The sequence below is a fragment of the Geotrypetes seraphini genome, chromosome 1, assembly GCF_902459505.1.
Source record: "Geotrypetes seraphini chromosome 1, aGeoSer1.1, whole genome shotgun sequence".
NCBI lineage: Eukaryota > Metazoa > Chordata > Amphibia > Gymnophiona > Dermophiidae > Geotrypetes > Geotrypetes seraphini.
This window is the reverse complement of record NC_047084.1, coordinates 282,667,233-282,869,996: the sequence shown is the minus strand read 5'-3', so window position 1 is coordinate 282,869,996 and position 202,764 is coordinate 282,667,233. Positions and strand designations below refer to the sequence as shown.

Sequence of the window (202,764 nt, the reverse complement as noted above, 5' to 3'; positions counted from 1 at the left end):
CTACTTGTGCAGACAGCACAGAAGAACTGCAGTGAAGGTAAGGGGTTGAGAGAGTAAGAGAGACTGAGGGAAAACATACTGGAATGTAAAAGGGAGAACACAGCTAAAGTAAAAGCAAGACTGTGTGTCTGTAGTTCTGTAGCTACTGCTCCTTCCTCCTCCTGCAAACCATTGGCCAACTTCAAACAAACCACTGCCGGTTATTCCAACAACATTGAAAACTACAACACTGCAGTCGAATAGCTTCATAAGACAACCTGAACAACAACCCCATCATAATCACTCACCCTACTATCCCGAATGAAGCTTGGTCTTCCAGGTCCTTCAACAAATACATGAGAACTTGGTAAAAGACAATTTGAAAGAACAAAGGTGGACAATTTGGAAAATTTATCTTGGGCACCTAACTTAAGACTTCTGAACTTTCCTAAGCTTGCTACTGTTACTCCTTGTAACACATTCAAGAAATATGTTACAAAGATCTTGGGAGTAGCTCTAGAATTAATGCCAGAATTACAACCTCCAGTTGAAATGAATGTTTTGGATGTCTCTAACATTCTAGAACAATCAGATGCAAAAAATACTGTACCGCTACTATGTTAGGCAGCTGGGAGAGACCGGACCGAGACCTTGTCCTGGCTGAGCTAGTGGAAGACCTGGTCTAAATCCTTTGCTCCGGTGTGCAGATGGCTGCGTGCTGCAATTTGCCCCTATTTAGGAGCGAAAAAGGAGGAGGCGGATCCAGGGCGGGCGGCCGGAAGCTACGATCGAGCAGGGCTCCTGAAGCGAGGGCAGCGCAGATGCCGCACTACTGTCGACAGCCTGCAGTTGGAGGAGCTGAAGGGAACTTTCCGCAAGATCCACTATCCAGATGTGCTTGTTGGACTGTACTGGAGCGGAGGGAGGAACTGGCAGTGAGCCTGGATATGACAGGGTCTGGAGTGCAGGTTTGGCTTCAGGACCGGGGAGCCAGGTGGAGGAAACGGGAGAGGACTGGGGTGCAGAGTGGTGCTCCGGGTGTGTCATTACTTCCTCCACTGGGACTGTGTTTGGTTGTTCCTCTGAGCCCACCTCCTTTTCTGATCACTGTATGGAGGTCGGTGCCTGTGTCGGCAGTGACCAAGCCTCTTGTCATCCCGGCTTTTGGCCCTGCTGTCTTAGACCTACAAACACACCGAGAGTCACCTGCCAAGCTTCCAGCGGCATCAGCACACACCGACAATCAGATCCGGGCGGCTTTCCCGCAGAGGAGAAAATCCTGCAATCACCGTGAGCCTCATCTGGGGCAGCCTACTTGGAGCGGCTGGGACACGGGCAGTGTGTCTGGGAAGGAATACATGGATAGGAGACCATCGCAGGGGAGAAGACATAGGCATCTTGGGACTGTCAGCCCTTTTTCTGGAAACGTTATCCCTCCTCCTAAACTTACTTGCTCCACTTCATCAATGACGCTGAAACCATGGATTGAAGACAAAGTTTTATTTTTATTTTTATTTCCAGCTTATGATCTATCTTTAATCTTATCTATTGTTTTGCCTTTTGTCTTTGTTTTGTTCTATTTCTATCATTTAAATTTCTCCAGAATTCTACTGTTCAACGGTTCTCCCTTCTGCATCTATTCCTTTCTCTCCTCTCTTCTACCTTCCAAAGTATCTAGATCAATGCTGTCTTGTTAAAATGTTTATTTTTATTTTACTTTTCCTCTATCTCTACTTTTCACTTCTCTATTACCCTCCAGGTACTTTAGTTAGATTGTGAGCCTTCGGGACAGTAAGGGAATTTTTCAAGTACCTTTCTTATTTTAATCTTAATGTATATTTTCTGTAAACCGCTTAGAACCTAACGGATGTAGCGGTATATAAGAAATAAATTACATTACATTACATTACTCATGCTCACAGAGAGACAAGTAACAGTAGGGAAGCAGGAATCCTGCTGTAAGCACCACCACAATAATTGCCAAGCTTTCAAGGGCCAGAAAACCTCCCCCCCCCAACAACAACAACAATCTATAACTTCATTGAATCATCATATATTTATGATGGGAATAACTTTATAAGTAAGTACCTCTTTTTAGGTGTCCTAATGCCACACAGTGAGGGCCTATTCTAAAACAGCATCTGAGCACTCAGATTACATTATAGAATACTAGTATAATTTGGCATCATCTCACCTTCCATCTATGTGCCCAGTCTTAGATCTGGTGTAATTCCAAATGCCTAAATACAGCAAGGTGTGAAGAACTTACAGGATTCTATAAGTTGTCCCCTGGACTCTATACATGGTGTCCAAAATTGTGTACCCCAAATTGTACATGCAACTTATGTAACAAGCCCTTAACTGACAATAATTGGATGCTAACAACCAATTATTGCAGTTTATTGGCTCCAATTTGGATTTGTATGGTCGTCTTGCTGCACGCTATTCTATAAGTTCAGCATCTGACTTCCATAGGGTATATCTGAAAAGGTGACATTGGGGGCGTTCCAAAAAGTTATGCATGGATTTACAGAATATGGCCTGAGTACGCCCAAGTTAGGAGCCAGCATTTACACCTGGTTTTACCAGGTGTAAGTCAAGTCCAGCACCTAAACGCTGGGTGTGGAATTGATGCTAAGCACGATTCTATAAAGTGTCTGCACTCATAGAATCATGCTTAGTGCTAATCTTTTTTTGGGTGCTGAATTTTGAACACCATTTTACTGAATCTAGTTGTGTATGTGTGTGTGTAAATGACAGTACTGCCCATGCTCTTTCCATGCTTCACCCATGTATACAGTACATTTCTCTTACTTTTACATAACATAAAAATTGCCATACTGGGAAAGACCAAAGGTCCATCAAACCCAATCTTCTGTTTCCAACAGTGGCCATCCCAAGTCCCAAGCACTTAACTAGATCCCAAGTAGTAAAACAGATTTTATGCTGCTTATCCTAGGAATAAGCAGTGGATTTCCCAAGCCATCTCAATAATGGCTTATGGACTTCTCTTTTAGGAAATTAGCCAAACCTTTTTTTAAACCTTGCTAAGCTAACTGATTTCACCACATTCTCCAGCAGTGAATTCCAGCGTTTAATTACACATTGTGTGAAGAAATATTTTCTCCAGTTTGTTTTAAATCTACTACTTCATCACATGCGCTCTAGTCCTAGTATTTTTGGAAAGAGTAAACAAGTGATTCACATCTACCCTTTCTACTCCACTCATTATTTTATAGACCTCTATCATATCATTCCCTTCTTTTAGGGATTCAAATCTGTTAGGAAGCTTTTAAGTTAGTGGAGACTTGGAATGGACTTCCTGACTCTGTTAGATCGATAGGTCAGTTGTATTGGTTTCACGAAACCTTAAAAACTCTATTTTCACAATATCTAAACGGTCTACCTACAGGATCTACTAACTGACATTTGGAAGATCTACCACTATGATTGACTTAACTACTCCTTTTTCTATTCTTTTTAAATTTTTAAGTGTATTCTGATCTTCCGACCACTTGTAAACCAAGTCGAGCTCCAACGCGAGATGACCCAGCATATAAACTGAAGATTAGATTAGATATCACCCCTGAGCCATCTCTTCTCCAAGCTGAAGAGCCCTAGCCGCTTTAGCCTTTCCTCATAGGGAAGTCATCCCATCCCTTTTCTCATTTTTTGTCACCCTTCTCTGTACCTTTTCTAATTCTGCTATATCTTTTTTGAGATATGGCTACCAGAACTGCACACAGTATCCGAGGTGTGGCCGTACCAAAGAGCTATACCACTTGCATGCACCCCCTACAGAATTGCACTTAGTCGCTTTGCTTTCTATTATAGTGTACATGTACAGTCACCCCATGAAAATACTGGTATTTTGTACAGTTACACATGTAGTGGCATATTCTTGTGGATGTCCAGTTATAGAACTGCCCTTTAAATTCTCTTCTACAGTATTTGGGAGATGTCTAATGCTCCAGCTGGTTTAGGCAGCACTGCCAAATACCCTGTGCTGTGCTGAGTGTGTAAGTGGAGGGCTTCGATTGCCATAAAACTGGTGCTTTTCATTTTGAATCTTGCCCAAGGCTGGAAACACAGGCAAATGGAAAGCAGCCAACACAAGCATCTAGCAGGAAGTTTGCCAAAACTGACACCGTGTATAAATCAAAACCTTCCGCTCTAGACAAGAATAAAGCCCACATCCCAAGTGAATTTCCAGATGTTCCCATTAACGGAGATTTCTTTTTTTGTTCTTAGAAATGATGTTTCCACAGGAAATGACATTCAGTTGTAATTCTTATTTAGGATACATACAATCAGGAAATTCTTTAAACTATTGCAATTTTTAAAAAATATTTTATTTTTGTATTGTAAAGGAATTGAAATGATAACATTTATTGTCTACAATTATAGTTTACTTAGGATGTTGTTAAAATGGGTTTTGTCCATTAAATGATTTCATTCCAGTAAAAATGTATGATAAATCATATTGAGTCAGACCAAAGTCCAAGAAATCCTTCATCCTGTCTTTGAGAGTGGCCATTTAGGTCACAAGTACATACAAGAACCCCCAAAGTAGATCAGCTTCTTACAGCTCAGTTCAGTTGATAAACGATAGCTTCTCTAAGTCTAACTGGCCAATATTTTTTTAAATATACTTTTCCTCCAGAAACTTGTTGAAACCCTTTTTAAGACCCTGCTATGTTAATTGCCTGGACCAGATCCTCTGACATCAGATTCTACAGCTTAATTGTATACTGCATGAAAAGAATACCTCTGATAATTTGTTTTCAGCATGCTGGAGGTTAATTATACATAATGTCCTTTTGTTTTAGTGTTGTTTGAAAGATTAACCATTGAGTTCAGTTGCCAGTTAAGATGTGTTGAGTTTTTACATATTGATAATAGCATTTTATAGATACTGTTTTACCTAGATGGAACAGCCTATTTAAGGCTAGTCTCAAACTTATAGAGAATGGCACTGGGACAGAGTTTGCCTCCATCCCCATCCCGTCCCTGTGGGCTCTTTGCCCACTCCCACCCCCTTGTCATTATCTACTCATGAACCCAGAAGGGCTAGAGATGTCTTCCTCTCTCCAGTCCCTCTAAGTTTTTGTCTTGTGTTAATTATTTATTTAATTCATTTTATATCCTGTCCTCCCTATCGAGCTCGTAATATGTTATAGGTTAACATATATTAAAAAATAGTTAAGGTAGGTTACAGATTTTAGCAAACTAGATGGGCTCAGTGCTTGGCCCCGTGCTCTTCAACATTTTTATAAACGATCTGGACATTGGTATGACGAATGAAGTGATTAAATTTGCGGACGATACGAAGTCATTCAGAGTAATGAAGACACAGGGGGATTGCGAAGATCTACGAAGTGACATAATCAAGCTCGAGAAATGGGCATCGACATGGCAAATGAGGTTCAACGTGGATAAGTGCAAAGTGATGCATGTTGGTAACAAAAATCTCATGCATGAATACAGGATGTCCGGGGCGGTATTTGGAGAGACCTCCCAGGAAAGAGACTTGGTAGCTCTGATCGATAAGTCGATGAAGCCGTCTGTACAATGCGCTGCGGTGGCAAAAAGGGCAAACAGAATGCTAGGAATGATAAAGAAGGGGATCACGAACAGATCGGAGAAGGTTATCATGCCGCTGTACTGGGCCATGGTGCGCTCTCACCTGGAGTACTGCGTCCAGCACTGGTCGCCGTACATGAAGAAGGACATGGTACCACTCTAAAGGGTCCAGAGAAGAGTGAATAAAATGGTTAAGGGGCTGGAGGAGTTGCCGTACAGTGAGAGATTGAAGAAACTGGGCCTTTTCTCCCTTGAAAAGAGGAGACTGAGAGGAGACATGATCAAAACATTTAAAATACTGAAGGAAATAGACTTAGTAGATAGACGGACTGTTCACACTCTCCAAGGTAGGGAGAACGAAAGGGCACTCTCTTAAGTTGAAAGGGGATAGATTCTGTACAGATGTAAGGAAGTTCTTCACCCAGAGAGTGGTGGAGAGCTGGAACGCTCTTCTGGAGTCTGTTGTAGGGGAAAACACCCTCCAGGGTTTCAAGACTAAGCTGGACAAGTTCCTGCTAAACTGGGACATACGCAGGTGAGGCTGGACTCATTTAGAGCACTGGTCTTTGACCTGGGGGCCGCCGCGTGAGCAGACTGCTGGGCAGGATTGACCACTGGTCTGACCCAGCAGCGGCAATTCTTATGTTCTTATGTTAAACTAAAATAATGTATACAGAGTGATCTAGATCATCTCCTTTTCCTAGCCTCAGTCACTCAGGGAATAAGGAGAATAGCTAGGCAAATGATAGATCTCCATCGCAGCTCCTCCAAAGGGCATATTGTAAGCCTGTAAGCCTTTGTACTCATTTCAGCAACTTTCTTTTATATCTCTCTGTCTTGCTCTTCTACTGTCTTGTGAGCAAAAGAATGTATCTGGTAGTCATTTACCGTGTCCTTCACTTTCCAAGAGAGAAGAAAGAAGTTCCTTTTAGCTTGGCTTCATTTCCTTTCACAGGCTTGAGGTACTACCAACTATAAATAATATCAAAGTATTTCATCACTCCTACTTAGCATAATTTTACATAATCCCAATTAGGGATAATACTTGATATTAAAAATCTAAGAAGCCATTTTATTAAGTTGCAGTGAGATATGGCCTTAGTTCACAGGTGTCAAACTCAAGGCCCGCGGGGCAAATCTGGCCCGCCTGGTCATTTTATGCGGCCTGCGGTCCGATGCCCCCAGTTTTACCTTGTGGCTGGCTCCCTGCTCCTCACAGCCGTAATGTGCACGGAGCCACATGCAGCAGCTCCTCGCATGTCCCACACCTCATCCAGAAGCATTTCCTCTGAAGTTGCTACGTCAGAGAGAAGACTTCCGGTTCAGGTGCAGGAAGCACGAGGAGCCACTGCACGCGGCTCCATGCACACTAGGCTGTGAGGAGAAGGGAGCCGGCCACAAGATGACACTGGGGGGGGGGGGGCATTGGACCGTGGGCCGCATAAAATGGCCAGGTTAGAGCCAACCAGAAGTTTAGACACCTGCCGGAGGGAGTTAAAACACGGAGGGAGGGAGACAACAAAGGTAGGAGTAATGGTTTTATTTTCAAGTTAGTGTTTGAATTGTGTTAAATTTGAGCATTTTAATCTGATGTCTATCTTTTGCACTGCTCAGGAAGAAATACATTTTTTTTTTCTCGGGGGGTTGTACTGCATGAGGAATCTTGAATCAGGGTGGGTTTTTTGTTTTTTTTTTTAATATATTAGTACTTTTAGTTTTTGGTCCAGTTTTTGCATAGGGGTTATCTGTGTTGTGGTAGGAATGAATGTTGAGACGCATACAGTATATTTTGTGTAGTTTAATTTTGTGGTTAACCATTACCATTATGTGTTAATAAGATTATATTGTGTGTATATATGAAAAATGAATGGAAAAATGGTGTTATAATTAGTATTATTAGGGGGGGCGGGATCTGGGGCGGAGATTAGGCGGCGTCTGGCCTGTGACAGCCTGTGTTTTGGATTTCGGCCCCTTAATGTGATTGAGTTTGACACCCCTGCCTTAGTTTGCCTTTATGTGGGACTTTACTGTGTGCTAAAGCCATTTTTCTTTGGCTGTCAAAAAAAGTCAGCAGGGGAAGCCCCATTCAGCTGATTGTGGCTTTGGAGCCAGCAGTGGAAGCCGTGAATCATGTGAGCTGGCAGCTGCTGCGTATCAGGTAAGCTGGCAGCCACCGCTCTTCCCTCTGCCAGCTCTCAATTGATCGTGGCTCCAAAGCCGCCATCAGCTGGGCAGAGGGAAGGAGAAGGGCAGCTAGCTGCAGGCAGGGGTTTTTTGTTGTTGTTTTTAGAGGGGTGCAACTATTATGAGCCAGAAAATTGTGATGTAAAAGGGGAGGGGGGCGTTCCCTTTGGTGCATCACAAAGAGAGCTCATTAAATTCCCCTTTTACTTAACTATAGCATGGTTTTTAGCGCCAACTGCGGTGATAACAGCTCCGATGCTCATAGAAATTCTAAAAGGGGGGAGGGGGGAATACTAATGAGCTCCTTGTAATGAATTTGCATAGGCTTCTCGGTGGCTGCTACAAGGATCGGTAACAGCCAGAGAACCCTTTTGAACATCAGGAGGATAGTTTCCATGCCAGTAAGACTGCTTTAATGAGTCTTAGTGGTTTGGAAACCTTTGGAGCATCGAGGTCTGCGTCACATCTGCCCTCCAGACAGGGTGTTGTACCATCAATACTTTTCAATATTAATTACATTTTAAACTGCCCCTTACACCAGGAAAATTCTCAGATCAAAGTAAATTCTTATATAATATAATTTTTTGAATCAAGCCCTATCCTATTTTAGATATGCTGCGAGTATCCATTTGTGCCCATTTCACACAAAATTAGCAGATCACGTGGCTCCAGTTTAGTGGGCCATTGTTCAGTTTGTCATGAATAATCTTGCTGGCAGAGTCACTATGCTTGCTGGCTGAAAAGGACTGTCCAGGGAATTCAGCCTTATAAACAAAAGACTTTGACCTAGTTGCTGCGTCTATTTCTTTCTGTTTGGATTAGGAATGTAACTTTGTTCTGGTGGTCCATCATTCATAACTTCAATCTGGGAGGGCTGGGGGAGGGGAATCCTCCCACTTGGCTGTAGATACAGTATCCTCTTTATAAACTTATCCCAAGAGCCCGGGAACAAAGAACAACTTCTTTAATCATCACGGAACTGGCAACCGCAAGATCAGCATTCATTACACTTCAGAGCAATTGTCAGCCAGTTGTGAATAGAAATCATTGCACACAATGAAGAAGTGGGGATGGAACTGTCCACATCAACCAGAAATAAAGTGAATATTTATTAAAAAGTCAATTAAAAAGTCTTTATCAAATATTGAGTTCAATCAGATCGAACTCGATATTTGATAAAGACTTTTCAAAATTGATTTTTTAATAAATATTCACTGTATTTCTGGTTGATGTGGACAGTTCCATCCCCACTTCTTCACTGTTTGATTATTTCTCGTGGGGTTTGTTTCTTTACTTTTTGCTGTGTAGAAATCATATCACACCATTGACCAAGTAGCTCAGTAAGCAATGTATGACTATGATCCCTTATGTTTGAGATGATGGAATAGGCACTGCTTTCAACAACTTTGCACACCAACATAGCCCTAGGAACTAACAATGAACTCCAAGTACTTTTTTTTTTATAGTCAATACACCTACAGATTGGGGACATTCTAGCTCCATTTCCTGGACAAGATATTAAAAAAAAAAAAAAAAAAAAAAAAAAAAAAAAGACAGACACTTAGGGCCGGATTCTATAAAGAGTGCCTCTGACAGCGTGTCCATCATGCAATGGTGCCATTCCTAGAATCATGGCTTTGTGAAAGGTAAGTGCTGGAAATCTAGGCCAGGGTTTTAAAGGCGTATGTTTTCAGTGCTTACCTTTCATGAGACCAGAAATGTGATCAATAGAGCAATATCTTTTTTGCTCTATATCTGTTCCCCTATATTGATTTCTTCATACAATCCTCAGAAACACCACCTCGGACTCCATTATTTCATTGTCCCAGGCTTTAAGTATTGCTTCTTCACAGGATCCTATATTAATTTGTCAAAATTGCTTAAATAAATCTGTAACTTAACGTTTTACTCTTAATAAAGTTACTTAGCTTATGTGTGGTCTTCCTTTCATGGATAACTTTGCTAACATGTTTCACTGAAAAGTTTTATTAAGGCCATTCATCCCTTCAGAAAGCTTAGCGCCACTCCACCTGACCACAATACATGTTGCATTTAATAGCTCAGTGCTGAAGTAGTAATACCTTTCATGAGAATCACAACTAAGAAGGAGCCTTATGACACCTAACGCCACTTCCATTTTTTTATTGATTTTTAATGATGCATTCAATTACTGCGCCATTTATCACCAATTAAAACAATTAAGTATGGTGGTGGTAGGACTTAGAACGCCGTTACTAGAATCAGGCCTTAGTGAAACCTATTAATCAGTGCAACCACAGGACTGAAATACAATATGGGGGGATGTTTCTTAAAGGTTTGCTCTAGTGTAACAAATGTTACTGGTTGCCTTGTCATTTTAACTATGAAAATAGTATATATTTTGCGCTGGGGTTAAAGTCTTTTTAAAACTTATTTTTAATGTTTCTAAAGAAAGCAAAGATTTTATGCAAACTGAATATGGATTGGTAAAGAAATTTGTCACAATATAAACAATAACAGCCAAATTCTGTATAGGATGTCTGCTAGGCAGCCTAATTGCGGACGTCCAGCAACACTTAACTTTGGGATCTGTGGGCAACATTTTTTAAAATTGGCGTGGTAATAGCCATGCAGATGGTAATGCGAAATTGGAAGAATTACGATCATCTAAATTTCCCTTTTTGGTGGGCAAATCTTTGCTCCAGCTATAAATATGAAAGGATGAATGCCGATAGTTTGGGGCATGGTAATGTATTTAAATTGGTTTGGGGCCCGTTGACATCTTATATTACCTCACTACAGTAGGTCTTTGATTGTGAGTCAGTTTTTGTTTATTTTTGTGCACATCCAGGGAAAGGTGGGGGGAGGGGGGTATTTCTGTCCTAATTTGATCTTTGAGTATTTACACTTGGGGTGGGTGGGAAGATGGGAGGATATTATTAATTTTAATAGGTTATTGGGAAATCTATACATCTGTATTTTATTGAATAAACATTGGGTGGATGGGTGGGAGAAAATGGCTGATTCTGTATATTTGTAAGTTGAATGTGCTTTTATTGACTTTTGTTGAAGTTTGGAAAATCAATAAAGAACTTAAAAAAAAATAAAATAAAACTGGCATAGTAATTGACCACTCCTGTTTTCAGCCAATCAAAAAAAAAAAAAAAAAAAGACCAATTAAGAAATCGTTGCCGAGATCCAATGAGAAATTATTGGAGCCGATCCAAGATGGCCATGACTAGCTGATCATTAGAAGGACGTGCTGGGAGGCTTGTCGCAAGAAAACTACTGCTGTTACTTTGGTGGTTTTTACTGCCAATTTTTCCTTCAAGATGCCGAAGAGGAGGGGGAGAAGCACCTCAGGAGCCTCGCAGCGCTCTGTAAACCCCCCCCCCCCTGCGACTATAGAGCAGTTTCTTAGCCTCCTCCAAAGGGAGCCAATTCCTTTGGGTAATAGCCTGCCAGATGCAGCGACGCAGAGTGGTAATGGTCCCTCATTGTGTGGTCACCAGGAGTTAACTCTGGCTCCAGGATATATCTGGATTTAGATTTTCTACAACCATTGCTGCGTGTGCATTCTAGATCATCACCTTGTACTGACACTGTAGTCATCTTTTTATTCACACATGGTTAGGCCAAAGCCTTCAGAAAGCTCTCAGCAAAACAGATTTCTTAAATGTTGAACTTCCTTCCAAACTCTGGTTGGACCCATTTGTTTTAGTTTGTCCTTTATAGAAAATGCTATTAGAAAATGATCTTTCCATGATAGGGATATTATGTTGATGCCGCTAATCTTGTGTTCAAACATGCTGATCCTTTTCCAGAGCACTGAGTCTAGCATATGACCTTTTTTTTCATAGATTGGACATTTGGTCTCCTGTGTGAATCCTCAAGCTGTTGTTGTCACAAGGAAAGTAGTGATGATGGATTATGGAGTTCCAAAATGTAGGTAAAAATTTATGCTCACCAGATCCAGAAGTTCATGCATAGATGTTTTGTTGCGAGGTGCACTATAAACTGCAACATTGCTATCTTATCTCCTAGCTGAATTAAGAGGCATTCTGACTCACACAGGTGGAGGATGGTTTGATCATTTCTCAGATCAGAACTGCTACCTGTCCAACCTGCTTTTTTGTTCTTGGTGGATAATGGATGGTGAATCCTGTGGGACACAGTTTAGTCAATGAGACTCCTCTGATTTCATCTAGCCAGGTCTTATTCTTAGGATATCTATGAGGTATTCACTGAAGACAACTTAGGCGCCGGTAGGCACCCCAACTTTGGGAAAAATATTATTGGTTGACCTGGCATATACTTTGCCCAAATTTCCTAGTAGTGGTCTGTAAGTACTAGGAATAACAAGATAGTCATGTAGGTAGTCATGTAGGTAGTCATGTAGGTTTAGTTAGGTAGATGTTTTTGCCTCTTGGGTTTGTGGATAGGGAAGACTATATTTTCTCCTTCTCTAAATTCATGGGAGGTATTAGTAGGTTACCAGATTTTCCATTTTGAAAATCTGGACCCTTAGACCTGCCCCAGGCCCACCCAGTTTTACCCATCCCTGCCCTGTTATGCCCCAGAACCGTCCCTAATCAAAAGGAGAACATGTCCAGGGAAATCCGGACGGCTGGTAACCCTATGTATTAGGATCTTTGATTTAACTCATTCTTGTTAAGATAAAAGAAGGATCTTTCACTGAGGGCCCGATGAGCAAAAGCTTTCTGTACACATAAGACTGATGCTGGCTCAGCTGATTATGGCTTCGCTCTCCCTGTGCCAGCTCAGCTGATCAACGTCTCCAGTGAGTCCTGCCTGCTCAACTGATCGTGGCTTCCCCTGCTGGCTCAGCTGACCACAGCTCCAGAGCCACGATCAACTGAGCAGAGGGAGAGCAGCGGCTACTGCCAGGAGGAAGGAACGGCGATATCAGCCTGCAGGAACTACTGGGCCTGCTCAGGAGAGCTATGCCTACCAATTTGCAAAACCCAGTTTTGTTTTTTTTTTTTTTACCAGATTGCCAGAGCTTTGTGCATCCTGGCCTGAGTGTATATCAGAAGACAATCCATTTGTTCTCAGCAGTTTACTGGGCTGACATGACTTCTTATTTTTAAAAATAAATAGTAAATTACAGAGCACTCTAGCTATGCAGTATAAAAAAGCCAGCTTGTCTTTGGCAGCAATTAACCATGGATTGTTAATTATGTAAACAGTTCTTGCTGAGAATTATTGTCTATTTGAATTGCTTGCTTCCTGGAAGATTGACATTCTCCAGGGAGATAAGAGGTCAGTCAACCTGCAGAATTGCTTATTCATTCAAAGAAGAGGACTGTGTAAAAAGAAATGCTGTTTTGCTTTCCTGATCCCTTCTGTAAAGCTGATAGGATTCTGATCCCTTCAGTGGCGGATACAGGAGGAGAGAGAGGGAGACAAGCCAGAGGAGCTGGAGAGAGGAGACAGGGGATCCGGAGACCAGCTACAGGAGCGGCGAGGAGCGGGTAGCGGCGAGAGGAGGCTCCGCCCACCCCCACTGCGTCAGCGCAGCGTCATCGCCCAGACTCCCCCTTGAAGGAGGGGAGCCGCGGCGCGAAGGAGATCAGAGCTGCGTGATAGCGGCGGATACAGGAGGAGAGAGAGGGAGACAAGCCAGGGGAGCCGGAGAGAGGAGACAGGGGATCCGGAGACCAGCTACAGGAGCGGCGAGGAGCGGGTAGCGGTGAGAGGAGGCTCCGCCCACCCCCACCGCATCAGCGCAGCGTCATTGCCCAGACTCCCCCTTGAAGGAGGGGAGCCGCTGCGCGAAGGAGATCAGAGCCGCGTGATAGCGGCGGATACAGGAGGAGAGAGAGGGAGACAAGCCAGGGGAGCCGGAGAGAGGAGACAGGGGATCCGGAGACCAGCTACAGGAGCGGCGAGGAGCGGGTAGCGGCGAGAGGAGGCTCCGCCCACCCCCACCGCGTAAGCGCAGCGTCATCGCCCAGACTCCCCCTTGAAGGAGGGGAGCCAACGGCGCACAGCCGTTCGGCGTGCGGCGAAGGCGAGCGGAAAAGGCGCTCGCCTTAGCGAGAGCGCCTTTGCGAAGGGCCTTAAGAAGGGCAGGCCGGGTCACTATATTCAAGGACTCCAAGAAAGGAAGACAACAAGGTAAGGAAGTATACACATACACACACAAGCAAAAGGGAAGCAAACACAGAAAAGAAGGAAGGAGTAGGCCCAGGAAGGACCACACATCAAAGGAACGAAAGGCAAGGAAGGCACTGAAGAACAGTAGCAAGGGCAGAAGACAGGGTAGAAGCAGGCCAAGAAGGTAGTGCACACACATACACAGAGACAGCAGTAACAAGCTCAGCAGGACAAGAAAAGGCGGACTCAAGAGAGAACACAAGCTAAAGGAGAAGGCAGCCACAGAGGGTAAACAAGGGACAAATAGCACACGCGCATAAGTAAAAGGAAGCGAAAGACGAAGAAGTTAAGGAAGAGACAGGCACAGGAGAGAACACACTAGCAAAGAGCAACAGGACGCCTAGAGAGCGGACAAATATGGAAGCGGAAGGAACCCGAAGGATGAGCTTCCAAGTGTACTGCACGGACTGCCACATGTATGACTACCTCCCCTCCGGGCAGCAGTCATATGTGTGCGGACGATGTCAGGAAATGGAGAGCTTGAAGAGCGAAGTCAGTCGACTGAAGCTCAGGATCCAGGAGCTGGAGGGACTCTACATTTCCGAAGCCCCCTTCCAGACAGCCGAAGACCCCATGCGAGAGAGGTACATCGAGGAACAGGTCAGGGAGCTCGAGAGGTTCATCGAGGATGCCTACAGGAGAGTGGAAGAACAGGAGTACGGAAATGAGGAAGACACACAGAGCAGAGGACAAGAAACATCTGACACCAAGGTAGAGGATACCCACGGAGGAACCTTGCTGGAAGAAACGAAGAACACCAAGGACACAGACCTGCGACTGACACGGAGAGTGGAAGAACAGGAGCACGGAAATGAGGAAGACACACAGAGCAGAGGACAAGAAACATCTGACACCAAGGTAGAGGATACCCACAGAGGAACCTTGCTGGAAGAAACGAAGAACACCAAGGACACAGATCTGCGACCGACACGGAGGCTGAAAGAAGGGAAATCTGCAATCCTGGTGGGAGACTCAATCCTGAGGCACGTTGACAGTCACATAGCAGGAGGGAGAGAGGATCGGCTAGTGACTTGTCTCCCAGGAGCGAGAACAAAGGACATCGTTGACAAGATTGAGAGAATCCTGGAAGGAGCAGAGACGGAAGAGACAGCAGTGATAGTCCACGTCGGGACGAACGATGTCACCAGGAGGGACTACAGCAAGAATGCACTGACTGAACAATTCAAGATCTTAGGAAGGAAACTGAAGATGAGGACCCAGAGGATAGCCTTCTCAGAGATCCTGCCAGTACCGAGGGCAGAAACGAAGAGGCAGACGGAGCTACAATCAATTAACGCATGGATGAGAAGATGGTGTGAGGAAGAGGGATTTCTCTTCGTGAGGAACTGGAAAACGTTCTGGGGAAAGAACAAGCTTTTCAAGAAGGATGGTCTACACCTGAGTAAGGCTGGAACTAGACAACTAGCAAATAACGTCATAAGAGCGATAGAGCAAGCTTTAAACTAAGTAAAAGGGGAAAGCCGACCGTCGACCTGGTATCGACGGTTCGGGAAACAGTATCCAGTGAGGGTACTGAGGGGAAAGATTACGGGGAAGACACAAGTAGCAAGCAACAGACAATGAACAAACAAGGGAGTCAGATGAAGCGAGAGGGGGAAAGGATGAGCATGCTGAAAGGGGAAGTCAAAATGGGACTGGATGATGAGAAGGAACAAGAGGAGGACAATAGGAACACGCCACAAGGGGAAGGCAATAGGAATCTACCACAAAGAGAGGACAAAAGAGACAATACTCAGGAGTTGGCAGGTCAGGAAGGGGACAGAATGAAGAATGGAATGCAAGGGAAAATAGAAAGGAAGGGAAAATGCCGGGAGTTGAACTGCATGTATACTAATGCAAGGAGCCTAAGGAACAAAATGGGGGAACTGGAAGTCATGGCCAATAATGAGAGACTAGACATCATAGGGATCACGGAAACATGGTGGAACGAAGAAAACAAATGGGACATAGTACTTAATGTATATTTTCTGTAAACCGCTTAGAACCTAACGGATGTAGCGGTATATAAGAAATAAATTACATTACATTACATTACATTACTGCCAGGATACAAACTCTACCGAAAAGACAGGACTTACCAGAAAGGGGGAGGAATAGCACTATACATAAGGGATACCATTCACTCAACCACTGTGGACACAGCAGCGACAAATGCCCAACTGGAGTCATTGTGGATCAAAGTACCAGGAAGCAACGGATCCGAGATAAAGATGGGACTGTTCTACCGTCCACCAGGGCAAACTGAAGCTGAGGATACAGAAATGGTAGCCGAGCTGAGAAAGGAATGCAAGAACCCAAGCACCATAGTTATGGGAGATTTCAACTATCCTGGTATAGACTGGTGTCTTGGAAATTCAAAATGTGCAAGGGAAACGGAGTTCCTGGAAGCAGTCCAGGACTGCTTCATGGAACAACTTGTCGAGACACCAACGAGAGGATCAGCGATTCTGGATCTGATCCTCAATGGGCTGAAAGGACCAGCAAAGGATGTGGAGGTCATGGGACCACTAGGAACCAGTGACCACAACATGATTCAGTTCAAAGTGCAAGTAGGACTACCTATGGGAAAGAGAACCAAGGCAACAACATTTAACTTCAAGAAAGGGAACTATGATGCCATGAGACAAATGGTGAGAAAGAAGCTCAGAAACAGCTCCAAGGAAACTCGGACTGTGGAGCAAGCCTGGTCCCTATTCAAGGACACAGTAAACAAGGCGCAAAACCTATATATACCAAGATTTAGGAAAGGTTCCAAGAAGAATCAGACGAGGGACCCTGCATGGATAACCAGTGAAGTAAAGAAAGTGATAGGAGACAAGAAAAAATCATTTCGGAAGTGGAAAAAAGATAAAACTGAAGGAAACTGGAGAGAGCACAGGAAGCATCAAAAAGAATGTCACCGAGTAGTCAGGAAAGCCAAGAAAGAGTATGAGGAGAGAATGGCCAAGGAAGCAAGAAATTTCAAACCATTTTTCCGATATGTGAAAGGGAAACAACCAGCGAGGGAGGAGGTGGGGCCCCTGGATGAGGGTGACCAGAAGGGAGTGGTGAAAGAGGAAAAAGAAGTGGCTGGTAGGCTAAACAAGTTCTTCTCGTCGGTCTTTACAATAGAGGACACAACCAGTGTGCCAGAACCGGAAAAAATCTTCAGGGGAGATCAAGAGGGGAAATTATCATGCATGGAGGTAAGCCTCGAAGACGTTCTCAGACAGATAGATAGATTAAGAACGGACAAAGTTCCGGGCCCAGATGGGATCCACCCGAGAATACTGAAAGAGCTCAGAGATGAAACAGCAGAGCTACTGCAGCATATTTGCAACCTGTCCTTGAGAACAGGGGCAATCCCGGAGGACTGGAAGATAGCGAATGTTACACCGATCTTCAAAAAAGGATCGATAGGCGACCCGGGAAACTACAGACCGGTGAGCTTAACCTCTGTTCCGGGGAAGATGGCCTAATCACTGATCAGGGAAGGTATCAATGAGCATATAGAAAAAAATAATTTGATGAGATCGAGCCAGCATGGTTTCTGTAAAGGCCGATCATACCAGACAAATCTACTGCAGTTCTTTGAGGGGATAAATAAGCAATTGGACCAAGGTGACCCAGTAGACATTATATATCTAGATTTCCAAAAAGCCTTCGACAAGGTGCCCCATGAACGCTTACTGAAGAAACTGTGGAGCCACGGGGTGGAAGGGGACGTGCACAGATGGATCAAAAATTGGCTGGCGGACAGGAAACAGAGGGTAGGAGTAAAGGGGCACTACTCTGACTGGATAGGGGTCACAAGTGGTGTTCCGCAAGGGTCAGTGCTGGGACCACTGCTGTTCAATATATTTATTAATGATCTAGAAATGGGGACAAAGTGCGAAGTTATCAAGTTCGCGGATGACACAAAACTCTCCAGCAGGGTCAGAACTGTTGAGGAATGCAAAGAACTGCAGAGCGACCTGAACAAACTGAGTGAGTGGGCAAAAAAATGGCAGATGAGCTTCAATGTGGAGAAATGTAAGGTCTTGCACATAGGGAAAGGGAACTCCATGTACAGCTACGCGATGGGAGGGAGGGCACTCGGGGAAAGCAAACAAGAAAAAGATCTGGGGGTATTGGTGGATAACACAATGAAGCCGGCGGCGCAATGTGCAGCGGCCTCAAAAAAAGCAAACAGAATGTTGGGCATTATCAAAAAAGGTATCACTACCAGAATGAAGGAAGTTATCCTGCCACTGTATCGAGCAATGGTGCGCCCACATCTGGAATACTGCGTCCAATACTGGTCGCCATACCTCAAGAAGGACATGGCAATACTCGAGAGGGTCCAGAGGAGGGCAACGAGGATGATAAAGGGTATGGAGAACCTTTCATATGCCGAACGGTTAGACAGGGGCTCTTTACCCTGGAGAAGCGGAGACTGAGAGGGGACATGATAGAGACTTATAAAATCATGAAAGGCATAGAGAAGGTGGAGAGGGACAGATTCTTTAGACTAACAGGGACAAATAAAACAAGAGGTCATTCAGAAAAACTGAGAGGAGACAGATTCATAACGAATGCAAGGAAGTTCTTCTTCACTCAGAGGGTGGTGGACACCTGGAACGCGCTTCCCGGAGAGGTGATAAGACAGAGTACAATTCTGGGATTCAAAAAGGGACTGGATGACTTCCTGGAAGCGAAGGGGATTACAGGGTACAGATAGAGTTACCTTACAGGACATTGAGCGAATAGGGTATGGATATTTTAGGTTAGGTAGGGAACACTTTCAGGTCATGGACCTGGGGGGCCGCCGCGGAAGCGGATTGCCGGGCACGATGGACCCCTGGTCTGACCCAGCAGAGGCAATGCTTATGTTCTTATGTTCTTTAAATCTGGATTTCTTTTTCCCTGGACAGCTTTAAGAACAAGAGCTATCTTTCAAATATGGTCTTTGAAATCCTACATCTAAAAAGGGACTCCTGTTCACTAGAATTCCTTGTAATCTAATCTAATCTGAGATTTATGAGTCGAACTATGTCTAAAGTGAAATTTTTAAAAAAAGATACACTTTAGTACAGTATGAGGATGCTATAGAACAGGGGTAGGGAACTCCGGTCTGGAATACGGCTCTCGAAGACCGGAGTTCCCTACCCCTGCTATAGAACTAGGAGGTACATGGCAAAACTAATTGAGAGGGGTAAGTACAACTCTGCATAGAAGCTGATTCAAAAACAGACCTTTAAACTTACTTTAAATCAGACAGGGGAAGGGGATGGGGTTTGACAGTGGTGTAGCAAGGGTGAGAGGCGCCTGGGGCGGTGGCACCCCTCCACCGCCCTCGTCTCTGACCCATGCTCCTTTCCGATCCCCCACCGCTGCGTGCACACCCCCTTCCCCGTACCTCTAGTTGCTCACTGCCGCGAGCAACAAGAACTTCAACGTGCTCCTCGCGGCCCCGTCGGCTCTCCCTCTGATGTCACTTCCTATGCGCAGCACCCGGAAGTGCCGTCAGCGGGAGAGATGACACGGCCACGAGGAGCACGTTGAAGTTAGCATGCGGCCATTAATAGAGTAAAATGGAAAATGCAGCCATTTTACAATTGCGCTAAAAGCGGCCTTCGGTACATGCCACTTTGTAGTGCAGTTTAGTGAAAGAGCCCTATTATTGAGTTGTCCAAGTCTTCATGGTGCAACATCAACTTTATATTCTTAAGAAACTGCTCTCCTTTCATATAATAATCGTGCACCCATTACATACGTAAAATGATGAATTGTAAAAAAACGATAACCAAAATGATAATATGGAAGGCTGCTGCTGCACTTTCAAAGATGAATTGGTGGTGCTGGTCAGTAATTGAGAACTGAAAATGTATGAAGCACAAGCAGAGAAATATGAACCTAATCCTGGTGTGAATATGTATGAGTTCTCAGTCCAAGCAATCAACTTCCTAAATTCTAAGCATTATTTTGTCACTGTAGCTGAAAAGAGTGTTATCTTATTTTGTTAAGTGCCAATTTGCAGAAAAAAAATTCTATGTTTTGACATTGCATCAGTCAGTGGCATATCGATGGTAGGGGGTGCCCAGGGAGGAATCTTAGGCGCCTGAGCTAATCAGGACCTTAGACCCCTCCCAGTGCATCCCAGGATGCACTGGGAGGGGGGAAAGGCCACCTTCAAGGCAGGAGGGAGTGGGCATCCCTCTTGCCTGATTTTTGACAAAAGGTACAGGGGGACTGTGTCAGGGGTGGAGGGTCCTCGAGCTGGGGAGGGGGGGGGGGGGTCTGACCTGACCCAGTCCATTAGACTACCAGTATTTTGTTTTGGAGTGGTGGGAGGGGGCAGGAGAATTGGAAGGCAGTGTGTGTGTGTGTATGTCTGGGGCAGGGGGAGGGCTTGGTGGGGGTGTCATGGGGTTCCAGTTTTGAGCTCACACAAATGGGCGCAGCTGTGTAAGTACAACAGCTGTGCCCATTAAAAAAAAAGAAAAAGAAATGAGCAATCCCTGCCTGCCTGTCAGTTAACAATATGAACTCCGCAGTGAAAGCATTACGTTTTTTGAATCTGAAGTGCTGACAATTTCAACAACAAGTTTTGACTGTAGTTCCGCCACCAGAGTGCTTTAGAAATCCCATACTTCGGGTATCTTGAAGCAGACTACGAAATGGGGCCGCGTTGGGACCCCAATACCATCTAAGATAAGTGAACTTTCACCTATCTGTGGGTCAATGTGAGTTTTAGTGACCATATAAAAAATCTTGTGATAATCAAACCAGTCCACAAAACAAAAACACAGCTTCTGATTGAATACGCGAACTATATGCAATGACTGGAAAATAAAACTCCAAGAGGAGGGTGGACAAGCTCTCTAATAGAGTTACACACCTCTGAGCATATGGAAGCATATCAATCCATAACTGTCTTTAAAGTTATGGGTTTGAATAATAGGAGAAACATTGTATATTTTATGCATATATTGGTATACCTCAGTATACTCTTTCTTATCTCCAGTGGTTTACATATTTACTGTTGATGTCTATATTTATCTTTGGCATTAACTTTTAACATTCAACTTTCTTCCATTTTCCTGCTTCCTCCTCAAATCTATCTACTTTTCCATGTCTCTCCTTCCCATGTATTCATGTGTACTATCATCTCCCTCTTTCTTCTCCCATACTCCCATCTAACAATAAACAGCATTTCTTCTATTTTCTTCCATTCCCCCCTCCTCCCATCCCTATGTACCATCTCCTCCCTCGCTTTTCCCTTCTCTTTCCCCACCCCTCACATCACTGTGTACCATGTCCTCCCTCTCTCTCCCTCCTTCCCCGTGTACCATCTCCTTCCTCTCTTTACCTCTACTATGGTCTGACATCTGTCTTCCCCCTTTTTCCCTCTTTTGGTCTGGGATCTTTATCCTCTCCTTCCCATAATCTGGCATCTCTCTCCTCTCCTTCCTTTCCCTTCTCCCCCCTTTGTGGTCTGGCATCTCTGTCTTTTTCTTCTTCCCAGCCTCCTCCTTCCTTTCCCTGGTCTGACAATTCTCTCTTTTTCGCCCCACTCCCTTCCCCATCATGTGGTCTGACATCTCTTTCCTTCCCTTCCCCTCCTCTCATGGTCTGGTATCACTATCTTCCCCTTCCCTTTCTTCTCCTGGAGGTCTAGGGCATCTTTTCTTCCCTTTCCTCCCCATCCCTGCAGTCCAGCATCTTTCTTACCCCCCCCCCCCCACAACCTCCCAATCCTGTACTTGCTCACCCGGTGCTGCTGTAACCCTTCAGGGTCGCTGAAGGCAGCATGGTTAGTTCACTGATGCTGACAATGGCCGAAGAGTTACAAAATCACTGGGTGAGCAAGTACAGGATCCCATTGGGCGGAGGAAGGAAGAATCCGGATAGGTGCATGGTGGGGGGAGGGGAGCTAGAGAGGCAACAGGACTCCAGATAGGTGCGCAGTTGGGGGGGGAGAGGAAGGAAGGAGGACTCTGGATAGGTGCGTATGGGGAGGAGGAGGACTCTGGATAGGTTGAGCTGCTTTAGGGTTACTAGATGTCTGGTTTCTCCCGACAAAAGTTGTTAAATTGAAAAGCCGCCTGCACTTCTGAGTCTGGGGAAATCCGGACATCTGGTAACCCTAGTGGTGTGGGAGCTTTGTGTATCTGATCCCTAAATAGGTATGTGGGAGGGAAGGGAAGGCGTGCGGTAGTGGGTTGGAGAGGTGCCAGCACCCCCACCAAGACGGCACCTAGTGTGGACCATCCCCCCTCCTTACTAAGCATCTGGTTTCAGCTCACTGATTGAGCCATATCCATGTGATTCTCTTCTTGGTTGGGCTGATAACTTTTTAGCGCCCCCTTGAACAAAATTAAGACATAGCTTTCTTTAATTTTACTAAATACCTTCTTGTAAAATCTCTCTTACCATGACAGGCCTCATCAATGACATCAAAAAGGCTCAGCAGGGCAGCAGTTGTCAACACAAAATAAAAGAACATTTCCTGGAAGCATGGAACTGTGAGTTGGCAGCCAAATTCTCCTAGGGAGGATAAATAAATTAAAGAAAGCTTGTGCAGTTGATCGCAAGCTGTGTTATTCATGTACTATAGGAGTCACTAGCCAGCGGTACTGAGATTTCTAAAGTTAGTGAGACCCATGGCAATAAAAGGTTCGATAAAAAGCCAACTTTTACTGCAGCTGATTAACTTACCCACTTACTAGTTTAAATGGCCTGATACAATCTATTTTATGAAAATATACAGAAAAGCAAATTATGCATTCATTGGGGATTGGAGAATGCATAATATAGTTTGGATATGGCCTGTAGATTTATTTTTTTTTAATGTTTGTACAATTTTTTTTTCATAGAATCGGCTCCACATAAGTGCCTTCTTGGCACCCAAATATAGGCACCCTTTCTAGAACTGTCCTCAGTATGTCCCCTTGAAAATGGCACTAGTAAAAAACCCTAATTGGATCGTAGCCAATAAAATCCAAAAGATAATCAAGATGAAAAGGAATTGGCTAACTCACCTGATCCTTGGGGAGAAGAAGTCTAAAGAGATGGGGCAAATCTACAGATTGATAAATAAATAATGGACATCAGTATGAGCCCTTCGTACATAAACGAACATAGACTATCCAGTTTTGGGAGGTTGTATAATACAGTTTACATTTTTAGACACATATGGACTACATGATGTATGAGGCAATTCTCAATTAGATTGTGGTCTGGTGCTGGTCACCTCTTGAGATATCGCCTGAGCCAGAGGTCTATGTTCGTTTATGTACGAAGGGCTCATACTGATGTCCATTATTTATTTATCAATCTGTAGATTTGCCCCATCTCTTTAGACTTCTTCTCCCCAAGGATCAAGTGAGTTAGCCAATTCCTTTTCATCTTGATTATCCCTTGAAAATGGGGCATACAGTAGATCTACACATATAAACAGCTGCTTTCTAAAATAGCTCTTTGCATGCAATAGACCAGGGGTGCCCAACGCGTCGATCGCGATCGACAGGTCGCTCGCGGAACGGGTTCCCTTCTTCCCTTCTCTTTTTTCCCCTCCTGACTGGCTCGTTCCTGAATTCTGCTGCTGCCTCCGCTGCTCAACATTTAAAAAAAAAAAAAAAAAAAAGCTTGGAGAACTTATGCTCCGGGGGCTAACATGTGCTTGTACCGGCTTCCCTTCGCTTCCCTCTGAAACCGGAAGTTATGTCCGGGGAGGGGGAGGGGGTAAGAAGGGAAGCCGGCACGCACATGTTAGAGCCCTGTTCGCGGGCTAAAGCGGGAGACAGGTCAGTGAAGCTTGCGATTTGCTCTTCTTGCTGCCAGGTCCTGCCTACTTTCTGTTTCCTCAAAGGCAGGACCCGGCAGCATTTTCCCCAAAATGTCGATCTTGGGCCGATCAGCCTTCCTCTTCCCGACCTCAATTGTGCCGTCGGAGAGGAAGTTCTGGCCAGCGGAACTTCCTCTCCGACGGCAAAATTGACGTCGGGGAGAGGAATGCTGGTGGGCCCGAAGCAAGGAGAGCTTGGCCGGCGGCGGGCGGCTTTGGGGGCCTGTTATCCGATGGCAGCGGCAGAAGCAGTGGCTTGTGGGTGGGCAGGGAGGGAGAAAGAGGGCAGGCAGGGAGACAGAAGGAAAGAAGAGAAACAGAAAAAAAGAATGGGGGCATGAAGAGAGAAAGAAAGAGAGGGCAAGGAGAGAAGAAGAAAACATTGGGGGGGGAATGAGGTCAGGAAGAGAGGAAGCATACAGGCTAAAAGAAGGGAAGAAAGATTGGATGCACAGTCAGAAGAAGAAAGTGCAACCAGAGACTCATGAAATCACCAGACAAGGTAGAAAAAATGATTTTATTTTAAATTTAGTGATCAAAATGTGTCTGAATTTATATCTGCTCTCTATATTTTACAATATGGTCCCCTTTTACTAAACCGCAATAGAGGTTTTTAGCGCAGGGAGCCTATGAGCATCGAGAGCAGCGCTGGGCATTCAGCGCAGCTCCCTGCGCTAAAAACTGCTATCGTGGTTTAGTAAAAAGGGAGGGGGTGGGTATTTGTCTATTTTTGTATGGTTGTTACTGAGGTGACAGTGCATAGAGTCATCTCCTTTGACCTCTTTGAAAAAACCCCAGAATAGGAATGATAATTAAGAATTGTATGCGTACAGTGTGCGTTGTGTTTTTTTTTTTTAATTTTATTGTTGGTAGATCATTTTGACTTGGTCATTTTAAAAGTAGCTCGCAAGCCCAAAAAGTGTGGGCACCCCTGCAATAGACATTTACATGTGCAAATCTAAAATGATTTTCTTTATGACTCAGTTTGAGCCACATTGTCATCGGCATTCATCATTTCCAGCTGAATACAGTTTGGACATTCTATAGTAGGCAAACACTATTAAAGTTGCTATTAATTAATAGATGACAATATTGAGGGCCAAGTTCTCCTGCTACTCTGTTTTCTTTCCTTCTTTTGTTGATTATAGCTGACTCCTTTTATGGAATGCCCTTGTAGCTGGTAATGAAATTACACATACTCATTGATTCATGGTTCCTTTTCGCTTCACTTGCTTTCTCTAATATGTGAGCAGAGCAAGAACATCTTGCTGGCATTCACTTTGTTTTGAATTTTATGTGATCACTGGAGCCTGCAATTAGTCTTAATTCACGTAAATTGAAGTTATTCAGCTGTAATTGAAATTACTCAGCTGTAGTAGGTGCTCTCCTAGGACAGCAGGATACATATTAACACATATGGGATGACATTACTAGTGGAGCCCTGGTGCAGATGCCCAGGATTCTAGATCATTCGGAAGCTTTTGGCAGCCCCAACCACACCTGTGCAAGCCTTCCTGCCTGCCTCAGTGAATGAGATCAGCAGACAATCTCTAAAAGTTTAGACAATAAAACTCCTAGGGGAGATGGGAGGGTATGTGATATTATATGTCCTGTTATCCTCAGAGAACATCTGCTACAGATGAGTAAGTTTGCTTTCTCTGAGGACAAACATGACATTAGTATTAGTGGCTTAGTAAGGGGAGAGGCAGGGTGGGTGATCCACCCCAAGTGCTGTCTTAGTGGGGGCACCAGTACCTCCCCTCCTCTCTAAACCCTTGCTGCACACGTACCTTCCCTTCCCTCCAATACCCCAGACGTCAAGCATCCCCCCCCTTCTGATTACTACAACCTCTCCCACAAAATTCTGGTGGTCTAGTGGGCTGGGGGGGGTTCAGATAAGAGCTTGAGAACCTTCCACTCCCGACACCGTCCCCCCCATACTTTTTGTCGAAAATCAGGCAGGAGGGATGCTCACTCCCTCCTGCCTTGAAGGGCTGCCTCTTCATAATGGTGGCCCTTCCCCCTCCTGGTGCATCCTGAATGCTCTGCAATGGGCCTAAGCTCCCGACTGGCTCAGGTGCCTAGCCCAGTCTGTCACTTTGGGGCTCATACCGAGGGCACTCAGTTTATTTTTTAGACATCTGTGTGGAACCATGTCAAAGGTTTTGATAAAAACCCATTGGTCACCCAGTGAAAGAAATTGATCAGACTTGTCTGACAAGACCTGTCTCTAGTGAAACCATGTCATCTCAGGTTCTTTAATCCAGAAATTTCACTATGTGTTAACTGTGTTTCCATTAATTTACTTACCACAGAAGTCAGACTTACTGGTCTGTAGTTCCCTACTTTTTCCTTCCACTTTTGTGGAGAGGGACCACATCTACTCTTCTTCAGTCCTTTGGTACCATTCCCGACTCTAGAGAAGCATTGAAAAAGTCAGCCAGCAGAGCCACCAGAACTTCCCTAAATTCTTTCACTACCTTCAGATGTATTTTATCTGGCCTCATTGATTTGTCAACCTTTAGTTTAGCTAGCTCCTCACAAAAACAGTCTTCTGAAAATTGTTCAGGGTCTACCACACCTCCATTCCTATTTGTGTTTGTCTTCTATGGTCCTGTTAGCCGGGTAAGTGCTACCGAATATTAGCAGCTAGCCCTGTCCAAGCCATTTAAGCAGTCAGTAGCTGGCTAAATTGTTTTTAGACTCATTATGTTTAATACGCTTCCCGGAAGGGGCAATGCTTTCCACACAAAAAATACTTCATAAAATTACCCCTCACATGTCTAAATTTAGGTGCATAGTTACTTCTGCAGTCTAAGGTTAGGCCTCGTTTTACAAAGGTGATTATTGCGACGGGCCGCGATAATTGCTCCAACGCCCATAGGGATTCAATGGGCATCGGAGCATTTGCCATGTGGCAACCACTGCACACCTGTGTAAAAAGAAGGGGGGGTTAGACAATGGCATAGCGAGGGTGAGAGGCACTCGCGGTGATGGGGCCCTTCCCCCCCCTCATCTCTACCCCCTGCTCCTTCCCCGATCGCACCTGCTGTGTGTGCCCCCCTTCTCTTCCCTTGTACCTCTAGTTGAAGTTGTTGCTCATGGCAGTCAACAACGTGCTCCTTTCGACTCTGTCAGCTCTCCCTCTGATGTCACTTCCTATGTGCGGCACCCAGAATTGACGTCAGCAGGAGAGTTGACGGGGTCGCAAAGAGCATGTTGTTGACCATTGCAAACAACAACTTCAACTAGAGGTATGGGGAAGGGGTGGAATGGGAAGAAGTGGGGAGCAGAGAGGAGGAGGGGTGCCGGCACCCCTACCAACATGGTGCCTAGGGCAGACTGCCCCCTCACACACACCCACACACACACCCTTACTATGCCACTGGGATTAGTTTTGCACATTTTGGTCAACTTTGTTTCATTTCAGTACATAGTACTTTGTTTTAGATTGTGCTATAAAGAAGTGACTTCTGCTGAAAGAAATTAGTACACTTCTCCCTCAATATTCGCGGGGGTTAGGGGCAGAGCCAACCCGCGAATATTGAAAATTTGCGAATAACTTTTGGGCCGGCTCTGACTCATCCCCACCTCCCCCCTGGCATCCCGGACCTTTTTTAAAAATGAAACGCTGCACCCTGGACCTCCCCGGAGCTTACCTGGTGGTCTAGCGGGCTTTCGGGGCAGGAGCGATCTTCCTACACTCCTGCCCTGTGCAGATCACTCATACAAAATGGCTGCAAGGAGTCCCCATCGTAGTTTCGAGAGACTACAGGAACTCACGGCAGCCATTTTGTATGACTGATCTGCATGAGGCAGGAGTGTAGGAAGATCGCTCCTGCCCTGAAAGCCCGCTAGACTACCGGGTAAGTTCCGGGGAGGTCTGGGATGCAACGTTTCGTTAAAAAAAAATCATGAATAACCGAATCCGCAGATACTGAAACCGCGGATTCGGAGGGAGAAGTGATAAATGTAAATTGAAACTAAAGGAAACAAAATTAAAATGAAACAAAACTAAACAATGTTTTTCTCTGCATACCCCAACTAAATTTAAGATCCTGAAAATGAGATGGCTGCTGTGGTAATTTAGGACAAGAAAAATAATCATTTTATGGGAATGGGACTTGATATACTGCTTTTTATGTAGTTTATACAATTAAAACAGTTTACATATTTTAGACAGGTACTTATGTACTCAGGGCAATGAAGTGCTAAGTAACTTGCCCAGAGCAGGAGCTGTAGTAGGAATCAAACTCACAACCTCAGGGTGCTGAAGCCACTCTTGCAATTTAAGGTTTAGGTACTATTTACATATATACAAGGTCTATCTCAGTGTATAAATGGGCATACATATGTAAGTACACTTCTCCCTCTGGATTTGCAGGGGATAGGGGCAGAGCCAGACTGCAAATGGCGAAAAACTGCGAATATCCGGCTCTGACCCACCCCCACCTCCCTCCCACCTTCCCGGCCTTATCTGGTGGTCTAGCGGGTTTTCAGGGCAGGAGCGATCTTCCTACGCTCCTGCCCCGTGCAGATCGAGACTACGACGGGAACTCCCTACAGCTATTTCCTAACGGTGATCTGCACGGGGCAGGAGCGTAGGAAGATCGCTCCTGCCCCGAAAGCCCGCTAGACCACCAGGTAAGGCCGGGATGCTGGGGGGAAGACTTAAGGATTTTTTTTTTCTTTTTTCCCCCTCCCCAAAAAATCGTGAATATGTGAAATCGCGATTACTGAAACCACGAATGGGGAGGGGGAAGTGTACACTTCTCCCTCAGTATTCGCGGGGGATAGGGGCAGAGCTGGACCGCAAATAGAGAAAAACCGCGAATATCTTCTCGTCCTGCTCTGATGCCAATAGGAAATGACTGCCGTGAGTTCCTGTAGTCTCTCAAGACTATGGCGGGAGCTCACAGCAGCCATTTCCTATTTGCGATCTATACGAGGCAGGAGTGTAGGAAGATCGCTCCTGCCCCAAAAGCCTGCTAGATCACCAGGTAAGGCCGGGATGCCGGGAGGAAGATGGGAAAGAGGCGGGAACATGATAAAATATGGGTTTTTCCACCCCACCCCAAAAAAATCACAAATTTGTGAAACCGCAAGTGTGGAAACCGCAAATGGGGAGGGGGAAGTGTAATGATTTCAAAAAGGTTCCTACTTATAAACCAGCAGCATGCACCAATTTGAAAAGGACGCACATGGCGTGTGGATTGAGCTGATCTAATTTGCAATGGAAATGCATGTTTACTTCTGAAAATGTTGGCATCACCATTTACACCTGCTATGTGTGAATCTCACTTAATTGCTTGTTCGGACCTGGAGTTTGGAGAAGTGTTCGAGAGGGGAATAGTGTTTACTCCTCTGATGTTCAACAGCATATTAAACAAAAAAAAAAAAAAGAATTTTGGAACCAGGCTCCTTTGTTTCCCCTTGGTTATGTAGTTTCAAAAAAATTTGCTGCTTATGCATGGAAGTGTTGGTCTTAATAAACAGGTTGCAAAAATCTGCTGCTAGCAGTTACATGTATCTCAGTGATGCAATTCTAGTGTTAAAATAATTTTCTACAGTGGCTGTTCCTTTTGTACATGCAACCGTATATAATGGTATATATTTTTCCCATGTCCTGCTGTCATTGGATTTTATAAAATACATGCTGGTCAACATACAAAGTGATTTAAGCAGGCCAAAGAAGCTCCCGCCTGCTTAAATTTTGCTGAGTGGGCTAGCTGCCAGTCTTCAATGGCAATTAACCAGATAGTACTGTTGAAAATTGGCTCTGACCGACTGTTTCAAAAGTGGGCAGGGGAAGGGCATTCTAGAGTCCGAAAGATACTGGGAGCTATGTGGGTGCCATCAAAATTCATTATCGGTGCTGAACATCGGGCAGCACCCACTTATGACGGGGTGCTGAAAAGTTCTTAGCCCAGTCAACCAACTTCCTAAATTCTGAGTATTACTTTGCCACGGTAGCTGAAAAGAGTGTTATCTTATTTTGTTAAGTGCCAATTTGCAGAAACACAATTCTCTGCTTTTTGACATTGTTTCAGATCATTGAACCTTATCCACGTTATTCTCTTCTTGCTTGGGCTGAGAACTTTTCAGCATCCCCTCGTAGCTTCTGGGTAACACCCAACATTGTTGCAAGCTCTCCCTCCCACTTCTCTCCCCACCGTGATCAGAAATCTCCATCCGAACCTCCTTGCTGATTCTAACCCACCTACCGAACTCTCCCCCCCAAATCAGAAAGCCTATTCAGAAAAAATCCTAATACTCCCTCCCCAAGATCAGTCCCACCCCTTAAGACTGCCCCTCTGCCTTCAAGGTCTACCTATTTCCCTGGTGGTTCAGTAGGGGGTTTCCAGGTAGGAGTAATCCCCTCTCGCTCCTGGCTGGCCCTAGTGGCTGCATGGCTTAAAATGGCTGCTGCAATCTCTAGCGATATAGCTAGAGGTTAGCTGTTATGAAGTACAATAGAGCAGCAGGGTGACATTGGCCCTGAAAGGGAGAGGATATAGTTGATATTGCATGGATCTGAGCAAAGAGGACAAAGCAACCAGAAGAAACTGTGTTTGACCACATTTGAGTTCAAATCAACTCTGGAAGGCATTAAAGAAAAAAAAAAAGAATGAAAGAGGAGTCCCTTGGAGAATGGAGAGTCGTGGGAGAATTCATTGACTGTGTCTGTTGTTACTTTTGCTCTCTGTCTTTATTATTGTTGTGAATTTGTCTTTTTTGCTTCAAGACTATTCTTTAATGAAGGTTATGGTTTCAGAACCCCAGTTCTGGCACGGTCTAAGTGCTGAGCTGATAAAGAGTGCAGACTGTGGTTTTCATTTATTGTAGATATTTATGTATTGCCTGTCAAATTTATATAAGCAGTTTACAATCAGGTGTTCAAACATTTTCCCTATCTGTCCCAGGGGGTTCTCACGATCTATCTAAATACTTAGGGGAATGGAGGATTGAGTGACTTGCCCAGGGTCACATGGAGCAGTGTGGGATTTGAACCTCAGGGTGCTGAGGCTGTTGCTCTAACCACTACACTACTCCTTCCACCCAATTTTTACTAATCCCAACCTGTATCCACGTATTGCATCCAGCAAGAATAACCTTTTCTGCCAGTGCTACGATCCCCAGTCTGCCAAGCAGTGCATAATAGCCCTATGAGGCCAACTCTAGACTAGCAAGATTGCCACATTTAACATATAAACACTGATATTTTGCACTTCTAGATCTCTTTTTCCCATTTGCATTTTTATATGTGCTTATTGAGCATCATTATTCTCATCATTCACATGAAGTGTTCTTTTATTAGTGTAGCTTTTCAGTCTGTTGTTCTGCTCATTTGCATTGTACATTTGGCATAATTGTTGTTCCTGTGGGTATGTGTGCTGGGGAAATGAGGCTGTAGCTTCCCCTTTCACCCTCCAAAATAAAAAGCAAGCACACGTAGAGCCCTTCTTGCAGTGCAGGAACTATTCAAGGTTAAATGGTGATAAGTAGAAAGAAGATATGTATGCAAAATAATTCAAAGCTACAGTTTGTTTCTAATCTAGGAACAATAAGATCCTTTTTTAATCATTCACAGAAGAGAAACCCACACAGGTTCTTTGCTATTCAGGGGAAAACAGTGAGTCTACTCATTTGAACTTATGTAGGCTTCTCTTGCCCACTGTTCCAACAGTGAAAGCTCTGAACAGCTGCTGCATTGTCACATCAGGGCTAGTGATAGTTTTTGGTGTATAGTGCATGAGAAATTACCTTAAAATCTGACTAGGAATATATTTGACAAGAAAGCTTAGAAAGCAAGACAGTTAAACTGGAATGGCAGGGACAAATATTAGTGGGTACAACTAGGGCATGAAATACCATTTTGAACGACATGGTGACAGAATTAGTCCCCTTCCTATGAACAACCATGTGAAGCCATCCTGTGTCATTCCTCAGTGTCTATCTCATCCTCAGTCCTTCTACACCAGCATTCTTCAATACAAGACTTGAGGGTCAGTGGTTGTGCCCATTCATACTCTGATTCTTAATTGAGCCAAGTATAGGATAGTGAGTCAAGCCATTGTGACATCACTGATGAGGTTGGCTCTTAAGCATTGGTGGGATGAGGCATTATGACATCATATTAAATAATTTTAATATTGAATTAAATAATATTAAATATTAATAATATTATAATATTAAATAATATTATTAATAATATAATAATAATAATATAATTATTAATAATATAATATTAATAATATTATTATAATAATATAATATTAATAATATTAAATATTAAATATTAAATATTGAACTAGGCCAGTTACTGGGCAGACTTGTACGGTCTGTGTCTGTGTATGGCCGTTTGGTGGAGGATGGGCAGGGGAGGGCTTCAATGGCTGGGAGGGTGTAGATGGGCTGGAGTAAGTCTTAACAGAGATTTCGGCAGTTGGAACCCAAGCATAGTACCGGGTAAAGCTTTGGATTCTCGCCCAGAAATAGCTAAGAAGAAAAAAAAAAAAAAAAATTTAAATTGAATCAGGTTGGGCAGACTGGATGGACCATTCGGGTCTTTATCTGCCGTCATCTACTATGTTACTATGTTACTATGTTATCACAATCTCAGCTCTGGATACCAGAGACTGTCATTCTTTAGTAACTATCTCAGCCTCAGTCCTTCTACACCAGCATTCTTTAATGAAAGGCTCGAGGGTCAGTGGTTGTTTCCATTCATACTCTGATTCTTTCCTCTCTCCTTGAAGAATGACTTGGGGATAGTTTTCCGTGGTTAATCACGGGGACAGTGCCAAATTCTATCGCCATGTCATTCAATCAAAGCGGCTTATACTATATATTATGTACAGGTACTTAGTTTATATCTGGGGCAATGGAGATTTAAGTTAGTTGCCAGGAATCAGTCCATTAGGGACAGGTGCTTGCATATAATGTACACAGCGCTATAGAAATTTGTAGTAGTAGCTGCAGTGGGAATTGAACCCAATTGTACTGATTCTCAGGCTACTTCTCCACTCTTAATTTTAGTGATATAGTTCAGAAATAGCCAATCATTAGCACTCAAGAAATATACTGAAATAGATCAATTAGCTAAGGTAAACAATGTAGATAAAAACACAATAGACATTTCAGATGTTTCAAGCAAGAATAACCATTAGGACACTGACACTAGGTTATACATTTTTACGGAATCAAGATAGAGTGGTTTTATAATTTTTCTTGCAACATAGTCATATCCATTGCCGACACTTGATTAAACCAGCAATTCAATAATGTTACAGACTGACATCATTTTACTCACTATCAATCTTCAGGTGTTTCCCCTCCCCCTCTGAGATATACTCATAGCATGTTAAATGTATGTGACACAAAACATGCCCTTGATCTGTCCTTGCTATTCTCAGGTCACAGACTGTAGAAGTCTACCTGACACTGGTTCTACTTCCTAGTCTCTGCAGTTGTCATCCAAATCTGTCTTTCCATAATCAGGATATAAAGTAGACCATTATAAAAAAAAAAAATAAGGTCCCCCTCAATACAGGCCTTACTTCTCTACTTCTGGAATTGTCGTCTAAGTATCCACCAGTGGTGTAGCCAAGCCTATTATTTTGGGTGGCCCCACAGTTAAGATGGGTGGACCTTTTAAAACTCCCCTCCCCCCTTTGTGCTGCATCTCTCTCTCTCTCTCCTCCAACCCCAGATCCAGCATTAGCCTCCCCTCAGCCTGGCAGTTCCCCCAGTCTACCTCAGTATCTTCATTGCCTGCACTGGCCTCACAGGCTTCTCTCTGCTGCATCCAGGAATCAGGAAGTGACATCAATAAGGGCAGGATGCATCAGAAGGAAGCCAGTAGAACCAATACTGGCAACAGACATGCATTTCTACTACACCCGTGAAGAAGTAGAGGTAAATCAGAGAGGAAAGGGGAGCTGCAGGCCACAGATGAGGCATGCTGGATCCGAGGTTAGGAGAAAGCAGGGCAAGGCAGTTGCTATTGAACTTTATTAGTGGGTCTGAGCCAAGCCTGGGTGGACTTGTGCCCACCAGCAAGGCCGGATTAAAGGGTAGGCCCAGTAAGCACGTGCCTCAGACCTGAAAATATCAAAGGGGGGGGGCCTAGGGCCGGTATAAGGGTAAGAGAAAACAGGTCAGGGGGCCCCTGATTGCTTGGTAAGATCAGCTTCCCTCCCTTCCACTCCCTCGCTGTCCTCTCGCCCGCAAGCGAACTGAACCCAGGCTGCAGGGCTCTAACACTGCATGCGCCGGCTTCCCTTCTCCTCCAAAACAGGAAGTTACATCATGGAGGGGGGGAGGAGAAGGCAAGCTAGCGTGCGCAGAGTTAGAGTGAAATGAACCCAGGCCACGAGGCTCTAACACTGAGCTTGCCGGCTTCCCTTCTCCTCCGAAACAGGAAATTACATCATTCCTGTTTTGAAAGAGAAGGGAAGCCGGCATGCTCAGTGTTAGAGCCCTGCGTCCTGGGTTCAGTTTGCTTATGGGCGGTGGGCAAGAAGGCATTGAGGGAGTGGAAAGGAGGGAAGCTGACCTCACCAGGCAGCTGGGGGGTGGAGAAATGCTACTGCTGCTGTACCCAATTGGGGAGAGAGAGGGAAGGAGGGAGAAAGAAGGCCAGAGAAGGGAAAGGAGAAGAAAGAGAGATGCCAAGACCATGGGAGTGAGGGGAATGAAAGGAGATATCAGACCATGGAGCAAGAGGAAAGGGAAGGATACAGATGCCAGACCAGGGGCAAGGAAGGAGGGAGGGAGAGAAAGGAAGGAGAGAAAATGCCAGATAATGGAGGGGGAGGGATAGATAGAAGAGAAGGAGAGCAGAAAGATGCCAGGGCATGGGAGGAGGGAATGGAAACTAAGGAGACAGATGCCAGACCAGAGGGAAAGGAAGGAGAGGAGATGCCAGAGTATGGAGGGGGAGGGATAGATAGAAGAGAAGGAAAGGAGAGAGATGCCAGGACATGGAGTTCAGTGGGCAGGAAGGAAGGAAGAAAAGGAGAAAAGAGAGACGCCAGAGCATAGAGGAAGGGATGGAGACAGAAAAATGGAGAGGGGGTGAAGCTGAAATGAATCATGTACAAAGGAGAGAAGGGGCACAGGACAGACAGATTATTGAAAGGACATAGTAAGAGTGAATATACCATATGGAAGAGAGAGAGAGGGCGGATACTGGATGGAAAGGGCAGAGAGGACAGTGGATGGAAGGGGTGAGAGAAAGGGGGAACAGTAGATGGAAGGGGTAGAGAGAGGGGGATAGCAGATGCTGAATGGAAGTGTGGGGGAGGGGGGGACAGACGCTGAATGGAAGTTTGGGGGGGACAGACATTGAATGGAAGGGGGAGAGAAAGGGGAGCATACGCTGGAAGGAAGTGGGGAGGAGAAAGAAAAAAGGGCACATGCTGGATTGGGGGAAGAGGACAGAGTTAGATACTGGAAGGAGTGAGGGAAAGAGGTGGCAAGCTATAGGTAGACACAATGAAAGAGAGAAATTGAGGACTGAATAGTAAGAAAGAATTTAGACAGAGGCAGAAAATAAATTGAGAAGGAAGATCAGGGAAGAACAGGAGAAAGGGAACATTCTAGTTGGGATTAAATTTTTGGGTGCTATATGCCCTTAGTGCACAAAATTCTACATGCAGGTTATAGAATTAATTGGAGTTAATTGGCAATGATTTGCTGTTACACACGTAATTGCATTTAGTTGACATTCTCTAAACTAAGTGTGCAAATCCTTTAGCATGTAGCCACAAGAGAGTGTGGACATGGGAGAGTATGGGCATGTCAGAGGTGTGCCCAGCACTTACTGTATGTGCTAAAGCAGTGTTTCTCAAACAGTTTTAGCTCTGGCACATTAAACAGAGCAAATGTTTGTCGTGGCACATTATAATTGAAACTAGTATTTTAGCCTGTTACATTAACGGGTGCTAGAATATATGTCTGTCTGTCTTTATTTCTGTCTCTCTCTTTCCTTCCCGATGTTTTTCTTTCTGTCTGTCTCTCTCCCTGGCCCCCTTTGTCTGTCTGTCTTTCTGTGTCTTTCCCTGCCCCTGTGTCTTTCTTCTTTTCTTTCTGTCTCCCTTCCTTCCGCTGTCTGTCTTTCTTCCTATCTATCTATCTGTCTCTCTCCCTGCCTCCTATGCAGCAACATTTCTCTCCTCCTACTTCCCTGTGCAGCAGCCACAGCATTCCCTCCCCCACACCACTTCCCTGTGCAGCAGCAGCATTTCCCCTACCTCCCCTTTCTCTTCCCGCGGTCTGACTGGCTCCCTTACTGCCCCCCCTTCCCTTCCCGCGGTCCCGACAAACCTGCTGATTCCAGCAGCGTGTGCAGTACTGTACACACGCTGCTTCGGGGCCTTCTACTGCCCTGATTTACTCTGGCACGTCCCTGATGACATCATTAGAGACATGGCAGAGCAAATCAGGACAGTAGAAGGCCCTGAAGCAGCGTGTGTAGAGTGCTGCACACGCTGCTGGAATTGGCAGGTTTGTAGTCGGGACCGCGGGAAGGGAAGAGGGGGGCAGTAAGAGAACCGGTCAGATGTAAGCTTGACTCCTATGACTGAATTTTGGCAACTTTGTTTTTAGACTACCCTTAGGCTAACGGCTCCCTTAGTTACTTTGAGAAGTTTATTTTTGTTTTAAAAGCCGCCTTCGCGGCTCCTCTCTAGATCCCCACCTGCATTGGAAGCCTTCTCCGCGCAGGTGCGGCTCGAGAGAGGAGCCTCCACCGCGGATTTGTCTGTTGAAAATCATCTGTTCTGCCAAAAAACAAAAATGTGCAGCCACCCCTAGCATGGCTTACTTTAGGTTTCTTCCCCCTGCCCTGTTACCGAGTCGCTGTTAATATTCAGATGCCATCTCTCTGTCTCGCAGCGGGCTTGCCAGCTCCGGCCAGACAAAGTTCATTTTTTAGTTCAAAGCCGACGCTGTGTCTCCTCTCTCGATCCCCGCCAGAGTCGGAAGTCTTCTCCAACTCTGGTGAGGTTCGATAGAGGAGCTGCGGCGGGGGCTTTGAACAAAAAAATGAACTTTGTCTGGCCGGAGCCGGCAAGCCTGCTGCGAGATAGAGAGATGCGTGGTAAACGCGAATACGCACTCTGCCGGCCACGGAACTACAGATCAGGCAACACGGCAGTAAGAGTGCGCATGTGCGCGTTAGCGTTTTATTATTATAGATTATAAAACTGCAAAACCAACAAAAAATTAAATTTGAGAGTTATTTATTTAAAGTTCTTTAAGCTATTTATGAGCAATTGTAACAACGGTGAAACTAAAGTAGATAGAATAGAATTGCTAATCAATGCAATGGATGTGCTTATGTTTTGGAGTGCAAATTAACTCAAAACGTGGCTTGATAGTTGACAAGCAAACTGTCTGTAGTCGTTCTCTTTTTTCAATTTAATTCTGTCAGAACTGAAAATCCAAGTTCACAAAGATAAGAAGATCCAAACAATAACAAAGCCTTGATTGCTTTGCTGCTATTGCATAAAAAAATAAAAATAAAATTACTTGCCGTTAGTTTTAAGACCCAATCACATCTAAGAATGATGCCTATCTGGGCGAATGTACCCTTTTTCACACAGACGCTCATAACATTAACAGACTCTAGCGTATGTGATGTACATATCATCTATTCTAGTGTATACTGTACTTATGAAAGCAATTTTTTAAAATAAAATAAAATCCTGGAATCTCTTGTGGCACATTCGGAATCTCTTTGTGGCACACCATTGTGCTGTGGCACACAGTTTGAGAGACACTCTGCTAAGGTTAAAGAATACAGACAGTTACATACACATATGTAGCCTTTAGGCATATAGACATGTACACCAGCCATTGACATGGTATAAGTGGCTGGATAAATCTTGACCCATAAATGCTGTCTTATGCTAGCTGTAATTTATTTATTTATTCAGTTTCCTATACTGTTCTCCCAAGGGAGCTCAGAATAGTTGACATGAATTTATTTAGGTACTCAAGCATTTTTCCTTGTCTGTCCGGGCAGGCTCATAAACTATCTAGTGCAGGGGTGCCCACACTTTTTTGGCTTGCGAGCTACTTTTAAAATGACCAAGTCAAATGATCTACCAACAACAAATATTTAAAAAAACACAAAACACACTGTAAGCAATGAAAATGTTAATTATCATTTATATTCGGGTTCTTTTTCAAAGAGGTCAAGGCAGATGACTTAAAAATATGCAATGTCACCTCAGTAAAACCTATACAAAAATAGACAAATATAATCGCCCCCCTTTACTAAACTGTGATAGTGGTTTTTAATATAGGGGCCACAGTGCAAAATATAGACAGCAGATATAAATACTCAAAACAGACATATTGTGATCACTAAATAAAATCATTTTTCCTATCTTTGCTGATTGGTGATTTCATGACTCTCTGGTTACACTTCCTTCTGACTGTGCTTTCTTTCTTTATTTCTTCCTCCTGCCTGCTTTCTCTCCTCCAGACCTCATTCCATTCCCCAACCAATATCTATCTCTGTCCCTCCATGAGTCCAACTTTTTCTTCCTCGCTCCCTGCCTGCCCCCCCCCCCCAACTTTTTCTTTCTTTCTTTCTCTCTCTCCTTGCCTTCCCCCAAACTTTTTCTTTCTTTCTCTCTCCCTGCCCCCACTGCCGCAAATTTTTCTCTGCTTCCCCACCGCCGCCACAGCAACAGGGCCACCTGTCATAGATTATTAAATTATTGAACAAAGTATTTTGATAAGTAAGAGGATGGAAAAAAGAAAAAAACACAGAAGGAAGGCAAGGAAGAATTCAAATGCTATTTTGACCAGGAAGAGGACAAGAAATAGAAAGGGATGGAGAAGATGAACAGAGGCAGCAGAAAAGACAGAAGATGTTGAGGTTTCTATGGTTCAAAACTATTTTTCCACAGAGAGACCCTAAGGGGGAACTCAGTGGTGTACCAAGGGCAGGGCAGGGGTGTGGACCGCCCCGGGTGCCAGCCCTAGTGGGGTGCACAGCCGGCTGGCCAGGTCTGGAACCTCCTGTGCTGCTCTAAATGGCACCTGCACCTCAGCGTGGCTGCCGTACTTATTCCAAAGCAGAGTCGGCAGCTACGCTGAAGTGCAGGAAGGTCCCGCGATGACTGCCGTCTGCTGCCTCTACTCCGGAAGAAGTAAGTGACGTCGGAGGGGGTCAGCAGCCACAGTCATCACAGGATCTTGCCGCAACTCCCTGCATCTGCCAGCCCACTGAAAGGGAAAGAAAGGGGGCAGATGCTCATGGAATTGGTGTGCAGGAAAAGGGGAGAGAGACATAAGGGGGAATGATACTGAATGGAATTGGGTTTAAGGAAAAGAAAGGGGGCAGATGCTGATGGAATTGGTGTGCAGGGAAAGGATACTGGATAGAATTGGGTTGGAGGGAAAGGGGGCAGATGCTGATGGAAGTGGGGGGAAGGGAGAGGAGAGAGTGAAATGCCAGACCATGGGGGTGTGGGAGAGGGAAGGGAAGAAGAGGAGAGGATAGAGATGCCAGACCATTGGAGGAGGGAAGGGAAGAAGATGGATGCCAGAAGGGAAGAGATGGAAGGGGGAGACATAAAGGCCCTGATTCTCCAAAGTGCATCCCGATTTTTGGGCGTCCTACAGCTGTCTAATCAGCCAATCGGGATGCACGTTTAAAAAAAAAAAAAAATGCTCCCCAGGCAAGCCTGAAGGCTCCTCCGGGAGCCTAGGGAGACCCGCAAGATGCCTAAGCTCGTCTAAGGGCCTTAGGCAGGCCTTAGGCTGAACCTAGGCGGCCCTACGCGTCTCCCTAGTAGAGGAGAAGCTTATAATGTAGGCCAGCAAAATGCTGGCCTACATTGTAAGTACACGCGGCCGCTATACTTATCGCGGCAAGGGATCTCTTTGCCGCTATAAGTATAGCGGGCCGCGGCCCCCTGACCAGGAGGGTGCCCAAACCCTCTGCCGAAGACGCACCCCCCCGACACTACCGACTGCCCCCCCCGACACTACCGACCGCCCCCCCGACATTACCGATCTCCCCCCCGACAATATCGATAGCTGGCAGGAGGGTGCCCAATCCCTCCTGCCCGAAGACGCACCCCCCCCGACACTACCGACCGCCCCCCCCGACATTACCGATCTCTCCCCCCCCGACAATATCGAAAACTGGCAGGAGGGTGCCCAATCCCTCCTGCCCGAAAACGCACCCCCCTCCGGCGCTAACAACCCCCAAACCTCCACTCCACCAAACCTGTTCTTAGATGGGTCTTGCACGTCTTGAGCCGGCAGGCACGCCTCGTCGAAATGAAGCGGGCCCGCCCCTTCCCGGCCCATCCTGCCGAAGCCTAAGGCCTGATTGGCCCAGGCTCTAGAAGCCTGGACCAATCAGGCCTTAGGCATAGCGGGTCCGCCCATCCCCACTTAATCTAAGGCCTGATTGGCCAAACAGACCTTAGACTAAGTGGGATGGGCGGACCCGCTAAGCCTAAAGCCTGATTGGTCCAGGCTTCTAGAGCCTGGGCCAATCAGGCCTTAGGCTTTGGCGGGATGGGCCGGGAAGGGGCGGGCCCGCTTCATTTCGACAAGGCGTGCCTGCCGGCTCAAGACGTGCAAGACCCATCTAAGAACAGGTTTGGTGGAGTGGAGGTTTGGGGGATGTTAGCGCCGGGGGGTGTGCGTCTTCGGGCAGGAGGGATTGGACACCCTCCTGCCAGCGAAAGATATTGTCGGGGGGGGGGAGGAGATCGGTAATTTCGGGGGGGGGGCGGTTGGTAGTGTGTGGGGGGGAGGTGCGTCTTCGGGCAGAGGGTTTGGGCGGAGTGGTTGAAGCTACAGCCTCAGCACCCTGGGGTTGTGGGTTCAAACCCCATGCTGCTCCTTGTGACCCTGGGCAAGTCACTTAATCCTCCATAGCCCCAGGTACGTTAGATAGATTGTGAGCCCACCGGGACAGATAGGGAAAATGTTTGAATACCTGATTGTAGAACCGCTTAGATAACCTTGATAGGCGGTATATAAAATCCTAATAAAACTTGAAACTTAAAACTTGAAACTTGAAACACCCTCCTGGTCAGGGGGCCGCGGCCCGCTATACTTATAGCGGCAGAGAGATCCCTTGCGATAAGTGTAGCGGGCCGTGTCTAATCTAACCCGTTTCTCTAACCCGCGTCTGTAACATGGACGCCGGTTACAGAATCGGGGTTTAGTTTAGGCCGATTCTGAATAGGACGCCTCTCCCGGGCGTCCTATTCAGAATCAGGGCCTAGGTGTCTTGTGGGCCTTGCCTTCAATATAGGCGGCCTGCCTGGGGAGCATTTTTTTAAAAAAACGTGCATCCCGATTGGCTGATTAGACAGCTGTAGGACGCCTACAGCTGCCTAAAATCGGGACGCACTTTTAGAGAATCAGGCCCTAAGTTTCTGGAAGGGGAATAGAAGGAGAGAAGATGCCATATAGAAGGGGCAGAGAGAGGGTAGACAGTGGATGAAAGGAAGAGAGTGAAAAGAAGATGAGAAAAGCAGAAACCAGAGAAGACAAGGTAGAAAAAAATTCTATTTATTTATTTTTTTGTTTTAGGGGAGATGCTTCGCCATTTCTGTGGTGTTGCATTGTATGCAGAGTCCAGCTTCTTGGTGGTTCAATTTAACCTTTGTCTACATATTTCTATTTTATCCCCCCTTTTACAAAACTGTAGAGCGTTTTTTAGCGCCGGCCGTAGTGGTAAAAGCTTTGATGCTCAGAATTCTATGAGCTGTTACCACCATGGCTAAAAACCACACTACAGTTTTGTAAAAGGGGGAGGGGTTAGTTTGTGATTACATATTCCATACTAGGTGAAGGTGTTTTCTGTATTCTGTGTGTTTTAAAGACATAGTTTTCTGTTAGGATTGACTGTGCAGGATTAATCTGTACTAGGCTGGCTTGTTTAGTTTTACAATGGGTGTATTGATGTTGTACTGCTCACTGCAGTATGTAAGATGCTGCCTTTTCCTAGGTACACTCATGTGTGACGTGTGGATTGTTACTAAAAATTATGTTTTTCATACAGATGAGGAGGGGGGGGGTGTCATAAAATGATGGGCTCCGGGTGTCACTGGGGGAACTATTATAAAGCTTTTGACATGTGCCAAACCCGTTTTACAAGTAAAAGGGGCTTTCAGAAAACTGTATGACCATGCAATGGAAAGCAATCTGCACGTACACACTCTGGAAGATGTCATTTAGGGGGAGAAGAGACGGAGCTGCAACGTATGTGCGTATTTTAGGAAAGTTGTGTGCATACTTGTACAACTTTACAGCTTTTTGGGGGACAGTTGTAAATCAGTTTATGAGCTCTTGGAGCTGGACCTGGAAGCCTGTTATATATAAAGGCAGTTAGGTTCCTGTGTTATCGTTGTCTATTAATTTACAGCAGATGTGTGCAGCGACTGCACAATGGCTGGCCCACAAGCCTACCCTGAAGTCAATTCTGACGTCAGGGAGGAAGTTCCGGCCCAGCTAGACGCGGGCCAGCCATTTGCTGCCTGGCTGTCCTGGAACTTCTTCTCTGATGTCAGGTGGAAGGCTTGTGGGCTGGCAGCGTGCAATCGCTGCACATGCCTGGCCCTTCCTTGCAGCAGCTTCAGCGGGGAGTAGGGGGAGATCCTAGGCTCCACGATTGACTCAGGTTGCCTTAGCGATCGACCGATCGATTGCGATTGACGTTTTGGGCACTCCTGATATAGTGCACCTGGGGCAATGGGGGGACTAAGTGACTTGCCCAGGGTCACACAGAGCAGCATGGATTTGAAACCACAACTTCAGGGTGCTAAGGCTGTAGCTTTAGCCATTGCACCATACTCTCCCCAATTGCCTACATAATTACTGATATAGAATTTGTGTTTAATGCACAGCATCCTGGTGCCTAATTTTAAGCAACCTGCAGAGAATTCCCCCATAGAGCTACTATCATTAGCCTTCAGGCCTACTTAACTTCCACAGATCCAAATATGTAAAAAGTGTTGACATATGAGAATAAGCAACCAGAATATGCCTCCATCATTAAACTTGCACAAGAATTCTGACAAGTAGAAGGAATGAGTGAGAATCCTGCAGTACATGTAGGAAAGGATACAGCTGAATTTGTGAAAAGAGAGAGAGAAAAAAAAACCATCTTCAAAGAATTAGATCTGCAAATAAGGAAAAACAACTGATGAATACATAAGTACAGTGGGAAATTCAAAGTGTTACTCCAGGAGCCATCCATCGATTAAATCTGGATGCATGAAAGGATACAGAGAGATGAACTGAAACCAAAGAATGAGAATGAGAGATTAATAGTTGCAGCCTAGAACAGTGGTTTACAGATGAGATGGTTCACAAGAACAGGAGAACAAAAGAGAAAACATATACGAGGTACACCTTCGAGAAGAATCTAACATCGATCGATTTAAATCAAATTGAAAGACTTTTCTATTTGACAACCTGTTTTCCATTTGCCTTCACAGATGTTAATTCCCCCTCCTATTTGTATTACTCTTTTATGTCTTCCTATCCTATTTGAAAACTGTATTTCTCCCCGCCTACCTCCTGTAATTTTTTTAGTTCATAGTGTCCATGTAAATACAAATATTGTTTTTATATAATGAAAAATGTTTGTATGTCCCCCTTTTCTTTTTTTTAATTTTATTGTAAAACCGCTTAGAAATTTGATAAGCGGGATAAAAAATTTTAATAAAACTTGGAAACTACATAGATTTTATAAGGAAAAGCCAGAAATGTTTACATATCTCATAGCTGGCTGCAAAGTTCCTAAGAGACAAGGTTTATGTATTTAAAGATATAATAAGGTGGCCATTGCCTTATTCACTGTAATTACACCAAAATGTAGCACTCCAGTAATACCGAAAGCATAAGCAAGAACACTAGTCTCTGGAGGTCCAGGAGGTTAAAAATGAAATGTTTTATTCAAATAATAAGATAAAAACACAAATATATATCAGGTACAAAATATATGTGTCACTGATGTTTAACTTTGTGAGTATTAAACATCAGTGCCACAGATATTTTGTACCTGATATATTTTTTTTGTTTTTATCTTATTACTAGCTGATTACCCGGCATTGCCCAGATATTTTATCCCAATCATCTGTCGTTTTTCAATTTAATCTTTTTTTTTTTTTTGTAAATCTTTATTAATTTTCAGAACTTATACAAAGTGCAAACAAATATACATTCAAACATATAACAGCACTTATATTCGAACAAATATTAAAACATAGTACCCTCCTCCCTCCCTCCCTTTCACTCTGGATGTGTGTAGAAATCATCTTGAAATTAAAGGTTTATTTAATTAATCATTCTTTTGTTTAACAAATGCCTCTAATAGACCCCATATTTCTTTAAACCTTTTATTATTTCCCAATTGTTCTGCATTCATTCTTTCATACCTGTAATACAAAGTGTTTCCCACCTAAAAGAAAAATTTAATCTATCCCAGTTCTTCTAGTTGAATTTAATCTGCCAAAATACAGCCAGCCCAAAAAAGTACCTGTAGCTTAATTGTGATATAATCATGTGTAGTACAGCTCCTTAACAGATGGGTAGCAGAATTCTGTTTGAGACATCAGGTTTTCATACCAGACAATGACACACCCTTAGTTACAATTACATTCCAATGTTTGATTCATACTCTTACATCACCTGGGCATAATACCAGAGTATTACCCTTTTGAATACTTAAGATTTGGAAAATGACTGATTAAAATAATTTCAGTTATGTTTCTTTTATTATCCGAGGCTTGAACAACCTGAAGACAGGCTCTGCATTTATGTCAGAACAGAAAGAAGAAAAGAACTGGATATTCTGAATGTACAGTTTTTGTGAACATCTCATAAATAGTATAGCATACATGATAATGTGGAGCTTTGAGGCAATCCGAGTCTAAAGCTCTTCTAAATGATATAGTATTGCCAGTTCTAATTTCTTATAGCCACTGATAAAACACAAATGGGCCAAAAAGTACTTCAGAGTTCACTGAAAGCACAAGAAACCACGTGCCACAGAGAGGTTGGACTAGGCAGATACTTTTTTTTTTTTGTAAATCTTTATTCATTTTTATACGTACAATAAGTGTGATAATACATAAACACATTTGCACATTGAGAATATCACTTAATATTCAGCAATAATACCAATCATAAAATCACCGACAGGTACTTTTGAGAAGAAAGGGTTTTTTTTGGACCTAATAAACCCCCCCTCCCTTTTATGAAACTACATTCGGGTTTTTTAATCGCAGGCCATGGCAGTACAGGCTCTGATACACAAAGAATTCCTATGAGCTTTGGAGCTTTTAATGCGATGGCCTGCGATTAAAAAAAAAACCCTAATGCAGCTTCATAGCACGAAAAGAGATGACAGAGCTTGAGTGGGGATTTTTCGCATCATGCCACCTACCAAAGTCCCTTTAGATAATCAGAGCACAGACCAGAGCTAAAAGTCACCTAGAGACTGGAAACATCTCACCAGGAGATGAAAGTACAGAAGCAACAGATCCGAGGTCCAGGGAGAAGGAGGCAGCTACTGTTTCATACTAGTACATTTAATTTTTCTCTTTGGTTACTCAGCTCTTGGACCACATGCTATTGGCATGAGTGTCTTTCAAATTAGAATTGCTTCAGAAGCCTTCAGTTCTTTTTGGATTCTCTGCAGAAGTGGCAAATGTCTTTCAAAGTTCACAAGAAAACCATTGCATGAAAGCTGAAAAGATTGTTTTGTAGAAACTGCTGACTTCTTATGATGTATAATTAAATGGTCTGACTGAGACTGCATTTTCTGCTTCAGCTTCTCAGTTTCACTTCTTGAAAATCTCCCTGCTGGTTTTTCTTTTGTTTGTGAACTATCGCCCTTATATTTATGTTTATCGAGAGCTTCTATACCGCTACTAATGACTGGGGAATCAATTCACAGCTTCTGTAAAGGTGTTACCATACAGAGTTATAAAGAGCTTCTGTGAGGTGTTACAATACATGGGCTCTATACTGAAACACACAGAGCTCTGTGGTAATGTTACAATACAGAGTTATTAATACTGGCATGATTAGGCCATAATCCATCATCCTACTTATGTTACTGATCATCCTATTTATATGCACACATTTACCAAATCAATTGTCATATATATATATATATATATATATATATATATATATATATATATATATATATATATATATATATATATATATATATATATATATATATATATATATATATATATATATATATATATATATATATATATACATACACACACACACACATATAAACTAGGTTTACTATTGCAGCTAAATACACTATATTTACACACCTCCTAAGGAGGTTGGCCATTACAATTAACTATAATTTATTTACATGCATCCCTGAAAGTTCTAGTTTCCTCTCTCTGTCAACTTCATAATTTCAGTTGAAGTAGTCAGGGAAAAGGACAGTCTTTATCCCTTTCTTGAAGTTTCTAGTGCCCTTTTCTAGCTTGAATGTTTCCCATAAATGTCACAAAGAAAGAGCTTGCATACTTCTGGTTGCATTGGAGAACAGTTTTCAGAACTGGCATTCTGCCTAAACAAGTGGAGGGGCATAATCGAAAGGAATGTCTAAGTCCGTTTTCGTCCAAGTCGTAAGTCGTTCAAAGTAAAAAATAGCTTAGGACACATTTTCAAAAATACATCTAAATATTTTTTCATTTTGAAAATCGTCTAACTATACGTCCTGCCGATCTGATCATCCAAGCTGCTAAATCGTCTATCTTTATACCACATTTTCAGCCAACTTTTCGTCCAAGTCAAAAGCGTCTAGAACAAGCCCTGTTGGACGTGGGAGAGGTCTGCAAAGTGATAGACTGAACACCCAGACATGGCACCTAAATAGTGGGGTACCTTACAGGGCACTCCTTTGAACTTCACAAAAAGGGTGCCATGTCATCATCTCATTACAACTCTCATATAGGTCACGGTGAGCCCCCCCAAACCACCTCCAGAATCCCCTAGACCCACTTATCTACCACCCTAATAGCCTTTATGGCTGCAGGAGCCACTTATATGCCAGTACAAAAGGGTTTTGGGGGTATATAGGGGAGTGCACATATTTTAGTATCAATGCAGTGATTACAGGGGCTTATGGGCATGGGGCCTCCTCTCTATGGGTCCCTAACCCACCCCCAAGATGACTTAAGCTGCCTCTGGATGACTAGGCTTTCCTATGCCAGTCTGCCAGGTGATGTTGGTCTGGAGGCTGAATTTTAAAGGTGTGATTAATATTTTTATGGAGTGGGGGGGGGGGGGGTCGGTGATCACTGGGGTAGTGTGTGGGGATCTGTGTTATGTGTTTCCAGTGCTTATCTGGTGACTTTAGGTGGGTTTTGTGACTTAGACCATGTTTTAAATGGTCTAAATCACAATGTCCAAGTTCCGACTAGGCTCTGTTGTAAAACTTTCGGTTATACATGCTGTACGACTAAGTCTAAGCCTGCCCACGTCCCGCCCAAATCTCACCCTCGACACTCCTCCTGAAATGCCCCATTTAGCTATGGTCGTTCAGTGGCTCTATGAAGGCCTAGGTTGTTTAGAAATATGTCCAAAACCCGGTTTGATTATTGGCACTTGGACGTCTTTTGTTTATGATCGTCCAAGTGCCGACTTAGGCCGGTTTTTGGATGTTTTTCTCTTTCGATTATGAGTCCCATAGGCTTTTGTCCACAAGTTTCAAGTTTATTAACAATTTGATATACCGATCATCAAACAAATATCTGGACAGTTTACAATTCCTAAAATTAGAGTTTAAAAAATGCAATAATATAAATAAATAAATAAATAGGGGAACATCAAAACCAAAGAAAGACAAAGATATGGACAGAGTAGGTACGATAGGCACTAAGGGAGGGGAAGATTTAAAGTTACATCGAAGGAAAAAAATATAAAAATAAAAGGGAGGTGAGAAGGGGAGGGGAGAGGACAAAAGGGAGAGAGGAGGGTGGTCGCTTCATAAAAGCGGTTGTTTTGAGCAAAAAATAAAAAATAAAAGCAACAAGGATCTTATTCGGAATTTTGTTATGCGTCATGAAATAAAAGTTTTTAGCTTACTGCATATAGAAGATAGTTGCTCAAGGCAACTATCTGACCATCTAGAACTTGGTGATAATTTCCACCTGTCCAAATCAGGTTTTGGTAGCAGTTTTAGCACAGACACATTATTGGGAACTTTGGTATCAGAAGCCAGATCCTTGATATGTAAGAGAATCAGGCAATATTAATGCAGTTTGATTTATTTTTGGTTTTCAGCCTAGTGCAGTGATTCCCAAACCTGTCTTGGGGGAACCTCAGCAGCCTCCTTGGTATGAAATCTATTTCATGCGTATTCATTGTGGATATCCTGAACACCTGTCTGGCTGGGGTTCCTACAGGACAGGTTTGGGAATTCCTGGCCTAGTGGATCATACGGTATTACTGCAGACATAGGCAGAGCAATTCTATTACTGGATGTACCGTATGCAGTTACATGTGCAATGACAATAAAATTGGCTTTAGGTGCTATTCTATAATGAAACACCTGCCTTACCTCCCCTTTTACAAAACCACGGTAGCAGTTTTTAGCACAGGCTGGCATGCTGAATGCTCTGCGCTGCTCCCTAAGCTCAAAGGAACTCTGTTTTGTAAAAAAAAAAAAAAAGGGGGAGGGGGGTCAGCGCAGAACAGCAAGGTGGGGTACAATGGGTGGAGCATGGAGGGCCATAGGTGTGTCTCTAACTTGTACACATAACACATAAAATAATGTAAGCTTGCATAGCTTGCTTTGACTGGCATAAATGGGTATATTTTATTTATTTATTCATTCATTCAATTTTCTAAACCATTCTCCCAAAGGAGCTCAGAATGATTTATATGACTTTATTAAGGTACTCAAGCATTTTCCATATCTGTCCTGGTGGGCTCACAATCTATCTAATGTACCTGGGGCAATTGGGGGAATTAAGTGACTTGCCCCAGGGTGCTAAGGCTGTAATTTTACCTTAAACCTGGAATAAATGTGGGGACCTACATTGAAATGCACCCTACACTGAAGTGTACCCTAGTACTCTATAATGGAATCTGGGTGCCTAGGTGCCATTATAGAATAGACATTCTTCGTGCTGCATCAGAGCATCTACATCTAAGCACTTCTTTATAGAATTACCCCATTAAGTCCAAAGTTAGGCGTGAAATGAGCACTAAGCTAGTATTCTGCAAAGGTTGTTCTGCACAGAACATCCTTTACAAAATACAGCTTAATGTGTTTCATCCTGGTGCTGTTTATTGAATTTCCCCATGTCCTTTTCTCCTGGTACAAAGAAATAATTGATGATACTGTACCTCCTGACATCCATAACATTTACAGCTAAATGTAGAAATGTTAGGAGAGGGAAACCTGATGCTACTTACAGAATAATGCTGACCTAGTTAGGGAAATCTTTTGAAATAATTCCGTCCAGCTTACAATACTGACCAAACTTTTTATCCTCATTGCTTCCAGCCCACTGATTTATGGTCTTCATACTGATGTTGGTACCGTTTAATCCCTCTCCCAGTGCTTTCATGTTTTTCATGTCATTGCTCCTTTAATTACTGAGTTCTCAATTTATAATCTTGTTGTCCCAGAAGCTGTGTTTAGGTGTGGTCAATGGTAGCTTCTTTGGGATAGAAAACCAGTACAGATGAACCTTCAGGCTGCATTCCAATTTTACTTTGAAAGTAAAGGCACTGAGTCCTTTCATTTGACCTTTATGGACATATGACAGAAATAGGATTTTGCCATCAAGTTCTCCCAGATAAACCTGTCTATGTTTTTTTTTTTTTTTTTTAATTACCCTTACCTAGATGTTCTTACCTTGATTGTTCTTCCATCCTATAATGAATGTAGTTCCTACCCTTCTTCCCTTCATATTCCAGTATGTCTAGTTAGTTTGGAATTATGTCCATGCAGTTTTAGCATTGTATTGTCTTTATTTCTGTATTTCGTCTAGAAATTTCTGATAGGCGATTATATAAAATTTTAATAAAACTTGAAAAGTTGAAACCTTATGGAGACAATCAGATAATACCTACTGAAACCTCATACTGGTATAATTTCCTACAAAACTCTGACCCTGATCTAACCCTATTGATGCCCAGGTGTTTTGAGGCCTTCTAGCTTAAGTATGTTCTGGTATTTTAGGGTCTTCTAGCTTAGTTCTATAATGGCCTTCTTCAGGTTTCCTGGAGTGTTTTAGTGTATCTAGGTGCTGTGTTGGCCCTTTAAGCCTATGTTGCTGCCACCTTTGATTTCCTTGAACAGTCACTCATTGTTTGGAGCCTTGGGATGTTTTGTTTCTTTGGGTTGCTTTTGCCCTGTATAAATGCCTTGTAACGTTCATGGTACTATTGTAGACTCCTTTGTCCCTCTTTTGCTGCCTGTCCTTTTTTTTTTTTAAATGAATTGTAATACCCACCCCTTTTTTCTGCCTTTGCCCTGCTCAATTTTCTGCTGTTTATCAATGGTTTTAATTATTATATAAACCATTATGACAGCCTGACTGAAAAGCAGTATATCACATAAATTTGAACTTGGACTTTTTTGTGTGTGTTGAATCACACTGCACAAATAAAGAATTTGTTTTGTTGCCTCTAACTCTGGTTTGGCTGTGTGTTTAACAGCAGAAAGCTCCAACATTTGCTCATACCATCACAGCCCCACTCCTAGAATACTGATTTTCTTGGAGAGAGCGAGAGCCAGAGGGCCTTGTGTGCAGATGCTCAAGGCCCAGGCAACAGGAAGGATCTTCGTTCACCGGCACCAGCATGTCCTGGGGCTGTATGCTGGTTCCAGATGGGGTAAGGCTTCTGTTTGGGCGTGCAGGGGGGGCGTTCGCAAGCGGGGGGCGGGGATCGATACTGGTTCTTGTGGGGGTGGAGAAGTGCTGCTGGCCTTGGGGGGTGGGAACAAATCAAGCGAGTTTCTCTTACTTCCTATGGGGAAACTCGCTTTGATATACGAATTATGCTCGTAAACCAAGTTCCACTGTATTATAAAATTGTTCCATTGACTTTAATGTGAACAAATGAAACAAAGACAATGAATCTGAAAACAAAAAAATGGGTTCCAGATTAGAATATAAACTGAAACAAATATTTTTATGTTGTATATTCCTATACAAACTGACTTCTTTTTTTACTTAGCCCCTTTTCCATGGAACAAACTCTTAGAGGAACTAAGAATACAGACTTTTTATTTAAAATCCAAATCAGGTTTTTTTTAAATTGGGTTTTCTTTTTGTCTCTCTTTTGCCAGTTGAATTACCACCATCAGATGCCTTCTCTTGGTTTGGAGGGCCTTATGGCTTGCTACTTTTTCTCACTGTTTGTTTCCCTTTCTGTTGCTCTTCTTCATTGAATCTATGCCAGGCTTATTTATCTTGTCTGTATGTTCAGCCTTTCTATGTATAGAATATATTTTTACTTTTTTTTTTTTTATTGTACATTGTCTTACTACTAAATTTGAAGTGTGGGTAAATCAAATTTGTTAAATATTAAACATTTATATTATACTCGTACGCTGGTTATATTTAATTGTTTTGAGTTAACTGTACAGATTTTAGAAAATATTTGCTTTAATTGTACTCTAGAAAACTAACTTATTGGATCAGTGGTGTATAGGAGTACTGTAAGTACTTTTAAATGAATAAATATATTTTCAAAGCATATCAGGGAAGTTGCAAGAAGCTGGTTCTGAGTGGGACAGCAGGTTGTGAGTGAGCATATGGACTAAATCAATGCAAACTCACACTGTGGGCCCCCCTCCTGCTTCTGGTTTATCTATGAGAGGCAAGATATGTGAGCATGTGCCCATTTAATCCCTGTATTCATTCATATCCTGCTGCCGCTGTCGCCCCCCTTTCCCTGGAGTTTCACCCCACATGACTTCAGGAGAGTGAGGGTGAACACCCTAGGGAAGGAGAGGTAAAGACCATGAACGAAGATCTGGCAGAGATACGAACAGAGTAAAAAGGAAGGAAGGTGCATATTCGTCAAAGGCTCAGTATAGGGCTGCTTTTACTAAGGTGCCCTAAATGATTAAAATGGCCTTCTTAGCGTGCGCTGATCATTTGTTAGCACATTTCAGTAAAAAGAGCTCATAGTATTAAAATTAGGCCTTGATTTCATTGAGGTTTTTATTCTGTCTTCTGCTGGTGGATGTGTTTTTACATTTTCAGGCATATTGCAGCAGGCTTATTTGGCGGCTCAGGGTGATGTTAGCAGGCGTCATGTATGCAAGTAAATTAGGGAAATCCCTTTTCTTCAAATTCACTGAGCTTTGGAATATCCTCCCTGCCCCCGCTGCTGAACCTAAGCTCATTCCAATTATTCCGAAGGCATCTGAAAACCTGGCTTTTCTCCAAAATGTAAAGCTATCTATTTAAAATGTAAAGCTAGCTATCCTCTTCATAACCTCTAATTTCTTATTATGTCCTTCCCTCATTTATTGAATTACCTGTAAACCGTGTCGAGTTCTATCTTTATGGAGATGATGTGGTATACAAACTTAAGGTTTAATTTAGTTAGTATTTGTTTTAGCCATTAACTTGTGTTATTATACTGCACATTTTGATGCTGAAGTCATAGTAAATGCATGTTTTATTATATTTGGAATTAGCATATGACTTTTTATAGGTAGTTTATGTCAAGTTACATTCAGTTAAATAGATGTTTCACTATCCAAGAAGTTTTACAATCTAACGGGCCTAATTACTAAAGGTTACTAACCCCCCTCTTCTATTAAACTGCGCAAGCAGTTTTTAGCACAGAGCTGCGCTGAATGGCCTGTGCTGCTCCCGATGCTCATAGGAACTCGATGAGCATCAGGAGCAGTGCGGGCCATTCAGCGTGGCTCCCCGTGCTAAAAAACTGCTAGCGCCGTTTAATAGAAGAGGCCCTAAGAGGTAGTTACCAACTTGTGGCAAAGAATGATGGAAAGCTATTGGGTGATAGACGAGTATTTTGAGATATGGCCAATAATGCTGGAGATGAAGATTTTGTCAGCTTGGAACGAGTTTTGTAGGTTACTAAAGGCAGACCAATTGGTGGATTTTTTTGAGGAGGAGGTTGCCAATGCACATATCCCCCAAATTCTACATATGGTATCTAAAGTTATACGCATACATCAGCGTGCTTAGCTGATGTATGTGCATAACTTACGCTGGCTTTACAAAGCCATGGTAGAAGTTTCTACTATGGGCCAGCGATGTAAATGCTTCAACACTCATAGAAATCCTATGTGCAGATTTGTAAACGAAGCCCTTAATTAAATAATAGGCTTAATTGGCACTGATAATTGCAATTAATACCTGTTACTTGATGTTAATTGAAGTTAATATAAAGTTAGGCATACAACTTGGTAGGTGCATAGCACAAAATGGTATGTGCCTTATGCAAAGCATGTAGTTAAAAGTGAGCATGGTTAGGGGCAAATTGTGACAGTGTTTTTGAGTTAGATGCATTTTTTTTGACTTAGGTGCCATTGTGTGCATAAATTAGGTGCAGGCATTTAGGTCAAGAAATTAGGGTGTGCCTAAATAATTTTTTTTTTTAAAGTTCATGAAAGCTTTTTATTAAATTTTTAGAAAACAAAATACACATGGCACAATTCCAAAAGTACAAACACGTCATACATCAAAAGAAGATAACGCCATAGTGCATCTGTGGTATCATAGTAAGTAAGGTGGAAATGAAAGAAGAAAAGAAAAGAACAAAATGTGAAGACATGAGAAGAACAATAAGTACTAGTATCACCTATAAGTCAAACACGTTAAGTAACAGTGCTACAAGATCTAAACAGTTCAATAGCAACTGAACAATGCTATAAAATCTGAACAATGCAGTTTCTTATAATCATCACATTTAAACATTAGTCAAGAATCTCTGAAGATATGGAGATATCAGTAAGTTGAATGATAAGGCAATTTGGCAAAATCCAACAGTGGAGCCCAAAGTCATTCAAATTTCTTCATGGAGTGGGTCCTCTCAGCTGCAATGCGCTTATATTTGGCAATCAAGCACACTGTGTTTCACCACACGGCATACTCCACTGCTTCAAAATTTTTCCAATTTGAGAGAATGAGTTTTAGCGCTATAAGAATCAATAGATGTAGTAGATTATCTGACTCCTTTGTTAGGGGTAATGAAGCTCCAGGCCCTCCTGGGACGATGATGGTGAATGACAGAGGGCAATTCAACTGCAGTAGAGAACAGATATCTTCCCAAACTCTGTTCCAAAAGTCAGTTAGAAGAGGGCATTCAAATAGCACATGACGAAGCGTACCCCGCGCAGATCCACAGGACCAACATCTATCATCATTTTTGGAACTGAGTTTTGATAGCTGACGGGGGGGTCCAGTAGACCCTGTGAAGCAGAAAGAAAGATGTTTGAAGGAATGACGCAGATCTGCACACTGAAGATATGCGGGTCCATAAGGCTTGCCATTCAATTTTAAACACCTACAGATGCCTAGTAATGCTTAAGCATCACTAAGTGAGATTCTATACAGCGTATATAACTTTTATATAATTGTGCTTAGTGCTGCACTAGTTGGCGCCAAAGTTTTAGGCGACATATATAGAATCTGGCCCATAATAAGTCAGAATAAGTACACAAGTACATAAGCATTGCTACACTTGGAGAGACTGAAGGTCCATCAAGCCTAGCATCCTGTATCCAACAGTGGTCAATCCAAGTCACAAGAACCTCATAGGATTCCTAAAGTATAATAGATTCCATGCTGCTTATCCCAGGAATAAAACAATGGATTTTCCCCAAGTCCACAATAATAACAATTTATGAACTTTTCTGCCAGGATCTTATCCAAACTTTTGTTAAACCCTGCTATGCTAACAGCTTTTAGATGAGGATATGCCTGAGTTATCAGCCATTGTATCAGTATCTCCTAGTTCAGTGGTCTACAACCTATTTTTATGTACAGGGCTGCAGTGTGAATACAAGAAAGCTCTGAAGGCCACCAAAAAAATTCAAGCTTACACATACCACTAATTTTGTAAACCGCCTTGACCTACTTATTCAGACTGGGCATTAACATTACAAATTAATACTAATATAGATTTTACAACACTTCAAGGATATATTTTAAAAACTCACTTTGTTTTCGATTGTCAACAATAGCAAATTCCATAAATGAGACATCTAATGCAAGAGACCATTTGCAGTTACTATATCAAGCGGAGAAGACTGAAATTAACACATTTAGAGGATTTGAAGAGCATCTCAGTCAATTGTTTGAGGGCCACAATGGAGGACTTTGGGTCCGTATATTGGCGTTGGAGCCAAGTCATGGTTTAACACTGTATCAATTCTCATTGAGGAAGTTGTATAGTTATTCATGGACATTACATCACCAATCCATATCCCATTCCAACGTATCTGCTTAAATGGTTATTTACATGCTATGGTCAACCTGAATCTTTCTAAAGATTATGTCCCAGGGTGTGGCCTGCTCTGAAAAAGGCTGGTACTGGTCCAGTTCTACTAATCTACTATAAACCTATTTCTAATCTAATCATTAAACATTACAAAGTAGGTTGTTCATAGTCAATTGACTGATTTCTTGGTTAGGCAATTGTCCTCTAAAGCAGATATGTTTTAGGATGCACTATAGTACTGAGATTGTATTGACTGGAATGCTTATGAGTGAAATCTAGTCACTACTTGATTCAGGCAACTTGGTTCTCCTGATTTCATTAGATATGTCTACTGCATTTGACCTTCTAAACCATTCTCTTGTTGAACAAATTGAGTAGTATGGATATTGGATGAACCATCTACCTGTAGTTTTTCTTATCTGTCTGTCCTATTTTTCAGGAATTTGTCTACCAAAGCCTTTGAGTGTGCAGTCTTATAGATTTCATTTTAGTTACAACACTTTTTAATATTTATGGTATATTGCAATCTTAGCAATATTGGGTCAGAGTTTTGGGGTTAGCATGTGTATGTAGGTGAATGGATGACACAGAGCTTCTTTAGGGCTACAATGCAACTGATGCTCAGTCTGTTTCTAAATTGATGCCTTAAGGCGATTCATTAATGATTAGCTTAAGATATGTTGTCTTAAGCTGCATACTTTGAACCCTGAAGTCATTTGGTTATCTAGGAATCCATTTCCTGCTCCTTTAATTCCAAGGATTTACCAATCAAAACTTTAAATGGGGTAGCCATATTAGTCTATCTAGAGAAATAAATACAACAGAAGCATATGACTTTATAGACTAAAGATTTATTGAAGCTGAACTTTCTAGGACCAGAATCCATTTCATTATTTGAAAGAATCTGTTACATTTGTGGGAGTTACTTTTGACAATCAGCTGATATTTACTGTCAGGTTTCTGCTTTGACTTAGTAATGTTTCTTCTGATTTAGATGGATTTGTGCAGCGAGACCATTCTTAATATTACAACTGCTCACATCTTGATTCATGCTTACTTCTCAGCTAAAACGACTGTGGTTCAATTTATTTTGGAGTTACCATTTATCACTGCAGCTCCTTCTGTCTCTGGGCAAGTCATTTAATACTTCATTGCCCCAGGTACAAAATAAATATCTGTCTAAAATATGTAAACTACTTTGATTGTGTAAGCCACACAGGAAAAGCGGTATATCAAGTCCCATCCCCCTTTACCTTTACGGACATTAAGAAACAAAAACAGTTGCAAAACATTGCAATCAAGCTATTACTCAGGGCAAGATTATTTAATCACGTGACATCATTGTTTTACGAGGATCATCGGTGTTTGATAGTGGGCAGAGGGAACTTTCATTTTTTTTGCTTACTTTACAGGTTTGCTGTCTCTCAGCCACACTCATTCCTTACAGTCCTTCTAGACTGTTGATCTCAAGATCAATTTCTTTAGGTTTGAGACAAATCAGGCAATCAGCCTTCTCTTAGGTTATGCCCCTACTCTGGAATTTTCTGTCTTGCCAGATTAGGAATGAAAGTGTCGTAACTAAATTAAGAAAACCTTAAAAACTTGGGAGCCCTTCAATATCATTGGCTTACCTCAGCCATGCAAAGACTGTTTCTGTCACTTAACAGTCTCTCTTTCTCACACTCCACTCCTTCCCAGGGCTGCTTTCCAGGGCTTCTGCTTCTGCCTCAGCTCACATCTCTCTTTCTTTCCCTGGGACCACTCTCTCAGGAACCCTCTTCCTCTGAGACTTCTCTATATCTTCAGACAGCTGGCGTCAGTGATGTGAGCCTACTACCTTTGCCTTGCCTCAGAAGCTTTCTCTCTGCAGCGCCCCAGCTAAGCAGAAACATGAAGCTGCTGTAGAGAGAAGGCTTTGCGAGCAGGCCGAAGGCAGCAGGCTTACATTGCTGATGTTGTCGGCTGCCCGAAGACTGAAATTGCAGCGCCAGAACCTGGAGGAGGTAGGTGGGAGTTGGAGAGAGCCATACCTTATTCCAGGGTGGGAGATTGGAGAGAAAGAGAAAAGGCTGTGCTGGGAGGGGAGGGGTTGAGTGATAACACCCGTGGGAGAGGGGAGTGGGGTTGGAAGGAGGGAGGGGTAGAGAGAGAGGGAAAGAAAGAAGCACCTACGGGAGGGGGGTTGGAAGGGGAGAGAGAGAGAAAGAGAGAAGCATCTGTGGGGGAGTGGGGTTGGAGGGAGGGAGAGAGAATCACTACAAGGGTACAGAAGATGAGAAAGGGGACCAAGGAAATGGGTGAAAGGTGGGGGTGGGGTGGGGCTGTGGGTGGAGTATGGGCAGAGCAGAGGTGGGGTCGTGTGTCCTCTTTTTATGTCTTCACAAATATGGTAACCCTACTTTTTAGTGACCCATGCTCACTGCCTTTTTCACTATATCCACCAATGCTGGAATTTTCCTAGAGAGGACAGAACCTTTCCAATGAGACAGAATGCAATGGTGCAAATGCAGCCATGCAAGAAATGAGTTGGTGGGAGAGAATACTTAGAATAGATTTGAGAGAAGGCAGGGGCATAGCTACGGGTGGGCCCTGCCTGCGCAATCTCAGCTCAGACCTGCTCAGTCTCTTCCACAGTGGCATAGTGAGCATGTGGGGGATAATGGCCTGGCAGTCACTGTGCTCAGGCACTGTGTATGGGTCAGGTCACAGTGGTGTTGCACCTCTGTACAGCCCAGCAATCTGAATCCGGAATAGGGTGACTCACCAGCCACAGTCCCAGTTCTGGAGGTACGAGGCACACAGGGTTCTATGGCATGCTTAGTGGGGGGTGAGAGGGAGGGAAAGAGAGAGAGATGCCCACTTTGGGCTCAGACCCACCCACTATGGGTTCAGGCTGCTTTGCTACACCACTGAAAGAAGGTGAGAAATTTTATTCTCATCCATAAGATCTTCCAATTTCCTGTTACCCTCCTTTTGCCATGATTTCCAAATGACAAGTTTACCTTCTGTTTAAACTTATTATTAAGCCATAGTGGACACTTTGCAGAGTTGTTGAAAGTTTTCAAATTCACATCAAGATCACAGAAAGTAAAATTAGTAGCTTCCTCACAGGGTATTGTTCACAAATGATGTAGAAGCAGTATCCTTATAACGTGATTTATTTTTATTGATTTAAAAATTTATATACCGCATAAAATCTATGCGGTTTACAAAATTACATGCATACATATTAAAAATACTAAACATGTTTCGACAAGACAAACACAAAAAAATATAAACTAACTCACTATATCAAGAGAATGAAGCCACAACTATTCCGTTTCTGACATAGCCATAAACAACCCTGCCAAAGAAGAAAGGCCTAGTGGTATAATTGAAAATCAAGAAAGAGGATTCCTCCTTTTTCCTTAGGCACCTTAAGTTGAGAAGGGGCTATTTGTGTTAGCTTGTTATAACACAAAAACGTCTTTCAAAATATCATCCACTCTTGAAAAAAAGGTTTTGGGAAATATGAGAGGCAATGTATAAAAGAGGTAATTAACTCATGATGCCAATATCATTTTGATAAAATAACAACAACCACCACACTCTCCTCTGTCTTACTGTTCTTAGTTTCATTTATTGCTTGTATCACTTATTAGAAATTCGTTTTCATTTGCTCAAAACATTTCAAGAACCAAAATAATTATTTTCTTTCTTTCAGATTTTCATACACGGCCCTCAGCGGCTACACTTGAGTATCATATTTCATGTACCGTATTTTCACGCATATAACGCGCGCTTTATACGCGTTTTTACCTACCACGCATACCCCTCGCGCGTTATACGCGTGAGCGCGGTATACAAAATTTTTTTTACATAGTTCCCACCCCGCCCGACGCCCGATTCACCCCCCCCAGCAGGACCGCTCGCACCCCCACCCCGAACGACCGCTCGCACGCGCTCCCACCCGCACCCGCATCCACGATCGGAGCAAGAGGGAGCCCAAGCCCTCTTGCCCGGCCGACTCCCCAACTCCCCGACAATATCGGGCCAGGAGGGAGCCCAAACCCTCCTGGCCACGGCGACCCCCTACCCCCACCCCGCACTACATTACGGGCAGGAGGGATCCCAGGCCCTCCTGCCCTCGACGCAAACCCCCCTCCCTCCAACGACCGCCCCCCCAAGAACCTCCGACCGCCCCCCCAGCCGACCCGCGACCCCCCTGGCCGACCCCCACGACACCCCCACCCCCCTTCCCCGTACCTTTGGTAGTTGGCCGGACAGACGGGAGTCAAACCCGCCTGTCCGGCAGGCAGCCAACGACGGAATGAGGCCGGATTGGCCCATCCGTCCCAAAGCTCCGCCTACTGGTGGGGCCTAAGGCGCGTGGGCCAATCAGAATAGGCCCTGGAGCCTTAGGTCCCACCTGGGGGCGCGGCCTGGGGCACATGGGCCCAACCCGACCGTGTGCCTCAGGCCGCGCCCCCAGGTGGGACCTAAGGCTCCAGGGCCTATTCTGATTGGCCCATGCGCCTTAGGCCCCACCAGTAGGCGGAGCTTTGGGACGGATGGGCCAATCCGGCCTCATTCCGTCGTTGGCTGCCTGCCGGACAGGCGGGTTTGGCTCCCGTCTGTCCCAACTACACAAAGGTACGGGGAAGGCGGGTGGGGGTGTCGTGGGGGTCGGCCAGGGGGGTCGCGGGTCGGCTGGGGGGGCGGTCGGAGGTTCTTGGGGGGGCGGTCGTTGGAGGGAGGGGGGTTTGCGTCGAGGGCAGGAGGGCCTGGGATCCCTCCTGCCCGTAATGTAGTGCGGGGTGGGGGTAGGGGGTCGCCGTGGCCAGGAGGGTTTGGGCTCACTTCTGGCCCGATATTGTCGGGGAGTCGGCGGTCCTTCGGGGTGGGGGTGCGAGTGGTCCTGCCGGGGGGGGGGGGGATGTTTCGGACGTCGGGGGGGATATCAGGCTTTCAGGATGGGGACAGACCTTCAAGGGGGACAGGCAGACCTTCAAGGGGGGACAGGACTTCAAGGGGGACAGGCACGGAAAGTCAGGGCGGGTGAACGGAGAGTCGGGACAGCGCACGGAGAGGCGGGGCAGTGCACGGAAAGTCAGGGAGGGTGAACGGATAGTCGGGACAGCGCACGGAGAGTCGGGGAGGGCGAAAGGAGAGTCGGGGTGGCCAGAGGAGAGTCGGGGCGGGCGAAAGGACAGTCGGGCAGCATGCGCGGTATACCCGTGAGCGCGGTATACAAAAGTTTTTGTACATAAAATCGTGGTTTCTGCGCGCTATACCCGTGTGCGCGTTTTACACGGGTGCGCGTTATCTGCGTGAAAATACGGTAATGCTCAAGCCTGAAAGTAACCAGCCTCCTCATCGGCCTTTGAGTTAATTTTCCTTAGTGTTTCTTAAATAGTTAAATATACTTAAAGCCAATAAATAACTTATCTTATGTAGATATACTGAATGGGGCTCCGACGTGAATTCAGCGTTTCGCATTAAGAGCTGTTTCAAGGAGTAATCCCCTGCAGTGTTAAAACACAATATTTAGCATACCCAAAAGCATTCCATCTGTATAAAACCACATTCAACCAATTTCAAAAATACTCTCACTACTATCTCCATGTAGATCTAAAATGGCCGCGGCGTCTCTATTCTCTCTCTTATTCTAACTCGTTACTCAGTCAACCAATCACAGAGCTCCCAAACAAACACACCTACTTTCAAACTAACGTCATCCATTCCAGCTCAGCGTTTAATCCAGCAGGCATAACAGTGTTTAACTCAAAGATCCATTTTTGTTCCCTATAGTTAAGAAATTTATTTAGGTCACCACCCTCCTACCCAACCTCAATCTGATCAATTATCCGCCATCTCAAATCTGCCACAGAGTGCTGTTTCTCAAGCCAATGCTCTATAATCGGAGCCTGTTCATTTTTTGTTAATATCCGGGATTCATGCTCATTTAGGCAAATCCTTATTGGTCTACTTGTTCTTCTTACATATACCTTGTCACAAAGGCATTGCAAAATGTATATAACATAATATCTTCTAGATAGGATCCTATATCCAGATCCTGGATCCAATCATATAGGCCCCTGTATGTTAGAATCACACCATTGGCATCCATTACAACTAATATGCATACCAGTTCTTTCACACCCATCAATCATTCTTTCATATTTTACATTGCGGATCAATTTGCCTATATTCCTATATCTCTTATATGCAAATATTGTCAGATCTCTTAATATTAGATGAAGTTGAACTACATGCCAATGCTTCTTAATTGATAATACAAACTCTCTCAAAAGAGTAGAAAAAGGAAGAACACAGACTGTTCTACCAGACTCTTCGGTATTTCGATATTGTAATAATAGGTTCCTTTAGACAAATCTGGCTCTTAAATATGCTTTTCTCACAGAACTCTTCAGATTTCCTCATGAGAGGAACCGTTCTTCTAGCATTTTTGATTCATTCTTAAAATCTTGAAGAGAAGTGCAAATTCTCTGAAGGCGGAAAGATTAACTAATTGGAAGATTATATTTCAGATGATGAGGACGAAAACTATGATATGCTAACAGAGTATTATTTTTGATATAAAGTAGTGCATAATTTATTCTGTTGTTTCATAATTCTAAGATCCAGAAACTCAATAGAGACTGACGCAGGCATTGAGGAAGCAGCTTGGGGTGGGCTGGATGCTGAAAAGATCATTCCTGCCCTGCACCGCGGCCGCAACATTGCAGGAGGCAGCTGGTGGAGGTAGGGTATTTACCGGGAGTGGGGGAGGGGGGAGGGGAGGTATAGGCCGTCCCCATGTGGTTTTAAAAATCTTAGATAAGCCGTTGCTTGTAACATGGTGCAGCTTATCTAACAGTTTTAAAACATGTATAGGCATTTTTTTTGCAGCCTATATGCGGGAAAATACAGTATTACCTCCAAGTGTGAATTCACACCATTGACAGGCACCACATTTTATGGGAATAATTTCCATCCACACATCTTTCTTTAATTTTTAGTAATTCTCCCACATTTTTATTATGACGATATGCTATTATAGGAAATTCCTATTGGGTATTTAGTAAACCCATCAAATGCCTATGGGGCTCATAATCGAAATAGAAAAACGTCTAAAAAAAACGGCCTAAATCGGCACTTGGATGATCAGTAACAAAAAATGTCCAAGTGCCGATAATAAAACAGAGTTTTAGATGTATTTAAAAATGACTTAGGCCTTTACAGTGCTGCTGAATGACCAGAGCTAAAAGGGGCGTTTTAGGAGGAGTGGTGAGGGCGGGATTTGGGTGGGACATGGGCCATCTTAGACTTAGTCGTACTGCATGTATAACCGAAGGTTTTACAAACACTGCCTAGATGGAACTTGGACATTGTGACTTAGGACATCTAAAACCAGGTCTAAGTCCACAAAAGGTAACCAAAGTGACCAGATAAGCACTGCAGACACAAAGTAAAGACCCACACACACAGCCCCAGTGATCACTGAACCCCCCCCCCCCATAAAAAACGTAATAACAACTTTACATATCTGCCTCCAGAACATCAGCACCTGGCAGCCTGGCATAGGAAAGCCTAGTAGAGCTGCACAAAGGTGGCTTAAGTGGTCTTGGGTGTGGGTTAGTGAACCATGGAGAGGAGGACCCAGGCCCATAAGCTACTCTAATCACTGCATTCAAGGAGAAACATGTGCACCCCCAAAAAAAAACCCCAAACCCTTTTGTACTGCCATATAAGTGGCTCCTGCAGCCATAAGGGCTTTTGGGATGGTAGACAGGTGGATCTAGTAGATTCTGGGGGTGTTTTGGGGGGTGGGCTCACCATGACCTATAAGGGAGCTGTTGTGAGATGTTATGTGGCACCCTTTTTGTGAAGTTCACAGCAGTGCCCTGTAAGGTGCCCCACTACTCTGTTGCCATGTCTGGGTGTCCAGTCCCTTACTTTCCTGGCCCCTCCCAGGACCAAAAGGTCTTTTTCTAGGCGTTTTTGACTGGACAAATTTTTGGACGAAAATGGGGTATAAAAATGGACGACTTAGCGGTCTGGACGATCAGACGGCTGGACGTACAGTTGGACAATTTTCAGAAAAAAAAAAAATTTTCTGGATGTTTTTTTTGAAAATGGACCTTTTCTCTTGCCTGATTTGGACGACTTGTGAGTTAGGCCAAAAGGACTTAGATGTTTCTTTTGATTATGCCCTTCTATGTCTTCTTAAAATAGTTATACTATTGCAGATGATAATATGGAGAAAGGTAAAATACATATAGTCCTCTCTTCTTCCTTCTGTGTTGATAATTCAATAACAGCTCACATTGGGCATATTGTGCATGAATATATGCCCTTTTAATACTATGCCTAAGGTAACCTCTTTCCCTTAGTCTCTCTTGTAGCAAAAAATCTTGTTTTTTTAAAATTCCTGAATTGTTGAACATATTTGTCTTAATCTCAAAAACTGACTCACTGATAAATTATCTTTTAATTTACTAGGATGAAAACTATGACAATAAATTATTTATATCCATTGGTTTCTGATATATTACCCGGTGTGACCCAGAATCAATCAGTACTAATCTGGCTTGTTCAGTTTTCCAATAAGTGTACTGATATTTTATTGTATATCACAATGTTTACAATGCAGACTTTTCTCAGCTAAGCTCCTCTTCTGTGACTCCTGAAAATTAGTGCTATTGTATTACAGTAGAATTTCTCTATAGTTCCTAAGTGACATTTGTTGGCTTTTGCATTACTTTAAAATAGTGTTTCTCAACACATGATATGCATACCCTTAGGGGTATGCAAGCCGCTTGTTAGGGTACATGGTACTGCGTGGGTCTCCCACCCCTTTCTCCTTAATGATTGCCACTGCCACCGAAGATCCCATGCCCTCCTTATTGCCTGACCATCAACCTTCTCCGCTGAAGCCAACCCAGAAGGCTTCCCTCTGATATCAGAGCTGATGTCGGAGGGAAGCCTTCTGGGTCAGTGGGGGATCCCTGTTACCTCCTTCCAAGTGGGCTGTTCCTTCCTGCCTTCAGTGGCACTTGTTGCAGGCACATGTCAGCGGCTCTTTCACGCTGCACGTGGCTGACCCAAAAGCCTTCTCTCCGATGTCAGAGCTGACATCAGAGGGAAGGCTTGTGGATCAGTAACGTGCAGAATATAAAAGCTGCTGCCTATGTGTCCCTGCAGCAAGACCTGCTGAAGGCAGAATCAGCCCAGCTGGACGGCCCTGAAGGAAGCGAGTGCAGCCTTGGAGTGAGCAAGTAAGGGAGAGAGGGGACATGATCTGGGAGAAAAGGAGAAAGGGGGGGGAAGGAGCACATTGGGACATGGGAGAGGCACAATTTTGGGACAAAGGCTGGAAGGGGGGGGGGGCATGAATTTGGGATACAGAAGGAAGAGAGAGAGCATGAACATGGGACATAGAAGGGAGGGAGGAAAGGAGGCACTAACTTGGGACATAGGAGGGAAGGAATAGAAAGGGAGAATTGTTGGGTATGAGTGTGTGAGTGAGAGGGAAAGAGATGGTGCACATGGGGAAAGAAAGAGGAAAATTGTTGGGCATAGAGAGAAAGAGGATTGAGGTAGAGATGTATGGGGAAGAGGATGAGGGAGAAATGTTGGATGTGGTGGAGAGGGAACAGAGGGACAGATTGAAGGGGATGCAAGGGAGAGGAATATTGGACATAGTGATGAGGGAGAGATGTGGTATGGTGCTGGAGAGGAGTGATAGAAGGAGAAATGGGCATGGGGCTGGTGGGCAGTGGTGAAAAATACTGCACATGATTCAGGGGATGAGAGCGAGAGAAATGTTGGATGTGGAAGTAGAAGGGGTGGGAGAGATGCACCCTGGATCTCTCTCTCTGTATCTCTCTCTTTTCCCACTCCCTTTGCAGGAAGAGAGGGAATGAGAGAAAGACAGATGGGCAGTGAGAGATAGAGGGAGACATGTTGTCAATAGGGGTGGAGGAGAGAGGAAGAAAAGTTGGACTCATGGAGGGACAGAGAGAGATGTTGGTTGGGGAAGGGAATGAGGTCTGGAGGAGAGGAAGCATGCAGGAGGCAGAAAGAAAGAAATATTGGATGCACAGTCAGAAGGAAGTACAATCAGAGACTCGTGAAATCACTAGACAACAAAGGTAAGAAAAATTATTTTATTTTAAATTTAATGATCGAAATGTGTCAGTTTTGAGAATTTATATCTGCTGTCTATATTTTGCATTATATTTGTCTATTTTTTTATAGTTGTTACTGAGATGACATTGCATATTTTAAAGTCATCTGCCTTGACCTCTTTGAAACACCCCCAAACAAATATAAATGATAATTAACATTTTCTCTGCATACAGTGTGCTTTATGTTTTTTTTAATTTTGTGGTTACCATTATGTATTAATAAGATTATATTTTGTGTATATGAAAAATAAATGGAAGAAATTGCATTACAATCAGTACTATTATTAAGGGGGTGGGGTCAGGGGCAGAGCTTGGGTGAGGGTTGATATTTATTAGACTTAGGGGGTACTAGGCTTGAAGAAATTGAGAAACACTATGCCTGATACTGGATTTTGGATCTGAATTTAGATTACATCTTTCTTAGTAGTAGCTTGAGGCAAGTTACATTCACATACTGTAGATATCTCCTGTTCCTGGAAGGCTTGCACTCTAAGTATGTTCCTGGGGTAACAGAATGTTAAGTATTAATACATATTAATACATTGTCCAAGAAATCAAGGAACAGCAGTGAGATTTGAACCCTGGCTTCCCTAGTTGGCAGCCTGCTGCTCTAATACACATACAGCTAATATAAATGATACCTCTACCAAACAATAAACTAAAGGCTGGAAGGTATAAAAGTATAGATTTTACACTAACAAACTTCTGAAGGAGGCTGCTTTTACACAATAAAAAGTGTTGAGATGAGCATTAACAGTACTTCTGAGAGTCTGAGATAATCTCTGGCTAACGTTATGGAACGCACAAAACTAACCCATCTGAAGATATTATTCTGGAAGACAAGAAACAACTTGCTGTCACTGCAAGCCATTTTGCCTCCCATTGTACTATGGGGAAAATAATGGAGTACTGGGGGAAGAGGGAGTGCTGGCTTAAGAAGGAGGGAGGGAGGAAGAGAGAAAGAGCAGAGCTTTAGAGAGGGAGAAAGAGAAGGCTGCAGTAGTGAGGGGAAGGGGAGAGTGACCATGTGTGCGCCTCTTGCTAATTCATAGGGATATGAATGGGGGTACTATGAGATAAACTTTCCTTGATCCTGGGTCATTTCAGTGAAAAAAAATCTTCACTTTCCAATTAACTGAGTTTCTATCTGGTCTACTAACGAAGTATGAGATGTATATATGCAGATGAATATGCTAATGTGTCACAGCCCACCCTTTGCCCCCCCCCCAATGAAACAGTCAAACTACACCTATGATCTGCATGTAGGCTCCAGGAGCAAAAGAATGGACAGAACATGAACAGAGTTTGCAATGTATGTGCATGTTTATAAAATACATGAGCGTGCACACAAATTTATGCCCCTTTGGAAGAGGTATACATTTATGCAAGAGCATTTGTGTGCTGGTGGGCCTAGTTCTGGATGCCTCACTCAATCATATACATAGGCACAAAAAATCATATACATAGGCACAAAAAATAAATCTCACAAACCAACCAACCAAAATAAAACAAATCTAAAAATGTTTTTTAAAGGTGCTCAGTGAACGAAATAAACCACCAACAGGTAATGGTTAAATCTGGAACATCATGGCACCACCCCCTATCAGCCTACAATTAAAAAAGAATTGTTAAAAAGGAAAACTTATCTCAAAGAGTTGGTCCAAGGGCATTCCTCAATCAGTTGGACAGGCAGCAGGTCTTAATCTGAGATCAGCTGAGAGTGAGCACAGTCCATTACCACTTCTTCAATCCAAACGTGAACCAGAAAAAAAAAAAAAATCCAAAACACAAAGTGAAACATTGTGAAAAAAACTCAATCCACAAAATCACACACTCCAAGGTATCCAAAGTCCATCTTCCTCAACATACCTTTGGATCTTCTTAAAGCTGTAGTGATCTGCACATAATCTTACCCCCTGTTTTAAAAATGTGCACGCTAAATGCTAATATGCCCATTATAGTCTATGGACGCATTAGCGTGCGCTAAATCAGTTAGCGCATGCTAATTCGGCTACTGCACCTTAGTAAAAGGACCTATTATCAGTTGTCAGTGCTACCAATAATTAAATAGAAATAAAATTAATGAGACAAATGTCATGGCAGCAGGCGACGACATTTTAGTAAGGTATCTTCTGCTGCCAGAAAGGGGAAGCTTACTGGTGTCATGGTCATGGAACTGAAGAGAGGGTAGGGCTTAAAGCAGGATGGGGCAGAGCAGGGCGGGGCTATGGCCTAAAATCTCCCTCTCAATTATTGGGACCCCTTTGCAGCTCTAAGTGCCTGTGCTACTTTTATAAAACAGGTGCTTTTTCCCAACTTTGGTGTAGATACCTTGTTATAAAATTAGTTTGTGTGCTTTTCAGCTACTATTTCTGTAGACAGAGGAAGAAGTAAAGAATCATGGGTACTTTAGAGAATCCTCATATTGAGGGTTAGTGATGGCTGGCTGAGAGCAGGATGTGGAAGACCTGTGCTTCCACAAGAGATGCTTAAAATCTAGTCTAATCCCTCAATATTACTTGAACCTATGAGAAACAGCAGCCATAACCAGTGAAGACAGGAAAAAAAACCCAGCAAAAACAGCCCCTGAAACAAGGAAAGATCAGTTAGCAACAAACTATGCAGGAGTGCCTACCTATCAAAGATGGGGTGGGCAAGCACTTGTGGTCATGCTTCCCTTCAAAACAGAATGGTACCCATGTCCAGCAGTGCTTCCTAATCTTTTTGTGTCTTTGACCCAATGACTACACAGCCAAATAAAATTGTGAGACCCTGTGGAGGTGCAGTACAGAATAATAATGTCCTGGAGAATAGAGAATGACATGGGGACAATATTTTCCCCATCCCCGTGGGAACTCATTTTCTCACCCCGCCGAGTTCTTTTCCTGTCCCTGTCCCATTCCTGCAAGCTCTGTCCTCATCTGCACAAGCCTCAAACACTTTAAAATCATAACTGTTCCAGACTTGTGCAGTTTAGACAGAGTTTACAGAAATCGGGCAGGTACAGGGCCCAAATTTGCAGGGATAGGACAGGGAAATTGAGTTCCTGCGGGGACGGGAATAATTTGTCCCTGTGCCTTTCTCTACTGGAGAGTGCACTTATGTTGTGACCCCAAAGGCAGGTTTTGTGACCCCCCCCCCCATTTGGGAAGCTCTGGCTTGGAGCTAATCAACAAAGCTCTATCACAGAGATGACAATGACACTGAACACTATCAGGGAAGGGCAGGCATTGCTACGCAAACAGCTGCCAGAGATACTAACATAACGGAAGGGGGTAAGATTAGGGAAGTAGCAGACCGAGTTGACCTCGTAGATAATTGGTCTCAGAAACAAAGAAGGAATCGCTGACTAAGAATGCCTTAAAACAAAACCTTTGTTTAAAAGTTCTTGATAGAAACTAGGTCTCCACGCTGCAATCTAAAAACCCCAATGGGAACTGAGAGAAATAACGCTGCCTACTTTCTGGGAACTATGCCATTCCCCTCACCAACTCTCCCAGCTGATTTTGAATTTTGTGCAGACCTAGATCAATGCGCGCTAAAAATCTTTAAACTTTTAAAACGCAAAGGAGCTCATCCCGGAGAGAGCAAAGGAATCGGGGACCTTAAAATACAAACGACACAACATCTGGATTTTAGCTGCGAGGTATGCAGAAAGATAGCAACTCGGGGAATGAAACAACACCCTCCCCCTTCCACTTAAACAGAATCCAGCTGGCAATACTTCACCCGGCAAAACTAAAGATATGGCAGAAAAAACAATCACGAGAGCCACATGCTTGTCTTTTCTTTTTTAAGACTACATTTCCCAGATGACCCACTGCTTCACGAGCAACAACAGGGAAGCCGGAAGAACACTGGGAAAAAAAAACATAAAACGCAGCCCCACCACCGGAAAAGACCAAATCAGCTAAGACCCGAGTGAGAAGAGCACTTCAGAAAAACTGAGCTCCCACTAGAGAACTGATTAACGAACCTTAGCAAAGGTAGGCTGGGACTGACAATCCCGGGTATTTGCCTTTTCCTAACTCTTGCCTCACTGGGGTGCTGAGAAACTTAACACAAAAGACACGCACAGACACAAAAAGCTGCTGCTGCTGTTGCGCTCAGACGCCGCGAGGCTTAAAGATAACTTAACTACCTCTTGGATGGGGGGCGCGGGGTGGGTGGGGGGCGGGAGGGGGGAAACGAGCAAGATCCGCGAAATGACAGAGGATACTCGCGGAGAACTCGGACCGCTTTCCAAGCGAAGAGGAACTACCTGGCAAACAAAAGAACAGAATCCAACAGCCACTAGATAATGAACCACGAGAAGCTAAGCCGAAAGACCTCCGGAGGAAGCTTTTGCATTTGCAAAACGGACGGGGAGGTCGTAGCGTTCGTTTGCTGAGCCGAGGAAGCGGGTGGGAGAAACTGACCATTCTTTTGTTTACCTTTGTGCTTGCTGCAAATGCAAGAGTGTCTTTGACAGGAGGAAAACTCGTTTGCGCAGGCATTCAGAAGACGAACGCACCACAGCAGAAGGGCGCAAAGCACACTGTCAAATAATCACATACAATGTTCGGGGACTAGTGTCACATAAAATCTAACAGCAGGTATCTTTATTATAGGAAACGCACCTAAGGGGATGGAGTGCAAATTAAAGCATCCTTTGGCAGGTTTAACGCTGCAGGGCTTGCTATAGTCATAGGTGTGTGATATATATATATATTTGTTTTTATCACTGGGATGCTTATGTCTCCAGCCATCAATTAAATAAGCACCCCTTCATCAGTTTTAGGAGATTTTCCTCTGATGTGATATTTGGTTTTGTTGTCTTCATTTTGTTTGACTTTTCTATATCTTCATTCATTTCATAAAGTCTTCCCCTATTATTTCTAGTTAGTGTTGTCCAACTTCTGAGGGTTTTTTTTTTTAAATAAGCATTTCCTTTAGGAAATTTGTTTGCTCTCTGTTTGGAGAATATAGATTAACTACACATATTAGTGTCCCTTTCCATTTAGTTTTGAAAGCTTCCTCTCTTCCCAGCCTATATACCTCCAGATCCTCATCGCCCTCACTTCCACACATACATAACACATATTCAAAAATGGATTTAAAAAAAATGAACCAATAAAATGTGAAATAGGGTAGATAGTAGGATCTGATCATGAACTAGTGAGGCTTATATACTGGGGAGCAAGCAATACTACAGACAGGAAGGGAAAATATGGATCTTAAAATACATCTCTACTAAAAGAACCCCCCCCCCTCCATAGCAAAAGAGTCTTTAAGCAATGATTCATTCTGGCAACCAACAACACAATGAAAGATAGAATATCATGGGATGTACTAAAAGCAGTTATCAGTCAGAAAATTATTGAGGTAGGGGCCAGAATAAGAGAACCATAAAATCAAGCTGGCATAGTATTAGTATGGAATTGCATTTGAGGGAAGAAGCTCCAAAAAGAAATTGGTCAGGTCTGCTTAGTGAGAAACTGCGCAAGCTCTGAGCAGAACTTAATAAGCCAAAGAAACATTACAACCAGGGAGAGACACTTGATAAACCCCTAGCAGCACTACTAAAATAAGAAATTACACAAAATATGATCCTAAAGATCCAAAAAGAAGACGGAACCATGCAGACAGATAAGGTAGGGATAGCAAATCCACCCTCTAGAATACTGTAAGTAATAAATAGAAATAAAACAGAACAAAGAAAATAAGGTGATATTCTTTTATTGGCCTTAATTAACTTTAAAGACAAAACCTTCAGCTCATAAATGAGCAAAAGAGGGCAAATATCAGAATATGTAAGTGAAACTTAAAAGCATTTCAGTGACAGTCTCACAGGAACGGCTGGGGGTGAGAAACAGGGAGAGTTGGATGGGTAATTAGAAAGTGACAAAGCGGTATAATTTTATTGTTTATAATGTGATAGGAAACACAAATCTTTAAGCCCTGCCTAGTAGGTGTCAAAATATTTTATCATTTCATATGGATTATCTTTAAAATTTCCTTTTAATATTCTCATTCATTAAGTTACTTATGCAGTGCTCTGAAGTGCTCATCTACTGAGGTGTCACCCAGGTTAGCTTTGTGGTATTTAATGTGCCTGTATGTTGATTCTTGTCTTTAGAATCTGACCTGTTTCCTTAATGTAGCATCTTTCTTCATATTTTTTGCGGTGAATGTTGTATGTATTATATATGCTGTTATATACTTATGCTAAATGCTTTTCCCATGTAACTGTGGGCCTGTGTATGTGCGGGCACAGACTGTGGCCTAGTATAGTGCCATTCTTTTCTTTATCTGCTTCTATTAGGAGTTTGCTTCACTAATTTTTGCTTCAGATGGAAATCTCTTTCAGTATGGTAATTCATTTTCCTGGAGTACTGGCTGTAGCTCTTTTATGATTCTTTTCAGTTTTTCCAGCTCTGGATTGTATGTAAGGGGAATTCTCTGAGGTTTTCTTTGTACAGCAATAGGTTTTCCCCTGGGCATTTTAAGGGAAGAGGCAATCTTGGAGATTATTGTAGTGTTGTATACTTTTTGTTTGAAGGATTCAGTCCTGAATCATGAGGAGTTTTTCTCTTTCTGGGTCATAAGGCAAGTCAGGGAACAGACTTTCAATAAAGTATGGGATCCCCTGATGAGAGATGAAACATATCCCCTCATGTAGTTAAATCTAAAGAACAGATGCTCGATCTTGCACCAACAAAACAGATATGTTCACATTCTCTAGTAAAGTTAGAATAAGAAAAAGGAACTGAAACCAGTCATTTATACTTAGAAGTGTATTAAACTTTAGGTTTGGTTACACAGAACTTGTCACCCTGAGGTTGTGGATTTAAGCCCATGCTGCTCCTTGTGACCCTGGGGGGCCACCTGATCCCCCATTGCTCCAGATACATTAGAAAGATTGTGAGCCCACTGGGAAAGACAGGGATAAACGCTTGAGTACCTGAATAAATTCATGTAAACCGTTCTGAGCTCCCCTGAGAGAACGGTATAGAAAGTTGAATGAATGAATAAATAAATCTGTATTACAAACAATGGATAGACAGCCTTAAGGCAGAATGCTAATGCTTGTTATAAATCAGCTGGAAATGTTCTAGTTGGTGATATGTAAACCTGTGACACGTTTTTGTAATGTTGACTGAAGCTGTCTCTATGCAAAAATAAAACCAATAAAGAAAAAGCTTAAAGAAAGAAAAGCAACTCCTGAGTACATATGCTGTTTTCCTCTTTCAACATAATCCCTTCTTCCCCAGTCAGGGCTGGCCTAACCATTAGCACCAGGTGACTGTCCAGGGTGGCAGTTAAATCTCAACAAATCCTCATAGCCACACAAACCTAAAGAACCAACCTTGTGTATGTTTTACCTGCACAACAAAGTTAAATCTTTGAAAAGTATGATATTCCATTTAGATGTTATAGAATTGCTGTATGATTTTTAGAGTTTATGTAATTATCATAATCTGGGAGAGGGGAACTAATGGACTAGGGCACTGTTTCTCAACTCAGTCCTGGAGTACCCTCTTGCCAGTCAGGTTTTCAGGATATCCATAACGAATTTGCATAAACTTGATTTGCATACACTGCCTCCATTATATGCAAATTTCTTCCATTCATATTCGTTGTGGATATCCTGGAAAACCTGACTGTCAAGGGGGTCCTCCAGAACTGAGTTGAGAAACACTGGACTAGGGTCCTTAAAACTGAGAGAGAGGAACATAAGACTGAATTTTGCCTAGGGCACCCAATAGTTTTACATTAGTCCTGCCCCCAGAAACACCTCTCTTTGACACAGCTAAAGTATATGTGCTGTAAAAGGTTACAGGTACTTTATTCTGCACATGTTCAGATAAGCAGTTGTAGCCAAATAAATGGTTTTGAAATATACCCTTCTCATGGCTTGCACAGTTATAGCAACACGGTTTTTGTATGTGGGTTTTTTAAATCTATTTTTATTTGACGTAGTATCAGATTTGATACTGACTAACAGAATTCCTCTAGATGGTGTATAAATGAGAGGAAATCTGTTGAGGCAGTGTTTCTCAATTCACAGGAATGCCGTGGAGGAAGATACAAACAAGCTGCCAGTCTGGCACCCCACCTCCCTTCCCCAACAGGCAACATCTCCCCCTTTCCCATGTTACAGCTTAAAGTCTTCAGGCTGTCGGCAGCTTAAATGTTCTGCCTTCGATCTGAAAGCTTTCCTTCTGCTGCAGCATCCTGCCTTTGTAGGGACAGGAAGTTGAAGCAGATGTACTATCTTTGATGGACAAGGATGGAGGGAGCAGGTAGTTGGTCATACGTCTCTTAGGATTTTGTCAAGACCCTTCTGTGTATTTGGGTTAAGAGTCCCACGTGCATGTGTCAGGAGGGGGCTCAATCACCTAAATTCCCAGATTACTTGGAAGATTGAATGCTTGAGAAGAAAAATATGCTTTTAATAATTTTTTTGAATTTAGTCAAAAGATTTCGTTTCTCAAATGCTAGTAGATAGCTGATTCCATAACACAGGTGCCAGCTAAAAGAAGCACTCATGAGTAGTCATTCAGTGTGCTTGAATAGTGTGTGTGTGGGGGGGGGGGAAGGGAGGGAACTAATCTATTTTGGGATATTTATTGCAATGTTCTACTTGGTATATAAAGAATGGTCAAAGAACTGAGATATACTTTGTGTGTTAATAAAATGTTATTCCTAATATGATAAAACATGGAACATAAGAACATAATATATATATAGTGGTGATGCATGATCACATTTATATGCCTCCGTACCTGAATGTAAACCACGTATAGGAGCATAATCAAAATAAATGTCTAAGTCCCCTTTTGGCCTAAGTCAGTAGATGCTGAAGTTGGCAGCAGGGAAATGTCCATTCTAAAAAAAAAAAACCCCATCCAAACTGAGGGGTGTTTTTTAGAATGGCCTACCTGCACATTCAGCAATCTACTGGTCCAGACTGCCACTACGTCTATCCCTACACCACATTCCCGACCCAGAAAAATCGCCTAAGTCCCAAACGCCCAAACCCAGACCTCTTAGATGAAGCAGGGGCCAGTCCTTCGCCTAAAAATAGGATTCTGTAACTGGCGTCTGTCAAATAACAATGCTGGTTACAGAATCCTGTAACTCCCTCCCCCCCCACCGCAACGATCGTGGCAGGAGAGATGCCTAATCTCTTTTGCTGCGATCGTGACACCCCCCCCTCCCGAACTACTGCGAACTGGCAGGAGAGATGCCCAGTCTCTCCTGCCGGCACCCCCCCTCCCCGACAAACCCGAATGCCAGCAGGAGGGAGCCCAGGCCCTTCTACTGAAGGCACACCCCTGAACCCTTCCCTCCACCCCCCGCGAATACTGGCAGGAGGGATCCCAAGCCCTCCTGCTTGAAGATGAACCACCAACTTCCCCCCTCGTGAATACCGGCAGCAGCAATCAGCTCAGCGGCCCCTATTAGGAACTTATACCTGTTTTGACTTGGTCTAAGTCAAAACGTATAAGTTCCAACTGGGCGATCTCCTTAGACTTTTGGCTACACTTGTAGTATGACTAAGTCTAGGTCGGCCCACCTCCCGCTCTTTCCCCTCGTTAAAAACGCCTCTTTTCACTCTAGGTGTTTTAGATATGTCTAAAACAAGCTTTGATTATCAGTACTTGGACGATCTGTCTTTTTGATCATCCAAGTACTGATTTAGGCCACTTTTGAATGTTGTGTGTGGGGGGGGGGGGTGTGTTTTTTTGTTTTTTTTAAATTTTTTTTATTATGAGTGATATATAAATACTAAAAAAAAATATATATAAATAAAATAGATGTATTGCAGCATTCTGTACTGTCTAGGGGGTAGAAGCTATCAGTCCAGTGTATATACTATTTCCGTAATCTAGCTAAGAGATCAAAAGTATGTAAACTAGTTTCATCTAGAAACATGATGGTAGATAAAGGCCAAATGGCCCATCTAGTCTTCCCATCTACAGTAACCATTATCTCTTCCTCTCTCTAAGTACGTTTAACAGCTTGTAGCTGTTGCTAGACATAAACATTATTTTAACTACACTAGATATTTGTTCTTGAAAGGTCAATTGAACACCCCCAAATATTGGAATGTTTACTAAAGTAATGGATTTACCGTCAAAAAAAAAAAAAAAATATTTTTTTAAAAGTCAAAAAGTACTTATGTACACAGAAGGAAACCAGTTTCATAGAGCAGTGTTCTTCAAAGCAACCTGGGGGATGGGGGGCAGTGGTGGTCCCAAGAGATCTCTGGTGTGGCCCCCATTGTCTTTCTGTTTTTTCCCTTCTACTCTGCCTCTACCCAGGCTTAGGATAGAAACAGGACAGTGTGTGTGGGTGGGGGTGGGTGGGGGGGGGGGAATAGCTGCATGCTTGAAGGACAAGACATTTCTCAACAGACAAATGAGGACACATTGCGAAACCCTCATAACCTTGAGGGGTACATGATACTAAAGTTTGAAAGTAGATTGGTGGGAATGGATGTTGGTGACATGCACCGGTCAGCAGTGTTCTGGCCCCATATGAGAAGATATTTGGCGGCTCTCCTTCAGCTCATTAGATTCGAAAGTGGCCCCAGCTTATAAATTAATGAAGATCACTGAAATAGCGTGTTTCATAATATAGTCCCAATCAGTACTCTTTATGGGGCTGACTCCTAGCCAGGCCCAAACTTTTCGGCAACTATTTCTGTCTGAGGTTTCTTCTGGAAACACACCAAGTTCTTCTACTTTACAATGTGTTCTCTTACCTTGACAATTTTCTTTCCACATACAGAATGAAACGGTTTCCTACCCCAGGGAAACTGCTGAGCTTTGGCTATTTCACTTCCCTCAAGTACTGTAGCCATCTCTCTCTATCAGGCTTCTCCCTTAAGGCTTCTTGAGTTGGGCTTCTCTCGCTATACTCCCTTGGAGATCTCTTGCCTTTGGGCCTCCCTGATCTGTTCTATCCCAGGGAATTTAACCAACTTCTCTGCCTGAGCCTCACCCTACTGACTCATTTATAAAAATGTTGAAAAGAACAGGCCAAAGAGCAGAACCTTGATGCACTCCACTGGTAACATTCCTTTCCTCAGAGCGATATCCATTTATTACTTCCCTCTGTTGCCTTCCACTCAACCAGTTCTTGACCCAGCCTGTCACTTTGGGACCCATCCCATTCTTCCAGATGTTCCCATCCAGACAACAATTCCTTGATGTCATTCCCCATCCAAACAAAGATAGTTTTTTTTTTTTCTTTTTAATGTCTAGAACCTTTGCATTTGAATGCACCCTCTGTCTATATACCCATCTTAATATTAAACTGTACCATGCAGTGATCACCGCATGCCAGATTATCACCCACTGTAACATCAAACATTTTCCCCGTTTGTAGACACTTCAATCCAGTATGAACCCTTCCCGCTTGGGTTCCATTACCAACTGCTGGAACAGTTCTTCCTACAGGATTTCCCTATTTCTAGAAGACCCCATAATAGGCCAGCATTCCTCCCCTCAAGGGTTACCTGTTTACAATTATTTTCAGTCAGATCCTCCTTCCACTTTCTGAAGGACTTTTTTTTTTTTTTTTAAGCTCTAACTTCCTTTGCCTCGCTCGTTAACTACAGCTGGCTGCTGTTTGGTCTTCTTTCCTCCTTTTTTCATACATGGAATATATGTAGTCTGGACTTCCAGGATGAAATTTTGAATAACATCCATACCCGATGTAAATTTTTGACCTTTGCAGCTGCTCCTCTAATTTTCTTACCATTCTCGTGTTGTTATAGTCTTTTTTTTTTTTATTTTTTTTTTTAAGTTAAATGCTATTGTATTGGATTTCTTGTGTGGACTTATTCCAGGGATTATATCAAATCTGATCATGTTATCACAGTTATCAAGCAGCCCCTGAACCATTACATCCCGTACTAATTCATGTTCTCTACTAAGAACTAGGCTTTGAATAGCTTCACCTCTTGTTGATTCCTGAACCATTTGCTCCTTAAAGCAGTCCTTGATTTCATCAAGGAATTTTGCCTCCCTAGCATGTCCTGATGTTACATTTACACAGTCTATATCGGTGTGGTTGAAATCACCCATTATTATTGTGTTACCCAGTTTGTTCGCCTCCCTAATTTCTGATAAAATTTCAGCATCTGCCAGTTCATCCTGGTCAGGCGAACTTGAGACTAATCAGCAGCTGGCAGAGAGTTGGTACTGAAATTGTCCAGTATTCTGTCCTGCTGACCAAAAACTGGCCAGTTGTAAACTCTCTCAGCCTGCAGCAGATAGCAAAAGAAGCAGTATAGCTGAAAAGGAAGAAAATGCTCCCAGTGCTGTGAAGAAGCAAGTGGTTCAGCAGGACAGGCTTTTGGCTCCCTTAAGCTTGGATTCTCCAAACCAGTGTCTCACTGATTCACCCCTAGTTGGCCCTGTATATGGTTTTCATACTTGTCTTAATGACATCAAGACAGCGTCCCTTTTTTTTTTTTTTTTCTTTCTGTGCCTGTCTCTGGCATGCACACGACAAGTACAGCTGTGAACTAGAGTAGAATTGAGTTTCTGGTCATTTGCACTTCTTTTGAACATTGTAAAAGTTTTAAATAAAAAGTCTCTTGTTTAAGAAGCTGCACCTTTTCACATGACTACTTGCTAAGCACTATAGCATATATTAAAAAAAGAAAAAAAAATACATTATTGACATTAAATAAAACTGAACTCTATTTTAAGGCAGCTCTGCTTTAACTGCAGCTCATTTGAGCATCATCATTCCCTTTTCGCCGAGTGCCTGGTTCACAAGACCAGCCTCAGAAAAGAGGAGCATTGTATGTTGGCGATGAACAATTGGAAGTCAGTAAGTACAAAAGCCTTTAGTGAATTGATGATGTAGTAATTTTACCAAATAATGGATGACCTTTTTTATATCCTTTTGGCATATGAATGATTAGTCATCTCTCAACACAGCTGTACTCTTGAACTGTACAATTCCCACGTCATCAGAAAGGATACAGGCAGTAATGTGATGAAATTTTTTTTAAAACTGATTCATACCTCTGTATTCTGTTTATCATTTGTAAACAAGATAACTGTTCCTTGTAGTAAGTCCCAAGGAAATGAGGAAGATGCACCCTAGGACAAGTGGTAAAAGGCGAGTTTTATCGTACGTACAAATTAGTAGTTAGTCTGGTGCAACTTATTTTCTTCACTGTAAGGTTATATGAGGCTTTCCTGCAGTTGGTTATATGTTCTCAGACTGTACACATCAACAGCTCTCTATCAGAGATGTACAAGTATTGAATGAAGACCTATTTTAAACTGCCGCTTGCTCCTTGCTGAGAATTCCAATAATGTTAAAAAAAAAATAAAAAATTGCCAAATTTCTCAGCTGTCAGGTTTTATGTTAACATCCCCAGATGTGCCATGTGTATATACTGCGGCACAGCATCAAAGCCTTCTGCAGCTCAATCATCTTTTCCCAGGTAGCAGATTGTACTTCTAATAAACTGAGCCTTAAAAAGGCACCTCCTGTAATGGCATTTGCTTATTCTTTATTTTCTGATATTTCAAGATATTTTAGTAATAGTTTGAGCTTTGGAAAACCAGATGGTTCCTCAGCTTCCTGGTTGAATCTTTTTACTGTAAATCTAATTTCAAAACCTGTAGCTACCTGTAGACAAGCTGAATTTCAGTGTTTGTTCTGAGGAGAAAAACTCCTTCCGTGGTATTTAGGCCCCTCCCAATGCATCCCAGGATGCACTGGTCAGAGGCAGGGTAACCATTTTGAAGAGGCAGACCTTGAGGTAAGAGGGAGTGGGCGTCCTTCATGCTGATCTTCAAATTAAAGTATGGAAGGGGTCAGAGGATGTGCGTGTGGAGGTGTCCTGGCCCATACCACCAAGTAGGGAGAGGGAGGGTTCTTGAGCTGTGGGGATGGCCTGGACCACTAGACCACCAGGGATTTTTGTTGGTTGGTGGGAGGGGGGCTCAGCAGGAGGGGGGACCGGTGATTTAACCTTGGAGGGCTCGGGGAGGGATTGGTGGGAGGATGGACCCCCCCCCTTTTTTTTTTTTTAATGTGCGCAGCTGTTGTGCGCTCACTTAACACATACACAACAACTGTGCCATTAGAAAAACAAACAGTTGATCATGACGTCCCCCGCCGGTTCCAGTGCTAGCAGAAGAAGACCCAGTCAGCTGAGTCAGCAGCTGCCGCTCTCCCCTCTGCTGGCTCTCAGCTGATGTAGCTATGGAGCTGCCATCAGCAGGGCAGAGGAGGAAAACGTGGCTATAAGCAGCAGGAGGAGGAGCTTTGCCTAGCAATTTGATCTTCTGAGTAGGCGCCAGGCACAGTTCCTTCCCTCTTTTAAAGGACTACACCAAACAAATAGCATGCATATGATTTGCATGCTTTTTATTTGTGCATAGCATTGTAAAAGAAAATTGCTCCCATCATGGTATTTTTTTACCATGGTGTCAGAGCATTGTGCATCTTGCCCTGAGTGAAGAGCTGTTTACATGCTGTCTGTTTAAAAAGCAAAACCCAAGCGTTCTTTTTTCTGGAGTCCTGAGCAAATTTGCTATACCAATGGTGTACCTCAAGGTTCGGTTCTTGGGCCTGTTCTTTAACATTTTTGTAAGCACTATTGTTGAAGGACTCAGGTAAGATTTGCCTCTTTGTGGATGATATGAAAATCTGCAATAGTGTGAATAACGTGCAAAATCTGCAATGGGGTGAATAACGTGAAGAAGGACCAAGCGAAACTTGAAGAATGGTCTGAAATTTGCCAGCTAAGAAATGTAAGGTCATGCATTTGGGCTGCAAAAACCCGAAGGAACAGTACAGTTTGGGGATGAAGAACTTGTGTATGAAAGAGGAGCGGGACTTGGGAGTGATAGTATGTGATAATCTTAAGGTGGCCAAACTAGTCAAAAAAGTGACGGCGAAAGTTAGAAGGATGCTTGGGTGCATAGGGAGAGGCGTGGCATGTAGGAAAAAGGAGGTATTGATCCCCTTGTATAAGACTCTGGTGAGACCTCATTTAGAATATTGTGTACAATTCTGGAGATCACACTATCAAAAAGATAAAAACAGGATGAAGTTGGTCTAGAGGAAGGCTACTAAAATGGTTGGTGGTCTTCGCCATAAGGCGTATGGGGACACAATTAACATCTCAATATATACTTTGGAGGAAATGCGGGAGAGGGGAGATATGAGAGAGACATTTAAATACCTACATGGCATAAATGTGCTTGAGGTGAGTTGTTTTTCATTTGAAAGAAAGCTCCAGATTCAGAGGGCCTAAGATGAAGTTAAAAGGTGATAGTTTCTATTTCAGTGCATAACACAGGGTGATAGTGCAAAGGAGGATGGAGCTTGGCAGTTTTGGATGGCATTCTGACTTCAGATTGTTCATCTGGAGGGTTTTTTTGGGGGGGTTTTTTTTTTTGTGGGGGGGCTGCATAGGAGTCAAAGGCAAAAAGTGTTTATCTTTTCTGTGACTAAAAATTATACAAATAATTTAAAATCAATCAGACCTTAACAAATTTTCACTGAATCTAGAAGCCAGCCCCAAAACCTAAGAGCCAGCATCTGAAACCTTTCATGTCCTTTCATAGCCTTTAAATTTCCTTATAAACTTTCTTCCTTGATAGAGGTTCTGGGTAAATATCCTTTACAGCTGTAATCTCTTCCTTCAGAAGAAAGCTGCTCCTGTACGTTGGATATTTATTTATACAATTAGAATTTGATGAAATTTTACCTAAGGTGATGTACAGTGAGAATAAGCCAAACATAGGCAATAGACAAATAACAGCAGTAGACATATTCAAATAACAGTACACATTATGACATAGTATAGTACTTACAATGTCAGTACAATACACATTAAAACATCTTGGTAGACAGCTTAAGGTTAAGTGGAGGTGGAACATATAGACAGATAAGGTAGAGTAACTTAAGGAAAAGTTTCTGGAAAATGATTTCAGCTGGATAAGCAAGTCCTGGTACAGTATGTGCAGCTGCTGTTAGCCTTTGCATGCGTAGGGCTCTTTTTAAGGTAGAACAAGGACTTTTATCAAGTAGTTGGTCCTCCCCCAATGGGTACACTGATTCCCTCCTGGGACCCTCCTCTGGTCCCTTCCTTTTTCTTTAGCTTTGATCTTGTCACTCTTTCTCATTCTTCCTTAGCAGGTTTGTGGTAAAGGACTAGTTTCCTGTTCGAGAATCCTCTTGGTACACATTCAGCAGCTTTTTGTAGGCTCTGTTAGGTGCACCTCACTCTTTGTTCTCTAGGTGCAGTGGCTTTGGCATCTAGAGACTGTCCTATTTTTCAGTAGATGTATTTTAGTGCAGAAGGCAAGAGCCAAGCATCTTCCCTTTCAGTATTGATACAATGACTGAGAAGCAGGTGCCAAAAACAAGGCTAACCCCAAAAGAGTTTACCCCAAAAGGGGTTCTTCTACTACTATTAGTCATTATAAGCAGTACAACTGTGTCTTTGTTCTAGGAGCTGTGAGAATACTTGGTCACAAAGCCACATACCTTATTCTGGTAGAGTAAATAGAGGTCTCTGCTGAGCAGTTTATAAAAGAAGAATCTGAATGCCCTCTACACCAGTGATTCTCAGCCCTTTCCTGGAAAATGTATGGGAGAGATCTTCATACAGTTGATTTTCTAATATGTATAAGATTTATCTTGTACATATTCCTTGTAGTAATCCTGAGAGGCTGAGAAGCAAGTGCTGTACACTTATTTGGAAGCATTACATATCAGGCCCAAATGTTTAAGGAAAGGTAGACCATGTGCCCAAGCTACCTCCATCTAATAAGGGAGATGTCATTTTTCAGTAGGGTCAAATTGAAAAACAATAGAAAATCTAAGCATCAGCATGGTTTTTCACTCTTTGTTTTTAAGATTTTTAGAGATCACCATGTATGTGGGCTCCCCAGTAATTTATGAGTTTACTGTCCTATCAATACTTTCTTAATATGTTCTTGGTTTTAATTTTACAATTATCAATTCCTAGATCTGCTTTCATAGTTCTCACCTTCATGTAATGCTCTTACAAATGAAAGAGCCCCAGTCTTTCCCTCGCAAATAAAAACAGTCTTTAAAATTAGGGTTGGTTAAGAGCTGCTTATTAACTGTTGAATTGTTCCAAGTTGGGCACCATTGGATTGATTTTTCACTCCGTCAAAAATTACAAAGACTAGGGGACACTTGATGAAGTTACAGGGAAATACTTTTAAAACCAATAGAATAGTTAAGCTCTGGAACCCATTGCCAGAGGTTGTGGTAAGAGCGGATAGCGTAGCTGGTTTTAAGAAAGGTTTGGACAATTTACTGGAGGAAAAGTACATAGATAGTCTTATTATTGAGAAAGACATGGGGGAAGCCACTGCTTTCCCTGGATCGGTAGCATGGAATGTTGCTACTCCTTGGATTTTGGCCAGGTACTACTGGGCTGGATTGGCCACCATGAGAACAGGCTACTGGGCTTGATGGACCATTGGTCTGATCCAGTAAGGCTATTTTTATGTTCTTATGACTATCACTGTTAAAATCCTATAAAATATTGTTTGTAAGGCACAAGAAGATTCCTAGATTTTTAATCTTTCTCTAGGAGAATTCTTAAATCCATCATTCCAGCCAACGTTGACTTTCAATTCTCTTTGGAGAGGAAATTGAACGTTTGCTGGTTCCTCCATACTATAGGTAGACGAAAGTTAAATGGAACCAGAAGCCATTCTGTAGTGTTGATATTAATGTACCTGAGATAATCTGTATTAAACAGTTTAGTTGTGTTTCTAGAGGCTTGTGAGAGCTCTGGGATAATCTGATACACATTACTCTGCTACAGAGTAAATTAAGTTGCTGCTGCATTGCACAGAGTCCTGGGATCTGAATGATACTAGCTAAACATTTCATTTAAGAATCAACTTCTAGTGATTTTTTTGTATTCCCCCCCCCCTTCAGTTCTCATCAGAACTATAACACTGGGCCAATCAGTTGAGCCTTTTGAGGGTAGACCAGTATTCAGGACTCTTGATTAAATTGCGTGAGTGCTGTTTTACATGCAGTAAAGGGGATGCGGATGCATGTTTCACTGGAATTTGTATTTGTTTAGTCTGCACTCTGGTTTTCGAATAACGAGGACCAGCACAGCTTCATCCTTGCTTTGCAGACGCAAGTGGAGAGGAAATAAGAGTTATGTTTTTCACAGCAGAGAAGAAAGGTATAGGTGTTGATGTCTTGTAGAAGGTCACGGTCGTGACCCTTCTGATACAGGCACATTAATTCTCAGCATTCCCAGAACTGTCAATTTTAGCACATGGTCTCGTTGCATAAAATGGGACTCTGTGCTAAAATGACATGACTTGTGGTAAAATAGCCTGTCTTAATGGAAGCCTACATTGATACCTTTTTCCCCTTAAGCTGCAGAACAATTGCTAAGCGGCAAGAGTAGAATGTTATCCATCATAGCATTGGTATAAATGTAGCTTTTTGGGGGTTATGGTGACCTTGGACTCTTTATTTTTATTTTATTTATTGGATAATTATCAGGGTATGCATGTTTTTTTTGGACCGAGTTCTAACTTTGATGTTGGAGGTGTGCTTCTGGGATGATGGGAAGGGGTTATAGTAGGGGGGAGGGATAGGGAGCTGGGGTTGTTAGGTAAAAAAAGCTATGGAGATAAGTTGTTTGTAAGTTTTGCTTTTATTGTGAGATTTAAATGTTGATGCTACTGAAGTAACAGAGGAGAGTGTGGCGTAGTGATTAGAGCTACAGCCTTGGCATCCTGAGGTTGTGGGTTCAAAGTGCTTGGAATTGGATTCTGCAGTTGCTGTCTACTTAAGTGTTTTGATATGAGACAATTCATTGTAAAACATTTTTACAAATACGTAAACCCTGTTTTGAATCGCACTTCTAATTCTTTCTCTTTGACTAAGCAAATGTCAGAATTTTTCATTCACAGGATTTGGGCTTCTCTTACTTGTATTGCTCGTGTAAGTGTTTAATCATTTGTCTTTAGCAAGTGAGCAGCTTAATACAGTGGTTTCTACATACGAGAAAATCAAGATATGCTGTTAGTAAGTATGTGGATAAACTGTGTTTGGGAAAGGCAGAAGTGCAGGGGAATTTTTTTTTTTTTTTTTGTAAACCCTGTTGTCAGAAAGCCCCTGGAGCCCTATGGATTGTGGCAGAATTGAATTGTAAACCAAGATGATGATCTTCAGGCTGCCAGGTTTGCGTTGCTGTTTTCTGATTTCTTAGTGTTCCAAAGTTTATTAAAACTGAAATGTTTTCCTCTTAGGGGGGAATTATTAGGAAAGGGATGGTAAATAAAACCAAGAATATTATAATGCCTTTGTATTACTCCATAGTGCAACCTCACTTTGAGTATTGTGCATAGTTCTGGTCGCTGTATCTGAAAAATGGTATAGCAACATTAGAAAAGGTTCAGAGAAGAGGTTGGTGTTCTTAAGTTTGGAGAAGAGATGGCTGAAGGAAGATATGATTGAAAGCTACAAATCCTGAGTGGTGTAGAATGGATAAGAATGAATTGATTTTCCACTCTTTCAGAAAGTACAAAAACCAATGAATTTACAAGTAAATGCTTTTAAAACAAACAGGAAATTTTTTTTCACTCTAAAAATGGTTAAGCTCTGGAAATTGTTGCCAGAGGATATGGTAATACAGTAGCAGTTAGTGTAGCTGGATTTAAGAAAGGTATGGACTTTTCCCCCAGGAACTTGTCCAAAGTCTGTTATTGAGTCTGAGATGGGGGAACCCACTGCTTGCCTTGGGATCTGTAGCATGGAATGTTGCTATTTGCATTTCTGCCAGATACTTGGGACCTGGATTGGCCACTATTGGAAACAGGAGACGGGACTGGAGGGACCATTGGTCTGGTCTGACCCTGTATAGCTATTATGTTCTTATAACAGTGTTATGAATAATTAAAGCTTTTGATTAAGCTAATGAAATGACTGGATGTGGAACATTTTTATGTCTTTATGCTTGAGCAATCAGAACTTGTGGGAGTGTCGGTGGTAATGAGATTCCTTATATCCTAGAAGTGGAAGCTTTAGTGCACAGTCTTCTTGTGACTATAAATGAAATAGTTATTTTGCATGCATGATAACCGAGTGGGAGAATGGTGATGGTAAAATGCCTGTGTACTTCAGTGCCTTTGCTCATAATTAATGAAATGTAATGTTGGTGGTGTCTGGGGCCATATACAGTAGTTTAAGCCTTATTCTGGTGGTGACGTATTGAAGAATCGAATTTCATGGAGGGGTAGGGAGAATATCTTGTGCCATCAAAAAGTCTAGGATACAATTAGTAATTGAAGATATACAGAGAAGGATCACAGAGCACGTGCAACAATCAAGAGGCTGCAGAAGAGGAGCATCTAATCACTCCATAGATAAAGGAGGTTCTGCACAACAGTAATGAGCAGGAAAGTGCACATATGTGTTTGCTAGCTCTAAAAAGTTTCTGGATTTATCTACGCAGGGGGAAACTTCTCCATGTGGGCTCTTTACAATCGTCCCGTTTATTCTGAGAGAAGGAAAATTTACTTAATGTCAATTTGTTACACAAAGCATACGAGTCCTGACAGTAGGTGAATATGTCATACTTGATGCAGGAGGGTGAAATTTAACATTTTCCAGCTCTGCCTCCTCTAATGCTGCGGAGCCCCCTCCAGTTTTTCCCTTCTGCAAGCAAGTTGAGAAGGGTGTTTCTGGTCTGCTCTAATCATTTACTTTTTGGGGGGTTTTGTCTCTTTCGAGTCTGAGGCTTTTGATGCTGGAGACGACCCCTGCTGACCCTAGGGACAGCTCTCCCTGGGAGAGGATCCAGACTGTATCGGAAGTCTGAAGCTGTCATGGTAATCTTTGGGTTCCTGTCCAACCAGCCTGCATGACTTTTTTGGAACTCTGGGTCCATACCTATTGAAGCTAGCTCACATCCTGATTTATCTGGTGCTTGAGGTGCAGTCTGTTGGCCCTAGTTTTGAGGGCTCTGAATTTGGCGGTTTAAAAAATTTCTTGGATTGTATTTAGGATCCCCTACTTCTAGAATCCCCTTCCCAGAATTATTGATCCTTGGGTGGGTTTTATCAGGCCATTTTTCCTTTTACTACATTTTAGTGGCTGCCATCTTGGATTTTCCTGATTTTTTTTTTTAAGCCTCCATCTGCCTTAAATCCCCCAATTTGGCCAGAAAACACAGATGGACTCTTCTAGTGGAGATATGCCTGATTTCATGCCAAATTTGCAATGGATGGCTATCTGAACAGCAGCTCTGTACTATAGGGCACATGAGGAAGGGATGGGAGTGCAGGCTTAGCCCCATCTGGCACCAGTAAGGTGGGGGGCTCTCAAAAGACCCCTTTGGAAAAGATAACCTCCTTGGATCCTGGGAAGGAATGAGGGTGAAGCATGGACATTGTGGAGCCCAGGAAAAGGCAGAGTGAGCCCTGAATGAGCTCCTCGTGGACCCCTAGTTGGAGATTTACCCCATGCTTTGAAAGCTAGTTATGGAAAGCCTATTTAAACTGTGGCTTAAGATTATTCCACCAGTACTCTAGAGGACCCACCAGAGGAAGTGGCAGGGGTCCCTTCAGATATTTGGCACCACCTGGCTTGTATTCTTGAAAACGCAATTAAAAAAAACAAAAAACAATAGGGTCCCTTAAAACGCAGGTGGCGGGTCTCTGTTGTTTTCGAGCCTGTATGGGAAGGGGATCCTTGACTTCACATCTGGATATAGGCAGATTTTTGAAGGGGGCACTCAGATTGAGACCCTGTAAAGGCAGCCGTTTCCATCTTGGAATTTGAATATTGTACTGAAGGGCCTCCATAGGGCACTGTTCAAGCTCTTGGAGGCATATGCTGAATTTGACAGGGTATTTTTGGTGGCCATCATCTCTGCAAGGAGAATCTCGGAGATGTAGACTTTGTCTTTCAGAGATCCGTTTTTCAGGATTATGGAAGTGAGAGTGATAATTTAAACGATGCCCTCGTTCTTACTGAAGATGGTATCGGCATTGTATAGTAATCAAGAGGTCAGGCTACCCACTTTTCAGTCCATGGGATCCCAGAAGAACGACACAATTTTTTTTTTTTTTTTTTAAAGTATTGGATGTGAGGTGATACCTCCTTTGGTACTTAGAAGTGACAAATGATCTTTCACCTTTTGGATCATCTTTCTTGTGTTAACAAATGAAGCTTGGCGAGGCAGGCTGGCATTCAAGGCAACCATTTCCAGATGGATCCATATGGCTATATCTTTGATGTACATTGACTGTGGAAAACAGCCTCCGATCTCTGTGAGTGTGCAGTCTACCAGAAGTGTAGCGTTTTTGTAGGTGGAGATGTAGGCAATTTCTCCTGAAGAAATTTATAGGGCAGCTACGTGGTTCTCTCTCCATACACTTACAAAATTTTATAGAATGGATGAAGCAGTGAGCGAGGGTACTGAATTTGGGTCCTTGGTGATGAGGGCAGACTCATCTGTCCTAACCTAGAGTCAGAAATCTGCTTTGGTACTTCACCTATCTAGAGTCGTATGCTTTGTGTAGCAGAAGGGAAGATGAGGCATTTACCTCAATTAATCTTTCTTTTAACACATCAAGCAAGTCTTGATACCTCATCCTATCAGTGTGGGATCTGCCTGTGTATTCTCTGGATCAGTGTTCAGTGTCCACTATTGAAGATTTCATGCTGTCGGTTAAAAAAAAAACAACCCACACATAAAATAAAAGAATGAAGAGAGATACTCTCCGTGCTTCATGAGGCTAATGCATATTGAATTTTTGGTGGGTGGTTTTTTTGTTCTTGCACCCCAAGTTATTTCAGATGTTATTTAACCTTGTTTGATATTTCTTACAGAGCAGAACAAAACTGTGTTTGCAGGGAGATTCCCCTCACTCCCTCCTCCCTTGTTTTCTGTGTTTTAGTGCTGTTTGATTGCTTTGATACTAACTGAAGGGGCTCCATAGCATTGGAGAAAGAGGCGGAGCTGAAGAATGTAAATTTCACCCTTCTGCAACCAACTCACAAGTATGGAATATTCACCTACTGTTAGGGCTTGTATGCTGTAAGGTTGTTGGTTTTTTTGGTGTGTTTTCAAGAATACAGTGACAAAAATACAACTTCAGCAGATAAACATGTATGCAACAAAAAGTGTACCCTCCCAGTCCATCTCACTCTGTATCCCAACCCTACAAAGAGATATGGTACAGTGAACAACAAAAGTACAAAGAGGGGGGGGGGAGGATTTAGGGTGCTCTCCATAGCTCACCCCCCATTGCCAGATCTCCAGGTCTCATAGATATTCCAAACCTTATGGTAGTGAATCATTGGGTTCATAGACAACAGCGTGAAAGACAAAGGCGCGCCCAGACAATTGAGCGCAGCGCAGAGGCACGTGCCACTCAAAATTACTGTTTTTAGGGGCTCCGACAGGGGGTTTGTTGGGGAGCCCCCCCCCACTTTACTTAATAGACATCGCGCCGGTGTTATGGGGGGTTTGGGGGGTTGTAACCCTCCACATTTTACTGTAAACTTAACTTTTTCCCTAAAAACAGGGAAAAAGTAAAGTTTTCAGTAAAATGTGGGGGGTTACAACCCCCCACATCCCCCACAATGCGGCGCGATGTCTATTAAGTAAAGTGGGGGGGGGTCCCCCCACGCCCCCCCCGTCGGAGCCCTGAAAACATTAATTTTGAGTGGCGCGCGCCTCCGCGCTGCGCTCAATTGTCTGGGCGCGCCTTTGTCCCGGCACGCTTTTGACCTGACACCGAATCATTGTATGCCATCTAATTGCAGTCAATTTACACATCAATTGAACATAGTCAAATCTGAGAAGCAAATGTTATTGTTTAGGTACTCTAGGACAGTGTTTTTCAACCGCTGTTCCGTGGCACACTAGTGTGCCGCGAGATGTTGCCTGGTGTGCCGTACGGTCAGGGCCGCCATCAGGGCAGTGCCACCAGTCTAGGGAGAGGGGCGGTCCGCCCCACGTGGACAGGAGAGAGCTGGACGGGGGACCCGCGGAGTTCAATACATCTCGAGCCGCGAGGCTCGTCTTCTGTTCCTGCCTGCCCTGCAGCTAACATATAGCCGATCGCAAGCGTTCCCCGATGTCAGCGCTGACGTCGGAGGGAGGGCTTAAGCAAAGCCTGCCCTCCGACGTCAGCGCTGACGTCGGAGAATACTTCCGTTCGGCTATTTGTGCGCGGCAGGGCAGGCAGGAGCAGAAGACAAGCCTCGCGGCTTGAGCTTCGTTTTGCTGAGAAAGTTGCAAAGATGGGCTGGGAGGCAAACACGGAACACAAAAGGGGGGAGGGAGTGCGTTTTGGACACAAGGCATGAACTTGGGAGAGAGGAAGGGAGGGAAAAAGATGCTGAGGTGGGGGAGGGAATGGGTTTTTGGACACAGAAGGCATGGACTTGGGAGAGAGGAAGGGAGGGAAAGAGATGCTGAGGTGGGGGAGGGAATGCGTTTTTGGACACAGAAGAAATGGACTTGGGAGAGAGGAAGGGAGGGAAAGAGATGCTGAGGTGGGGGAGGGAATGCGTTTTTGGACACAGAAGAAATGGACTTGGGAGAGAGGAAGGGAGGGAAAGAGATGCTGAGGTGGGGGGGGGAATGAGTGTTTGGACACAGAAGGCATGGACTTTGGAGAGAGGAAGGGAGGGAAAGAGATGGTTGTGTACACGGGGAATAGAAGAAAGGAGAATTTTTGGTCATAGGGAGGGAGTGAGGTACAGATAGTGGCATACCAGGGTGGGGAGGGGGGCGGTCTGCCCCACCCCGGGTTTACGTCCCAAGGGGGTGCACAGCTGGCCACCCTCCAGTGTTGTCCCTAGGCCGGCAAACTGCGGCTCTTTAGCCACTTGAGTGCCACCGCCGCCAACGGTGTTGTTGGCGGTGGCAGCATTATAAAATACTTTCTTTGTGTTTATTTGATTCCTATTCAAGAGAATTACTTTATATATAGTCAATATAGGCACAGAGTTAAATTTTTTAACATTTTCTATTTATATATATTTATTGAATTTTTTCAATATAATCAAGCGTAACTTGTACAGAAAGGAAATTCAGCAAAAGAATTAATAATTAAACATAATACTTCAATCAAACATCAAATATAAGCTAAATCTCTACTCAAGTCCACAAATAGGATCCAAGGTGGATGGTGGGCAAGTAATACAGAGATAAATTAAATTAAGTAAATTATTACTAGTAGACTGAAAATACACCTTTTAACATTTTCTAATGGTGGTGTGCCTCGTGATTTTTTTCATGAAACAAGTGTGCCTTTGCCCAAAAAAGGTTGAAAAACACTGCTCTAGGAGAATGTCAACACTGTGCAAGTGCCAGGTGTGCCACCATGAAAACAAACACTGCTAAGCGGTGTTCCTGTGGAGAGTAGTCAGCTATCACTGCATTTAGTAGGCAACATTGTATCGTCATAGGGCAATGCTTACCGGTTTTCTAAGATTTGATCCACCATATGCCAATAGTCCTTTACATAAGGACAGGCCCACCAGATATGCCAAAAAGCCCCCTGTTGGCCACATCCTGTCCAACAATGCCCTGAGGAGTGGTCATAGACACGCAGCATATGTTGCGGAGTCATGTATCACCTATAATACAGCTTATACCCATTTTCTGTTGAGGATAGGGGGACAGCAAATAAAGCTTTCTAGATGCTAGTTCATGTATAGGTCAGTCTCGCATCACCCTAGGTCTACCTTCCACTGTGATTTATACGGATCAACAGGGGCCTCCCTCAGCAGGAGCGCCCTCTCTAAATGGGACATCCCTGCTCTACCAAGCCCCCTCCTGAGTGCCTTCTTCAACACTATTTCTCCCAGGCTGAGATCCCAAAAATCATGCTTACACAGAAAAGTGCGCAGTTGGGCATATGCAAAAGCATCACAGTCCGGTAGACAGTATTACTCCTGGAGTTGTTCAAATGACAGTGCTCTCCATCCTGCAAGACTTGGTCTAAGGTGCGCAAACAAGCCTCCACCCATTGGAACTGAATGGGATCTTCATCCCCTGGGCTGAAGTCAGGTGTAAAACTAATTGGAGTAGATGTCAAGTAGGTGCGCTCAGGAATCAAATGTCTACGTAAAGCATACCAAGTGCCCAAGATCACTTTCAAAAAAGGGTTATTCACGGAGAGCCTCATTCTAAGCTCAGATATGGGAGCCCAAGGGAGTTGCCATAAAGAGATATTCGGGATAAAGACTTGTTCTATATAAATCCAAGGTCGGTCTGCTGTGTTAACAGAAAAAAGATTATCGAGGTAAGTGCCTATTCTTCCCTTCCTGCTGCTGCTTCCTTACTGTACTTTTTCAAAAAATTTTAGAATATGCAGTCTTGCAGATTTCTCTTTTAGAATAAATCTTTCTCTTAGTTTTTCTGTGCATCCATCTTGTCTTGCTCTTTATGGGATCTTGAGGAGTCCTGGCCATAGCTCTTTCGGGTCCTTTCGCTAAGGTGCACTAATGGATTTAGTGTGCGCTAAATGCCTTCCAACCCATTGTATATTTATGGGCTGCATGACACTTGACCCACACTATTGATTAGCATGCACTAAATCCATTAGCGCACCTTATTAAAAGGATTACTTTGTGATTTCTGGTAGGTACTTGTCACCTGGATTGGCCACTGTTGGAAACAGGATACTGGACAGGAGGACCACTGGTCTGAGCCAGTATGGCTATTATGTTCTTGTGTACTAGATTATTGTAATATCACTTATTTGGGCTCCTATAACAAACAAACAAACAAACAATCAGTCGATTGAGAATAATACAAAACACAGCAGTCCGCCTGATTTTTTTAATCTTAAAAAACATGATCATATTAGCATATATTATCAAGAGCTTCATTGGTTGCCATTTGAAGCCAGAGGGCTCCTTTTACTAACGCTACATTGCCGTGCACGCTAAACCTTAGCACCAGCATTGAGCTGGCGTTAGTTCTAGAAGCATAGTGCGTGGTGTAGCGTGCGGTAATTTCCTGTGTGCGCTAAAAATGCTAGCAGACCTTAGCAAAAGGATCCCAGAGTGTTATTTAAATTCGGCTGTATCTCTTTTTAAGATTTTATTTGGACTAGCACCTTCATATCTCCCTTCCCATTTTAGATTTTATAATATTAAACAAAACCATTCGAAGACCAGGTTGGTTCTCTTTTCCGTCAGTAAAAGCATGCCGTTATAAAAAATTTTTTAGATAGGACCTTGGCATTCCAGGCTGGCGTAATGAATTCATGTTTGAACGTTTTTATTTCCCCATCCCTTTCCTATTATCAATTTTGGAAAGATCTTAAAACTTATCTATTTAAAAAACATGAAACACAGGATTGATTTTTATTTTATAACCTTTATTAATCCATTTAAGTTTCTAATTGATTATTTGAAGAAGATTATTTGAAAAATTCCATTTTTTAATAAGTCTTAGGATGCTGCTATTTCTTTACTCAGATTTGTGTCATTTCCATTTTTAACATTGCTGTATGACCTTGTACTTTTAATGCCTAGTGCATCATTATTGTGAACCACCATGAATTGATGGTTTGGCGGTATTTAAAAATAAACTATTATTATTATTATAGGACTTATTTAAATTTATGCTTTGAATGAAACTCCATTACTTTTTATCCCAGGACAAGCAGGCATGATATTCTCACACATGGGGTGACGTCATCTACGGAGCCCCGGCGCGGACAGCTTTTCAAGCAAACTTGATAGAAGTTTCAAGTTTGCACACTGCACCACGCATGTGCTAGCCTTCTTGCCCACTAGAGGGCGCATCACCACCTCGTGGTCCTCAGTTCAATTTCATCCGCGGAGCCAGAAGCCCTGTGGAAAATTGTGCTCGTGTTTGCCTTCTGTCGCCGCGGCTGTGTGCTGAATTTCGACGCGGTCGCTGCGTTTTCTGTGTTTTCTTTCTTTGTTTTATTCATTTTTCAAAAAAAAAAAAAAAAAAGATTTTCGTTTCGATCGCTCCGGGGGCTCCCGGTAGCCGCGGCCGAGGAACCTCGTCTGTTCCCGGCCTCGTTTTGGGCCCATGTCCCGGCCCGTAACGGGATTTAAGAAGTGTGGTAGGTGTGACTGGCTTTTGTCGATCACAGACCCTCACAGGTGCTGCTTAAGGTGCTTGGGGCCCCAACACCCGACAGCATCGTGTGCTAAGTGTGCCACCTTCCAGAAACGGGCCCTTACACGCCGCAAGGCCCGTATGGGGAAGGCCTCGAGTTCGGCCCCGGCCTCGACCTCGGCATCGGGTCCCCCTGCTACCCCGAAGCCGGTTGCCTCGCAAAAACAAGCCTCGGGTAAGTCTCCGCTTCCTTCCTCAGCTCCAGGATCAACCAGGAAGCCATCCTCGGGCTCTTCGTCGGCGGGGACGTCGGCCTCTGCCCAGCCCAAGGTGTCTAAGGCGATAGCCCCGAGGGAATACTCGAGACCGAGGTCGCCCTCTGAGGAGCATCGCCAGGTGTTGCCGCCGGGTCTGACGATCCCGGCATTCCAGGACTTACTCCGAGCGTTAATTTCCTCGGAGCTGTCCGGGGCTATTGAGAAACTGCAGCAGGCTTCGGCCTCGACTGCTTCGGTCTCGGCGGCCCCGCAGATGGCGACCTCGGCCTCGGGCACCGGGGCTTCAGCGGCCGAAGCACCCTCGGCCTTGACCTCGGCTCTCCCCTCGGACCCGACCTCGATGAGACAGCCTGAGTGTAGTGTACGGTCCCGGGACAAGCAGCGCCGGGTGCGTCGGATTTCCTCGACCTCGTCCTCGAAGTCTTCCCGGGGCTCCTCGCCCTCGAGCAAGCCTCGGGCGAAGCACCGCCTAAAGAAGGCCAAACGGTCTCGGGCCTCGCCTCGTAGGCGTGGTCGCTCGACGCCACCCGAGGGCGGGGCTTTGCGGGTCGAGGAACTCCGCCTCGACAACCCCGATCTTTTGCGGTCCCCGTTCCGGGAGAGTTCTCGTGCCTCCTCGCCGGGGCGGAAGGGAAGGGCCTCCGTACCCCGTACCCCGGGGGGTTCCCCCAGGGGGTCTTTCAGGCGGGATCGGTCCCCGACCCCTTCGAGGTCACGGGACCGTGCCTCGTGGGGATCGGGATCCGGTATGGAGTTGAGGTATTCTCGTCAAGCCTCTCCTTTCGGCTCCGCTGAGAAGTCTCGGACACCCTCTCCACCCGCACGGACGACTTCTTTTTCAAGGTTTGTCCATGACATGGCGAAGGCTCTGGGGGTGGACCTGTTGGCGGGGTCCCACTATACGAAAGAATTTTTGGAGGAGCAGGATCTTCCTGCCCCCCCGCGGGAGTCCCCCCGCCTTCCGCTAAACAAGGTCCTCCTTCAGACCTTGCTTCGGAACCTCGAGACCCCTCTTACAGTCGCGGTAGTGCCCACCAAGATGGAATCTAAGTACCGGACGATTCCCCCCAAAGGTTTTGACAAGGGGCAGCTCTCCCATCAGTCGCTCCTGGTGGAGTCGGCTCTCAAGCGATCGCAGCCTTCTAGGGTCTCCGCTGCGGTCCCCCCTGGGAGAGAGGGTCGGACCCTCGATAAATTTGGCCGTCGACTGTATGCAAATTCTCAGATGGCGACGAGGGTCCTCAATTATGCCTTCTCCTATTCTTCCTACCTCAGAACCATGGTGAAGGACCTGCCAGAATTCCAGGGGGTGATCCCGGATTCGCACAAGGACAGGTTTGCCACATTTATGTCAAACCTGTCCCAACTGCGTCTATATCTGTTTCATGCGGTATATGACGCATTTGAGCTTGCCTCGAGGGTATCGGCATGTGCGGTAGCGATGCGCCGGCTGGCGTGGCTGTGTACCCTCGAGATGGACCCCAACCTGCAGGAGCGATTGGCCAATCTACCCTGCGTCGGATCGGAGTTATTCGACGACTCCTTAGAGGCGGCAACCAAGAGGCTTTCTGACCAAGAGCGTTCTCTAGCGTCACTGGTGCGCCCAAAGCCTAAGCCAACGCCTCCAAGGGCATTTAGACAGCCCCCTAGGCGGTATCCTCAGAAATCGACACCTGCCTTTTCGAGACCTCCACCCCGACGTCCACCCCAACAGGGTAGGGGGGGTCCCTCCAAGCCCGCTGCGCAAGGGGCATCCAAGCCAGCGCCGTCCTTTTGACGGGATGGGCGTCTGGGGGCTGGCCCCCGCCGCGATGTCGCCCAACCCCCTCCCCATCGGGGGTCGGCTCACGGCCTTTGCCGGGGCTTGGTCAGAGATTACGTCAGACGCATGGGTGCTCCGGACCGTCTCAGAGGGCTATTCGCTCAACTTCTCCAGGCAACCTCCAGACATGCCTCCCGCGGCTTGCCTGCCCAATCGGAGCCAGTTGGTCCTTCTCCAAGAAGAGGCCAGGGCCTTGTTGAGCCTCCGAGCAGTCGAATTGGTACCTCGCGATCAGAAGGGCCGGGGGTTTTACTCCCGTTACTTTTTGGTCCCAAAGAAGACCGGGGACTTGCGCCCCATTTTGGACCTCCGGAAGCTCAACAAGTTCCTGGTCAAGGAGAAGTTCCGTATGTTGTCGCTTCCGATTCTGTATCCTCTATTGGACGAGGGGGATTGGATGTGCTCCCTGGATTTGAAGGAAGCGTATACCCATGTTCCAGTGCATCCCGACTTTCGCAAGTTTTTAAGATTTCAAGTCGGGGAGTTGCATCTTCAGTACCGGGTCCTCCCGTTCGGTCTGGCTTCGTCCCCTCGGGTGTTCACAAAGTGTATGGTGGTGGTCGCGGCTGCCCTACGCTCCCGGGGGTTGCAGGTCTTTCCCTATCTGGACGATTGGCTGATCAAGGCCCCGACCAGGGAGGGAGTTATTTCAGCGACCCAACAGACTATCTCGCTTCTTCAGGGTCTAGGGTTCGAGGTGAACTTTCCCAAGTCTCACTTGCGCCCGACTCAATCCCTCCAGTTTATAGGAGCCGTGCTGGACACTGTTCTCCTCCGAGCCTTCCTTCCCTCTCCTCGGCTGGAGGCACTGCTTCGATTGGGCCGTCAGGTTTCGCAGCTGCATGTAGTGTCGGCTCAGCGCATGATGGTGCTTTTGGGGCACATGGCATCTAAGGTCCAAGTGACGCCGTTCGCCCGTTTGCATCTGAGGATTCCTCAGTGGACGTTGGCCTCGCAATGGCGTCAGGACCGCGACCCAGTATCTCGCCACTTGACGGTGACTCCGTCTTTCAGACGCTCGCTCCGTTGGTGGACCAACTCTACCAATCTATCCGGGGGTTTGCTCTTTCGCGTTCCTCCTCATCGCAAGGTCCTGACAACGGACTCTTCGGAGTATGCGTGGGGGGCTCATCTCGACGGTCTTCGAACGCAGGGCCTATGGTCGGCTGCGGATCGTCGCTGTCACATCAACGTGTTGGAGCTTCGTGCCATTTTTCTGGCTGCTCGGGCCTTCTGTCATCTCCTGCGCGATCAAGTGGTGCTCGTCCGGACAGACAACCAGGTGGCCATGTATTACGTAAACAAGCAAGGGGGGACGGGCTCTTGGCCTCTGTGCCAGGAAGCCCTGCGCCTTTGGACATGGGCCGTCTCTCAGAACATATTCTTGCGTGCGGTTTACATTCAAGGAGAGATGAATTGTCTGGCAGACAAACTCAGTCGTCTTCTACAACCGCACGAGTGGTCGCTGAACTCCCGGGTGCTGCGCGAGGTCTTCGACCGCTGGGGGACTCCTCAGGTGGATCTATTTGCCTCACCCGAGACTCACAAACTACCCCTCTACTGTTCTCGGATGTATTCCCGGGACCGTCTCGAGGCCGATGCCTTTCTTCTCGACTGGGAAGGGAGGTTCCTTTATGTGTTCCCTCCTTTTCCTCTGATCTTGAGAACGCGGGTGCATCTCAAATCGACAGGAGCCACTATGATTCTCATTGCTCCTCGTTGGCCCAGACAACACTGGTTTTCCCTGCTGCTTCAACTCAGTGCCAGGGAACCTCTGCTTCTGCCGGTCTTTCCCTCTCTGCTTTCTCAGAGTCGGGGTTCGCTGTTACATACCAATCTTCAGTCCTTACATCTGACGGCTTGGTTCCTTTCCCCTTGAACTCGGTCCCTGTTTCTCAGCCAGTGCGGGAGATTTTGGAGGCCTCTCGGAAGGTCTCGACTAGGCTGTGTTATTCCCAGAAGTGGACCAGATTTTCATCCTGGTGCTTCTCGAACCAGCTGGACCCGACTTCGGTTCCCGTGTCTTCGGTGCTGGACTATCTGTTGCATCTGTCGAATTCTGGTCTGAAGACGACTTCCGTTAGGGTGCATCTTAGTGCCATTGCAGCGTTTCATCGGCATCTCGAGGGGCGTTCCCTCTCTTTGCATCCTCTGGTGTCTCGTTTCATGAGGGGTCTTGGGAATATTCATCCTCCTCTGAAACCTCCTCCTGTTGTGTGGGATCTTAATGTGGTCCTGGCTCACCTGATGAAACCTCCTTTTGAGCCTATCGACAAATCTCCTCTCAAGTTTCTCACTTGGAAAGTGGTCTTCTTGATTGCACTCACGTCTGCCCGTAGGATTAGCGAGTTGCAAGCTTTGGTTGCAGATCCCCCTTTCACGGTGTTTCATCATGACAAGGTGGTTCTTCGCACCCATCCCAAATTTTTACCTAAGGTTGTGTCTGATTTCCACCTCAATCAGTCCATTGTTCTTCCGGTATTTTTCCCGAAGCCCCACTCTCATCCTGGTGAGGCGGCGCTTCACACGCTTGACTGTAAGAGGGCGTTGGCTTTTTATCTCCAACGTACTCAGTCTCATCGGAAGGTTCCTCAATTGTTTTTGTCCTTTGATCCTAATCGGGTAGGACATCCGGTTTCCAAGCGCACCTTGTCCAACTGGTTAGCTGCTTGTATTTCTTTTTGCTACGCTCAGGCAGGTCTCCCGCTCTCGGGTCGAGTCACGGGACATAAGGTCCGGGCGATGGCGGCTTCGGTTGCTTTCCTCCGATCCACTCCTATGGAAGACATATGTAAAGCTGCCACCTGGTCTTCGGTTCATACGTTCACCTCCCACTACTGTCTGGACACCATGTCCAGAAGCGACGGCCGGTTTGGCCAGTCGGTGTTACGTAACCTGTTTTCATGAATTGCCATCCTCCCACCTGCCCTTTTTTTTGGGTTGGCTTGGAGGTCACCCATGTGTGAGAATATCATGCCTGCTTGTCCTGGGATAAAGCACAGTTACTTACCGTAACAGGTGTTATCCAGGGACAGCAGGCATATATTCTCACAACCCGCCCTCCTCCCCGGGGATGGCTTCTTTGCTTGATATGGAACTGAGGACCACGAGGTGGTGATGCGCCCTCTAGTGGGCAAGAAGGCTAGCACATGCGTGGTGCAGTGTGCAAACTTGAAACTTCTATCAAGTTTGCTTGAAAAGCTGTCCGCGCCGGGGCTCCGTAGATGACGTCACCCCATGTGTGAGAATATATGCCTGCTGTCCCTGGATAACACCTGTTACGGTAAGTAACTGTGCTTTTCCTGATTTTTTTCCATTGTAAAGCAAATAATAACTGATACATTTTGAGGGAAAAATTATTTAATTTCACCATACTGTTATGAATTTGTTTATCCTCTGGGGACCTCTTGTAAGCATTGTCTAGGGTTCTGCTGTGTGTGTGCAGCCATAAAAATTTAAGTAGTCACCTTAGGTAGAACTATTGTTCAAAATTATTGTAATTTTTGGTCCTGAAGGAAGCATTACACGATGAAACATGTTGGGCAGATGGACAATAATTTTAAATTGGATTGGATTTCACTTCCCATTTTCACTTAAGGCTGTTTTTAATAAACTGAAGTTTTAATTATATTGGACTGGAAGTTTTATACGCAGCTTTGCATTCTTGAGGTCTGTTCTAATAACAAAGGCATGATGGGCTGTGGTGACTGTATGTTTACGTCTTTCTGTGGATGATTCATATGTCCTAGTTTGCCTTCAGCATTGTGAATGCTTCTTGCATCACTTCGGCGATGCCCTCACTTTTTCAGGAGCTCAAACCAGGAAATTACTTTCTAGGCTAGAAGATGCCAAAACAGGATGTGAGCAAAGTGGACACTGCAAGTTGCGAATCCTTTTACCACGTAAAGGAAAAATTAATTTTGATTTTCTTAAGAAACACTTTATAGAGACAAGCAAGACCTACATTGATAAATGAGTAAAACTGGCCACCACTGTGTGCAGATGTTACCAAATGTAAAAATCTGATTGTATCTCTATTTGCCATTCATACAGTAAGGATTATTTATGTTGTATACAGGTATGTCCTAGTGGTTTCAAAAACTCAGCAATTGTTTGTATAGGGTAATGACCCTCTGCATAGAAGCAGTCATCAGTTGGAGTGGAAGTATAAAACTTTGGGTCCTTTTATTAAATTGCATATGTTAACATCATATACCTAATGCAGCTTGCAGTGGTGTACCCCAGGTTGCACTCTGACATCCTGCAGTAAGTGCCATTTTAATGTTTACTAATCTATGTGCTAAAATTATTTTTGTATTTTTTTGGAGGAAGGGGACATGTTAAGCGGATGAAGAGTAGGTATTCTATACTAATCAGTTAAGGCAGGTTAGTATTGTATGATGACAAGCTGGTTAGCACAGGATTACTGCATGAGCTCTTACCACCTACTAAATGGGTGGCAAGAGGTGCTCAATCGGTAATTTTATTTCTTTTTTTTTTTAACTTCCATGCATTAATGGCAAGATATAAAGCATGGCCATTAATACAACAAATAGAAAATCAGCCATTTTACAGCTGTGCTTAAAAAAAAAAAATATCATGTCAAGAAGAAATTATTCCAGTCTTATACTAATCTCCAAATTCATAAGGAGAAGTTTAGATACTCGATCCTCAGAGGGTCAAATTACCCAATAGTTCCAATGAGCAGAGCTCACAGAACCCGATCTTCACAGGATCCAAATGTATCTTTTTTTATCTTTTGTCTATATATACTTTTTTTATCACATTTTCTTTTATCCATAGATTGTCAATATAGATAGTTTTTACTTAGCTTTTTTCTAGTTTTTAAAGGGGAACGCCTCCACCAACATGTCCATGTTTCACACGCTTTCCTCAGGGTCGAGGCTCCCTATTATATTCATGCACACAGTAGAAATCGCTCCATTTGAGTTAATTTCATGCCGGTCATGAAATTTCATGGACCGACATGAAATTAACTCAAATGGAGCGATTTCTACTGTGTGCATGAATATAATAGGGAGCCTCGACCCTGAGGAAAGCGTGTGAAACATGGACATGTTGGTGGAGGCGTTCCCCTTTAAAAACTAGAAAAAAGCTAAGTAAAAACTATCTATATTGACAATCTATGGATAAAAGAAAACGTGATAAAAAAGTATATATAGACAAAAGATTAAAAAGATACATTTGGATCCTGTGAAGATCGGGTTCTGTGAGCTCTGCTCATTGGAACTATTGGGTAATTTGACCCTCTGAGGATTGAGTATCTAAACTTCTCCTTATAAATTTGGAGATTAGTATAAGACTGGAATAATTTCTTCTTGACATGATATTGTAGATTGATTCCAGTTATCAGTATAGCCATTATCGTGCTATTCTATATTAAAAAAAAAAAAAAAGGCATTAATGCATAAATACCCTTGCAAGGGCATGCTAGGGCCGGTTTTTGCCATACCTTAGTAAAAGGGCCGTTTTGAAAGTAAGGAGTGTTGGTCCATTCTCTACCCTGGGTTGAAGGTATGGGTCCTTTGTTCAAGGAGGCAGCAGTTTGAGAGTGTTTACAGGTTGGGATCTATAAACCTTATTCCAGAAGGGCTCAAAGTGAGCAAAGGAGAGGTTCAAGGAACCACATAGGAAGAAGTTATCCAAGAGGAAAGTGCAGATTTCTACCAGAGTAGAAATCTAATGAGGGGTGAGCTAGATAGAGTAGTATAGTCTGCCCTGGAAGAGCTGGCACCTATCCAGAAGCAGATAACTGGCCTATTGCCTAACTCTGGAGTCCATCAGACCTGTGGAATTGGAAGTTCCAGTATCTTCATCTGTTTTGGTTGATGTGCCACAGAACTGCATCTTGATTTTTGTCCATTCTTCAGTAATTCTGAGCAACATAGCCTATAAAGTTTGTTTATTTTTAGGGTGTATATTGGTCAATTTGTTTTCTGGTTATTTCAGAGGAAACTATACTTGAATAAAGAATAATCCATAATGTTCCTCCTTAAAATGTTAGTTTATGGTTTATTCATGCTTGATGTACCGCAAGTTCCAATGAGTGGGTCAATGCAGTTTAAAATAAGCACACATAGGAAAGGAACTCCATTAAAATATTATAATAGAAAAGAATAAACACTTGTACAGGACAGAAGATAAAACACTTAGCAACTTTTGAATCCCTAATGGAAATGGGGCTTGGTTTCATGACCTTTCACGTAGGAACCGATAGGGTCAAGTGGCTTCTAGGTTAAAAGCTGCACAGAAATAATAGGATTTCAACAGAGATTTGGCTTTAGAAAAAAATCTGTTCTGAACCGACCTAGCGAGGAACGTTGTTCTAGAGTTTTGGGACCAGAAAGTAGAAAGCTGATCTAGGGGATTCTTAGTGGGCTTGTTTTGGATTTAGGAGAGCCAAGCAATTTGCTTTGAGAGAACACAATGCCTGAGATGGAGTATAGGGGATTATCATGGTAGATAAGGTTGGCTGGAATGGAGCTGAGTGAGCAAAGAATTTTGAAGGGGATTCGGTAGTGAACCAGTGCAAACACAGAAAAAGTAGAGTTAGGACATCAAAATGGTGATAGCAGTGTTTTGGAGGGCTTGTTGGCATTTAAGCTGGTTAGCTAGGAGAAGAGTATGGTGTAGTGGTTTAGTGGTTAGACCCTGGGCAAGTCACTTAATCCTCCACTGCCCCAGATACATTAGATAGATTGTGAGCCCACCTGGACAGACAGGGCATATGCTTGACATACCTGTAGGTAAACCTCTTTGAGTGTGGTTGTAAAACTACAAAAAGGCAGTATAGAAGGCCCACTCCATTTCTCTTTAGCATACAGTAGTAAAGGTGGCATCCAACAACGCTTTTACCTTGTGTGCTTTCATTTCGCAGAGCAAATATATAGAACTAATGTTATGGAATGAAAAATGTTGTCAGTTTTTCTGTGCGTCAGGACACTTAGTTTGTCTGTCCATCTGACGCTGATGTCACCAGGCAGGAAGTAGCAGGAAGTGAATGAATTGAGAATATAAGAGAGCAAAGACTGCTGCTGTAGCGGTCTGTTGGAGACCCCATAAGTGTGCCAATAACTCGTTTTTAGCAGTGTGGTCACTGAAGATAAGCACTCTTCCTTCTTGCTGAACAACTGCAAGACAACCACACTTGAAGCACTCCCTGGTTTCTCCCCCTGGAAGAAGTGTAATACAGTTAAGCAGATTTTGGAGTTGGTACTTGTTGCCATCCAGTTCCAGTCTTGTTTTCTACTGTGCTAGCTCCATTTCATCATAGGTTTGTAAATCATGTCCTCATTTCACTTTCCAAAGTATTGTAGTCAGCAATTTGTTTCCTTTCTCTGCCAAGTTTAGAATGCGGTTTTGAGGGTTAGTGCAACATTTTTTTTTTTTTTTTAATTCTCTGTAGACACATGACTATGACTATTACATTTAGGACTATTGCCTGCTAGAATTGACTTCTAGCACCCAAATAGTGATGATAAAGCCCAGGCTCTTAATACAATCTGTGGTGAGTTGCAAGGGGGCTGGCTATTGTAAAGCAGGCCTTTCAGTGATCACCCCCTCAGTGATCACCCCCATCCCTGGAGGTTGACTTGGCATTGGAGTATCTTTTTTTTTTTGGGGGGGGGGGATCGTGCTATAAAAAAAATACGCTATTTAGAACTAAGGTATGCAAAGAATGCCTACACTTCTTCCAGACTTTAGAAACCTAATTCCAAACTCTTCCATCTCTTAAAACCTACTTCAGTGAAGGGGAAAAAGTTGTTTTAACATCAGGAAAAAGGCTCTGTGTGCTGAATTTTTGCCTTTTTGTAATGCTACAGTGGTGTTTACAAAATATTCAGTAATTTCTTTTTGCCCTGCCCTGCCCTCAACCCTCCACTGATAACAGATTTTTATTCCTTTCCCTAAGGTAATAGTATGTTTTTACATTTTTAGAAGTTCTGTTTACTTAAGTCACCCCCTTTCAGCTATTCCATGTATAAAATACAAATAACCCGAAAGTCTGAAAGCAAAGCCTAAGAGCAACAGTATTTAAACAACCATGACACTGACTCATAAAAAACCATGTATGGCTTTTTTTTTTTTAACCTTATTAAAAGCTATAGATGAGATACATCAGGCTAAAATAAGTCTTAGAGACATAAACATAAAAGGAATAAAACCAGGCAAGCTTATATTTTCAACAGTTTAATTACTTCTGCTGTTTTTTCCCCCCTTTGGTGTTTTTCAGCTCTTATTAAATTGATTTAATAGCAACATCTTGATTAATCGGTTGGGGAAATCGTTTTGAAGAAGAGCTGTGTTACTTTACTGAGAGGCTACAGAAACTTGTGCAATGAGAGCACAGTTGTGATTGACATCCCCAAAGCTTTAACATGCCTTATTTTCTAAAGACTATAAAGCAGATGGAGTACATCCCGAGAGCAGCTACAAAAATGGTTAGTGTTCTTTGTTATAAAGCATATGGGAATAGCCTTATAGATTTTGGGGTCTTTTTACTGAGCTGCGCTAAGAAATGGGCTTAGTGTGCCTTACTTGCTCCTTTCCCACACACTAAGCCTGTTTCTAGCACAGGCATAAAAAAGGCTTTTCTAAATTTGCTTCATTAATGGCTATGCGCTAGTGTGCGGCCATTTAAAAAAAAAAAAAAATAAAATAACAAATTGCCTCTCTCTTGAATGACATATATGACATACTGAGTAAAGGTCTAAATCGGGGGTCTCAAAGTCCCTCCTTGAGGGCCGCAATCCAGTCGAGTTTTCAGGATTTCCCCAATGAATATGCATGAGATCTATGTGCATGCACTCCTTTCAATGCATATTCATTGGGGGAAATCCTGAAAACCCGACTGAATTGCGGCCCTCAAGAAGGGACTTTGAGATCCCTGGTCTAAATGCATTAGTGATACAACTAGACCTCAGTAGTGCATTTGGCCTAGTGCAGGGGTAGGCAATTCCGGTCCTCGAGAGCCAGGTTTGGTTTTCAGGATATCCACAATGAATATGTATGAGATGGATTTGCATGCACTGCCTCCTTAGGATGTAAATCTATCTCATGCATATTTATTGTGGATATCCTGAAAACCTGACCTGGATCCGGCTTTTGAGGACCAGAATTGCCTACCCCTGACCTAGTGGACCACGACTTATTGCTGCTTTGCCTAGACTCCTTTGGACTATCGGGAAATGTCCTCCAATGGTTCCAAGGCTTCTTAAAATGTCACAGCTACCAAGTGCAGTCTGGAGAGACCCTATCTGACAAATGAACCAATAAATGTGGTGTTCCTCAAGACTCTCCTCTGTCACCCCTTCTCTTCAATGTCTATCTTCCCTGGGAGCTCATCTAAAAAGCTTAAATGTTACCCATTATAGTTACGCTGACAACATTACTATTGTCCTCTGTCACTTGCTTACCACCTGCAGAGTCAAAGAATTGACTTGGTCTTATCCACTATAGAAGGGTGGATGTCACACTTCAAGTTAAACTAAACACTGAAAAAACTAAGTTTTTTCTAGCCACCTCTACCAACTGCACCTTGAACACCCTAACTCTGAGAGGAAATACCTTTCCCATCACCCCTTTGATTAGAATCCTGGAAATTCACCTTGATAGACATCTATCTATGACCACTCAAGTGGACCAAGTTGTACGCAAAGGCTTTATCACGCTTTGGAAACTAAGATCCAAGAAAATTATTTGAACTTGCACCTTTCCGATTACTAGTCCAAACGCTAGTGTTAAGCCTCCTGGACTACTGCAACATTTCATACCTAGCAGGACAATGCAGGCATTTCTGGAAACTGAGTATCATCCAAAACACAGCAGTGAGACTAATCTTTAACCTGAAAAAATTTTACCACACAACTCCATTCTACCAAAAACTACATTGGCTTCCTGTCGAGGGAAGAGTTTTCTCTTCAAATTTGGATGCCTTGTCTACAAAGCCCTACATGGCCTATTGCCTAACTACCTAACTGCTCAATTCTTGTTCTCGTTGCCAAGCTGCTCCACACATTCCTGATCATTTTTTACCTACCCTTCAATCAAAGGCTATACTCGGGGGAAAGATTCATTAACTGACTCTTATTATACCAAGCCGCTTCCAGGGATCCTGAACTGGGCCAAATGGTTAGAATATCAACATCATTACATCATTTATGCATTTTGGAAACCTATTAAAAACACATCTGTTCTCAAAATTCTTGTAATCCCTTCAAAGCAGCATACTGATGTAAAACTATTATTAACTCGTTGATGCCAATATTCTATCTATTGTAGCTCAATGACAATGGTCAGCCCATCTCTTTTATGAACCGAAAGGCTTTTGTGGTATATAAATAAAAATTTGTTATGTTGCTACCTCATGTTTGGGTACTATTAAGACCTCTCACAACATGACGTACTAACCAGTTGGCCTGGTGATAATATGCAAACTCTAGCTGATTTATTTATTTAATTCATTTTCTATCCCATTCTCCCCAACGAGCTCAGAAAGGGTTACAGGGTAACATACATAATATACAGTCAAAATGGGATTACAGCTTACTTTATTTACAATACAATGGATTCATTCTAACTTCACATAACGCAGTGTCCCACAAACTTCCTCGAGCCGCAGCACACTAAACATAGTGGCCACAGCTCGAGGCATCCGGAAGCGCACTGACATTGCCGTGAAGTCAAGCGCGTGCACGAAGGCCCTCCAAATGGGCCCTGAGACACCAGTGGGAAGTGCTAGCAGGGAAGAGGGGCGCTGGCGCCAGCTGATTACCTACAGGACGTGCCGCGGTACACAGTTTGTGATACACTGACATAACAGATGATATAATTCCAAATACATTTCTTTTCAGTCATAGTTGAAATAAGAAGAAATTTAGGTGAAAAGGTAAGTGGGTTTTTTTCAATTGCTTTCTTAAATTTTGGGAGACACTTTTTGAAATAATAAAAGATCTGAAATTTACTATGCGAAAAATAGAGCAAATCGAGAATTATAATAGACAATGGAATCTTAGAGTGCTCAATTGTCCAAAAATTGTGGGTTTGTCAGCTATAGAGGTCTTTAAAAAAATACCCTTTGGAAAATTTGAAGTAGCCACTAGAAGTTATTGCACCTATAAATAAATCTTATTATTTATCTACAATAAAAATTAAAAAGGCAGAAACAGGATACCAAGCAACAAAAGATTATTTAGGTCCTGCAAATGATATGCATTCATTTCAGAATTTGCAAGATATTACTGATATCCTAGAGCAATGGTTCCAAACCCTGTCCTGGAGGACCACCAGGCCAGTCAGGTTTTCAGGCTAGCCCTAATGACTACGCATGAGAGAGATTTGCATATAATGGAAGTGACAGGCATGCAAATCTGCTCCATGCATATTCACTAGGGCTAGCCTGAAAACCCGATTGGCCTGGTGGTCCTCCAGGACAGGGTTGGGAACCACTGTCCTAGAGGACTCCCTCTCTCAAGTTAACAAACGGGCTACACTTATGGTAAATTTTGTATTTGAACAAGATTTGAGTTCTATTATTAGAATATACTTTAAAAATGGTGTCTCCCCTTATTGTGGTCAAAGGATTTGGTTATACCCAGATGTGACAAGATGAGAAAAGATAATTTTTGGCAATGAGAGAGGAAATGAAAAAAACTAGCAACTATCTTTTTACTTGCATACCCATGTAAATGTGATTAAATATTTGAGTTTGAGATATGTGTGTTTTCAGCCAGAACACCTGAGGTCCTTTTTAGATCTCAAGAAGTTAACCACTGACCACTGTATGAAGAAGAAATGTTAGTATAGGCTGAACTTAACCGTCTAAACTAGTTACTTTTTGGTGATTGATTGATTTATTTATTTAGTATCTGATTCTCCCAAATCTTTCTTTAGTTCCTCCTCTATTTCAATTGTTTTGTTGTCTGAGAAAGTGTTTATTCTTCATTTATCTCTATATTATTTAAATAAGAGTTGTACTGTATTGAGTTAGACACTATGTTTCTTTAACAAGTGGTGTAATTTGTAATTATTTGTCAAATATAAGCTAAAAAAAAAGAATTACTTCCTACACTCTTATTATTTTGTATTTCCCTCTTGTTGAGGTTTCCTTTTTTTATAATTTGCTTATTTTCTTGAATTCTAAGTGGAATATAAAATTATTGTATAGTTTACTTCCCTTGGGATATCGGGAGAAAATTTGGATTTGTCTTTGATGCTTACTCTACTTCTATTTGCTTGTTGTGTAGGAATACAACCTGCTGGTCTGGACTGGTATAGTAGGACTTGAAAAGAAATTTAATAGATATGAATACATTTCACCACCTTGCTGCCATGAAAAAGGTACCTCTTTCAGCTCAAAGAACATTATGAGACAGAAAAGTGGCTTTAAAAATAAGTCTTCTGCACACAAATTGGCTGACTGCATAATCCAGCAGTTTGTCTTTCCTAAATGTCCCCTTCATCCATTCTTGGAATGGCCTAAAGAGAAGGGGGGGGGGATTGTTGCCTTTCTTTTGTCCTAAGCCTAATGGCCAACCATGCAAGGAAACTATATTTTGGACTGTAAATGAACACTTGTTTACTGCTAGAAAAAGACATAGTCCATTAGGAAATCTAAATAGCTTTTCATCTACTTTGCCGCTTACTTGTCAAGTCTGTTGAAGTAGACAAGGCTAATTATATTCAGTTCTGTTTGATGAAGATCATTTTCAGATGCCCAGCAGTGTTAAGTCTTACCAGTTCAGTTATTGCTATTGCTATAGTTCTCTTGGAACTTGCATCACTAGATAATTGGTTTCAGGCTTTAAATTAGAGACCAAACAAACAAAAATCTCTCACTCTCTCTCTCTCTCTCTCTCTCCTTTCCCCCTCCACACCATCTCTCTTTTTAGATCCTTATTTCTTCTATCCTTCCCCCATCTCTCCTCTCCATGATCTCCCCCAAGTCTATCTCCCCCTCCACCAAATTCATTTCCCCCATCTCTCCTCCAGTCCACCCCCTCCACACCATCTCTCTTTTTAGATCCTCATTTCTTCTATCCTTCCCCCATCTCTCCTCCAGTCCACCATCTCCCCTCTCCCTCCATCTACCTTTTTTTTAAAAAATTTTGTTTTATGGCACTCCTAAGCCCCCACCACCACCACACCCCTGCACCTTTACCAGAGCGAGTCCGGCAGGAGGGATGCATCTGGGAAGAGGTCTGGCGGTGGCGGTAGCAATCCACTCCTGCCACTACTTCTTGCATCTTCTCTCCAATGTGGCCCGCCCTCAGTGAAAACTTCAGCTTGGGCGGCCGAATGGAGAGAAGACACCCAGAGTAGCGGAAACATAGTGAATTGCATTCCCTACCGCCGCTTTTGCCTGGCCATGGAGGAGAGGAGAGAGCCTTGCTGCCATCGATCTGCACCAGAGATCCGTTCAGGATTTCCCTCTACCACCGGAGTCCTTGCTTCGATGTAACTTTTGGTTTTGCAAAACTGGAAGTTACATCAGAAGCAAGGACTTCGGTGGCAGAGAGAAAGCCCGAACGGGTCTCTGGTGCAGATCAGGGCAGCAAGGCGCTCTCCTCTCCTCCCTGGCCAGGCAAAAGCGGCGGTAGCAAGGGGGCCAACGAATCGCTAAGTCCGATTTCCCCCCCCCCCAATAACAAATGGATTTGAATCGATTCACCCAAAGTGAATCAGAGAATCAATTTGAATTGCGAATCGGGCAGCACTAGTGTAGACAAATGGCAAATCTGAAGGTACAGACTAGAGAATGACATGGGGACAATTTTTTCCCCGTCCCCACGGGAACTCATTTTCCCATCCCATCCCCATGAGTTCATTTCCTGGCCTGCCCCATTCCTGCAAGCTCCGTCCTCATCTTCACAAGCCTCAAACACTTTAAAATCATAAGTGTCTGAGGCTTGTATGGTTAAGGCAGAGCTTACAGGAATGGGACAGAGACAAAACTTGCAGGGACGGGATGGTAAAATTGAGTTCCTGCGGGACGGTGAAAAATTTGTCCCTGTGTCATTCTCTAGTACAGACATTTTTCCTTTCAATACAATGACTACAAGCTTTTAGAGGTCATCTTGCTCTTAGATCAGTGCTGTCGTGCAGAATAAAAATGTTCGGCACCGTTTGTTTCTGTCTGAAAATAAAGGTGTACTGCAAATCCCATGCCCTCTTGCCTCTAGCTAGTCTTTCATCTTAAGTTGCTAGGAATAGCAACAAAGAACTGCATTTGTTGAAAAGGAGAAAAGTTCCCCATTGATTTAAGTGGCTGGGTAGTGCTCCAACTTGAATGTTTTTGTTTTGGGACCATGATAGAAAATCAGCAGTGTGATTGTGGAATGAAGAGCACATTTTCCTTGTTAAAGTACTGCTGTGAATGTTTGTTGCTAGTGATGTGACTATATAGGTGTTGCAAGTTGTTTTTTCCATTTCTATTGTTCAAAACTAGGTAAAAAACCAAGTTCTCTGAGCTACGTATTTTCTCTTGCAATCTGAAAAGCTAGAAGATATAATAACCTCCAGTGAAGATCTTTGCACAAAATATACTTACTCAGTTTACAATGAGAGAAACCCAAAGAGGGAAGATGTGCATCTTACTCATAAAAGATGCTGTTGAGACTTCGTGTTTTTGGTTCAAAACTCTAGTGTTCTTTTAAAGCTGAAATAAATAAAATAGTTAAACTCTAATTTTAAGGTCACTTATAAATCTGTCTCAGAGAAGTTGTACAGATTTTTCTAAGGCATAACTGCCTCAACATGATTCCTGTCTAACCAGAGCTGTCTGGATACAGCTTTATTTCTCACCTTTGACGCAACTTGGCAAAGGTGATTCATGAGTCACAGCAGCCTTAGAGCAATAAGATGCAGTGGGTTAGATGGTGGGGCTGCTTATTTCATGCAACATTCACCTTTTTTTATTTTTTTTTTACACCTTCTCGAATGATCAACTGATAACATCTAAGCCTTATACTAGTGAACTAGTAATATCGTAACTAGCTTGGAATATTTAGGCTTTGATCTGAGTTGGGTGGCAACATTTATACTAACTGTCCTTCAAATTGAATGAATATAGAATTACTTTATGCAGTTAATCTATTGTCTTCTTAATTAAGAAGAGAAAAATAAGCGAAGTACAATTTCTATATAATAAACGATGCATTGAAGTACAAATCATTATTCAAGTATTGTTTATGATACAATTTTCAAGTGGCTGATACAACCCAAAATATCTCCACTGGTTTAACAGCTGAGATAGGGTCATTTGCAGATATAGGATTTTCCTCTAGGTATTTTTTTTTTTTTTAAATTAACTTTACTTTCTAACTTTGTACTAGAACATTTACCTCCCATGAACCTCATCTCCCCTGCCGCGATCCTTACCCCGAAGTGCTGCGGTTCGGGAGGGGGGGGGGGGCGATCACCTTCGCAGCAGGGGACATGATCCGGATCTCTCCTGCTACAATCGTTGTGGTGGGGGGTGGGCAGGTTGCTGGGGCCGCTGGGCTGATCGCACTTGGTCTAAGTCAAAACGTATAAGTGCCGACTAGGTAACCTGTCAAGTTTTGGTTGTACCTGCTGTACGACTAAGTGTAGGTCGACCTACCTCCCGCCCTTTCTCCTCTAAAAACGCCTCTTTTCGCTCTATGCTTTTAGAGGCAGGGGAAAGGCCTAAGCTGGTTTTAGAAACATCTAAAACCAGCTTTGATTATTGATACTTGGACGATCTGGCTTTTTGATCATCCAAGTACCAATTTAGGCCACTTTTTAGACGGTTTTTTTGTTTTGATTATGAGCCCCATAGGATTTTCCTCTAGGTATTTTTTTTTTTTTAACTTTACTTTCTAACTTTGTACTAGAACATTTACCTCCCATGATCCCAAAATCATTTACAAAAATTTCCATTCAGCAGTTCATCAATGACAGCCAAATTGATGAAAATAAACAGTTGACTCACTTCTGTTTCTTTATGGGCACCATCTTTTTAAGGAAATGAACAGTGCCTTCAATTTTCTTTTCATCACTTGGGGTGTAATTCCATAAGGTGTGACATAGTTTTAGACATTGAGAATATTCATAAGTGGTAGTATTCTAGCCATTTATGTAAGTCGCTTTTTATAGAATACAGTCTAGAAAAGTGTCTCATATGTTGGCAGTATGTACTTTGTTGGTAGGTGCACACATAGGTGAGTACTTAAATACACATGTACATTATAGTGTACTATCTAAACCAGCTTATAGAGTGATGTAAGTGGTGGCACCTAAATGTGTGTGTGTGTTTGGCCAGTTATGCTAGTAGGAGGGGATCCTGAAAAGTTCTCAGCTCAAACAACTTCCTAAATTCTGAGTGTTATTTTGTCACTGTAGCTGGAAAGAGTGTTTTATTTTGTAAAGTGCCAATTTGCATTTTGACATTGTTTCAGATCATTGATTGAACCATATCCATGAAAAGTGTGGAATTTTCAAGTGTGGAACTCCAAGCCATCATGAAGTTCCTTTTCCTGCAGAAGAAAAAGCCAAAGGAAATCCATGAATGTATGATGCAAGCATTGAGTGACAAATGGCCATCATACTCCACAGTGAAGTGGTGTGCAAACTTTCTGCATGGAGATTGAGACAGAAGATGCAGCAAGGTCTGGGAGGCCTGAAACAGTGTCAACTCCTGAAACTGTTGACCTTGTCCATGACCTGATTTTGGCAAATCGGCAAATAGCTAAAACAATTGCTGAGACACTGCAGATATCCAGAGAACGTGTTGGGTGTATGATCCACGAGCAGCTGGGTATGCAGAAGCTGTCAGCCAAGAGGGTAACCAAATGTTTGAATGCTGATGAGAAACGACGTTGAGTGGACACTTCCAAGTTGATTTTGCAGCATTTTCTGTGAGCTTGAAAGGTCACTTTGGGCAGCCAAAAAGCCTAGAGACTTGAAGAAAGCACAGATGATTTATTAGCATATGTATGCGACTCCCGAGCTCAAAGCTGGCTTCAGAAGTGCCGAAAATAGGATGTTACAGAGATATTTATACATTCTTCTGGCTAAACAACTGAATTCTAGAAAAAATTGTTCACGTGTTACTTTTCTTAATCATTGGTGCTAAGCTCATATTAGCAGGTCACTTATCTAGGCCCTGCAGTCTTTCTGTTACATGTCGTTTATGCTGAGATAGCTATAAGAAGTTAGACTGTCCAAGCTAACACCCAAGGCAGGCAAGCTAGAACATGAGATAAGTTAGGTCTGCAGCTAAACATAATTCAGCATTTTATTAAAGAGAAAACTTAGTTCAACACTTAGGAAAAACAGTCCCAGACTCCTTCAGTCCTCCCTTTCAGGCTAGTCGAATGAAGGAGGAAGGAGACGAGCCTGATAAAGTTCAAGAAGAAGGAAGGTCAGGATCAGTTGTAGGGACTGGTTGATACTTGGGAAGCGCAAGGGCCATAGCAGCAGTGGAACGGTCAACAGCAGAGTCAACAGTTCAGTGGGGCAGCTTTATGGCTATGGGGACCATACAGGGAAGGCAGCAAAGGAGCAGAGAAGACAGGGCGGCAACCAGCAAGATGGTCTTCATTGCTGAACCGGAGGGCAACCAGGAGCCGAAGGTACCAGAGAGCCAGTCTGAAGTGAGGCCACGCCAGGTGTGGACAGGAACATGAGCCAGTTTGGTGATACGATCTACAACTTTCTCAATCATTTTACCATTGTCATCAAGTTCAAGGCAGCAGTTGGAGAGGTTGAATTTACCACAGGCACCACCTTCTATCTAGAGTTAGGCAGTTCTGATAGATAGCAGTGCGTATTTTAGCATTCGCTCTGCCAATGGTACTCAAAGCTCAGGAGGTCTCATTAGTTATCAGTTCGAGTACAGCTTGTAGACGAATAATGCAGTTCAGCATATAGATTGGGGTCCGATAGCCCCAGGTGTCATCCTCGGCCCATGTGGCAGGTCCGTAAACAGCAATGATACGTTCTGCAGGACAGTCATATCCCCATTCACCTATTTTAAGGGAATTAGTGACAGTAGACCGCTTTTGGCGACCCCTGTTGTCTAATACAGGGGCTCCCAGGTGTTCACCATCAGCCAGCAGTAACAGGAAGAAGCTGGGACAGATCATGCCAAGTACACATGTACCAGTCCAGTTAGCAGGCAACCAAGAGTAATTAAACAGATCACAGAGCCAATATCGATCATCAGGAGCTGGCCATCATTCATAGGAAGTTCCATTAAGCAGTGTCTGAAGGGCGCTGAAGCAACAATGGAGGTTCGCAAAGCCCATCATGAAGGTCGTGGATCTGACGTAAAAGTGAGGTTCTGTGAAGTCAGGTTTAACATGTCCAACTGCTTTGCCTCCCATGGCCACTGTTCTCCCACACCAGTCCCTCCTCATACAAAACAATTGCTAACATTAAGAGTCTGACCTATAGTTTCAGCAAACTGTATAAACAGATTTCTAGTGATTACAGGAATATCAGTATCTACTTTCATAATTTCATAAAACTGGGGAAACACCACAGAGTGATGGACAGGAGCACTTGAGCGGGATACAATATGGACATATACATCAGTACCTGGGTCTCACCTTTTACCATCAATATACAATGCCATGCAGTCTCTGGCCTTCTGGACTTGGACATTGGCATTCCAGTTATGTGGGTCAGTGATAGTGAAAACCATGGGATTGCAGTGGCCTGTAGTACACAAGGGACCGGAGCTAGGACCTAAAGTAAGGGAGGCAGAGGGGGTATTGACTGGGTATTTATGAGGGTTTTTGTAGGTGGCCCACGAGACACATTCCTATAAAGGACAGGCTTCACCATTAGTGAAGGTTTCCTCATAGGGGCCATTCTTAAAGGCATCAGGTTATACAGACTTAAATACTTAGCACATTTGGTATAACAACGCTGTCAATCTAGGGAGCCACACAAAATTGTATTAGGGACAAAACCATGACCCTGGGCAACATCAAATAACACACATGTATCAAAATACAAAGACATTGGGCGAGTGGGATCTACAATAAGAGTCTGGTTGATAAGTGGACCCTTAAAATTATTAATGCAGATTTCCGCCCACTTTTAAACTTCATCACCAGTAGGTTGGAAACAGAAAATACCCTCTGATGTTTGACACTTTCTGTACTTAACTCCATTATGCAAACAAACATCAGGCAAAGGGGCTAGGGGCCCTTATTAAGTACAATAGGAAAGAAATACAGAAGAACGAAACATAAGGCAGTGAGGGCAACACAAATATCAGATATATATAAGACAAAAGATGCCTACAATGCTAACATAGGAAGCTCAGTTTTTCTTTCAGGCACAACTTAGAAAACTTCAAACAGTTATACTCAAGACACTTGCTAAAGGCAGTGGTGAACCACAGGCAGTCAATTAAACTCAAACACTTGTAAAGAATTATATTCAGAACACCTGCTAAGTACAGTGGTAAATATTCAGAACTTTTGAGGTCTTAGAAAGCTTCAGCTGAAGATCCGTGTTGTAGTGGAACCAAGTTTCGTGTCCGGACACCTTGACAACTGTAAGAGAAGAAATTAGGACAGTAAAAGGACCTATCCATCTAGGTTTCAGGGGGTCTGACTTCCAAGTTTTCAGCCTTACCGTATTTCCAGGGACATACCCATGAACTTGTGTAGCTATCGGTAGTGGGACCCTTTCCAGGACCCATATGTGGAGCTCTTGAAGGGCTTTAGCTAAAGATTGGACCTGACTCTGGAAGATATCTGATCCCAGAATAGCAAAGGAACCAGGGTCTAGATTCACAATGGGTGGTGGCCGAACATGAGCTGGAACGGGGACTGTTTAGTGGATTTAGATGGGGTGCATCTAATCTGAAAAAGAACAGAAGGCAACAAGATAGGCCAGGGCAGATTGGTTTCTTCAATTTGTTTGGTGAGAAGGGTCTTAAGATTCTGTTCATCCTTTCAGCTCTGGGGCTGGTAAGCAGCATATACTTTCCATTCAATTCGGAGGGCCTGAGCAGTTTGTTGTACGACATCAGCAATGAAGACGGGGCCGTTGTCGCTCCCTATGGAAACAAGGGGACCGAAGCACGGAATTATATCATTCAGGAGGTGTTTGGATACGTCCTTGGCGCGTTCAGTGCAAGTAAGGAAGGCTTCGACCCATCTAGTCAGGGTGTCTGTGAAGACTAGGAGGTGACTGAAGGAACGGGAAATGGGCATGTGGGTAAAATGTAATGTAATGTAATTTATTTCTTATATACCGCTACATCCGTTAGGTTCTAAGTGGTTTGAAGAAAATATACATTAAGATTATAAATGAGAAGTAAGAAGGTACTTAAAAAATTCCCTTACTGTCCCGAAGGCTCACAATCTAACTAAAGTACCTGGAAATTATTAAAGAAGAGAAAATAAAGATGGTTGAAAAAAGAAAAATTCTATGTGAACTTATAGGATGGAAATTAAACTGACAGTGAAGAACTAATGAAAACTAACTGACAATGAAAAATAAAATCTACAGACAACCTGCATCTAATGTGTTCCAATAGGTTGGTGTCCAAGAGGTGTCGGTCGTCTGATTGGGGAATTTATTCTAGAACCGACAACACACTGTCGGACCATATTCCGGACTAGCTGATCAAGGTGATTGATAAAGAAATGTCTCTTGAGAGTCATTTTCATAGTGGGTTCTCCAGAGTGTGCCAGATCATGGCATCTTTTGACAATCGTGAGGACCAGGTGTTGAGGCATGACTATGAGGATATCCGCTGTGCTTGCGTTTGAAGTATCAGTATGTGGGTCTGGATTGGCACTTGAATTGGCGCATATTTGTATCCTGTGTATCCACCCCCCTTTCAGCACAGACTAGCCATAAAGAATGCGGACCCAAGTCTGTTTCTGAGAAGTGTACTGGGGTGTAAGGGAGTCCAGAAAAGGAATGATGGTGTACAGAGGAGCCGAAGGAGGGGGCCTAGGCTGGCAGCTCAGGCTGTGTGGTCAGCAAGGGCATTGCCGCGTGAGACGAGATCAGTGACACAACGGTGGGCTCGACAGTGCATAACCGCAATATGGGAAGGCAATTTGATGGCCTCGAGGAGGTCAAGAATGAGGGGAGCATGATGGATCAGGCGGCCAGAGGCTGTAATGAAACCTCAATATTTCCAGATGGCCCTATGGGAATGCAAGGTAAAGAAAGCATATTTGGAGTCAGTGTAGATGTTGCAAGACTAAAGAGGCAGAATATCGCAGGGCAGAAGTGAGGGCATACAGCTCAGCTGCTTGGGCAGAAGGACCAGAGGGCAGGGGCCTGAGTCAGAAGTTTTTGGAGGCATCATACAGAGGGCGGGCAATAGTAGAGAAATCAGGGATCCAGATCCGACAGTATCCGACAATACCAAGGAAGGTGCGCAGGGCTTTGCGATTGTTAGGAACAGGGAGACTACAGACAGCCTGGACACGGGTGTAGGAAGGGACCTGGTACCCTGGGAGATTTGAAAGCCAAGGTAGGTGACACGAGGAAGGCATACTTGAAATCAGTGTAAATATGGCCACAGAAACATTTAAAAGGCAGACCCATTATCTATTGTCTACTAGCACATAAGAATTGTTCTCAATCCCTATTCTGTATCAGGTTCCTACCCCAAAGAGCTGACTTGTAAAAATTAAGCTAAAATTCAGCTCTGGGTCCACCCACTAAGCAGGGTAGTCTGACACAAGCGCTCTCTAGTGGCAGTCCCTTTACTATCATCTGACTGGCAAAAATATTTATTTCCATACAAAAGCATTCCTAAAAATTACATTCTTATACCTAAAAGTTATAAGAATATACGTTATATTCTTATACTAAGCTTACATGATTTATAAAAAGAAATACAAAACAAAGATTGGAATATACAGTAAATCTTTGAATTGCAAATAACTTAGTTTGCAAGTGTTCTACAAGACAAGCAAAACATTTTATTAAATTTTAACTTGCTATACCAGTAACGTCTTGCAATACAAGTACATACAGTATACAAGCATCACATTATCACAACTGAGCCAATGGTTCCTCTCTCCATGACGCTGCAGGAGTAAAGTGACTGTTCTGGTGCCAATATTTTAGAATGAGTAGTTATAGTTGATGAAACATGATTACACCACTATGATCCTAAGTCAAAACAGTCCAAGCAATGGTAGCACTCGGTTTCTCCAAGGTCAAGGAAATTCAAGACCCAAAAGTCAGCAGGAAAGGTCATGGCCACAATTTATTTAAAAGATTTCTATACTTTACATTACATTAGTGATTTTTATTCAGCCATAATACCTACAGTTTACATAAAAACATGCATAAAAATTAAACATGGTATACATTTTCATTAAGAAACAAATCTTTTGGGATCAGGAAGGTGTTGTAATGACTATCTTCCAAGGGGCCAAACAATTAATGCAGAATACTACTGTAACTTACTGTGCCAATTTAAAGGAGGCATTGAAAGAAAAAAGAGTTCTCTTTTTGCAAGGCAATGCACCTGCTCACAAGGCTGGCAAAACGATGGCTGTTTAACGCAGTTGGGGTTTCTGTGCATAGGCCATCCAACCTACTCACCGGATCTTGCTCCATCTGACTATTTTTTCTTTTTCCAAATGAGTTTGAAAGGGTGACAATTTTCGAGTAATTCAGAGGTGATTGCAGCAGCAGAGCAATATTTCAGTTACCAGACATCGGAGTATTTTTGGGAAGGGTTCTAGAAACCTCAGACACGATGTGCCAAGTGTGTTGAATTTAGGCGTGAATAAGTGGAATAACGTCTAAGTTTCATGGCTCCATGTCATTCCTTTCTTGGTTGGGCTGAGAACTTTTCAGCACCCCTTCATATTATCTAAAGAAAAGTAGATGCCTATTTTATAGATTTGGCTTGAAATAGGTGTCTCCTTACCTTCTTATCCTAGGTGCCCAATTATAGAATTGCCCTCGGTGCTCAGTGCATCCTGAAGAAGAGGCAATTTGGAGCACTGGTGGTGAGTATAGTATTTTAACATACTAATGCTGGTATATTTGAAATTGTTGTATACATATATAAATTGAAATCATATTAAATTTGTCTAATTTCTCTTGAATCAAGAATGCATGAGTGTATATGGATTTTGGGTAATTCATGGTATGCATGTGTCCTAAACTAGCAGTATTCAACTTTCTTTATTTTCTCTGAAATGCTGTCTGCATCTATTTGTTTTGGCATAGCCCCAATCTCAGCCATACGTTCTTATTTGAGTATGAAGTGTTTGCTGGCAAGCATAGCGATTCAAGCTTGAGGGTTTGTGAAATATCTTAACCTTCTCAACATCCTAATGCTTTTTCTGTAAACGTGGCCCTCCTGAGTCATCCGAAAAGACATTTGACTTTATGGTAGTGTTGCCTCTGGCAGTAAAAGCAAGTAAATGTGTTTAGATATGATAGTTAAGCCTCTTCATTTCAAACTTTTTAAACTAGATGATTGTTAGACTTGGCTGTGGTAGATTAAATTTTTACTCATAGATTCTTTGTTCTGCTCTGGAAGAAGAAAATATTTTTAAATCATTTTCTTCCCTGGAATAAAAAGAAACTTTTTTGGGCTGTATACCTCCTTGCTTGCTTATCCAATCACATGATAAAAATATAATTTTGAAAAAGATTTTTTATAGTGTTAAGAAAAATCCATTAATAAATATATTATCCTCTAAAATTTACAAAGAAATATAAAATCTATCCAAAGGTAATGATAGAAATAAAACTTTCAATTAATGTTCCTTTTAATGTACATAAAGATCAGTATTTCCGGAGGACACAGGAAAAAAGAGCATTTAGAATATTACAGGGCTCCTTAAATCCAATTTAATTTTATTAAATTTTGACATCCCATAAACTCAAAGCCCTGTCTTTCATTGTTCCTTGAATCCAATAGCCAGAAACGTTCTGTTTAATTCCAAGATTAAAGGACAGTGCATCATCTTTTTGGTTAGAGGGGCCAAACAAACTCAACTATGGGCAGCACCCCTAAACTTTCTAACTGCTGATGCTAGTGACCTGGATTGGCCACCGTGAGAATGGGCTACTGGGCTTGATGGACCATTGGTCTGACCCAGTAAGGCTGTTCTTATGGTCTAATAATGGCTCCATTGACCCAACCTGCTCTACCTATGCTATGAGCTGTCTCAAGGGGCAATTTTAAATTCTCAACACAAATGGTGCAAACTTATTTCCTTTATTTTGTCTCCAAAAGGAATAGGAATTGCACTTTTTAGGAGCACATTCTGTTGTACTAGGTCTGTTCAAAAAGTTTGAATTGTGTGCCAATGGGAAGTTATTTTGAGATGCGCTAGGGCAGGGGTAGGCAATTCCGGTCCTCGAGAGCCGGAGCCAGGTCAGGTTTTCAGGATAGCCACAATAAATATGCATGAGATAGATTTGCATCTCAAGGAGGCAGTGCATGCAAATCTATCTCATACATATTCATTGTGGATATCCTTAAAATTCTGACCTGGCTCTGGCTCTCAAGGACCGGAATTGCCCACCCCTGCGCTAGGGAATGTTGAGTAGCTTGAAATCTCACGAGTAACCTCCTTTTTTTCCGTTTGTTGATATCTGTTTTCATCTCCGAGCTACAGCGGTTTTTGTGAAAGCGTGGTTTTGTGATCAGTTATTTTTCATCATGTGTGACCTCAATGAGCAACACTACAGCATGAAGTTCTGTTTTAAACTGGGTAAGACCGCTATAGAAACTTATGAAATGTTGACAGTGGCTTACGGGCAAACATGTCATGAGTCATGGAAGGTATTCGGAATGTGTCAAAATTTACAAATTGTGCACAAAAAACACAATGATCATTCTTCCCCAGCTACCTTACTCTCCTGACTTGGTGTCTGCTGACTTTTGTTTCCTAAACTTAAACCATAAGAGCATAAGAATACCCTTACTGGGTCAGATCAGTGGTCTATCAAGCCCAGTAGCCCGTTATCACAGTGGCCAATCCAGGTCACTAGTACCTGGCCAAAACCCAAGGTGTAGCAATATTCCATGCTACCGATACAGGGCAAGCAGTGACTTTCCCCGTGTCTTTCTCAATAACAAACTAGGGACTTTTTCTCCAGGAACTTGTCCAAATCTTTCTTAAAACCAGCTATGCTATCTGCTCTTATCACATCCTCTGGCAACGCGTTCCAGAGCTTAACTATTCTCAGAGTGAAAAAAAATTTCCTCCAATTGGTTTTAAAAGTATTTCCCTGTAACTTTGAATGTCCCCTAGTCTTTCTAATTTTTGATGGCGCAAAAAATTGATCCACTTGTACCTGTTCTACTCCACTCAGGATTTTGTAGACTTCATAAGAACATAAGAATTGCCGCTGCTGGGTCAGACCAGTGGTCCATCGTGCCCAGCAGCCCTACCTGCATACGTTCTGGTTCAGCAGGATCTTGTCTAACTTTGTCTTGAATCTCTGGAGGATGTTTTCCCCTATAACAGCCTCCGAAAGAGCATTTCAGTTTTCCGCCACACTCTGGGTGAAGAAGAACTTCCTTACGTTTGTACGGAATCTATCCCCTTTTAACTTTAGAGAGTGCCCTCTCGTTCTCTCTACCTTGGAGAGGATGAACAACCTGTCTCTATCCACTAAGTCTATTCCCTTCATTATCTTGAATGTTCAATTATGTTCCCTCTGTCTCCTCTTTTCAAGGGAGAAGAGGCCTAGTTTCTCTAACCTCTCACAGGAGGACAACTTCTCCAGCTCCTTAACCATTTTAGTCGCTCTTCTCTGGACCCTTTTGAGTAGTACCGTGTCCTTTTTCATGTACGGTGACCAGTGATGGACGCAGTATTCCAGGTGGGGGCATACCATGGCCCGGTACAGTGGCATGATAACCTTCTCCGATCTGTTTGTGATCACCTTCTTTATCATTCCTAGCATTCTGTTCACCCTTTTTGCCGCTGCTGCATATTGCGCAAACAGCTTCATTGACTTGTCGACCAGTACTCCCAATTCTCTTTCCTGGGGGTCTCTCAGAGTACCGCACCAGACATCCTGTATTCGTGTATAAGATTTTTGTTACCAACATGCATCACCTTATACTTATCGACGTTAAACCTCATTTGCCATGTCGCAGCCCATTTCTCGAGCGTGTTTATGTCCCGTTGCAGGTCTTTGCAATCCTTCTGCGTCTTCACTACTCTGAATAGCTACATATCATCTGCAAATTTAATCACCTCGCTCGTCGTACCAATTTCCAGGTCGTTTATAAATATGTTGAAGAGCACGGGTCCAAGCACTGAACCCTGCGTCATTCCACTCGTGACGCTTTTCCAGTCCGAGTATTGTCCATTTACCCCCACTCTCTGTTTCCTATCCGCAAACCAGTTTTTTTATCCACATGAATATTTCACCCTCGATTCCATGGTTCGCAATTTTTCAAAGTAATCGTTCATGCGGGACCTTGTCAAACACCTTCTGAAAATCCAGATATACAATGTCGACCGGCTCGACCGGCTCGCCCTTGTCTATCTGCCTGTTTACTCCTTTGAAGAAGTGCAGCAAGTTTGTCAAGCAAGATCTTTCCTTGCTGAAGTCGTGCTGGCTGGTCCTCATCAGTTTGTGTCCATCAAGGTGATCAATGATGCAATCCTTTATCAGTGCCTCTCTTTCCCGGTACCGAGGTCAGACTCACCGTCTGTAGTTTCCTGGATCTCCCCTCGAACCTTTCTTGAAGATAGGCATGACATTCGCCACTTTCCAGTCTTCCAGAATCCTTCCCAATTTGATTGACAGATTGGCTATTAGTTGAAGCAGTTCAGTTATAGCCCCTTTCAGTTCCTTGATTACCCTTGGATGGATGCCATCCGGTCCCCGGGATTTATCATTTTTATGCCTATCAATCTGCCTGCATACCTCTTTTAGACTGACCGTCGACCCTGTCAGTTTCCCGTCTTCGTTTCCTTTGTATAGCCTATCAGCTTCCAGTATGTTATGTATATCCTCTTCGGTAAATACAGACACAAAAAATGTGTTCGGTTTGTCAGCGATGGCTTTGTCCTCCTTTAGCACTCCCTTTATTCCATGGTCATTCAACGGCCCCACCGTTTCCTTCGCAGGTCGTTTCCCCTTAATATAGTGAAAGAACTGCTTGAAGTTTTTCGCCTCTTTGGCTATTTTTTCCTCGTAGTTTCTTTTGGCCCCTCTCAACGCCTTACCTCAGTCGTCTCTTTTCCAAGCTGAAGAGCCCTAACCATTTTAGTATTTCTTCATACGAGAGGTGGTCCATCCCCATTACCATCTTGGTTGCTCTTCTTTGAACCTTTTCTAGTGCCACTATATCTTTCTTGAGATAAGGAGACCAGAATTGAACGCAATACTCCAGATGAGGTCACACCATGGAGTGATACAGGGGCATTATAACATTCTTAGTCTTGTTAAGCATCCCTTTTTTAATAATTCCTAGCATCCTATTTGCTTTTTTGGCTGCCGCCGCACATTGGGTGGAAGATTTTATTGTATTGTCTATGATGACACCCAGATCTTTTTCTTGGGCGCTAATCCCCAAGGTGGACCCTAGCATCCGGTAACTGCGATTCAGATTATTCTTCCCAATGTGCATCACTTTTCATTTGTCCATATTAAATTTAATCTGCCATTTGGATGCCCAGTCTTCCAATTTCCTAAGGTCCACCTGCAATTTTTCACAATCCGCTTGCGTTTTAAAAACTTTGAACAGTTTTGTGTTTTCTGCAAATTTAATCACCTCGCTCGTCATTTCAATTTCCAGATCATTTATAAATAAGTTAAATAGCACCAGTCCCAGTACAGACTCCTGCGACACTCCACTGTTTACTCTCCTCCATTGAAAAAAATGACCATTTAACCCTAGCCTCTGTTTTCTATCCAATAACTAATTCCTAATCCACAACTGAACTTTGCCACCTATTCCATGACACTTTAATTTTCTCAGGAGCCTTTCGTGAGGAACTTTATCAAAAGTTTTCTGAAAGTCTAGATATACTATAACAACTGGCTCACCTTTATCCACACTGAAAGGAAAGCGATTCAACATGGTTGAAGACATAAAGCAAAATTTGACGATTCCTGAAGATGTGTTTAAGGACTGTTTCCAGAACTGGAAATGACGTTGGGGAAAAGTGTATACGTAGGGAAGGGGAGTAAATTGTAAAATTGTTTAATACATTTTTATAAAATCAGTCATGGAATCTTTTGAACAGACCTCTTATAAAGAAAGGTGCTTTTACTCAAACCTGTTTTTCCATATTCTGTTTACTACTGTGAAATGCCTAGGACAGTGCACACTAGGGAGGAGGAGAGGCACCGATGCTAGCTGACTTGCCTACAGAATGTGCCTCTCATGGCATGTGATTTCATCGTGGTGATATTCGCGCACTTCTGGGTGCCTCAAGCCGTGGCCACTACCTTTAGTGTGCCCTGGCTTGCGAAAGTTTGAGAGATTTTTTGGCAACAGGGGTGTCGTAAATGAAGATCCCAACCCCCTAGTGTAAGCATATGAGTAGTATTCAGATGATTCCACTCACATCACCCTTCAATGGTACAAAACTACATAAAGCCTATACACCAAATTGAATAATGAATCCAAAGAAAGTACTATAATATATGTGGCATATAATAATTGTAGAGAGTCCAAAAGTCTTGAAATAAGGTTTAAAAACCTGTAAAAAGAGCACTTAATACAAAAGCTCTAGTATTCGTTAGAAATATGGCTAGTGGAGAAGCTCCAGTCCATTGGAATTTTCTTTTATATGTCATCTTATTCATTCATGGATTACCTGTTTCTGTTAAGCATGCTGCTTCTGTGTTCTCTTGTTTTTGGGACATTTGGTCCTGTTTCTCTCTCTTTTTTTTTAAATTCTGTGTGTTTGATGTGGTGGGTTTTTGTGTGTTTGGGTTTTTTTTGGCATAGTCCTCTGTGTGCAGTAGAAGGGCGCATGCTGTTCTTCTGGTTCCCGAGTAGTCAGTCATGGTTTTTTTTGCCTTTGTTTGAGTTGGAGAAAATTGTGAGCTTCGTCTCCCCTATGCATCTTTGTGTTTGTGTCATTTGTTCTTCCTTTTGTAGTGTAACTGATAGCCACTTTTTATCTTGTTTCTTTCTCCCCTTTCCTCCCCTGTCCACCAAAAACGGCAGCAAAATATCCAAAGGGTTTCTGCCCTACCGTAAAGGCATGCTGTGAGTGGATGAATGCCTGCCTGCATTTCCATAGGCTTGCTCTGGAGATGAGTAGATACAATTATTCTTATAATAGAGAACATATGTTTCCTTCTTATCTGCTTTGCAGCTGGTGTTATCTGAGTTATCATTTTTGCTCTCTCTCTTTCAGTATGGTCCTCTGGACGTGGATTTTTTAAATTTGTTTTCAGCAGAATAGCCTCTCTCCAACTCCAGTTGCAGCTGCAGCAACAGGACGTACTTTTGTTATCCTTCCAGTGGGGCATGGGTTTTTTTTTTGGTTTATTTGTTTAATAGAAATGTAAAGGGTGGTAATAAATGATTTAATTTGCGCAACTTCTAAATCAGTGTGTAATTAGACTAGGTGATGTGTGAGTATGTCTGCAGTGTAGGTTCCAGTAGTTGTACCTCTGAACTTGAGGATTTTTTTTTTTAAATCTGGGGGAGGTAGCCAGTTGTCATTAGTACTTGTTTACAGAGCTGTTAACTAATACTGTAGTGTCTAGTAGTGCTGCCCGATTCAGGAAAAAAAATTTTGATTCGATTCAGCTTACTGAATTGGTTTTTCGATTAGATTCGAGTTTCCTGCCCAATTGGGTGTTTTTTTCAAACATCCTGGTGGGTTTATTTTATAGCCTCTTCACCCCCTTTGCCTTCTCTCTTACCCACACTGGCGCTGTGGTGTAAACAAAATAAACAAACAAAAAAGACTTTTCCTCTCTCTCTCTCAAATCCTAGCTCACGTTCGTGGTCTAACACCACAAAATAGAAAATAAAATTATTTTCTCTTACCTTTTGTTGTCTGATCATTATTCAGATCTTATCGGTCCCCAACTCAGGTTGTCTTCTGATAACTTGCTTGCCAGGGTCTCCTTCTTTTCTTCTTTCTCCATGCTAACCATCAATCTTCTATCTCTGTCCTCCCCTTCCATTTCTCTTCCCTCCCCCCAGAGGTCTGGCATCTTTCCTTTTTTTCGTCTCCCTCCACAGATCCATCTTTTCTTAACTACCCTTTCATCCAGCATCTCTTCCTCCTTCCCCACCACCCCAGGGTCCACTATCTCTCCTTTTCTTTTCCCAACTACCCTCCTATCCAGTATATCTATCCCCCCTCCACACCATCCCTTGTGTCCAACTTCTCTCCCTTTCTGTTCCTTCCCTCCCTAAATCCCATTATCCATCATCTCTCTCCCTCTCCTCTATTTTTAGACCCATTATTTCTTTTCCCCCAAAGTCCGGCATATGCACGTCTCTTTGAACCCCCCCTTCCCTCCCTCTGTGTACTTCTACACCAGGGCCCCCCTCCCCTGAAAGCCTGTCCCCCACCTTAAAGGTCTGCATCCCCCCTTAAAGGCCTGTTCACCCCTTAAAGGCCTGCACCCCCCAAGGCCTGTCCCACCCCTGAAGGACTGCCCCCCTAAGGCCTGCCTGTCCCCCCTGAAGGCCTATGCCACCATCCCTGGCCTGTCCCCCCTCAAAGGCCTGTTCCCCCCTTGAAGGCCTGCACCCCCCAAGGCATGTCCCACCCCCAAAAGACTGCACCCCCCGAAGGTCTGCCCCCCCTCGAAAGACTGCGCCCCCCCCCTGGGAAGGCCTCCTGTTGCTCCTGGCCACCCCGAACCATTTACTTCATTGCTGGAGCCTGCAGCCGAAGATCGCAGTTACAGCGTCTTTGTGCTCTGTGCTGTTTCCTCTGCTGTGGTCCGGCCCTCCTCTGACGTCAGAGGCAGGATCGTAGTGGAGGAAACAACTCAGAGCACAAAGACGCTGTAACCGCGATCTTCGGCTGCAGGCTCCAGCAATAAGGTAAACGGTTTGGGGAGGCCAGGAGCAACAGGAGGCCTTCCCGGGGTGGAGGGGCAGTCTTTCAGGGGGGGCAGTCCTTCGGGGAGGCCAGGAGGGAAGCCGGACTGCAGCACTTCCGACTGACCCTCCCTCCTCGCCCTCTAAAACAGGTGTGGCAGCGGCCAGCCAGCAAGAGCAGCGCTGCTGCTCCTGCTTTAGGAGGTGAGGGGAGAGGGTCTAAATTGGGAAGCCGATTTTTTTTTATTTATTTATTTATTTTTTAAATTTAATTTATTTAAATCGATTCGAATCGATTCACCCAAAGTGAATTGGTGAATCGATTCGAATCGTGAATCAGGCAGCACTAAGGTCTAGGCTGCTGTTCAGTAAGGAAGGGAATGAACATAGAAGCTTCCTGGTGGCATGAGAATTGAAATGAAGCACTGGGTAAGCTGCATGCAGCAGTACTTAATAACCCAAAACACAAGATAGCATTGGGGGTAACTTGCACAAAGTACTAATTGCACCCCTAGAACTTTTGGAGCTATGAGAAATCACTGGGAAGGGGGTGGGTGGAGGGCATCTCAGTTAGAGTAGTTATTGAAGCCTAATGCAGTGCTAGTGCTTTAGTAGCGAGGGACATGTGGAATGATGTGGGGGTATTGTGTTCTACAGAGGAATTTGCATGTGTATTTGCCCAGTGGACTGTGTCACTTAGCAGACATTTTTATATTTATACCATCATTTATTATGTAAGTGTCGTACACTATACACTTCCCCCTCCCGATTTGCAGTTTTAGGACTCGCGATTTCATTTATTCGCGATTTCCTAAAACCAGAATCGCTCCCACCTCCTGTACCTCCCCAGACCTTACCTGGTGGTCTAGTGGTCTTTTGGAGCAGGAGCGATCGTCCTATGCTCCTGCCCTGTGCAGCTCACTCATCCAAAATGGCTGCCGTGAGTTCCTGTCGTAGTCTCAAGAGATTATTGGAACTCACGGCAGCGATTTTGGATGAGTGATCTGCATAGGGCAGGAGCGTAGGAAGATTGTTCCTGCCCCGAAAGACTGCTAGACCACCAGGTAAGGTCCAGGATGCCTGGGGGAAGGCAGGAGGGAGGCGGGGTGGGTCAGAATCAACTCAAAAATTTTTTTGCGAATTTTCAATATTCGCAGGCTGGCTCTGCACCTAACCCCTGCAAATATTGAGGGAGGAGTGTAGAAATTAGCAGTAGTGATGTGCTGTGGGAATCTGTTGTCTTCTCAGAAGGGATGAGAGAAGATGATGGGAGTTTTATGAAATTCTTTGAGTCTTCTCTTTAGCCTCAAGCATGTCAACTGCTTCCCTAATGGTATATATACTGGATCTGCACTATTTCCTATTTGTACAGCATCTTGTAGCTCTTGAAATATACAGCTCCATTATTCTTGTAACTTCTCCTGGAAATGACCAGAATTCTCTCTGTAATTATCCTGGAAATGTCCAGTTGTCTCTTTTGTAATCCGCCCAGAACTGCAAGGTTGAGGCGGAATAGAAATCAGTAATGTAATATAATGTAATTAGTATTTTCTATCCTAGTGTAATTGGATACTACTACTACTATTTATTATTTATAAATAGATGCCATATGCATAAGGTACTGTATAACAAACAGGCAAGAGATTTTTCCGTTCTATGGACTTTTCACAACAAAATTCAAATTGGTGGACTGCCCTGTTCCCAATCAGGTCACTGAACTCGCTATTTCCAGTGTCACACTGCAGACTTCAGAAAATGTCTTGAAGAAAGCCACAGCAATATGGCTGAAACGTCAGTTTCTACCTGACAAAGACGCAGCGAGACCCGGAAACCTGTAACAAGCACAATGCCAACTGTGGAAACCCTGAGAGAACAGGCAAGAGATTGTCCCTGCTTGAAAGAGCTTACAATCTAATTAAGATGGACATAGGGCAAAAGCTTATACAGTACATGTTAGGTGAGGAAGTATAAGGAACTAGAGGTAGGGGAATAAAGAGGGAATGGCAACAGATATGGGTGCTTTGCAATTTGGGAGGGTAGAGCATAAATGCAGTTCTTTTGAAAAATGAGCTTTTAGCCTAAATTTGAACTCCATGAGAGACGGGTTCTGACACACTGAATCAGGCAGGATGGCCCAGGCATAAGATGCAACAATAAAAGAAAAGCGACTGGGACCTAGGGGAATAAGTTTAAGCTTTTTCCTCTGAAATCATGGGAGCTCATGGGGGGTGGGGGAAGAAGATAGACTTAAGTTTGATATAAGCCGGTGTTAATCCATTTGAGATAAAATACTTGGGCAGGCGAATGACTGCCCATCTAAGTTGAAGAAAATACTTTTTGAAGCAGGGCAGTAGTTGGATCTGATAGTGGAGAGTATTGGCACGCTCTGTTTGCACAGCAAGAATGATCAGATTTTTTTCTGCTGCCTAGTATATGGAATTGCGCAAAGATAATCGCTATTCTCTGTTTTTAATAGCCATATTAATACTAAAGATTAGAGTCCTTAGTATTGCCCTTCATTGCTTTGACAACTGCCACATTTATTCCCCTATGAAACTCTTTTAGAGGGACATTATCAGTTTCTAAGTAATCATTTCACAGTTACTGCACGAATGCTAAGCTGAACCCAGGAAAAACTAATTCTGTGGGTGGGACTTGGAGGCCAGGATAAACAGTGGCTTAAAGTAGGCTTTAAGTATGCAATTCCTGCAGCTTTCTAATATTAAGAGCCTGAAAGTTACGATCAAATCTATTGCAACCATAGATGAGTAGGCATCAACAGTTGTCAAAAATCATTATTCAAAAATTTGTGATTTAAATTCTTTTAGTTTAAATGTGGGTGTATCAAAGACATGGATTACTATAAGGGAGTTTATTTGAGACTTGCACAAAGTCCATTTCATGATCATAGATAATGCAAAAAACTGCATCAAAAAGATTTTAGGAAAGGCAGAAGAAAAAGTGCCACTGGGCTCTTAATTACTTTTCTCTATCTGCCAGAACTGTTATAAATTACTACTGGAGCCTATTACTAAATTGCATTAGGCAGTAAAGTATGAATTACTAACTTGTTTTATGTGGAACTGTGTGTTCTGTGGTACTTTGCATTGTGAACATGACTGTAGACTGCACTTATATATAACATTAAAAAAAATATATATTTTTTTTTTGGTGTAAATCAGAATATACTGTTATATGCATAGGCCCAGGAGTGGTATTTGGGCAGAGTTGCAGTGTGCACATGTTAACTTATAAAGGGCCGGATTCTGTAATTGGTGCCTAAAGAGATAGGTGCCCCTTGTATTTCAGTCGTACTTAGGCATCCATTACAGAATCATTCTTAGTGGTGCCCAACTTAAAAACGTAGGTGTCTGGGCCCTTGGATCCAAGATGGCCGCTGCATCTCTGCTGCAGTGAGGACACCGTCGAGACTTACTTACAATAATGCCGAAGAGACGGGGCAGGAACGTCGGAGGAGCCTCCCAGCGACCCTTAGCCCCTGCGGTTACCATTGACGATTTTCTTCGGCATCTACAGCGGGAGCAGGAAGAGTCGGGAGCCAGCTCGCTAGGGACACCGCCAGAGAGTAGCGCGGTGGTGAGATCCTCTGGGCTTGATGTCACCCTTAGCCCCGATGTCAGGACGCCACCCCTTCAACCGATGCCGCAAGCAGCTAGCTCTCCATGGGACCAGAATGCACCCGAGGAGGTAGCTTCTTTGTTTCCAGAGGCTATCATGGAAGGCTCGCCGAACAGAACAATGCAGAGTGACATGCTCTCTCTGCTAGGACCTGCGACCGGGACAACAGAGGTTGGGGGAATACAAGACTTCACTGAGGTAAAACTAACTTCAGAACAGTCATATACTACACCATTACAATTTTTTTCTCCTACTAAACCCCCCAAAGTTACACTTGAAGCATTATGGGACTTGGTAGTGAATTTGGGGAATTCCTTAAATCCTCAAATAAAAAGTTTGGACAAAGAATTAAAAGAACAGAAAGAAGAAATAAAAGTGATAAAACAAGATATATCTCAATTAAAAACAGAGACACAAAATACAAGTAAGGAGCTAATATCATTAAAACAAAATCAAGATTTGTTGGTTAAAGATAATATAATACTCAGGAGGAAGCTGGAAGCTCAGGAGAATAATGGACGAGCTAACAATTTGAGATTTATAAATTTTCCTAAGATCTTGTCAACTTCTCCTAGAGAAATGGTGAAAAGGTATTTTATGGAAATATTGGAAATTCCTGAAAGCTCTTTACCTCCTCTTACAAGAGTGTATTATCTTCCTGCCAAGCCCCAATCCAAAGAAGAAGAAAAAATCGAGGAATCCCGGGATAGACCATTGAACATTTCCGCAATTTTGGAACAATCGGATAGAGAATTGGCTGTTTCAGCCACTCTCTTGCTGTCTGTGGCCTTGGCTCTAGACAAGGATTGGATATTAAAACTTTTCTTTAAAAATAGGTCCAAGGACTTCCTGGGATATCATATTCAGATTTTTCCTGATGTCTCTAGAGAGACTCAAAAGAGAAGAAAAGAATTTCTACTTCTGAAACCTGGAGTGATTCAAATAGGGGGTATTTTCTTTTTGAGATATCCATGTAAATGTGTAGTCAGATATTCATCCCTGAAGTATATTTTTACAGAGCCATCTCATCTGATTAGTTTTCTCTAAGCGAAACGTCTTGAGAAAGGAATAACAGCGCCCAAGGAAGGTTAGCTCCCCGTACTGTTTTCCTGTTAACCCATTTGATTTATATTTGCTCTACTCTTTAAATCTTGGATCCATATGGAGGACTAGTGTGTGATCAATTAGATCATTTATTACTTACTTTATTTATGTATCTTTATTTTCAAATTGAATTATGTATTATGGTATATCTCAATTTTGGAAACTTAGTTTATTATGTTATTGATCTCACTTTACTGTACAAGATGTATATGCTTGGTAATATTATAAAATTTTATAAATAAATAATAATAAAAAAAAACAAAACGTAGGTGTCTAATATGATTTTCATGCAAATGCAACCGATCAATCAATCAGTGAGTGATTTGACACATGCTCAGAGCCCTAACAGCAGTGCCTTTGCTGCTGGGGCTTCTTTTTTTTATGGCACAGATGTTTTTTCGTGTGTGTTACACACTCATAATCTGCCCCATTTTTTAAAAAAAGAGAGCCCCTCCCATGCAAGGCACCCCTGCACCATAGTCCTCATCCCCCCGATCCCTCCAAAAATGGCAGGAGGAATACCCACTCCCTCTCCCCACACATAACATCCCTGAGCCAACGCCTCCCTCCAAACACTCAAAAATGGCAGTCGGGATGCCCACTTCCTCCTGCCACTAGACACCTTCCCAACCTCTTAACTTCCCCTAGAAACAGAGTATGACGGCAGAAAAAGGCAGTCGACCCAACAAGTCTGCCCACTTGAATTACCCACCCCCCTAAGCACTTCCTCAAAGTGAACCCACATGTTTATCCCATTTATTCTTAAAATCGAGCACGTTGTTGGCCTCTACTACCTGGAGTGGAAGATCATTCCAACGATCAACCACCCTTTCGGTGAAGAAATACTTTCAAATGTCACCATGAAATCTCCCACCCCTGATTTTTAGCAGATGCCCTCTTGTCGCCGTAGATCCTGTAAGGAAAAAGATGTCTTCCACCTCCATATGGCCTTTTTAAAAAGTTGGAAGCAGGAAAGTCCGCTCTGAGGCTCCTGCTTCAGGCCCACCAGTCATAAATAGGCCATCCCCTCCCCGGTGCATCATATGATGCATGGGGAGGGGCCAAAGGCCCTGGTTGGCATCTGAACCAATCAGGCCTTGGCACCTCCACCTGTATCCAGGATACTGAGGGTGGAGCCTAAAGTCCTGATTTGTCAAGCCAATTGGTCAAGCTCCTCTCTGTTTCCTGGATACAGAGGGAGGTGCCTAAGCACTGATTGACTCGGATGCCTAAGGGGGGGGTCTTAGGCGACTGACCCAATCAGGGGTTTTGGCCCTTCCCCGTGCATCACATGATGCACCGGGGAGAGGAATGCCCTTCATTTATGACTGTCGGGCCCGAAGCTGGAGCCTCAGAGCAGGCTTCCTGCTTCCAACTTTTTAAAAAAGGTTTGGGGAGAGGGTGGAGGGGGAAGTCCGGTGGCAGGAAGGAGTAGCCATGCCTTTTGCCATTCTTTTTGGCTTTGGGGGGAGCATGGTGCAGGGGTGTTCTGGAGGGACAGTGGCTCAGGGGTGCCTGGCATAGTTGGGAGGGTCATGGTGTAGGAGTGTTCTGTATGGCAGGAGGGAGTGGTCATCCCTTCTGCCAATTCTCTCTCGTGCCACGTTTGTCAAAGATCAGTGGTAGGGGACTTTTTTTTTTTTTTTTAAATGGGACAAATACTTTGTATAAAAAAAATAAAAAACAAACCAGGTAGACCTTTTGGTAACACAGTTACTGATAGGTCTAGACCTGTCGTTTTTTTACGATTGCTAAAATCCCACTTTTTTGTTTTTGGAATAGCCAAGCAATGTTAATGCCTCAATCGCTTGGCTACTTTGCATGGGGTTTTAGCTCATTTGCATCGCCGTATCAAAAAATGGGTGATCGAGGGGGGAAAATAGGTTTAGCGACGATCACTGATTTTAGTTCATCTAGTCCTAATTCTTTTTGATTCCTCTGTTTTTGGTTCTGCCTCAAAAATAAAAATTGTGATCACGCTGCTTAATTGGTGATCCATGTTTAGATGTGTAAAAATGGGACGTCTACATAAGAAAAAAAACCCCCAGTAAACCACAAACTTAGCACTTCCAACATATATGTTTAAAAAGTGGCTTCTTTACTGCACATTCGGGCAAATACACATGTACTCCTGCATATCTTTATACGTATTTTATAAAATGTTCCATGTCCAATAGAGCTTTTGTAAAATACTGCCAAAATCTAACACCTAATCTAAGTGACATTTGCTTGTCATTCCCCTAAAGGAGACCCAAATCTCTAGAAGTAAAGTAAGTCCTTTGTAGCATTGTACAATGGCATTGCCTTCATCTGACAGAATCTAAGCCGGAATCGTTGTACAAAATACTCCTCTAAGGCTTTACATGCTTATTTCTCTTTGTAGTATAATTTTATTAAAAATAACAATAATGCATTTGTGATTGTCAGTGGATGCAGAAAGCAGGTTGGGGAGTAGAGCTAAGTGATGCACAGAACTTCTTTTTACCTGACAGGCTGCTCTGTGACATATAGGAATTTTTGCAGCAGTCTAGGGGGTTTTCAAAGTCTCCTGAGAACAGCACAAAAGGTCCTGCACCACATAGCTAAAACTTGGAGAGAGAGAAAAAGCTCCTGTAATCCATTGGGATTGTGAGATATGGTGTGGTTAGTGCTACTGTTTTGAATGTTAGCTTTTTTGATTTTATCTTATATACTTTACTGAATGTTTGGATATCTATCTTATCTGATGATTGGCGTTCCTTTCTTATTCCTTTTAGTCTGTAAACCACTCTGACTTGTCTCAAAACAGTATAGTAAATCCCTAAACAAACATAAATGCAGTAATAAGTCAAGATAAGAATCAAGTAAAAAACCTGGCCTAATGAAACATTGGTAGATTGCTGGGTGACTGACTGTCTACATAGGAGTAGGGGCAGGGATTGGGGAATGACTACCTCCCTCTTCCTGGCTAATGAGAGCTAGCAGGTGGAAAGTAGCTAGCTGGATGGAGAAGTTGCATATGGAGATGAGGTGCTACAAGTATGCATCTAGTGCATCCCCAACCCTATAAGTCATGTCTGTATTTCTAAGTTAGATTGTAAGCTCTTTGGAGCAGGGACCATCTATAAATGTCAAAATGTACAGTGCTGCGTAGGCCTTTCAGTGCTATATAAGTGATTAGTAGTAGTGGTACACACAGATTCGAAGGGGATATGTTTGAGTGTACTGTAGAATTTTGTTTGTTTTGCAATAGAAAGGCACATATAAGTCAAAATTTCTCCAATGACATTTACGCTTATTCCAAAGTATGTATAACTGTCAGCTAATTTTGATCCTAGGTTTTGGAGGAGTAATTAAGGGGGAAATTAACATAAGCAACAGCTGATCCCATGTCAACTTGAAATGAAATTCAGAACTGAGGAAGATGTGGGGGAGTTACCGGTGGCAAAATGGTATTCAATTCTGATGAACCAGAGAAACTCAAACAAATCTCTAACACTGAAAGATGTAATGGGTCAATTTTGACAAACTGAACAGTAGCAAATTGCCTGGACCTGATGGTATATGTCCCAGAGCGCTGATAGAATTGATGAATGAATGTGCAGAACTATTAGTAATTAGTAATTTTTTCTTTAAAATCCAGTATAGTACCAGAAGACTGGAGGGTGGCCAATTTGACACTGATTTTTAAAAAGGGTTCCAGAGGTGATCAGGGAAAAATTATAGACTGGTGAGTCTGATGTTGATACCGGGCAAAATGGTAGAGACTATTATAATGAACAAAGCGACATGTTCTAATCATGGATTAATTAGGGAAAACCAACATTGATTTAGGCAAGGGAAATTTTGCCTCACCAATCTACTGCATTTCTTTTAAGGGGTGAATGAACATATGGATAAAGATGAGCCGATTGATATTGTGTACTTGGATTTTCAAAAGGCATTTGACAAAGTACTTCATGAAAGACTTCTGAAGAAATTAGAAAGTCATTGGATAGGAGGTAATGTCCTTTTATGGATTAAGAATTGGTTGAAAGATGGGAAAATAGAAAGTAGGTTTAAATGGTCAATATTCTCAATGGAGAAGGATAAATAGTGGGGTTTCCCAGAGATCTGTTCTGGAATTTCTGCTTTTTAACATATTTATCATTAATCTAGAGATGGGAATAACTAGTGAGATAATTAAATTTGCTTATGTCACAACGTTGTTCAAAGTTGTGAAATTGCAAGAGGATTGTGAAAAATTACAAGAGGACCTTGGGAAACTGGGCATCAATATGGCAGATGATATTTAATGTGAGCAAGTGTAAAGTGATGCTTGTGGGAAAGAGGAACCCAAGCTATAGCTACGTGATGCAGGGTTTCACATTAGGAATCACTGCCCAGGAAAAGATCAAGGTGTCTTCGTTGAAGATGCGCTGAAGCCTTCAATTCATTGTGTAGTGGTGGCTAAGAAAGTAAATAGAATGTTAGGAATTATCAGGAAAGGAATGGAAAACAAAGATGAAAATGTTATAATGCCTTTGTATTACTATTCTATGGTATGACTGCACCTTGAATACTATGTGTAGTTCTGGTCACCATATCTTAAAGATATAGCGGAATTAGAAAAGGTACATAGAAGGGTGATAAAATTGACAAAAGGAATGGGACAACTTCCCTATGAGAAAAGGCTAAAGCAGCTAAGGCTCTTCAGCTTGGAGAAGAGAGAGCTTAGGGATGATATGATAAGATGTCTATATAATATTGAATGGAGTGGAAAGGTACATGTGAATCACTTGTTTATTCTTTCCAAAAACACTAGGACCAGGGGGCATGCTATGAAGCTACTAAGTAGTAGTTTTAAAACAAACCAGAGAAAATATTTCTTCACACAACATGTAATAACTCTGGAATTCATTGCCGGAGAATGTGGTGAAATCAGCTTAGCAGGGTTTTAAAAAGGTTTGGATAATTTCCTAAAAGAGAAGTCTGTAGGCCATTATTAAGATGGCTTGGGGAAATCCACTGCTTATTTTTGGATAAGCAGCATAAAATCTGTTTTACTACTTGGAATTTTGCTAGGTACTTGGGACCTGGGTTGGTCACTGTTGGAAACAGGATACTGGGCTTTATGGACCTTTTGGTTGTCCCAGTATGACTATTCTTATGAATATTGTTCCAAAAAGAATCCATACTAGAGCAAAGTCACATCTAACAAGAATCTTCAGAATACCAATAGGATATCATAACCCATCTTGGTAGCAATCGTCATCGATCCTATGTTTTTTCTTTTGCTTATATATTTAAGTAAAAGAATGGGATTGATGATGATTGCTACCAAGATGGATTATGCTATTAAATTCGCATTCTGAAGATCCTTGTTAGATGTGATGTTGCTCTAGTGTAGGTTCTGTTTGGAACAGTATAGATATTACCATAGAATATTAAGCTATCATCAGTTGTGAGGGGTATTCTTATGAATGCCATCCATCTAAATATGCTATGTTTACTTTTAAATAACACACTGTTATCTATACAGTATCACACTCAGGTTTCATATAACATTTCACATAACATTTCATATAATATTTCACTTTTTTACTTTTTTTGCACATTGGTTTTTTTTTTAATATAAAATTCTCCATGCAAATTCAAATCCTCAAAACTTTTTATATAAATACTAAAACTTTTCCTTTTTAAACTTGAACTTATCTTTGTTATGCTGTTTGTATTGGTAGGGGACCTGTCAGTTCTCAGATGTGTTTCGCCTGAAGGCTGTATGAAGAAGAGTCCCTCCCTTGTATAATATCCTGCACCATCCAGATCTGATAGCTTCTTTAGAAGAAGCTATCAGATCGGGGACTGTAATTCTTCATCAGATTCTCAACCAACTCCACATAGTTTTTGGCTTTGTGATTGCCCAGAAAACCCTGAACCAGTGTGACAAAGCTGTTCCAAGCCGCTTTTTCTAGTTAGATTCTTGGGGAAATTCCTTCACTCCAGGATCATCTTTATCTGTGGTCCGACGAAGGCACCAATTTTGACCTTTGCCTCAGAAAGATTAGGGAAAATGTCTTAAAGGTACTTGAATTCTGCTGACTCCTTATCTAGACCTCTGACATATTGTTTCATTAGGCCCAGTTTGATATGTAGTGTTGACATTGGCACCTTCCAGGGGGTCCACCAGTGGTTCCCATTTGACATTGTTTCTCCCACTGTGGCCACTCCTGCTGTCCCGAAGCCAGAGATAGTAGGAAACTTGGTAAAACTGCCTTGGAGACCCATTATGAATTCCACCATTTTGAAGTCTCCAATGACCTCCCAGCCATACTCATGCTTCAAGGCACCTAGAAAGGTCTTGATGCTGTTGTAATCCTCTTTGAGGTGCACTTAATGAGCCAGTGGAAGAGATGGGTACTTGTTCCCATTATGGAGCAATACAACTTTGATGATCCTGGATGAGTTGTCAATGAAGAGATGCCGCTCTTTCAGGTTATAGGCGATTCCAGTTGCCTCAAAGACTGGTCATATTATGGCAGAAGAAGACCCATCTTGATTGGTGAAGAAGGTGGAAAAAGCTTGGTGGCGCTTCTTCTCAATTGATATTGTATACTGAATCTATAATGTCTCCCTCATTATCTAACTTGCTGCTTTCTTCTGAAGACAGCTGCTCTCTCTCTCTCTGGGGGAGTGGGTATGGAGAGCTCAGGGCAATATGGGTGATGGATGAAGGAATGTCTGGACATGTGATTACAGATGCATACTTGCCAGTTAGATGTTTGGAAGGGTCCATCATGTAGAAGTAGCAGTTGCTTGATTGGTTGGTGGGTTCCTGCCAAATTCTTGGGATAACAAACTTCATGCTCTCCCTTCCCCTCTTGTACCATCCTGTAGAAGAACAAAATGAAATTGTGGTAATGAAAATAATAAATTTATTTCACCTATGATTTAATGTGTATGAGATTCTTGCAACATATTTCACATATGATATATTTTCAAATAACAATGAAATGTTAAAAATGTAAATATTTTATAAAATTAAACATTCTAAGAATTTTGTAGCAGAAAATTCCGCCATTCTAGTGAGAAACAAAATTCTTACCTTCCAGAGCTTTTTGGCAGTGCTCACATGTGAAGTGAGGTGCCCAAGGTTTGTCTTGATCCCTAACAAGAATGCTGAAATATGCTTTGTAGACATTGCACATCTTAGAGATGCTTCTGTGGAGTATTTTTTCCCTCTTGTCTTGATAAATTGGCTACATACATAGCAAAATGCAACTGCCAGATGTTTGCGCCATAGTAAAAGGGCCCCTAAGTTTACTCAGCTTGGAATCAATCTGGAATGTTCTGCAAAAAAGATAAATTTCAAAATATCAATGTACTGGTCAGAAAAGCAAAGTTTGAGGGGAATGATAGCCATTTTCTATACTTTTGTGGCATAGGCAATTAAGAGAGGACACATTACCCAGGAGCAAAAAAAAATTAAAATTTTGTTATATAGTGCTACTATCTGTGAAGGATAAAATTCTAACATGCGCCATGTTTCACTATTTACTGAATTAGGGTGTGGTCCTCTATAACCAAAACACATTAATGACCTGTTTAAATTAAAACATTTTTCTTTGCATAAACCATGCATATCTTACATGCCTTTATACCTGCCAAAGTCTAAACACTTACTCATCCTTGACATCTTAAAGCCCAGTGTAAAAAAATAAAGGCATTTGAGTTCTGTAGTCCATTAATGTGTTTTGGTTGTAGAGGACCACACACCCTGAAGCAGCAAATAGCAAAATGTGATGCATGTTTGTTCCTTCACGTTGACAGATAAGTTACTTTGGGAAAAAATATTAAGTATAGCATTTGAAAGATGCAAAAAGGCCTATGAAGAGGTAGGTAAGTCATGGACCTAAGGTGTTACCCAGTGAAGAGTTGCCCCTGAGGTCATTACAAAACATTGATTACTGTGCTGTTATTGAAAGGTTAACATACCCCCCTTTTTACTAAACCACGATAGTGGTTTTTAGTGCAGGGAGCTGTGCTGAATGCTTCGCACTGCTCCCAACACTCAGAGTTCCTATGGGTGTCGGGAGCAGTTTGGAGCATTCGGGTGGCTCCCTGCGCTAATAACCGCTAGTATTGGGTTTGATTTTGGTTCTTCTAATAGTTAGTTGTACCCTTGCACATAATTGACTGGACCTTTTAAACTGATCCACCTAAATATGGACATAACATAAATCTCTTAGCATATATCCCAAAGGTCTAATCAAACAAAACAGAGGACAGAACAGATCCCAGATCCCCATTCAACATATCTGACCAAAGGTTCAGTAACTCCCACCATTACCAGCTAAACCCATTCAGTCAAATTAGATCAAAAGCAGAACAGTATCCCTGCTGCCAGCATGTGGCCCTGTAGTGCTGAGCCACTGAAAAAGTTCAGATTCTCAGAAAGTCACCCATAAGATATGTGGCAGAGCTAGCCATACTGTATTTTATCTAAGTAAAGCCTAATTATCCAGTTAGTGTTGAAGCTTATGATTTTGTGGTGCCCTTTTTGGTAAAGTTGTTAATTCTTCTGTCTGCAAAACTATTTAAAGCTATTTTTTTCTCCAACCACACAGCATAACCCACCACTTAGAAAAAGCAGGAATTACAGAGGGTAGATCAACCTCCTTGCATCCTTTTAGTAAATATCCCTGATTTAAAAGTTAGTTTTGCACTTTTTTGCTATTTCAAGGAGGATTTTGTTTCATAGTTGCCCCAAATTATGTATTTCCTGGAATTCTGTGGATGTGTTTAAAATGATCCTGAACTATACATTTTCATAGGCTGGGAAAACTGCTGTATTTAAGGGCAGAATCCTAGATTGTTCACAAACTGTATCATTTTTCTTTTCTTCCTCTAGGTTCCATAAAAAGAGAGCTTGGACGGCATGCAAAGTTGTGAAACATCTTCAGACAGCACTGATGATCCTCTTAGTAGTGGTCTACGGAGAAAACGACAGCCTCGAATAGTAGTTATTGGTGCTGGGCTTGCGGGCCTATCAGCTACAAAATCCCTCCTGGAGAAAGGTTTTACGGATGTAACAATCCTTGAGGCATCTGACAGAATTGGAGGCAGAGTACAGAGTGTGAAACTTGGTAAAGATTGCTTTTAATTCACAGAACTTTTGTTTGTGGTTATGTCAGCGGTTTGAAGGATCTCTCATACTGGTGATTTCTAAATGGGTTTTCTGGTTTTTGCTCTAGAAGAGCTCAAATGTTGTTTTTATATCAGTCTGTGCAAATTGATAATTGAAATCTATGGAAGCAAATGAAGTTGTAGGAGAAGAGGTCAATTGTTATAAGCCAAAATATGATGATTGATAAACTTTAAGTGTGCATGAATAAACATTAGCAGATCTCTAAGCTATCATATCACAGGGCAGTCAGAGACACATACCTGGAAACTGCTATAGCTCAATAAGTAAAAGCCCTGTACTCCTCTTCCAGAGGTCATAAGTACAAATCCCAACCAGCTCCCCAGCACATATTTTAATTGTGGTATTCTACCTTGTAGGTGCACCTTGATGATCTCGCAATGAGATCACCATTGTGCAGCTGCAAACCTCCATTTGCAATAAAGTAGAAGCCATGCTAAGGTCTGTATCTGGTTTTTTTTTTGTTTTGTTTTTAAGCTTTTGCAAATGAAGTTATGTATGCAATCTATATATTTTTGTCATGTGCTTTATTTGCTGAATCCACCTGTTTCAAGAATGACTTCATTGGAGCAATCTTTAGTGAGGAAAAAAAGGGGTAGCTTTTTAGCAAGAAACATAAAGCTGTTTTTTCACGTGCTGTGCTTCAATTAATGGATCTTTCCCTCTAATTTGCAAATAGCATTGCTGTTTGCCCAGAAAAATAGAAGGTTTTGCATCTTTGTATTGATGTGCCCTGTTTATGTGGTGGCTTATTAAATGTATTTTGAGCTTAATAAAGCAAAAATAAAAACCCAGAGAGCTATTTAGCAGATCGCATTAAGGCCATCCAAACTGTGCCTAAGTTCCGGAAGAACATCCAAAGAGTGCCTAAGTTCTGTCCATAGAACTCGGATCTATTTGAAGCCCAAACTAAGCTCAAAAGTAGACCTGTTTTTTCATTTGCCTTCAATATAGGCATGATATGGACGCCCTAGGTCGCTCAATGTTATGTAAATGAATCAAAGGATGCCCAAATTGAGTCATTGCCCAAACCATGCCCATTCCATGCCCACGCCTATTGAGTTAGGCGAAAGTTTTAAACATGAGCATCCATGAAATTATGGCTGCGTCTACAAAGTGCCGCAGTGGTTGGAGCTACAGCCTCAGCATCCTGGGGTCGTGGGTTCAAACCCCGCACTGCTCCTTGTGATCCTGGGCAAGTCGCTCAGTCCTCCATAGCTCAGTCCTCCATAGATAGATTGTGAGCCCACCGGGACAGATAGGGAAAAATACTTGAATACCTGATTGTAAAACCACTTAGATAACCTTGGTAGGCGGTATATAAAAACCTAAAACTTGAAACTTGTCTACGTCCTTGGGATGCCTAAGTACCAATTGACCCTTGTTAAGACCCTTAATTGGGTCATTAACTACTTAGATTGGATGCCTAAAGCACACCTAACTTTAGGCATAACTTAAGCGCCTTTTATAGAATCAGGGCCATAGTGTATTTCTGACATTCTACATCTGGTATGAAAACTGTTCTGTACTACAAATAGTATGAGAACTTAGATTTATGTTTACTAAAGAAAGCTTTTAATAGGGAAGTACTAGTTTGTTTTTTGTAAACTTGCCATTGTTTACTGTTGTACCACAACTCTAGGTTCTGGTCAACAATCAGCTGAAGTAGATTTTTACCTTAAATTCTGCTGTCATTCATAGACAAATCTGAAACTGAGTGCTGACGAAAATATCTGGAACCATGAAAATTAGACCGACAAGAACCTTTGGTTCCAGGTATTTTCGTCAGTACTCAGGAGGAGCTTCATCTCAGAGATCCTATCAGGAATCGAGGTAGAGATTTACAGGACCGAGATGAAACCAGTCTATTTGACCTGATGGCCAGTATTATGGACCATCACCTTAAAGCCTTGGTGGAAAGCAAACCCAGATGACTTAGTGTACAGGAGGCCAAGTGATGCAGAGGTCCTTTTATGAGTCACGGCAGAGGTTCCAAGGTTCATCGAAAGGAGACAGAAAGCCTCTGGCTCTCGTCCCTCTCCAACCTCCAAGAAAGCACAGTGACGCCAGGACAGGGGCCAAGCCCCCCTCCCCCCCCGAGATAGGAAGCAAGTTGTCAGCCTTTTGGTCAGTCGACATAGATAGACGCAGACCGTTGAATCTTAGAAGGTTACAAAATTGAGTTTTGAGACCCCTTTCCAGATCTTTCTGTAGATTCTGTGGCTGACCAGAGAGAGCCCTCAGTCTGGGCAATTGTACAAAGTCTACTTGATTTTTGTACCATAGAACCAGTACCGTAAGAAGAACTGGGCTTGGGCAGATAATGCATATACTTCATTGTACCAAAGAAAGGCTCAGACTGGAAGCCAATTATGGACCTCAATTTGGTCAGTACTGCGCTGAAAGTGCATCATTTCCATTTGGTCAGTGCTGCGCTGAAAGTGCATCATTTCCATTTGGTCAGTCATAGCAGCAGTGACACTGGTGGAGTATCTTTTCTCTCTAGATTTGATCAAAGTCTACCTTCACATTCCCATTTTCCTGTCCCACAGAAGGTACGTGCAGTTTCATGTGGTGGTGGAGCAGCATTTCCAGTTCTTGGCACTCCTCTTTGGCCTCATGATGGCTTCTCACATTTTTGCCAAGGTGATGATGGTGGTGGCATTGCAGCTCCTTAAGACAGGAATCCAGGCACACCCATATTTGGACGATTAACTAATCAGAGCACCATCCAAGGAGGAATGCGAACTGGCAGTTTCAAGAGTGGTCCATCTCCTTCAGGACTTGATGTGGATCATCAACTTGAAACTTGAGTTTTGTTTGACATGGCCTTGGGCCAAGTCTTTCTTCCAGAGCCACACAGACTGAAGCTCCGGAAGCAGATTTTGAACCTGCTACAGAGTCTGGCTCCTATGACATGACATTATCTGCAGGTCAAGGGATCGATGGCAGCAGTCGTAGAGGAGGTCCCTTGGACAAGAGCACACATGAGGACTCTTCTCTCTCGATGGTCTCCTCAGATAGACTTGCTTCAGCAATCGCTTCCCTGGGTACTGGAAGCAAAGAGCAGTCTGTGGTTGTGGTGGCTATAGCCGAATGGTCTCTCAAGGGGCATGCCTTTCCGAATTTCTTCTTGGGAGATTCTAACGATTGATGCCAGCCTTTACGGTTGGAAGGGGTGGGTCATTGCAACAGACACACAGTTCAGGGTCATTGGACACTGGCTCAGGAAAAGTGGTCCATAAATCAACTAAAACTCAGAGCCATTTGACCAGTGTTTCAGGCACTGAAGAATTCTCTGGAAGGTAAGGCAATCAGTGTTCTTGGACAAGGGACAGTGGTAGCCTGTGTCAACAGGCAAGGAGGCACTAGAAGCGCCCCATTGAGCCTAGAAGCTCAAATCCTCTTTCTTGGGCAGAAGCTCATTTGCTGCTCTCTCAGCCGTGCATATAGTGGGAGTGGAAAATGTGCTAAGTTCATTAAAGGGGCTCTTTGGTTGCACCCTTCGGTGCATCTCTTTCCCTTCCTGGGATCTTAAAACCATATTACAAGATCTCAGTAGAGCTCCAAATGAGCCCTTACAGGAGAATTCCCTTCTGGATCTTACAGTCAAGACAGTGTTTCTGGTGGCGACAAAATAGGCGAGATGAGTTTCTGAGTTACAAGCTATTTTCTGCAAGGAACCTTTCCTTAAGTTTATGGAAGCATGGCTCTCCTTGTGCATGGTTCCGTCCTTCTTCTCAGACATAGTCTCTGCCTTCCATATCAATCAGGAAGTCCATTTGCCCGCTTTTTACCCTAAGGGGTCTAAGAAAAAAGATAAAGCGTTGCATTTGCTAGATGTCAAGCGAGTGCTCTTTTCGGTATTGTAGAGTTATCCCTGCTTACCTTTTGGAGGCTTTAGGCCTTGCATTGGCCATGAACCATCTTTTTCTCCAAAGGCGTTATCGATCCTGCCTCTTTCTTACTGTGAGTTCACAGCCAAGATCATCTACCTCCAGTGGGCCTTACTTGTTATAGTGAATAAGTGGAGGAGCAAACTTCACAGGCACTGCTATGAACGCCTAGTTCTGTTATCTTGGTGGGACTTTGTCTGACCATTAACAAACTTATTCACTATTCTTTTGTGTGTTCGGCAATAACCTATTGGACATGTCCTCATTGGCCCTTGTGTGTCTCCTGTGCACAGCAAGAAGAAGAAGAAGTGGGGAAACTGAACTCAGTAGAGTAGACTTGGAGGAGTTCAGGTCTGAACTTGGAGAGTTCAGCTGAGTATTTGGAGGAAAAGGGAAGCAAAGAACAGAAGTGTTTTGGTTGTTGTGCGTCCCATCAGCTGATGAGGAAAGACTGTTCTGTGACTAGGACAGTTGTGGACTTTCTCTGTGCTACTGTTCCATGAAGAATTGGCAGCTGAGTGATCTTTAACAGTTATTTGACTAAAATACTTTTGTTGTAGCAGTGCTGGGATTTTGGGCTAACTTGCCAGAACCACCAGGCTTGCTTTTAAGATTGTAGCCTGAAGAGAGATCCTTTCTACATCATCTGTTGCTGACCTCAGCTGAAAAAGGGTGAGAAGTAATTCTTTACGTTTCCAGGGGTTAGACAGAATTATCCTTGGCAAAAGATTGGCTACATTTGGAACTGTGGTTGCTTTATATATTTTCAAAACAGACATTCAAAAGACAGCATAAACCAGCTTCTCCATTACATCTAAATCTTAAGGTGGTGTGTTAGAAGCATGTTGTGGGTGGGATTAGGGCAGGATTAGTACTTGAATGTTCAGCAGGGATAATCAAACCTTTTACCAAAATGTCCAGGGCTTTTTTTTAGACACCTGGAGCTAGCCCTGTTTTTAAACGAATAGGTGCCAAACAGGTACCAAAACTGACAAGACGATCACTGGAGAGTTTAAGGCTTGACTCCCTTCCCTTATTCCCCAGTGGTCACCGACACCGCCCCCCCCCCCCCACCAAAAGATGGAAAAAAACAACAAACGGTACTGTCCAGCTTGCCATCAGCTGCTCATGGTAGGGGAACCCCCATCAGCAGATCCACTTTTGCTGTGGCCAGAAATAGGCCAATTTTTCTAACTAATGGCCATAGGTTAATTTCACCTTTACTGTGCAGCCATTAAAAAAAATTACCATATGAGCCCCTACTACCATCTAGTTTGTAGGCAGTAAGAGCCCCTTTGCTCATCACTTAACATGTAGTAACGCCTCATGCTGATTAGTGCTGCCACATCCACTCTCCACTGCCTAATATGCCCCTTCTCAGAAAATTAAATATATTTTTTTAGCATATGGTGTTCACATGCAAATTAGCCATTTAGTGTGTGTGTGTGTGGGGGGGGGGGGGGAGAACACCAGTGCATGTACCGTGCTAAGCCTTTTTAATGTACAATAAGTGCACGCTAGCGCTTACTGCAGTTTAGTAAGGACCCCCAAATCGTTAATGGAAAAGGACATAATTTTTGTGTCTTTGACCATTTCCCCTTTTCAAAGTACAAAATTGAACCATATAGGATTGAGAGTTCCAGAAAAACATGGTCTAATCTTAATGCATTCTGTGGGAGGAACAGTTCCAGATTGTATAACATAGAAACTTAGGTACAGTGAAACATAGCATCTCCTTTTCCAAATGAACAAAGTTGTCCCCTCCCCTCTCTAACACACACAGTCGATACAGCTATACTGGTATACATGCATAGGGATGCCGTACAGAAAGCAACCCATGGTTTACAGCGTGCAGTTAGAAGGTACATCTAGCATCATCTTCTCCGCTGATTGAAGCGCTCTAACTTGTTAAAGGTGCAAGTTTGCAAAGATATTAAACAATGATGCTTCTGTTATCTGCCTATAATATATTCTAAATATGCATGTAAATTCTAAATTTCAGCAAACTGTTCCTCAGGAAGCGCTAAGGTAAAAAATTTGGAACAGTATACATAGGATCTCGGTCCGGCCTACTTCTTTCTGTATGTGTATCTGACTTGTTTCTAAATTAATGTCTCTCTCAATGTGTAAAAACTTGTTTTTAAATATTGGCAACTTTTCTAAAATATCTATTTCCTTGGTCTTCATTCCTAGTTTTCAAGAGCTGCCAACAAGTCCGGTTGTCGGGATATCCATATTAAATATGCATATGAGAGACTTGAGAAATAGATGGCTGGCAATCTCTTATGCAAATTTGTTAGGACAGCTTGATGGCTTTCAAGAACTGGTAGTGATGACCAAAGGTTTATTCTGTTTAAGTATATTTTAGGTAATGCTAACTTACTCCTACCACCAGCATTCACACATAGATGCATAGGGCTATGAAATAACCTTGGCTTCATAGAGCACTCTAGCCCTTCATCACTATGATAATATGCTGTTTACATTCTGGCACAATATTTAAATAGTTATAAACTTAGGGCTCCTTTTACGAAACTACATTAGGGCATTAATGTGCGGAATACCGCACATTAGGGCATCAATGCGCATTAGACATTAACACCAGCATTGAGCTGGTGTTCTAGCCGCATAGCGCATGGTAATATCCTACATGCGCTAAAAACGCTAGCATACCTTAGTAAAAGGAGCCCTTAATTTCCTATATTCACTGCATTTGTTATAGATTTCAAGCCACACAAAGATGTACAAATTTGGATTCTCGTTGCTGTTTAGAGGTCAAATTAATTTTGGTTAGCTAAATTTCTTGAGGTACTTGAGCCTGTTGAACTGAAAACCATAAAGCGTTGCTTAAAAACATCAGCTTGAAAAACAACTGCTTTATAGGCCTTTAGGCTGCAAACTTCAGGGTATGTACCAAGTCGATGACAATTGATATCCTTAGAATCCTTAGGCCCTTGCACTTTTTGGCATCTATTTAAAATCAAGCAAGTAGAACATAATAAATATAAGAAATTGAGGAGTTTGTTTTTTTTCCCTTATTTTTTCATCCTTAGGACAAGCAGTCTTTGAACTGGGAGCTACGTGGATCCATGGTTCAAATGGCAACCCGATTTATCATCTAGCAGAAGACAATGGTTTGCTGGAAGAGACTACTGATGGTGAGAGAAGTGTTGGTCGCATCAGTCTGTATTCCAAAAATGGAGTGGCCCATTACCTCACAAACAATGGCCAAAGGATTCCGAAAGATCTGGTTGAAGAATTCAGTGATTTGTACAACGAGGTGGGTGGTGATTGTGATGGTGAAACTGGGTCTATGTTTCTGCTTATTATAATAAACTATCAAATAACTCCTCTCATTTGGTTTAAAATAATGATGAGAATTTACCTAAATGTAGTCCAAAGGGCAGAATCTATCAACTTGTGTAATATGTTTAACTTTTTATTTAGACTTCTGATAAATTGCCTTATTTTAGTTCATAATGCTTCCAAATGGTGTATGCATCCCAAACTAAGAAACAGCTAGAAAAAATGCTTTCTGGGACAGTTGAGCTCATGGAGAGTATCTTAGTAATACCCAAGGGTAAAAGCAGAAAATGGGGACAGGAGAAGACTGCTGGGATAGCCCTGTGATAAGAGAGAACCAGGACTCCACACCTGTCATGTTATAAAAAGGTTGGGAGGTAGAAGTATCTGGTTCAGAAATCAGCCAAAGACAATGATGTTACAAGAGACTGGACCTCAAGCTAGAGAGTCTGTATTGCTTAGCCACAAAGAAGAAACCTTTCTGACCTTTTGTATTGACAGTTGAGAGAGAGAGATTGTTTTATAAACTGTGCTGACTTTGACACTCTCTTGGGGTTAACCTTAGTAATAAGACGGCGCCAGACAAATCAGTGCATCTGTTTTCTATACTTCACAGTCATGGTTCCGTCATTGAACAAAGCTGTATTTGGGTTTTATGAGTGAGCCTGAGCCCACTTTCCTGCCAAAGCTAGAACACTCTAGTCAGCATAGGACCATGGCCTTTGATCCCAATCCCTGAGGAACTTCAACAGTTCAGGTGTTTTGACTCCTCTAATGAATATTCAATAACTTACTAATGAAGAATAATAAATAACTTATGTTTTATCTACAATATCTAAAATATATGGTGTTAGGTGCTCCTGCTGTTGAATTTTCTTTTGTTTGCTTTAAAAAAAAAAAAAAAAAATTGGGGGTTTTTGGATTGACACTTTCTGGACACTATGGACATTGAGAAATCTTGCAGCGTGTTCATAAAACACAAGACTTGTCTCACTTTGGGTACAAGATACACCCCCCCAAAAAAGTTCCTCTACTGGAACTAAAATAAGTAAAAAGTATTCTAGCAATGTGTATTGAATAGTCACATACTAGGATACTATGATAGAAATGAAAGTTTGATCATGTCTCTCCCTTGTTGAGAAAAGTTCATTGGCTTCCCATCTATTTTAGGATCCAATTTAAATGTGTGTGCTTTACGTTTAAACTTCTTTCTGGGATATTTGATTCTGTTACACTGGAATGTTCAAAGGTCATATTATTCGAAGACTACGCAAAGTATAAACTCTCATGCCCTTCTTTTAAAGGAACCAAAATTGGCTGGGAAACTTTGTCAATCTTATACTTTTAGGTTAACAGAGATCTGGAATGAAATTTCTTGTTGTTTAGAACGATAGTCTTCTGAAACAACTGGAAAGAACCTCTGAAAACTTTTTTGTTATTTACACAATATTTAAATGGCCTGCCCAGAAGATTTAGTTGAAGGCAAAGAAAAGTACTGTAGACGGATGCACAAGATGCAGGCAAAGTTTATTCTAAACAAGCTGATTGTTGCATACAAATGAACCACTTCATGTAATAAATAGAAAACAAAACGGTCCGGGTTTCGAACAAACAGTCTTCCTCGGGGGTCCCAAAAAGTAGTGGTTATAAAAGACACGCAACAAATGCCTGATCTGTATGTTGTATATTTGGGTGGGGATGATGTAGTACTGTACAGCTGATGCTACTGCACATCACCACCCAGGCTGTTCAGCAGTAGCATCAGGCATTTGTTGTATGCCTTTTATATTCACTACTAAACTGAAATAAAATAAAAATATTCCATTCCATGAAGTACATAGAGAACTCTTCAGGGTGGGTTTATGACATTCATTTGCATCTGATTAATATGGTATCTGCATTTAACACCACATAATAATATCCAGTGTTTGCTCAGTTCAGTATTATATTTTCGCATATTTTGTGACATGCAGTGTGTACTGGATAACTAGTAGAATGGTATCACTTCCAGAACTGAACCTAGTGCCCATTCTGGTTACTGGGGTTCAGAAAAAAGGCCAGAGAGGTCCCTAGGCTGGTACTGAAGACCTGAGCAATTATCATCCCTGTTCATGTTAATATCCCACTGCAATTCATAAATAAAATCTTGGAGATTAATCTCTTTAATGGGGCAACATTCCCCTCATCATATTATCTTGGGCACACATTTTTTGCACTTAGCTTCGGTCCTGGGCGATGATGGTCCAGATGACATTGAATGCTGCTAAGACCAAACTTTTATGGATTGGTCCAAAGTTATATTCTCTTCAGGAGAATCTCTGAAAATTGAGTTTTCCTCGCTAATATCAGGTCAGGTATTGTTATTGATTCATCTCTTACATTTAGGGATCGGCTAAATTCTTTAGCCTCCATATCCTGAGAAGAGTGAGAGCGTTCTTTCATCAGCAACACTTCTCTGTATTGGTTCAGTCAATTATCTTGTCAAGGTTGGATCTCTCAAAAGTCAGTCTGCAGAGACTTCAATTGATTAGAGTACCACTGCCAAGCTCATTTTTGGTAAGAGTAAATTTGATCACGTAACCCCATTGCTCAAGGAATTACATTGGCTTCCAGTGTATCTGAGAATTCAATTTAAGTTTGTTTGTATTGCATTTAAAATTCTCTTTGGCATTTTTATTACTTTGGTTCCTTTAGATTGGAAAGTACACAGATCTCATCTTGCTAGGAGTTCAAATAAATTAAAACTTACATTTCCTTCCCTTATGGGTAAAACTAGAACTTTCAAGAGATTCAGCCATCTTTTCATTTTCAAACTAACTGAGCTCTGGAATGAGTTACCGCTTTCAATTAGAAGTCTAGGCCCCTTCATTTTATTTTGGAAAGCTCTGAAAACGTTCTCGTTTCCTAAACACTTTGGAAACTAAACCATTCTAGATTACATTCTTCTTCTATATTTATGTACTATACTTAAATTATTGTAAACCGAGTCAAGCACCTTTTTGGTTGAAGACCCGGTCTATAAAATTAAGTTTTAGTTTAATTTGCATGCGCAGGTTACAGAATAGTATCAGCTATGTGTACAACTTTATTATAATCTACTCTCAGCATTTATATGCTTCTGCCTTTTCCTCAATAGTTAAGTCCAAAGTAGTTTATGATAAACAGGTCAAATATGAGCAGTATTAATTTTAGCAATAATTAGAATTAGCTAAGACTTTTTGAAACAAGTAGAGTAGGTTACATACTTTTGAAAAATTACATAAGAAGACTGTTTAATCTGCAATGGTATATTCTAATGTAATGTGACTAATAGTTCTGAACCCTAGGGTTATACATCTCAACCTGCAAGTTGCTTGCAGAATTGATATTGCTCAGCTTTCAACTCCACCTTCTTCACAGTAGGCCCCCTCAGGTTTTCTTCTGCAAGCATGTTGCTCAGATGTGTTTCTGCTCTGCTCTGTGGTTTTATTATTTTTGTTTCTTCCTTTCGTTTTAAGTTGGAGGCATGATGCCCAAAGAATTCCTCTTGTTAGGACCTCTTCCTGGGAGAAGACACAGACTCGTGCAGGGGAAGTCTGCTGTTAGCAGGATCAGCCCTCAGGGAGACCTGTCTAGCCAGCCTGCTGTAATATTTTTGGAGCTTGGGGGCCATCCCCTGAGTAGCTGCTCGCATCCCTTATTTATCAGGAGCTGGAGTGCAGGTTGTTTGGCTCCTTGACAGCTTGGCTGGGATTAATAGTGAGCCAGCTGCGTGTTCCTCTCCCCTACTCAGTGAGAGAGTTTCTGGGGTTGAGGCTCAGTTCGACTGGCAGCCCAATGGCCAAGTTTGTAGTGCGAGCTTATCAGGCAGAGCTCTTCTCCATTTGTTCTAGCTGCACTTCTGAGCTGAGGCAGGCACCACATGGCACAGTAAGTAAGGCAATTATAGCCTATAGGAAAAATGGGGGGAGGGGGGTCTGAAAGTAAAATTTGAGGGTTTCTGTGGCCACAGCTAGGTTCCTCCTCTTATGAAACCCCTTTCCTTGTAGTTTTTAAAATTCAGGGGAGCCCCCAACCCATTTTTGGCACAAATTTGCTGGTGGTGTCCCATCTTGGATTTTAAACAAACTTTTTTTTTTTTTTTTCCCCTAGAACCTCGATTTGCCTGAACATCCCTTGAGTTTGCTTAAAATCAATATGGATGGAACACTCAGGCCTTTCTATCCATGTATAATGCCAGGTTTGTGCTGGATGGTCTGCCAAGGAGCATCCACATGCTGCAGGGCACGAGGGAGAGGGACAGGAGCCTTGGACTCGGCCTCCTTTAAATCCTCCAAGGCTGGAGATCCGCAGGAAGCTGGATCCCAAGGGAAGAGGCCATTGCCACAGCCCTCCGAAGGAGATTTGACAATGTGCACATGCATGAACACCACGAAGCCCAGGAGGACCTTCAGAGAATCCCAGCTGGGGCATTGAGACCTCCTCTTCAAGACTTCACCCAGATTTTGTAAGCCTTATGTGGAATGCTTATTTAAACTGCCGGGATCCCCAAGAGTCTGCTAAAGGCACGACAGTGGGGGCGGCACTGGGGATTAGTTCTCGGCCCGTGTTAGGTATAAAGCGGATTATAAATGTCTTAAATAAATAAATTTTGGGCTCTACCTTTTCCCCTGCAATATATGTATTGTTTTAAATTGTATGATTCTAAAGCTATGTATGCTGAATTGTGAGCCGCTTTGGTATAAAACGGATTATAAATGTTTTAAATAAAAATAAATAAAAAAGGGCCCAGAGCTGACATTGACTGGGAGGATGGAAGGTCTAATTCCATGCCCTTATTGTCCCATGATGCAGTTTCCCTGGCAGAGTCCACTGATCTCATGCAGAGAACCAGACAAGAATTAGTGGTGGCCCTGGACAGGAGGAAAACTCCACAGTTCGGCAGCTGTTCAAGGCATCAGATCTCCCGGGCTTAATAGCTAATTTGCTGGGTGAATTGCTGTTGGAATTTCCACCTGCCTGTTGGAATTTCCACCAGTGCTCCATTTCTGAGAGCTAAGTGACTCTGACTATGTTCTTTCCCTCATTCCCTGACATCATGAAGCTAGTCACTGACCACTGGGAGTCTCCAAAGGGGGTCCTTGCTGGTGACCAAGACTATGGCTCTGGATTTTCAACAGCTGGCTGTTCAGCCGGAGGTGGATTTGTTGGTAACACAGGTCACTAGACAGACTTCCCTGCCCAGTGAAGGTGTGATACTCGGGGATCACAAGGTAGATATGGTTTTCAAGAAGCAATTTGAAGCTTTAGCCTTAGGAATTAAAGTAGCAGCCATGGCTTCCTTTGTGGCACATTCTTGCCATCCTGCTAGCTTGGATTCCAGCCTCAGAGGCAGATGAGGATCCTCATATGATCCTTTCTAGGGTGAATTATGTAACACTCTCTGTATGACATCTTAAGAGTCATGAGCAAGGTGTCAGCCTATTCTGTCTCCGCCTGCCGGATGCTTTAGATTAGACAATCGGCATGCAAATAGCTACGAGTTCCATAAATGTTAGTGCTGGTTGCATGCAGTTTTATATAATTTTAATCATGTTATACTTTTGTTGCTCTCCTATCGGTGGTGTCTTCCTTTACAGTGATTCTTGACTGCTTTTGTGCAAACTGAGGGGGCATGGCAACTTTATTGATGGCCTGTGTTGTGCGGTGTGATAAGTAAGCTGTTTAGTTTACAGGGTTTGTAATTTTTCTAGCGGCCCCTTATGTATCTAGGCGTCTACTTTTTGTACATATGCATACCTCTGGGCAATTTAGAGTCCACTTGTTTGTAAGTGTGAGTGGGTGTGGTGTGTATGGTCTCCTTCATTTCTCTTTTTCCCTGTCTTTCTTCCCCACTCTCATGGTCTTCAGAATCTCTCTCCTCTCCCAATGGTCCACTGCATTTCTCTTCTTCCTACATCCCCTTCCATCCACCTGGTCCAGAGTCTATGTGCTGCTGTTCCCCCTCTTGCTCTTACCTCCTCCCCCAGTTCCAACAACACCCCTTGTTTATCTGTCCCTTACTCACCACAAGATCTCACCTCTTCCTTCTGGTCCTGTGGGACTGAAGAAAAGTACCTGGCCCAGCTCGCTTAGTACTGGCATTCAAATTTGGTGCAGAGGAGCCTTGTTGTCATATGTGTGTGAAGACCTTGCTAGTCCCACCCTATTGAAACATATTCAACGTATGTGGGACAAGACATAAGAACATAGGAATAGCCTTACTAGGTCAGGCCAATGGTCCATCAAGCCCAGTTGCCCATTCTCACGGTGGTCAATCCAGGTCACTAATACCTGGCCAAAACCCAAGGAGTAGCGATATTCCATGCTACCGATTCAGGACAAGCAATGGCTTTCATGCTTGTGGCATCAAGGTTCCTCCGCGCTAGAGTTAAATGTCAGTCTTAAGCAAGTTGGGCCAGATGCTTTACTTTAGTCCTGTTGGAATGGAAGGGAGAGGTGAGATCTGCTTGCAAATTGTGCCTCATGGGCTGCAGGTTGCCCACTCCTGTGCTAGTAGGTACATTATCTGGAGGGAACTTCTTTGATCTGTGACAGTTTAGTAGTGCCATTCTTAGAAACCCAGAAACATCAACTGCTGTATCGGAAACAAGGGAAGTACTTGATGGTGTGATCTCAGCTTAACCAAGAAAAGATTAATAGTGCACAGTAAATTAGGCAGCATTCCACATGCTCACTTACTGACTAGTACTAAGAACTGTATAATTTTTTTTTTTTTTTGTCTAGACATCTGCATTTAAGATGTTGGTACTTACTACGGTAGTCACAGCTGCTGTTTGAAAAGAAGTTTGCTGAAGATAAAAGTAAATTTGTTTTACTGAATCCAGTTAGCAGCGACGATTCAGATTTTTTCTTTGTTTTTAATCTTTTATTTAGAGCAATGAGCAACAATAATTGCATTTTTTTTTTCTAGCAGCAATCATGAGAAACTGGAAAATTGTATTTTAATTATGTATTTTAAAGAATTACTGGAATTTGTGTGTTGCCGCCAACCATGGAAAGCTGCTAGCCAAACTAAAAATGCATTAGCAATTTTCCAAAGGATCCGAGGACATTTGTGAAAGACAAGAGGTCAGTTAAGGTTACACTGGCGCTTGTAAAAGTTCTAATAGATGCATAGTTTAACTGTTATATTCTTTGATTTTCATAGGCATCTTTTGACCATTTCTCATAGGTTTTCTATTATGAAATTAGCCTTTTAGGGGCTAATTTCAAAGCAGGACTCCTGCTTTTAAAGACAATATAGGCATCTATGAGCTGTTTCTTTAAAAAAAAAAAAAAAAAAGGCTTGTACAATGATCCCTAGTAGCGCACACATTTTCTTGCTGAAATCCATACCTTCTCTGAAGCTGTAAATATGTCCATATACTTGAGGCTTAATTTGCACAGAAAAGGAAATTGAATTGTGAAGTCTGGAAAGGGTCAGGATCAGAAGCAACAGAGGAGAGGCTGTTCTCCTGTTCTGTGTTCACCTCTCCCTTCTTCCTTGCAAAGGAAGGAGAAGAATACATGGCAGCACAACCCGATAATGCCCCTGCCCCCTTCCACTCTGCCATATGTAGAAAGCCCCTCCCCATACCTACTGAGGTACCTGGTAGTCTAGCAGTGGTCCTCTTGGCAGAAGCATGACCCTTTTGCTCTTGCCTCCTTGCGGCTCCCTTCTAAAATTGCTGCGGCGACCTTTTGCGGGTGCTTGCTGCATTTCTTGTAGTACCACAAGAGGTCATTGCAACCATTTTAGAAAGCAGCCATGAGGAACGAAAGGGCCGCGCTCCTACCATGAACACCCCTGCTGGACCACCAAGTAGTACTTTGGTAGGTCTGGGAGGCCATGGATGAAGAGCCGTAGGTTGTCAACCCTCCCCACACCCCCTCTCAATGCGTGCAGCATCTCTTTCCCTCCCTTCCCACTAATCCTGAGCCTGTGTAGTGTCTTACTGGCCTTTCTCTTCAGGACGGCAGCAGCATTCCTTCGCTCCTCCATGCTACCAGCAGCTGACCCAGAGGCCTTTCCTCTGATACAAAATGCATCAGAGGGAAGGTATCCGGGTCAGCTGCTAGTAGTGTGGAGGAGTGAAGGAATGTTGCTGTTGGCCCCAAAAGAGCGAGCAAGTATGGCTACATAGGACCATATGCCAGAGGAAGGTAACCACACCTGTGGGATCCCCGAACAAAGATGACCCATCCCCGCAGGATCCTCGCTAGTCTCCATGGGATTCCTGTTGCCCTTGTTCTTTGCAACTCTAGTTTTTTGTTCCATTGAAGTTTGATTGCTTTGGGACTAAATTGAGGTATGGACTGGAGTTCTTCCTCTGTAGGGGAGGTGCTCAAAGCTGTAAGTATTCTCTCTGCAAGCCAATTTGCAGGAAGAGATAAATCATCTCACATACAGAATCCATAGCAGATTAACTGAAAGAAGATTATCCAGGTAAGAACCTAATTTTTTCATTGGTACAATTCAGAATGCGCTAGTTAGTTTTTCAAAAATGTTAGATATCCTTGTTAATTTGTAACAGAAGTTGATCAGTATGGTCTCATATTAGTGTGTCTAAAGAAGAGGAACTGCAGAAGATCAATTTGGCCTTAATGCAAGATGAAAACTGCAATATATCAAACTGAAAATTCGAAGAGCTATACCAAATCTTTGAACCAACATAAGTAATGCCTCTGCTGGGTCAGACCAGAGGTCCATTATGTCAACCAGTCCGCTCACGAGGCGGCCCATCAGGTCCAGGACCTGTATAGTAATCCTCTATCTTTACCCTTCTATCCCCTTTTCCTTCAGGAAATCATCCAATCCCTTCTTGAACCCCCAAACCATACTCTGTCCTATCACGCCCTTCTGGAAGCGCATTCCAGGTGTCCACTACCCATTTGCTAGATTTCCTCTTGTATTCTGTAACATTACTGAGCGTGTTTTCTATGGGCATTTGAGCAAAATCCTCTTAGTTAACTATCTGCTCTCTGCTAAAAGATACTTGAAGAAACTCAAGGTAATCTTCCCATTAAAGAAAAGAGGAATTTTTGGATTTAGCTTGTGGTTTGTTTTTTTAAACTAGCTCAAGGTGTTAAATTCAGATACAGTGGGTAGTTTCCTGTCCTTAAAGAATGTGCAGTCTGTAATCAAGGCAATAGTGGGCTAAGGGCTCCTTTTACTAAGCTGTGATTAAAAATAAGGGGAAGCCAGTAGTAGCTGGTTATTGTAATATTGCTGTTTATATTGCATTGTCTGTATAGTTGTCTGCCCCAAGCAGCCAGATGGGTAGCCTGCAAATGTTTTATAAATAGACAAAAATAAGTAACCACCTAAAGTTCTTCATGGTCATTTCTGCATGCTTATGCCATTTTTACCATGACAGTAAAAGCCCAGATTTTCTATTTTTTGCCATTAATGCCCATGAGCTAATGTTGCACTTTCAAATACTACCTCATTATTCTGTAGTATTAGGGAGTTCCAGAAAAACCTAAAGTTGGGAAAACTGTGTGAACTGAAGCTTTTCCCATGAATTTGATTGTGCTTGATCAAAAACTAATTTAAAAATTTTTTAAAGCCCATCCTGGGGTCCCTCAAAGCCACGGATTACATAAAGTTCAGTTATTTTCTTAAAATTTGCTATTTTTTGCTTAATGAAGCAAATTTCTTGGTACTATGGCTATAACATTTTTATATCTTCACATTCAGCAATGATACATTGATAAAATGTCTGTCAAGTCTGTTATATTGAAAAAGGATAATAAATCAGTACAGAAATAACACTATAGAGTCTCTAATATGCTTATTATAACAAGTGGGGTTGGATTCCTTAGGACCCCACTAATATAGTGTTACAACCACAAAAGAATAGGAAAACATTTTCCTGTCATCAAATAATGATAAAATGACATTTTATGCAAAAAATCAGTAGCATTTTATTAAGTGAACTTTCAGTATCTGCACTTTATTGTGGAAAATAACAGAAATTTAACATACTTCACTAATAGCTAAACATGTACACTTTGTAGTCATCTACCAATGACGTTCCAGACACTTAAGCATTCAGGCCCTGATTCTGTAAGCAGCGCTTTTGCCAATGACATCTAACTATACCTACCGCTAGGAGACAACCGTGATTCTCAGATTACAAAACTGTCTCTCATAAATTAAAATCTGGATGTCCACAAACAAGCTCCAATTAAACGTCACAAAAATTGAACTCCTTTGTATCCGTAAAGAACATTGCACCTACAACCGTGTCTCTCTCCTCTGGGAATCTACCATAACTACCAAAGACCAAGTCCACAGCCTAGGGGTACTTCTTGACTCATCACTTATCGACCACATCTCGCAAGTGGTCTCATCTTTGTCCTACTATCTATGAAAACTACGGAAAATAAGAAACTATTTCTCTGAACCGGACTTTTCACAACTTCTCTATGCTTTTGCCCTCTTCCGCATGGACTACTACCATGCATTATTCAATGGACTGATGGCAAAAAATATTAATCGTTTCCAACGTGTACAAAAAGTAGCAATCGGACTACTGAAAAACCTTCGTGCCTGCAATTCAGTATCCCAAGCGCTAGTGTCGGCCCACTGGCTATCCATAGCCAAACGTTGTATCTTCAAAGGCTTAATACTTGTATTCAAGTCCTTACATGACATGGCGCCAGGCTACATATCAGCCAAACTCCCGCCTTATGTCCCAGACAGACCCCTTCTCTCCTAGGAGGAAATGTGTCTTTAAATACTATCTGGTCGGAGCCTCAAACAAGAAAGTGCCAGATGAAGGTCATACTCGCTTCTTACCAAAGCACTGGAATCAGCTACCTCCTAACATCGAATCTCTTAATGGACTTTTTGAGCTTTAGGAAAGGAATAAAACCCTACCTCTTTACCCAACTCCTCAGGACAAGCTAGCATTCAGAATGTTACTCCCAAGCCACCGTATTCTTAATAAACATTCAACTGACTTTCTCCCTTTGCACACTGACTCTTCCTGTGCATGTTTCATTCTCCAAGTGTGTACTAATCCAGAACAACTGAACTAGACTCATCTCACTGTACTCTAAATCTCCTTAGTCTTCTGTTCCTTGTTAATTGTTGTCTTGTTTTGCTATTATATGTGTTACCATGTAACTCGTTCTGGGCTCCTTGGGGAGGATGGGATATAAATTGAACGAAATAAATAAATGCAAGCAAACAAAAAGGGTACCTGCCTTGTGTCAATCACCAACAGGCTTCCAGAATCGCGGCTCCCAAGAACCCTAGTTGTTGGAAATGTAGGCCAGAGTTTTACAGGACTACATTTCCAGCGCCCAGGATCCCTCCTGAATCGCGGCCAGCAGCGCATAGTGATGCCAAAGTCCGGTGTTGCCCCTAACCACTCCCAGGCTTCAGCGTCGCTATGTGCCACTAGCTGGCAGGGACCTAGGTGCTCATCCTAGAGGCTACATAGCGCCTACTTTTTTTTTTTTTTTATGAAGGTTTATTTTTTATGAAGGTTTAATTGCATGACAGATTATTGTGACGGTTAAACCCAATTAAACCGGTTAAGTTAGGTGGCGGTAGAACCACTACCACCACCTAACTTTCAGCAGCTTTTGTGAAATCTGGCCTTCAGTGTCTTCTTGAGATAGTTGGGATAAAGCCTATGATGCTGTTCAGCATCTTGCAACAAGACCTCACATTGCACTCGGAATCACAATCTAGCTCTGCATCTTTTTCTAATAGATGGAGTCTATTCTATGGCTTTGGCACATGTGAATACATATCCTGACTTGTCTAAATAAACTCAAGAAAGGATTAAAAAAAAAAAAAGAAGAATTTATTACAGGAAGCTCAGTATCTTGTAACTGAGATTTCCATAAATTACCTTGTAAAATATTTGTTGAAATAACTTGCTGTACCTGCTTTACATCCCCTTGGGTGAATTTCTTCATAAAAGCAGTTAATAAATCCAAATAAATAAGCAAGCTAATAGGCATATATTTTCCGAGCATGCATAATTAAGAATTTTTTTTCCTCATCCGGAGGGTAAAAAAAACCCATAATTGGTGTGTTGGTTGCCCTCCGGATGAGGAAAAAAAATTCTGTTTTAATCCTGAGGCACATAGTAAATATATATTTAATCTCTTCTACTTTTTTGTACTTTGAGAAATATTACCCTTTTTCTTTTCATTTGCTCTAGCTCTTAGGATTTCTTTGCTGGGTTTCCATAGTATATTGAGGACTAAGTAGAAGCACATATGAAGATTGTCTTTTTTGTACATTTGGAAGGTCAATTTTGAAGAGATCTAGGCTGAAAAAGGGACAGCCAGGCTCCCACCGTTTTGAGGAGGTATGTTGGGTATTTCTCTGACCTTAAAAGTAATGAGGTGCCCCCAAGATTGATAGTAGGGCTGATTCTAATTCTTCAGCAATGTCGCTCACAAATACATTGAATAGAAGTGAAAGTCTGCCTTTTTTACTGATGACACCAAGATTTGCAACAGAGTAGATGCCCCAGAGAGAGTGAACAACATGAGAAGTGATCTAAAAAGATTAGAAGACTGGTCTAATATTTGGTAGTTAAAATGTAAGGCAGAGAAGTATAGAGTGAAGCACAGGGGTTGTAGAAACCCAAAAGACTTGTATTTGCTAGGGGTGAGAGGGACTTTGGAGTGATTGTTTCATTGCCTTAAAATCCTCCAACACTATGTGACAGAGGGATGCTAGGCTGCATAAAGAGAAGCATATACAGTAGAAGAAAAGAGGTGTTGATACCTCTGTACAAATCATTGATTAAGGAGTTGATTTCCAAACTCAGTTTTTTTTTTCTTTTGAGGTGGTTTTGAACATCAGAAAGGTAAGTATAATTCCTCACAACCATTCTTCCAAATTGCAAGTCTAAACGAGAAGTCAGCTGACACTTGTTCAAGCAGCAGAACAGGTATAAATGCTGATGCGGAAATTTTTTTTAAGCATATGTATATTCCTGTTGTGGCATAGAAAATACAATTTTAAGTTCTGCCAGAACGTGCCCCCTTCTAATCTGTGTGCCTCAAATGCGTATGTTTAAATAGCATCTCCAAAATAAAACGGCATGTTGCTTTTTGATAGTGTTCTTCACAGGCATCTAAAAAATAAACTGAATGCTCTCGGTATAGGCTCCAAAGTGACGAACTTGGTCAGGAACTGGTTGAGTAGAAGGTGACAGGGCTCCTTTTATTAAGCTGCGCTAGCGGTTTAACGCACGTAATACCGTGCGCTAAACCGCCAGCCATGCTAGCTGCTAACGCCTTCCTTAAGCAGGCATTAGTTTTTAGGCCAGTGCGGGGGTTAACGCGTGATGAAACGTCTTACGTGTTAACCCCGCTAGCGCGACTTGATAAATGGAGCCTATAGGGTATTGGTCAATGGAAATCGCTCTGAGGAACGGGATGTTACCAATGGTGTGCCTCAAGGTTCTTGGTTCAGTTCTTGGGACTGTTTTTAACAGTTTTGTAAGTGATATTGGTGAAGGGCTGTAAGGTAAGATGTCCCTCTTTGAGGATGATACCAAAATCTGCAATAGAGTAGACACTTCTGATGGTGTGAAGAATGGTCTGAAATTTGGCAACTAAGATTTATTGCTAAGAAATGCAATGCATTTAGGCTGCAGAAACCTGAGGGATGGTACATTTTAGGGGGTGAAGAACTTTTGTGCACGAAATAGGAGCGGGACTTGGGTGTGATAGTATGTGATCATCTTAAGGTGGCCAAACGGGTTGAAAAGGCAATGTAAAAGCTAGAAGAATGCTAGGGTGCATAGGGAGAGGAATGACCAGTAGGAAAAAGGAGGTATTGATTCCCCTATACAAGACTCTGGTGAGACCTCATTTAGAATATTGTTTGCAATTCTGGAGATCACACCTTCAAAAACATAAACAGGATGGAGTCAGTCCACAGGAAGGCAACTAAAATGTTTGGTCTACATCATAAGGTGTATGGGGACAGACTTAAATATCTCAATATGTATACTTTTGAGGAAAAGTGAGAAAGGAGACATTTGATAAGAGACATTCAATAATAATAATAATTTTATTCTTATATACCGCCAAAGCCATAGTAGTTCGAGGCGGTTTACAATAAGAGGAGCTGGACAATCAGCGAAGATAGGAACAAAGTAAGGTTTTAAAGTACATGAAGCGGATACAGGGATAAGAGGGCTGGAATATGCTGCAAACAAACAGCGAGAACAGGCGCACTGGACAGCGAGAATAGGCGCACTGGACAGACATCAATACACGTAGGCAGAGAACAGAGTGGGAATGAGAGATCGTGGTAAAAATCAGATGGAGTAAAGCGATAGGGCAATGGGAGCATTTAGGTTACAAATCAGTTGAACAAGTTTGTTTTTACTAGTTTTCTAAAACTTAGATAGGATGAAGCGTGCATTATTAAGTTGCTCAGCCAGTTGTTTATTTGGCCTACTTGGAAAGCAAGTGTTCTGTCTAGGTATCTTTTGTATCGGCAGGCCTTTATTGATGGATGGGTGAACATATGGACTCTGCGTGTAGGTCTGCTGGGGCAGTCCAAGTTGAAATGTGTGACCAGGTATGTGGGGGCCAAGCCAAGCATAGATTTAAAGCAAAGACAGGCAGATTTGAACAGGACTCTTGCCTCCAGGAGCAGCCAATGAAGTTTTTGGTAATAGGGGGTTATGTGGTCCCATTTCTTATGCCAAAAATCAGTCAGCGGCTGAGTTTTGGATGATTCGGAGTCTTTGAATAGTTTTCTTGAAATAACCCAAATAAATGATGTTGCAGTAGTCGAGTATGTTTAGTATGGAGGCTTGCACCAATAAACGGAATGAGGTTGCATCGAAGTACTTTCTGATGGTTCTTAGTTTCCATAGAGTCGAGAAGCCTTTTCTAATCAATAGCCCAGTGTGCACTTCAAGAGTAAGGTGACGGTCCAGAGTTACTCCCAGAATTTTTATGGAGTTGACAATAGGATAGACTTGACCATTCAAGGAAATTGAAGAGTCTTTGAGTTTGTCATTCGGGCTAACTAGGAAGAATTTGGTTTTTTCTGAGTTGAGTTTCAGTTTGAATTGGACCATCTATTGATCGATTTGCTTTAATATGAATGCCAGGTGGATCTTTGTCTCAGGAGATAGGTTTGTTAGGGGAAAAACTAAAGTGATGTCATCTGCATAAATGTAAAATTTGACTTAAGCTTTGCAGTAGGTTCCCTAATGAGGTTAAATAGATGTTAAATAGTGTAGATTTAAATACCTATGTGGCATAAATGCACATGAGGTGAGTCTCATTCAATTGAAAGGAAACCAGAGTATGAGAGCATAGAATGAGTTTGAGGTGATAAGCTCAGGAGTAATATAAGGAAATAACTTTTTGTACAGAAAGGGTGGTAGATGCGTGAAATAGTTTCTTAGTAGAGGTGGTGGAGACAGACTGTATGAATTCAAGAAAGCGTGGGACTGGTACATGGGATCTCTTTAGGGAGAGGAGATAGTGAATGCTGCAGATGGGCAGACTGGATGGGCCATTTGACTGTTATCTGCTAACCATGTTTCTATGTGTCTATACCTTTTTAAAATTGAATCCTTGATATTTTTCATTTCAAATGTTGCCTTTATTTGTTGTAATGAATATTCCTCCTCCCAAAAAAGGCATGTTGATAAAAGTAGCTTATGTAGCTACTTTAAAAGAGAAGTTTATACTGCTCTGTAAAATTTCCTCCAGTGTTTTGTTTTTTTCAGTTTGTGTATGGGAGTTTTTCCCCAATTTTCAAACAGATACTCTATATACTCAAATATATGTAAACTGAGATAACATTTTTCCCTAAAAGGTGGGGTTATATTAATTTATTCTTCTCCTTTCTTTGACCCCCCTCTCCTGAACCAGAAGCACCCTCATGTCAATCTGTCCATCCTCCCCTCTCCCCTGGGCCTACCATTAAGCCCTGGTATTCCAGTGATAAGCTGGGGCAGGAGCAATCCCCAGATGCTCCTGCCCATTCTTGCACCAGTCCTAAAAAGGCTACCATGACCTCCATTGTCAATCTTGTGAGATAGCTGCTGGAACACACTGCAGCCATTTTTGCAAAGCAAGAAAGCACGAGCAGGAGCATTTGGGGATCGCTCTTGCCCCAGCTCACCACTGGACCACCAGGGCTGTATATTCAATGGGCAGGAGGGAGGACAGATGTAAGGGAACTTATGGATACTGGTGGTTGTTGGGGGAGGGGGGGTGATTGAATACTGTGGGGCATTATAGTGAAAGGCAGTAGTTTGGTGGTTACTATGCCATAACTGCAAAGCTTCTGTGTTAACTGTACATTCAATTAACTTGAAGAAAATACGTTTAGTATATATTAATGGCGCTGAAAGCTAGCATAGCACTTAATGTCATCTATTGAGGTGATGGTAATTATTGGAAAGAAATAATGGAGGAAGACATGGCCAAAGTTGAAGAGGTCTATAACATTTTTTTAAATCAAAGTACGTTAAAATACTGCCCAACACAGCCGTGTTTCACCCTGCATGTCTGCTTCAGAAGCTTAACTTTTACCTTTTGGTGACAGCGAAAACCATCACTATAAGGCATTACAGGATCTCCTGACACAACAAGGTAAAAATTAAGCCATTGAAGCAGCCCATGCAGGGTGAAACATGGCCATGTCAGGCAGTAGTTTAACCTACTTTCATAAAGATTTTTAAAGATCTCTTCAACTTTGACTATGTCTAACTCCACACTTTCCTTCCTTCGGGACCTAGCAGATCGTTTGCCTACTTATTTCTTGGTGGTAAATATTGTGCATTGTCTGTTAATTTAACATGCAGTACATTATCATAGGTTTGCAAGGCACAGTCTGTGCTCTGTACCACACCCCATTCTACTTTGTACATTTAGGAGGTAATTTTATAAAGAGCACGAAAATGAGTATCGAGTTTATATTCTATAATAGTATGTAACTGCTGCTATTCTATAACTGGGTATCCAATTGCGCACTTAAAACACGCAAACCCTAAATAGAATGAGGGGATTAATGTGAGAACTAGCGCACAAACTAAGGAGTAGAGTCAAGAGTGTGCACCAAAAATTAGGTAGTTTGGGGCAGGCAGGTGAAGTCGGGCAGAGGAGGGAGAGAGGAGAAAATCCACCGAAGAAGGCACGAGGGAGCAGAGAGAAGGCAGAGGGTGAGGGGCTGAGGCGAGCGGTAGCTCCGCCCACTCCCTGACATCACCCAAAGCAGACTCGAAGCTCCCCCTTAAAAGGGGAGGAGCCAAAGGCGCGTGGACGTTCGGCACACGGTGAAGGCAAGCGGCAAAGGCCTTACGCTCTCTTTGCGAAGGGCCAAGTTACTACACCCAAGGACACCAGGGAAGGACAGCAAGCAGGCAGAGAGGGATAGAGAGAGGACACAAGAAGCAGGCAGGCAGAGAGAGAGAGGACACCAGCAGCAGGCAGAGAGAGAGAGGACACCAGCAGCAGGCAGAGAGAGAGAGGACACCAGCAGCAGGCAGAGAGAGAGAGAGAGAGGACACCAGCAGCAGGCAGAGAGAGAGAGGACACCAGCAGCAGCAGGCAGAGAGAGAGAGGACACCAGCAGCAGCAGGCAGAGAGAGAGAGGAGACCAGCAGCAGCAGGCAGAGAGAGAGAGAGAGAGAGAGAGGAGACCAGCAGCAGGCAGAGAGAGAGAGAGAGAGAGGAGACCAGCAGCAGGCAGGCAGAGAGAGAGAGGAGACCAGCAGCAGGCAGGCAGAGAGAGAGAGGAGACCAGCAGCAGGCAGGCAGAGAGGGAGAGGACACCAGCAGCAGGCAAGCAGAAAAAGGGAGAGGACACCAGCAGCAGGCAGGCAGAGAAAGGGAGAGGACACCAGCAGCAGGCAGGCAGAGAAAGGGAGAGGACACCAGCAGCAGGCAGGCAGAGAGAGAGAGGGGACACCAGCAGCAGGCAGGCAGAGAGAGAGAGAGAGAGGGCACCAGCAGCAGGCAGGCAGAGAGAGAGAGAGGGCACCAGCAGCAGGCAGGCAGAGAGAGAGAGAGGGCACCAGCAGCAGGCAGGCAGAGAGAGAGAGAGAGAGAGGGCACCAGCGGCAGCAGGCAGAGAGAGAGAGAAGACACCAGCAGCAGGCAGGCAGAGAGAGAGAGAGGACACCAGCGGCAGGCAGAGAGAGAGAGAGAGGACACCAGCAGCAGGCAGGCAGAGAGAGAGAGAGGACACCAGCGGCAGGCAGAGAGAGAGAGAGAGGACACCAGCAGCAGGCAGGCAGAGAGAGAGAGGACACCAGCAGCAGGCAGGCAGAGAGAGAGAGGACACCAGCAGCAGGCAGACAGAGAGAGAGAGGACACCAGCAGCAGGCAGGCAGAGAGTGAGAGGACACCAGCAGCAGGCAGGCAGAGAGTGAGAGGACACCAGCAGCAGGCAGGCAGAGAGAGAGGACACCAGCAGCAGGCAGGCAGAGAGAGAGGACACCAGCAGCAGGCAGGCAGAGAGAGAGAGAGAGAGAGGACACCAGCAGCAGGCAGGCAGAGAGAGAGAGAGAGAGGGGACACCAGCAGCAGGCAGAGAGACCGAAGGGAAATTCAGCGATCCTAGTGGGAGACTCAATCCTGAGGCATGTGGACAGCAACATAGCAGGAGGGAGAGAAGATCAACTGGTGACCTGCCTCCCAGGAGCGAGAACCCAGGACATCGTGGACAAAATTGGAAAGATTCTGGAAGGAGCGGAGACGGAAGAGACCACAGTAATGATCCACATCGGGACGAACGATGTCAGCAGGAGAGACTACAGAAGAAGCACGCTGATAGAACAGTTCAAGATTCTGGGAAGGAAGCTGAAGATGAGAACCCAGAAGATAGCGTTCTCAGACATCATACCAGCACCGAGGGAAGATGTGAAAAAGCAGGAGGAACTACAATCAATAAATGAAGGAGATGGTGTGAGGAAGAAAGGTTCTATTTTGTGAGGAACTGGACAGCGTTCTGGGGCAAGAGCAAACTCTACAGGAGAGATGGACTGCATCTGAGCGCGGTGGGAACAAGACTTCTAGCAAACAACGTCAGGAGAGGAATAGAACAGGCTTTAAACTAAGAAGAAGGGGAAAGCCGACAGTCGACCAAGTGTCGACGATTCGGAAGAAGGTATCCCATGAAGATACCGAGAGGAAAAAAGGCTGGGAAGAAACATTGGACAAATTACAGGAGTCGACTAACCCAGAAGAGGAGGTTAGAAGGAATGTAACAAGAGAAGAAACTAAAGACCGAAGCACTGAGAAAGGAAATGAAGACAAGAAAATACCAGGATCTAAATTGCATATATACTAATGCAAGGAGCCTAAGAAACAAAATGGGGGAATTAGAAGTCATGGCCAATGCAGAGGACATAGACATAATTGGAGTTTCTGAAACGTGGTGAAATGAAGAAAACAAATAGGATACAGCACTGCCGGGATACAAGCTCTGTCGCCAGGACAGGTCAGAACAGAAAGGAGGTGGAATAGCCCAATACATAAAAGAAAGCATACAATCGAAAAAATGGACACAGCAGAGACGACCAACAAGCTGGAATTGCTATGGGTTAAAATACCGGGAAGGAAAGGGCCTGAAACAAAGATGGACCTATACTATCGTCCACCCGGGCAAACCGGAGATATCGATGAAGAAATGGAAACCGAGATGAAGTGAGAATGCAAAAGTGGTAACATGGTTATTATGGGAGACTTCAATTACCCCGGGATAGACTGGAGTCTTGGAAGCTCAAAATGCGCTAGGGAGACAGAATTCCTGGAGGCTATACAAGATTGTTTCATGGAGCAGCTTGTTAGAGAACCAACAAGAGGAAATGCCACTCTGGATCAAATCCTAAATGGGTTAAGGGGACCTCAAAGTAAGTAGAGGTAGTGGGACCATTGGGAAACAGCGATCATAACATGATCAAGTTCAAGGTTGAGGTAGGAATACTGAAAGGAAAGAGAACCATAGCGACAACTTTCAACTTTAGGAAAGGAAACTACGAAGCAATGAGGGAAATGGTAAGGAAGAAACTTAGGAACACTTCCAAAAAATGGCAAATGGTAGAACATGCCTGGTCTTTTCTCAAGAACATGGTGAGCGAGGCGCAAAATCTGTATATCCCCAGATTCAGAGAGGGGTGCAAAAAGAGTCAAACAAAAAACCCAGCGTGGATAACTAAAATAGTGAAGGAAGTGATAGGCAATAAAAAAAACTCATTCAAGAAATGGAAAAAGGACAAAACTGAGGGGAACTGGAAAGAGCGCAGGAAGTATCAAAAAGAATGTCACCGAGTGGTTCGAAAAGCCAAAAGAGAGTATGAAGAGAGGCTAGCCAGGGAAGCACGAAATTTCAAACCGTTCTTTAGGGAAGCAAAGGCTAGGGAGGAGGTGGGACCGCTGGACGATGGAGACAGGAAGGGAGTGGTGAAGGAGGAGAAAGAAGTGGCAGAAAGACTTAACATGTTCTTTTCGTCTGTATTTACAAATGAAGACACATCCAACATACCAGAACCTGAGCAATTCTTCAATGGAAATCAAGCAGAAAAATTAACATCCATGGAAGTGAGCCTTGAAGATGTATGCAGGCAGATAGAAAAACTAAAAACTGACAAATCCCCGGGTCCGGACGGAATCCATCCAAGGGTTCTGAAGGAACTAAAGGAGTAGATAGCGGAACTACTGCAGCAAATTTGCAATCTATCCCTGAAAACAGGCATGATCCCGGAGGACTGGAAGATAGCCAACGTTACGCCCATCTTTAAAAAGAGATCAAGAGGTGACCCGGGAAACTACAGACTGGTGAGTCTGACCTCGGTTCCGGGGAAAATGGTGGAAGCACTGATAAAAGAAAACATCGATGAACATTTTGAAAGAAACGAATTTCTGATAACCAGCCAACATGGTTTCTGCAAGGGGAGATCGTGCCTAACGAACTTATTGCACTTCTTCGAAGGAATTAACAAACGGATGGACAAAGGAGACCCCATAGACATCATATATCTAGATTTCCAAAAAGCCTTTGACAAGGTGCCCCATGAACGCCTACTCTGGAAACTGAAGAACCATGGGGTGGAAGGAGACGTACATGGATCAGAAACTGGTTGGCGGGTAGGAAACAAGAGGGTAGGAGTGAAGGGCCACTACTCGGGCCGCTGTTATTTAATATATTCATAAATGATCTAGAAACAGGGACAAAGTGTGAGATAATAAAATTTGCGGACGACACCAAACTATTTAGTGGAGCTCAGACTAAAGAGGACTGCGAAGAATTGCAAAGGGACTTGAACAAACTAGAGGAATGGCGACGAGATGGCAGATGAAGTTTAACGTTGAGAAATGTAAAGTATTACATGTGGGAAACAGAAACCCGAGGTACAACTATACGATGGGAGGGATGTTATTTAATGAGAGTACCCAAGAAAGGGACTTGGGGGTAATGGTGGACATGACAATGAAGCCGATGGCACAGTGTGCAGCAGCCGCTAAGAAGGCAAACAGAATGCTAGACATAATCAAGAAGGGTATTACAACCAGAACGAAAGAAGTTATCCTGCCATTGTATCGGGCGATGGTGCATCTGGAGTACTGCGTCCAATATTGGACGCCGTACCTTAAGAAGGACATGGCATTACTCGAGAGGGTTCAGAGGAGAGCGACGCGTCTGATAAAGGGGATGGAAAACCTTTCATATGCTGAGAGATTGGAGAAACTGGGTCTTTTTGCCCTGGAGATGAGGAGACTTAGAGGGGATATGATAGAGACTTACAAGATCATGAAGGGCGTAGAGAGGGACAGATTCTTCAAACTTTCAAATAATAAAAGAACAAGAGGGCATTCAGAAAAGTTGAAAGGGGACAGATTCAAAACGAAAGCTAGGAAGTTCTTCTTTATCCAACATGAGGTGGACACCTGGAATGCGCTTCCAGAGAGCGTAAGAGGGCAGAGTACGGTACTGGGGTTCAAGAAAGGATAGGACAATTTTTTCTTGGGTTGCTATTCATTTGGAACACTATATTGTTCCAAATGAATAGCAACCCAAGAAAAAATGAAAGAAACAAAAAAGAGCTTCTTATAAATCTGTTAATTCGTGACAAATATCAAATATTGTCCAAAATAATGTTTCAATTGATCTTAATACAATGTTCTATAAATTCCGATTATATGTCAAACATTCCCCGACTCGGGCTGAGAAAGGGGCCGCTGAGCTGATCGCTGCAGTTCAGCGGCCCCAGCAACCTGCCTATCGCTACAGGAGAGATGGCTCATCTCTCCTGCCAGCGATGGTGATCACCCATCCCCTCCAAACCGCAGCACTTCAGGGTGAGCATCGTGGCAGGGCATCTCCCCTGCCAGCGATCCTCACCCCGAAGTGCCGATTGTAATTGCCGGGGGAGGGCTGATCGCTGGCAGGAGAGATGAGCCATCTCTCCTGCAGCGATCAGCCCTCCCCCGGCAATTGCATTCGGGCAGGAGGGGGGCCCCTCAGTCTGTACAGCCTTTTCAGCACACTAAAATTCGTGATTTGCTTTTCATACCACAATGGAGTCAGTTATTTCCCCTCTGCACAGTTTTTTGCTGCAGTCTGATTGTCAGACATAATTAAATTTGGCAAAACAATGTGTGAGATGTAGCATATAGTTGCCCACCAGAGTAGTATATGGTTCCCTGAGGTGCCAGTGCACACTTGTACTATTGCCAGGAAACCTTGTGCTGGCAGTATTGAGCACAATTCTTTAATCAGTTCTTGTTTTGTGGCTTCTCACATTTCTTTGGGCAGAAAAGAGAGCTATATTTTATCATACATACTGCTTAGATCAAGGGTTCTCAACCGCACCTAGGTTGCTCCACTCTTCTACTGGGATGCTGTGTGGCCAGTCTAATAAGACTGCTGACCCCCAGATATCCCAATAGCTTGCTTTTGTGCATCCCCCCCCCCCCCTTGGCTGTTCATTGTTTGAAATTGGCACTTAAAGAAAGACACAATGAGCACAAAAACATCTAAAATAGGGTGATTTTTCAGTGGATGTTTTTTTTTGGGGGGGAAGATGTTTTTCTGATTTGAAAATGATTGCCATTGGATTTTTGACCGTTTTTTTTGCAAAATGTCCAAAATTGGATTTGGAAATCATATTGAAAATGCATGTTGTTAAACCACATTTTGGGATAAAGTTCGCAAATACCTTTTACACAGATTTTGCCCAAAATCAAAGTGCGAGTCACTTTGGCTGTAACACTTTTTAAGGGTACAAAATAACTGCAGGCATTTGCTTTTTTTAATGGGCATATTTTTATGAATTGAAAATAGGAGTATAAGAGAAGCAATGTTAGCCAGATAAAGTACATGACGTCCTGCTAGGTGGTGATCCATCTTATTCACGTGTACCTAGTACAGAGGTAGGCAATTCCGGTCCTCGAGAGCCAGAGCCAGGTCAGGTTTTCAGGATATCCACAATAAATATGTATGAGATAGATTTGCATGCACTGCCTCCTTGAGATGCAAATCTATCTCATGCATATTTATTGTGGATATCCTGAAAACCTGACCTGGCTCCGGCTCTCGAGGACCGGAATTGCTTACCCCTGACCTAGTATATTAAAGAAGAGCATATTTCTCTTTAGTCATTAAAGGGATAAGCGATGACTTTTCCAGATCTTTCTGGCTAATGAATGTTTTTGGATTCTCTTTTAGGAACTTTTTTTTTACATTGTGTCTAGAATGTTAACAATGACTAAGGATGGAGATAGGTAGGATTGGGGGGGGGGAGAATGTGGCACAGTGGTTAAAGCTACAGCCTCGGCAACCTGAGGTTGTGGATTCAAACCCACACTGCTCCTTGTGACCCTGGGCAAGTCACTTAATTCCCTCCATTGCCCCAGGCACATTAGATAGATTGTGAGCCCACCAGGACAGACAGGGAAAACTGCTTGAGTACCTGAATAAATGCATGTAAATCATTCTGAGCTCCCCTGGGAGAATGGTATAGAAAATTGAATAAATAGATAGCCTTAAATAAAATAAATGATCCTCACTAAGTTAGCCACCTTGATCTTCCTCTAGCAACAGATCCCGCAGCTTCATTGTATGCTGTGTGAAAACATACTTCAGTTTATTAGTGTTTGAAAGGTTAAATAATTGCTTATGTTTGTTAAAATATTTGATTTACCACAATTACCGACAAGACCAAAGCAGTTCATGATAGTTGTTAAAAATAAATCACATGAAATATGCGTAGAAATAGAACTGCAATTTTAAATAGGACAGCGGATAATCTTTCACACAAGACCTTCCAGATCTATTTTGCTTTAGTCACATAGAACATACATTATCAAACAGCTGCATTTTGTTGAAAGAAGGGCCAGAGAATACTCAAACCAAGTCATAGGCTAATTGAAAGAAGTGCATTTTCTTAGGTGACTTGAATCTGGTGAACAACAATTCAGTTCTAATAGCAGGAAGTAAATTTGTTTTAGAGCAGTGTATCTCAAACTGTGTGCCACCTAAGATTCCAGGTGTGCCTTGAGACACTGGGGAGGAGGAGAGACGCTGGCTGACTGCCTACAGGATGTGCTTTTTGCGGTGAGAGGTACATCCTGTAGGCAGTCAGCCAGCACCAGTGCCACTCAAGTTTTATTAAAATTTGATAAATCACTTAATCTTAATACAAAGTGATGAACAAGTCTAAAAACACGTAATACAACAACATTAACATAGACCAGGGGTAGGGAACTCCGGTCCTCGAGAGCCGTATTCCAGATGGGTTTTCAGGATTTCCCCAATGAATATGCATTGAAAGCAGTGCATGCAAATAGATCTCATGCACATTCATTGGGGAAATCCTAAAAACCCAACTGGAATACAGCTCTCAAGGACAGGAGTTCCCTACCCCTGACATAGACCAATTATTAGACATAAACAAAGCCAAAAGGGAAATGGGGGAAAAATACAATATGTGACAGTAAATGAGATGAATAAAGAAAAAAACAATAGGGAAGGAAATAACATCAACTAAAAACCTGGCTGAGATTAAAATGGTAATGAAGTTCTAAAAAAGTTAGCAGTTAAAAGCATCTTTAAAAAGAAAGCATTTCAACTTGCTTTTCAATCTATCAATAAGACGATCTTCCCTTATATATATTGGGAGGGAATTCCACAGTTGCGGAGCAATGACAGAAAAATTATATTTCTCCAAGTATTGATAGATTTCAGAGAAGGGATGACCAGCAAATGTTGGTCGGTAGATCTAAGTGATCGGGCAGGAGTATAAGGTATTAGGACGCAATGCTCCTCCTCTCCATATCTCTTCCCTTCCAGCACCCCCCACTGGTGGCTCAGGGCCCTGTCTGGAGGGCCTTTGCGCATGCGTGGACATCGCACACTTTCAGATGTCTCGAGCTGCGGCCACCATGTTTAATGTGCTGTGGCTTCGCAAAGTTTGCGAGACTCTGTTTTAGAGGGATAGTGAAATGCAGAGTTCCTGGTGAATTCATAGCAAGCAACTTTGGGGGAGGGAAGGCCCAAACAATTTGTATCTAGAGAGCAAAGAGTATGATTAGGAGTATGCGAGATTGTCATTGAAGAGAGATAAGAGGGACAGCCAATATGGAATGATTTGTGTTAGAGAATACAGATGAAGTGATGCTCCCTACTTAACTGTTCTATTCAACAACTCCTCTGTCCGCTTTTAAGCTGAAGAGCCCTAATTTGTTCAGCTTTTTCATCCCTGCAGATGACTCCTCTTTTTAAGCTTACATTTTAGAAATATAGATCCCTCGAAATAAAACTTTACAGTCATCTTTTGCCTGAACTGTTGAACGCTCAGTGAGGTCACCACTCACCATGCCTAATTATATAATCCAGAGAGAATGTAATCTGTAAATAAAGGAGGTTTTGTTCAGTGGTAGCGTGCTGTAGATGCTTTGCAGGTCCCACTTTAAAGATTACGGAGATTAATGTAACCAAAATCCGCCGCAAAGGGTACATGGGATAACATAGGGAGTTTGTAAGAAAGCGAAAGATGTTTTTGTTGGAGCCTCTCATATCATGCTAGTCATAACAGGAACATCTTGGACAGCATGTGGAGGAATTGAGGACCAACATGCTTGCCTCTTGGGGGCTTATAAAATGTAGGTAGACTTGACACTGAAACAGCTGCTGCTACTACTTATCATTTCTATAGTGCTGCTAGATGTACGCAGCTTGATAGGTTGCACACAAGTGACGCAACCAATTTCGTATTTGACTGCCAACCTGAATTTTTTTCAACCAGCAAACCCTGCTGAGGAACTAAAGAACAAACACTATAAATTTTGGCACCCTTTTGGCATAGCCTTGCTGGCCTTTGCTTCGTCTATCTGCTTGGCATGGATCAGTAGGTGGCTGCTGACCTGCATTACAACATTAGCTTCTGACTTTACTCATTGCCATAAGCAAGGCCTAAACTTATAGCTCCACAGTGTGGTCATGTAGAAGAAAAATACTTCTCAGACTTTTAGAAAATAGAACACCTCCCTTTTTTTTATTTATTTTTTGCAGCTTTTCACAGCTTTGTTTCTCTGGTTGCATTTGCTTTATTTCGACCTTTTTGATGAACTGACGATAAACTGCTAAGTGCCTCAAGGAAGACTTGTAGTGGTTTTCTCTTTCAGAGGCAGAAGTATCACCATTTTAATGTTCCATAGTTATCAACTATTCTTTCATTTCATTGGCAATCTCATTTAGCACCATCCTGTGAGATTGTTACTTCGAGAGTTATTTTCTAATGCTTCAATTTTTCTTCTGAGATTCACATCATTAGGGTTTCCTGAATTTTTTTGGGAAGATTGTAATTCTTGTTCAATTTTATCAGATAATGATTTAGAGACTGTGTTATCTGATTTTAATTTTGTTAGTTCTTGTGAATGTTCATTAAGTTTCCTTTCAATGAGTGAGGACGCTTCAAAATAGCTCCTTTTGAACCCTTGATAAAGCCCTTTAGTGGCGAAACGGTTCCCATCGCGCTGGCTAGTAATTCTGTATTGAAAATAAGTTAAAAACTTACTGTGATATTGCTTTATTAAAACTTTGAGTGAACTAGCAACAGTAAGATTTTGGCAACACTTCGATGAGGTGGTGAAAAGGGTCAGTGATCAAGATGCTACCCTTCTAGTTTCAACAACACACTTGCATGTGTCAATTGAAGTGGGTTTCTAGACCCTTTATTCTCCTTCCTACATTTTATACTCTGAAATGAGGTGATTTGTATTTGTGGAACTTATGAACTGACCGAGGTTAGCCACATGGTCCCAAGGAAAGTCTAGAGTCTAGTCCCACTTCAGGCGATTTAGATAAAGGAAATTGCTGCTGCATTGTGAGAAAAGACTGAGAAATCCGACCTCCCTGTTGAATTTGCTGTCTATCTTCCTTCTGGGCTTGTCGTTCCCCCGTAAAAATCAAATCCTCAGAGACCAGTTCTGTGCTTCCTTGTTGTTGGGAGCCCTTTACTAAGCCCCCAATGTCATCTCTCTTGCCTCCTGGGAGAACGGTTCATCTTAGGCTTCTCCTTTATCTGTGGGGAGCTGGTTGTCTGAGGAACGGGGGGTGGAGCTCTTCCATCAGGGCTTAGAGTTGTCTTGAGCCTAAGGATACTAGCATTGGTCCCACCTCTCCCGAGCATCTCCAGCGGGCTAACTGCAGATGGTTGATGCACTCTGCATATGCCATAGAAGTTCCTCAATATTGCCGAAGGGAGCTGCTTCAATGTGCTGCGAGGCACTAGTGGTGCTTTGGCCTCTTCTCTTTGGCATTTCCAGGTAAAAAATATTATTAGTGAAGTACTAATAAAGAAATATAGAGTCTATATTCTAGGACGGGGTGTCCAACCTGCAGCCCTGTGAAGTATTTTGTGTGGCCCCGGTCGAGGGCGATGCAGTGTTTTCCTCTGCTGCCCCCGGGTGTTTACCATCTTGCCGGCTCCCTCCTGTGTCTTGCTGCAGTGTTTGAAAGTTTGTACAGCCCCAGAAACATTTTTTTCGGCCAATACGGCCCAGTGAAGCCAAAAGGTTGGACACCCCTGTTCTAGGACGTACAGCTTAATCCGTGTAGCCTGCGGCCATCTTGGATGAGTTGCATGATCAAATTTGGCTTGCATTGCGAGAACTCTGTTGCCTTCCAGTACAGGTGAGGGTTAATGTTAAAATAAGTATAATGGCCCATAAGATCTCCAGGTCTGAAGAACAGAAGTATGTGTTTAAGAGGGGAGGGGTGTGTGTGTGTGAGGAGGTTTGATTAAATTCCAATCAACTAGAGAAATAATTACATGCATAAAACTATATTTATTATTAATCTCTGTAGTTGGTTGGCATTTACCATGTTTCCCCGAAAATAAGACAGTGTCTTATATTCATTTGGGGCCCAAAAAAGGCACTAGGTCTTATTTTCGGGGTATGCACATTATCATCTCTTCCTCCCTTTCCTTCACCCCAGTTCTTCCTCTTTCTTTTCTCTCCCCCCACATGTGCAGCATCTTTTCTCCCATCCCCCTGTGCAGCAGAAGTTTGCCCAGCTTCTAGCCTTCTTTCCCTCCCATCCCTCATGTAGCATAACCCTTGCCCAGCTTCTATCCTTCCCTCCCCGCCGACCGCGAGCGAGCCTTACCTTCAACTGAAGCAGCATCGGGCCCACAGCTCTCTAAAACAGGCTGCTTGTCCTAGTCAGGCGGGGATTTCACTCTACCATGTTACTGAGATACTACAATTGGGCAGTGTTTAAAAAAGCACATGCTGCTTTGCCTAAGTCTTGAGCATGTAAGGGTTTTATATTTTGTTCAAATTCTGTGCTGGATTAAGATCACGGCCAACAACTCGACATACAATTAAGATTTATCTGTAAAAGAAAAGGGGGTGAGGGGTTTTCAGAGGAAGGCTGGGGCTAGAATTTGTCTGGATAATGGTAATATTCAAACACTGTCTGAATGATTAGAGCAGCATATTTAGTGATCCAACTTAGACAGAGCCTCATCAGACATAAAGTTAATTGGATGTCATCCACTTTTTTTTATACAGCATTTGGAGGGCTGAATACGAGTTACCCTATTATATTATTTCTTCCTGTCTTCCTTTTGGTAGCTATAGTGGACCAAACCAATTGGAAGTGTCCTTGAAAATGGAGGTTTCAGTTTGTTTGGACTAGATTACGAAGATGACCTGACTTTGCCAGATTATAATTGGATGGAAAGGTGAAAATGTATTCCAGAATGCTTTGGTATTGAAAGATATGTGATAACCACAATGATGCACAGTACTTGGAGGGTAATTATCAATGCAATTTCTGTGGAAGAAGTGTTTTACCTCTATATGAGAAGTAGGATGTGTGATAACCGTCCTTTTCAATGTATCTATTGGTGTTATACAGCATTTCAGGGGACATGTTGAGGTCGAGGAGGAAATTAATTCATATGGATTACATTTATCCATACAAAATATGTGCACGTGACGCTGCTTACCTTGTACCCTTGCTAGTTTTCAGACTAAAAGTACACACATTTTTTGCTTTCAGAATAGGTGGAGAGTTTGAAAATTGTCACCTTCATTGACAACAATGCCACAGTTTGGGTTTGTTTTGTTTTGTTTTTGTTTTTTTGAAACATTTGCATAATTGACAAGATGCTAATTCAGTTTGATTCTATTGGTCAGTGGTAGTTTTTCTGCTGTTTGACACATAGTTACATTTACTTTGAATGAATTAAGAGTCTCTCTGGTCTTAATGTGAGTTAGTATTTGCTGCCTATTTTATTCTTGTGGTTTATGATGTGTTATTTTGCTTCAAAAGTAAGTGAGGAAGCCATTTTTTATTAGACTTCTATCAGTTTCAACAATACAAGTTTCATGTTTATTCGTCATGCACTATACCTCCAGTTTTGTAAGATCCGTCTTGATGATTTATAATTAAAACTTGTATTGAAACATCTTGAACTGTAACAATGGCAAATTTAACCTGTAAACTTAATATTATGTATATTGGTATTAGATCTCTAGTATGTATTGAGTTAGGATAAACTTATATCAAAAACTTGTACGGTAATTATGGTAAACTGTAAGCTGTTAATTGTATATTATATATGTTAACCTGTAATGTAACCCGTTCTTAGCTCTTTGGGGAAATTGGGATAGAAAACGAATTAAATAAGTTAAAAGCAAGAAAGGAATAGTTACAAATTTTTCTATAAAAGCATGTAAGAAATAGAGAAATTGGGTGAGAGACCTAATGCAGCATTTCAGCAATCTGTATAATCCAGTGAATTATCTAATTTGCACCCAAGGTATTAAATGTTATTTACTCATAAAAGAATTGTTTCAGTATAAATGTTCTTCAGTTACAGTAGAGATCCTGAGCTTTTCAAGACATTTTGCATTCTATAAATCAAGAAGTGTCCATTTTTGTCATCTTGTCTTTCAGGTCTATAACCTGACTCAGGAATTTTTTCAAAGTGGAAAACCAGTCAATGCTGAGAGCCAGAACAGTGTGGGCGTTTTTACCCGGGATGTGGTACGCAAACGTGTCAAGGAAGATCCAGATGACACAGAAACCATAAAGAGGCTGAAACTAGCCATGATCCAGCAATTCCTGAAGGTATGGTTTATCGGGTCCCTTTGATCAGAGTTTATGGAGCTAAGATATACGCCATGTAATTTAAAAAGGGAAGATGAGATTTGGGGGAATAGTTTAAATCGCCTATGAGGATCAAAATTAGGCCAGGGATCATTTTCAAAGCCACTATTGCTTCTGAATGAGTATCCAAGGGAGGTAAGCGATGATAAATATTTCTTAAACTTTTGGAGGCACATTTTCAAAGCACTTAAGACTTACAAAGTTACATAGTAACCCTTGGAACTTTGTAAGTCTTAACTGCTTTGAACATGAGCCCCATAGCCCACATATGCTAAAAAAAATCTGTGTACGTCACAGTAAAACACCCATAAAAATAAACAAAGGCAAACATAACTAATACAATACTTAATACCAAATACAACTCAATAGTGTACAATAAAAGCCCCAAAGTGCCACCCCCCCCAAAAAAAAAAAAAATCTTCAGCTAAATGCCTTCATGGAAAAGATAGTGGATACATGGAAGGTAGAGGACACAAGAGGAGGTGATGGACACTAGGTGACAGAATTCAAGGAAACTTGGGACAAGCACAGAAGATTCTTTGAAGAAGTGAGGAGAAGGCCAAAGATCAGTTAAACTGCAGCAGGAATGAATGTTCTGAGACTAGATCAACATTGGGGTGCTTATCTGCCACCATGTTCCAAGAGTGTAACCAGACCTCTATTTCTGGGTTGGCCTAGAGATGGACTGAATGGGTATGGCCCACACATTTCATTTCCACCCCTCCCCTTCCCCTCAGCAGTATAAACTAATACCCCGGCTGATGGGGATCCCCATGTCCTACCTGCTGGAGCCTCTCTGAGCTATCTAAACCTCGGGGAAGTAGGCAGCATGTTTCCTGCTGCCACTGATGAATCCCCGGGTCATGCTTAATCATGTATATAAAATGAGTATGCATTGGGGGAGGGGGCTCTCTGTATCTGCAACCAGAAGCATGTCACCAACTGCCCTGAGGTTTAGATAGTTCAGGGAGACTCCACGAGGACCCTTTAGCTAGCTGGGCCTGAGGATCTTCACCAGCTGCGCTAGCAATATGCACTGCCACTGGATGAGCCCCTGACCATTTAGGCCCACCCATGGCTACACTAATGCCATATTGCCTGTTTGTATCAGGGAAAAGGAGATGGGATTTGATATACTGCCTTTCTTTGGTTACAATCAGAGCAGGTTAAATCTCATATAGAGGTACTTATTTTGTACCTGGGGCAATAGAGGAGTAAGTGACTTGCTCAGGGTTACAAGAAGCTGTAGTGGGAATCTTTATTCAAGGAGTTCTTGCTCAAACCAATACTGACACTTTTTCCATTGCTTGCTAAAATTGATCTATGGCCTCCAAGTATTAAAGAGCTCAGATTCTGTATACCCCAAATGCGCACACAGAGACAGTGCCCCCTATGAAAGAAGCAGTGTCTTCATCTAATCCTCACAAGTTCACAGGAAAATAAGGAGGCAGCGTGCTGCAATCACATATAACTCGGCTCTTGCAAAATTTGGGTGATACAGAAATAGAAACAAATGTTAGTTTTGGTTTAGCAATTTGAATATGCCAGCTTTGGGAATCTGAATGTGCAAGATTTCTGCTATCTTTGTATTTTTAGCAGTACAGGAGGAAATACATTTTCATTTCTCCAGTGTTATACTGGGCAGAGTCCAGCTTCTTGTGGTTTCCAGTTAAGTTTTTGTGAACGTATTTGGTTTTGCTATGTAGTTATTTATTTTAAATTAGTAAAACTTTTATATATATTTTCTGTGCAACCATGGTGAGATATTTTGTGAGCATGTGGTTTCAGTGAGGGATTTATAGCAGTCTACAAACTTACTGGGTTTTGGGGTTTTTTTTCCTTCCCAACATCTGAGGATTTCTGTAATTGTAATGACTTTAGTTTTGTGGTTGGCTGCAGGGGGTAGGTTTTATCAGTGCTTACCTCATCTGCATGTGTGTACTAGCAACTTTTGCTAATAATTAAAATAATAAAAAAAACCACTTGTTCTGTTCTAGCTTGTCTTGCTAGTAATGGAATATTCTGATCTGTGGCAACATGCTCGTTTACCTTTTTAAATGTTAGTGCCACTGCATTATGGCTATGGCCACTGACTGGGTTTTGACTGATTTGTGCTCAAGAATTGTAACTGCTTGCCATTAAGTCCAGATATGGTCTTTTCTTGCAATTTGAGTTTCAGGATTGTGATAAAGAAGTTCATTCCATTCTTTGAATGTTTGCTGCCATTAGGAATTTTAGCATTGCCATTAGTTGAACCTTAGAGGATGACCTTCAGTTCCACTACATTTTCCCTCTCTTTGGTTCTTTGTGAAAATAATCTCTACCAAATATAAGCTGCAACTACTACTACTTTAATAGCCACAGCAGGAGAGATGGAAAAGCAGACCTTACTAGAAAGAGAGATGGCTCTCTTCGACTATCAGTTGGGCCATACAGTTTCAATTACTGTTAAGGCAAGAAAAATGTGAAAGTAAACCACATATAAAGAGGGGATGCATCTCTGAAGTATGAGCAACAAGTATTGTAAGCAGGAAAAAGAAAACAAACCTGTCAATGCTCGATTTAAAGATAAACCACTGCTGCCTAGTTTTGGGAAAAATCTGAATGAAGAAAATGTCCAACTCTAAATGACAGTCAACTACAGATACTTGTGAATGAGTGGATCTGAGTCAAAATAACACAAGACTCGGAGGAAAAGAGTGTGGCAAAGGGGATAGAATAATAAAAGAAATACCAGCGGCATATAGATTATGCACTGAACTACATAATTAAAAACTGCATATGGGATATGCGCAGAGCTAAAAAATAAACTACATAAAAAAGTGTGGGCTGTATGATAATAATGAGAAGTTGCATATTGGATATAAAAATGAACAACAAACTTCAAGATGAAAAAAGCAGCCTGAAACAGGGTGTGGGCTGTAAACAATTCTGAATAAAAATGTGAATGTCCACGTATAAAAGTATTAATATAAAAATGTATAGAAATATATCATACAAAAAATGCTGAAAAAATGAAATATCCTTGTAACAACAATGGAATGGGGAACCAATGGAATGAAAGTAGTGCAAGATGGAGCCAGTGGAATGAAAGATTGAAAGTATTGAGCTACATGGATTAAGAATATAAATAGACGTGATAGAACTGCTGTTCCTCAATTCTGTAATATTTACTAAGCAGGTGAAACCAACTAAAGACTGTTTTTCTTGGTATGGTATAGAAGGCTGGATTGCATGAGGGTACATGGTTTTATATATAAAAAATATTTAAGTATGCTGGAAAAAATACACAAAAATTGATAAGGCACTTTAAGAAATTTACAAGAATATAAAAGATAAAAGAAAAATAGATAAAGAAGGGTTTTTGCCAATGACTGTAATGAGAGCCAAGTGAAATCCACTCTTGAGACCCAAATTTGTCAGAAGCTCTAACTCTGAGGCTTTTTTCTATTTTGAGAACAGTACCTAGATCAACAAAATAAACTTCCAAAGTAAAGACTGCTTAGTGATAACACAAATAATTAGTGGGTTTATTAACTATACTAGTGTTTAAGCCCGTTATAATAACGGGTGCTAGAGTAGATGTCTGTATGTCTGTTTTTTGTTTTTTATTTGTCTCTCTCTCTCTCCCTGGACGCTGTCTGTCTGTCATTCTTTGTGTCTGTGTCTCTCCCTGGTCCCCTGTCTATGCGTCTTTCTTTCTGTCTGTCTCCCTGGCCCCCCTGCTTGCCAAAGCAGCCTCCTTTCCTTCTCCCCCTGTTGTGCAATGCCTGCCTGCTTCTTGGCCCCCTTCTGTTCCCCCCCATGATTGCTGTCTGCCCCCAGAACAACCATCCCCCCAAAGCAGCCCCCTTTCCCTTCCCCCCTGGCCCCCAGTTGTGCCATGCCTGCCTGCTCTGTGGCCCCCTTATTTCCCCCCCCATTATTGCTTTCTGCCCCCCAGAACAACCATCCCCCCAAAGCAGCCCCCTTTCCCTTCCCCCCTGGCCCCCAGTTGTGCCATGCCTGCCTGCTCTGTGGCCCCCTTATTTCCCCCCCCATTATTGCTTTCTGCCCCCAGAACAACCATCCCCCCAAATCAGCCCCCTTTGCCTCTCCCCCTGTTGTGCAATGCCTGTCTGCTTCGTGGCCCCCCCTTCTGTTCCTCCCCCCCTCCCTGATTGCTGTCTGCCCCCAGCACACCCCTCCCCCCAAAGCAGCCCCCTTTCACTCTCCCTCTGGCCCCCTGTTGTGCCATGCCTGCCTGCTCCGAGGCCCTTTTCTGTTCCCCCATGATTGCTGTCGGCCCCCAGCACAACCATCCCCCAAAAGCAGCCCCCTTTGCATCTCCCCCTGCCTGCCTGCCTGCTTCGTGTACTCAGCACAACCCTCCCACCAAAACAGCTCCCTTTTCTGCCTGCTCCATAGCCCTTCTTTTTTGGCTTCCCCTCCCATTCTTACCTCCGTCCATCCATCCATGGTTCCTGCCGCCGCTGCCGCTCCTGTTCCTGTTCAAAGCAGCCTGCTTAGGTTCATGGGTGGCTGTATTGAACCTCGCAGGCCGCTCTCCATATAGTAGCATGTTGCTTCTGACGCGATCGCATCAGAGGGAACGTGCTTCATGTGGAGAGCGGCCTGCGAGGTCCGCTAGAGCTGGCCGCGAACCTCATCAGGCCGCTTCAAACAGGAGCGGCAGCGGTTGGTGCGGGAGGGGGGAGTCGTCGGGCTGTGGAGGCGATCGTTGGCTGGCTGCGGTCCCGGCTTGGAGAGGGCAGGGGTTGTCGGCCCAGTGTTTTTCGATTTGTGTTGCCGCCGCATCCGCACTCTTGTTGGCCAAGTAAGGCTGGGGAGTCGCACATGCGCACTCCTGCAAGGCCACAGACCTACATATCGGATCAGGGAAAACGGAAGCACGCAGTTGAGTGTGCATGCGTGGCTAGCGTTTTATTATTTCAGATAATCCTGGGATTAGGACCTTTTACAAAGGTGCGTTAGGGCCTTAACATGCGGAATAACGTGCGCTAGCCGCTACCGCCTCCTCTTGAGCAGGCGGTAGTTTTTCGGGTAGTGCGCGCTAAAAACGCTAACACACTTTTGTAAAAGGAGCCCTAGGTCTTGCTTGTAAGCATTTTTGTTTGAACATAGTTTCATAACAGTGTCACAATTATGTGACAGACTGTATTGCTAATTTTTTTTTTTTTTTTTTTACCTTGATTAAATTATAGAGACATTTTTTATTTTTTTAGAATTTTTCAATATCATGTTGTACACAGGTGAGAATGCATGTATCAGTTAGTCTGTGGGGGGCCAGGTGATATCCTTTGGGAGGGTTTCTTAAAATAGAAATGTCAACATAGTTTTGATTAGAAAAAGCTTGAATGAACTGTAATTTATGAGTAAATATGAACAGATCATCTCTAATCTGGAAGGCATTGTGGTAAGGTAAGTCCTTTCTGTAATACATCAATCTCAGTTTAAGTTAAAGCCATATCTGAAATGGTGAATATATCTAATGCCAGCTGTCCTTCCACTGCTCTTGTTTGTTGTATTATGGGGATACCTTGGTCCAGCCTCTGCCTCTTACTCTGCCCTGACTCCTACCACATGTGTAATGTCCACTTCTCATGGGGAGACAGTGTTAAGACAGGTGGTGTAACATATTGAGATTGAATGTGTGAAGGCGGACAGATGTTTGGGGCCTCCCTGCCCTATATTTTCTCCAAAAAATAATTTGAAATACCATGTGGGGAAGTATGAATTGGGCTATTGAAAGGGGAAGCAAAGGATTTTGCAGAATTCATGCAAATACTTTTGCATATATATATTCTTGCTGTACTTGATATCTTGGAAAGTTAGATTTGATATGTGGTGACTTTGAGTTATTACCTATTGTATGATCAAAAGTATTTCTAGTTTTGGGAGGAAGTGACGTCATCGTGGCTGATGGCAGCCTAGAGCGATAGCTCCGCGGACCCCCGGGCTAAATTTGGCGACCTTCGCGCGATCTCGAGTGCCTGCACTGTCTGCCTTCCTCAACTTGTCTGTGAAACTACACTGCTGCGTCTCGATGGCGACGCGGAAAAAACAGACAGATATTAAAACGTTCTCCTCCCCGATCCCGAATGGGCCTCCTAAATCTGGTCCGAAAATGGCGCCCGATCCGACCGCGGCTGCGGAGGGCCCACCTGATGCTGCAACGTTGCCGAATCTGCAACTGGAAATGCGTGGCTGGTTCCAGGAATTAAAAACTGAGATTACAGCAGTTCGAGCTGATATACATGCAGTAGTTGCAGAGCTCAAACGAGAGGTGGGTGACCTCGGGAGTCGGGTGGGGGAGACGGAAGCTGTAGTGGAGACACATGGCTCTGAATTGACACAGCTGAGAAACAAAATTGCAGCGCTGGAGGAAAAAGCTGATGTGAGCACCCTAAAACTGGAGGATCTGGAGAACCGCTCCAGACGGTGCAACCTTCGCTTTCGGGGAGTGCCTGACACTGTTTCTGACCCACGATGTATGGAGGTGATTGATCATATATGCATACAGGCACTGGAGACTGCTGGCTTGCCTGTGGAGGTGGGTAAACCCTTGCTGGATAGGGCACACTGCATTCCTGGCCCGCGTGATATGAACCGCCCCCGAGATGTTGTGGCTTGTTTCCATCGCTATATGGATAAGGAACATGTGCTTCGGGCGGTGAGGCGCTCTGGGGGAACCGTCAAATGGGAAGAAGCAGAAATTGATGTCTATCCTGATGTGGCTCCAGCAACCCTGGCCCGCCGTCGCACGTATAGAGACTGTACCCGTATATTACAGGAGCGCAGTGTTCGATATAGATGGATCTATCCCATCGGACTGGCTTTTACACATGCAGGCAAGACCTACACTGCAATAACTGTGGCGGATGTTCAGGCTCGACTGGTGGAAGCAAGTTTGATGGCAGCCTCAGAAATGGCTCCCCTTCCTCAGAGGTCACCTGTGCCCAAACCAGGAAGAGGGCTGGGATGGCAGAGAGTGGCTAGATCAGCTGCAGCTCGTCGCCCTTTGGAGGCGGCTACATCCTCACTCACTTGAACATTTGTATTTGTGCACTGTGATTTAGAAATTTTATGCTGTGACTGTTTTTTCTTCTCTTTGCTGAGCGGCATCTGTCGCGAAGATTGTTTATAGGGCTTGTTCTGGGGGTCCCTTTGTGAGCTGTTTCTCTACACTTCCTGTACCATGGTTACCAGGTGCTTTGGTGGCTGGACCATGTGGGGTATTGTTGGGGGGTTGGGGGGAGGGGGGGGTGTTGGTGCTGGGAAAAGTGGTGACCGAGTGCTTTCTTGTATGATTGTATGGAAGACTGTTTGTATAATGTTTCTCTTAAGGTTACGATTGCAGGGGTTGGTTGATTTGGCTGCTTTGGAACTAATGGTCGATTTGGTAATGATGTGCTTTTTCTTTTCTGGTACAAATGGATAAACTCACTTTGCTATCTTATAATGTACATGGACTGAATTCTCCACAAAAACGACGCTTGCTATTTAAAGAAATGAGCCGCCTGAATAGTGCGGTTGGATTTATTCAGGAGACCCATTTTCAATCTCATTATGAGAAATTGCTTACACACCACAACTATCCACACGTTTTCCTTTCTTCTAATAAGGTCCGGAAAAAGACCCAGGGGGTGGGTATCTTAATACATAAACGTGTCCAGGTGGTATTGAGAGAGGTGGTGCGGGATGTTGAGGGCCGCTACATATTGGTCAAGGCTGAGCTGGATGGAACCTTGTATAGTCTGCTGAATGTCTATGCCCCCAACGCTGGTCAGGGGGCCTTCTTTACACTGCTAGAACGTGTACTGTTGGATCATGTAGAAGGTACTCTCCTTGTGGGTGGAGATTTTAACCTTACTTGCTATCCTCAGGAGGATAATTCAAATTCTTCCATCCGCTACGCTAGAGGCGACAGAAGAGCTTTGCTGCGCTTCCTGCGTAGGCATGATTTGATAGATGTGTGGCGTTATTTACATCCAGGCACGCGAGATTACACATTTTATTCATCGAAACATAATTCATATACTAGAATTGATATGTGGATGCTACCTCGTATTGCTTTGCCTCGAGCCCTGGCCTCCAGTATTGAGCCCCGGGTGTGGTCAGATCATGCTCCTTTGACTCTGGAGTTACAGATTGGACAGGTTAGAGGCGGCCGTCGCATGTGGCGTATGAATGACTCTTTGTTAAAAGATCCCAATACCTTGACTCTTTTAGAGACTGATGTCGAGGAATTTTTTGTATTCAATGACATAGCAGGCATTGATGTTACAATTCTTTGGGAAAGTTTTAAAGCTACCCTTAGGGGTTGTTGTATCTCGAGGGGGTCGTACAGAAATCAATGTCGAGTGGCACGCAGATTAGAATTAGTGTCTCGCCTTCGACGCCTAGAGAATGCTCACAAGAGAGCCCCGTCGGTGGCTGGGGGGGTTGCGTTGACGGAGTGCCGGAGAGATTTACAAGAACTTGATTTAGAGGGCATGGCTTGGGCCCTGCAGAGGCGGAAACAACAGTTTTTTGAATGGGGTGGTAGGGCAGGCCGCTTGTTAGCCGCACAGATCAAGCAAATTCAAGCACAACACTCCATAACCCGGATTCGTAATGATTCGGGTCAGCTTTGTGTGGATGATGGGGACATCCATCAGGCTTTTTTATCCTTCTATCAGACTCTGTACACTCCGGAAATTGAATCCACGGAGGGGGAGATTGCTGCTTTTCTATCTAGCGTCACCTTGCCTTGTTTGGCGGAAGTTGATGCGGAGTGGCTCTCTTCCCCTATTCAACCCGCTGAGGTGGTAGCGGCTATACGTCATTTGGCTGCTTCCAAGGCACCGGGTGTTGATGGCTTTTCCCCCCTGTTTTACAAGAAAATGGAGGCCCATATAGTCAATCCTCTGACTAGATTGTTTAATTCTTTTCTGGAGGGGGATTGTCTGCCGTATTCGTTTCGTCAGGCAGCGGTCTCCCTTCTTCTTAAACCTGGGAAAGATCCCCTCCTTTGTGGGTCTTACCGCCCTATTTCATTGTTAGGAGTTGATTATAAGCTGTTTACTCGTATTTTGGCAGTCCGGTTGCAACGTTTTCTGCCTTACCTAGTCCATGGAGATCAATGTGGCTTTATTTCAGGGAGGCAACCTGGTGATAATATCCGAAGAGTGTTAGATCTTATTGGAGTGGCCCATCAAAATTCTGTTCCGGCAGTCCTGTTATCAGTTGACGCTGAAAAAGCCTTTGATAGGGTTTATTGGCCGTTTATGTTAGCGGCCTTGAAGAAAATGGGCATTTCGGGTGCTTTTCTACACTGGGTGACTTTACTATATGCTGCCCCGGAGGCTTGTTTAAGAGTTAATGGAAGATATACTGCTAACTTTATGATCCGTAGAGGAACTAGGCAAGGGTGCCCTTTGTCACCACTGATTTTCGCGCTGGTCATGGAACCTTTAGCAGCCTCTATACGTGCGAATGCTGACATTCAGGGAATTGTGGTGGGTGGTGAAGAGCATAAGATTTTATTGTATGCTGATGATATTTTGTTTACCTTGACCCACCCACATCGTTCTTTGACGGAGGCGCTTCGTGTTTTGACTACATTTGGTGTGGTGGCTGGCTTTAAAATTAACATCGAAAAATCTGAATTGCTTAACGTTTCCCTTCCGGACTTGTTGGTGACGGACTTACGTGCTAGGTTCTCGTTTCGATGGGCGGCTAAATCCATTAAATACCTTGGTGTGCGTATATCTAGACGACTTACTGACCTTTTTGAATTGAATTACCCTCCGTTGCTAAGAACTGTATTTGCTGATCTGGATCGATGGGAAGGATTGAGATTGTCTTGGATGGGTAGGATTAGTGCTTTGCGTATGAATGTGCTGCCTCGTTTTTTGTATCTGTTCTCCTGCCTACCTCTCTCAATTCCTAAACGGTTCTTGCTTAGGCTACAAAGGCGGGCCTTTGCTTATATCTGGACACGTAAACCCCCTAGGGTGCGGAGGGAGCGTATGTACTGGGACAGACTACATGGGGGAATGGGTGTTCCTGATTTTTCTACATATTACTATGCATCCCAACTGCAGGGACTGTTTCATTGGGCATATCCCTCCCAGCGCTGGGTCTCATTAGAACAGGCCTTACAGCCTACTTACCCTTTGGCAGCAGTGCCCTGGCTGTCTTTTGATATCCTTCGGGATCTGCAGACTGAGACATCTTATGGGATGGAATGTACTTTGCATGCATGGAGCCGGGTTAGACGAGCTTGGTTCCCACGTCAGCGCTATTTTTATGCTACTCCCATTAGATTTGCCCCTGATTTTCTGCCTGCTAAAGATACTGGGATTTTTCGGCGTTGGGAAATGGAGGGTCTTAGGGTCCTAGGTCAGCTGGTAGTGGGTGGACAACTGGTACCCTTTGCTGCCTTACAATCTATATATGATCTCCCCTCGACTGATTTTTTCGCCTATGTCCAACTTCGAGATTTTATGGTGAAGAGGGTGATCCCGGAGTGGGAAGGGGCAGACTCTGCTTTCTTACAAGTTTTTAGGATGGGATCTGGGGTGGGCCTTATTTCCCGTCTCTATAGGGCTCTTTTATACACTCGACCACAGGCTCACACATATGAACATCGTTGGGAACTCTTGCTGGGGAGGGCTTTGGATTATCGACAATGGGACTGTCTTTATGGTACACTGCTGAGAGTCTCCTTGGCATCTCCCTTAGTGGAGCAGGGGTATAAGATGCTATTTCAGTGGTACCTCACGCCAGAAAAGGTGCATCGTTTCTATCACTGTGGGAACGGGCACTGTTGGCGCAATTGTGGGTGTCTGGGCTCCTTTGGGCATGTGTGGTGGGATTGTATTAAGATTGTACCTTTTTGGAAGATGGTTCAACGATTGCTGATTGATGTGTTACGCTTACCCATCCTATTGCGTATGGAAACATTTTTACTTAACTATCCTTTGGGAAGTTTGGATGTGGATCAGAATCATTTTGTGGCCCTGGTTACTACGGCAGCCAGACTTTTAGTGGCTACATATTGGAAACGGGACTCTTTGCCTTCTCGTACTGAACTGTTACATAAGGTTGACCAAATTTATTTGATGTCCAAATTGACTGCTTTAAATAATGATTCCTGTGGAACGTTTCATCGACAGTGGTCTCGTTATAGCTCCTGGCGAGGTCTACTTTGAAACTCTTCATATTTTTCTTTTGCATCTTCCTTTGTTTTAGGCTTATATTGTATCACTCGGCGGGGGGGGGTGGGGGGGGTTCTGTTGTCTCATATGGGCATTGTACTTTTGCTGTTGGCATACTGCCTGTGTACTGTTTTCATTTTGTTTAATAAAAAATTTTAAACTTCAAAAAAAAAAAAAAAAAAAAAAAAAAAAGTATTTCTAGTTTTGAGATATGGTCTGCTTTAGAATAAGGGTATATAGGACTTTTCTTGTAATCAAATTAATTTCTCTTGAACTTACTAATCTTAACTTCTTTGATCTCTTGTTTAAATTTATCTAGACGTCTATGCCAACTAAAAGAAAATCAAAATTAGAATCATTATTTTTGAGCATAGATAACTTCATATCAGCGGAAACACACAGATGATCGTTCTTTTTGTTTTGAAGTCTCTGCTAAAAGCATAATTTAAATCTAATGAACATTTATTTAAAATTCAGACCAATGGTCTAAAAACGTAGTTTGAACCTTCACAGTCTGAAGTCTCCTGGGAATTCTCCTTCCTTGACAGTAGTTCAGGAGGGTGGAAAAATGTCATTTTGTATTACAAATTGCATCTTAAGTTGTACATTATTTTTCCGTTAGACTTTCCTCATTCGGCGTGTGTTCTGATCCCTCCACGAGGGAACATCCTTTTAATAGGCATTATAGCTGTTCTATGTAGCTTAAAACATCGTCCCAAGACTAGAAGGCCATTGTTCACTTCAGATGAACAAAACATCCAAGTCCAAAGTCTAACAGGAAAAGCCCCACAAGTAAACAATCGGTGAAGAGAGTAGGGTTGAACAACAGATTGCAGTAGGAGCCAGAAGAATTGTCAGGTCATAAATTTACTGCATAAATCCACAGAAGACTTGACAAGGCACTATGTTTCGTCAAAAAAAAGTGCCTGCCTCAGGGGTCAAGACATTCTGGAAGAAAAAGGCATATAAACAAATTAAAACCTGCATATTTATGAATAAATAAAAATATATGAATGTAAAAACATAAGAATATATAAACATAATATTGTCATTATTAACAAATAAAAAATGCATAAAAACATTAAAAAAATTAAGAGAAAGTATATATTTTTTAGACTGGGTTAAATATTAAAAATTAATACTAATATTGATTCTACAACACCAAGTGTAAAACTCACTTTAGTTTCGATTGTCAACAGTAGCAAATTCCATAAATGAGACACCTGAGAAACACACAAGATTATTTGCAATTATTTATCAAGGGGGCAAGATTGAAATGAATGCATTTACAGGATTTAATGAGCATTTCAGCCAAATGTCTGAAGGCTGCAATGGAGGACTTTGGGGAACACATGCAGCCCTGGGGCCACCCGTTAGAGACAACTGGTCTATCTCTATACCTTTCTGAGTTTCTCTGCGAAATATCATAACTGTCCCATGCAACTGTAGAATTAGGCTGGATCATAAAATAAATTTCTGTTTGTTTGTTGGCCTTGTATCTTTGGAATGACGTATCCTTGGATATCAGAATCAAATCCTCTTTCAAGAAATTTAAATCTTTCTTAAGATGTTCTATTTCTTCCAATCATTCCCCCAGGATCATTGAGTTAATCCCCCTCTATATTATGTTTTGGTATTATACATTCTCCCCTTTGACCACATTCATTGCTGACGTGGCATTGCCTTGCCCTCGCATACTTAAGTCAAATTGTTTATCTCAAACTTGTGAATATATATGCTTTAGAACCTTTTGTTATGACTGTCTGCCTTTTCTCTCCTTCTCCCTTCTTTCCTTCTCTCCTTCTCCTTTCTCCCCTATCTGCTCCCCATATTTTGTCTATTTTAAAACACTTAGATATGTTATAATTTGTAGTATATCAAACTAAAATGAACCATAAAGTTTTATTAATGTGCAATGGACAAACAGCCACACTGCAGTTAATGTTTGCCAGCATTGAGAAATGTGCTGAACTCCAAAATTAAGGATGCAGTTTATGTCCGGGAACCTAGACAAGCCTATGTATTTGTTAAAAGTGCTATCAACTAAAATTGCTACCCCTGGATTCTTTATAGGTTGCCTAAATATGGATATGGATCTCAGGTCCTATGTAAATTAATTACCAATTAGAGAAAGGGGGGGGGGAATGGGGACTAGTATACAGCCTTTTTGTCGCTTTGGCATATCAAAGCTGACATCAAAGCAGTGGGAACTGGAGGATTAAGTGACTTGTCCTGGGTCACAAGGAGCAGAACCAGAATTTGATCTCATAACCTGTGGGTGCAGAGGCAGCAGCTCAACCTTCCAACCATAATTTGATTGATAAATGCTTAGTTGACTCTTAACAAGCACTTGATAGCAATTAGGACATTCGATTGGATCTGCCCTATACCCTATTCTATAATGTATGCCTAAATTTCATAGCACATAACTGTAAAAAGGGTGTGACTATGGGAAGGGGCATAGGAGAGTCAAGGGCATTCCCAGAAAGGTTATAGAATACCTGCATTTTCGTACCTAACTGGATGTGAAAATTTACATTAACTTTTAGCAAGCATAATTGCTCACCCCTAAAGTTAGGCATGACATGTACACTAAGCTAGTAAAGGTTTCTTTGCACAGTGTGTCCTTTACAAAATACTGTACTATCTTAGTGCGGATTGTACACTAAGCTAGTACTGTACTATCCTAATAGAGAATGACATGGGGACAAATTTTTCCCCGTCCCTGCAGGAACTCAATTACCCCGTCATGTCTCCACGAGTTTTGTCACTGTCCCTACCCCATTCCTGTAAACTCTGCATTAACCGCATAAGCCGCAAACATTTATGATTTTAAAGTGTTTGAGGCTTGTGCAGTTGAGAACAGAGCTTAGGCATTGGTGGAATGAGACATTATGACATCACAATCTGAGCTCTAGAATGTTGCTACTTATGATTTTAAAGTGTTCGAAGCTTGTGCATATGAGGGCGGAGCTTAGGCATTGGTGGAATGAGGCATTATGACATCACAATCTGAGCTCTACAATGTTGCTACTTATGATTTTAAAGTGTTCGAGGCTTGTGCAGATGAGGACAGAGCTTGCAGGAATGGGGCAGGGACAGGAAAAGAACTTGCTTGGATGGGAAAATTGAGTTCCCACTGGGACGGGGAAAAAACTGTCCCTGTGTCATTCTCTAATGCCTAACTTTGACCTCTATTGAATGAATCTGGCCCTTTACTTGTCACTACCTTGTATCCATAGGCTCTCTCATTTTTTTATTAGGTATAAGTGTTCATTTCTATTTTCTGAGCTACTGTGTAGATTCTGTATGTGTATCATAATAAGCTTGTTTTAACAAAATTGGTATAATCTTTGCTAGGTCGAGAGCTGTGAGAGCAGCTCTCACAGTATGGACGAGGTGTCTCTCAGTGAATTTGGAGAATGGACTGAAATTCCTGGTGCCCATCATGTCATTCCTTGTGGCTTTATCAAGATTGTGGAGATCTTGGCCCATTCCATCCCAGAATCTGTGGTTCAGTTCCGCAAACCTGTCAAGTGCATCCACTGGAACCAGTCCATCAGTAAGGAGATTGAGCAGGTGGCCAACCATAACAGTGACCACATTGAGGAAAAGGCCTATCCTGTTGTTGTGGAGTGTGAGGACTTTGAGTTCATCCCTGCCGATCATGTCATTGTGACCATTTCACTTGGTGTTCTGAAGAAATACCATGAGACCATGTTTCATCCTAGTCTCCCTGCAGAAAAAGTCACAGCCATACAGAAACTTGGGATCAGTACCACTGACAAGATATTCTTGGAATTTGAGGAGCCCTTCTGGAGCCCAGAGTGCAACAGTATTCAATTTGTCTGGGAGGATGAGGCGGAGAGTGAGAGTCTGACCTACCCCGAGGAGCTGTGGTATAAGAAGATATGTAGCTTTGATGTCCTTTATCCTTCTGAGCGTTATGGCTATGTGCTGAGTGGCTGGATCTGTGGAGATGAGGCTCTGATCATGGAGAAGTATGACGATGAAACTGTAGCAGAAACCTGCACTGAGCTGCTGCGTAAGTTTACAGGTTAGTATTTCCTGTCCCTTCTTCTTTTTTTTGTGTTCCTTAACAGTATAAGTGGAGTAAGCTAATTTATACAAAAACCAATCACTATATTCTTTATAGGGTGAATGTGATTTAAATCAAATCGATTTTAAATCAGTAGTCAGAAAGACAATATAAATCATGGCTTTCTACAGAGAGACTAATTCTTGTCGATATAATGTTGATACAATCAGATGAAAGCCCTCAGACTGATCTACTCACTGAATAAATTCGACCACATCACCACCGCATACTAAGACACACACTGGCTACTTGTACAAGCAAGAATACTTTTTAAAATTCTACTACATGCTCTTCAAAACCCTGCAATGCAATGGACCGTCCTATCTGAACACTTGCCTAACTTGGAACACTTCTTCCAGACCAAGGAGAGCTCAGACACCCTTCACCCACCCCCCCTAATCAAAGACATCCAGCGTAAAAAAAAATACATGATGGACTACTCGCCATGCAAGCAGCGAAACTAGACAGTCACATCTCCAATTTACTGATTTCAGCACCAAACTACAAAACCTTCAGGAGGGAAATAAAAACCAGGTTGTTCAAGAAATGTCGAGTTGGGTTTCTGCTTTCCTCATCTTCTTGTCATTCTCTTCCTTTCATCTACTGCCTGCCCCTTCTATATGGCATCTTCTCTCCTTCTATGCCACTTCCAGATACTGTATGTCTCCCCTTTCCATCTCTTCCTTCACCCCTATTTGTCTGGCATCCATCTTCTTCCTTTGTGAAAGGAAGTCTGAAGGTAGCATTGGAGGTAGAATCTACTGCCCATTGCCTGGTCCAGAGCATTTTGTGGGCTGAGATCAAATAAGCTGAAACTTTGCTAATGACTCCGATGATGTCATGGAGAGCATTGGCTACATAATACACTCCAGCCCCCTTAACCTGGCATGACAGACACGTGTTACAAAATAAGCTCTTCCAGCTGCTTCGATTCCCAAGGCCAGTACTTCAAATTGTCTTAAGAATCTGCGATCCTGCATACCCTTTAATACCACCACCCCCCCTCCCTGCCGACATTACTTACTTCTTTCGAGCAGTGCCGGCAGACGTAGTCATCACAGGACCTTCCTGCACCTCAGCACAGCTGCTGGTCCACCTTCCTCTGATGTCACTTGTTCTGGAGCAGAGCTGGCAGACGCAGTCATCGCGGGACCTTGCTGCACCTCTCCACAGCTGCTCACTCTGTTCTGGAACAAGTACATCAGAGGGGGTGGACCGGTAGCTGCACTGAGGTGCAGGTCCCGTTGCAGAGTAGGGTGGAAGGTTCTGGACCTGGCCGGCTGTGTACCCCCCTAAGACGTGCACCCGGGGTGGTCCGCTCCCCTCCCCCAAGCCCCGCCCTTGGTACGCCACTGGCCAGGAATAAAATGCTCACAATCGTGCTTCTTTATGAATATATATATGATTCCATGTAAAATATGTGAAGAGCAAAGCTACATCAAAAGAAACAAGCCAAGAATTGAAGGCACATATCATTCTTCACAGGCAATGCATAAACTATACTAGAAAAAAGAAAGCTCATATAGGTAAAGGATTTTTTAATGGAAGACCACTCCCTTAGTGACCTTACAACTATAATTCTTGAATTATTTTGTCCTGTATAATAAATAGTAACCTTGCATTAGAGGCATTTGATTAAGTCTATAGGGCACATGAGGCCATGGGAAATGTATCTCTATGATGTAATAGACATTAAAAGGAGAGTGCAGGTGGGTAGAGGGAAGTGGAAGCATAGAGGAGGATAGGTCTGAAAATGTCTCAGTTTTGAAAATTATAGTTGTAATACCTAGGTTTAGATAAAGTATGTAGCCCCCATTCTCTGTAATGAGGTGTGTTATATTGCAGAGGTGATTGCATTTTGAAAAGATTCTCTTTTTAGAACTTAACTTTGAAATTGCATTTGGGATAAAGCGTTATGATCAGAATGCAGATTGATTATTAATATTTGCCCATCTTGTGACTTTCTTTATATGATTAACCTAGGAAATCCAAACATTCCAAAACCTCGACGGATCCTGCGGTCATCATGGGGCAGTAATCCCTACTTCCGTGGATCGTATTCTTACACTCAAGTTGGATCTAGTGGAGCAGACGTGGAGAAACTTGTGAAACCACTGCCTTACACCGAAAGCTCCAAAACAAATGTAAGTACTACCCACAATGACAAACTAAGTATCAGAAGCTACGGGAGTAGTCAAGATTGGCCAGTGAGTAAAGAGAACCCCACAAATATGAGATCCTGTTTGAGAGAGAATCATTTTTATTATTAATGAATTCCTCCTTGTGGGCATTACTAAGGCAGTAAAGGAAACACTTGTGCCCAAGTATGCCTCAGCTGGAATTGAGGATTAAGGTGAACAGATTTAGTAAAAGCATAGAAATGAAGGTTGTAGTTGCTCTCCACCTCTCAGCTTGTGTAGAACCTGATCATTTCGTTCCTGGTGCTATTGCCAAAACCTGGATTTGATTTGATTGATTTATACCACTTAACACAATTTTAGTTCTAAAGCAGTTTATGATATCAAAAGTACAATAGGTAAGAGTATAATACAAAATTTAAAAAACAACTCAAAGAACCAACGTAGATGAATCAAAGCTTACTAAACAGCATAAAAAGAGAAAGGGAAAACATTCATTGTAGGTTCAATCTGTAACTCTTCTCAAATAACCAAGTCTTTAAAGCTTTCTGAAATGACAATTAGAAATGATGCTCCAACTAGTAAAAGCACAAACGATTTTTGGTTAGGACTGCTGGGACATATCCCTCCAGAATGTTCCAGCACTGTGGGTCCATTTTCATTCTGTCATACCTAGGCTGAACTGGACCAGGAGTTGGATATCTAGAAACAAGGCGATTTCATCTCCAGGTGTCCAGGCTGGTTGAAATAGAGCCTAAGTTAATTAACTGCTATTCCACATTCCCGTTTAAAGATGTGAGCATAGTGAATTTCAAAAAACATAAGTGGTCTCTTCTGATAATTTAATACTGTTATTGGCAGCAAACAAAGGGAGTTAGCTTGAGGGATAATGGCCTAGATGCACAACATGCTCCAATCGTGTACTGATGGTCGCTAAACCAGTTTGACTGGCTTAGCGACCGACAGAATTTGCCACCCCGATGTTCAGAACGGCTCACCATATGGTTTTCTTTGCATGTGTACATTCTCTAACTCTGGTATGCAAACGAGCTCATTACTATTAAAATAAGGTCATTAATATTCAAACCAGCTATACTAGTACTATTTATCATTTACATAGTGCTGAAAGGCATACGCAGCGTTGTACATATTGACATTTAATAGACAGTCCCTGCTCAGAAGATCGATGGCCTAACATTGCAAAGAAATGCATGACACCTATGGGTGGCCGTGTTATGGACAGGTCTGCCACGTTTTTTTCTTCTTTTTTCTATGGACACAGATGGTGTGTATGTGCATAACACACACAATATTTGCCCATTCCTTCCTGCTGCTGGAAACAACTGACCCCCTTTCCCCCTGCCAGGATCCCCCTCCCCTTCCCCACCATCCTTAGAAAAAAATCGTCAGGAGGGAAGCCCACTCTCTCCTTCCTCAGCCCCCCGGATCCCCCCCCCCAAAACACCACTGTATCTCTGAATGAAGATGACAGCAGGAGGGATGCCCAGTCCCTTCTGCCCACAGGCCGCCACTCCAGTGTATCCTGGGATGCACGGAGAGGAACCTAAGGCTCTGATTGACTCAGACGCCTAAGGCTTTTCCCAGGGAAGGACCCGATGAAGATTTGACACGTAAAGCTTTGGGCAATGAGAGTGAATCGAGCCCTAAGTGGTGCCGCTGAGGATCCTTTAGAACGGTATAATACTATATATGCATGAGGGTATACCAAGATAGCTGAAGGTATTGCTATCTTTGGAGGAATAAGTCATTGATTTGAATCCCTTGTGAAAAGTTACTGTTGTGCTATTGTGAAAATTCACTTAACTGAATGACACAATACTGGGGACAATACTAACAGCTAGCATAGAAAATTTCCAGATATCTCCTGTTGGAGTTGGCTATTAACCTGTACTAACTGCAAAGCTCTTCATACTTCAGTAAATAGTAAATTATGCAAACTCTTGCATCTTCAAATGTTGCCATGAAACATTCTTAAATAGCTAGTAGGATGCAATTTTTTTTTAGTCTGTAAAAGTGATTTTTGTTAACACATTTCAGAGAGTTATGATGATAATTCAACAGGATCGCTATGTTATCTTTCACTGATAAGGTGCTCTGATCTCCTCCCATGTTTTTCAATATCGCCTCTATGCTGACTCCCCCCAGATATACTTCTCTACACCAGTAATCCAGGCCCGAGTCTCAGCCAGCCTGTCCAACATTGCTGCCTCACCGCCCACTTAAAACTAAACATGACTAAGTCTGAGCTACTTATCCTTCCACCTAAACATACATCTCCTTTCTCTCCACCCTCTATCTCAGTGGATAACACCTTCATCTTCCCTGTTTCGTCAGCTCGCATCCTCGGGGTCATCTTTCAAAGTTTATTCAATACTTGATATCCCACCTATCATAATAAATGTCTAAGTGGTTCGCAATTCAAAAAAAGAGAGATTAGAAAAGTAGTAAAATAAATAAATAAATAAATAAATAAGAAGGGGTAGGCATAAAGAGATGGTGGGGAGAAAATGATATCTCTGACTTCTCTTTCTGTGCATTAATCAGACTGCCAAAACCTGTAATTTTTTTTCTCTATAATATCTCCAAAATCTGACTCTTCCTATCTGAGTACACTACCAAAACCCTTATGCACCTTCTTATGCATCCCCTTATCACCTCGACTACTGCAGCTTGCTTTAAGCAGGTCTTCCACGTAACCATCTCTCTCTCCTTCCATCCATTCAAAATTCTGCCAAATGACTTAAATTCCACCAGAGTTGCTATGCTCGCATCACCCCTCTCCTCAAGTCACTTCATTGGCTCCCTATCCATTTCCACATACAGTTCAAACTCTTCTTATTGACCTACAAGTGTATTCACTCTGCAGCTCCTTAATATCTCTCCACTTATCTCTCCCTATACTCCTTCCTGGGAAGTCAGAGTCCTATAACATTTGTTGATTTCCTCATATCAGGCCTTGACAGATTTCCTTTGGATTTAGGAGACAGTAGCTGAGACCTTCCCCTAACCATTCCTTGTTATGACCATGGAATTAAGGAGTGGGGAGATGAAGGGGGGGGTCTCTTCTGAGATCTTTTGTAACTCCTTTACAGACTAATTTACTAAGGCTATTTTGTCTATTCCATGTCCAAGAGAAAAGGAAGATTAGTAAATCGGGTTCTTAATGCACACTTGCAGAAATACATAGCCAGCAATTCCCATTCCCAGGGGAAGATTCTCAAAACTTTAACGTGGTCACTAAACCGGTTCTAGCCGGTTTAGCGTTCATGTATTTTAATGGCGGATTATCAAAATGGCTTACCATGGTCTTTTCCGAGCTTCCTAGCAGTCTCCAACACTGCCATGCAAATGTAATAACAACGAGGTCATTAATCTTTAAATGAGCACTCCGGGCGATTCTCTATTATCACCGAGTGATTCCCTAACCTTGCTGTCCTACATTTGCGAGCAAAATTTTCCAGCAGGTCTGAGCTGTCCTAGCCTTACTTTTTCGTCAGTGCCTGAGCGCTGATTGGCTCAGGCATTTAGAGGAAAGTAAGGTTGACAACTCAGGCCTGCCAGAAAATTTTGCTGCCATCAAGGAACCCCCCTCCCCTCACCTCAGCAGCGTGAGGGATGCCCACTCTCTCCTGCCGCTGCCGTTAAGCAACCTCCCCCAATATACCCCTGGCAGTAAGAGGGATGCTCACAATGTTAATGAGCGCGGAAGGTAGTGTGTGCTTGTAAGTGGCGCACGCATTGTTGGTGGCGTTGTTGTCTAAATGTTTTGAAAATGAGCCCCTTAATCTTCTACCTTGTTCAATTTAAATGTCAGCCATATTCTTTTATACTAGTGCATCTGTTGTAAAAATGATCACATGACTGTTATAAAAATGATCAATTACTGTATTTAGTTTTCTAGTGATTTTTTTTAATTCTTTTCCTCTTACTTTATGTAGTCTATGCAGGTGATGTTTTCTGGTGAAGCTACTCACAGGAAGTATTATTCCACTACCCATGGTGCTCTGCTTTCTGGCCAGAGAGAGGCTGCTCACCTCATTGAAATGTATCAAGATCTTTTGCAGTGCAGGAACTGTAAAGACTAAGGATTTAGAAGAGCACTAACTCGTGATTCCTTTTACGGTTGTGTGTTGGTTTTTTGGTTTTTTTTTTTTACTTTTTAATTTAAAGTAGAACAATTTTATCTTTTTATGAAACTGTCTCAAGCATTTTCAGATATAGGCATCTGTAGCGTATTTCATGTACTGTATTGTTAACAGAAAAGGGTGCTCCTCCTATTGCATAACTGTTTTGTGTCATCTTTAATTATGATCACACTCTTTGATGCCTCTTTGATTTCCTGTATTGTAAGTGCCTTCTCTACTAAATACTTAAAGAACACCAACAACGAAAAAAAAGTTGTAATAATAAAACTATTTCAAGATGTAATTGTGGTTTGCCTATGTGACTCTTCAATGCCTTACCTTCCTTGCCAAAAACAGTGATGAGCACAAAAATGTTTATCCTCCATTCTTCATTAGCTGTGGCTTCCATAAAAATCATTTTTAAATGTAGTAGATATTTTTAAACTATTCTTTATCATCATCTCACATTTTACAATGTAAACATTATGGACCTGATTCTCTTTAGGATGCCGATCGCTTGTCAAGCACGCATTGGTGTCCTAAAGAGAATCATGTCAATATCACTGAACAGATGCCTTAAATGTAAGCCAGCATTTTGCAGGCCTGCATTTAAGGCATCTGTCTCACGCCTACGGAGGCACATAGGGACGCTTAAGCCTGCCCAAGGCCACTTCTGGGCGAAGCCAAGCCCTGCCTTGCTCAGGACACACATTTCGAAAATCAGGCCCTATCTGAGTCTCATGTTGATTTTTACATCTTTAAGACAATTGTCACAAACAGTGTAATCCATTAGTTCAGTTTTTAAACAAATACTGGTTAGAATAAACTTGCGCCCCTTTTCCATTGGAAAAATAAATTTAAATTTTATTGTAAAATATATTTTCATTTTTCTTGTCCCACTGCTTATTTGTTATATAGAGGGAAGGGAACATGTTGACTATCATAGTACATTGCTTATTATTCAAAGAAGAGGATCAAATATTTAAGGCAACAGTATATAGAGAATCGGTATTGGATGAGTATCTTTTGTCTTTATAGGAATTTGTGTATTGGGGCTATTAAGATAGACATGGGGGAAGCCAAAGCTTGACCTGGATTGGCAGCATGTTTTTTGCCAGGGTACTTATGACCTGGATTGGCCATTGTGAAGACAGGATACTGGGCTAGATGGACCATTGGTCTGATCCAGTAAGGCTATTCTTCGGGTTTCAGACTAAACTGCAAACCGCACTTGCAGGCACCAGCCTTCCTTTTTCTTTGGGCCTTTTTAACAGGCTGCCGAGCAGGTGGGCCTCTCCCGCCAAAGGGTCATTTGAGCAGACCTTTAAGCGGACCAAACAGGGCCATCAGGACCAGAAAGACCAAACAGACGGACCAGCAGATTCCAGACCAGCTTCTCACTCAACTGGAGCCCTAGTCCTCCCCTAATACCTCTGAAGAGCTGTCCCCTCAAGGCCATTGCGGTGGCTGACCTTCCTCCTGCTTCACCTCACATGGTGTGGAGGAATGGGATGGGTTACAGAGAGCCTAAAAAGAATCTCAATCTATTACACTCTCAACAGACTTAATATTTTTACTTCCACCAACACTCAGATCCCTAACACTCTGTCCAGACCACAGCACAAACCCAATTCAGATCACAAACAACCATCGAAGCAGAGCCTCCCAAACCAAGGAAAGGCAGAACATTATCCACTCTACCATGCACACCAGACTACCAGGCTGCCAACTGTCTACCCATATCATGCGCATACATCAATATAAGATCTATTAGGAACAAAGCCAACTTCATCAGGGACTGGATCTTGGAGGAAAACCTAGGTTGTATATTCCTAACAGAAACATGGTTACCATTATCAGAGGACCCACTCATTAAAGACCAGGCTATAAAATGCTGCCACTATGTAGAAAGAACAAACAATGTGGTGGCCTTACTCTCATAGTGAAAGACTTCCTCCAGATTAACCTATTAGAGTTCGAACAACACAAAAACATTAAAATTCTAGCATGTCAGCTATCCAGTCCAAACCTAAAAACCCCTCTCATTTGCGTCCTCTTCTATGTCTCCCCAAAACTGGCACCCAGTAAAGGACTTTCTACAACTTTGTGTTCAAAAACTCTCTCACCTCGTACTACTAGGGAGTATGTGGTGCAGTGGTTGAAGCTACAGCCTCAGCACCCTGGGGTTGTGGGTTCAAACCCCGCACTGCTCCTTGTGACCCTAGTCAAGTCACTTAATCCTCCATAGCACCAGGTACGTTAGATAGATTATGAGCCCACTGGGACAGATAGGGAAAATGCTTGAGTACCTGATTGTAAACCGCTTAGATAACCTTGATAGGCGGTATATAAAATCCTAATAAACTTGAAACTTGATTTAAACCTCCACTTGAATAAAAAAGTGACAACACGGTCACAGATCTACTCACCTTTCTACAGTACCTGGACTACTCCTGGCTCCCCTTCTGCTCCACAGACATAAGACTACCACCTAGACCTCGTTGCCTCTGCAACCAAGGACCATCTACAACTCTCTATATCAGTCTCGGATGACAATTGGCAATAATCACTTTGGTCTGACCACTAAATATTCAAGCTAAACTGGATACAATCCAAAACTAACAAGATTACACCTTCAACTGCAATCTTAACCTATAACACCAAATTTGCTGACTACCCATTGAAAGACTTCTACACCGCCTGGGAGTCTTTCAGTGCTAACACTTTAAATCGCATTGCTCCCAAATGGCTCAAACTCAAATGCCCGAGGAAATAAGACAAATGGTTTGACAAAGATTTTCAAATCATGATGT

General features: G+C 42.8%; 1 protein-coding gene across 5 annotated transcripts; it reads left to right on the top strand.

Annotated features, from left to right (window-relative positions):
- The first annotated feature begins 69,226 nt into the window (after nt 1-69,226).
- On the top strand, nt 69,227-200,247 carry SMOX (spermine oxidase). Of its 5 annotated transcripts, XM_033952775.1 has the most exons (10): nt 69,255-69,374; nt 103,854-104,061; nt 107,866-107,959; nt 118,525-118,593; nt 140,206-140,440; nt 147,449-147,675; nt 178,153-178,326; nt 192,930-193,626; nt 195,652-195,812; nt 199,766-200,247. In XM_033952775.1, the coding sequence occupies exons 5-10, from the start codon at nt 140,233-140,235 to the stop codon at nt 199,910-199,912; spliced, it is 1,614 nt and encodes a 537-aa protein (XP_033808666.1). In that variant the 5' UTR covers nt 69,255-69,374; nt 103,854-104,061; nt 107,866-107,959; nt 118,525-118,593; nt 140,206-140,232; the 3' UTR covers nt 199,913-200,247. The 5 variants fall into 5 exon arrangements, with proteins under 5 accessions (XP_033808681.1, XP_033808666.1, XP_033808675.1 ...); XM_033952784.1 differs by lacking the exon at nt 118,525-118,593; XM_033952767.1 differs by lacking the exons at nt 107,866-107,959; nt 118,525-118,593 and having other exon boundaries at nt 199,766-200,246.
- The last annotated feature ends 2,517 nt before the right edge of the window (nt 200,248-202,764 follow it).

Coding starts and splice junctions, on each gene's coding strand:
- SMOX (XM_033952784.1), top strand. CDS start 140,233: ATGCAAAGTTGTGAAACATCTTCAGACAGCACTGATGATCCTCTTAGT. Junction 140,441..147,448: donor AGTACAGAGTGTGAAACTTG/GTAAAGATTGCT, acceptor TTTCATCCTTAG/GACAAGCAGTCTTTGAACTG. Junction 193,627..195,651: donor GCTGCTGCGTAAGTTTACAG/GTTAGTATTTCC, acceptor TGATTAACCTAG/GAAATCCAAACATTCCAAAA.